This window comes from Sinohyriopsis cumingii, chromosome 15 (genome assembly GCF_028554795.1).
Source record: "Sinohyriopsis cumingii isolate HCF-2022 chromosome 15, ASM2855479v2, whole genome shotgun sequence".
In the NCBI taxonomy this organism is placed as follows: domain Eukaryota; kingdom Metazoa; phylum Mollusca; class Bivalvia; order Unionida; family Unionidae; genus Sinohyriopsis; species Sinohyriopsis cumingii.
This window is the reverse complement of record NC_142975.1, coordinates 62,371,564-62,598,661: the sequence shown is the minus strand read 5'-3', so window position 1 is coordinate 62,598,661 and position 227,098 is coordinate 62,371,564. Positions and strand designations below refer to the sequence as shown.

General features: G+C 35.0%; 4 protein-coding genes across 6 annotated transcripts; 2 read left to right on the top strand and 2 right to left on the bottom strand.

The window, feature by feature from the left end:
* Positions 1-10,872: 10,872 nt before the first annotated feature.
* LOC149781935 (uncharacterized) lies at positions 10,873-138,308 on the top strand. 3 transcript variants are annotated; one of them, XM_089936137.1, is made up of 33 exons: positions 10,873-10,979; positions 15,009-15,242; positions 16,656-16,914; positions 19,601-19,788; positions 24,511-24,622; positions 26,931-27,164; positions 27,706-27,817; positions 32,104-32,175; positions 35,996-36,142; positions 37,962-38,124; positions 39,544-39,643; positions 42,934-43,034; positions 48,346-48,485; positions 50,191-50,368; positions 51,646-51,777; positions 53,111-53,203; positions 56,341-56,427; positions 59,293-59,418; positions 59,778-59,907; positions 75,847-80,480; positions 85,900-86,052; positions 90,940-91,114; positions 92,705-92,830; positions 94,850-95,089; positions 95,957-96,075; positions 102,811-102,915; positions 105,207-105,314; positions 107,158-107,340; positions 108,570-108,674; positions 109,115-109,276; positions 112,381-112,507; positions 116,343-116,611; positions 130,319-138,308. In XM_089936137.1, exons 2-33 carry the CDS (start codon positions 15,015-15,017, stop codon positions 130,394-130,396), a joined length of 9,186 nt encoding a protein of 3,061 aa, XP_089792263.1. In that variant the 5' UTR covers positions 10,873-10,979; positions 15,009-15,014; the 3' UTR covers positions 130,397-138,308. The 3 variants fall into 3 exon arrangements, with proteins under 3 accessions (XP_089792263.1, XP_089792262.1, XP_089792261.1); XM_089936136.1 differs by having other exon boundaries at positions 24,511-24,634; positions 56,344-56,427; XM_089936135.1 differs by having other exon boundaries at positions 24,511-24,634.
* Positions 138,309-141,561: 3,253 nt separating this feature from the next.
* On the bottom strand, positions 141,562-146,909 carry LOC149781934 (zinc finger HIT domain-containing protein 2-like). The gene is made up of 3 exons (XM_089936134.1): positions 146,801-146,909; positions 143,946-144,364; positions 141,562-142,451 (listed from the first exon to the last, which is right to left on the bottom strand). Coding segments are annotated over exons 1-3 (1,278 nt in total). The 5' UTR covers positions 146,802-146,909; the 3' UTR covers positions 141,562-141,593.
* Positions 146,910-152,787: 5,878 nt separating this feature from the next.
* Positions 152,788-202,143, top strand: LOC149781933 (general transcription factor IIH subunit 2-like). The gene is made up of 13 exons (XM_089936133.1): positions 152,788-152,904; positions 155,666-155,780; positions 157,340-157,426; positions 164,945-165,050; positions 167,683-167,788; positions 170,421-170,511; positions 171,765-171,852; positions 176,735-176,811; positions 183,938-183,968; positions 184,625-184,688; positions 191,671-191,774; positions 193,194-193,342; positions 196,884-202,143. Exons 1-13 carry the CDS (start codon positions 152,849-152,851, stop codon positions 197,016-197,018), a joined length of 1,209 nt encoding a protein of 402 aa, XP_089792259.1. The 5' UTR covers positions 152,788-152,848; the 3' UTR covers positions 197,019-202,143.
* An 11,271-nt stretch (positions 202,144-213,414) lies between these two features.
* LOC149781932 (neuronal acetylcholine receptor subunit alpha-6-like) lies at positions 213,415-215,130 on the bottom strand. The gene has a single exon (XM_089934805.1). It carries the CDS (start codon positions 215,081-215,083, stop codon positions 213,851-213,853), a length of 1,233 nt encoding a protein of 410 aa, XP_089790931.1. The 5' UTR covers positions 215,084-215,130; the 3' UTR covers positions 213,415-213,850.
* Between the last annotated feature and the right edge of the window lie 11,968 nt (positions 215,131-227,098).

The window sequence follows — 227,098 nt, the reverse complement described above, 5'->3', positions numbered from 1 at the left end:
AATAAATAGAGACCTGGTTGTATTGATGGAATTTCGGCCCTTTAGAAGAATTGAATTTGGAACACTCATTATTGAATTTAGCACATGACTCTTGGTGCGGAACTGAAAGCACATGTTTCAAGGACACGTAGATACAGAAAATGCAGAGCGTTGTAGAAATTTTTGATTAAAAGAAATCTCGTGGTATATCATTGATACAGCGCATAACTGACTATCGAAAACTTGGAATTCGCCACCACCTATATGCATCCATACATATATTGAAGCTCCCTCGCATGTATAGTTCCAGCTGCAATCCAATAATACGCGTCAATAATTTGATAACCGTAGAAACTCCAACCCTTACTGTATGTTTTCTATAGTAAAAGTTTCGGGAGGAAGATTTACACCGTATGTAACCATATATATATATAATATTGACTGTAATGACTTGAAACATTAATTTTTCGTTTATCGGTACCTTATTACCGACGAACCCATTTTGTTCCCGTACAATGACACGTTTTACCGGTAAAAACCGGTATATACCGGTCTAACGGAATCTATGGTAGGTTCCATTCCTACCATCGGATCAACCCAAGTTGGCTACCATGGTGTGTCACTGGTGAATGCACTTTGTTTTATTTGCGTCATCACTCATCACCCTCCAACCCTCGTGTATCGCTATGACGAAGTACCAAAACTAATCTTGCAATGTGAGGAAAAAGGTAAAAAGAAGCGCAGTTTTATTAAATTCGACGATTTATCTGTAATTTCAATTAATGCCTCTTGCCATCCGTGCCGTTTTCTTTTTTTTTCTTTTAATTAAACACCCATGAGGATGCAACTGTTTATTTGTCACTTTTTAATTTCTTTCGCGATCTGTCCGAAACAATGCCCACACACCCACCCACCCCCAACATTAGATGAAGTTTCAGTAAAAAAATTAAATAACATTTTGTGCTTGCGAAGTGCAGATGTCCACACTTACCTGCTGGACTATTAATGTAAAATTAAATACGTTTTGCTATCTTAAGTATGTTAAAACAAACTCGAATATGATTAGTATTCCTATATATGGTACAGTACAATAAGGTGTACATATAATACAGCACAATACGATGTACATACAGTACAGCACAATAAGGTATACATACAGTACAGAACAATAAGGTGTACATACAATACAGCACAATACGATGTACATATAGTACAGAACAATAAGGTGTGCATCGAGTACAGAACAATAAGGTGTACATACAGTACAGCACAATAAGGTGTACATACAGTACATCACAATAAGGTGTACATACAATACAGCACAATAAGGTGTACATATAGCACAGAACAAAAAGGTGTACATAGAGTAGAGCACAATACGGTATACATACAGTACAGCACAATAAGATGCACATATAGTACAGCACAGTAAGATGCACATATAGTACATATAGTGCAGCACAATAAGGTGTACATATAGTACAGCACAATAACGTGTATATATAGTACAGCACAATAAGGTGTACATTTAGTACAGCAGCACAATAAGTTGTACAATTGGTACAGCACAATAAGTTGTACATTTGGTACAGCACAATAAGGTGTACATTTGGTACAGCACAATAAGGTGTACATTTACTACAGCAGCACAATAAGGTGTACATATTTACTACAGCACAACAAGATGTACATTTAGTACAGCACAATAAGATGTACATATAGTACAGCACAATAAGGTCTACATACACCACAGAATAATAAGGTGCACATATAGTACAGCACAATAAGGTGTACATATAGTACAGCACAATAAGGTGTACATACGATACATAACAATAAGGTGTACATACAATACAGCACAATAAGGTGTACATATAGTACAGCACAATAAGATGCACATATAGTACAGCACAATAAGGTGTACATACACTACAGAATAATAAGGTGTACATACAGTACAGCACAATAAGGTGTACATATAGTACAGCATAATAAGGTGTACATTTAGTACAGCAGCACAATAAGTTGTACATTTAGTACAGCACAATAAGGTGTCCATTCAATACAGCACAACAAGGTGTACATTTACTACAGCAGCACAATAAGGTGTACATTTAGTACAGCACAACAAGATGTACATTTAGTACAGCACAATAAGATGTACATATAGTACAGCACAATAAGGTGTACATGCACAATAAGGTGTACATATAGTACAGCACAATAAGCTGTACATTCAGTACAGAAGAATAAGGTGTATATATACTACAGCACAATAAGGTGTATATATACTACAGAACAAAAAAGTGTATATTTAGTACAGCACAATAAGATGTACATATAGTACAGAACAATAAGGTGTGCATAGAGTACAGCACAATAAGGTTTACATACAGTACAGCACAATAAGGTGTACATTTAGTACAGCACAAAAAGGTGTATATAGTACAGCACAATAAGGTGTATATATAGTACAGCACAATAAGGTGTACGTTTAGTACAGCAGCACAATAAGGTGTACATTTTGTACAGCATAACAAGATTTACACTTAATTCAGCACAATAAGATGTACATATAGTACAGCACAATAAGGTGTGCATTTAGTACGGCACAATAAGGTGTACATACAGTACAGCACAATGATGTGTATATATAGTACAGCACAATAAGGTGTACATTTAGTACAGCAGCACAATAAGGTGTATATTTAGTACAGCAGTACAATAATGTGTACATTTAGTACAGCACGGTAAGATGTATATATAGTACAGCACAATAAGGTGTACATTTAGTACAGCTCAATAATGTGTACATAGAGTACAGCACAATAAGGTGTACATATAATACAGAACAATAATGTGTACATACAGTACAGCACAATAATGTGTACATTTTCTACAGCAGTACAATAAAGTGTACATTTAGTACAGCACAATAAGATGTACATACAGTAACAGCACAATAAGGCATACATTTAGTACAGCAGTACAATAAGGTGTACATTTAGTACAGCACAATAAGGTGTACATATAGTACAGCACAATAAGGTGTACATTTAGTACAGACAATAAAATATACATATAGTACAGAACAATAAGGTGTACATAGAGTACAGCACAATAAGGTGTATATTTAGTACAGAACAGTAAGGTGTACATACAGTACATCACAATAAGGTGTACATACTGTACATCACAATAAGGTGTACATATAGTAAAACACAATAAGCTGTACATACAGTACAGAACAATAAGGTGTATATATAGTACAGCACAATAAGGTGCACATTTAGTATAGGACTATAAGATGTACATATAGTACATCACAATAAGATGTACATACAGTACAGCGCAATAAGGTGTACATTTAGTACAGCAGTACAATAAGGTGTACATTTAGTACAGCACAATAAGGTGTACATATAGTACAGCACAATAAGGTGTACATATAGTACAGCACAATAAGGTGTACATTTAGTACAGCAGCACAATAAGGTGTACATATAGTACAGCACAATAAGGTGTACATGTGATACAGAACAACAAGGTGTATATATAGTACAGCACAATAAGGTACATATTTAGATATTTAGCACAGCACAATAAGGTGTACATTTAGTACAGAACAATAAGGTGTACATACAGTACAGCTCAATAAGGTGTACATTTAGTACAGCACAATAAGATGTACATATAGTACAGCACAATACGGTGTACATTTAGTACAGCACAATAAGGTGTACATATAGTACAGCACAATAAGATGTACATACAGTACAGCACAATAAGGCGTACATACAGTACAGAACAATAAGGTTTATATATAGTACAACACAATAACGTGTATATATAGTACAGCACAATAAGGTGTACATTTAGTACAGCACAATAAGATGTACATACAGTACAGCACAATAAGGTGTACATTTAGTACAGCAGTACAATAAGGTGTACATTTAGTACAGCACAATAAGGTGTACATTTAGTACAGCAGTACAATAAGGTGCACATTTAGTACAGCACAATAAGGTGTACGTTTAGTACAGCAGCACAACTTTATAACTTCAAAGCAAATACAAGTATTTAATGCAGTAGTACAACCTTTTTCGATTAGCATTGGGTTCAAATATAAGCCGAATTAAAACTGAAATACTACCGATAGGCAAATGGAAGGAGAATTATCAAGGGCTCCCTACAGAGCTTATAAGAAATGAAGTTAAAGCACTAGGAATAACTCTATAGAAAGACAGTAAAATACTGAATTTTCTACAAATTAGGGGGAAAAAATTGAGAAACAGGCTAATATATGGAATGATAGGCAAATAAATTTATCCGGAAAAATACAAATAGCGAAATCGTATTTATACAACTGGATCTGGTACGAATTTGACGTATCTGACTTTGAATTTATATATCTGAATAAAATTAAATCTTTAATAATAAAATTGATATGGAATGGGATCCACAACTTACCAAAATGCACATTACAAAAAGATAGGAATAAAGGAGGACTCAAAGTCTTGGACATGAGAGTTAAACAAGTAGTAAATTATATTTCCAGATTGAATAAACTTCAGGAAAATCCAGAATATCACTGGCAGGGCATATAATTTTATTGGTTTGACTTTCTTCTATCCAGTAAGCCTGAAATTTATAGGAATAATAGCATGACAAAATTGCTAGTGCACACCAAAATAGCGTACAAAATAACACAAACTATACAAAATTACAAAACAAGCAAAGAATATTGGACAATGTCTAACACGAATGAACTGGAAAATCTAATCAAACACAATACAAAAGTAAAGCCAAACAAGGCGGAAACACTAAATTTAGAGATTGACTGGAACATAGTATGTAAATCATTGGAAAAAATAAAAGAGATAAGCAAACAAACGAAAACTTACCAATATCTACGTGATGTAGGGGTGGACAGGTGAAAATGCCCACCAGAGACACCTTATCTCAAACATCCCTTCTTGCCCCGTGTGCAAAAAGGGACCAGATAGCAAAACACATATAATTTTATATTGAGGATCCTTAAATGAACAAAGATAAAACAAAAACTACAATTATAAGCAAATTAGGCAATTTTGAGCCCAAAAATCTTCTTTATACCCATACAATAACAGACAAAAGTTTGTACAGTTAAGTGATAGACTTCATTTATAATGATATGGAAAATAGAAGATAACAGGTTTGGATTAATGAATTATAATTTTTATTCTGGAAAGCCATTAAGCGGCTAGCAAAAACTGCACCAGAAAAAACAAACTAACTTTGAGAAACTAACCCCCCGGAAAAGCCATTTATAATGAGCTAGCTATAAGGACACCGACTGACACACCCACCCACTAAACAGGCAAGGACCCGACTTCGCTATTTAAAACCCAACAAACCTTAATGCATGTAACAAATGTAGCCTGAGATAGACTCGTTAAAAAAAAGATTATTAGAAATTAATTTCAGACACCGAGAGATTTACCGTTCCTCTAAAACAAAGTGCGGGTGAAAGTGGACCGAAATCCAGCCAGCTGATGACAGAAGACAGCAGGCGGTGAAGCCGAGATTAAATTACCAAACATGACTGATAAGCGTCCCCACATAAACCCGCAAACTAATGAGGAACGCATAAAACACAGAAGGGACTAACTAGCATAAGGACAATATCCACTTTAACTAACATTTTTCCATCGCGTCCGCGTTTTAATAATATGTAAAACACAAAAAATGAGAATTCTGCAACTGTCCAAACTATAAAATTGTCAGAAAATAACAAAAAAATACTACGCTAAAAATGAAATTTCTTCAGACATTTCAGTATGGACGTGACGACGGACTGATGACAGTATCCAGGTGTATAACCACCGGTCTCCCCTCTCTATCAGGTGAACTCCATCACTACCCACATTAAGAAGGAATGTTATCCATCACGTCCGAGGGTGAGAGATAACACTCCTGAAACAAGCGCTAAGGCATCGTGAATTAAAACTTAAAATCACAATGTTTTACATCACGTCCGCGTGATGAGAAGTTTCTATCCAAAACAAGCGCCATTGGCTGAACCCAAGATTGAAGCCCGCGCAGACGGAGCAGACGATACTGACATCTTGTCTGTGCATTATTGGACGTAAACAATATATATTTTCTGAACAGCAGAATGTCAGACTATCAGAAGCGTGCTAATGGGGGATGAAACGGGGCAGTTGATCCGGGCGCCAGAGGTCGTGGGGCGCCAAAACCACGGGCGCCGGAAGTCTTGGGGCATAAAAACCCCTTTGGACTTTCATCGTAGCCCGCTCGCTATTTACCCTTAGTACGCCACTGAGACTTTTTTCTTTCGTTTTTTTAATATAAAATGTTCTTCTCTACGAAAGCATGAGCGAAAAGTGTACAACAAATCAGCACTATAAGCTGATTTTAATTCTTGTCAGAAGACTGAGCCATTTCAAGTGCTTTATATATTTTTTCAGTAACTGTCATTTAAGTTTTGAAAAGATATCCTCTGTTAATAAACATACACAGTGTGACCCCGCTATAGCTGTATTTTTCTTGTACACACGAATTATTTCTTAAAAGTACAAAAAAAAAAAACGGAAAAAAATCTTTATTATCATTTTGGAGAAGAGATCGCGTATGAATAATACAAGACGATCGTGGCGTGGCTCCTAGAATTTGTTTTTAATGTATTTTTCTCGTACACGAAAAAGTAGGTTTTTTTTCTTCTTAAAAGTACGAAAAATAACGCATAAAAAGTTTACTCGGGGATCGCGTAGGTCTTCACCAATGTCGCAAATTTGGATTGTTTTTCCTTATTGGCGGCAAAACATACCATGTGGCGATTTTTTTTATTGGCGACGTTGTTGGCTGTTTAAACTTTTATATACAACCATTGGTTTGGAGTGCAGAAATTCAGAGGCCCCATGAAAGGAAGCCGCAAACTGGATATAAAATGCACTGAAATTTATCTATTGTTACATAAACAAATTCTTTGTCCATATTGACCAATGATCTAAACAGTGAATTGTTATATTATAATCCGCTTATCATGACATCTAGCACGAGTACTGTATGTTGTGAAATATCCGCTTTTTTGTTGTTGACATTACTGGTAACAGAGATCGACCGGACGAGGCATTATCTCGTAATCTATCTTTCATCGAATTTTCGGCCGCTCGCTAGTAATTAATATATTTACAAAGACTGACAATTTGTTTGTGGATGGTAAGTAAAGTTCATCTTCTTTTCACTCAGAGTTAAATCCTTCAGAACACTCACATTTTTTTTTAATAACCCCTGCCATCAAACCAGAACACCCGAGTCTCTATCGTCTGTTGACCCTTTGTTAATTTTCAGACGCATGCGTGAGAGGCAGCATCACGCTGCTACCACAAATGTAAAAAAATTCATAGAAAAAAATATTTTAAAAAACTACATCTTATTGGTTTATTCAGTAGGCATGGAGGGACAGTAACTAGAATAGTCCAAACGACGGCAAATTCCTTTTTAAAAATGTATCCAGATAAAATAGTTTGCTGAAATTTCAAAGGAAACAGATTACCTTTGAAGGTGCGATTGTTATAAAAACGTACTCAGCAAATGGAGAAAAACAATCGGTCTCAGTCATGCAATACAATTATTTGATGTTGCCGCCGCAATAAGAAATGGGCATTTGTTTGGTTCTCCAAGGCTGTCCTTTAGCGGTGACTTCAATAACGCATGCATCCTTCATCAAATAAATCTGGCTACAATCTTTCAATAAAACAAAGAACTTTTAATCAAAGGGAGTCAGTGCCAGACTTAAATGAAAGTGATGGAATCTGATGGATTTTTGCATTTTCCTATGTGACTGGAACACGTTACCTGTGCCGTGAAAGTTTTCTTTTAGTAGGGAAAAAGTTTATGCTTACGAACGCTACCAACGGCGGCTTAAAACGCAAACTAACATTTACCGACTTGGGACGTACTGAAAAGGAAATGTGCTTCGTCATTTGTTACGTGATTGTGCTACATTTTCCCACTGAATTCAGACCAATATCACCTGTGACAAAATTATTGAATATTTTAAAGCTGTGTGTATGCATATTTTCGATGGAATCGCTTGTATTGTGGATTCAATGTATATGATGAGGTTCGCGGGTGAGTACACGGTGTTGATACTATTCATGCTATACATTAGACATGTATATATAAACAGTATTCACGTATATGTACTAATTCGTGATTCTTTATAATAAAGTAAACTATTATATATGTCTTCTCTGTTTTCACTACAGGTGTATTTCTCATTTAATATGTATCGATTTAAGATGGTAACTGTGCCGATGAAGCACGTATGTTACCGCCCGCATTTATTACCTACACCCCCTCCCCGCATTTTTGGGGGTACATGCATATTTTTCTTCAGCTAACTGACCTGGTTGCTTATAACACGGTTCGGTCTATAACGCGGCCGGGTTATATGGCTCCCAACTACCGTGTTATAGCGGGGTCACACTGTATATTTCAATATATGTGATAGTGGGTGAGAAAATCTTAATTCCCCGTGTATGTGTGTCAGTTGTGTGTTTATTCTTCTATATGTATACTCATCAGATTTATTTTGTTATAATAATATTTTTGCTTTTTATTTTGATATCATGATTAACTGGACTGAATGTTAAAGTGATTGTTTTATTTTATTGAGGTATGCCCGTTCTATAAGCAATTGATTTTTAAAGTTATCAGTCATTATTGGTCATGCTTTCAGATTCAGCATCTCCAATTTCTATATAAAAATGGTCTCGGTAGTAAAAAAATAAAATAATTATTGTCAGATTATTATTTTTGGTACCCCTTACATTTCATTTCCGTACATTCAGCCTTGGCAGAAGCTTGATTTATTTGTCAGTTTGGTGTCCGTGCCCGTGTCCATCCATCCATCTTGGACCCTCAACATCTTAGATTACAGTTAACGATAGCATTGCATTGATTGTGCTATTCGCTGAATTTGTTTTCTGTCAATTAAATTAAAGAAGTGGACTGAACCAAGAAGCTGTCTCTTGCTTCGTATGTCTAGGAGTTTTTCCTATACATGGATGTAGACTAGATGTACTCCGAATAATTAATAGTATCTGCAATATACTCTATCGACCAGTAGTTGTTATCCAGCTAAATCTATTACTGTTATATATTTTGCAATAATTATTATCATTACGCAAGTACGTTTGTTATTAACTCTCTCTTTCTCTCTCTCTCTCTCTCTCTCTCTCTCTCTCTCTCTCTCTCTCTGTACTTTAATTCTTCAGAACAAACTATATATCCATATCCTCGTGTGTAGTGGTACATTGTTACACATGACCGGGGTTGCCAGACCGCACACCCACCCATAGATTTTGATAAACAAACGTACACGTACAAACGTTAAGTCACACGCGCAAACGTTAAGTCACATGTCACTTGAAATTTGATCACGGTTTTATTCGTGCGCACGTTTGCTGGGTAAGATGCACACTTTGAGTAAATAGGCACATATACTTTGCTTTTGGCCCTTTCGAGGAAAGTCAGGGCCCTAGTAAAATTTTGAGGAAAAAAACAACAACATCCACAACATCTAACCTGACCTGACCATCTTAGAGATCTGTGTAGAATATGTTTTCGATTAGCAGTTCTCTTTAATTTTTGGGCAGGGCGATGATAACAGAGCCCGAATGATGTTGTAGGTTGGTGTGGAATCATCAATTAATTGTCCTCTTTGTTTTGGATATAAAATCTGTGGTTCTTGTTCGGTACAGAGAAGTTTGAAAAAATTTCTATGGAGGTTTAGATAATATTATTTACAATTTAAGTTTTGTATTTTTTATGTCCATTCCGATCAAAAGTTCATGAAATCGTTTTTTCCTGCTTCTTCCAGCGGACATCATGTGTGTTTTCGTGGACAGAGAATATTGGGAAAGTACGTAAACATGCTGTCATTATAATAGGTGAAGACTTTTACTATACGTGTACGACAGGGTAGTAGGTATGTAGTCTGTAATAAACCCTTTTGTAGAATGATACAACTGTCATGATTCCTCCCCAGGCTTCATCAGCTATATCCTTGTGATGATTATAATGTTTGAGTTTTGTTATTGCACATATACTTTAACTGCCCCACATGTAGAACACACACACACACACACACACACACACACACATGAGAGAGAATTACAAATACATGTATACACCCAAACAAAACGAGAAGAAGAAATAATGTTGTCCATGAATTATACACATATAACTCAAAACTCACCTATTTCGACTGCAAGAACAAACTTAAAGACCTAATAATGTTTCCTACCTTAAATATTCTCAGCATGCTTTTTTTTAATGCTTTCTAATTTCATGGTGTTTGTTTTTGTAATCATATCATTATGTTGTTTTTTTTTTATCTTATGGTGATGTGTAGATGTTGTAAAGCGCTTAGAGCTTCTAAAGACTAGGCGCTATACAAAGTCCTCATTATTATATATATATATATATATATATATATATATATATATATATATATATATATATATATATATATATATGCCCTTGTCAAATTGACAATCTAACACTGCTCTCTAGAACAGTATGTGACATGTACGCTAAAGTAGGATAGAAAATATATTTATTTCTCCAAACATTAGCATTAAGGTCTATGGAAAAACAATTATATATATATATATATATATATATATATATATATATATATATATATATATATATATAGACAGTGCTTCTAAAACACTGCACCATTGAATATGATAGAAAGTGGCCGTGCTATTGTAGTAAGCAGTAACATAAACGATGCTACGGTACCGGTGTCTGAATTGAAAACACAGAAGCTATCCGATTGACGGCTCTCTTTCTGTTGATTGGTTGTTTTGAAAAGTGAGCGGCATAATTTAAGATAGGAATGTAAGCAGAGAGAGTGGGGAACCTATATTTTATTTGCTTCAGAAGAGATTTATTAATAACCAAGTCGAAGCCAATATCTGGTGAGTTTATTATGTGTGTTCACTCGTTGTCTTTATCGATTGATACGGAATGAATCAAAATGCTTTGAGATAAAGACTGCATCAACGTGTGCAGCGGGTATGAAAAGATGGTTTGGGAAGATTATAAACTAAACAGCAAGCAGGGTAACAAAAATTAAACAGTTGACATAAAACATTAAAACCGATTAATGATTTTCTGGGAGATTTGTGTGATATCAGCGACACCAAAGAGTCAGTTTATTTCCAATATTGAACATTAAAGTCAATGCGAACTGTATACCTGGATTGTGATGCTAATGTAAATTTTGCATTTGCGGTTAAACAAATACTGAGTAGGGTTCTCCAAATGAAAAATCATGAACTTTATAAGCTTGTTTTGCAGTTTTACTGTGTTAATTTGGGTAATTTGAAATTTGGCGTCCTTTGTTAAATCCTTGGCAAGGATTTTTCATTGCAAGCACCCACTGGCTCACTACATCGTGGCATACAAATTACAATTAATGTAAGGAGAGCAAATTTTAACCAATTTCTGTTTTCACAGTTGTTCATAGTATTGTTTATATATTTATATTTGTTATTTTTCTCGAGTAAGCGATCATTTTTTGGATTTATCGGAGCCACAATATTGTGTATTCCTTAGTCCTACAACGTAAGACACATCACCCGATATTTTTATTCCGGGGGTGGGTGATGGGTCTTACTGCCAAACTAACGGGTCTGTGTAGCGTGTTTTGATGTCAGTATAACGAAAGTCAAATTTTCAGAAACATCACACACAACTGGCAACAAATAACGACGCATTCCTACAAAGTAAAGTTATAATGCTTTTGTCAGACTTTACTTACCCAGATGTCTTTTCTCTAACAAATGGACCTGTTTTCAAGTTTTGTTGTCCTACATTTCAGTTAGCTGGAAAGTGATTAAAGCCAGGAATGCTGAAATCAGGTTAAGTTGAAATATTATTCTTTAATGAGACGAATAGAAATATATTATGCCTATTGGATCTGCAAAACAATGTTTCGTTTTGTTCAGGAAACATATCCATCACATAAACCTAATTAAACAAACTTCAGTATACCTTGATTAACATCACATTGCAACAGATTCAAATGTATGTCAATGGAACATGAAAATGCGTCCATTTGCTAGTGTCATATTTTAATTCTGCTGGATAAAGACAGCACAGTAAGTTATTCCTACATGTAAGACATAGCACATTTTGATTTTGTTTAGGTGCTATGTCTTACTATCCAAATAACAGCATTGTATAGTGTTTTGATGTCGTTGACAGCAGAATAAGTAATCTAAGTTTCAGGAACATCTCACATGCTTGGCAGCGTGTACTGATATTTTTCCACTAATTTATGTGTAATTAGTATACTAACTGTACTGTCTTTATCCAGGTGGAATGAAAATATGACAGTAGCAAATGGATGCATTTTCACATTCCATTGGCATACATTTGAATTTGTTGAAATGCAACGGTAGTCGAGGTATGCCGAAGTAGGTTCATGTTGGGGATTGGTTTTTTAAAGGAAATGAACTGTTGCTTATAGTTCCAATAGGCATAATATATTTTTTATTTGTTTCGTTAAAAAAATAATATAACTTAACCTGATTCTCGGCTTTCATCACTCTCCAGTCAAAGAAACTTGAAAACGGGTCCATTTCTTTTGTGATAATTTGAATTTATTAGAGAAAAGGCATCAGAGTAAGTAAAGTCTGACTAAAACATTATAACTTTACTTTGTAGAAAAGTGTCATTATTTTAGTTGTCATTTGTGAAATATTCCTGAAAATTTTACTTTTGTAACAATGTTAGTCAACATCAAAACACACTACAAAGCGCCGTTAGTTAGGCTGTAAGACCCTGACATCCACAACATAAACATCAGCGTCAGGTCTTACATGTAGGGCTACACAGTAAGTATATTAATTGCACATAAATTAGTGGAAGAGTGTCGATATATGCTGCCAAATGTGTGAGATATTCCTGGACCTTGGACTAGTTTCAATGACAACGACATCAGAACATGCTATACAAGCCTGTTATTTGGATAGTAAGACATAGCACTTAAACAAAAACAAGTGCTGTGTCTTACATTGTAGGACTAGTGTATTCCTATGTGTAAATGTCTAATCCAGAAAGGTTTTGCATCCCATAACAAGTGGTGTCTGAAGTCATACATTGGAATCTGCATATGAAAAATATGAATTTTTTTCTTCTTCACAACTTGCTTCCTGTGTAAAATATTTATATTAATACTGACTTTGATTACCTTGATGACTGAATTGGTTTAAGCATTGCAAGATAATTTAGTTTTTAATTTCAAGCACAATAAAACAGTTAACATTCCTCTGATTATGTCATTAAAGTTGGTTGCCTTTAGTGTTAAAATTTGTTGACATGGATACTGCACTATGTGATCAAAACAATTCCAAAAGGATTGAAGATACAATGGTTGGGTTCCTAAATTAATCAGCAGATTGGGTTCTGTTTCTATGCTTTAAGTTGTAAAGATGGATTATAATCAATATTTTTTGTAATTCAGACACGATTAATGATTTTAATTCAGTTATGGTTGAATTACTGAAGAACTCAGAATCATTATTCAGTACAATAATTTCGACATGATTAAAAGTTTTGGAGATTAATTAAAAATGTAGTGTTCTTGCAATACTATTAACGACTGCTTAATAAATGGTTCAGTCTTGTTTGCCAAATGAGTGACATCAGGCCTAAATGCTTCTTGCTGGTTTTGTTTTCTTTTTCTTAATATGGAAATTCTTTTGAATGTAGAGTAATCGTCCATTTGAAGGACTCTTAGTTTTTTTTAAATACCCAGTTGTTATTAGGGCATAACCGACTTTTGATCCGGAAATCGGATTCCACCGGATAGTATGAACTTCCGATTAATCGGAGTCGGACAAGGCAGGAACGACCGATTCGGATAATAAAAATAATAAAGTTGAATTTCTATAGCACCGTGTCTAACACTGCGTGTCATTCGATAGTGCGTTAATAAAGTTAAATAAGAAGTCAGAAAAGTCCAATATGGTCAACACAACGGGGTGAAACGATAATACTTGAGTTAGACCGAAAGATTTAAATTTATTAAAATATATAATACAGTCCTACCCGTTTATGTCAACATCCTCAATAATGAAGGCATAATACTGAATACATTGACACATGCTAATGAGGTATTAAAAGAAAATGATTCTTACAATCGTAAATATAAATAAAGTTAATAAGGAAACTTTCACAGCACAATAAACTTGTTTCAATCACCGATCACTTTGGAAAATGCAAGAATCGATCAGATTTCATTGCTTTTATTTAAGTCGCCGCAAGAGGCCAACTTTATAGGACCAAACAAAAGCCTGTTTTATTTTTATTTGACCGCGACATTAAAGCATGGCGGCAAGATCAACTAATTGTTGAATAAAGTACAGGATGGAACTGGCCGCTTGCCGACATAAATGATTAAGGCGGGAAAATTAAAGCCTGGCGGCAAGATCAACTAATTGTTGAACAAAGAATGGGTCGGAACTGGCAGCTGGTTTCAGTGCATTTTACAAAAATAAAAAATTTCATGGATTCTTTGTGGCTTTGAACTTCGTTGCATTTTGCTATAGTCCTGCCATATCCTTCCCCTTGTGACATCGGTGTGATATGCAAAACGTGTGTAACACGGTTTAAAAAGTTAATTTGAAAAACCTTTTAATTTAGCATTTCCGATTAATTGAATCGTATCCGGAATCGGAAAAATTTCATGCCCAAAATCCGGAATCGGAAATCAGTAGAAAAATGCTAATCGGTTATGCCCTAGTTGTTATGCTAAAGGACCAATGATAAAGATTTGATCTAAAAAAAATTATAAAAGAAAAGGAATGTTTCTTAAATCTTGTTTGAACAGTCATGTCTAATTGGACTTTGTTCATGCTTCTATAAGGTAAGAAGACAACTTAGGACATGTGCTGATCCAGCCCTTATTTACTTTTTCTTCTAATTTTTAAATTTTTTAGATTGAAATGGCACAATTGCCTAAGTCAACTCGTTTCCTGTCTGACATCATTCCTATGAATGTTGATGATAATGACAAAGCTGATTCAGACGATGATCCATTAATTAAGACACCACGAAAAAACCTACTACCGCAGTTTACAGACACACAGATAGACATTGGAAATGAACGAATGAAGGTATATCTGCGCATTCGTCCCCTGACCAAAGCAGAGATTGACAGACAAGAAAATCAGGTATGTGTTTGACTATGTCCTATACAGTTTCTTATGGCTTCCACCTCTACCCATGCTCTTCCAATTGTGCGAGTTTTCAAACCACTAGCATCATCTGTTTATTTTGCTCTGATGATAGTAGGAAGCAAGAAGTAGCATTCACTTTTCCAGCATTAGAATCAGCAGTTTTTGAGGTAATGGTTACAAGTTTAAAGCAATTCTTTGATGATGTGCTTGTTGAGCAGAACCTTGCCTTATTATCTTTTAATTTAGATGATGAAATATTTTCAAGTAATCTGTGAACTTCAAGAGCATTCTGTAGCACATGTCCAACACTGTTACTAATAATTATTATTCTCACCTTTGTTAAGTTGGTGAGGCATATGTATTGCTTTTCTGGTGGCAACTGCATTGTCATTAGAAAATCTTTAATGTTTTGTGCTAAAACTTTGCATGTAAGCCAAGTATTGTGATAATTCCAAACATATAAACATTGAAATAGTGGGGTCATTTAGAGAAAAATAAGAGTAATTGATTACTACACAGTAATTTTCTTGTCTGCTTTAATGACCATGTCAACATGGTTCCTATAGTTAACTTGACAAGTAAACTAGCAAACCACACCATAACAATGACCGCAGTTAATAAATCCATGACCCACGTGCCTGTGATCATCAAAACCCATCCATACTGAGGTTTGAATTTGTCATGCTCTATTCCTCACTGGACATTTGAGTCTTCATTTTTTTCCTTCCCAGTACACTACTTTAGTATTAAAAATATTGTTTCTTGAAAATACATTAAATCAACTAACTTATCTTACCACGGTAAAATGTGTCATTTGTGGCACTCCATTATTATCATTATTATTAGTATTAGAATTATTGCTAAACTAAACAAACTCTTATTATTATTTAAATAAACAATTTTGGCTATTTGCATTCAAGTTTAATTGCTCAGTTCTTTGATTTTTCTTGGATAGTTGGGTTTAGAAATTACTTTCTCTTGGCCATCCATACACATTTAAATTGGATTCTTCAACAACAAAGTCATGTTGTTCCCCTGCCAGTATTTAATTGATATAAGTGTTGTCTAACCACCCACCCACTTATTCCATCCTTAATTCTGGAAGAAGCCTTTGTGGATTCAGATGCTCCTTGCTTAATGAACTTTATATAAAAAACCCCCACATGAAACAGTGTGTATTACAACAATAGTAGAGGGTAAAGTTAGGTTTTGCTATTTGCTGAAAATTCTTACAAATCATCACTGATAATTAGATGATGCAAATCACTGGCTAATCGGGTAGCAACCTTTGAAAAGAATTTTAAAGGCCAATATATGTACCAAAATTAATTGCTTTATTTTCTTGCACACTGAACAGAATATAAGAAAGCTTATTAATACTGACACATAACATTATTTCTTTAACAGAAATGTTTAGAAGTGGAGAGTGCCCAGACTGTGTTAGCCCATGCCCCAAAGGACTCGCACTCCTACAGAAACACTGCACATGGACTCGGCAAAACTACGAACAAGTTTACTTTTTCGCGCATCTTTACGGAAGATACAAGTCAGAAAGAATTTTTCAAAGACACTATGTTAAGTTCTGTTAAAGATTTTATTGATGGACAGAATTGTTTAGTGTTCTCATATGGTGTAACCAGTTCTGGAAAAACATATACCATACAAGGTAGGTTGGAGTGGTAAATGAAAAGTGTTTTGGTTCAATGTCCATTGAGATAGAGCTTTATAATGATTTACTCTGTCGTCTTCTATGTGTAATTAAGATGGCAGTGACTATTGTCTCTAAGCTCAGGACAGGCATTTTTTGTTCTTTAGTCCAGTTTAATAACTTTTTTCTTCAAATTATGCCATTAAATGACACCATGCTGATCCATCATACAACTTGACATGGCTTTAATTTTTTTCTTTAAAGTCCAAAGTATGCGTTTTTACATTTTGATCATAAAATTACAATAATACTGAACTTTTAAGATAAAAAGAAACTACTTTTATTTCAGTTTCACTTGTAATTTTTTAATGAATACAACGATTGAAGTATCTTTGAATTGTTAGCTCTGGTCATAGCTGGAAGTGCTTTTAAGATGTCCTGTTTGTTTTCCATCATCTGTCTGTACACCTGTAAAACTACATGAAGGATTGCCATGAAATTTTACACATATATTCTTCCCATGATCTGGTTCTGATATGAACATGATGTTGCTTAGACATCCAATATGGTTGCCACACAGCTGAATACATAAGTCCAAGAATGGTAGTTTGCCATTTTCTTCTTGTCCAGAAGTGAACTTAATATGAGGGTCAATAAAGTTGAGATAATCAGAGAACTCCTGTTGGTAAAACTGTGCATTATAGATAAAATATCTGCTGTCGAAACAGTTTCAATAAGGTATAGATATGTTTAATGGTGAGGTTACATCTAGATTTCATGGTAATGTCTGCCTCTAATTTCTCTCAGATTACACTTCTAGAACCCTAATACTGCATTATGGAACATATAGTAAATTTGACATAAGATTCAGTAGCACTGATTTAAGAGAGTGAAACTTTAACAGAGATTATGTTAGTGCAAATTCTAATTTTGGGGCAGAAGTATCCATAAGACAATCTTTGCGAGCTGTGGAAAATTGTATGTAGCAACCATAAGGAACAGTTTCCAAATTGTTCAAGATATCTATGGATATACCCTTTCAGACAGCAGACTGTTAAAAGGAGATCTTATCATGACCATTATTCATACACAGGTTAGGAACAGAAAAAGTCAACAGATTAATGCTTATACAACTAGAGGTGATAGCTTCTAAAGATTTTAATTTCAATAGAATTATAACAGAATTGTGGTGGAAGACAGACTGATGGATATTTAAATGTTAGGTAAATATTGAACTGTGGCCATTTCCCCCTCCTTTTTGTTCTACTCCCTGTATTCTGGTGACAAGTGGGAGCCCCCATCCCCTCTTATAATATCCTGTCTGCATTTCAGAAGTGAAAGCACTTTAGTTGCAAAGCTGGAGGAAAAAGTATAGAAATTAAAGAGTGGTGGTTGACGTCTGAGTCTGTTTACAATGACTTTTGATCAATATCATTACCCTTTCATATTTCATTAAATTTATTTTTGTAAGTGAAGTAGTACAGTGGGTAGTCATTGATATCTAAAAACTGGTCATTGAAATGTCATTGAATTTCATTTCTTCTGATTTGCATATATCATGCATTTGCATGTACCTTGGAAAATTTAGCTTGCCTTGGGAGTCTGGCAAATGGATTTGTAATTCCCTGGATGGATTTAACATACATCTTTTTAAATAGAGACTACTGTTCTTGTTCATGACTATTCTAATTACACATGTCTGATTATCTTTTGACCTTGCAAGAAAATTAAAAAGAAACAGCATTTCATTGACTTTATGCTTTCAGCGCTATGTGACTTGTGATCTTAGTGATAAGATACTAAAGCATTTCATTGATTTGTAGACTCGTACTCAGCATAAATATGTGACTTGATTAATGATCAGGTCAAAGATTTCATCCTTGTGCATAAAGTTTTGACTGGGTGGTTTTATGGAATGGGAAACAATTGAAATTTATTAATCCCTGGTTTCTTAAAGTAATTAAAACATTTCAGGCCATATTGCACAGGTATGGAATAGAGAAAAAGATTGGCTGATGTGATATTTCTCCTCTAAAATGGCACTAGTACTTTTTTCTCAGCAAATTCTTTTGTTCTTAATTTGTTAAATTTGTGGTATAAACACCTGCAGCATGTATTGCCTGGCCATATCAGTAGATGACCAGCTACTGCTCTAGTGGTTAGAGCATCTGCCTTGGATGCAGGAGGTTGTGGGTATCACTGGCCGAGTCATACCAAAGACTTAAGTACGTCCCCTAGGGGTGCAAGACTGAGAGTCAAAAATCATCTTGGTGTCAAAACTGGGGGTCAGACTGAGCAAAAAAACAAACCTTGGTACCAAAAATGGGGGTCAAATTAAAACTTTGGGGGTCTCTGAAGTGCAAATGAGGGTAAAGGGAAACACTGGACTTACAAAAATGGTACTAACAGCTTCCTCGCTTGGTGCTCAGCATTACAAGGTTAGTGTTATGACTGGTTGACCTGGTGTCAGGGTAATGTGACTGGGTGCGACATGATGCCCCAGTGCTAGATATAAGTATAAGCTGCCACACTGCAGACATCGTAGCAATATTATTGATTTGTTTTTAAAGATATGTTAAAAATCCAAATCATACACACACAGATGACCAGTTTTATCTTAACGTGTTATTATTCTGGACAAATATGGTTCATAGATACATTGCATTGTACAATAGTGTCAGAATTTTTCTTTTTTTATTATGAGGAAACCCATGTGATGCTGGTGTATTACCTAGAGCACTGGATGTGCTATTCAACAGTATCAGTGGCAAACAGTGGGGTCACATGAATCTGAAGCCCAATATGTTCACAGACGTCATCAGGTTGACTGAGGATGAGGAGCTGCGGGAAAAGAAAATCAAAGAGAAAATTCTTCGGCTCAGCCATGAAGATGTAAGTTTTCATATTTCAGAAATAGTATTTAAGGGTATGTACTAATATGCACAGTTGTGTGATCTCTCTTCTTTGACTGCACAGTGCAAAGATAGTGGGGTATATTTGATTAGTTTACTTTTATATTTAGTTATGTGATCACTCTTGTTTGGCTGCACTGTACACATGTATTGAAATACTAATCTAAGTTGTCTGTCTTTATGTATATATCTTTCTGTTGGTTATAGTTGTTGCCAAAATCTATTTGTAATTTTCAGATGATTATGATAAAAGCAATGAATTTGGCATGTGGAAGTTTCCATGTTTTGGCTTTTGATTGCAAGTTTTGCATTGAGATTTCTGACATCTGATAGTGAAACATATGTTCAAGACTGTATAAATGATGTTAGAATTAAGCTGTACCAATTAATTGGTCATACTCATAATCATGTCGATTACTGGAACGATCTGTATAATTGGTATCGGCAGAAATAATCTGTGCTGATGTAAACAAATTTCCAAAATATAAATTTAATTATAGCATTCATCTTGACATGGCTTGAATTTTAAATCAGAATTAAATAGTGGAAATTGAGGAATAAATATTTGATTTAGGGGTTAATTGAAAGACAGCTTATTCTTAAAAGTAAATACTTTTTAACATGCTTGCTGTAAACTACTGCTGATTGTCTGCTCACAACATATTATGAATACCATGCATGCACTCATCCTAATCACAGCAGCCAACCAGTGAACGGGGCCTTATATGGCCGTTGAACTTCCAGCATACACATTACAGGGTTGGTCTTGGCTTTTAAAGTGTTGTTGCCAAAAAATCACCAATCTCAATGTTTTGTTGCCAATTTTTTTTTAAATGTCACTAGAATAAGTAGTGAATAATTTTCCAAGACTATTGATGTAGTAGGCAATGAAAATTGAAAAAGATGGGATAGTTATTACTTTATTGACAACAATCAATACAGCCATAATATTACAAAAGAAATCATTACATGACTGTTTTGCACTGCTTCCATGGTTTTTGCATTGCACATCACCATTAGTGCACAGGTCGAGTTGTTGTCACCTGAAATAAATGCATTATCAAATGTAAAATATCTACTTTCCTACAGTCTCTCTTTTTTTAATAGAAACATCAGGTATTAAGCAATTCTATATTATGTATATTATTTCCAAATAATAGTTTTGTAAGAAACTTTATTTAGATAATGACATTTTAATACTAAAACCCTATGATCAAACTTTGCAATGTAAGATAAGTGACGTATAATGCAACTGTCGATTTAACATATTCAGGAATTAAATCCCCCCCCCCCCCAGCTAACTTCACCAAGTACATCTCTGTCAACCAGGAGTTCCGAAATATATTAATATATTTTTGCCATACTTTACATGCTTTGCTTGTTAGTGAATTGCTTCCTAAATCCCAGGAATGATCACAGAATGCTGTAGATTTTTGATCGACAAGCAAATTATGATCTCCATTCACACCTATGAAACTTGACCTGGCATTATTGTACTATATATATAAGCAATGATTACCATCATTAAATTAAAAGAAGGAATGAAGAAACATATCACAGAGCATATGTGCCCTCAAAAAGTAATTTGGAATAAATATGTTATTTAGTAAAGTTTTATTTGCATATATGAATTAACAATAAGAAGTAAGGTGGGATATAAAATGTGGGAAATATTTATCATGTGTATGGTAACTTGAGACATAGTTGCCAACCCTCACAAATTTGGCATGAATGTCACGACTTTTTCAGCGATTCATGCCACAAGCCAAAAATAACTGATTTCCCGTTAAGCGCTAGTCATGATGTTCGCAGTTGCCAAAACGGTCTGGTACTGCTGGTCACAATATTAGTAGAGTTACAGCCAGTTAGTACAGTTGGCCTGGTAGAAAGCATTTTAGCCTATTTTATTCTCTATGTATCAGAGTAGTTTTACAAATACCTTTGAGAGAAACTGGGGTCTAACCGGAATTTTGCTCAGCGCATGCGTCACCAACACTGATTTGAGTTACCGTTTAGCATTACATGTAAGATCTTGAAAATGTCTTCACCACCAAGGAAAAAAGAAATGTATTGCACAAAAAGTGAAGTTTAATTTGGAATATATCAAAATTTGGCTGTGCATTCTACCATTAAACATCGATATACATCATGATTTTTGCACACAGTGTGCCACAAATTGTAGTATTGGGCATGGTGGCAGTGAGGATGTGAGGAAGAAAACAACACATAGAAGTTGGGAAAATTAATAATTCATAGATTTCAGCTCTGGAATATTTTAAGCCATCTGCGGAAGACCTACAAGCTACCAACACTGAAGCATTATTTGTGAGTTTTCGTGTTGAACACAATCTACCTTTATCAGCTGGAGACCATGCAAAACATTTTTTCCAACACATGTTCCCAGACTCAAAAATCGCTTCCAGATTTTCCTGTGTAAGAACCAAAAGTGCTGCAGCTCCTGTGCATTCCTCACAGCAGCAGTGACAGCGAAAGAGTATTTTCTCTAGTGAGGAAAAATAAGACAGACTTTAGGGCCTCCTTAGGTGCAGAAAATTTGTCAGCAATTTTAGTCACCAAGATCAACCAGCAGGCAAGAAGTCTGAACTGTTTAGAAAATGTTTTATGATCAAGCAGTTATGGAAGTTCAAGTCTGCCACAGTATCATGCCTTGATAAATAAGAACAAGTGAAGTTTATGAATACCATAATAAATAGAAATGCAGATATATTTCTGCATATATTTAGTGTTTTAGTTTTATATTGTGATCTTGATATAGTGTAGTATTGACAGTCAGAATGGATGGAGTTATTGTCATCTCATTTCTTTTTTCTGGTACACTAGATATAGAACATGTCAGTTTTTTAAGGGCACAATGTGTCATATACACAGAAATGTCTAGTGCCAGTTTATACAGACTTCCTTTGCCTATAGATGTACCTGTAAAATACCTCACAAAAAGCAGTGTTAAATCCTTACGACCTGTTATGAAAACTCCAAATAAATTTTCATTGAAAACATCTATTTTTAAAAAGGATATGGTATCCACAGCATGTATGTAAAAAGAAAGGTTGGTGTCATTTCACTGTTATGACCATATTTGGGTCTTCGATCTTATGGCAAAAGTAAAGTTGTTATTTGTCTTTTTGGAAAATATAATTTCTGTGAGATTAAGGGTTAAAGGCGAGTGTGTCCATAAATTCAACTTTATTCTTACTTAATTGTGGTCACTCAGTCAAAATGCAGCCAAGATTTTTTGTCTGAAAATGTGTTTGAATCAGCTAGGCTACGATAAGGATAGCTAGTTAGATGCATTTTCTTGAGATTGTTTACTAGAAGCAAAGCAAATATGGAAAAACAGGTTTTTAAATGACTGTTGTAAGTCTCAAATCTGTTTGCAATCAACTTTGCATGGGAATATAACAAAAATTAACTGCCATTTCTATGGACTGGTTGGTAAGTGAGGAGGGAGTCATTAGGCTGTGATAGAAACAAGCACATGCATAGTTCATGAGGCTTGTGACAAACTTTAATGGGAGACCAGCTAACAGTTCTTTGAAGATATATTACAGGAATTTGCAAAATTACTGATAGACGTTTGTCTGGGGTTATTAACTTAAATGCTAGAGATTATTTGGTCAGTTTCTCAAGTTCATATGGGGATAGGGTCACATTACCTGGTACATGGACATATAAATATGTAAACAGCAACAATTTACCAAAAGCTGTGGGTCTTGACATGCAGATTTTTGTGCATGCCAACTGTTACCCTTCTGGCGCACTCATTACACATTTTTCCTCCATAATATATCTTATGCTTGCCTGTGTATATATTATGCTTTTCCAGTACATAAAAAAATAACAAATAAAGCAATGAATAGTTATTTGCCATTTATTTTAAGATCTTTTTAATTACACTCATCTTCAAAATGTGAGAACATTCTGAAAAGAAAGACGGCTGCATAAGATTAGCATAAGAGCTAATTTGTTGAGCATATACCTACATGTTATTTACTAATTTTATACCTACATGTTATTTACTAATTTTCTAACTATATCAACTGTAAATGACCCGTTTCCAAGAAAACAGACCGGTTTCTTTTATTTTGAAACTATGTCTTGCATATTTATTATGTTGATATTCAAATTAAGTAGCGGACCTGTCTTCAAAGGCGTCACATTAAGCGATCAGGCTCTTATGGTTTGACTTATGGCAGAAACGTTTTAAGTTTAAATTATATCCAATCAGAAAAAGGACAGAATCAACACCACTTTACAAATTTGTAAAAAGGAAAACGCAAGTGATGCAAATACAGCAATATGGTTTAGTACTTCCTTATTCAGAATTTGTGGACCTCATGATAGTTGGCAAAAGTTATAGACTTGTAAACTGGTTAAAGTGAGTGTTGAATATAAATAATTTATCACTGTTTTGTTTTGGTATTCAGGTTTTATTTTACATGGAATTTGTCTATTTTTTCCAAATATTTTGACTTGCAGATCCAGGTTAATAGTAAAAATAAACACTGACGTTTATAGCTATGATTTTGTAGACTTGGGGTACTAACTAATATTGGTACTAGTAATTTATAGATTGTATTTTTTATGCTCAGATTATGCTCTTTGCCTCTTATATTACCATAAATTATGCTCATACCTCTCTCAGGGTTGACTAACAACATAGCTTCTTTTTTTCTGTCTCTAGGATGTGGATGTAATGAGCCTTCTTGGTGAAGATGCATCTGACATATCCCAGATGACCAACACAACAACCAGCTCTGAGAGTTCCAATGTCTCCAGCATTCAGTATGGTACAAGTGAGTTCAGAGGTCAGATTTACACACCAAGCATTGGAAAGAAAACAGATGTATTTTTTTTATTTAAGAAATGTGTTTTTAAATGGGGATATGATCCTCTATTTCTAAACTATGATGGCCTATAATGGTGCTTGTTTTAGTAATAGGAAAATTAATGAAATCTTTTTGTTTCTTTTAAAGTAACTTCACTGCAGAAATGATTACTTTAACAGTGGAAAAGACCAAATTCATTTTTAATTACCACCTTTAATTTACTGTAATGTATGAGATTCAGATTTAGGAAAACACATTTCAGCATAAACATGGATTCCCTCTTAATGATTTTTTTATTAATCGAATGATGCAGTTTGCATCAAAAGTTATTTCTTTCTTTTTATCCTGGACATATTTGAAGTTTGCAAATGATAGTTTTGCTTGCTTTGTGAGACAAACAACTTCTCAAGCACTTGAAACCTTTCTCTGAAGATGTCTCAGGTCACACAATGACTTGTTTTTCAATGTACTTTTGACACTGATAAATTAATGGAGGTTTGAAAGTTATGAATGGTTTTAGAGTGAGAATCTTTTAGTTGGACTACATCAGCGATCATGTGTCCTGTCTAAATTGATCTATGTTTGTACTATAGATGATTCAGCATTGTGCCATTGCTACAACCTGAGCATGTTAATACTGTTGCATATATTACCGTTCACCTTCTTTGATCTGCTCTTTCTACCACTGAAATATTTCCATACTTTTAGGTAAGATTTTATCAACCATTTTGATGTGGCCAGTATTCCAAACCCCTTTTACATTGTAGGTTATGTTTTATGCATTTAAACAGACATGCCAAATTTTATAATTTCAACAGTGTAGTGAAACAGCTTAAATTACACAATTAAAGAACAACAGAATATTCTGAATATACGATTGTTGTGGTCGAATCTGGGTATTAGCTTGGTCTGGATCTGTCTGGCTTTCCATCAATCTGATTTTAAATCAGATCTCCACTGTCCTAAGTGAAGATCTGATAGTGATTGCATAGGAGTCATGTTCTGGTGACCAATGCTATTACCATATGTTTTAATTTTGTAAGCCAACCAGATGAAATCTGTGTTCGAGAGACAGCATTGTGGCTAAAGAGCATATCAATTTGATTCACTTTTGGATTTTTGAAAGCTGCATTTCCACTGGCAGATTCAAAGATCACCAGAACATGATTACTGTGTGCTCACTTTCGGATCTTCATGTAGGAAGTGGAGATCAGATTTAAAGTCAGACGGGGCCTTTCGTTAGGTTTTAAGTTGGAGAGTGAGTTGCCAATGTAGACCGGTGGTTTGGGGCCCACCAACAACAGGAAAACAGATTTTTAAAAAATCTATCCAGGTGTTATTTAAGAATAGCCAGTTCATCTTCCAGCTGATAAGGACAGCCTCAGTCGGTGTTTTCACATTAGACTCCGTGAAGTTTGTCAAGAAATCACCATTTACACAGTGGGTAGTACAGATACTTTAATGTGTATGTTCTTCATGCAATGCCCAAATATAAAGTGTTTGCTTTTATATTACAGTATATCCTTGAGATGTTCAGCAAATGAAAAAACAGACTTTTCAACTGTTCAAAATAATTGGCAGAGAATTATATAAAACAATTCTCAGATACTCCTTTGGAAATAGCATCACAGAGTTACATTTATTGGATATCATTTGTTCCTTTGTACTTCCCACAGCAGGATAAATGTTTTTGCTGCCACGAGAATGACACCTACCCCACAAACTTAGTCAAAACGATTATTAAGATGAAAAATATAAAGAAGTAGTGGACTTCATTGTTTGTTTTTTTTTTTCTTTCTGAAACTGAACTGAAGGTCAGTGCAGCTGAAGTGTACTTTACAGGATATTTTTTCTAAACTATTTAAATGCATTCTTTTGACAGTAGCAGTCCATGTTATGGAAAAATATTGATTGTGAAGGTCTTTTAGGGTTGACAGATCTGTAAATGGAATATTGTAAATGTGTATATAACAAACATGAAATTATGTTGTTACATGTGTAACTAAGACATCCCTTCAAATCACTTCTGGCGTAAGTGTGACTTGAATACTATTTGGCATAATTAGTGATTTCTGTGTGCAATATAGACTGATATCCTTGCTTTGTTTGTTTTCTTTAGTTTAATTGAATGACCTAGTTATGACTTCTGGGGGCATCAACAGTAGTTTTGTTGCAAACTGAATATTAAAATCATGCATCGCAATTTTTTCTGCTGAGTACTGGTCTTTTTATTTTTATTTTTACAATTTTAATTTTTTTATTTTGATTATAACAGAGTCATCAGTGATCAATGAGGAAATATTTTTGGACTTGAAGAATCGAGTACGTGAGGAGACAGCAGTTAGTATAGAGGATCAAGGTCAGATTCGTTTCTCTGTCTGGGTCAGCTTTGCTGAGATCTACAATGAACAAATTTTTGACCTGTTGGAGGCAGTTCCCAAATCAAAGAAAGCTCGGAGGACCATACTTAAATTGAGTGAAGACAAGAATGGAAGTCCATATGTTAAAGGTATTTATATACTGTGTTAATCATTACCATCTTATCTGTCATGGAGGCATGTTTTTCTACAGAGAATTTTCATTATGTTGCAACAGTGTTTTGATTTCGAGCACTTTGATAAACTATATACTATTGAATATAATGTCACCATGTCCTACAAAGTTGGATTTGGACTTGCAACTTTTGTATATTGGGGGGGGGGGTGTACTTGGTTTCAGAATTTGTATCCATTACTTGGGATTGTAGCAAAATGTGACAACAGAGGAGGGATAATGCTACTTTGCTGCACACTTCTCATTAGTCCCTAAGGTATGATAATCCATTTGTTTATTAGTGTTCACTATCAGTATTCTTTGTCATAGTCCATAATTGTTCTGATATTGTATGTTTATATTTGCGTTAAAATTTTATCCCCATCCTTTCAAAATACTTTTGCAGAAAATTTGTAAAGGTATGGTCCAAGATTAAAATTTGGTCTTGTGTTCTTAATATTTATATTGGAGAATTATATTTTTCTCTGATATTTAAATTTGCTTTCTCATTCTGAAAGGTCTGAAGCAGGTTCATGTGGAATCAGCAGATGAGGCATACAAGCTCCTAGTGATTGGACAGAGAAATCTGCGGACAGCTTGTACGAAACTGAATCACAATTCCTCAAGAAGGTTGGTAAACCAGTGATAGACTGGCATGAAGTATTTGGAAAATTCTGCTATGGAAAAAAAGTGGACATATTTGGTGTTTTGGCATAACAGAGAGAGGATTGCAGGATGGGGTTTTCACTTGTGGATCATGTTCTTTAGTGTTTTCTTTAGTAATTTAGCATACCATAAAATTGAAAGCAGAAATTTTGAAGTAACGCATTTTAAGGGCAGGGTATAAAAGGGATACATGGGGCACCAGAAAGTAGCTGGTTGCTTTGACAGGTTTAGGTAGGTAAATTACCCAGCTGTTTGTGCTTGGAAAATGCTCTATAATTCCCATTTAAACGTATCAGTATTTGATTGAAAGGTAAATAGTTTTGTTTTGCATGAATCTTGCAAACATTTAGGTTATTGTCATATCATATGCTATTATTTCCATATTTTACTTATCACTTTTCAAGAAAAGTGATTTTGTGCAGATTAAAATTTTAGATTTTTTTTTTTACAGACTTTTATTCTGCAGACTTAAAGAATCGGTAATGAAATCAATTTTCTTCATTACAAACACTTGGTTGAAGTTTTTAAAAATCAAAAAGAGCTAGATTATGCTAAATGTTTAATAACAAGAAGTGAAATACATTTTATCTTACCATATTTATCCAATGATCAGCCCACCTTGTGAATCTTGCAGTAAATATGATTATTACATTATTCATTTTCTGTATGTGCCCGCTTATCAATCAAGTTCAACTGCAAAAAATATGGACCCTGATCTCCCATTGCAAAATGCACTGGTCGATTAGGGTCTTTCTTCTGCTGATTACTCCTAACAGACTGCATTGGCAGATCTGGGTATGTGTAGTTTGCCATTGGACTTGACATAAGCAGGTGTCTACAGTATTTTGTGAAAATTGGCTTAGAAAAGATTTTTCATGTACTCAGCTTATGAAAAAAAAATAATTTCTAAATATTAGTGTAAAGTTCTTACACTATTTCTCCTGCTGTAAACACAGGCCATGTTTAATAATGATACAGTTGATAAATGTAAGCTTTTCTATCTGGACAAGTTTCGATTTTCCTTGTACATTTGAAATTATTGTACTTGTCAACTGTGAGAACATTAACTCTGTTCATATAATCAATCACACCCTGCATTAGGTTTGGCCAATAAAATTGTTTGATGGTTTTTAAAAGACATGATTAACATCATCATGATTAAAACTCGGGTATCTTATCTCTGATATGTCGACCTAAACGTATTTCCATACAATAACATCTTTTATTATAATTGAATATCAATATTTGGTTAGCAACATTGTGTTTACAAGAACTTTGTTGAGTTTCATTGTCAGCTTTCTCTGTCATCTGTTTGCAGAACTAAAACCCAATTGTCAGATCTTTCCACGTAAATTGTTAATTATTATTGAATTGTAGTCAGATTCATTATGCTGCTTGATGTTGATGCGTTCAGTTGTCAGCATTCTGTATCATTGTTTAGTGGAATTTGATCCCCTTACTGTCAGACTTATCCAATTTTGTTTCTGCATAACTCCAAATGTTTTGGTCTGGCTTGCAGCTTTGTATTGGTAAGATCTTGGACAAGTTTTGCTTTCTGTATCATTTAGCTGAGTTATGGATGTTGATTATGAAGACACTAATTTTCCATGCTACACATTAAGCACAAATGGTTTTCAATCAGTTTTTGTTATGCAGCTTGATTTTCATAAAGCTTTGACCGAGTTTAGTGTTTGATCATTATGTGAAGTTATAACCTTAGTTTTTAAGACCCGTCCACCATTTTTTTTGCACAGTAACTTATATAATAGATATAATATTACTAATATTATTGGTACTGCTTCGGTGGCCTAGTGGTTAGAGTGTCTGCCTTGGAAGTGGGAGGTCGTGGGTTTGACCCCTGGACGAGTTGTACCAAAAGCTTGCAAAAACAGTACTAACTACAAATGCCTCACTAGGCGCTCAGCATTACAAGGTTAGTGTTAGGATAGGACTGATTGGCCTGGTGTCAGGATAATGTGACTGGGTGGGACATCATGCTACATGCCTGCGGCATGATGCCTCAGTGCTAGACATCACTATAAACTGCCATACTGCAGACATCGTAGCAGTATGATTGAATTTTTTTAAAGCTACATTAAAAATCCAAATCACGCACACATACTTACATTATTTCATTTAAACTAAATTATATAGACAGCTTTGAAATCGATGATGCCTCTGCTAAGTTTGATTGTCAGCATTCACATTACATCTTGTTTTAACAAAGTTATAACTTCTAATTGATGGAAACACCAAGTTTATATCTGCACAGCAACTTCATGATAATTTCAGTCAAACTTGGTTGCACTTAGGTCAAAAAATACATTTCCTATTGCGGGGCCCGAGTGGTCTAAAGCGCTGTCCATTATGGATCACTGCCATCTCACCTCTGCGTGGGTTCGAGTCAAGGATTCAGCCAATGTGGGTATGTGAGAAAGCTTGCCAGTAGCTTCTCGTGGGTTGGTGGTTCCTTTGCCATTAATACTGGCCACCATGCATAGCCAATCTTGTGCTGAAAAAAGGCATTAAATCCCACAACAACGTTTCCTATTGCACCAATTTTAAAATAAATAGGTTTATTTCTTTTAAATACTTAAGATATGTTATAGTAATTAATATATATAATTTACTAAGCACTTCAAGCACTTGGCTGAGCTGCCTCAATTATATTTTACTCAGGGGGGATGATATGGTCAGGAACAAAAAACAAGGACAGTCTGGCTAGCAGAAACAGTTTTTTTTAACACAGAACTCCGTTATTTGTCATTGGATTTCAGTCATATTTGATAGCATTTTAATGTTACTTACACATTGTCTGCATTTGATTATCAGCATTCTCAGTATTTATTTTGCAGTATTTTATTTCTTGGTTGTCAGACTTGCTTACTTTTATTTCTACACAAATGGAAATTAATTTATTCGATTTAAACTAAACTGTGTTTGCAGTTTGATATTGGGGATACCTTGGCTGAGTTCAATTTTCAGTCATTCTTTTCATTTAGCAGAGTTTATGCATCTGAGTGTTAGACCATGCTGTGCATGTTTCAGGACAATTGTACCTGTATTGGATTTTAAACAAATTTGCTGGGCAGATTCGTAATGAGACTTTGATCAAAGTTAGATACATCATAATTTCATTGTCAGTGTCTGTTAGATACATCATAATTTCATTGTCAGTGTCTGTTAGATACATCATAATTTCATTGTCAGTGTCTGTTAGATACATCATAATTTCATTGTCAGTGTCTGTTAGATACATCATAATTTCATTGTCAGTGTGTTAGATACATCATAATTTCATTGTCAGTGTCTGTTAGATACATCATAATTTCATTGTCAGTGTCTGTTAGATACATCATAATTTCATTGTCAGTAACTGTTAGATACATCATAATTTCATTGTCAGTGTCTGTTAGATACATCATAATTTCATTGTCAGTAACTGTTAGATACATCATAATTTCATTGTCAGTGTCTGTTAGATACATCATAATTTCATTGTCAGTGTCTGTTAGATACATCATAATTTCATTGTCAGTGTCTGTTAGATACATCATAATTTCATTGTCAGTGTCTGTTAGATACATCATAATTTCATTGTCAGTGTCTGTTAGATACATCATAATTTCATTGTCAGTGTCTGTTAGATACATCATAATTTCATTGTCAGTAACTGTTAGATACATCATAATTTCATTGTCAGTGTCTGTTAGATACATCATAATTTCATTGTCAGTAACTGTTAGATACATCATAATTTCATTGTCAGTGTCTGTTAGATACATCATAATTTCATTGTCAGTGTCTGTTAGATACATCATAATTTCATTGTCAGTGTCTGTTAGATACATCATAATTTCATTGTCAGTGTCTGTTAGATACATCATAATTTCATTGTCAGTGTCTGTTAGATACATCATCAGCATGTGACATCTTAATTATGTATGCCTGATATATGTATATGTTTGATACATCATCTGTTTTGACATCATTAATAGTAGTCTTCTTTTACAGATGTACCTTACTTCATTTATCAAATCATTGTTGTCACCTAGCTCTGACAGAACTAAAGTACACTGCACTGCTTCTAAATAAAGCAGGGACATCACTTGCCTAGAATTTGCTTGTTTACAAATGTATTGTGCTGTTCCCCTGGTCTTCTTGTGATTTTTTAAAATTTATTACATAATGATGTATTTTTCTTGCTTGAACAAGCTTTTGACGTTGATAAATCTTTTATTTTCTTCCAGCCACTGTATATATAATATCAAGGTCCTACGAGTTGTGGACAAGGGAGCACCACATGTGGCGCGAGTCAGCATGTAAGTTTATAGGGCATTATGTTTATGTTGTAGTAGTAATTCATATCAAATTATTGAAAATCGGAGTTCTTGTGACCAAAAACTTAAACTTTGCTAAAACCCAGAAATGTTATCCTGTTGTTGAATTTTTCAGTAATGGTCATATGAACTTTGCCCAGTGTAAGTATATCCTCCAGTTTGAATTTTAAGCCGAATGTGTGTTAATTTATGGACTGGAGTAGGAATAATGAAATTCATTATATGCTTTGATGTAAGATGGAGAAATCCAACTCAGGGTCAGAGTCTGCAGATGTGTTGACAACAGATTTTGAACTCAGTGGTGGGATTTCATTATCAAATACTTTAACACGTAACTAATTATTTGCTAATTGTTTTGCCCAGAAAAGATGGTGGATCATCAGCATGGATATACCAATAGATATAATAGTTGTTATCAGCAAATATATTATTAGAAAGAGCATTATGAGTTTAGTTAAAACTAAATAAAAATCATAAATCAAGGGCTATAGATAAAAGCCAGCAAATTTTGAAAATGTACAGATGTGTATGATGTCATGAGCACAATGAGTGATACCCAGTTAGTGTCACCAGTTGCATTCATGTGGCATAGATGCATCTCATTTTACATGAAATCACTATTACACATACTTAGAAATGAGAGAAGAAAGGTGAGGAAATAAGTCTGAAATCTCTCTCTCTCTCTCTCTCTGGTCTTAACTGGATTAAACCTAAGTTTATTTCATTTTAATTCTGTAACATATGCTAAATAGCTTCAGCAATGACAGAAATAATAGCTCTAAACATTATTTTAATAATAGTAATACATTATTACTTTGCTGTCTCTTTTCCTAGTGCTAGGCAAAGTCCAAGGTGAATTTTTTACTCCAGCTGAATACTGGACTTGGTACTTAACAGTTTTCTGAATATTGGACAATGTGTGGGTATCGTGTGTCTCAAAGTACTTTACAGTTTTCTGAATTCACAATATTTTGTATTATTTTTTATATTTACTCCAGTCATGGATTAATTTTTCTGTTCTTTTTTTTCTTCTTCATTTTGATGGTTTTAGTACGCTTAGTAGTGGAGCAGTACTTTATAATTTATGCCCTCAGTACTAACTGATGTCAGGGTAAGTGTCATCCACGATAAATTTGTTCCAGTTTTATTTCAGCTTTTCATCATGCCATAAAGTGTTAATAAATAGTACTGTAAGAAGGCTGCTTGTGCCACTCACCCTGCCTGGTTGGTGTCTATTAACAGATGTCCTTGCTGTACTCTATTTCACTTTAGCAGAAGGCTACTGCTCGTACAGAAGCAGAAAGAAGTGAGCTTATTCTTTCTATTCCCATTAGTCATCTGCATTTCCTGGCAAAGGAAGTTTTCAGCTCCTATAATGACTGGATCTGTACCAGCCTACAGTGCATTGACACTTCTAGGTGGTAGAAATTGACGGATCCTGTTAGGGGGTGGTAAGTGACACTTTCTGGTGTTGGAAAGTTGCCATCACCAGTGCGAGTCTAGCCTTTCTAGCAGAAGGAAAGTGCTGTCTTTTATTTTGCTTGGGTAGGCCTGCTTTCATATTGAGATCTTTTTCATCTGGCTTAAGTCTCCTCAACAGGTCACCATAAGAAAAGGCTGTCCCACCTTTTCTCATTGTGACTGGAGAATGGGCTGTTGAAGAGATGTTTCCAGGACATACAGATGGACAAATCATTGTAAACATTTTACATATTTGCACACTTGGAAAGCAGAATTGCAGCAGATTAGTTCATTGTCAAGCATTTGAAATTGCTCTAAGTGCAGTATAGAATTTTTTCTCTAATTGTTAAGATAAACCAAAGAAATAAGAATTTAAAATATAATTTTAATAAAAAGATGTTTATTGTATACTTTTTAAACAGTCCCATCATTTTAACATTACAACTGGTCAATTTCCAGTGGTATTGAACATAGTTAAGTGAAATTATTCACTGCTATGGTACATATGTGCATGCAGTCAATGAGCAACTGGCTATGATTATATAAAATGGTGATTGAAATGTGGAATCCTGACTGCATCAAAAAATCTGATGGCCAGTCCTTTCTACCTGACACAAGTTGCTGCAGAATCATTAGATTGAGCCCTCTTCCAAAGTAACATATCTATCATCCAAACAAAATAAAGTAAATTTGAATACATTGAAGTACTTAAATTGCAAAGAAATATGATTAATGAAAATATTACAAATGTGTGACTAGCGGTGGCTATTTACTTTTGTTAGCATGAGATTCAAGTTTGCCTGTGATACAATGCATTAATCAACATCTCTTTCACATAAACTGTGCACTTTTGTCCACTCTTAGCAGCAATGTTTTATCCTCTTTTGGAAATGTGAAAACAACACAAGTGACTCCAAAATGAATCTCTATCCTTGTTTTCAGGTAGTATCTAAGACTGTTAGGTTGCAATAATCCTGATGCAGGCTGCTAATTTCATATTTTATGGCCACCATGACAGTAACATAGAATAAGGGCAATCACAACTACCACTTTAGATGGAATGATTCTTTCTCAGTTTTTCATAATCTTCAATCTTCTTTGATATATTGAATAATTTTTCTTATATTACTATTTCAATCTGTTCCTTTGACCAAGTGACATTCCATCCACTTGAACAAATATAAGTTTTGTTCACTATTGAGTAAAAATCACCCCATGTACAGCACACTTCCATAACGAGAAAGTACAGTGTATTACTTGGGTTTCGTTCATAATCAAACATTTGTAAACTGCTGAAGAAAATTTTGAAATATCCATTATTTCAGTTGTGGTATTCCTATAACATAACAGAACAAAGAATATGTTTGTTTTTAAGAACAGATTAAAATGGTTATTGACTAATGTTAAAATATACTGGGCAACACTGGTGTTTCCAAGGTGGTGATATTGTTTGGAAACCCATGTCTCTATCTCATCCTAGACTCTAGAGGTGAAGGAACTCAAGACTCGTACACTAGTTACCAAAACCTTCCATGCCAACCTTTTTGCAGTGGTCTTCAACATGTGGGAAGGAGAAATCTCTTGCTTTAGCATAAATCTATCTTCTGCTTTCCAGAGACATTTAGAGACAGTCACTAGACCCATGCTTGTAATGCCAATGGCACTTTCTGCAGAGCTTCTTTTCTGTTGGGATTCTGGCTGGATGCTCAAAGGTCTTAGTGGAGCACAGCAAGAACCTTTTCAAGGAAGTGCTTCTTGATGCAGAGATATTATTTTGGTAGTTTTATCCCAACAGTGATCTCCCAAGATAGATCAATCAGCAACTTCTGGCCTAGCCAGACAGGTAAAGAAGAGGCCCCATGTTGAGAAGTCGTGCTTGTCCTCTTCCTACACTGGTGATACAACATACATACCCTCCCTGCATGTATTTCTTTTCAATCTTGTTCCAAGTCAGAGAACGATATTTTCCAAGACTGGGATCATGTTGTTTTTGTTCTAAGACCTCCAATTATTTTTTGGAGGAGGGAATTTACCTTCAATTGGAGATTGGTGTCAAGAAAAGAGAGAGCAACCTAATAATAGCAAGTATATGTTATATAACTAAAATCAGTTTTACACCGCTTCATTAAATTTTTCACTAATTATAGGCAGGCACTATCTGTAATAGAACAGCTATTTTTAAAATTTGTTCATGGAAAAGATCTATACAGATTTTATAGAAAATTAAACCTGGTATATATGATTTGTATGTTTAAGGTTTGTCGTCGATTTTACAACTGAAATTTCTAAAATAATAACATGAACTTAATTTTTTATTTAAATTCTAATACTTTTGGGGCAGGTTATCATTCTGTGACCTGGCAGGATCTGAAAGATACTCCAAGACCCAGAACAATGGTGAAAGACTTAGAGAAGCTGGAAACATCAACACTTCACTGATGACACTTGGGAGGTGTATTGAGACTTTACGATACAATCAGACCCATAAGTATGTTTACTTTTCATGGAGAAATATTTTCTTTGTGAACTAAATAAATGAAAATGGGGAATATTGTGATAAGTTTCATCTGTCCATCAGTCAGTAATTAGCTTCCAAGCATCTGTGTTAAAATTTAACAATATTCTTGACTGTATTCAGACTTGATTTGTCTCCATTTTATAACGGAATTCTGCTTTTTTCTCCTTATGAGAAAAATCAGACATCGATGTAGTCCATTTTTTTAATGTCATCTCTGATCTGGTCTTAAAAAAGGTCAGTCTGATCCCATTCTGCAGTTATCCTTGTATTTTGTTCCATATATTATTTAAAACATGATTGTTGTAGAACGTATTCTGATTGGTCAAAAGTTTCTACTCATCCAGTGAATCTATGAGTAACAGAGACTGGTGGAAATGAAAAGCTTAAAGCCTGCATGCAAAATATGTCTCAAGTTTTTGAGAGAACAGGGCACCCATCAGCTTGGTTAAAGGTTTGAAAAATGTGGAAATGGGAATAGTGGAAATTTGATGGAAATTAGAAAACTGAACACATGAGTACTATCATTTTGTGATCTTTGCAAGAAAGGTTTTAATTATGCTAATCAGGTTTTAGATACTGGAGCAGCAGCCAGCTATGATGTTGCAACCTGAGTGTGGTAGTAGTAGGGGTACTGATATTAGTAATTCAGCAGCAGCCAGCAAATCCAAAGAAGCTGCATACAGAAAAATGGAGTATCTGAAACACAAATTACAGCCAATACATGGAGGTGTTTGAAGGGGGGGGGGACATGTGGGAGAAGAAGATAGAATACTGAGCCAAAAATGGTAATGATGACAAAAAGGAAAGCAAAGGAAATTTTCGTCAAGGCTACAGAAAGAACAAGGCTGACATTAATATCAACAGATTATGTTCAGTGGTGGAAGAGAACGGTGAATTTATATGATTATTTGTCTAGACTTGATGTATTTTAGTGATTATTTTACAGATTTGTTTCTGTTGGGAGAATACCCAGCCAAAACCCACCTTTAGATTCTTTTTATTTCAGTTTTTATTATGGAGAACCAAAATTATGTTTGTATATTATTAGATTCATTTGTAATGTCTGACTCTTGAGTTGGTCAGGGAACTAGACCAATTTTACAGGAGTACATTTGAAGGCTTCATTCTGCCAATATTTTAAATACCAAACACCTGTATGATCAAGTATTTGCTTTTACTTCATAATATTGGTGTTGAACTTTGGTTGAACTGTAATGGGGACATTTTATTAAGACAGCTAACGTGCAAATCACCTAATTGGGATTGAATAGACCCTGGTAAAATTATGTTTGTATTAAATTTTAGAACTAAATATGATTTTTTTATTTAAGGTCAGTATTTATACCTATGTAACCACATTGACTTAGTTAACAGCTAGTTATTAGTAGATCAAATAACATAGACCCTAATCTCCCAGTGTATCATGCAGTGACCGATCAGGATCTATGTTGTCTGCAGTTGGACCCGACTTACTTAAAAGAGAGTATATACAGTATTACAAAGCTCAAACATTAATGAAAAGCTTGCTTCCTAAACTCCTTGATTGGTTCTGTTTGTACTTGGGAAGTCTATGGATGAAGCAAAGACAATCCATTCGGCAACACAAAGTTTGAAAACACTGGTCTTGTTTTTCCATAGAATTCATTTAGCATATGTTGCACTGATATTTCTGTGGCTCTAATGCAATACAGCCTTAATCTAACTTGGTCGTTTATATTTATAAAAAAAAGAGCACATATAATCATGGCACTAATTAGTTTTCTATATATTTGTCCTTTTCTATTTTCAGAGAGAATAAGATTATTCCTTTTAGGGATAGTAAACTAACACGGTTGTTTCAGAATTTTTTCAATGGAACTGGAAGGGCAGCCATGATTATCAATATAAGCCAGTGTGCTTCCTTGTTTGATGAAACAATACATGTTTTAAAGTTCTCAGCAATAGCAACAAAGGTAAGTAACATAGAGGATTTTTGTCATTTTTAGCTCTAATGGTCATAGACCAGCTTTTGGGATGGTCTCTCATCAGTTGTCTTTTCAACATCTGTTCACTGTTTTCATAAGTCGGACATTCACATCATCTAATTTGAAAATCTTGCTATTGCTGAAGTGGTTTCAATGGTCAGCAGTTACAAGGAAGAAATGGTTTCCTACTGTAACCCTTTAAATTATATCTTTCATCTGTCCCTTCAAGGAACTCTTGTTAATGTATTCTGCAGTTCAGTGCTGTACCAGAACTAATGTTGGGATGGTGGGGAGAGGGCTCGGGGGCACATTATTGAGTGAAATATGGATGAGTATACTGAATCTTTAAAGAAGGTCCCAAACCCCTTTAGCAGACCCACAAACCCTTATCATTTTGCCGTCTTACAGAAATTACCCCCAAAATATAGACTTAAGAAATAAGAACACAGATTACAGAAATACGATTGTTTACAGTGAAATCTGGATACTAGCTTGTCCGTGTTTGATTTGGACCTCTGTTTCATATTAGATGCAGTGGAAGTAGTTAGTGAACCAGATTAGCTTTTCATGAGTACTTCAGGTGCTTTAAAATGAACGTATTTTAAGATGCAAAACATCTGCATGATCAGATTGTTATTTTATTTAATGGTGTCCAACAAGTGATGTATAAAGACAATACACCTCTTAAAATGGTTTATTTGTACAAATGAATGAAAGTGAATATTCAGATCCATGGGGAAAAGTGAGGAAGGGCAACAATTACATTTAGTTGACGTGTAGATTTGAGTATGTCACATTTCAGGAAAGATTGTCATTGCCACTGCCCACATGAATTTTTGTTAATGATTACACCAAGCCAAGATATCAAGAAGTCACTGAGCTTGACAGGGTTTGAAATTGCAGTTTATGAAACTGCATTGGAGGTAATTAAGGTTCAAGTAAACATTACAAACTTTTCAGTCTTGAATCTCACTTCTGGACTTTTACAAGCATGTTTTCCAGCTTGACAATATCAGTACAAGATTTTTTTTTACACCTAACTGAAAACTGGTCCAGCTTACAGAAAAAAATAGTCTGCATTACTGAGGTCTTGTTATGATTGGTAGATCAGCTTTAGCCTCAAATTTAATTCCGGAATGGACCATGACAAATGAGAATCAAACAAATTTGAATAGAGATGGACACAATGTCCCCTATCTTTCGGATCCTATGTTCAACATAGCTTTAATTTAAAATCTAAATGATGTTAATGCTCTATGTGTCATGGGAAATTGCAAATGAAAGCCAGGAGAATTCCTTTTATTTTTTGGGTCTAGCGAGATGGGGGTGTTAAGTTTTATTGTATAATTTGCAGGTTTGGATTGGGAACAGATTAAACATAATAACTAATTTCACTTCTGTCTGCAGATAATTGTTACCCAGAAAGCAGAACCTCCACCCAAATTCCAGATGCCATCACTTTCTGGATCAGATGACACCAGACCGTCAATTAGCTGGGCTACGCCATGTAAGTCTAGCCATGTATTCACTAACTCTTTTGTGCACATCTTTTCGTTGTTGTTTCTGTTTCACGCATCATGTTTAATGTTTTCAAAATACTTGCTTAGAGGAATTTGAAAACAGGCCAATGGATTTGCAGCATACTACAGTAATACCTCGAACATTCAGGAGGTTAGATTCCAGAACCAGTCACGGATCAGGAGGAATCGCGAATGTTTGGTACGAGTCACTAAAAATGCTAATAAATGCTTATTTCTAGGGTTTAAACCCTAAATATGACCCAAATCATGCTCCCAAAGCACTTTAATTTCATTTAAAAGTTAGCTTGATACATTACCCTTAAAAAGAGAAATAAATGGTTGATGTAAAAATAGAGTACAGTATCGCCTAGTGGGTATTTGCCACACTAGCGCATTTACAGTATGGTACATATATACTAATATTACCCCTATACTAATTCATTAGCTGCCGTTTTCTTTTGCACTCACAGTAAGGTAAAACCAAGTAACGAATGGGACTGTAAACTTAATGACTGATGTTTTCTTTGTCATTGTCAGGAAGGTAAACTTCATATGTCACAGAAGTCATATAACGAAGGTACAATTCAATAAAATAAAGAAAACATGTATGTAGAGGGTACCAATGAAAATTTTGTGAATCCAGAAACGCGAATGCATGAGGTATTACTGTATATTCCTTTAATTTTACAATGTTTATGTGTTTTGATACAATGAATAGCATCAGTTCTTATATCGAAAGACAACTTAATGGTGGAAATAGGAAAACTAAAAGCTAAGTGCAAACTCTTACAATTATGTGTACCAATTGTAGTTTTCTGTTGCACTTATGAGAATGTCAATAGCTTTTTATCTCAGTTTGTTTTGGGGTTTTTTTCTTCTGATTTATTGATGAGAGTGTCAGTAGGTTATAGATCGCATTGTCACAGTGTTACAGAGCTACTGATGAGAATGGCAGGTGTTTTTTTAAAACTCATTGTCCCTGTTTTACTGATGTACTGGTGAGAATGTCTCTTGCTTTGCGTCTCATTCTCATTATCTGCATATATCAAAAGGTTAAATATGGCTACAGAAATGAAGGGGCAGAAAGGTTCAAAACTATATGTCAGGAAAAGTAAGGGTTATTCCATTAAAATATACCTGGGGGAGGGGCAAAACAATTTTCATGTGTTAAAGTCGAGGTTTGTGCTTTGTCTTTTTGTCTTTTAAGTCATTCCCAGCATATTTAAATGGAATAGTCCTGATGTTTATAATTTTAAAGCTCTATTCTAAATTAATGCTGTGTGGATTGAGTGTAAGCTTATTAGTGATAATTTACCAGTATAGCTCACCTGCATTCACAATAATGCGATATAGCAGGAACAGGGAGCTGTAGTTGCTAAATTGTTGGACTTGTGATCAGAAGGCTTTGATTCTGCTACTCGATCAGCCCTGATGTGGATTGTCTGTTGGCAAGTTACTGTATTGGCCTTTGCATTGCATACCCTTGAAAGTGTTGTTTTAAGCCACCAAAGCAATATGCCAAACTTGATAGTAGCAAGTGCTATCAACATTCCAGTTCAGATACTGTTGATACAAAGATGCAGTTGATACGTTATGTTCGATGGAGCACTTGTTTGTAAACCTCAATGTGATCTCTATTTTTGGTAGCTTAACCATTTGATGGGTATCTTAAACCTGCCTTTATGGACATTCTACAGGCATACATTTTTATACTCTGCCTCCAGTCCATTATGAATTTTAATCCACCTCCTGTCCTCAAAGGCACTTACCTGGCACAGTTACAATCTGGTTAGGATTATTTAATCCCTTCAAACCATACAAATTTCACCCATAACATTTTTATGTCAGCGAAACCGTTTGTAGTTTAAAAAAATAAAGTCGTCAGTGTTAAGTGCATTGTTAAGGAAGTGCAATTTTTAGTCTATTGAACAGCCTAATTTACATTGTTCATTGCATGGTTGTGATGCGGTACAGGTATAATGAAGCTTGGTAAATATATCCTGTATATAACATGCAATAGTACACCTGCTATAACTTGTAAAATTAAAATAAGGGGTACAGTGTTACACTGACAAAATTCTCAATCATAAAAGGTAATGTAAGTAGAATATAGTCTTTATTATATATGGATTGCTGCAGATTCCACAATAATGCAGTATGAATAAAAAATTGCTTGATAATATTTTTGTAAACTTTATAATTAAGTAGCATTTCAAATGTCAGTGCTTTGATTAGATTTTATAGAAGTAATTTAGATATCATTATTATTATTATTAGTGAAAACAGAAGGAACCTCAAACATATACATATCCTTGTTTGAGACATGCATATAGACGTGGGAGCTGTCAGTAGTTTTAATTTGTCCATCTCTCTGTCCTTTAATGCTTAAAATCACTGTATCTTTGCAGCTCTGAAGCATAATTTAATGCCATTTGGTATGGGAATTACCTATTACATGGATATGTATATATAGTTTTGTTTTTGTTTTTCACATCCAATTTCATTGGAGGATTACTGTTTTTTATCAATTAAAATCTCTACTGCAGCATATCCTTGTAACCATTATAGCTAAGGAACCGTTTGACAGGCTCAGATGCAATTTTGTTTGTTCATCGTCTTAAAGACATCGATGTGCCTTTTATGGGTTTTGTCTTGTCAGCTACATTTTATGTAGATTTATGGCCCATGACAATTTCAAATCTATATATGGGATATTGCTTCTAACGAGCGATTCTTTGCATTGATGTAGGTCTTAGACATGCATGTGTCTTCTATAGGTTTAGTGTCATTCAATTTGGATATGGCTATGATTTTTTAACAATCTTTCATTTTATTGAGAGTGCCACTCTTTCTAAATTGTGGTTTTGTGGATTTAACACAATTTTTCAGTGCATGTTAGGCTGTACGTGGTGGCAAGTATATCTGGTGGAGTAAGAACTCAGAAGAAGCCCAGGAAAAACCAATGACACCTGGGAAGCTAGTAAACATGCTTTCTCACATAACCACATTGGCCCTGACCACCTGGGGTTCCTCACTTTCTTGTTTATCTTTGTATTAACAAGTAACTTAGCAATATTGACCTTAACCATTAATACCTGTCTACCTTTTCTAACTCGGCCACTTTTTATGTTTTCATTTTTTTAAAGTGTGATTGGCCTTTGAGCCATGTTACTTGGTTTGTGATACATGTAACACCAATAAAAGCAGGCTCAGTATGCAGGCCATGGCCAGTTTCTTGTGTGTGGTATTGTCTTTACTTTGGGGGTTTGTTTTTCAGATACCTTGGCAAAATCACAGTTTGACATGGAGTCTGCTATCAATATGCCACTACCTGAAGATGATGATGAAGACCTAAATGAGTCGGATGATGGAGTCAATGTAAGTTGTGCTGTTGTAGCTATGAAGTGACATATAATAAAAGAAAAGACATTGTAATAACTTCGTTATTTTTAAATTCTTTTTAATCTGGTGTATCTGATGTTTGGAGTGTTTGTGAATATTGGAGAGAAGCAAGATGATCCTCTTTTCTGATTGGTGCCTAATGAGTAAAATTGGTTGCAGTTTACTTTTTCAAATAAAAATAAAATTTTATAGTCTAACTGTAAAATATCAGTGAAGCATTGTTTTATATTTATATCATTTTAGTTAGGAACATACACACATTTTCCACATTCATTAAAAATTTAGTTCATTTCCTGACCATTTTTTGTCACAAAATGCATAGATGCCAACCATTACGCTTTTGGTGTAATCATTGTGATTTTTTCACCAAATTACGCCATACACGTAAATATATATGGATTACGCTTTTTCAGTATATCCAAAAATATCAGTTAATTGTTTTCATGTTTTTATTAACATATTTTAGAAAAGATGGCTTCTACTTAACTACAATATAAGAGTATGCTTGTCCTAACAGTTATGTTCTATTTATAGTAACTATCCTATTACCAAGAAACATGCTGGTTCTACTTTCAAACTTTCGACATTGTATTCTATTTATAGCAGCTGTATGGCTTAGTGAGGAGAGAACTGACTGGTTTTCTGATTTTTAATCTTTACTTGCAGATTCTTTGTTCAAATTCATATTTAGTACAGAACCAGTCTATATGTATTTGGCGCTAAAAGGTATAAATTTAGTTAATGGTTGTATGACAGCAAAATTATCTCCTTTCAAATAATTTCACAGATGAATTAGAAAAAGTTAAAAAAATAAACAAAACAAAAAATAACAATCCACTAAAGATGAAGACATGAGGGCAGCATCACGTGATGTTTGTTGCATGCCATGTAGAAAGAATTTTACTATTTGGTGCTGAAAGACTTCAGATGGATTCTAGTCAATGTGTGTGTTAGAGCACATATATTTTTTCCAAGAATTTCACAGAAAATTTCAACCCATTGTTAGTAAACTAAATCAGCCAACTCTATTGGTTCTTCAGAGAATAAATTGAGTACAAAGCATACTGGATCTTCTCACTCTTCTAAGGGCAAAGCTAGCAAAGTGGATACTAAGATGTCACAGAAAGAAACAGAATCTGCTTTCAAGAATCAAAATGTAAGATGGTCTTCAAAAAACTTAATCCAGTTACAAAACTGTATTGCTTGTTTATGAAGGGTGCCATTCCATTGTTTGATGCAGCAAATGTTGTCTTACAAAAAGAAGAACCATGCTTTCATATTATGCACAAGATTCTTCAAACCAGTTGTCAGATTTGCTAATAATCATTATTAAGCCAGAAATCATCTCATCAGCCAAGCTTTTAACTGATATAGACTTTCATGACCGAGCAAACCAGAAAGATAATGAAGATCTAGCTATTGGTGCAGAAGCAAGAGAATTCATAGAACACAATTCTACTCTTGCTGTGAAGGTGTTCTATGATAATGTTACAGATTATTATGCTGCAGCATGTGATTACACGCTCTAGAAATTCCCATATGGAGATGAAGTGCTTTTAAATGCTTCAGTTGCGGAGGTAAATGAGAGACATTCAAAAAGCTTCAGAAGTGTTAGATTCTTTGTCAAGAGATATCCCTTTCTATTTGTCACCCTTGTCTACCTTGGATCATCTGGATCAAGTTGGGATTCTACCTGAAAATATACTTAATGCAGATAGAGTTGATGTGCAATGGCACCTTATTTCCCAGCTAAAAGACCCAATCACTGGAAGACATAAATTTCCTCTTTGTCAGGTTATGAAAAGAATATTGTTTCTATACCATTCTAATGCTGACTGTGAGAGATTGTTCAGTATTAACAAAAATAAAACTGAATCACGATCCAGGCTCAGTAACCCAGTACTGGTGTGCAAAACTTTCATGGTCTCTGCTGGTACAAAGTGTTTTGAAATGTAACATGATAATCTGTTGCTTTCTAAAGCTACAAGTACTGCATATGAAAACTTGAAGCCGTAAAAGATGTTAAAAGACTATAGGGGCAAATAAATGATTGTTTATTGAATTTTTAGCATATTATATGTGCATTACACTTTTTCCTCGTCGGGGGTTGGCAGGTATGCAAATGGCTCAAATTCTAAACATTTTGCCACAGATATTTTACAGAATATCCATTTTTAGCATGGAACATGGATAAATATTGTGCATTTTCTGATAACAAACAAGTTTCATTGATTTCTTTTCTCAGTTTTAGTAAATGAGAGTTGTACTGAAATGGGTGGGTGGGGTGGATTCTAGGTAATATTTCACCATCTTTTGTCTTATTTCTGAACACTGGTCACATCAGATCTGCCCAAATAATGAACCTTTTCCCTTGAAATTCTCCAATCAAGACTGTATTCTTAAAATACACCTGGGGATTGTCAATCCAGTGATGTTCCTATCACATTTTGGATTTACAATTTGATTGTTGATCAGGCTCTGTGATGAATCTTATCCTTGCTCGCACAGTCCTGCTTGCCAACTTGGCAGGCAGCGATGCAGAAAATATTATGGCCTCGGAGACAGGCATGTGGTCTGTCCCCGAACTGAGAGCCTGATCAGAACATGATGAAAAACTCTTTGTATGCAAATTCAAAATTGTTAGGTCTTCCTTGATGCAATACAATGGTAATGCATCAAGAATTTTTTATAATAGAAGTGCTGAACAAGGTAGTAGTCTGATCGCATCAATCAAAGTCCTATTGAGATGATTTTTCCCATGATCCACTATGAATGTGTCAGTGAAATATTGTTATCATTGTTCCTCGGAATGTCCATCCATTCATCTAGTTAAGTTTTGAGGTGCAGGGGTTGAACATTTGTTTCATATTACATAATGCATGATTTGGGGAAAACTATTGAGAGTCATTCAAAATTAAAGTCATTAGCATTATGGTAAAGGTTCTTTATTGTTTGAATGTCTCACTTTTAAAAAATTTGGTTATAATTTGTGAAACATTTTAGCTCACCTTGTAAGACCCAGTGAATTTCTGGTATGTCCCTTCTTCAATCATGTGTTGTCCATTATGATTTTGATAAGAAGTTAGGTAGATTGTTTACATAGGGTTTTGTTCTTTCTACACAATATTTGCCTTCCTGTTTAACCCTTTTCATCACTAAGTAATGTTACAGGCATATAGCACTAAACACAAGAAACTTTGGACCTGTTAAGCAAAATGACTTTTGGATTTTGAAATAACATAACTTGGCCAATTTTAAAAATATGTGGCTGGATTCAGTATCAAACAAAAGGTTAGAAGGCAAATTGCATCACTAATTCACAAAAATGTGCATATCTATTATAACTGTTAAAATACATGTGCAAAGAAGTAACACAACAGGTAAAATGCACAAGCAATTATTTATTTATATACCTCATTAGATGGACAATATTTTCAAAAACTTATTTGAAAATATTCCAGAGCTTTGTTGGAACATGCTAACACAGGTAGAACCAACTCTTCCAGAAAACTGCAGTAAATCCCTTTGGATCTAAGAGTTGCATCCAGAAGAAAATCACATGGAACACACACTTCCTCTGGTTCAAAACCTTCAAAGTCCTCTTCATTGAATCAGTCACCCACAAGCACATTCAAATGCCTCTCCATATGTTTTCTCTCATTTTCAGTCAACTGTATTAGGTCACGACTGAGAATTCATAATCTGACACTTCATTCTCATCTGTCTTCGAACTTCACCATTTTGAATAGAAATTTTGCCATTCAGAAAACACACACAAAAATTGCCTTCTTTCCTCGAAATTTCTAATTGTATTCAATAGTTGTATGCAAGCTTAACTCGTGAGATATTCCAAATATAATATCTACATCACAAGAAGGAAGTTATTAGAGGTATGATAAGTTTATGTTGTTGGTTACTATGACTCTTAAGAAGAAAACTGCCCGGACTGGTACAGTGGGTCCATAGGGTTGACAGACTTACTTCCCCATAACTGGAAAACCGGTCCATAGTGATGGAAAGGTTAATTTGTCCACTGTTATGTAAGCCAATCCAGATGACTGATGTATATCAAGACCTGCCAGCCCTCATGAATTTCCCAAGTCTTATAAAAAGGACCCTTAAGGTACAGACTTATGGAATAAAAGCAGAAATGATGAAAACCTGATAGTTGTGGTAAAATCGAGATAGTTGACTCGTCTTTGTTTGATTTTTATCCGGGTTTCATATTATGCACAGAAGGGCAACAGTTATATTTATCGAAAATTACATATTGATTACAGCAGAAGACATGATTGCCATCATCATCATGTGAAATGGAAACAAAAATCCAAGAATTAAGTCAAGTAGAAATATATACCAGTCTGCAGTCTCAAGAGGAGTTATTGTTCCTGGATTGCTTTACCAGTCTGCAGTGTTAATCCCCACCTTGGTTTATTGATAACCTTATTCTTAATATACAGGAAAATGACAAATATAAAAATTTTTTTTTTTAAGTAGTGAGCGGTAGCCTAAGTGATTAGTATCTACCTTAGATGTGTGAGATTTCAGGTTGAAACCCTGGCTAAGCATACCATAGACAAGAATGATACTAGCAGCTGCCTTGATAGGTGCTCATTAGTATTAAAATTGGTCAGCCTGGTGTCAGGATAATGTGATTGGGTGGGATATGATGCTACTTGCCTGCGGCATGATGCCTCAGTACTAAACATCATTATAAACTACCACACTGCAGACCTCAGTGATATGACTGAAAAATTGTTAAAGCTAAGTTAATAATTCAGTCACATGTACACATTAGTAAATTTGTGATCCAGGTCTAGAAATGAGCCATAGTTCATTAACCCAAGGCTAGAAATTTATTTTTTGATGAGTAAATCTCATAATTTTACTTTTTTTCTCAAAGCTACATATAATGTTTGTAGCGATCTCTGATGTAAATGTAATTGTAGGTTTACGAGATTCAAGCGAATATATTTATATTCAAAGACAACATTATCCTTAGATATGTAGTTCAGTTGTTGCTATCTTGTTAATTATTTTTCTTTTATGTACTTGTAGGCGCTTGGAAAGACTAATAGATTTTTTAAATCTATAGTGATAAGCTCATATTTTTTTACAACCTACTGACAGTTTAGACTGTGCAAGAATTTTCTTGGATTCAATTCCAGTGATTTGACTTGTAATGAAAAGAACTGGCATAAAATTATGACATAAGTTTGTTGCCTTTTCAGATTATTGTGAGCTCTATATATTGTTCATTTCCAAAATTATTTTGCTTGTGTTGCAGTCTTTGCTGCAGTTGATTGAGGACTTAAGACAAGAGCTTGTCCGTGAAAAGAGGTCAAAGGTCTTGCTGGAGGCAAAGATCAGGGAAGAAGTCTGTCAGGAGATGATGAAACAGTTCGTGGAGATAGAGAATAATTACAGGTAGGTACAGTTATGATAAATACAGGTTAAATATAATCCATACTGGACATTTGTTATATGTTGAAGATATCTACATTTGTTCGACTCCACATTTACAAAAAAAATTAAAAATTTCCTTGCAATTTTCTGTTTAGAGCAGGTACCGGGTTCCATTCTTAGAGTAACAGGATTGCATTTATGAACAGCCTGTTTGATGATTTATTCCTGAAGATGCAAGAGTGCATCTTTGATATTAAATAATTAAGTTATTGTCCTACTTTACTGTTGGTTGTAGATTTTGTAAATAGTTACATATGCATTAAAGTATTAAAATTCAGCATTTGTTCCTGAAATTCAGTATTTTTGTCATAAGTAGTCAGTATTTTTGTGCTCTGTTAATGGGCAGGTATGACTCAAAAAAATGTAGATTTCCATGGATTTTTTTTCTCTGTATTTTACAGCTGAAGTACTATATCGGCCAAAAAACCCGTTATGACATTTTATAATGAATTTAGGTCCAAGACTCTTTCTAAATTACAAAATCCTTCAAATTTTGTATTTTGATTGTTTTCATACAAAAATTAATGAGGGGCCCTGAGTGGCCGAGTGGTCTAAAGCGCTCTTCGTTACGGATCACTGCCATCTCACCTCTGTCTGCGGCGGTTTGAGTCTAAGATTCAGCCAATGTGGGCATGTGAGAAAGCTTGCCAGTAGCTTCTCGTGGGTCGGTGGTTCTTTCCGGGGTTGTCCTGGTTCTTCCTCCACCATTAATATTGGCCGCCATGTATAGCCTATCGTGTGCTGAAAAATGGCGTTAAACCCCACAACAACAACAACAACAACAACAACAAAAATTAATGCATTTTTAAAAAATTTTGTTTAATACATCTTGTAAAATTGATACATGGAATTTTCTTTGGGTGGAGTATGTAGAAGTGTCAAAGAGTGCTTGTAATCTACAGAATTCAGAGTGCAGCATCTTTAAAAGAAAGATTCTAGTCATGAGTTTACATCTGCATTTAGTCTTGATTTATGTGTGACCTTGGCAAGCTTGCAGACTAATTTAGTAGCAGCACACAAATTTCAGTTGTCGCTTAATTTCCATTTGCAATCAAGATTCATCATTACCTGATTGCTCCGTTCTTTTCAAGCATTATTATGATTGAGGTAAGGGTTAAATTACTACTTAAACCATTTTATTGCTCTGTTTAATCAAGAGTTTTTCCTAAAAAGAAAATGAGTACTGGTTGTTAAAGAGCACGACTGGTATATGATACTCTATGAGTGACAGAATATCAAATACCAGCTGGTCATATTTGGGCAAGGAGAGAGAAAAGGAGAAGAAAATGAAATAGGCTTAAATATTGAAATACATGATTAAATAACATACATAAGGGCAGATATATTTCTTAAATGAGACGAAAAAAGTTCCAAAAATGATACTGTACCTATGGTAATAAAAGTGGTATATATGGAAGTTTATGAAAAATGAAATGGAGGTCGTGGCCTTTTATTTTGGGAAATTATTTAACCTTGTTTCGAGCCAAATTGCTAGCTTTGGTTTGTGGTTTATGGCAGTTATATTGGCTGCCATGTTTAGCCTATCTTGTGCCCAGAACAATAACAATCATGAGGCACCCTCATATTAGGTTTAAATCAATTAAAGATTGTGTATTAGGTTTAAATTGTGTATGGATTTGACAAGTTATTTTTTTGTAATTTCTAGTGAGAGGATTCGTTTCACTGAGCAGCGTGCAGAGGACATGGCAGACAGAAGAATCCAGATCTACTTGGATGCTGTCAGCAGCGGCAGTCAAAGTAAAAAACAACCAGAGCATGTTGAAGATGATGACGATGAATTTGTCTCCAGTAGTTTGTTGCATCAGGAGCAAGTTAAAGTAGAGGTATGGTCAGTTTAACCTTGTGTTACTCTGTGCCTTGACAAGAGTTTCACAAGTTAGTTGAATAAATATGGTGCATTCGGTGTGACATGTCATATAAGGTAGAAATGTTCTTATGAATAAATGTCTTTTGTATGACAGGACAACAGAATGGAAGAAATATATTATATACTTCAGATGTGACTAGAAACTAATGACATAGAAAAGCAAATATATAATTTGAATATTTGGTGCAGTTAAATGCGACTTTTAAGTCCAATGACTTATTTTATGACACAATGCTACAGTTGTTTAGAGTGGGCATGACTTTTAGAACATTATTTGACACAGAAATATGAAGATTCACAGTAATGAGGTAGGGACATTATACTTTTTTAAAAAATTAATTGGATGTTAGATCATCCTTTGGTTCACTTTGTTTCACACAATAACTTAAGTTCTCCACTCTCCACTGTTACCAAAATTTTTTAATGGGTTGCGTTTAGAGTGAAAAGAAACTGAGAGAAAACTATTCCCTGGGACGAGTGATCAGCAACAGAACCTCAACCTGGTCAGCATTTCAATGAACTCAATACACTTGTCCATTAAACTGTATACTGGAAAAAAAGCACTTCCACCCAGGGCAAGTTTGTTACTAAAGTGGATCCAGATCCTTCTAATGCATGTTACCTTAAATAAAAATATTCTAAGAGATAATGTTTATATCTGAAGACATTGCGATGTCATGATTTGGGCTGTTCCATTTAAACATACATGGTACTCAAGGAGGGTAGTATTTTAACAATATATGCCTGGGTACACAGAATTCATATTTAAATGATAAGAAATTTTTTAATTGCAGCTATGGGTGAGCACCCCACTTCAAAAGTGCCTTCACTGGGTTCCATGTATGTTTTAATGGAACAGCCCTTAGCCATTTAATGGTTTTCAGTTTTAAAATGACACTTTTCAAGAATCTGTGACACTTTTCATTAAGCTTACGTTAATCTTTGAGTCAGAAAATGTCAGCATTTTTTCTTCTAATGCAGATTTTGCCTTGAGTGCAACTTCAAGTCTTACCTTAAAAATGTTTTTTAGATGGAATTCGTACCTTTTTTGTGGAAATGGGATGCCTACAGTAAAGTATTTTTACTAGTCGGTCTTTCTAGCTGAGAATTGGCTGCTTTGATAGCCCTTGAACTAATTGAATAGTAATGATTATGCTAAAAGTGCCATTAAAACCACTATATAAATTGATCCTTTCAGCTGACAAAGATTTTTATTATTCTTTCTTAAATTAGGCTCTTGAGACCAAGACAAAGGATCTAGAAGCAGAAATAGCTATGCTAAAGAGCCAGTTGACAGACCAAAACCAGGAAAAAACCACAATGAAAGCTAACATTTCACAACTAGAACAGCAACAAAAGGATTGTGTGAGTTATCATACCTAAAATTCATGTAACTTTTAAATCCTAGTTCTACTTAAGCTTAAGCCTGGGAGGGTGTACACATGCAAAATAAAAGGGATATTACCTAATGTCCAAATTTGCTTTTTTAAAATTAGTTTTTGAATGTTTCGAAACAACATGAGCAGCAGTGAAGCTTGAAGGGAAAGACATGTTACATTTTTGTTTTGACATAATGCATGTTGGAGATAGTTTAATATATTTTCCACACCGGAATAGAAATTTGTATTTGTACATCATAAATCACATGTATGTACAGTATTATTTCTCACTGGTGGCCTCTTTCTTACCATGGCTACATATACCAACTAGTTGAAACTCAAGGTTGCAGTTCATCTTGATGTACAGATTAGACATTTGTTGTGTTGAAGCTTCAGCTAGATTCAACGCTTTTAATTTTTGTCCCTGATAAACCAATGCTGTTTCAGGCAGAATACGCCCATATGGGATTTACACAAAATAGACACAAAGTCCTGCAAAATAAAAAGATATAAAATGCATAAAATGTAGCACCAGAAAAATAAACACTGCACAGTTTTTGCACATAATCTGTTAGAGCTGCAGCATTCAGTCGTTAATTATCTGAGTTGCAGTATGAATAATTTTATGAAATGAACATAGTCCGTCAAGTGATCTTTTCTGATGGAATTTGTTACTCTGCTTGGACTACAGATTTTCTTCCATTCTCCTGATTTGTTCTATGCAAGATCCAGTGATTGTCTGGAAATAAAATGTTTTTTTAGTGGATTCCATCATATTGCATGCTTGAGAGATTAAGAATAAGGTTTGCAGGCCTCCATATTGTAAGTCTTGATCGAAAATATGAAAGGAATTAAGTAACATTTTGAAGCAACATTCACTCCTGAATGAAAGGTGATGATTTACCATTACATGTGTCTGCCAGAATGAACATGGAAAATCTTGTCACTAAATTGCCTGAATGGATGATCATGTCCACGTGGGATTTTTGCCTAGTCTTCCAATGGTGTCTGGTATGACCAATATAAAATTGGTGCTGATCAAACACTCATTATGGTTGCCACAGTCAGTTGCGGGGGGTGGGGGTGGGGGTCAGTTAAAATATAATTATCTAGTAATAGGTAAGTTGAGTTCAGTACTCAGCAGTTAAAAATAAGGACACTCCCATGGTTTAAATGTCATTGCCACAAATTTAACTCGGATATGTCACATGCATTAGAATGGCCAATTAAAGTCCATGACTGGTTAAAATACCAGTGATGCACTATAATTTTTTTAATTAAATTCACATTTGACTTGATTGGATTGTTGTTACTTCCAGAGTTCAAACCATCATGCAGATATAGATCAGCTCAAGAAACAGCTGGCGGAGGCAGAGTCCACCATTCAGAAGCTACAGTCACAAAATCACAAGGTACATTACCAGCTTATATGCCAAGAATTATCTTTATTAGACATACAGTGTGACCCCGCTATAGCGCCCTCCGTTATAACACAAATTCGAATATAACACGGTCGTGGTGTGGCTCCTGAAATTTCATATACATGTATTTTTCTTGTACACACAAAAAAAACATCTTTCTTAAAAGTACGAAAAAAAAACCGTAAAAACTTTATTATCATTTTGGGGAAGAGATTGCGTATGAATAATACAAGACGATCATGGCGTGGGTCTTGAAATTTTGTATGTATTTTTCTCATACACGGAAAAGTAGTTTTTCTTCTTAAAAGTACGAAAAATAACGCATAAAAAGTTTATTCTGTGATCGCGTAGGTCTTTGCCAATGTCACAAATTTGGATTGTTTTTCCTTATTGGCAGCAAAACATACCATGTGGCGATTTTTTTTTTATTATGTTGGCGATGTTGTTGGCTGTTTAAACTTTTGTATACAACCATTGGTTTGGAGTGCAGAAATTCAGAGGCCCCATGAAAGGAAGCCGCAAACTGGATATAAAATGCACTGAAATTTATCTTTTGTTACATAAACAAATTCTTTGTCCATATTGACCAATGATATAAACAGTGAATTGTTATATTATAATCCGCTTATTATGACATCTAGCACGAGTACTGTATGTTGTGAAATATCCACTTTTTTGTTGTTGACATTTCTGGTAATGGAGATCAACCAGACGAGGCATTATCTCGCAATCTATCTTTCATTGAATTTTCGGCCGCTAGCTAGTAACTAATATATTTACAAAGATTGACATTTTTATGTGGATGGTAAGTAAAATTCTTCTTATTTTCACTCAGAATTAAATCCTTCAGAGCACTCACATTTTCTCTAATAATCCCTGTCATCGAACCTGAACACCTGTGTCTCTATCTTCCGTTGACCCTCTGTTAATTTTTAGATGAATGCGCGGAAGACAGCATCACACTGCTACCACAATTGTATAAATAAAAAATCCTATTGGTTTATTCAATAGGCATGGAGGGTCAGTAACTAGAATAGTCCAAACGACATCCGATTCCTTTTAAAAAATGTACCCAGATAAAATAGTTTGCTGAAATTTCAAAGGAAACAGATTACCTTTGAAGCATCGATTGTTATGAAAAAGTACTCAGCAAATGGAAGAAAAAAAATCGGCCTCAATCAATACAATTATTTGATGTTGCTGCCACAATAAGAAATGGGCATTTGTTTGGCTCTCTAAAGCTGTCCTTTAGCAGTGACTAGTCTTTCAATAAAAACAAAGAACTTTTCATCAAAGGAAGTTAGTACCAAACTTAAATGAAAGTAATGGAATCTGATGGATTTTTGCATTTTCCAACGTGACTGGAAACTGTGCCGTGAAAGTTTTTTTTGTAGGGAAAATGTTAATGCTTACGAATGCTACCAACAGCGGCTTAAAACACAAACTAATTTTTACCGACTTGGGACGTACTGAAAAGTAAATGTGCTTCGTCATTTGTTACATGATTGTGCTATATTCTTCCACTGAATTCAGAACAATATGACCTGTGACAAAATCATTGAATATTCTAAAGCTCTGTGTGTGTGTGCATATTTTCAATGGAATCACTTGTATTGTGGATTCATGTTGTTTTAGGGTTTAACGCCATTTTTCAGCACACGATAGGCTATACATGGCGGCCAGTATTAATGGTGGAGGAAGAACCCGGGAAGAACCACTGACCCATGAGAAGCTACTGGCAAGCTTTCTCACATACCCACATTGGCTGAATCCGAGACTCAAACCTACGCAGAGGTGAGATGGCAGTGATCCGTAACAGACAGCGCTTTAGAAAACTTGGCCATTCGGGGCCCTTTATTGTGGATTCAATGTATATGATGAGGTTTGCGGGTGAGTACATGGTGTTGATACTATTCATGCTATACGTTAGACCTGTATATATCAACAGTATTCGCGTATATGTACCAATTCGTTGTTCTCTAAATAAAGTATACTATTACATGTCTTCTCTGTTTTCACTACAGGTGTATTGCTCATTTAATATGCATCGATTTAAGATGGTAACTGTGCCAATGAAGCACGTATTTTACCGCCCACATTTATTACCTACACCCCGTCCTCACAATTTTTTTGGGTACATACATAATTTTTTCAGCTAAATGACTTGGTTACTTATAACACGGTTTAGTCTATAATGCGGTCGGGTTCTATGGCTCCCAACTACCGTGTTATAGTGGGGTCACACTGTAGTTGGATCAGAAGGACAGTACCAAAATTAAGAGGGGTCATGGTGAGAACAGTACTTATAATACATGCTAGTTGGAAGTGAAACATAGAAATCATTTATCTTGAGTCAGTTGCAGAGTCAAGTGCTTGTTTAGCTTCTGATTAAGGGCTGTTCCAGTAAAACATAGCTGGGACCCAGGGAAGGCACTTTTAATGTGGGGTACTTGCCCATAGATGCAGTTTAGAATTTTCTTATCATTTTATTACGAAATCAAAGCACACTGGCATATATCTTTTTTAAAACTGCCTTCCTTGGGTACCATGTATGTTTAAGTGGAACAGCCCTAAAGTATTTTTGCATGCAGACACTGGCCTTATTACTATCTATAGAGAGTCAAGATTCAAAATATTTTGGCTCACAATGTTTTGAAAGCACCCTTATTTAGACCTTGTCACCAAAAAAATAGTAAAGGGTTGCATGATAAATAATGGTTATACATCCATATTTGAAAGCTACTACAAATTTTTTTCTTTATTTTGGAATGTAGTTTATTTAAGAGACTTTAATTTTTGTTTTTAATTCTTCCTTTTTCTGATTTTATTTTCTTTCAGGTTAAGAATCTTTTGTTTTAGTTTGAACTTTTGAAGGGGGGGGGGTGCAATTTAAATTTTTCATAAATAGAAATAGGATTTTTTATTACGAATTGCAACCTTGTAAAAATTTTGCACTTTTTGATATTGACTTTCCAAGGCAGAAATGACGACAGGACAGTCCTTGGATTTATCAATGACCATAATGGCCAACTGAAAATTGAATTACCAGAAGGAATTTGTAGCAGTTGCTAGTACTGTCATTATATATGTACATGTGCAATATTTATGTTTTACACATTTTGGGACAGAAGGCAGGCAAGACCACAGACTATCACATGGATCAATCTTTAATGGCAGAGAAGCTTGAGGAAGCCAGACAGCAGATCAACTCACAGGTTAGTCGTCTTTCTTGATTTTACTTTCTGTCATCACCATGCTATCACATGGTGTGAAGTTAGAAGGATTAGAACACATTTGAATTTACTATCCAAAATTTTCAATATACTGCTATGCTAAAGGCTGAAAATATTTACTACCTTGGAATTTGTGTTGATCCAAAAGTGGTGAATAAATGAGGTTTCAACTTGAACCATTCAGGAATTTGCTGATTTGTAGGGGAAATTATGCATTTTAAATTATTTTGGCAAAGGTCTGAAAATCATGATCTTATAGGATACAAGTTTAAACATCCCATAAGAGAGGCATCTTTGGCTTTTCTGGGCCAATAACTTGTTTCTGCAAGGGTGGGATCTATGACACTTCCTGGGGTAAGGAAGTTGTTTCATATGAAAGAGTGGTCCTTTTTACTTCACCGTGTGTGGCCGAGTGGTCTAAAGCGCTCTTCGTTACGGATCACTGCCATCTCACCTCTGTCTGCGGCGGTTCGAGTCTAAGATTCAGCCAATGTGGGCATGTGAGAAAGCTTGCCAGTAGCTTCTCGTGGGTCGGTGGTTCTTTCCGGGGTTTTCCGGGTTCTTCCTCCACCATTAATACTGGCCGCCATGTATAGCCTATCGTGTGCTGAAAAATGGCGTTAAACCCCACAACAACAACAACAACAACTTCACCGTGTAGTTTGTTTTATTATTATTCAGCAATGGTTAGGGAGTTAACACAAAAGTTGTCACACGGGTAAGAGTTCGCCTGACAGCAGAAGGTGTGGTTATCTTATCTTCTCTGCTTAGGCCCCTGGTTGCTGCCTCTACGTACATGATCCTTTCACCTAATTTGCCCCATAAGGCACTCCGATGTGGACTCCAGCGCTTCCCATTTGGAGATATCAGCTGGGACCTGGACTCATTGGCTAGTCTCCATTAAGTCTGACAAGACTTTGAAACTTAAAGCTAAACCTGTTGGTAAGATGACTTCAGGAAATTACTGCTGCGAAGGGATCTTTTGTTGCCACACAGATGGTCCTACCTACACAATTCACATTCTCCACCTTCATGCCTGATTCACATATAACCTTTCCAATAAGATTTGGTTTTGAAGTGTAGTAACCAGATGATGCATTGCTCAGGCTTGGAGGAAATTGTCTTGCATCATGTACGACATTTAATGGAGAATTATTCTGTAATTTGTGAAGGAAGAAATGCATTGATACTGACTCTCCTAATTGAAATGTAGTGTTAGATTTTCTTTCTTTGTGAGGAAAACCAATGGTCAGAATCACCATTTAGGTTTTAGGGTAGCACTCTCTCACACCGTTTAGTTCTCAGAATGATGGACTCTCTTCTTTCCGAAATGAGCTTCAGAGCCCAGTATATTGTTCTGTAATTCCCATGTGGAACCTTTCATTTGGTTTTTGGGTTGTTGCTTAAATCATGAGAATTCTTGAGTAAATCTGCTTCTACTACATTTTACTTTTAAGGCAGTCCCTATTTCCTCTTAATGAGAAGTGAAATTCATACCTTATAAGTGGAAAAGAATTACTTATGGTTAAATGGTATCTGATTCATTTCTCCTTGCTAGAATGGGTTTTCTTCCAAAAATTAACTTCCTATGTTGGACCTGGAATGCATTAAAATCCCCAATGTCTTTTAGGCTGCAGATGATCAAGATGACTCCTTGATGTGGTTAAGGCCTTTTGTTTCAGTTTGGCTGATTCCAAAAGGTAAATAAAAAATGGTTGAAATTATCTCTGTCAATGGTACATTTACTTATTTTGGCAGGCACCATTTTCTTTATAAGCAGGTTATGAATCTGTCACAGAGATATCTCTTTTTTAATAGGACAGAGCTATTGCTGCATCTTGGACCTTTTCTCATTTTTATTCCCTGGATGATGTTATGAAAATTAATGCTCTTGCTGTATGTTATCTTCATTCTACTTTCGATCAGTGTCAGATCGTAAAGAAAGCACTTCTGCATTAGGTCCAATAATGTCTGCAGTATAGCACTCAACTATGGCAAAATGTTTACTTGTACAGGCTGGCAAAATCAGGAATGTAACAATAGCAGGTAAGATATTACTGCCATTCAAAATGATGTTTTTGGATGAAAATTATCTGCTATTTTTGCATAATTTCCTCCACCCCTCATTGTTTTTACATCCCTTAGTCTTGTTCAAAATCAAAGAAAGATTTTCCAAATGATGGAAAAATAAATAATTGGAAGTTGATTTGGTGCTTGTTGTTGTTCTGGTCATCAGTGACTTATTGTTGGAGGGAACATTCACCTTTGTCTGAGAACTATTGCCAGGAAAGAGATAGCAGCGCAATAATAGCAGGTAAGTAATCATGTACATAGTTTTACCAAGCAAAAACAGGCATCAGCAATATATCATGTCTCTTGATTCTACTTCAGTTCTAACATTATTAGGGAAAAAAGGGGTAACTTTATTTTACCAGGATCAATTTGGTGTACTGAAATGTACAGTTACCTAATCCTTAGATGACGGTGATATTTGTTGGTTCTCTTGTTGATAAATTTTAGCTGGATCTAGTGACCAGTGCCTTAAGCAACTATCTCATTATCTTTTGAAGTAACAAGCTCAAAGTTACAAGCACAAGACTGGCAGTGTAATGATTTAACAGAAATGTTATTCTTATAAAAGTAGACAGCATGGCTGGAATAGTACATTGTGATTTAGCTGGTTGATATTGAGAATGCTGCTTTGGCTATTGTAGCAGGCACAAGTTACTAGATCAAGTAGTTCAATTCAATTCACACACTTGGGCTGACAAATTGTGTCTTTTTCTTTTGGGTGTAATCACTATGCTGTATTTGTTTTGGAACTGAAAGACAGTGTATGAATTCCAGCAAGCAGAGATCAGGGAGTTGAATGAGATGTTGACAGAAGCAGGCGATACCTTTGAGAACAAGGAAACAGAGATATCCAAACTGAAAGAGCTGTGTCAAGACTACGAGGAAAAGCTGAAGACCCAGGTTTGTCCGATTAAAGTTTGCATTATTCAGGCTATGGAAATTTTAAATATGCCAATATTATCTCAGTATACAATGATAGTCATTTAGAAGAAAATATTATGAGGCCCCAAAAAAATTCCAGTCAGCCAACAATCCCTTTTTTCATTGCCATTGATGATCCTAGCACTTTTATCCACAGGGTTAAAAAAAAAAATTAATTTAAAAAATTGTTGGTTTTGCCCAGTACTTGAAGCATTTAGTATAGTATTTATATTAATCATTATATGGGCAAACAAATTATTGCAAAAACCCAAAAATGAGAAGGAAAAAAAAAGAAGAAACCTGAAAACTTGATAGAAAAGTTTGATTTTTGTTTTCAGGCACGTTTGATCAAAGCTCTTGAAACTGCTGCTGAGAAAAGTCGGAATGCGATGGAAACTGCTGATCAGTCACTGAGCAAGAGAGAGGAAAGTCTTGCAAAATTGCAGGATGAGATGCAGCAACTTAAAGGTACACCTCCTATGCATGGTGCAGTAATTCCTGATACACCACCTTTGTCTGAAGAACCATGTCAAAACCAGCCTCAATCACATCAAGCAGAGTCTCCTTACATTGCTAAAGAGTCTCTTGATACGGGCAGCATCGATTCAGGTGCAGTACCAGACACAACTGGTTATGCCACTGACAGTGATGATGAGATAATCTTCAAAACAAGATTTACAAATGATCCCAAAGCTGGATCTGTATTGAGCAGAAATCAGGTGAACAAAGCAATGTCCTCAAAAAAATCATTTACTGTTTACCATGACTTTCAGGAAAAACATATAATACCATCCATACAGGAGAAACCTGAGATGTCTCAGACAACAAAAACTCCCCAACACTCATTCTTCTCTGGAACTGGGTCACATGCTAAGAAAAGCCTTGAAGATTTTCAAGTGGAACTGAAATACCCAACGGAGAAGCTCAAAAAGTACATCATAAAGAAGCCACTTGATAATAGCAGAGTACTTCAGGTTGTTTTAACACCGTTAAATAACAAGCATGTTACCCACCACACAAAAACAAGTTTACTTCGCTTAAAAAACTCGCCACGGCAAGACCCAACTCGTGGGAGGGAGTGTATTAGTAAATGTTCAATAGTCGGACCTCAAGAAAAGAATACTGATAGGGTTTTATCTTTAGGGAAAAGAAAGGCACTAGAAGATTTGAATACAAGCAAAAGGAGAAAAATTGAATCAGTTCCCGTCAAGAAAGCACCTGTCAGAAAATCATTAGGAAAGAAATATAACTTAAGGTCAAGAAGGTGATGTGATTAGACATCGTGATTTGCAGTATCCAGTATTACTCACTTGGATGCACATGCAACTGCTCATCAAAATTTTAGTTGCCATGATTCAGTGAAATAGTGATGACCCAACTTTGAAAATGGTCTTGTGCATTATATTCACTTACAAAATTATTTGAAGTACTTCTGAATAGATAATTTAGCAGATGAAAATCAACATGTACATCATGTTACCATTTATAGGAGGTACAATATCTATCTGTCCTCCTAGTTAGTTTTAGCAGCATAATTTTATCAGATTTGTTGAATTTCAAGTCAATCAGCATAATCTGTGTCTTTATCTCAGTCCATCAACAGTCTCCCATGATTTCTGCAGAATAACTTCGCCAGGAGTTGTCTGGTTTCTGTCATATTTGATTGTGGGGTTTTAATATTGTTGAGACTTGACTTTGATTTTTAGCATTGTAAAAGAGCACTTATGTCCCCTGATTACCTGGGTTTCCACGGCTTAACTTTGCAAGATCTTTTGAATTTCATCAAAGTTTGCTATGGGATTTATATTTATGAGACCTTGACGGAGTTCAGTTTCCAGTGTTCCATGACATCATTTCCAGAGTTATGCCCACTGATTACCTATCAGGCAGACTTTGGTTTCTATGACATTAATGACCAAATTTTGCAAGTGTTATGGCCCCTTATTGCCCCTCATTTGCTTTCTGCTGGAGATGTAACACATTTTGAATTTCAGCTGTATTTATCAACTATGAAACCTTGAATAATGGTAAAGATTACATTAGGAAGCATGTTTCACCCAACAAATTAGTAAAGTTTAATTCTAGATATAAATTGTTGGATAAAATCTGAAGTATTTCTATTTTTATATTGGGGTTCTTGTGTTTAAAGTTAAAGTCTGTTTCATGTTGATGGGTTATCATTTCAAAAGTTAGAATTCCGTCATTACACATCCCTATATAGATTATTTATTTCCCGATTACCTATGTTCTAATTGTGGCTTTGTAGCACAAGTTTCTATGTATAGGGCCCTGCTGAATAAATTGTTGTGAGCTAGATCCTTTGAGATACTCCCATAACTACTAGCTCTAGTTTTTTTCTACTGCGTCGTGAAATTGGCAATAAATCAAAACATTTTACTTCATCAAAGTAACTTACATGCAACTTTGTTTAAATAGAGTTATGTTTCAGAGGTTTGATAAATTTTTTTAGGACCCTCCCCCTCAATAAAAGAACCCCAGAAAGGCTGAACTATGAGGCATGGAAACAAACGTTTCATGATTTTTGGACAATGGCTGGCTTTAAATATATAATTTGCTTATTAAACTTTCAGTAAGACATTTGTGATGGCATTTAAATTAGGTTGGCTAGGTATTTCTGCAGTAAAGAGTTCTTAATTGTGGATCTCAGAACCCCAACATGTATCCCCCTTTTAAAAAAATATGTTTGGTTGTGCTTACTGGAATATCTGTACAAAATTTAATTTCTTAGCTGACCTGGGAGTAAGGTCAGGCAATCTTATATGGCCCTGCATACATTGTGTGATTTCTGTTATCCATTCGTTTGTCAACAATTACTTGTTACCACTCTGGGGTGCATGAATATGATTCCACTTTTTATGAAACTTGTGCTACACCCATAACTAATAGCTCTATTTTTTTTCTGCTAAGCACTGTTCCATATAAGCATACAAAATATCGAGGGAAAACACTTTTTAAATAATATATGCCAGAATACACTTGTTACACTCAGAGTTTATATGACAATGATAACAAAGTTCTAAATCACATCTATGGGTGACTACTATGTTTTGAAAGTACCTTCCCTGGGTGCCAAGTTTATTTTACTGGAACAGCCCTCAGAACTGTGGACAGTTTTGATCCTGAGCAAGGTCCATGCTTATGTGAGGTGACATTACATCTGTCAGTTTGTTACCACTCTCAAAATGAAATTTTGATCAAACTTGAAATGTGTACTTATATTATCAAGATCTTGGATGAATTTGGTAATGATGAGTGAGATCCAGGAATATTAATGAAGCAGTCTAGCATCCGATTGTTTCAGCTTGTTAAAACTGTGGAGGACACTTTTTATCTTGCATTTTAATCAAGTTTGGATAAAACTTACATATGCTTGTGTCATAAAAATGTTGGGTGAGTTCCGTAATGAGCCATATCCAGACACAATCACATAGCAATCATGTATACAGTTGGCTGCTCTTGATACCATTCTGGAAAGCATATCTGATTTGTAAATTGTATATTTAGGTCATTAAGATCTAGGAAAAGTTTGATGATGAGTGAGATGCATGAGCATTAATGAGATGATCTTACATCTGATTGGCTGAGGTTGTTACAACATTGGAGGTCATTTTTTTAAAAATCTTGCATCTGATTGACTGCGCTTGTTACCACATTGAAGGTCATGTTATTTTGAATCTTGCATCTGATTGGCTGAGCTTGTTGCAACATTGGTCATATTTTTTTTAAAAATCTTGCATCTGATTGGCTGAGCTTGTTACCACATTGGAGGTCATATTTTTTTATTATCTGATATTGATCGTACTTGGGATATGTGCTTATATTATAAAGATAGGGCACAAGTTTGATATTAAATAGGATTAGTGCATACTAATTTGATTGGCTGATGCATTACTACCCTATAGGCTGATCTGATTTTGAGTAAGCTTGGTAAACAGACCTAAATCCTGAAGATCTTACATAGGTACAATTATGAGCAGGATTATAATAATGATGAGATCTTCAATATGCTTGACTGAGCTTTAGTAACTATTTCTGATCCGATTTTTATTAACCTTATGCTTATTTTAATATATCTAGTGAGTTTTATTATGTTTAACAAGATTTGTGCATTAGAGAAATCGAGAGGTTATAAAATATTCCTCATATGGAATGCTTTATAATTTGTTTTCTTTTTTAATATTACTTCTTTTTATAAATGAAACCATAGGAAGTAACCCATTATATTTGCTATTGAGAATTACAAAATATGAAAACTAGATTAAAAATAAAAAAATTTACAACAGGCATATATTTGAATAGACAAGTTGGTCAGAATGAGGAGAACTAAATCTTAGGGATTAAAATGCATAATTCGTACATCATACATGAAAAAGTTGTGTAAAATAGAAATATATAAAGTAACACTCAACTCTCAGGCAGATTAAATAATTAGCTAAAAGATTACTTTGTTAAACTGATGAATCATTACAAGTTTGAGAAAATATTATGACGTGAGTGGATAAAGTGAACAGAGGAAACATTTATTTAGACTTGTTGATGTTGGATACAATGTACATTTTTGAAAAGTAGTAAAACCAGTGTTGTAATTAATCAGAATTTCCTAGTTATAGATATTTGTAACTGATATTAAGTGACAAGCATTTATGTTATACATTATTTCATGACATTTCATATATTCTTTGACTAACAAGCTGTTACCCATATATATATTTCCCCTGATATGATTTCAGATTTAATTAATAAAAGTAAAGAAGCCCCTGTCCAAATGATCAAAATCACCATGTCCTCTAAAAACCTATGAATTGTAATTTCAGTGTGAAAACACACGATTGGGTCGACCACAGGCTAAAACTTCATCTGTAAACTTAAGTTTTGAAAAACTTGGATGTATTTGATTATGATCAAGTGACTGCATATTAAATAAGGCTTTATGTTTATAAAGAGCTTTCGTCAGACTAAAAATGCTATACTCTATAGGACATTAAGTTTGGGAGATTACTTAGTTTCCATTCTTACAACATTAGATAAGTCTTAGTGAAATGGACAACTGTTATTTCTTTTCTTCAGGCAGAAAAATTTACTCTGTTTTCAATTTATATCAGTATATTTGGCTTTTTTTTATCAGGACTGAAAGATTTAAAATGAAATTATATAATTTTAGTTTACAAAAGAACCCTCTGGAATTGTAACAGTTTAGAAGAAATAAATAGACATACACACACCATTTGTCCAGGTTCTGTTTTAAGTGAGATTTTCATAAATCTGAGGCTGGTTTCTTTTTAGATCATTTCTGTTAAGGAGTTACCTGTCTGCAAAAGACCATGATCAAAATATATGGTTTTGTGTTGACAAATTGCTTTCAGTTTTGTTTTGTTAAATTGACCAGTCATGATGACACCATTTACCCTCTTCATGTACACTGCTGAATGAATTAACTGATAGTTGCAAAATAATAGACTGGGAAACGTTAATTGCCTTTATCTAGAAAGCCAGCATAGACATTTTCTAGATACTAACCATTATGAACTTTTGCATCATGCCAGTATGATAGTGGATATTAAAACAGTTAATTTTGGGTAGCTAGGTTGTATATAAAAAAACATTGGCCTTGTGGGTTGCTGTGTTGTGTATCAAAAACTGGCTTTGGGTAGCTAAGTTGCATATCAAACACATTGGCCTTGGGGGGTGGCTAAGTTGTATATCAAACACATGGGCCTTGGGGGTAGCTGTGTTGTGTATCAAAAACTGGCTTTGGGTAGCTAAGTTGCATATCAAACACATTGGCCTTGGGTAGCTATTTTGCAAATTAAAAACAAACTTGGCCCTGTGTGGCTAAGTGACTTATTAAAAACAAGTAGCCCTGGGTTGTTAAGTTCGTATTAAAAATAAGTAGCCCACGGTAACTAAGCGACCTATTAAAATCAAGTAACCCTGGGTGGCTAAGTGTCATATTGAAACAACTAGCTCTTTTAGCTAAGTGGAATTTACTCAGGGTTTACATGCAGACATTATATGCAGTGGGTATTATATTTCACATGCAAGCAAAGCTTTGTGCATCTTGTGGCAAACATATCAGTTGAGTCTTATGTTTTTTATTATATGGTACACAATCCTTGTGTAGATATTGAATCTATAAAGCTATGTAAATAGCAATTTAGTGTGTTGACATATGTATGCATTTATGTATGTAAATATGTGTCTGGTTTACTTTTCTTTTACTGTATGTCAACATAGCTTTTATTTTCATGGGTTGTACCACTGATATCTGAGTAAGGGCTATTCCATTTAAATATACATGGTACCCAGGGAAGGCACTTTTAAAAAAAATATATGCCAGGGTACTCAGATTACCCAAAGAGATCATCTGAAAACAATTCAAATTTCTAAATTGCATTGGTGGGTGACTATTCACATTAAAAGTACTATCCCTGGGTCCCATGTCTATATGACTGGAACAGCCCTAAGGAAAAGTTTCATTAATATCAAAGCTTCAGTGTTAAGTTCCTTAATTTCTAAGCTGACTGAAGTGTACACTTGGTTCTTTGTACGCATGATTGTGAGTATGAATTAGATACAGTTTGCTTATTTTCTGTCAATTTGTGTTGTTTGATTTTTATTTTTTAGTGTGGCTTTGTTTCATATGAATTTAATGGTCACTATAATATATAAATATATATAATTATATTTTTACTTTTTTTCCAACATACTTTAACAATCTTAATGGCCCTGGTTTTGTTTTGCACAGAACATTGCCTTTCACACTTTGTACATTGAGTTTTTAGAAGTTTTATCAAATGATATTCAGGTAATGATGTGCATCATTTAAGCCTAATGTTGTGGTGTCATTAATTTTGGTTACTTTTTCAATTAATGCTTTGATTGTGTGGGCTTGACTAGCAAGCCCTGGCCTCACTGTATTGAACATGTAACCTCTTACATCAATGACACATTGTTATACTGGCTTAAAAAAAATTGTGGTCTGCTTAGGTTGGAGATCTGTGGGAATACCAAGGCAACTTGAAATCTCAGTAAACAAAACAATAAATTTTAACCATTCATTTTTTTGTGCCAATTATTTTGTAATAATAAAATTGTTATCTTTTCCAGGTGTTTTTGTTTATTTAATTGTACCTGAGCATTGAGATTCCCACAGTTCACCTGTATCTTTTACTGTTTATACAATGATGAACACCCGATCTTCTTACCATACAATGATGAACACCTGATCTTGTTCTCATCTTACACTGATGAACACCTGATATTTCTTTTCAGGTGAGTTCAAGAACAAGGTCAGAAGTTAAGAGGTCAACTGAGGGGATCTCAATGGCAGACATTTGCAGCTAGTCTCTCTCTCTCTCTCTCTCTCTCTCTCTCTCTCTCTCTCTTTCTTTCTCTCTCTCTCTCTCTCTCTCTCTCTCTCTCTCTCTCTCTCTCTCTCTCTCTTGTGTCTATTTCTTTTTTCTATGCCTGCAATAAGGCAGAGTATAATATATTGTAATATTGTATGTTGGTGGATATATTGCAATTGGGGTAAGGAAGAAACTTGTCAATTAGGGGTTGAAAAGGTGAAGGTCACTGACAGGAAAAGAAATGTTTGCTACTAACTGAATTTAATTCTTAAACATATACCTTGGCTGAATTTTGCGAATGACTTGCACATAGGGGTCAAAGGTCAGTGTGACAGAAGAAAAAGACTACTTTCTGCATTGTAACATGGGTTCTAGACTACAAAACTAGGCCAAAATTGCAGTGGATTTGCAATTAAAATGATTTTGAGATAAAAGGTCAAGGTCATTGTGGTTCCGTTAAAAATGGAACTTTTATTCTAAGGCAAGTTCTTTGACCAAACCCTGAATGTGAATTGCTTGCACTTAGGGTAATAAAGAAACCTGTTGATTCTGTGATCTGAAAGTCATGGTAAGTCAAATAAAAATGTAATGGTTTCTGCACATTAAGTTTAGCTGAGGGAGGCATACATTGATCAGAGGTCCAGATCATTGAGACTGGATTAAACAATGACTGTCAAGAGTCAAATATGCCCAGTTATTGCCTATCCAGAGGACTATCAGGAAGATGAATAATTGGCCTTTCATGGCACTCATCTTTTTTGTTTTGTCTGTGTATAGCAAGATACACATATCACTATTTGTTCACAACTTTTTATAATGCAATGCCACAAAAGTTAGTATCTGTGAAAATAAATTGACAGTATAGTGGTCACCTGTTTCGTGCTGTTATGTGCTCATGTTTATTGTACCAAATACATATATTAATACCGCTCCAGTGGCCTAGTGGTTAGAGCGTTGACCTCGGATGCGAAAGATCATGGGTTCGATCTCTGGCCAAGTTATGCCAAAGACTTTTTTAAATAGTACTAAGAGCTGCCTCGCTTGGCACTCAGTATTAAGAGATTAGTGTTAGGACTAGTCAGCCTGGTGTGAGGATAATGTGACTGGGTGGGACATGACGCTACATGTCTGCAGCGTCATGCCCAGTGCTAGACATCACTATAAACTGCCACACTGCAGATATCATAGCGATATGACTGAAAATTGTTAAAGCTATGTTAAAAATCCAAATCACACACACGCACATACATTTACTGTATATACTTGCTTGAGTCGAGGCAAACTGCGTCAGATCTTGGTCTTTGCAGCAGGACTCGACTTATAAGCAAGTTTATACAGTACTGTATATTAAGGTCAGGCATAAATCCATTCATTTTTAATGTTTTAAAAATTGAGTTAAAACATCATTTTATTGGCTGAGTGAATAATCGGCAAGAGAAAATCAAACTTATTCTCTATGTTCAGACTTTTTAATAGAGCTTTTTGTAATTCTTGCTGCTCTTCAGTTTTCACATATTGGTTAGTTTGATAATCATTATATCTGCATATGATACTTAAGGACTATAAAAACACTTTAGAAACCCAGTATCTGCATATGCCACTGAAGTACAGTCAAAACACATTAGAAACCTAGTATCTGCATATGCCACTGAAATACAATCAAAACACTTTAGAAACCTAGTATCTGCATATGCCACTGAAATACAATCAAAACACTTTAGAAACCCAGATTCTGCATATGCCACTGAAGTGCAATCAAAACACTTTAGAAACCCAGTGTCTGCATATGCCACTGAAGTACAGTCAAAACACTTTAAAAACCTAGTATCTGCATATGCCACTGAAGTGCAATCAAAACACATTAGGAACCCAGTATCTGCATATGCCACTGAAGTACAGTCAAAACACTTTAAAAACCCAGTATCTGCATATGCCACTGAAGTACAATGAGTACACTTAAGAAACCCAGTATCTGCATATGCCACTGAAGTGCAATCAAAACACATTAGAAAGCCAGTATCTGCATATGCCACTGAAGTGCAATCAAAACACTTTAGAAACCCAGTATCTGCATATGCCACTGAAGTGGAATCAAAATACATTAGAAACCCAGTATCTGCATATGCCACTGATTTACAATCAAAACACTTTAGAAACCCAGTATCTGCATATGCCACTGAAAGTGCAATCAAAACACTAGAAACCCAGTATCTGCATATGCCACTGAAGTGCAGTCAAAACACATTAGAAACCCAGTATCTGCAAATGCCACTTAAGTACAATCAAAACACAAGAAACCCAGGATCTGCATATGTCACTAAGTACAATCAAAACACGCTTTAGAAACCCCATTATCTGCATATGCCACTGAAGTACAATCAAAACATTTAAGAAACCCAGTATCTGCATATGCCACTAAACTAAATTCAGCATTGCATACTGCGGAAAGCCCTCATCAGCAAATGTCAACTAAATGCTGTCAGTAATATACACTGGATAATACCTATGCCAGCATAGGTGTAACATGATCAGTATACTTAACATCTCACTTCTTTCTGTTAATTCTTTTCTTTCGTGTGTATTTTTTTAATACATTCTTTACCTCACTTAATATACATGTCTATTCTCTTTCAGATTGTTTTATCTTGCTATGCTGTTTTCATTTTTCTCTCCCGTTCTCCCTGTCATTCACACATGCACACACTACCCAAATTCGAATGTACCTTGTCATTCAGACATGCACACACTAACCAAATTCAAATGTACCTGTCATTCAGACATGCACACACTACCCAAATTTGAATGTACCTGTCATTCACACATGCACACACTACCCAAATTTGTATGTATCCATTTTCTCTGTCATTCAGACATGCACACATTACCCAAATTCAAATGTACCTGTCATTCACACATGCACACACTACCCAAATTCAAATGTACCTTCTGCAAATCGAGACTCGTAGAATAGCTTAGCTGCCAACTGTCCCGTTTTTTCCCGTATTTGTCTTGAATTTTGGAACTGAATATGGGTGTACGCTTTTTTTGCAAACAATACGTTTTTTATGTTAAAAAATTATATAAAACAATTCCTTGCAATTTTCAGTTTTAAACGGTCACAGGCACTCGGTTCCATTCTGATAGAAATGTATCACATGTATATAGCAATACAGTTCTACAGTATGATTGCTTCATTCGAAATTGAGGCTACAATGCCTGTCTTTATCCACCATTTTGGATTTTGCAAACAGTTACCGCTGTCACTGTATCTTATCTACGTAATATTCAACTTTTAATCATGTTGAATAGGAAAGCAGAATATTCAGAATTTTCTCCAGGAAAGACAAGAAAACAGAACTGGAAGGACAATTGTGCCGTCTTGTTTAGATTTGTGAAACCATCTAGTAAAGGAGAAAACTCTACGTTTTGCAAATTGTGTAATGTAATTTCGCTATTGAGCATGGAGGCGCTCATGAAATAAAGAGCATGAAAAAGCTAATAAGCATCAGCTTGCTGCATCATCATACACCACTCAGCCTGAACTTAATACATATATAAATACCAGAGAGAACATTGATGTAATTCGATCGGAATTCGGTTAATTCAATTTCTTTTGGAAATTAACCTTCCTCTTTTAGTTGCTAGTGTTGCTGGCAATTTATTTCGCACACGTTTTCCAGACAGTAAAATCGCAAAGGATTACTCGTATGCTAGAACAACAACAGTTCAATAAGAAAATCACACAGAATTGAGATCATCAATGAAAGTTGATACATTCAAATCGATAATGATTGGAAAAAAATAAGGTGTGGAAAAGGCTACCATAAAGCCTGTGTCTGAGTGTGTTGCACTCTTGCACCTTCTGAATGGACCGGGTGGAACATGGTACAACACATGCATCTTTGACATTAAATAATTATGTAAAGCACTGTCCTACTTTACTGATGGTTGTATATTTTGTAAATAGTTACATACGCATTAAAATTTTAAAAATCAGTATTTGTTCCTGAAAATGAGTATTTTTGTCACAAGCACCAGTATTTTTTTATTCTGGGGTTGGCAGCTATGGAATAGACCTGATGCATCCTTGCTGCATGCCGTAAGAGCCACTGAGTGGAGGCAACGTATTGGCTGTGGGTTGGGAACCATGTCGAGGGATTCTGGTGGTTGAGTAAAGGGGAGAACCATGAGTGGCTTCCCAGTACGACACACTACTTTAACCTTTACTTTTTACTATATGGATGGTTGGGATGGACCTGGTCTCGACAAATCGTCATGTCATGTCAAGTCTTAGGAATTTTTCCTTAACCTACTTTTCAGACTTTCTCTTTAACATTTTTCTTTGTATCTTTCATGATACCACCATTACTGCTACATTTTACTCTTTTATCTTTCATTTTTCTCTCTATCAAAAGATATCCTTTTTTTTTTTTTTGGCTTAACGGGTCAATTGGAGAGTATCTTTATCTGCTTAGTGTACCATCTGTATATCCCTGGCACTTGAGATGTGTCCCCTTGTTGGCTTCATGGTAGGAGGGTGAGCATGGGTAATGAATGTAAAATAAAACAGTTGAAATTAAAAAAAGAACATCAGTTTAAGTAAACCAGACCTTTCAGACAAAGATGAACCATGTGGCATGGAGTCAATACCATACTTTATGGTCATCGATTCCAAAGATGCATGAAGACTGAATACTGCATTACAGTAATACCTCGAACATTCGCGCGGTTAGGTTCCAGAACCAGTCGCGGATCAGGAGGAATCACGAATGTTTGGTACGAGTTACTAAAAATGCTAATGAATGCTTATTTCTAGGGTTTAAACCCTAAATATGACCCAAATCATGCTCCCAAAGCACTTTAATTTCATTTAAAAGTTAGCTTAATACATTACCCTTAAAAAGAGAAATAAATGGTTGACGTAAAAATAGAGTACAGTATCTCCTAATGGGTATAAGGTAAAACCAAGTAACGAATGGGACTGTAAACTTAATGACTGACGTTTTCTTTGTCATTGTCAGGAAGGTCAACTAGGTAAACTTCATATGTCACAGAAGTCATAAAACGAAGGTACAGTTCAATAAAATAAAGAAAACATGTACGTAGAGGGTACCAATGAAAATTTTGCAAATCCGTGAATTCGCGAATCCAGAAATGCGAATGCACGAGGTATTACTGTATCTCAATTTGTTGTCTAAAAGAACAAGCAAAAGCATGAAAATTAAAATCAGGTGGTTTGCTTGTGGATTGTGAGTGAAGAAGACAGATTGAAAAATCCCAAAAAATTAGGATTTTCTTTCATGTACCAGTAACCTCGTTTGCTCACTCATCACTCACTTCATCCAAGGGCATGATTCACTGACTTGACAAAAGTCAGCAACATAGAATTCATCAAAGGCATGAAAGAGCAAGGTGTTACTGCCATTTTTCAAATCCATATCAAGCATGGCAAAAATTTGAAGGACACGAACACCATATTCTTACTTTAAACACACCAACACTTTGCATGCCTGAAATACTTTGCAAAACTAGACAACAGAGATACACGGCGATGATCCTATCGTTCAACATTTTAAATCTATGTTACTCTAGATTGCAGAAGATGGAATTTCAAAATCTTCATTTAACTTTAAACAAACAAAAAATGCATGGTTGATTGAAGATTTTAAAGAAGCCACTAGACAATGCAGAAAAGCTTGGAGAAAATTTATAAATCTGTCCCAAAAAGGTGGGATATTACCATATATTCTGTGCTAAAAATAAGCTTGCCAGTTATAGAATGTAAGAAAGCATAATGGAAAAACTATGTTTTTGCTTAACCCTTCACCTCATGTAAGTGCTTTTGGACACCTCTGCCTCTGTCTCATGTGAGCACCTTTGGATGCCTCTACCCGATTCACATGGAAGCACGTTTGGATGCGCGCTATAAGCATCAGCCATTTTGAGCTGGTTTTTATAATGCCACCTTTGGGGAAATTACCCTATTAAATGCTACTTTCATTGATGTGAATGACCATTAAGTCAGATGACGTGATCACTGTTTAAGCTCTAGTCATAATCTGCCATTTAGAGTAACTGGATTCTCCACACTCCAAAATGGCACCGGTGATTTCGTTCATTACTTTTTGGAGTTTGCCTGATTAGAATCATTACTATGAAAGCTTCAATAGCTTACGTAAAGGCTCTGATATTGATGTAGGCAACAATGAGTTTTTATGTTTTCAAATTCAGTGATGTAGACAAAGAACTGTTAAATTTCGAGTATGAGAAGTGGCAGCTATGCTTGGTCACACAGCTTCTCTGGCTTGATAGTGAATGAGTTCTCTCAAGATTTTAAAGCATATAAAAAATTCTTCCATGAAGTATAATTATACAGCTATAATGATTAGATTTTGCTTTAAAATCTTTCTATACATAATAGATGTGTATCAGAAATGTAAAATGGTTCAAATTGATACTGAACGTAACATATACTACACTGCTGTAACAGTTAACAGACAAGCCTATGTGTTTGGAGTCATATTGGTAATAGGAGTTCTGTTTATAGTGCACTGCACAGTCTAACTTTGGTACATGTATGTCAACTGCCTACAAATCCGTACACGTTATGAGGTAAAGGATTAACTCTTGTTCCTCTTTAAAGAAAATTTGGGACAAGGCAAATTATTGGTAAGGGAACAACTTGTTCTGACATCTAAATTTAGACAATAAAATCTTCAACTCCAAACATGACAGCAAATGAACTTCCTGAAATCCTCTGGGCCTGATGCAATACATTGCCAGTTTTTGAAATACCTTCCAGAACCCTCATCAATCATTCTTTTGGAAGTTTCCAAAAATGTATGGACCACTGGAAAGAGGCTATGGTAATGCCTGTTCCAAAACTAGATAAGGAAAGCACAGATCCAATCAATTACCATCAAATTGCTTTGATGAGCTGTGTTTGTAAAACAATGAAATGAAAACTCAATACAAAGCTTGTTTGGTGTTTGGAGACTAACAATTTAATATCTCCAAAGTGGCTTCTGATATGGTCTTTAACCATTCATCATTTGTTTAGACCTGAAGCATTCATTCTCAATGGGTTTATCAAAGACCTGTGATACAACATTGAAGTACAGAATAATGAATGACCTGCACGATTTGGGCCATCTACTTACTTTTTTAATGAACTTTCAACAAAAGAATTCAAGGTATGAATGGTGTCCACCCTATCTAATATATAGGAGCGAGAGATGGATGTGCCCCAAAGTAGCATTTTATCTGTTACTAGTTTTCATGTCAGATAATAACATCATCAAGTGTTTGGTGACTGGTGAGGAGGATTGCTTCCTTTATGTTGATGATTTCCTAATATGTTATCGCTCAAAACACCTGCATATAATTGAAAGACTACTGCAACAAATTATGAAAAAGATTCAAAATTCTCAAAATCCAAACTTATATACATGCATTTCTGTTTTCAATGAAGACAGCATGATTGCTCTTAAATTCTGGAATGCCTAAAGTAGTTGATGATGAAACAAAGTATTGTCTTCAATAGAAAACTCAACCTTCATTCCTGACATTAAGAAATTGAATGCTTGAAAGCTCTCGATTTACTCAAAATGGTACCTCATACTATCTGTGTTGCTGAAACGTCAATTTTAACCTGTATAGACCTTTTATAAGATCCAAACTGGACTCTGGTTGTGTTGTTTACAGTTCAAGCAAAAAGTCATATCTAAAGATACTTGGCCCAATTCACTATAAAGCGATATGACTAACTTTGGGAGTGTTTAGGACATCCCCATGTGAAAGCCTTTTGGCTGAAGTGAATGAGCCATCTCTATCACACAATTAAGATCCAACCTGTAAACCCAACTTTGGTGTCTGTTTTCCAACCCAAAACATTATACCAAAATAAACCCAAAGTCATTCCTATCTTTGGCATGAAAATATCTTCCAGTCTTGAATATACAGAAATGGACTTTCAAAAATCCAAGTTTTGTTTCTTTAACACCTCCAAGGCTTAAAACAACCCAAAGTACCCAAAGTACTTTTTATACTGCAAGAAGGGAACAAGCCTGACAAATTCTTCCATATTTTTATAAATCTTATAAGGAACTTCTTTCCAAATTTAAAAGTTTACACTGATGAATCAAAGAATCGTGAAAAGACTGCTCATCGTTTATTAGTGGCAATGACACGTTAAACATTGGCTTGCCAGATGGTATATCAATATTTTCAGCTGAAATCAAGACAATAGGTCACACCCTGAAATATTTTGAAAACAAACATTTTTTAGACATTATCACATTCTCTAACTAACTATCAGTACTTTAGCAAATACACAATAGGAAAATGGAAAACCCATTATTGACCTATGGTCTCATCAAACACTGAGTGGTGTACCTCTCATAATATAGTATACTGTTGGTTACATGTTGGTCTTAAAGGTGATGAAAGAACAGACCATGATGCTACAATAGACCTATCTCTACAACCATCTGATTTTAAAGTAGCATACACTGATTTTAAACCTGGTTTTTAAAAAAAATCCTTATCTAGTAAGTGACAAGCATCATGGAATGATGTTGTCAATAACAAGCTCCATGTGATCAAGCCTACCTTAAGAAAAGGGCCTGCTTCCTACAGAACCATCCATAGGGGTGTACTAAGCTCTTCAATTACTGGACAAAATTTGCTCGATTAGATGCACAAAATCAATTTTAGGATTGTTTGTTTTATCCTACCCTGGGGAAAAAAACTGCAATGGTCAGCAACGAAAAACAGGTACGGTCAGCCAACTGGAAACAGATAATGGGGGGGGGGTTTAAATGACAAATAAAGATAAAAACAATTGTGATTGTGGAGAAGGTATGAACATTTGGGTGGGTATGGGGGTTATAAATAGATTCTGAAGTAAGAACCTCATCGTCAAGCCAAAAGATTTTCTCACATAATTTTCAAACATTAGTATACTGTAATTGGGACATGCTAGTATTTTGATCATAGTAAAATCCCAGTTTTGCATTGGTATCTTCTTTTTTGACAGATAAGCTGAAAAAGACAACAAATACATGCCATTTCATTGAAGAGTCCCTGAAGGAAAAAGCAACCGAGGTTGAGACTTTGAAACACAAGGTTCAAGTACAGGAAGACTCCCTGAAAGAAAAAGCAACTGAGGTTGAGACCTGGAAACACAAGGTTCAGGTACAGGAAGACTCCCTGAAAGAAAAAGCAACTGAGGTTGAGACCTGGAAACACAAGGTTCAGGTACAGGAAGACTCCCTGAAGGAAAAAGCAACTGAGGTTGAGACCTGGAAACACAAGGTTCAAGTACAGGAAGAGTCTCTGAAGGAAAAAGCAACTGAGGTTGAGACCTGGAAACACAAGGTTCAAGTACAGGAAAACTTCCTGAAGGAAAAAGCAACTGAGGTTGAGACCTGGAAACACAAGGTTCAAGTACAGGAAGACTCCCTGAAGGAAAAAGCAACCGAGATTGAGACCTGGAAACACAAGGTTCAAGTACAGGAAGACTCCCTGAAGGAAAAAGCAACTGAGGTTGAGACCTGGAAACATAAGTTTCAAGTACAGGAAGAAGAGAGTTCCAAGAGTGAACAAGCACTTATCAATGGCTACAAAATGGAGATTGCTAACTATAAGTCACAAATTCACCTGTACAAAGTGCAGCTGTATGGACATGGTTCCAAGTCTCCTGTCAGCAAATCACCACTGGGAAAATCACCATTAAAGTCTCCAACTAAGACATATGCAGGAATGAACACATCATTGCTTGTTTCAGATGTAGAGGATACAAGTTTCAGTCATAAAGCAAAGGCAATGAAAAATCTTACACAGGAGATGGATCATATGTCACAAGAGTTGAAAAAGGCAAATGAAAAGATTGAAATTTTGGATCAGAAAGCTAAATTATCCAAAACTGAAATGCGTTCTAGGTGTGAGAAAGAAAAGGAAAAGGGAGAACAGTTGAAAAAAGATATGGAGGCAAAAGAGGGACTGCTTGATCACTACAAGTCCAAAGTTGAAGAACTTGAGAAAAATATTAAAAATATAAATTCTCTTCTTTCTGAAAAAAGTGCAGAAATTATGAAGTTGCTGTCCAAAAATGAGGAACTGGAGACATTGAATAATGGACTCAAAGAGATGGTAAATAAAACCACAATCGACTTGGAATGCAAAGAGAAGGAGATAAAACTTCTTTCTCCCAAGAAATGTGAATTGGACAATTTACAGGGAAATGATAGCCCAGGTTCCATTGCATCACTTCAAAAAAAGATGAAGAACATGAGGCATGAGGCAGAACAATTTCAGGTAGTCATTGCCAAACATGAAGAGGAGAACAAAAAGCTGAAATCCGACTTCGAAAAGCTTAAACTTGCCTACAGAGCCAAAGAAGAAGCTGTGCAAGAATTGAGGAATAGTGTGAAAGAGGCTGACTTCAGGGTTGATGAAAAGGAAGCAGAGATGATGGAACTTCAGGAGCAACTTGCTCAGAAAGAGAAGACTATCAAAATCCTTGAAGGACAGTTGAAATTAAAAGAGGATGACCTTGTGAAGACCGGTGAGGAACTTGTCATCTCCATCCAAGATAAAGAAAGACACTATAGGAAAGCAGAAGAAACACTTATGTTGATACAACAGAAGGAGGAGGAACTCGTAAGACTTAAGGAAAGGAAGTGTAAAGCAGAGAAAAAAGTTAAGACAGATTTTGAAAAAGTGGACATTGATGTCAAATCACAGCAGAAGATGGAACAGGACACACAAACTGACAATAACAATGAAGGCAATACTAACAATGGGTCTTGGGCAGAAATTGGAAAACTTAGGTCAGTCTTAGAAGAGAAAAACAAAGAGTTGGAACTAATATCAGATAAGCTTATCATTGCTTTACAAGAGAAAGAAGAATTTGCCTCAATATTAAGGGAGCGGCAAGACTCAGAAGAAGTTAAATTTTGTAACTGGGCTCAAAGAAACAGTGAGGGTATAAATGAACAGGGTGAAACTTGTAGACTGCTAGGAAATGCAGTGAGAGGGAAGGATTCTTACAACCGCCTAGAAGAGGATAACAATACTTTTTACAAGAAAGAGCAGAAAATTAAGGAGCTGGAAGAAGACCTTGATGTGAGAGAAAAGAAAGTATTGGACAAAGAACAGGTCATATGTAACATTGAAGAACATCTAAGAAAACAGGCAAAAGAAATTCAAGACAGGGAGGTAAGAAACAATGAGAAAGAAGAAGAGCTGAGGATAAAAGCAAAGAAGATAAAAGATGCAGAGAGTGACCTGTTTACAGAGAAAGAGAAACTAACTTTGAAGAAAACAGAACTTCATGAGCAGGAAAGATTATTATTAGAAGAAAAAGAAAAATTGGTAATTGTTAGAAAGGAACTTGAACATTTACAAGATGAGTTGGAAGCCAAAAAGGATAATTTGGATTCAGCTGAACAGAAGTTTGAAATCAGAGTTAAAGATATTGCAGCCAAAGAGAAAGATTGCTTAGAAGAAAATAAAAATGCTCTTTACAAAAAGGAGCAGGAAATTAGGATACAAGAAAAAGACCTTGATGTGAGAGAAAAGAAAATTTTGGACAAAGAACAGATGCTTTGTACCACTGAAGAACATTTAAGAAAACAGGAACAAGATGTTCAAGAGAGGGAGGTAAAAACCAGTAAGAAAGAAGAAGAACTGAGGATAAAAGCAAAGGAGATTAAAGACACAGCGAGTGCTCTCTTTACAGAAAAAGAGAAGCTTACTTTGAAGGAAACACAACTTGATGATCAGGAAAGAGTATCATTAGATGAAAAAGAAAAATTGGTAAGCATTAAAAATGAGCTTGAACATCTACAAGAGGAGTTAGAAACCAAAAAGAACAATTTGGATTCTGCTGAAAAGAAGTTTGAAATCAGAGTTAAAGATATTGCAGCCAAAGAAAAAGACATTGAGACCAAAAAGAAACATATGATTGAGAAAGAGGCTGAGTTGACTGAAAAGGAAGCAGAACTGGACAAAAAAGAGGAACAATTAATGGATGAAGATTGCAAAATAAGTGAGAGGGGAAACCAAATTGAGCAAAAAGAGGCAGGTCTTGAAAAATTAGCTACAGATTTGAAAGAAAAAGAAAATAATGTAAAACAGAGAGAAGCACAGCTTGATGAGAGGGAAAAGCTATTGAGCCCGAAGGAAGTGGAGTTCGAAGACAAAAGGAAGGAACTATGCAACTTAGAGAAGGAGCTTAGTGTTATTAAGTCAGAGTTTGATAAACAGGAGGCAGAGCTAGCAAGCAGAAAGAAGGAAATCTGTAATAAAGAGGTGGAGCTAGAGAAGAAGTCACATATGCTTGGTGAGAGGGAAGTTTTAATTAAACAAAGAGAAGACTTAATAAAGAAGAAAGAGTCAGATAAGATGAACATGGAAAATGAACAATTGAAGTCTAAAGACAATGAACTGATAAGCAAATTAGAGGAAATAAAAAAATTAGAGCAGAGTATTATTGAACTTAAGACCTATGAAAGGCAAGTGGATGAGAAAATTGCAGAGATCAAGATGAAAGATGAAGAACTAAATAATTTGGAGTTGAAAAATGAAAGTCTTAAAATAGAAATGAAAAAAATGGAAGAAAAGACTAAGACATTTGAAGATTTACAAGTTTCTTTCAAAGAGCTGAAGCATGAAGTAGAAGAAAAAGAAAAGGAAATTTCAAAGCTGAGTGATGCCAGAATGGAGCTAGCAGAAGTAAAATGTGCTGCTCATACTCACAAGACTTTGTATGAAAAAGTAAAACAGGAATACCTTGAAGCCCGTAAAGAGCTTGAAAAGCTTACTGGGTTGGAAAAATGTGTAAGTGAAAAAGAAAATGCTCTTAAAGAGGCTAAGAATAGTGTTAATGCTCTTTCCAGTGAACTGTTGGACTTGAGGGAAAAATTGCAGCAAAGTTTAACTCAGAAAGAAACTCTTGAGAAAGAGGCTAAGAATACTGTTAATGCTCTTTCCAGTGAACTGTTAGACTTGAGGGAAAAATTGCAGCAAAGTTTAACTCAGAAAGAAACTCTTGAGAAAGAGGCTGAGAGACTCCAGTCTCAGTTATTTGCGACAGGAGATGTTGAAAAAACGAAAGAAGAGCTTGAGATGACCAAGACGAGACTGAATGAGACATTGGCCAAATTGTTGGAAAATGAAGCCAAACTGAGAGAGACAGAGAGTAAAGTGAAAGAGTTAGGTGAGCAGAACAAGAAAATGGCAGATGAGTTGTGTGATAAGACACCTGATGGTTCTAGTCCAGAAAAAGGTGCTAGACATTACAGAAAAGAGAAAATTCAAATGCAGAATTCTTTAATTGAATATAAAGTTAAGATCGAATCACTGCAGGCAAAGATTCGGGATTTTGAGTGCAGAATTGAGTCAGAGCAACTCCAAAGGAGTACATCATGTCATGTCCCATCTGCTAGTGATCCTTCCTTGCTAAACAAGATACAAAAATTGTCCACAGAAATAATGGAAAAAGACAGTGCCAACAGAAGCTTGATAAAAGAAGTTGCTCAGTTGAAAGACAAGATTGAAGAATTGGAAGTAAAACTAAAAGAAGCCAATTCTACCACTCCTCAGAGAAAATGTCTTCCTGCATCCGCTGTAGTAGCAAGTCCTACTTTATCACATGAACTTGATCAGGTGAGTTCAAGTACAGTGCTTCTCTCAGAAAACTTCGAACAAGCCAAATCACAAACAAAACTTTGTCCAAAGCACTTAAAGTTTTTGAAAGTCTTCTCTATATGCTAACAACATTTCGGTTAAAATTGACAAAGAAACAAGATGGGGTACAATGGTGGGGATTAGAGAGATAAGTTTTACATTCATAGAAATTGATGGAATTTACTGGTTTACTATAGCAAATTTAATTCAATTCCAAAATATTATTTTTCATACAAGAAATATTTGCTACTGTAAACTAGCGATAAGTTTTCTCAAAATATAATTCACTTACACTCTTTATGTAGAAGTCGCCATTTTTGTATATTCTACCCTTTTATTGCTGAAATTTTGATGTTCAAGTAATAATAAGGTATGTTAAATTAATTTAGGTGACATGTTTGGACACCCACTTTTAAGCCTATCTGTCATCTGTCCATCCATCAGTACATATCTTTGTCCATCAGTACATCTCACTGTCCATTGGGGGCCCTGAGTGGCCGAGTGGACTAAAGCGCTCACCGTTCCGGATCACTGCCATCTCACCTCTGTCTGCGTGGGTTCGAGTCCAAGGCTCGTCTAGCATGGGTACGTGGGAAAGCCTGCCAATAGCTTCTCGTTGGTCGGTGGTTCTTCCCTGGGTTTTTCAGGGTTCTTCCTCCACCAGTTATACTGGCTGCTATGGATAGCCTATCTAGTGCTGAAAAATGGCGTTAAACCCTAGAACAACATCAACGTCCATTGTGTTTAGGTTAGTTTCTCATGTACTGTTTTACTGTGACAGAGATGCCAACGAAACTAAATTTCATAAGAAGCATACCTGTCTTTTTTACCCAAAATTATGCTATAATGACCACTTCAGTCAGTATCTGATTTTCTAGGCAAATCAAATTTTATACAGGTGAATTGAAACTTATACAATGGTATATGAACATCACTGAATGCTTGTAATGTCTGGTTGCTTCAGGAACATTTGATTCACTTTAGAAAGATCATGAAACCAACAGCAGTGGATATCAATTATACTGCAGCTAAATAAATCCCCAACACAAAAACCCCATTTATTGCAAAAATTCAATAGTGAATGAATGCTATATGTAGGCAGTCTTTTCTCAATGAACTTTTTTAGCTTGACATGTAGCAGAAAAAAACAAAAACTGTAGGAAGCACATTTCAATTTTTTTTTTAATGTCACGCATAGTGATATAGTTGAAAACATTAGGAAGTGCATTTCAAGCATAACTTTAGTGTGACATTTTGCGGAAGCAGCTGTAGGAAGCACATTTCGAGCATAACCTGAGTGTAACATGTAGCATAAACAACTGTTGGAAGCACATTTCAAGTATAACTTTAGTTTGACATTTTGCGGAAGCAGCTGTAAGAAGCACATTTCGAGTATAACTTGAGTGTGACATGTAGAATAAACAACTAGGAAGCACATTTCAAGTATAATGTTAGTGTGACATGTAGAATAAACAACTGTAGGAAGCACATTTCAAGCATAACTTGAGTATGACGTAGCATAAACAACTGTATAAAGCACATTTCAAGCATAACTTTAGTGTGACATGTAGCATAAACAACTGTAGGAAGCACATTTCAAGCATAACTTTAGTGTGACATGTAGCATAAACAACTGTAGGAAGCACATTTCAAGCATAACTTTAGTGTGACATGTAGCATAAACAACCGTAGGAAGCACATTTCAAGCATAACCTTAGTGTGACATGTAGCATAAACAATTGTAGGAAGCACATTTCAAACATGACTTGAGGGTATCACAGCAGAAAATAAACGACTGTAGGAAGCATATGTCTTGTATAAATCACTAAATCAGTTACTCCCTAAAATCAGTTGATGGATAACAAATTTAAAGCAATTCTATTTTGATGTTCATATTCATTTCTTGATCCATGTAAGCATCAGTATCACTTTTGGTGATGATAGTGGTGGCATCAGCATTTAAGCTTTTCATTACAAGTCTTACAACTAAGATGCAGGGAGTAATACACATCAGCACATCGATGAAAGTTAAAAAGATTCTACAAATCACTTTTCTCGCTAACTTCCTTTCAAAACCTTTATGCCTCCATGTGATCTTTTTAAAAGCTAAATCTGTACAAAGCCTTTATTTCTGGACAAGTTTGTAAATTCACAAATTAATGGAAATTTAGCTTCGAGAATAGCAAATACCCTACTTTAAGCTGTAATTTTGTTTCAATTTTTGGCATCAGAATAAAAATTGAAATCCAAATTCTTGACTATCCTTGTTGGTGAATTGCAGCCAAAAGCAATATATACTTTATTAATATTTCTAATCGTTTTAATCGTAGTTGCTTGCTGTCTATTTAATTTACAGCTGATCGCTAAGTCTGGCTAAATCCACATTTGGGGAAACAAGTTTTTATATCATTTTTATTATAATCATAAAAATAAACTTTAATCATGGGTGCATAAATTATTTTGATTTATGGTGTTTATGTGATACATATTTTAGAAAGTTAGATGAAAATATAAATTCCAGATAATTATAAAATATAAATGTACAGTAACATAACAAAATAATATATCAGAATTTTTTGTTGATACATTTAATACTGTGTAAGGGGATTTAAAATTAGGGTGTCAAAATGTTCTGCTTTTAAGCTCAGGCATTCTCAATGTTTTTATTTCAGACTTATGTCTATTTTTATTTGAATTACGATTCTCATTTTATTTACTGTATATATTTTAGTGAAATTTTCATTGTTGTTTTATTTTGGTGATCGTATTGTAAAGGTAACCAGAACAAATTCTCAGCAAATGTAATCTGTTAGGCAGAAAACTCTGAACTTGCATTTCTGATTCTACCCATATATCATATCTCATCAATATGGTACACAAGGTATAAATCCAAGGCATCCGAAGGTAAGTTCGCGCATTTGATAAATATAGTCTAGCAAAATTTGTGTACTTATATAATAAATATACTTATTATAAGCTCATTTTCTTTTCTCCATTAACTTTACATTGTCAAAATCATTAGGTATTTTCCTGTATTTTTTCATACTGCATGACACGTGTTTAAAAATGGTATAGTTTATTAAGAACTATTTTGTACACTCATTTAGTACAAGCTGTAGCTTTAGGTTTATTAGATTTGTTTGTGGATGAACTAAACAAGCTGTTTCGTCCATTTGAAACTAGAGCTGATAAAGTTAACAACTTGGATGAGTTCACTGAATCACAAATGAAACTTTCAGACATGCAAACAATGAACCTGATATTCACAATGTCAGCAACGAATAGGAACAACACAGTAATTGAAAATACTATTCTGAAAAGTTATTTAGTAGAAACATTCGTACCTTTTCACAAACAGAATGGTGCAGACTGTGGCCAGTGCTCTCTAGGGTCTCTAAAAATAGCACAGAAAAGCATACTGAGTCAAAGGAGCTATCACATAGCTATCAGAGAAGTACCATTTTACAAGTCAGTCAAAACACTAAATTTGAGAAGTGCAACTGAAGGTTTTGCTAGGAAACTAAGCCTCAGAGCCTCTCAGCCCAAAAAGAAAAAGTATTATTTCCACTGGCTAACTGGGCTATCACACAACAGCTGCTTTGCAATTTTCCCTGTTTTTTTTATTTTTTTTTATTCTCGTGGGTCGGTGGTTCTTTCTGGGGTTTTCCCGGGTTCTTCCTCCACCGTTAATACTTGTCGCCATGTATAGCCTATCTTGTGCTGAAAAATGGCGTTAAACCCTTCAACAACAACAAACAATATACAATGTTAGGCTTGCAATATAAGACCTACAGTGTATAGTACAGGTCGTTGCTGGGGTCCCTCCAACAGCGAGCTGCAAGTGAAAGGGCATAAACATATATCTTCTTTAGCTGGTGAAAAGAATGGTAATAAATATACTTACATTTATGCAGCTTGAATTTCTTCAGAATGTATTTTCTTAGTTCAGCAAGTCAAAATGACATGACCCATGTCATAGAAAACCTGATACACACCAAAATTGTATTGTAACTTTGACTACATTTCCGATTGTAATCACATTGTTCTTACTGCACTGAATTAACTGAATAAATCCAGTCCATCATAGGCAGAAAAGCAACAATTTGTTGAATCGATAGAAGACACAAAATCCACCCAGTCCAGACCAACTGCAGTTTTTTTTCTTCTTCAGTTTGCATTCATTAAAAACTGTGACTATTAATTTCAATTTTAAGTAGACCAAAACAAGAACTTTTTAAAACTAATGTCAGCATGCGATGAAGTTCAGAGGTGGCTGGGTGGGTCTTTGTGCACATTAATATGTGTATTCGACCGCTCCGGTGGCCTAGTGGTTAGAGCATCCACCTTGGATGAGGGAGGTCGTGAGTTTGATGCTCGGCCGAGTTATACCAAAGACTTACAAAAATGGTATAAACAGCTACCTCGCTTGGCGCTCAGCATAAAGAGGTTAGTGTTAGGACTGGTCGACCTGGTGTCATGATAATGTGACAGGGTGGGACATTATGCTGCATGTCTGCGGCATGATGACCTAGTGCTAGACATCACTATAAACTGTCACACTGCAGACATTGTAGTGATATGACTGATTTTTTTTAAAAGCAATGTTAAAAATCCAAATCACACACATACGGTTGTGTATTTATTTGGAAATACATCATAAATTCAAATCATTTGTTTCTTGTAGTGCCTTCCTTTAATATGAAGCCTTAGATAGGAAAATAAAATGAGTATATAAGATAAAGGTCACTATATTTGTATGGGTAAATATGAACTTGTTATTTTGGACTAATGCTACACTGCCAAGGTTGTGCAGTATTACTCAGAAAAACTTGTTCCTTTTTTCCCATACAAATACATGTACAGTAATCTATAATTACAATTAAATGTATAATTATATTATAAGTAAATAAGCTTAATATTGTAATTACTTATTCATTTAACTTATTCAGGCATGTAAAGCATGGAAATTATTTGAATTGTGTCATACATTTCACTTCGAAGGTTTATTTATGTATGATCCGTCATACAGATATAGCACACATGTACGCAAAACTGTTGATAAGAATTTAACAAATTTAGTAGGTTAGTTTAGAATCTTTTGCATTTTTAGAAATTGCATTGGGTATTTTGTGAAAACCTGAAATGCTAACTAAAACTTAGTCTTAATCACCAAGGTTAATAATCTTTTCTTAATATGGCTTAGTGAATAGTCACCATGGCTAATTCGGGGTGCATTTGATTTATGGCTCTGTTTGAGTAACTTCTCAAAAGAATCAAATTATTTCAAGCATGCATTGAACATCAGAATCTTGAACCAGTAGCGCAATGTATGTTGATCAAAAGATATGGACCATGCTTATGAATTTCAAATGAGAGCTGAATTTTTTTGAATTGACAGAGTCATGAGCGTGAGCAGAAACTGCGATGTCAGCTACGACAGGCAAGTCAGACAATCCAGGAATTGAATTCTCAGATCTCTGGTTTGAGAGACGAGATCAGGAGCAAGGAGACATCAGACACTACAAATCATGACGCCATCAAGTCACTACAGGTGGGTGCTTGCCTTGCTAATGATACTATTCATGTAAAATGAGATTTCCATATGTTAATTTTTTTCCCATAAGTTAGCCAAAAACAGAATAGCTGTATGCTGGAGCCTGGAGTTTCTCTAAATGTTACACAAGATCCTCTTCCACTTAAAACTTGGCCAAAGGTAATTTTGATATACTGAGAGTGTACAAAAGTGCTCCAGTTAGCTAAAACCTATGTTTCGTAGTTAATCACAGTAACTGCATAGCAACAGATCTAAAATATTCAGTAATTTTATGTTACTTTTTTTAATACCATATTTGATGTGCCATACATACTCAACTATAAGTCAAGCCCAACTTCACAGCAAATCTGAGTCTGCAGTTTGTTTGGAGTAATAAGAAGAACAAATAGCACAGACTCTGAACTACAGGTGCATTATGTAATGGCAAAATAGGGTCAGTCTTTGCAAGTAGAATATATGCTTGTAAATACAGTAAATACGTAATATCTGCACTGTGCTCTTTAGAGATTATTATTTGGATACATTTCTTGTTTCAGTTTCTTAATTGTACACATGCTAGAAGAGTTAGCCCCCACTGTGTTGAGCTCAGCATTGTAGAGATTCGTTTTCTCTTTTCCACTATGGTCATGTGTGGTACTACACATCTAGGCTCTGTTTTGAGACTGATTCAATACATAAGTTACATGGTAATGACACTGATAGTAGATTCAGGGAAAATCAAGATATTCTTGGCAGATTATTTTAGCAGCTACTTTCCATTCATCAGGTGTACTAGGATGTAGACGTGCACTTTTTTAATGGATAATTTTCATTTCCGTTTCTCCAAAAATAGGGATGTGGACTTACTAAGGAATGTGGGAGTATTAAATAAAATACAGTAATTTTTGTTTTCGTTTCTCTGTAGGAATCATATTTTCAATAATCATTACAGTTTACAAGCTGTTGCCTAAATGTTGGAGAATTTGATACAGTATTTTGCATTTGAATGAGGTTTTTTTCCCCCTTTACCAGACAGTTATCAAATGACATTATTTCCTTAAAACACTAATTTTTGCTCAGTATACCATTCTTTATCTACAGCTAAAAAGATGTGAGAATCTTTTAACTTGAAACAATTTTGGGCTTATTTTACTTTCATATATTATATTGTATTATTGCATGCAACATCTTCACCAACTCCAGTTCATGACCACTCTGGTGGCCTAGTGGTTAGGATCCCCAGCCGAGTTTTACCAAAGACTTATATTGTTTGGGCTAAAGGCTGCTGCATGATTAAGGAGTGTAAGAGAGCATCGTGGAAAAAATGTTTCAGTTTTAAATTCTTGTTTCTCTAAAGAAAGTTTGGGACACGATCCGCAAAATAAATGGAAAGGGAAAACGCAATTCTTTCTGAAATCGAAAACTAAACAACAAGAATTTTAATTCAAAACTTGACATAGTTAATATACTTGCTGATAATTTCTCTAAAACTTCCTCCTCGTCTAATTATTCAAAAGCCTTCTAAAGTTTAAAACTCAAAAAGAAAAGACAGGTTAAATTCACATCGAATAACTGAAAAAGTTATAATCAACCATTTTCACTGTTTGAACTGATGGAATCTTTGAACGAGGCACATGATACATCCGCTAGGCCCGATGAAATACATTACCAGTTTTTTAAACACCTCCCAGAACCATCATTAACAGTTCTTCTGGAAATTTTAAATGATTTATAGATTACTGGTAATGTACCAAAAATTTGGAAAGAAGCAACAGTAATACCAGTTCCCAAACTTGGTAAAGATAGCGCAGATCCTAACAGCTATCGACCCATTGCTCTGACGAGCTGTGTGTGCAAAACAATGGAACAGATTATCAATTCTCAGCTTGTATGGTACTTGGAAACTAACAATTTAATATCTCCTTTCCAAAGTGGCTTTCAATATGGCCGGAGGACCAGTGTCTGGTTAGACTGGAAACATTTATTCATGACGCATTTATCAAGAAGGAACCTTTTGGTAGCAGTTTTCTTTGATTTAGGAAAGGCCTATGACATGACATGGAAGTACAGGATACTAAATGGCCTGCATGATATGGGTCTGAAAGGTCATCTGCCCTCTTTCATATCAAACTTTCAAGATTTCAAGGTATGAGTGAGCTCAACCCTCTCTGCTATGCATGAGCAAGAGATGGGTGTTCCCCAGTGCAGTATTTTATCTGTGACACTTTTCAACATAAAAATCAACAGCAACACCAAGTGTTTAGCTCCTGGTGTGGATTGCACCTTATACATTGATGATTCTCTAATGTGTTATCGATCAAAGCACATGCATACAAATGAGAGACAAGTACAACAAAATTTCAACAAGATTTAAAATTGGCCACTACTAACGGTTTCAAATTCTCTAAATCTAAAACGGTATATATGCATTTCTGTCAGTTACAAAGACAGCATGATGAACCTAAACTGATGCTGCATGGAACACACCTATACCAGTTGTTGATGAAACAAAGTTTTTAGGTATTATTTTTGACAGAAAACTGACTTTTATTCCACACCTAAAGAACTTGTAAGCTAAATGCTTGAAATCTCTTGATCAGCTTAAAGTAGTAGCACACACTGATTGGGGTGCTGATAGAAAAGTCATTCTCAATTTATATAGAATGTTTATCGGCTCCAAACTGGACCTTGGTTGTGTTGTTTACGGTTCAGCTAGGAAGTCCTACTTGTAGATGCTTGACCCAATTCATCATCAAGGAATATGACTAGCTCTGGGAGCATTTAAGACATCCCTGTTTGAACCACCTTTATCGCATCGTAGAAAAATGCTTTCCACGCAGTATGCTCTCAAATTAAAATCAAACTCTCAGAACCCTGCTTTTTTGGCTGATTTTCAACCAAAATACAAAACCTTATACAAAAATAAACCAAATGCCATACCTTCCTTTGACATTAGAATATCATCCAGCCTTGACAGTAACAAAATTGATCTTTCTAAAATTCAGAAAATGTTTGTCTCCGAAACACCTCCAAGGCTACTTAAACAACCAAAAGTCCTTTTTACGCCTCTCGATGGGAAAAAATCTGAGACAAACCCTTCCATCTTCCAAAAATTCATTTTATGAACTCCTCACCGAATTTAAAATCTATACAAGGATTTATACTGATGGATCAAAGGATGAGGAACAGGCTGTCTTTGTTACTGGAAAACACACAACACAAGTTCGCTTACTAAATGGTACATCAATTTTTTCAGCCAAAATCAGAGCAATAGACCTTGCTTTGAAATGTATTGAAAACAAACATATTTTAAACAGCAGCCCCTTCTCAGACTCACTATCAGTACTTCAGTCACTACACAATAGAAAACTGGAGAACCCAATATTAACTAATATTCTCATCAAAAATTCTGAACTGAGTAACTCCCACAATATAGTATACTGTTGGTTACCTAGCCATTATGGTATAAAGGTAATGAAAAAGCAGATCGTGCTGCTAAAATGGCCATATCCCAAGAACCATCTGATTTTAAAAATACTGTATACTGATTTTAAACCTAGTATCAAAGAGTCTTTACGTCAGAAGAGGCAGGGATGATGGAATGATGCGATGAATAATAAACTTCATGCCATCAAGCCAACCCTTGGAGAATGGACTTTTTGATACAGTGTATTATCGAATTCCTGAAAGAAGTAAACATTTACTTTATGCTATAATTTGTATGCCATCAGCTTCAGCATTTGTATGTAATGTATATACTGTCTCTTATTTTCAACACTTTTTCATCTGTCTTTGGGGCCCTGAGAGGCCGAGTGGTCTAAAGCACTCACCGTTCTGTATCACTGCCATCTCACCTCTGTCTGCGTGGGTTCGAGTCCAGGGCTTGGCTAGCGTGGGTACGTGGGAAAGCCTGCCAGTAACTTCTCGTGGGTCGGTGGTTCTTCCCTGGGTTTTCCAGGGTTCTTCCTCCACCAGTTATACTGGCCGCCATGTATAGCCTATCTTGTGCTGAAAAATGGCGTTAAACCCTAGAACAACAACAAAAATCATCTGTCTTTATTAACATATACCATTTACATTCCCTGTTGATCAGGAAACTTTATATCATTTTACTAATTGGTTTTGATATCGCTAGTTGATATTAAACCTTTTATCTTTTTTAAATGATAATACATATAACCTTTTGTATGGCACTAAAGAGCCTAACAGTGCTGGTGTGTCATAAAAAGAACAATCAATCAATCAGCCTAAGACTTATTAATATGGTACTAACAGCTTCCTCGCTTGGTGCTCAGCATTACGAGGTTAGTGTTAGGACTGGTCGGCCTGGTGTCAGGATAATGTGACTGGGTGGGACATCATGATACATGTCTGCGGCATGATGCCCCAATGCTAGACATTGCTATAAACTGCCACACTGCAGACATCATAGCGATATAATTGAAATTTTTTTAAAGCTATGTTAAAAATCCAAATCACACACATACACAACTCCAGTTCAGATTTGTGCACCATGTGGCTTATCATTAAATAAGAACTGAGTCATACCAAAGACTAACAAAAATGCTAGAAATCACTATAAACTGCCAGAATGCAGATTTTGTAGCGACCTGACTAAAAAACTGTTAAAACTATGTTAAAAATCCAAATCACTCACTCACACCATGTTGCATGCACTAGTCGGTGACCTTTAAAGCTTTGTACTAAACACAATGATTCTGTTTGATGATATAGTAATAAATCCAGAATGCCTTAGTGTGCCCTTTACATCACAAAACACATATTGTACCCATTCATTATAAATGCATATACTTTGTAAACTTCATGCAATTAATGAAATTTGCTAACATCAGAGAAATGTGAAACTATCAAAGTTTAACTCTACCTATTGTTTTTGGTGGACAGGATAAGTGGCATAAAGCAGAAGAGAAACTCAGAGAGAAGCATCAAGAAGAGCTCCGTCAGCTTCAAGAGGAGCTTGTCCTACGGGAACAAAAAATTCTTACAAAATCTGCAATCGTCAAGAGCTTGCGTGAGCAGATCAAAACAGAAAGAGACAAGTTTGAAATCTTTGCTACAGGTATAAACATTATGATATGGAAAAAAATTATGACAAGACAAACACCAATAACATAAGTGTACTAGTGGATAGGATAATGAATCATGTATCACAATTAGTAACTTAAAAAGGAGAAGGATTGTTTGTAATGTCTATAAAATGATTATTGGAGCAAACTCTTAAATAGACAGCTGTACATTTCATTATATTTTTGTTCCTTACATACTTCGTGTGAAGAGTTGGTAAATATAATGTACAACCAAAGATGCAAAAATGCTGTAGATTTTTTCTCAATTTTGGGGCTATGTATAAACTTGGCCAACATTTTTCACTACCTGTTGGCACAAGTTATGAAAGGTTGGTGGACTGGCTTCTGGCCCACTGGCCATACGTTGGACACCACTGGTATCATGGGTCTTCAGTAAACTTGACAGATGACATGAAAATTACATGAATAAGACATTAGTTCTAAGATAAAAGGAGTGTAAGGGGTCTGCAGCAGTCTAGACAGACCACAAGCAAATTACAACAAGAAAATGAGTAGAAATAACATGAGAGCTATTTATTGGATATACAGCACACTATAAATAACATGAGAGCTGTTTATTAGGTATGCAGCACTCTTTGCAGACATTATGAACATTACACCATCATAAGACCAGTAGAAATAACATAAGAGCTGTTTATTGATTATACAGCACTCTAGAAATAACATGATAGCTGTTTATTGGGTATACAGCACTCTTTGCAGACAATATGAACATTACACCATCAATAAGACCAGTAGAAATAATATGAGAGCTGTTTATTGGATATACAGCACTCCAAAAATAACATGAGAGCTGTTTATTGGATATACAGCACTCTAGAAATAACATGATAGCTGTTTATTGGGTATACAGCACTCTAGAAATAACACGAGAGCTGTTTATTGGATATACAGCACTCTAGAAATAACATGATAGCTGTTTATTGGGTATACAGCACTCTTTGCAGACAATATGAACATTACACCATCAATAAGACCAGTAGAAATAACATGATAGCTGTTTATTGGATATACAGCACTCTAGAAATACATGATAGCTATGTATTGGGTATGCAGCACTCTAGAAATGACATGAGAGCTGTTTATTGGGTATACAGCACTCCAGAAATAACATGATAGCTATGTATTGGGTATGCAGCAATGTAGAAATAACATGAGAGCTGTTTATTGGGTATACAGCACTCTAGAAATGACATGATAGCTATGTATTGGGTATGCAGCAATGCAGACAGACCACATGAGCATTACAACATAAGTAAGACCAGTGGAAATTACATAAGATTTTTGTTTTGTGTATACAGCAACCTTGACACACCACATGCAAATTACAACAATAAGACCAACATAAGTACAGCAAGAGTAGTGTATTGGGTGTGCAGCAGTCATGTAACAAGTGTTATTAAATTATATATTTCATCTCTTGATCATAGTAGAATATAGAATTTTACAAAAATTTACATGTATATAAAAATATCTTCATGATCTCCATTTTCCTTGCTAAACTGATTAAAATTTTGTGCTGATGAATCTTTCATAATCAATAGTGAATTATCTGATTATAGATAAAAAGAACAATGATGAGGTATTACAGCAGGTGAAGGAAGCTTTGAAAGTGCAGGAAAGCATGCTAAAGGACTATGATAATGCCCTCCAAACCAAGGAAGAAGAAATTACAGTCAAACAGACAGGTATATTGCCCTTGTAGGCCTATTAGATACATGGTAAAACACCCTTTTCTAAGGGAAGTCAATCTGAATGGATTTGAAACTATCTTTTAAAATTTTGAATTTTTTCTTCATTTTAAATGACATTTTAATATTTAAAATACGCTGACTTGAAAGAGATATCATATCATTAGGAAAAAAAGTTATTAATCATACAAATTTCACTTATCCCCAAGTATGCTGGCAAGAGCGAATTATGTATAAAATAATTGCAACATTGAAAATGGGTATGTATCTTTTAAAACTGATAACTCTTTTGAAGTCATTGTTTTGATTCTAACATGAAGAAAATAAACTGCAGTGTTTTTACACTGATTTCACTCACTTGGTCCAGTGTTGCAGTTGATCAGCATATAGCTCAACCATGGGCTGTACACTGTCAGATGTAGTGATGTCACAGTGTTCTGTAATGCTTAATTTTATATTTGGTTACACCTGTGTTCTTGTTAGAATTTTTAGTGTAAATGCACACATTTTTATGTAGGTTGATTTTTATTATTATTACAAGCTTGAATTGTCATCATGTTAGTAGTGATGAAGGTGTGAGTTACAAATTAAGACCATGATATGAAATTGGCAAAACCTACAAGAAATGAGCACAGATTTAGGAATATGCAATGACTGTAACATGTTGATTGACTGCTTCAGAAACTGAAATGGATGAACACACAAGAGTAACAACAATATTGCATGACATCTTGGACATGTTGTGCATAGCATCATGTGCAAAGTTTAATGGACTGCATGGAATGTTAATGCTTTTAGTGAATATTGAACTCCATGGAATGTTAATGCCTTAAGTGAATATTGAACTGCATGGAATATTAATGCCTTCAGTGAATATTGAACTCCATGGAATGTTAATGCCTTCAGTGAATATTGAACTGCATGGAATATTAATGCCTTCAGTGAATATTGAACTCCATGGAATGTTAATGCCTTCAGTAAATATGGAACTGCATGGAATATTAATGCCTTCAGTGAATATTGAACTCCAATGAATGTTAATGCCTTAAGTGAATATTGAACTGCATGGAATATTAATGCTTTCAGTGAATATTGAACTCCATGGAATGTTAATGCCTTAAGTGAATGTTGAACTGCATGGAATGTTAATGCCTTCAGTGAATATTGAACTCCATGGAATGTTAATGCCTTAAGTGAATATTGAACTGCATGGAATATTAATGCCTTCAGTGAATATTGAACTCCATGGAATGTTAATGCCTTCAGTGAATATTGAACTGCATGGAATGTTAATGCCTTAAGTGAATATTGAACTGCATGGAATGTTAATGCTTTCAGTGAATATTGAATTGCATGGAATATTAATGCCTTCAGTGAATATTGAACTGCATGGAATGTTAATGCTTTCAGTGAATATTGAACTGCATGGAATGTTAATGCCTTCAGTGAATATTGAGCTGCATGGAATGTTAATGCTTTCAGTGAATATTGAGCTGCATGGAATGTTAATGCCTTCAGTGAATATTGAACTGCATGGAATGTTAATGCTTTCAGTGAATATTGAACTGCATGGAATGTTAATGCTTTCAGTGAATATTGAACTGCATGGAATGTTAATGCCTTCAGTGAATATTGATCTGCATGGAATGTTAAAATCACAAACTTTTGGGAAAAATTGATTTTCTTTAACATTTTGTTGACAATACTGATGTATTCAGTGTAGTAAATTATTCAATAAACTGAAAATAGAAAACTGGAAATAAAGTTATTTTTAACTGAATTGTTGTGCAAATGATCATTATCATAAATGTGCATTATCATAAAATCAACTAATCATTGACCCTTTATAAACCAGGAGCTAATGCAGAATGTGACAGACCCATATATGTTGTTGATAGACCAGGTTCATTGTTGTTTGTTCTAAAAATAATTTCAAATAATCTTGGGCTTCAATGTTACAAACTGAATGTATGCTATATACAGATGAATACAGCATCAGAATCCTTCAATTTTCAGAATACGAAAAGCTTCAGGAAAAATACCATGAGTTGTTAAAGTCAACAGGAAGATCAGACAAAGAAATGCTGGCTCAGAATAGAAGCTTTACAAAAGTTGAGGCAGAACGAGATCTCGTGTTGAAGCATAACTTGGAACTGCAGGATGAAATTAAAAAAATTACAAATGAAAAGGATAGACTGAACTCCATGATTAGAGAAAATAACATTGAACTCAAAGCGATGGAGAAATCCCTTTCTGGTAAGACTTAAGAGTTATAGATTTTTATTGAAGTTGACAATTTTCATATGAAATTTATGAAATAGTTGAATTACAGGTATTTATAAGACTTTCGTGTGTGATTTGGATTATTTAAAATGTAGCTTTAACAATTTTTCAGTCATATCACTACAATGTCTGCAATGTGGCAGTTTATAGTGATGTCTAGCACTGGGACATCATGCCGCAGGCATGCATCATGATGTCCTACCCAGTCACATTATCCTGACACCAGGCCGACCAGTCCTAACACTAACCTCTTAATGCTGAGCATCAAGCAAGGCAGTTGTTAGTACCATTTTTATAAGTCTTTGGTATGACTCGACCGAAATTCAAACCTGCTGCCTCCCGCATCCAAGGCAGATGCTCGAACCACTGGGCCACCAGAGACTTATATGCACTGTATGTACTCTTATAAGTCAAGTCAAACTGCGAACACCAAAGATCCTGATCTGTGATCACTGTGTAATGTGTCTGCAGAGCATGGTCTTTGTTCTACTGATTACTCCTGACAAACTGCACAGATCTGCTGGCACATTATACAGCTGGGTCTGTGCAGTTTGAATTTGGACTTGACTTATACATGAGTATATAAGGTAATTGAAATTGAGTTATTAAATTTTATGTGAAGCAGAAACTAATTTAAGATATTTGTATAATGTCTGTCTGTGTAGTTTGCAGTTTGGCTCTACTTATAAGTGAGTATAGATGTAATTCTTTCTCTAGAGCTGCAGACATTTTAAAAATACATGTTCTCCTCGTAATGAAAACATCCTTTGAGTCTTGCTTTGTGAAAATTTTAGGTATAGTCCTCACTTGTGACTGGTATTTAGACCTTTTTCATTACAGAGACAAAGCTGCAGCATGAGGAACTGAAACAAAGGATGCTGAGTCAGTCTAGTTTTGAGATCTCAGTAATGAAGCAAGAACAGGACAAAAAATATCATGATCTTGAGAACAAACTGAAGGTACATGTATCTTCCTTATTTGCTGTAGGAAATTCATAGCTTTTATTGTTGTGTCCATGAAAGCATGTATAGACATATTTTCGAACAGCAGCATTGTCACCACTATAAAGTACCCAAGTATATTCTGTCCCTTCTTATAATGTGGATGAACATGGATTAAATTGGTAAAATTTGTTGTACTTAATTTTCTTGGTTCTTGAAAGCCAGTTATAATGTGATTTCACATATTAGCTACCCTATTATGTTTTAATGCATGTGTTCAGTCTTGATGGAATATTTTTTCAATTACAAGGCACCCTCACCTAGATAATATTATGATTTTCTCAGTTATAACCTCGTCTACTTATATGGCATCTGCTCTTATGATCTGGGGTAGCTTTTTAACTCCGTCTCTTGTAACTCAGATTACTTTTATGATTCTCTCACTTATAATCCAGAGTACTATGTGACTCCCTTACTTATAATCCATTGTACTTTTGTGACTCCCTCACTGACATCCCAGGATACTTTCATGACTAACTCACAAATCTTGGTTACTTTATGGCTCTTTTATTTATAACCTGTGGATCTTTTATGGCCGTCTCACTAATTTATATCCTGAAGTTTTTTAATGGCTGATGAGGCCTTGAATGAATTGTTTTATGACATCATTTGCATGATTTGTGCCATTGATTTCCTGTCTTCTTGAATTTTGTTTTAATTTTTAATATCAATAATGCATTACCTGTCAAATTTGTATTGCTTACATTTCCTGGACTGAAATGCCCTTTATCCACGTTATAGAATTCCATCCTCCTATCAGATGGAAAGTTCCAGAAAGTCTCAAACTAGAGAGAACAGAGATCCAGTCTGATCCTAGCATCATAGGCCCATGCATAGGAGACATCCTCTTTCAGCAGATGTAATTTGGATTCATTTAAATTTATTAATGCTGTTTGGAAAATTTGCCTTTTCTTAGAGACACAATTAATGGTTGAATAAGCTCTTGTGAGATTTTGAGGTATTTTGTACCTTCATTGTTTATTTCTCAGAAATACCTTTCATCTATACCTTTTGTCTTTGGTGATAGGGTAGGTCATTAGCTATTTATGTTGGCATCCAATTTTTATCATTAATTTGGTCATTTTTATATGTTGCTGGACTTATAGGGTATGTATCATCTTCCCAGTCATATCAGGAACTTTTGTTTTTACCTCCATTCTGGTATATATATTTTGAATCACTTATCTCCCCATAACTATTTGATAGCATTAAGGGAAGCATCTTAAAATGTTTTGAGAAATACACCATCATCATGAAATGAAAAAGTATCAACTAAACATGAAACGAGTACATATATTTACATACTAATCCTTAGGTTCTAACTTTATTTAATGTCAAACTCGTTTGTCTTTGAATTTAAATAAATGTTAGTTTTCATTCTTAACACATTAACCCCTGGAGGTTTTTGCCATTTTTGCCTGAAAATCAAGTAGGAAACACATTTTGAAAGCTATTTCTGAATAGACTCGAAAACACCAAATCCCTGGACATCTTTCAATAACATACTGCCTAGTTGTGTTGGAAACATCGTTTTTCGTTGGCTATTTGACTCGCGCATGAGCAGAAGGGTAAACGTTGGACTTGTTTGGGTTTTTTTGCTAAACAGAGTCATTATTTTTGTATGGAGACCACTCTTTATTCCAAATGCCCATCTTATCCTATTTTTTGCAAAGGCTCATCTGTCTGTTTGCAGTTCATACCAGTTTGCCTTAGATCTGAGACCAAAATGTCTAAAATCCGGACACAAAATGGGATTCTGACCACGAACAAATTTTGCTTAAAAAAAAGTCGGGTCCAAAAAATGAGGTTTTTCTATCTGTATTTTGTAGTGCAACTAGATATTCCATATTATTTGGTATCATTGTAGAGCTACATCTGTCTACCTTTCTATAATATCATCCACTTTAGTGTATCATGCATGACCATGATGCTACAGAGCTCGGCAGTAGGCTACTACCTCCTGCCCCGTAAAGTCGTTGCTAGGGTTTAATGTGTAAAAGCAATTATTAAGGACATTATCTTTGTCTGGTCCAATAAACTTACTATGTCCGCATAATTTTATTTTCATGAATTTACAAAACAGTTGATTTGTCTGGTTCAATAAACTTACTATGTCCTGACTTTACTAAATTATGAGTCAATATGTGGATGAATTTACACAAGATATATTTATTCTAAATGTCAAAGGTATAACTTGGTTGTCAGTTCATCTGTAGCAATTATAAAGCCTGTAGAAAATCTTTCACCGATTGGAAATATTATTTTTATTGGCAGTTCTGACATATAAAAAAATACATGTATTAATGCAGCAATATCCTGATTAATTTATCATGTAATAATTCCAATTTTTATAAATAGACTGTGTTTTCTACGCTTTGATTGGATTTAAACGGTCACGTGATACTCATCTGGAATTTTTTACACTTCGATAAATTCTGCAGACTACTTTTGTTTCTTTATTGCTAGATCATTTGATGTGACATTTTATCAATAGCAACGCTTTACACCCTAATAATAATAACAGGCACCCACCCACCCACTCCTGTCATTTCCGATAAAAAAAATGATAAGCCACAGCTTATAATCGACCATTAGAAGTTAAAACAATGTAATTGCACAAACCTTCCTGCACTCCAACACTGACCCCTTTTGCCGAAGAAGGCATATGGCAGGCTTTAGAGCCAATCTTCGGAAATTATTGCATTTCACCTCGAAAACATGTTACAGCAGCGGTTATTAAAGGTCAGAGTCATATGTCAACCAAGGAACGTTACTCAAAATGGACACGATTTTGCTTTTGAAAGATCGAAATATAACAATGACGTTGCTATAACAACACATGCCATACGCAAACATAATTTAAAAAAAAAAGAAAAGAAATATTCCTAGTTTAACTGCAACAACCATTTTTTATATATTAAAATATTGATCATAACAGTGTATCACTGGCATGACCCGCAGTTACATTCTACCCCGTATCACTATAAAAGAATCTAGGAAACTAGGCTAGCGAAGATAGGGCTATGTATTCTACCACAGTTAAGAGGCTAATGAAAGAAAACGTCGATGTACATAAAAGTGAATGTTTTGTTGGTTAAATCTGCTGATATGATGTTAGAAAGGAAGTAAATTGGAATTATAAGGATTAAATGATCATGGTTGGGTATTTATCGATGTGTAAATTTTACCTGATCACTCACAAAGTTTACATGTGATTTGGATTTTTAACGTAGCTTTAACAATTTTTCAGTCATATCGCTACGATGTCTGAAATGGGGCAGTTTATAGTGATGTCTAGCACTGGGGCATCATGCCGCAGACATGTAGCGTGATGTCCCACCCAGTCACATTATCCTGACACAGGGCCGACCAGTCCTAACACTAACCTCTTAATGCTGAGCGCCAAGCGAGGCAGCTGTTAGTACCGTTTTTGTAAGTCTTTGGTATGACTCGGCCGGGGATCGAACCCACGACCTCCCGCATCCGAGGTGGACGCTCTAACCACTAGGCCACCGGAGCGGTCAAAGTTTACATAAAGTCCTTCGGACTTTATTTACTTTATGAGTGATTAGGTGAAATTTACACATCGATAAATAACCAACCATGATCATTTAATCCTATAATACATTCCAATATTATTGCAAAGTAGCTTTTTATTGTTGCAGAAATAAATAGGATATAAATGAAGGAATAATCTAACACTTTCTATTTGCATGTTTTCAGAACAGATAAAACTGGAAGATAAAATTTGCTCCATTTCTTACTTGATTAGACAGAATGCAGCACACACTTAAGATAAATATTACTGATCACACTATTTTTATCTTGTTCTGCGTATGGTATATAAATATAAAAGCAACTAGTGGACAATGTACAGCTTTCATTCGTTGTCACTTTTTTTCTGGAAATGAATAAGAATGAAAACAATCATAACTACAACTACTCCTACTAATATAAAAAGAAAAATGTGATACTGTAATTGTGCCAGAGGAATTGCATACACACAAACCCCTGCCCCCAATTCACTCATTGGTAACTAAGTAGATATGATCCTAAATTTATCAATATGGAAAACGTACCATCTGATCTAGCAATTTTCACCCAAGGATGTGAACTTTTCCATTTAGTGTTGAACCCAATCCTTTATTTCTTAAGCTCTTTCTCTGGGGGAAATCCTGCTATCTGAATCAGAACCACCTATGGTGACACCAGTCTCTGATTTTTGTAGCCAGGCCAACATGGGTCTAACTGGGTGCTAAGTAAGTTCACGGGGTGTTTTTAGGTTTATTTTTAAGTGGCATGTCCATTGATTTTAAGAATTTGCTTTTTGATAACTTGAAATGTAATATGTAGCTTTTTAATCTAGTAGTGCATATTACCAGTAGACTTCATCATCTGTTGATGATCATGTAACTCTGTCTGTGCAGAGATTAAACCCCTATCAAAGGCTTACCAGGAACAAAGATAACAGCAAAGTATATGAATAATTATCCTGGATTATCTTCATTAAATATTTAAATAAATACCCAAGAAGAGGTAAGAACAGGTTTCATTTTAGTAATAGGGATATGATTGATAAGCCGCAGGATGCTTATTGAACACATTCATTCTCTAAAGGGGAGTCATGAACATATAAGTATAGTGGCACAAGAGCATAGTGTAATTGCAGGTCTAACGCATCAAGGAACGAGGACTGAAATGAAAACTTAGAACACTAATATTTAATATATATTGTTTGATGAAACATTGACTAATATTGCATGATAAATCTTAGATGCCCCTAGGGGATCAACAACATCATTATTAACATAAAATTCATGATTATTATAAATATTTTTTATTTATTGTCTCTTCTGTTTCCAGAATGTTTCCTTTTGCAGGAATAAAACATTGCAAAGTATGGATAAATGTAGGCATATAAAAACCTCTTGGAATACATGCCCCACCTACTGGTGTTGTACAAGTTATTAACATACAAATAGTTGTCTGGTCTGTATTTAGTGTTCAAATGAGATAGGGGACCTCCTTGAGAGTAGGCAAACATATAAAGGGAGGAAGAAAGGTCTCACCTTGTCTCAGGCCCCACCCCCCAATTTTGACATGCTACTAATCAACCCTGTTGGTGACAAGGAGTCTGCATTCACATGCCAGAATAGGGATGGGGATTGTGTCATCACTATTTCACCTTCTCCACTTCAGGAAAGTAATTGTGCTTCCCTTAGCAGTGCTGATGTAAGTCATAGATCTACCACATCTGTATGTGTTGAGTCAAACAAAGAGGAGGTGGCTGTTTTCTTCCCCAAGATGCTCAAAGAACTAATTCCAGCTAGGGCTTTATGGTTATTTTTGTCTGCCTCTACAGGGTATGAAGTATTATTTCTACATCATAATGAAGGTGGATTTCCCTCCCTCTCAAGAGAGCTTGTTAGTTCCATCCTAATAAGTACCTTTCACTCATTTGTCATTTGAGGATGGTGGGAAAGGTTTGTTTTGGTGGTCACACACTACCTTCTCTTCCTTATTCCTTCAGTCTTTGACTCACGAGAGCAAAGACATTTTCTTTGGGCCCAATAGTTGTGGCACAATAAGTAGCCCAGTGGTCTCTGTGCCAGAGAGTAATACATAAAGTTTTATCCCAGTTTTTGAGGGCCTAAGTGTTGCTGCAACATTTTAGGAAACTTCTACCAGGTACTTGTTGATCCTAACGATTGATTACCTGGGTACCTGATCAAAGAGAATTAGTATTTATTGTGAACCTGAACTGCTTTGTTGTAGGATCATCCATGGTAACCCTAAATAGCGGTATAATCATAATTATTACTAACATGAGTGGCAAAAAGAGCAATCTGTACATTACATGCCATAATTAATGAAAACTGTATGAAAAATTACACTTTGCTACTAAATTTAATACTTACCTGTCACTTTTGACACATTCCCTCCTCCCTTCCTGTAGTCTGGGTTTCTGAAATGCAGATGGTTACTGCACACGGACCTGTGACGTGGAGGATAGACTAGATCTGTCTTCTAATTCTAGACTTTTAGAAACTTTGCCATCTAAATTGGAGGATGGACTTCTCTAATGTGGACGAGGTTATTTCTGTTCTGGAAATGCAAACAATGCATTAATAGGAGGTAAATAGTAGCTCATACAAACTAATTAATTCCCCCTTTCCCATAAATACATTTGAATAGCTTTACCATGGATGGTTGGATTTCAGCATTAAATTTGGAATGCAGTTTGCTATTGATGAGACCTTGTATGAGATCCATTTTCAACATTCCAAACCACCATTTACAGGGTGTATAGCCCCGATTGCCCATCCTCTCAGCTTTAGTGATAGCAGCAGAATTCTGCATAGGGATGTTGCATTGCAACCAAATTTATCATCATATACCTTTATATTGATGAGACTTGAATTAGTTAAATTAGCAGCATTCCATGTCAGTCCAGCCCTCAGGCAAATTAAAACAACACAGAATTCTGGCCCATGAACCGGAATTATTATAAAGAAATTAGTGTTTGTGGCCTTCAAGTGGTCTTAGAAAATGCAATCTGGCCCTTGGCCGAAAAAGGTTGTGCACCATTGATTTAGATGAATCATTGCCCTGAATTTTCAAAAGTATATGTTCATATTTTAAATCATCATATATTCTTTATGGCATTTCTTACTCAAAAACTCTTCTTTCCAGGAGAAAACAGAATATGCAAGAGAGCTGCAGACAAATCTGCGACGGCAGGAAGAGAGGTTGAAAAATACAGAAAAAGATCTGCAGCACAAAGAAGATACCATTAAGGTATGTGTGCTTTATTTATCTGCATGATGTTAATTATTAGTTAATGGTTTGCTACTTACCTGGTATGGAATAATACTGACTGAATTACAAACTTACTGGGCAAGGCACTTGCACTGAGCCCAGGTATATTTTGGATGAATTTGATATGAACATTGTCTCTTAGACCTAGATGTTCCTTTAGTGGACTTTGTCTAATTGACACCTTCTGGACAGTCATGTCCTTTAACAATCAACTTCATATCTCTACTTGGAATGTTGCTTGTAATCATCAGAACCCAAGATTTTTTTGTTGTTGATGTAAACATTGCTTCGTAAATGTGAATGTACTTTTTATTAGCCTTCTCTCATTGATACCATTTGGACAGAGTTATGGCCCTTGTCAATCAACTATATACCTTTACATTCTGCTTGTAATCATCAGAGGCCAAGAAATATTCAACATATTCTGGTGCAATTTAATGTGAACATTGTTTCACAGACCAAGATATAACCTTTATGGGTTTTTCCCTCTAACAGTTATGACCATTGTTGATAACCTACATATATGTTACTTGTTCTGAGGAAACCTTGAATGAGTTGGATTTCAAGCATTCCAAATCATCATGCAGAGGAGTCGTGGCTCCTAAATATCCATCTTCTTATAGTTTTAGTTTTTCAACACAGGTCCATCTATTAAGTCCATGCAGAGCAAATTATAGGAAGCAGGGACCTTTTTGGGTTCTCAACAGAGGTCCCTCTATTTAAGTCCATGCAGAGCAAATTGTAGGAAGCAGGGACCTTTGGTATCTCAAAAGAGGTCCCTCTATTTATGTCCATGCAGAGCAAATTGTAGTAAGCAGGGACCTTTGGTATCTCATTATAGATCCCTCTCTTTAAGGCTATTCAGAGCAAATTATACTATGCATGGACTAGGGGTGAAACGATTCATTGTTATATTGTGCATTGATACATCTGCTGAAATGATCCACATATTGATACAAGAAACGGAAAATTGATACTTACCCTATGCATGTTATTTTAGTCTTTAGCAGTCATGAATAATTATTATTAGTTGCCTTGTTATTCTGTAAAATTATAATCCATCCAAAACAGCATTTGCAATTACAGGCACTCATGTTTATTAGTATAGACAAAAAGGATTATTTGAGAATACCCACTTGCCGTCTACAAGTTAACACAAAGTAACATGGTTTGTAATCTGCCCCCACCCATCCATTTCATGCTCATTATCTTAAACCAGAAGTATGTTCAGCATATACTATACATTCCAAACGTGTTCCACATGTATAATGAAATACTTTACTCATCATTTAATAACAACTTTTACATGAAGTTTCCACTTTGAATTGTATCTTGACTACTTTGATCAGTTTGAAAGCTACACTACAGGTTTGTTGCACAGTGAAGCATTACATTGAATTCTCATTTGTTGTTATTGCTTGTTCTGTTCTAAGTTAAACAATAACCACCAATCACAAATCAATGTAGATTATTCTCTGTGTGTGACAAACAGGAAGTATTGGCAGAACAACAGAGAAACATCGTGGGGAAAGTCATTAGATATGTCAAGTACCTAAGCGGAGATGCTGTTAGGGTGTGCCATTGTGCAAATCGTGCTTAATTTGTACAAATTAAGGGCCTTGGAGAACATATTTTTTTCAATTTGTTCAAGCTGGCTAAGTTAGCTATGTATTTGCCTCTTCAAACAGCAGTCTGTGAAAAGAGATCTCAGCACAGAACAATATTCATACATGCAGATAAGGTACAGATTAAGCTCAGAATCAGTCACTAGATTAATATTTTAACAACTAGAGGTGATGTCTTTAAAAAATATTAATTTCAATAGAGCTTTATCAGAGTGGAACAGGAATAAAAAGACATGGATATTGAAGTGTTGGGTAAATACTGAACTATGGCTGTTTCCTCCTCACCCTCATTTTCTTATCCTACTCCCTTTTTTGTGACAAGCGGGGAGCTCCCTCTTAAGGTAATATCCTGAAAAACATTTCTATATTATTTTGAATGTGCACAGAACATTTGAAATCTTTTGGGATAACATAGTTTATATTAATCAAATACACCATTGTAAAATATGAACTTTTAAAAAAAAAACAGAATATGTATATTGGCAGCTTAGTCGAAATTTATTGTTTTACGTGTAGTTTTTCTGCATTTAAACATTTCTTTATGTGTCTGTAAAGTGTACAAATACAGTTTATGTAAAACTGTGTCTTTCACCTGGATGACAGCAAAGCTTTAAAAATATTTTTGTGACTCACTTACATGTTAAGGCATGGAAGGAGGAGAGGGACAAGCTGGTATCAGGGCTTGAAACAATCTTGAAGAAGCAGATAGAGGAAATAAAACAGTTGAAGGAGGAGAGAGATTCTGCACTTAGGGTAAGTATGGACATTGGTTTTTACAAATTGTATGGCATATTATCTCCCCTTTGTCAACCAAATTGGAGGCATTCATATAAATTTGAAACACAATTTCATTGTGATTATGATGTTTTGCAGAAGTATGGCTGTATAATCTGAGAAAGTTGCCTGGTTCTGACAGTTTAATTCTGATATATTTTATCAGTTTCACTCACTTTTACATGCCATCTGGAGCAATTATTTTATTCTGAAAATCACTTATGCAAAATGGAAAGAAGGCAAACAAGCGTCATATAATTTTCAGGGTCTGAAGTGACCGAAATCAACCATTAGGCAGTTTTCCAAAATATGATAATACTGCTGTATTGGGTTAATCTTAACATTAATCATGAACAAGTACATGATGAATCTGCTTAAGTTAGTTGAAATCTTATAAGAACAAAATCTCCATAATTCCATTTATTACCCACAAGCAAGGAAAATATATAAACAGTTTTGACAAGTATGAAAAAGTTATATATATATATATATATATATATATATATATATATATATATATATATATATATATATATATAATCCATTATTTGAAGCATGTCATTCATAAACTGTTTATCTTATCAACATTGTGATTAACAGCTATCATCAGTAAAAGTTCTTTATTTTTGATTTTGAAGTATTCAATATTGAAACATTCTTACTATATGTACAAGATAGTTAATGTACTTTGCTATTAAAGGAATGCCATCTATACTCAGTTGCAAGTCCAAATGTAGACTACACAAAACCAGATCTGCCATCACATAATGTGCTGGAAGATCTGGGTCTATGCAGTTTGCTAGGAGTAATCAGTGTAACAAACAACATAGATCCTGATCTGTCAGTGCATAATGTGACAGCAGATATAGGTCTGTGTTGTTTTCAGTTGGACTTGACTTACAAGTGAGTATATATGGTAGTTAGGATTATGTTATTAACAAATCTCTCTCTAAACACTAGAATAGATAAAGTAGTGACCCATTTCAAATTCTTGGTGCCCACTTTGAAAATCTTGATGGACTAGTGGCCTCAACCTGCCAAGTCCTAAACTAATCTGGCAGATAGTGCATTTGGTTATGATCATAAGAAAAAACGTTGTTTCAGTATCTTCAAAGTTATATTCATTCCTTTGGAAAAATGTGAGTTTATTTTGTGTAGTACAAGTTCAGACTTAGAGAACTTGCATCAGCATAATGAGAGTGTTGAATGGCAGACAAGGCTGATTTCAGTTTCTATGGTAGACAAGCAAGGCTTGTTTCAGTTTTTATGGCAGACAAACACAGCTCATTTCAGTTTCTATAGCAGAGAAATAGGTTCATTTTGGTTTCTTAAATTCAAGCCAGAATGGCCTACTGATTTTAAACTTATCTTATTAAACATTTTCTGTTTCAACTTCTATTTGTCCTCACCTGTAATTCAGCTTGATTCACAAACTTTTGAAATAATGAAATTATAACTGATGTTTGCATCATGTTGACAGAATTCTTTTATAATGTTGTACAAGTTCATAATTCTTATTGATTACTTTGACTAGAAGTGCTGGGGCTTTTATGGGGAAAATTAAATTTAAATAGAACCCTGGGGCTTCTTGGGGGAAAATTCAATGTAAAAAATCCTCATTGCTTAATTTTGTTTGGCCAGATGTGACAAAAGTTTGATGAAGTATGTTAGAAAAGAGATCAATCATATCCATCGGGTGTCAATTGTTGTAGATAAAATGGGTTATTGAGTCCCCCTTGGGTTCAGATACCTTTTTGATCTAAAGAAAATCTTTCTCAGGGATACTTAACACCTGATGACTATGTATTTTATATTAAAACAGGAATTACAGAGAAAAGTTGTTAACCAGGAAGAGCAAATAACAGAGAATGAAGAGGAGGAATCATCTAGAAGCTGTCACAAGGAGCTGGTAAACCAACAGAATATAAAAGATGGGAGAACCAATCAGAGAACACAAAAAATAAAGGTGGAGAAAGCTGACGACGAGGATGACATCAGTGAAAAGGTATATATGTTGAATTTTCACCTGCAAACTGCAGCAGCTATGCATTTTGTCACAGAAAACCCACCCAACCAATGAAGACTATTTTGAGTAAGATTTTGTTGCTGACTAAGTTTTATGACAGAGAAGCCATTTTTCTCAACTTTCAATTATTTAATATTGTGTTTATTTCCCTGGACATTTACTGAAGCTAATGGAAGACACCTGACATTCAAATTTCACTGATCTTCTAGTCTCATTGGAGGTTGGTGGTGTTGAAAATTACTGGTTAGACTGTAATACAATATCTTTGTGTCTGTTAATCCCATTTGCTTCAGATGTATAGCAAATCTCAATGGTTCAGAACTCCAGAACATTTTTGTTTCATCTACACTGACAGGAATACATGATTCAGTTTTGATTTGGTGTTTTCAGAACAGTAACACAAGTAGGTTATTTCATGCCAAGGTATTTAGAGTTAAGTATCTTGCCCAATTACACACCATGGTAGCAAAGCTGGCTAATTTGATTGTAGGATTCAAACATGCACCCTTTCAGTCATGAATCCAGCATGCTAACCACTCAGCCTCCACGGCTTTTACCACCATTAGTTTTTTCTTATGACATGCAGAAAGGCACATACTTGCTTTCACAGGGGTCATTGAGATATAACTGTCATTAGAACCAAACAATATAGACCCTGCTCTGCCAATGCATTATCCAAATGGCAGATCAAGATCTTTGTTGTTTGCAGTTGGACTGCACTTTAAGTGAGTACATATGGTAAATTTTTTATGGATTTGGTAATTAGTCTTTTTGTTTTCACAGTTGACTTGAGAAACATTGGTATCTTTTTAATTCTTGGTTTGTAACAACCACACAGTCCTTGAAAACTGGTAACCTACAAAATCCATGAAAACTGGTACCCAGCAAAGTAATTCACAGTAAGTGAAACAGATTTAACTGATGTAAATTCCAACATGGCTTTAAACATTATAGATTCAAACACAAAATGAGCTTCTAATAACGTGAAATTATTGTAAATGGTTCTCAACTGCTAGTAATAAAGTGAAATAAATGACTAGCAATAATATATCAAAACAGATTTAAAGTAATGGAATCCATTACTGTACCCAAGTTTTAAGAGGGGCCAATGTATATGGAGTTTGTGAGGGACCACTATACCATTTGATCTTGATCAACAATATGCAATTATATGAGTATCTGATGCATATATATATTAACTTCTTCAGATAAATACCACAATAGACAGGTCTACTAGTACATCAGCAATTCGACGGACTACCTCCAAGAACAGTCGGAAGAGGCAATCTCCTGTCATCACACCTGTACAAGAGGTAGGTGAAAGGTGTGAGAGCTTGTATAAGATTATTAATGTCAAATCAGATAAATCTTAACCATATATTATATCCCTGGGATGGAGTAAGGACAACCAGAAGTAGTAATGATAACCGAACTTTTGAAAACTTGTAATCATCACAAAGAGAAGAAACAGTTAAACAAAAAAGCATTGTTTTTAAATCATATTGCACACCTGAAATTTTATTTATCTCATTATTCAGATAAATTTTAATCTCCTGGGATGGAGTAGGAACAATCACTAGTGATGATAACTTAACTTTTAAAAACTTGTAATCATCACAAAGAGAAGATAAAGTTGGACTTGCACAGAAAAGCATTAATTTTAAATTATTTATCTCATTATTCTTTGTGTTTTAAAATTTGATAACATTGCAGTAAATAGGATGTTACGATTGCTTCTTTTTCTAAAATGTAGCCTCCAGCTAGCAAGAGAGTGATAAGAGAATCTGACATATCAGTGACTTCAAGTGAAGATATATCAGGACATCTTCAGATAGATGCTACCCCACCTGTTGCTGCCAAAAACCTAAAGAGAAATAAGAGGAAATATACATCTTCAACTAATCTTTCAAACCAGGTAGCCAAAATGTTATTGTTATTAATGCAAATACCATACCAGTTTATTCTATATATGGGAACATGTTTTTAAATGATGGTAATATTTACGAAGATAACTATTACTGCTGTATGAATTCAGTTATTTTCATGTATATAAATTTTCATGTTTTTTTTTAAAGAAAAAGTGGCATTTTGTTAATGCCATTTATGCTTGATAACAAGTTGAGTCTAATTGCAAGCAGTGTAGACCATAATTTACCATTCATAATGCTATGGCAAATCAGGGTCCATTTGTGTTAAACTGTTTACCCTAAAAAACACAGACAGAGATCTTCTGGCACATTATATGATGGCAGATCTGGGTCTGTGCAGTTTCAAGTTGAACTTGACTTATGAGTGAGTATATATGTGTTATGTATATTTGATTTAATTATATCTGATTTAATATATATTTATACATTTTTTAATTATTTGTCAGTTTTATTTTTTTAATTTTCATTACATGATATAGTAATGTAAATTTATTCACTAAGAATGATACTTTTTTCAGAAAATAGTTTGACCTTGACTGTTTATAAACACCAGGTGTTGATCTAAATCCTGACCTTGTTTCAAAATTCATAGCATCCACATAAACAAGTTCTTGTTTTATTATAAAATGGTTGGTTGTTGTCGAGGTCATGATGGGACTTCATCTTTTATATGTAAATAAGTTTTTATTTCTTAGAGTAAAATGATTGTTTTTTTTGTCAGGGTCACACTGGGTAGACGTGATCTCTAACAAGTACGTAGTTTCTATAACCTTCCAGAAGATGATCATGTGACCCCTTGTTTACGTTTTACAAGACCATATAACCCATGTTTTGGGGAATTGTTCTCAGTTGCAGCTGGTCCTTTTTTTTATACTAGAAGTTGTATGTTGTGTTATTTGGAGTTATTTCAAATTACTTGGATTCAAAAGGATTAATTCTGTTATTTTTCTGGAAAATATGTGTGCTCATGTAAAATCATTGAACAAGGACAGGTTTTTTTTCTAAAAATTTATTCAGCTATCAGAAACCGGAGTGATAATTCTTGTTTCTACAAAGAACTGTAGGCTTTAACACTACAGATTGCAGCATATACATCATCGTCTTGGATTCTTCGCCAGGATTCAAGCTTGAAATCAGTAGAACATTTTCTTATTAGTACTGCTAAAATTTTATTCATAGATTATTCTTGGATTATTTTTGGATTTGATTCTTCAAAACCGTAAGTTCATATTTTTTTATTTTTACAGAATTTTTCCAGGGAAATAACTTACTGGATTTTTTAAAGCTTGTTTTCACTCTTTCTTGTGTTACTGTTTATTCGAGCCTAAACATGTGACATGATAATTTATGTATATTCATGGATAGGGGAAGGATTTGTTTCTGTCCATTTACAGATAACTTATTTGATTTTTATGCCTCTGCTTGCCATGTTTTTGTGTTATACGATAGTACCCTTGTTCCAAGCTCTGCAGCGTCATCACAATTCATGCAGCTCATGACAGACCCAAACAGTTGGTATTATAGAAAAGGGACAGCTCTACAGTGATACCAAGTGATGCAAAGTTTCTACTCACATTTAAAAAATGCAGCTTGAAAACTGTAATTACTGACACCAGATTTCTTTAGGCAAGAAGATATATGTTCTGGAACCTAAGTTTGTGTCTGGTTTTAGACAACCTGTCATTAGATCTAAAGTAAATGTGTCTGAACTGCAAATAGATCAACTTTATGTTGAGTTTGAGATTTGGAATAAAATGGGGCCAGGACATAACAGCAAAAACATAAATTTAAAGAAAGTCCTATTGTCAGCTGTTTGCTCATGCATGGCCCAGTAACCAAACAAACAACATTGTTTATACATCCAGACACCCGCACAAAAATGTCTGTGAAGTAGATGTGTTTTGGATGTGATATGAAACCAAAATCAATGTGTATCCTACCCTTATTTTGGGAGGAAAAGAAAAATAACCCCCAAGGACAGTGACTCATAAGAATTGAGTAAATTATCATGCTTTTTTGTAGACACTTTGGACTTGTTTGGGTTTTTGTGTATATGTGCATTGTGTGTACATTAATTAAATACCAATGAATGCTTTACACATGTTTAAACATTAGTTTTGCTCAACTTGAATGAAAAGTAAGACTTTAATGACAGAAACATATAGTTTGAATAAGATAAGAACTTGTATATTAAAATATTGCCTGAAGGCTTGATGAACTTAAATATTTCATTCATATTTATATGGGGGGGGGACCTCAGTTCTAGTGTTGTGTATATCTATATTATATTGTTTAGCTTTTGTCCATGATTTTAGATTGTAATGATCATTTGTAACAAACATATTACTCAGCTAAATTGTACCCATGATTGTAGATTATATTTTAAGATAATGATCATTTGTAACCATTGTGTTTACTTGGATTTGAGTTCAGGGCAATGGTTTTTCCCTTGGAAAAACCAATGGTCATCCTGCTGTTTGTCAGGTTGATTCAGTGAAAGTAAATAGACCTGACCTTGTTTACAGTTTAGGGTAATTTTCCTTTAAGACGGATTTTTTTTCTCCAAAAATGGAAGATTGTGAAATTGGTCAAGAGGGTAGATAAGGCTGTTTATATTTTAAAAAATCATACCTATTGTAACATCTATCTTGCAGAAGAATAAAGTTTAGTTCAGTTATAATTTGACAGGATTTATTTATTTTAATTATTTATTGGAATCATAAAGTGCTTATTGACCCTGGGACTAAAACACTATTTTGGATTATTGTGAATTCATTCAAGGACATTCTGAATTATATCACTGTGATACAGTAAGACTGTTGGCACATCAACATCCGTCTTGGCACATCAGCACATTCATTACTGGAATTCATTCAGAACACTATGCTTTTGAACTTGTGATAGAACATTTAGAATTATTTGGGATTTAATTCACAATATTCCTTTTAAATTGTCAATTTGTATTCTTTAGAACTAAATAATTTGTTGAATTTTATTAAACTTGCTGTTTTTCTTTCTGTTGTACGTTTAAGACCGTAAAGTCATAACAATAACCAGAAAAAATAAAAAGATTTAAAAAATTGTTTTCCAGCCTAATGAGGGGGAGAAAAGTGAAGATGAAAAGGGAGAACGTCCACAGAGAAAAGCCAAGAAGACTGCACGTGGGAAAATTGGTTCTATCGTGAATTCATTCAGGGAATCTTCTCTTCCCAGGACTGGTGAGTAAAGTTACAATCCGCACAAATTATGCATATAATATGCTGCCGGTAGATTTGATGGGTTAGTTTTTTTCAATGGCACATCAGCATATATAAGACTATTTAGCACTTAATGGAGTACAATGTCTTGTCCAGAGGCATGCCACAGCACCAGACCAGTCTGGGCAGGATTTAAACTCCCATGCAGATGATTTTGAGTCATGAAGCACTAAAACTACGATACTTTATATATTATTACAAGAAACTTAATTTGCAATCAGACTGTAATTTGATAATTCACCTAGTTGTGATCCTGTATAGAGTGTAAAATTACTGCTATTCACCAGTCTGATATACATATAATGACCACACCTTTGGAAAGTATCAATGCTTATTGGCTCTTTTATGTGTGAATCTGGAACTGGGGTTAGTATCTAGCATCCTACATGATATCATGGGTCAGTGTTCACTGTATCCATTTCCATGGTCAACATATTTGTTTTCAACCATGAATTAAGTTGGTGTTTCTACAAATGATGCCATTCCATCATCAAATATGGCAGCCGTTACTAAAATGAAAAAAAAAAAGTTATTTAAATCACCTTATCCCGCAAACATCTTATTGAGATTTCATGACCAAGTGCTAGGAGAGTGCTCACAGGCTCAGATGACACTCTTGTTTAAACGTGATGCAGCTTGAGCCGATGTTACCTTAAGCTCCTCAAATCCAGGGCACTACTTCATCAGAGGAGGAATATGGTTAATTGGGAATTCTTTGCCTAATTGGCTCAGATTATAAAAGGCATAGAATACTTAACACCCCATGTCCTATGTCAGTTAGATTCGACACAATAAAACGTATTTTAAGACAAAAAGATAAATATCAATCTAGAATCTTGTGTACAGAACCAGATCACCAATATTCACCAAAATCTTATTTTCATCTTATTTTTATCTCAGTTCTGTTTAAGGAAAGCATGGATCTGTTCATTCCCTCTTGAATCAATTTGTGCACCACATGCAAATGTTGTTGTTAGATAAGTCACCAACAAAATTTGTAGAAGTTATCACAGCACTAGTTTTGGAGCACTCCTGAAAAAGAACAGATTTATGAGTGACTTCATTGACTGAATTTAGGGGTGGCGCCTCTTAATTCTAAACTGAATATTTAACCGTCGTTTTAACCTTCCATTTTGTTTATTTCAAAGAATGGTTTACACTAGATAGATTCTTTTAATAAATCATTTCCTTCCCTCCAAACTTTAGTTAAATTGGATGAATGGTGAAATTTATGATAAACTGTGGTATTGGGGCTTCAAAGTCTTATGTGTGTAGATGGTCATGAATGGAGATAGTGTTCATGTGACATCCATTATTGCTGCCATGGTGGGCAATTGGAAAATCTTGTTATCACTACTCATCCTGAATGAATGGTCTCCATGGGATTTTCATGAAAACGGACTTAATGTGATATTTAGTTGGTTCTAAATGGCTGAGTTGATATCCATAATGGGTTCATCATCTTTAAAAAAAATTTTGATCACTTCTCCTCAATGTATGTTTGTGTCAACACAGGGTTTTCGCCAAAAGACTTCTTATGATATCTAGCTGGTCCAGAATGAAAATGTTGCCATTCTTGCATCCAGTATGGCCATGAAACACCCACATCAGTTTAAAAGTAGAAAGTCTTATCTTGGATTTCTGGAAAGTTTTGGTCCAGTTGAGCATCAATCCATTTTAGGACCCTTTATCTGCTAATGCTCTCAGAAATGTGTTGCTTCCATTTGTCATTTCCTTTCTTATTTTTTTATTCCATTTTTAATTCAGTTAAAAAAATATATATTCACTGAATTTGGATTATTGTTTCTGTTTTAGTCGAAGGGAGATAACTTGCTTTCATATCTTGTCTTGTTAAACGTGCCATATGCGAAAGACAACTTTGAGTTTCAGATAAAGAAAACTACAGTACATGTAAAAATATAGTTGTACAGTATTTCTCAGCAAAATATATTTCTTATATCATTGAAATGAAATGATGTCATCACATCATTGGTTTTACATCTGCCTTGACAAGCACAATGTAATGGGTTGAAAGGAGTGATAAATAGTCAACATTTGTCCCTGATTGCCATGCAAACAGGTTTTTAAGCTTGGAAATAATATGGCAGTCAGAAAATAATAGATTGCTTATTATTTTTCATTCTCAGTTATCTTCACACATTCATCATTATGCTCGCATTCATTCTGCAATCCATTTCCATTTTGCTTTCATTTCATTGGTAAAATTAACAGGAATGGTGTGTAGGGAAATTCTTACAAAATCTGCTTTAACGGAAGAGCATGATGCCACTTTTATTTTCGGGGTAGGATTTGGATTCTTCATTGACACATGAAATTGTTTCTTTTTTTAAAAAACTTTGTACATCACATTTCATCTGTAAAATTTATTCAATAAAAGTATGAGAATAAAAATTATGCAGAATGGATTACATAACATAGTTCTCAATACAACATGTCGGGAGACATGACACAAATTTTCAGTGGCAAAATTTGAAAAGAAATTAGAAATATTTATATTCCCTCCTAATGAAGTTGTCAAACCATCAAATCTTTGTTTACTTAATATCCGCTGAAACCTTCTTCATGAAACTTTTTATCATGATTTAACCTTGTATCTTTTAAAATATTGAATCAGCTCATTAGTATTTTAAGACTTTTTCCCATTTTTATTATATTTTTTGTCTATCTGTTCCTCCAATGCACATTTGTCTACTTACAACTCCACAATCATTTCATATACCTTCATGAAACTTGGTATGTATTTGTATTTTTACAAGAATTTGTTCCCATATCAGATTTGTCATTGTCAGAATAGTAATTTTAGACTATCCTACCCATTTTTGGAAAATGATTATCTACAATGGGGGGTGGGGTATTCCATCAACACTTGCTTACCAACAGATCTAGTCTCTCTCAATAAACATATACTTGGTCAAAAAATAGCCAAAACATGATCAAATTTGAAACGATGCATTGAATTAAGTTTCTTTAAATATTATTACATGCGAGAATATCTTTAAAAATTTCAGCTTGCAAAGTATTCCAATGAGGTATTTCTTTTATTACATTTGCATATTGTATTATGGGTATCATAATCCTGGAATGACAAAACAGTGTATCACTATACAGATATACTTTTTTCCATACATGTTGTTGACTAAGGGTTGTTCCAGTAAAATATACATGGAACCAAGGGAAGGCAATTTTAATGTGGGATACTCACCTGTAGAGGCAATTTAGAATTTTCTTTTTACTTTAATATGAACTCCTTCCCTGGGTACCATGTATGTTTAAATGGAACAGCCCTTAGTGCGGTTGTAATAGATGGCACTGTATTGTCAACAATGTTTGAAAAAGTTCAGATCAAACACCTTTGAGTCAGAGTTCATAACAACTTCACAAAAATCTTAGCCATTCTGAACTATTCATCAGTCTTAATTCTAAAGATGTGAATTATAAACATCCTTTAAAATTGTGTTGGTTTCATACTATTAATGTTATGTTCAATATGTTTGAAGTTATATTTAGAAATTCCTTTTATACATGAAATATTATTCAGTAATTTCTTAATAGAATTTGAGCCTTAAATAAATAAGTTGGCCTGTATAATAAGCCAGACAAGAATTGTTTGTGAATAAAAAGATAACTCATTTTCAAGATGGGATGGGCAGTACCGGTATTCAGTGATTCCGTAAAATTGTTATGAATGAACATTTATTGGTGTATACATGTTTATACAGATATGCAAAGGCAAGGAGAATAATCTCATCTGGAAGACGGTGTGTTTAATTTTCAGCTCGCAGAATTCTTCATAGTATTGTTGAGGCAACCAGTCCATTATCTCCCACATCCCCGAAAAAGGAGGACAGTTCTGAATCAGTCAAGAAAAGTAACAAAAAGTCCAAGGATACAGGTTCAAAAGAAAATATTTCCTCAAATGTGACGCCCACTGTGGAATGTCTAGATCCTCCAGAAAAGAATTCACAAGCTACAACCAGACGGAGGCACAAGCTGTACAAGGATGAAACCTACATCTCGGAGCCAATGGAATGTGGACAGTTTGTGGTAATTTAGATTGAAATATGTATTTTACTGTCAAACCCCAAAACAGTGGTAATCTGGTTAACAAATTTTTTGCTCAGATTTGCTCAGAATTTTTACTACATGTTATAAGCTAATTGTGTTTTTTGAAATTCAATGGGTGTATTTTATGATCACCACAAAACACGAACTATGGTACCAGACTGAATCCTTATCTTGAAGAAGTTATTGATGCCTTCCAGAATCAGTAAAATGGCTTAGTGATTAAGACTCAGATTGCGTTTGATTATATGGCTCTGTATGAGGAGGGGGGTACTCTTACATTGATAGATTGCTGTTATTTCAAACATGTGTGGAACATTGTAAACCTTTCCAGATGGGATAGTTTATATTCTGGCAGAAGCAGTATGCTGACAGATTTGGACTAAGTGCTTAAAATTTAATTATTTTGGTATACATTGTTTCCATTAAAAATTTGTTTGCATTTTTAGTCATTTGTGTAAAATATGTAAATACACTGCTTAAAAATACTCCAATCAAATACATTGCTTATCAAAGCAAATACATTGCTTATCAAAGCAAATACATTACTTATCAAAGCAAGTACATATCAAAGCAAATACATTACTTATCAATGCAAATACATTACTTATCAGAGCAAATACATTGCTTATGAAAGCAAATACATTACTTATCAAAGCAAATACATTGCTTATGAAAGCAAATACATTACTTATCAAAGCAAGTACATTACTTATCAAAGCAAATACATTGCTTATCAAAGCAAATACATTACTTATCAAAGCAAGTACATATCAAAGCAAATACATTTCTTATCCTAGCAAATACATTACTTATCAATGCAAATACATTGCTTATGAAAGCAAATACATTACTTATCAAAGCAAATACATTGCTTATGAAAGCAAATACATTACTTATCAAAGCAAGTACATTACTTATCAATGCAAATACATTACTAGCTTCTCGTGGGTTGGTGGTTCTTGTCGGGGTTTTCCCGGGTTCTTCCTCCACCATTAATACTGGCCGCCATGCATAGCCTATCGTGTGCTGAAAAATGGCGTTAAATCCCACAACAACAACAACAATACATTACTTATCAAAAGCAAGCACATTACAAAGCAAATACTTTACTTATCAATGCAAATACATTCCTTATCAAAGCAAATACATTACTTATCAATGCAAATACATTACTTATCAATGCAAATACATTACAATGCAAATACATTCCTTATCAAAAGCAAGCACATTACAAAGCAAATACTTTACTTATCAATGCAAATACATTCCTTATCAAAGCAAATACATTACTTATCAATGCAAATACATTACAATGCAAATACATTACTTATCAATGCAAATACATTACTTACGAAAGCAAGTACATTACTTATCAAAGCAAATACATTACTTATCAAAGCAAAAAATTACTTATCAAAGCAAGTACATTACTTATCAATGCAAATACATTACTTATCAAAGCAAATACATTGCTTATCAAAGCAAATATATTTCTTATGAATGCAAATACATTACTTATCAATGCAAATATATTGCTTATCAAAACAAGTACATTACTTATCAATGCAAATACATTACTTATCAAAACAAGTACATTACTTATCAATGCAAATACATTACTTACGAAAGCAAGTACATTACTTATCAATGCAAATACATTACTTATCAATGCAAATACATTACTTACGAAAGCAAATACATTACTTATCAATGCAAATACATTGCTTATCAAAGCAAATACATTACTTATCAATGCAAGTACATTACTTATCAATGCAAATACATTACTTATCAAATCAAGTACATTAAATATCAAAGCAAATATACATTGCTTATCAATGCAACAACATTTCTTTTCAAAGCAAGTACATTACTTATTAAAGCAAGTACATTACTTATTAAAGCAAATACATTTCTTGTCAATGCAAATACATTACTTATGAAGGCAAGTACATTACTTATCAAAGCAAATATATTTCTTATCAAAGCAAATACATTTCTTATGAATGCAAATACATTTCTTATCAAAGCAAATATATTTCTTATCAAAGCAAATACATATCAAAGCAAATACATTACTTATCAATGCAAATACATTGCTTATCAAAACAAGTACATTACTTATCAAAGCAAATACATCACTTATCAATGCAAATACATTACTTATCAAAGCAAGTACATTTCTTATCAAAGCAAGTACATTTCTTATCAAAGCAAGTACATTTCTTATCAAAGCAAGTACATTACTTATCAAAGCAAATACATTACTTATCAAAGCAAATACATTTCTTATCAAAGCAAGTACATTACATATCAAAGCAAATACATTACTTATCAATGCAAATACATTGCTTATCAAAACAAGTACATTACTAATCAATGCAAATACATTACTTATCAAAGCATGTACATTACAAAGCAAATACATTACTAATCAAAGCACGTACATTACTTATCAATGCAAATACATTGCTTATCAGTGCAAATACATTTCTTGTCAAAGTAAGTACATTACTTATCAAAGCAAATACATTGCTTATTAATGCAAATGCATTTCTTATCAAAGCAAGTACATTACTTATCAAAGCAAGTACATTACTTAACAAAGCAAATACATTGCTTATCAGTGCAAATACATTTCTTGTCAAAGTAAGTACATTACTTATCAAAGCAAATACATTGCTTATTAATGCAAATGCATTTCTTATCAAAGCAAATACATTACTTATCAAAGCAAGTACATTACTTAACAAAGCAAATACATTGCTTATCAGTGCAAATACATTTCTTGTCAAAGTAAGTACATTACTTATCAAAGCAAATACATTGCTTATTAATGCAAATGCATTTCTTATCAAAGCAAGTACATTACTTATCAAAGCAAATACATTGCTTATTAATGCAAATACATTACTTATCAAAGCAAATACATTGCTTATCAGTGCAAATACATTTCTTGTCAAGTAAGTACATTACTTATCAAAAGCAAGTACATTACTTACACTGGTCAACAGTGAAATCATTACTGACTTGAAAAGGCCCTAATCTGTAGTATTTTGGTGTGCCGAACACGAATATAACCGTGAAAAATTTGTATTGGCTCTCGTTTTGAAGATATTCATATACCTCATTTTCTATGTTTCACTGTGTAAATTTCTCCAGTAGGACTGCAGCAACATCCGGAATAATGATGTAACATTGCATAATACCATCATGCTCACATCATCCACAGTTGATTGCATCATTTTCTGATGCAATGCAATACTAATGCCATGCGGCTGCTGAAGTAAGTTGACGTCAGCAGTGTACTATACATGTGTAGGCCTATTATACTAATGCCAGGCGGCTGCTGAAGCTGACGTAAGCAGTGTACTATATAAAGCCCAATCAGATAGGTTCAGCATTTAAAATATTTTAGACGTTGTGCGAGACAGTTCAAGCTACTGTTACATAAAACTTATTATTTTATCCATTTACGTACAATAAAGAACAGTAATGCCTCGAAAGTGTGTTAATACCGCGGACAATTTTTGCTATATTTGTGGGGAAGTGACATTTGCCAACCAGAAGAAAAGTATCAATTCTCAAGTGAAGAAGGCATATCATCTTTACTTCGGATGCAAGGTTGGTGACCAAGACAAGCCTTGGGCTCCGCATATATGCTGTGCTACATGTACAACACAGCTTTCACAGTGGTTGAATTGCAAAAGGTCATCAATGCCGTTTGCAGTCCCAATGGTGTGGAGAGAGCCAAGCAACCACCTAAATGACTGTTACTTCTGCTTGGTTCCTCCTCTTTCCGGCGGAATAACGAAGCGAAAGAAGTCGAGAATAGTCTACCCAAACATTCCGTCTGCATTGAGACCAGTTCCACATGGTGAGGGACTTCCTATTCCAGAACCTCCAGCAGAATATTCTCTTGATTCATCTGACGAAGACAAAGGTGAGTCGACCTGTTCTTCTCCTGGTCCATCAGCATGCAGTGATCCAGATTTTCACTGTGGTGCATCATCAACCCCACACAGAATAACACAGGAAGAACTAAATGACCTGATTCGTGATTTGGACTTATCAAAGAACAAGGCAGAATTGCTAGGATCAAGACTCCAACAATGGAATCTTCTAGAAGAAGATGTCACAATTACTGCATATCGAAAGCGCCACCAGCAATTGGAGCCTTTCTTCAGAAAGGAAAGTAATCTGATATTCTGTTCCGATATTGAGGGCCTCATGAATGCTTTAAAAATCACTCATGACCCACAAGAATGGAGACTATTTGTGGACTCTTCGAAACTGAGTCTCAAGGCTGTGCTTTTGCACAATGGAAACATTCTTCCATCTATTCCAGTAGCGTATGCTGTCCACATGAAAGAGACATACGATAACTTAAGGCAGCTACTGAATTCCATTGAGTATAACAAGTACAGCTGGCACCTCTGTGGTGATTTGAAGGTAGTTGCCCTTTTAATGGGACTGCAGCAAGGATATACAAAATACATGTGTTTCTTATGCGAGTGGGATAGCCGAGCAAGGGAAATGCACTACATGAGGAAGGAATGGACTCACAGGCAGAATGTAGCCATTGGAGAGAAGAATATCCAACACCCAGCTCTGGTTGAGGCTCAGAAAATCTTGCTACCACCCCTTCACATCAAACTAGGTTTGATGAAGAACTTCGTGAAAGCCATTGACCGGACTTTGCCAGCATTCCGATACCTGCATGAAAAATTCCCTCGACTCAGCGAAGCAAAGATTAAAGAGGGAGTTTTTGTGGGTCCTCAGATTCGAGAGCTTTTCAAAGATGACCGGTTCAACAACTTGCTGGAAGGTGACGCGAAACAAGCATGGAATGCTTTTCGCCTAGTTTCTACAAACTTCCTCGGAAATGTTAGGGCAGAAAACTATAAGGAACTAGTAGAAGACATGTTGATGAAGTATAAGAAACTTGGCTGCAATATGTCTCTAAAGATTCACTTCCTTCATTCCCATTTGGATTTCTTTCCTAGCAACTGTGGTATTGTTAGTGATGAACACGGCGAACGTTTTCATCAAGATATCGCAACAATGGAACAAAGATACCAGGGAAAATGGTCCACTACAATGCTGGCTGACTACTGCTGGACACTCCTCAGAGATGCTCCCGAACAGCTGTACAAGAGACAGGCGAAGAAATCTAAGATGTAGTCAATGACTTGATTTTTTATAGGTAGGCTATTACAGTTGACCTTTTACTATTGGAATGCATTTCGTTATGTAAACATTAATTTCTTGCAGATTACAAAAAAACTAGAGCCAATTTTGCAATTTGACTGTCATATTCGTGTTCAGCACATAAAAATTGATAAGAATTGACTAATTTTATTTCAGTAACATGACTTTTGTAAAAATTTGTTGTCCAGTGTTATCAAAGCAAATACATTACTTATCAGTGCAGATACATTTCTTATCAAAGCAAGTGCATTACTTATCAAAGCAAATACATTGCTTATTAATGCAAATACATTTTTTATCAAAGTAAGTACATTACTTTTCAAAGCAAATACATTGCTTATTAATGCAAATACATTTCTTATCAAAGTAAGTACATTACTTTTCAAAGCAAATACATTACTTATCAAAGCAAATGCATTTCTTATCAAAGCAAATACATTACTTATCAAAGCAAATACATTGCTTATCAAAGCAAATACATTACTTATCAAAGCAAGTACATATCAAAGCAAATACATTACTTTTCAAAGCAAATACATTACTTATCAAAGCAAATGCATTTCTTATCAAAGCAAATACATTACTTATCAAAGCAAATACATTGCTTATCAAAGCAAATACATTACTTATCAAAGCAAGTACATATCAAAGCAAATACATTACTTATCAATGCAAATATGTTACTTATCAAAACACGTACATTATTTATCAAAGCAAGTACATTCCTTATCAAAGCAAATACATTGCTGATTAAAGCAAATACATTTTTTATCAAAGTAAGTACATTACTTTTCAAAGTAAATACATTGCTTATTAATGCAAATACATTTCTTATCAAAGTAAGTACATTACTTTTCAAAGCAAATACATTGCTTATCAATGCAAATATATTACTTATCAAAACACGTACATTATTTATCAAAGCAAGTGCATTACTTATCAAAGCAAATACATTGCTTATTAATGCAAATACATTTTTTATCAAAGTAAGTACATTACTTTTCAAAGCAAATACATTGCTTATTAATGCAAATACATTTCTTATCAAAGTAAGTACATTACTTTTCAAAGCAAATACATTACTTATCAAAGCAAATACATTACTTATCAAAGCAAGTACATATCAAAGCAAATACATTACTTATCAAAGCAAATACATTACTTATCAAAGCAAATACATTGCTTATCAAAGCAAATACATTACTTATCAATGCAAATATATTACTAATCAAAACACGTACATTATTTATCAAAGCAAGTACATTCCTTATCAAAGCAAATACATTGCTGATTAAAGCAAATACATTTCTTATCAAAGCAAGTACATTACTTATCAAAGCAAATACATCACTTATCAATGCAAATACATTACTTATCAAAGCAAATACATTACTTATCAAAGCAAAAACATTACTTATCAAAGCAAATACATTACTTATCAAAGCAAATACATTACTTATCAAAACAAGTACATTACTAATCAATGCAAATACATTACTTATCAAAGCAAATACATTACTTATCAAAGCAAGTACATTACTTATCAAAGCAAGTACATTACTTAACAAAGCAAGTACATTACTTAACAAAGCAAATACATTGCTTATCAAAGCAAGTACATTACAAAGCAAATACATTACTAATCAAAGCACGTACATTACTTATCAAAGCAAGTACATTACTTAACAAAGCAAGTACATTACTTAACAAAGCAAGTACATTACTTAACAAAGCAAATACATTGCTTATCAGTGCAAATACATTTCTTGTCAAAGTAAGTACATTACTTATCAGTGCAGATACATTTCTTATTAAAGCAAGTGCATTACTTATCAAAGCAAATACATTGCTTATTAATGCAAATGCATTTCTTATCAAAGCAAGTACATTACTTAACAAAGCAAATACATTGCTTATTAATGCAAATGCATTACTTATCAAAGCAAATACATTACTTATCAGTGCAGATACATTTCTTATCAAAGCAAGTGCATTACTTATCAAAGCAAATACATTGCTTATTAATGCAAATGCATTTCTTATCAAAGCAAGTACATTACTTAACAAAGCAAATACATTGCTTATTAATGCAAATGCATTACTTATCAAAGCAAATACATTACTTATCAGTGCAGATACATTTCTTATTAAAGCAAGTGCATTACTTATCAAAGCAAATACATTACTTATCAAAGCAAGTACATTGCTTAACAAAGCAAATACATTACTTATCAAAGCATGTACATTACAAAGAAAATACATTACTTATCAAAGCAAATACATTACTTATCAAAGCAAGTACATTGCTTAACAAAGCAAATACATTACTTATCAGTGCAGATACATTTCTTATCAAAGCAAGTACATTGCTTAACAAAGCAAATACATTGCTTATCAAAGCAAGTACATTACTTATCAAAAGCAAGTACATTACTTATCAGTGCAGATACATTTCTTATCAAAGCAAGTGCATTACTTATCAAAGCAAATACATTGCTTATTAATGCAAATGCATTTCTTATCAAAGCAAGTACATTACTTATCAAAGCAAATACATTACTTATCAATGCAAATACATTTCTTATCAAAGCAAATACATTGCTTATCAAAACAAATACTTATCAATGCAAATATATTTCTTATCATAGCAAATACATTACTTATCAAAGCAAGTACACTGATTATCAGTGCAAATACACTGATTATCAATACAAATACAATGAATATCAATCCAGATACACTGATTATCAATCCAAATACACTGATTATCAATACAAATACAATGAATATCAATCCAAATACACTGATTATCAATCCAAATACACTGATTATCCATGCAAATACACTGATTATCAATGCAAATACACTGATTATCAATACAAATACAATGAATATCAAGCCAGATACACTGATTATCAATCCAAATACACTGATTATCAATACAAATACTATGAATATCAATCCAAGTACACTGGTTATCAATACAGATACAATGAAGACCAATCCAAATACACTGATTATCGATACAAATACAATGAATATCAATCCAAATACATTGATTATCAATCCAGATATACTGATTATCCAAGCAAACATCCAGATTATCAATGCAAATACACTGATAAAAATGCAAGTACACTGATTATTAAAAATGCAAATACACTGATTATCTAAAGCTCTATTGCCAGGTTTTTATCTCACGGATGTTAATTTGCACAATATCTACTTCTCTTTGAAGCTATCAACCTTTAACCTTGCCATCATTAAAAGCTATCAATATTTAACTTTGCCATCATTGAAAGCTATCAACCTTTAACCTTGCCATCATTGAAAACTACCAACCTTTAACCTTGCCATCATTGAAAATTATCAACCTTTAACCTTGCCATCATTGTATAAGTTATTTTTTAACTGCACAATCCTATTTGCCATTCGTTGAAAGGCAAACATCTAACATCAATCATTGATTTTAATTCAGATAAGGTCTTCATCTCCTCAGATTTCTTTATATGTCTCAGATGGACATGTCTTGTCAGCATATTATATTCACATGCACACAGTATTTACTGTCAAATAACAGTCATATCACATAATATTTTGATAGTTTTATTTTTAATTTTTATATGACTTAATATGCTTACAGTTATTTAAAAGACAATGTTCTTTATACTGATTAATTTTTTGATAAAATAATTTCAATCCATTATACTGATTTCTGTTTACCTATGTCAGATTTCCCTGGTATAGTTAAATAACAAATTATCTTTGGTTGAACGTCTTTTCTCTATTAAGCCTCAAAACAAGGTCAGAAATTGTGGATTTTTTGTGTGGTTTGATTGTGGTCATGCATGATTGCCCAGAAGTTTTAATACACACTAGACCATGTAATGAATGTGATATTGAAATACACATGAATATACAGTAGAGTAACTTTTGTTGATATCATGATAAAAATGACAATTGATACAGTGCGACTCTGCTGTAATGCACCCTGCAATAATGCAAATTCGGATGTAACACAGTTGTGGCATGGCTCCTGAAATGTCATATATTCATTCCCACATGAAACATTTGTTTTCAAAGTACATGAAATAGTGTAAAAAATGTATTATCATTTTGGGGAATAGAGTGTGTATGAATTCGAATATAATACAACCATGGCATGGTTCCTGAAATTTTAAATACTTGTACATGTATTTTTATCATACCTGGAAAAAACTTTTTTTTAAGTACGAGAAATAGTGTGTAAAATGTTTACTATCATTTTGGGGAAGAGCTTGTGTACGAACTTGAATATAATAAGATCATGGTGTGGCTTCTGAAATTTAACAATTTCACCAGGTTCTTGAAGTGTTATGCCAAAAAAACATTATAGGAAATATTACTTATTACTGATCCATGAGTAAAGCCAGCAAGTCGTCTTTGTAATTGTCATCAGTTAATTCTTTATACAGTTGTTGCACAAAAAATAGCCGACGTGTGTTTCTTCTTTAACTGCAAACACAACCAAGCAGCAAACAATGCGGTGGTTGATAAAAGATTCTCACAATTTAACAAACATGAAAAAACGAAAGTTGCCAAATGTTTGCTGGGCTTGGTGGTGTTATTAGATTCAATCAGTTGACCAGTAAATAATGTTCACTTTATTAGCTAGAACTTGAAAGGGTATGAAATTGTACATGCGTTCAGCTTAAAATCATTATAAAAGTATTTTCACATGTTTCTTTCGATAGTCACAAAACCTGAAGTAAAAGTTATATGCATGCTGAAAGCATGTGTTGTTGGTTAATTATTCTTGCTGTAGTCGTTCAAATAAATAGGCGTACAAGTGTTCATTATTGGGAATTTACAATGGATAACAGTACAAGGAAACATGTGAGAAAATTTTAGCAGTATGAAATTTGTACAGACACCGTTCATAGACCCTAGAACATAATGAACTGTACATGTGCTTCATCTTTCTTAACCTAATTTTGCTGTTAATTTTTCCCATGGAATTCAGACACATAATGATCTGAGACAAAATGACTTAATAATTTAAATATGTATGCAATTTTTGCAATGGAATTACATATGGATTAGCTACATGCCATGACAGTACGATATCAGAAGGTAAGTAAATGGTGCTAATACTCTGTTCATGCTATATATTAGACGTTGAATTCAAACTCAATGATCCGTGACAAAATTATTGATCATTTTAAATCTGTGTGCAGTTTTTCAATGGAATTACATGCATTATGGATGAATTGCATGCCATGACAGCACGTTAGTAAATGGTGTTGATGCCCTATTCATGATATACATTAGACATGAAAAAAGTAAAATACTGTTAAAGCCCACATTAATTCAACCCCATTATTATCGCAATCCAATTTTTTTAACCCCAATTATCGCATTAGAGTGGGGTCCCACTGTACTGCAATGCCATGCTTACAGATTAACTTTGTCTCACTTATATGAGAATTACACTATTACAATGGAACATTATACAAGATACACAGATCATCATTTTGGTGTATCAATATAACATGCAACCTGCCTTTAATGTGGGTACAGATATAATCTTGGTATATCATGGGGTATGGGGTGGAGTTTGTTTGTTTAGGGTTTTTTGAGTTTTTTTAATTGAAAAAGTTGGCTAGTGCCTGGAAATTTTGAATGAAAATTATGAAATTCACAATGTTTAAAAGAGAGTATTTCTTTTCTTTTGTCCTTTTAAAAAAAATAAAAAAATAAAAACACTATCAATAACAATGTATAATGAAAAATATTGCTCAATGAAAATGTTAATGCCATAAAGTCACAACATGTCTTGAAAAGTGAACAATTTAATTAGAAGAAAAGCAAAGAAATACCAATTAAATAAGTCCTGTCAAGTGAAATTCGAGTTTCAGTTTTATCCTTTAATTTGGTTTCAGTATAATCTTTTCTATTGTGATTTATATATTTAAACATGAAAAATGACAATTGACCTTTACCATGCGAGTGATGCCAGCAAGAGTTTCTGTGAGAATCTAAGTATCATCTGTGTTTCGATCTGTGGAAAGTCACTGTACTTACAGAGGAATGATGAAGGGTTCTGCATACATGCCAACCATTATGCTTTTTTTCACAAAATTATGTCTCACGCATAAATGTATTTGGATTAAGTGTTTTTGGTATATCCCCCTCCAAAAAATTTAGTAGTTTGTTTTCTCATTTTTAATAACATCCCATTAATGCCACAGACCTTGTTCTAGAAAAGATGGCTTCTTTGTAACTATGACATAAGAGTATGCTTGTCCATAGACTTTCATACACTTTCCTAACAGTATTATGTTCTGTTTATAGCAGCTGCCCTATTTCCAAGAAACATGCTGGTTTCTAATAAACTTTTGACCTCGGATTCTATTTATAGCAGCTGTATGGTTTTGTTGGGAGAGAACAGACTGGTTTTCTAACTTTTAGTCTTTGCTTGCAGATCCTTTGTTCTAATTAATATATGTTATAGAACCAGTCTGTAGGTATTTGGCATTAAAAGTCAAATCAGGTTTATTCTAGTCGATGTGTGCGTTAGAGCAAAAATGTTTTCAGATAATTTCACAGATGGATTAGAAAAAGACGAAAAACATGAATTACACAATACAGTGTACCTTTCTAGGGCACCTTCATGCCCCATTGCAGACTGTGTGGAAAGGATTTTAATATTGGTCATTGTGGTAAAACAAAGAATCCTTGAATTAGTTCGTTTTACTAACTCCAATACTAAGGTAACTTCTTTTTTCACAGCAGAACTAAATTGTGGACACAAATTTTATAAATGCAGAGGCGGTATGTACCGAGTTCTTAATAGAACGCAGACTACCCCTAGCAGTAGAAGACTACATTGATCCTTTGTTCAAACAGATGTTTCCTGATTCCAAAATTGCAGAAAATACGCATGTGCAAGAAAAAAATCATCTAATATTGTTAGGTGTTTAACAGAAGAGTACAGTGGTCCCCCTTTTGAAATACCACTTACCCAATGACTAAGAGCGCCCTTGCCCATCACCAAGATAGTATTTTACTGCATTTCCCCCAAAATACTGTAATCAAACAGTATTATTTAAACAGCTCTGCAGAAGCCATGAAAATTGGGCTGTTTAGTATTGCAACAGACAGGAGTAGTGATTATGATGACAAAAAGTTGTACCCAGTCTTGTGTAAGAGACTTTGACAACAAAAAGGGTAAAGTCAGAGTGCTTTTCTTTCATTACCAGAATTAACAGTAGCTTCCACTGGAGAAAACAATTTTTTATTTGCTTGATAATGCTTTGAATAAACATAAGTTGGCAGAACTATATGGGTTTTCCAGCTGATACTGCATCAGTGATGACTGGAATTCTCCATCTTTGTACATATCAGGTTGTCTCTATCATATGATACACCATGCTGCAGGAAAAGCTGTTGTTAAATTAGAAGCAGAACTCCTGAAGTATCAAGCTGACATTCTGCCTGACAATTTACTTCATGAGGACAGAGTTGAGTTTTTTCATCTTATTTCCCAGCTAAAAGACCCAATGACTGGAAGATATAAATTTCCTCTTCTTTGTCAAGTTATGAAAGGAATATTGGTTCCTTAACATTCTAATGCTTACTGTGAGAGATAGTTCAGTATTGTTAACAAAAATAAAAACTGAATTCAGATCCAGGCTTTATAACCAGTACTAAGCTCTACTGGTTTGCAAAACATTCAGAGTCTTAGCTGGTACAAAGTGTTTTGAAATGCAATATGAGAGTCTATTGCTTTTTAAAGCTCAAAGTGTTATATATGAAAACTTGAAGCAGTAAATTGATGCTAATAGTCCAGAGGGATAAATAAATCATTTTGTACATATGCTCATTGAATTTGTATCATGTTATATGTGGATTGCTCTTGTTCTGCTTGGATTATTCTTTTTGTTCACTTGGATTACACTTTTTCCTTGCCTGAGGTTGGCATGCATGGTTCTGCTTCCTTTCTTTTGTCTCAGGATAAGCCCTGCTGTTTCCAGGAGTGGTCTAAAGACTGTTTTACCACGCATCTTGAAGACAGATTTTGGTCAAAAGTTCATATCTTTTAAAACCTGCTTAATATTTTGTAGAGATGTTGGATTATTATTAAAACAGCTCTTTTGGGATTAAATTTTGTGGCCAGCTTTTAGAGGGGTCTGTATAGGGAAGTTTTGATATAGAAGTTGACATTACAATGTTGCCCCTTCTAATAAGACACCACTTCTGCACTAAAAATCTGGCCATTATAAAAGGGGTGTCCTCTCTTTAGGGGGACAATGCAGTAAAATACTATCTTGGTGATGGGCAAGGGTGCTCTTAGTTATTGGGTGCGTGGTATCTCAAAAGGGGACCACTGTACTCAAGTTTACTAGTAACTTTTCATAATACGCAGTCACTTAGAAAAAGAAAGTTCAGAATCTGTTAATGCATATAAATAATTTTGTCATTTTAACATTTCAGAAATCTCAAGATAATGAAGTACACAAGGTGGAAACACGGAGAACAAGAGGTCGCAAAGGCAAAGTTACTGACATCTAAAATAGTATCACACCTGTGGTGAAGATAGATACATCATGACAACTCAGTTCGATGTTCCTAAATTATCTGTTATGAAAAACAGGCAAGATGTGCATCCCAGTGCCTTCATGGAGTGAAGTTGATATCCTCTGGAAATTTTCATTTTATTCTACATGATCACTTGACTTGGAATCTTTCTTGATTTCATCTTTGCTGATTATGGACTTAGCTGGCTTGCTAGTCAAAAACCACTGAAAGTACATCATAGTATAGCACTAAAAACTGCTGAAAATATATTTACGAATAAAGCATAAAATTTACTGGAGGAGATTTGATATAACATTGATTGCTATAGATTTAAATGATTATAACTAATGCTAAGAAGACGAAGAGCATGATTACAAAAGGGCATTTCACATAGATTAGATATTTTTTATGTATTTTGTTTTTTTTTGTGTAACACTTCTTATTAAACTTATATTTTAATATTTTTCACACAAGGCAATACAGTCTCAAACATTGCCATGTCATCAGTGTCTATACTGCTTCATAAATAAATTTCCCATGACAACCCAAGCTTCAACTGACACACAAAGTCAGTCAAGTGCATCAGTTTCCTGACATTACATAGTTCTTCCCACTGCAGATAATTCAAAGCCAGAGTAAGATACTGTGTAACTTGTTAAGTAAACTCTGCATATCCCATTTAAGATACTGCAGGTAAATCTAGAGTTTGTTTTTGTCTTGTTCAGCTATATGTCACATGTTTGACCTTTCTCTACATAGCTCTTATTGAAAATATAATGCATACCATTGCTATAACAATAGGAATAAATGTGACCAATTTACTTTTTTAAAAGGGGTCTGAGATGGCTGACAAGTCTAATGTGCTCACCTTTACAGACCACTGTCATCTCACCTCTGTCTGTGTGGGTTCAAGTCTCAGGCTCAGACATTTTGGGTATGTGAGAAAGCTTGCCTGTAGCTTCCCATTGGTTCTTCATCCACTAGTATACTGGCCAACACGTATAGCCTATCGTGCTGAAAAATGGTGTTAAACCCACAAAACCACAAACTTTTTTAAATAAAGAGTCTAATTAGGTTCACCACTGATAACTGTATGCTTAATGTATTCAAAGAGAAATATACAGATAAATGTATTTGTTGCTGCACAATTCGCACAGATGCTGTTGTAGACAACAGCCTATCTTACACTGCCATCTCACCTGTCTTCATGGGTTCGAGTCTCGGATTCAGCCAATGTGGGTATGTGAGAAAGCTTGCCAGTAGCTTCTCGTGGGTTGGTGGTTCTTTCCGGGGTTTTCCTGGGTTCTTCCTCCACCATTAATACTGGCCGCCATCTATAGCCTATCGTCTGCTGAAAAAATGGCATTAAACCCTACAACAACAACAACAACAACATGTAATTACAAATGTATTCTAGCCCCAAAATGTATAGCACTTGGACCAAATTACAATTTCTATTGAAAGCTATATGTATTTTGAGTTACATATGAAAGCCGAATACAGCTTTTTGAACTTATAGATTGGGAACAAGGCTAGTTAACTATCTTTTTCGGGCATGCTCAATCTTTAGCCAGCAATTTTTATCTGCTTATATACATCATATGGTGTTTCTTCAAAAAACCTCTTATCCAGCCCATGCCCTGGAAGAAGATGCACAATAACTGATCTTTTTGAAAGATGATGTAAAGCTATTAATGAAATCAGTCAAAATAATTGTCATTTGTATGAACTAAATGCTATTTCTCCATTTTGTTCTGTTGATCTTAATTTTAATTTTCAAAGTTTAATATAATATATGTACAGCATCATGACTGACACAATTAGAATACATCAGATCTTTCAGAATCTTAGAACTGCCATTAACTTGTACTATCATTTTGAGGTAGTTTACATTATAAAATGTATGCAAAATTGGGCTACTAGTAAGTTGCACTAGAATACAGATACAAAGTTGTCAAGTTATTGCATCTTTCTCTTTGATACAGTTTATGGGTTCATGCTAAAAGTCAAACTGTCTTTTGTTTGTTATGCCAGAAATATAAGAGGACCATTCTTGCTATGACCTTATTCATTAAAGAAATGCCAGATGATATGTATACCTTGGCTTCAAAAAAGCTCACTAACTGTCCTGGCACTAAATCTGCCTGGTAACAACTTGAATAAGGTTAGTCCAGAAGCTACAGTGTTACCTTTTTTGTTTTGGAAAATGCCATCGTGGATGGAACGGCAGCAATTGGAAAGATTGATTGACTTGGTGTGCCAGGTGGAAGCCTAAGTAATTATAGGAAATGTATGTATGATGCAATGTCCTTCGTTGATGGTATCATCATTGGAATGTTCAAGGTTTTATTGGCATATCTCTGTATAGCATTTGTCCCAGTGCCTGGCTAATAACTATTTTATCCAAGGTATGTGGGTATTATACTTTCATATCTGTGATTAGTAATTCTTAATACCCGTAGTAAATAAATGCCAGTAATATAGAATAAGCAGAAAAGCTTCTATGAAAATATATACTCATTATATCTTAATATTTGTGTACAATTTACATTTCTTCACAATAATGTCAATCTGTTTAAAATCAGAACAGCACTATGCTATATAAAGATCTGACAGCGACTGCATAGGGGTCATGTGCTGGTGACCTATGAATTAGCCAATGGAAATGCAGCCATCAGAAATTGGAAAGTGAATCAAATCATTTGGCACACATTGATGCTCTTTAGCCATACCGCTCATCCTCCCAAATGCTAAGATATAAGACTTCATCTGATTGGCTGATAAAATTAGCAAATATTGTAATAACAATGGTCACCAAAACATGGCCCCTAAGCAGTTGCTGTCAGATCTTCACTTAGAACACTGATTTTAATAAGATTGAAATAATGTATGCCTATAAAGTTACAATTATTCATCACACACAATGGTAATAAACTACTGAAGAGTTGGAATAAATATTTCCCCTTATTGTGAATTCCTATAAGTATTTAGTCTTTCTTTTTTTTAAAAAAGCTGATTCAACTAGTGTCTTTGGACTGTCTGTGATATAAGAATGTGTATTAGTGTTTCGCCAGTTTTGCTGTTAACTCAATAGGAGCAAATACAGTATTACTGTAACATTGCAATATTACTATAATAATGCAATATTACTATAATAATGCAATATTACTATAATAATGCTTTACATTGCAATAAAAGAGATTTAACTTTTTTGTTAGGACTGGGATTTATTCATAACATATATCAATAGATGTGTTTTCCTTTTTTACTTTTTTTTGTTGTGAAAGTTTTATATTAGTCCAAGTTAAAAAGGTACAAGACAGCTTATGCAAGAGTCTGTACTCTTGAAACTCTTGAACACAAGTTTTAAACACAGAAATGTATTACTCAACCTTTTCTTTCAAACTTTCTTGTCTTTATATCTTCACTTAATTGTAATTTCTGAATAGTAAGAGTTTTTGTTGTCATTAGCGTTTTCTGCTGTAATTTGGTAGACTGTTATTGGAAAGAAAGATTCCTACTTACGTTAAAGTCTAACATTTCAATAACCTTGGATAGAGTCTGAGAGAATTTTAATTTTTAAATAATAATTCTTAACAAATTCGTGGGTAATTATATTGTCTTGTTTGCAAAGCACAGGTAAGTGAAAGGTATCACTATTGTTTGATGGGGTAAAGCAATGGTAGTAATGCTGTTATGTTAAAGCGTTCAGTATCATGTACCATATACACTCACTTATAAGATGAGCCCGACTGCAAATACCTAGACCTGTCATTGTATAATGTGCCAGCAGATCTGGGTCTTTGCAGGTTTTTTTAAAGAGTAATCAGTAAAACAAACAACACAGACTCTAATCTGAAGGTTCCTTATGCTATAGCAGATTAGGATCTATGTTGTTTGCAGTTTGACTCTACTTGTGTGCAAGCATATACAGAAGTAATTGTAGAAAAATTTGGGAGAGACAGAGTGTACCACAAATCTCTTGTGTTCCAACAACTATGAGATTTTTACATGTTGTATTTTAGTAGTTTTGTATAAGTGCTTAGATATCTTTTTTGTTGTAGTTTCTTCAAGAAATCAAACGTTCATTATGCAGATACTTTTTAGTAGTAAATGGCCACAGTGACCTTTTTTCTTTAAATGCATTTCCTATCTCAATATGTCAAGAGTACATCCACTACCTTGCTAATCCAACCCTTCAAAAGGTAAAAGAGCTGTTCACCATATCCTTTGATTTGTTTTCAGTAACAGACAGGGTTAAATGATCATGTGCCTGCCAAAACGGAAGTAAGATGGTAGTGGTTTCCCCTTAAAGAGATCGGCAGCTATTAACATTAGTCAACTACTGCATCTTTTTATGCCTGATTAACATGCTCTTACAAGAGGCACTTCAAATACCTTCCACTGTGAGCCCTTTCATGAGGTTGGATGATTCTTCTGAGTTTTCTGCAAGGAAATAAACTCCATTTTCTTTCTAAATCATCATTGTAGATGAATATTTTGCACTTCAGGTATCGAGCTTCATTCTATAATAAGCTAATTAATGCCATCATAAATGACTGTCATGTGGTCAATAGTATTTGCAAATTGTTTTCCCACAGTGAAATTGGGAATGTAGAGTAGTTCAAATACAAATATAAAAAAATAAAATAATGGAGGCAACCTCTTTGACCAGGGATGCATCCTGTGTGGTGACAATTTGCAAAGAGAAACATAATTTCAAGAACTTCTTTGTTGTTTTCTATTTTAATCCCAATACTTAATTTCTGTAAACTAAATACTTAATTTCTTTCTAATACATGACACTGATGTAAGAAATACTGTATTTTTGGATACATTTATACATGCTGGACAAATCCAAAGGGAATGATTGTTTCCTTACAATTGTATGCATAAATCAGACAGTGGGAGTTTCTAAAGAGAAACAGTATTTGGCTTCAATAATACTTCAACTGAAACTCATGCAGGTGTATATACTTGAAATGATCAGTTCATAGATGTATGCCTCAGCCATGTTTAGAAATAAAGGATCATGGGTAAAGAACAATCACCAGCTATCCAGTTTAGTTGTTCTTTAAATGATAATGGAAAGAAAGGTCTTTAGTCAGTGATATTTGAGTATCTATGACAATGATAAGATCACTCTATTAGCCTTGTGGTTAGAGCGTCCGCCTAGGATGCAGAAGGTTGTGGGTTCAAACCCTGTCCAAGACATACCAAAGAGTTATAAAAATCGTACTAACAGCTGCCTCTCTTGATGCTCAGTATTAAGAGGTTATAGAACCGGTCAGCCTGGTGTCATGATAATGTAATTAGGTGCGACATAAGCCCCACAGACATTACTATAAACTGCCACACTGTAGGCATTGTAGTGATATGACTGAAAAATTGATAAAGTTATGTAAAAATCCAAAACATACACACAACTATGATATACTGCAGAGCAGAAACAGGGCACCGTGTGTTTGATTATAACAGCAAATCTCTCCACCCCAACAACTTAAATTTCTTCTGTTCCAGTCAACAGTACATAGCAGCCTGTATATATCTGAATAATTGAAATTGATGTTAGCATGAGGGTTAATCTATGTGACAATAACATTCAGGTTATAAACTTACTTCAGCAATGCCCTTGTTTGGTAAATGAGTGTCGATTAAACAGGCATTGCTGGTCTTAACTTAACTGACATAAAATTTAAATGAGAAAAGTTTTTTAGATAACCACATTGTTTAGTGCTTGGATGTTTCTGCCATTAGTCTGAGCAATCCTCTGTTGAATATTGCTTACGCTGGGTTAAGCAGTGATTATGCACAGGATGTATTGGGGACAAATGCTTAGAAGACTTGATGAGTTTATTGTTGATGTTCAGTAATAATGAGAATACCAATTATCAGCTGTTTAAGGAGCTAAGAACTTTAAAAAATAAGCAAGAAACTGATATTTAGTCTTCAATACATCTTGACAAATTATTAAGTAGACTCGTTAGTTTTGGCAATATAACTTTGCAGTACTTAACCAAATTCAGGAATTCAACATAAAATGATACAAAGTGCGTTATTTGAATTTGTATTGTAACAAATCCTGTTAAAGTGGGATTTCACTGTACACGTATGTACGTACGTACCTACCTACATCCTCATCTTAGTCCACAGCTTTTCGTTGTAAACTATATGAATTAAATGATCATTATTTCCAAATAATGAGATAATTTCTGTAAAAGATAGATCCAAAATGATTATTGGCATCCATATTTCTCTCTGGCATTTATCTTAATCCTAATGCCTGCTTCACTGTAAGCCAACACAGTGCTTGATTGATATCACCTGTTATGTGTCTGCATTTTCCAACTAAAGGTTTTAAGAAAGAGATCAAGATCAAAATGTGAGGTGTGTAAGATAATAACAAGACGGACACCAGCTTAGGTCAATGACAAAGGCTAATAAGGAATAAAAAAATGTCAATGCTGTCGGTACGGACGCTGACACTGCCTCAGCTGTCAGCTTTTGATGACCGGATCACTACAGGCAGAAAGATCCATCAATCTTTGATATCACTGGCCTAACACAGAGTTACAGCCCTGCCACTGCTCACTGTGCCACAACCAGAGCATAACACCACAGCACAGACTACTATTCTAGTCCTGGACACTTCATCACCACATCCATTACCCAGTCCCTGCTATGGCGATTATTCCCTTAATAGCCAGTACTGAACTTCAACAGCATATGTCAGCTGACCCAGATGAAGTTCATTCCAGCTTCATCATAGTCTTGCTCTTTACCACTGGTTTGGTGATCTATCTTCCCTCTATGCCCCATCCTGCATACAGACAGCAACCAGCACCTAGTTCTGTCGCAGATGCCCAACATAACTATCAGCAGATTTGGTGACACATTCTCCCACAGTATCCAGTACTCAACCCATGAAAGCATTACGGGCTGGCAACGGATGCACATAACACCTGTGACAAACACTCAATGCCTGAAGATCACTGTGTCCCATCATAGACAATTTTCTCATGAGTGCTTGGAGAGAAAAAATCCTGAGCCATGGTCTCATTTAACACACCTTTCCACCAAAAGAAGGTCGCTATGACCTTTATTTCATTTCAAAACTTGGAGATGGGCTCAACATGAAAGGCTTAGCTAGCTTTTTGTTGGTTGGTATTTTATGGCATATCAACACTGAAGGTTATATGATGCTGAGACCAGTAGAGGAAATTGCATTGACGAAGGACATGCCATGGTAATCAGTCTGGGCTGATCTGTTTTTGAATACTGAACAAACAACATTCAGGTCACAATTAACCACTGAACCACTGTGGTTAATGCTGTAAATATGTTCAAATGTAAATAATGTACAGATAAGTGTATTGTTGTGTACATATACATGTGAGACTGCTTCAGACTATAAAGTCACAAAGATGTGGAGTTTTTGCCAAAATGAAAAAGCCTCCAGTAACATAGTGCATCACATGTAGTCATCACAGGATTTTAACATTTTAAAAGTGATTGATATATTTTATGGAAAAAATGTCCAACCAAGTCAGTCTTCACAGAACACTTTCAGAACTTTTTACTTTGCTATAGAAAGATTTAGTAACTAAAAATTATTTTCAGTCTTTTCTACTCTCCTAGAATGTGGTCTAAATGTATTTTTTTTAAATTGTAAATATCATAGCATCCATGAAAATGTACTTGGACTGCTTTTCATAAAATTTTAGTAAGAGTTTGGAATACCCTCCAGAACCCATTTGTGAGAAAAATATCTTTCTGTGCACCTACTTCATTTGGCAAGTTGGCTACATATTTTATTGTTACTTTTTGTTCATTCTTATGCGTACATCATGTAAACTTGTACAGACTGCATAAATTGATCAAGGAAAAATAAAATTCTAATATCATGTTCTTTCTTTTATTCATTTTTTGGTACAAAGAGTGAGAAATCAATGTACTGGGAATACTAATGCCTTGAAGGTTTTAAGTCATACTAATTTATGTTGTTGTTGTGGGGTTTAACGCCATTTTTCAGCACACGATAGGCTATGCATGGCGGCCTGTATTAATGGTGGAGGAAGAACCCAGGAAAGCCCCAGGAAGAACTACTGACACACGAGAAGCTACTGGCAAGCTTTCTCACATACATACCTACATTGGCTGAATCCTAGACTCGAACCCACGCAGACAGAGGTGAGATGGCAGTGATCCATAACAGAGAGCGCATTAGACCACTTGGGGCCCCACTAATTTATGTTAGATAAGATGGAAGAGATTATCTGTTACTAATCTTGATCTCTTTCGAAGATTTACATTAAGCTTTAGGTTAATGTTTTTCAGTTCCTCCAAATTCTTAACCCTTTTATAGCCAAAATATAGATAAAGAAATAGACAATTTTATTTTCCTTGAAATACGTAATTTTTTTAATAAATATTGTAAACTTTTAATTAACTTTTTGGATTAAACTGTTAATCCACTATTTCCATCAATAGATATTACATTTCAGAATTATCAAGATCATTTGGCGTTAATGAAAAGCTTGGCAACTTAAGGAAGCTGTCATTAATATCTATGACAAAGTGAGATGAACAGGATGGACTGATAAAGTAATTTATGTAAAATCTATATTGTTTCGATACTTGCTGACAAATTGTTCCAACATATTTTGCACAGTTGGTATCATAACACAGATTATTTGCTATTTAAGATGTATTTTCATTAATGAAAAAACTGAACATCTGTGTCTATTACATATAGGTAATGAACCACAAGTAGATGCTGTCACTATGAATTAAACAAGCAGGGAGATCTTCAAGATTACTAGTTCATTTGTAAAGCAAGTGTAGGCCTGTTTCAGTGAAGCAAGATAATACTCTAATACTTTTATTACAGGATAATTGCAAATGATCCCTATATTTGTTGATAATCCTACCTATATTTGACAAACTAGCATGATCCTTGACAAGGAAAGGAATGATATTGCTATCCTTGTCCTTGATTTTACTTTTCAGTAGGGGGCCCCGAGTGGTCTAAAGCACTCTCTGTTACGGATCATTGCCATCTCACTTCTGTCTGTGTGGGTTCGAGTCTCGGATTCAGCCAATCTGAGTATGTGAGAAAGCTTGCCAGTAGCTTCTCATGGGTCAGTGGTTCTGTCCTGGGTTTTTCCTCCACCATTAATACTGGCTGCCATGTATAGCATATCATGTGCTGAAAAATGGTGTTAAACCCTACAACAACAACTTTTAAGTAGAAAACATGAGATCATTTGGATAATTTCTTCTCAAAAAACAATTCTGTCAATGAATTTCTGATAAATTTATTCCAATTGATATTATTAAATCTGAAATGGATTGTCAAATATACGAAACATTAGATGCAGTGTGCATCTAAAGATCATTTGTTATGTATTTTTTATAATTATCTTAACCCTTGTATGGACTCCGTCAGTATTTGCAATGTCATGTTGTTAAGCAAAGACAATTCATGCTGCAATACAACATTATTTTTCAAACCATGGCATGGTTCTTCTTTAAATTTGACAAATGTTGATTTTATCCTTGAAAAGTCCTTGAATTGCTGAAATAATCATGGAATTTACTGAGGGAATACAAAACAATGAAATTGTTTAAAAAATATAATTTTAAAATTCGAATGTGTTCTATTACATGTACATCTTACAATAGTGAATACAAAAATATCACAACACTGAATGAATCAAATGACGCAGCAGGAGTTTAGATGGAGTAGTATTCCTTTGCTGCAGTGGTGCACAAATTACTTCATTAATTTTCTTCTACTTTTGTGTCTGATGATGCAGTGATCCAAAAAAGTAACATTTGGAAAAAGTTCAATTTCTGTAAGAATGTGGGTATGTGAGAAAGCTTCTGTAAGAAGCAGTACTCCTTGAAAATGTTATTTCTTGAGAAACAACTTGGGGGCTGCCTGAACCATGCTTGGGTCAAGGAAAAAATATGTTTGGGTCCATGGTCACAAGGTTTACAACAATGCTTTGAGTTTGGACTTGCATTCAGCTAGGATGTCGTCATTTCTTAAATGACACGTTTTGACAAATGTTTAGGATAGTTCTTGGATGTAAACTTGACTCACATGAAAAATTTTCAACAAGTCCAGAAGTGCAAGTCAGTAAGCCCTGATCAAAGTGGTACTGTTAACATTTCACTTGAGACAATGGGTAAAGTTCCACAAGCCTTATTTTGTATCACATTCCATAAAAGGAATCGAGCATGACAAGACAATTTTGCCTTTCTCTTTGTTTCTCACTATTCATGAGTTTGAGAGGATTTTCTTGCATGCAGGAAATATCCAATATCTGGTCAAAAGCTTTACAATTTTCCATTGCTCCAGTGGCCTAGTGGTTACAGCATCAACGTCAGATGCATGAGCTCATGGGTTCAAACCCTGGCCAAGTAATACCAAAGACTTATAAAAATGGTACTAGCAGCTGCCTCACTTGGCATTCAACATTAAGAGCTTAGTGTTAGGAATTATGAGCCTGGTGTCAGGATACTGTGACGGGGTGAGACATGATGTTAGAGGTCTGCAGCATGATGCCCTAGTGCTAGACATCACTATAAACTGGCACACTGCAGACATTGTAGCGATATGAATGAAATATTGTTAAAGCTACGTTAAAAATCCAAAGCATACGCTTTACAACTGGTCCTCGTTTTGTATCCTCAATGCTATCAACCACTATAAAATGGGTTACATTCCAGTTGTATACACAGTTCATGGTGTGTCAAGCATGAGCTACATTTTATCATATTACAAGGGAAAGCGAAAATTATTTTTTCTTTTTAAATTACATTTTTGTAATATGATTTTGACAGTACTGATGATTTTTCAAAGATGCCTTTCCATAAATTCAACCACTTTTTAAAACCAAAAGCCACATTGTTTGTTGGTTGTTATGGGTTTAATGCCATTTTGCAGCACATGATAGACCATACGTGGTAGCCAGTATATTGAGTGGAGGAAGAACCAACAACCAACATTTTTAACATTCAAGGTCTTTTCAAGCCAACCCTCTGAATTTACGGACATTTTAAGGCTCAACGATATGTGAAACCTGATTAAATTCTGGTCAAATAGAGCACAAAATTAGCTGGGGAAACAAAACAATGAAAGAAAAAGCAACTGACTAATGAAAGCAATTTCATTTATTTCACCTCAAGAAATCTCTTCAATAAGAACTTTATCTTTTGGTTTAACTTTTCCACCCCAGGTCTTTTCTAGCTTATTCTTAGACTGGTTCACGGATTCTTTTTCACTATATCTGGCAGAATGTTGCAATTCAAGTTCCAAAACCAACCCATCCAGGCACAGTCCATACATTTGGGCCCAGCTTAAAAAAAATTCCACCTTTTTCTCTGCTTGGAAACACTTTCTTTTTAATGATTTGATATCCCCTTCAAATACACATCTACTTTCTTTGGATTTTGAAGCTTGATTTCTTTTTTGCTTACAGTCCTTGGACATATTTTTCTTTGCAGTTTTTAATATGTGCAACACTTCAGTCAATGCACCCATAAGACCACATAATGGATTATCCATTGTTTTGTACTGTATAATGGCTGCGACATCCTTAATGACAGAAATACTTAATTCTGAAACATTTGATCTGTCATAATCATTGTTTTGAAACAAATTATCCAAGCACATTTGAATTGCTTCCCCTGTTGATGCACATGCTTGCCCTGGACCTAAAGCTGCTGACAAGTCCAATAACTCTTGACAACTTTCCACAGCTGTCTCACAATGCTCTCCATTGTGTAAACGACAAATAAAAGCATAGCCATACAGCAAATTTATTACATTATACTTTATATCTGAAGAAGGTTTTGATTTGTGAAGTAATTCAGAAAGTGCAGGGATGCCGCCCTTGATTTCTGGGTGAGATGCTTCCCTCTGATTTCGTTTTCCCTCTTCAACAATTAAATTCTTTTTGCTCTCCCACCATGGAATCCAAACTTCAACCATATTGCCTAGGCAGCCTTCCCTAACCATGGCTGTAAACTCTTGTTTTTCCTGAAAGAAAATTACAGATTTAGTTGATCATAATGGAAACCTGAAGTTTGGAATATCCCTATATGGCATCAAATTGTTAGCAAAGTATAGAATATAGCGAAAGCTCCAGAATAGATGTTAAGAAAAATAAATCCATCTGAACAAAATAAGAAGAAAAGTTATTGGATTTTCACTGGTCAATTATACTATGCCCAGTCAGAAAGAAAAACATTTGTTAAGTTGAATGACATTACAAATGATATCATTTTGCCAAACTGCAGCTCAGGATTTCTTCATCTCTTCTCCCAAAAGACAAGAAGTGGGTAGTTAATGTCATGACAAAAAGCCAATGGAAAATTAGTAAAGCTCAGTGCATGCACATCACCTGGCAAGTACAAAGTCATTCCCACAAGACCCCAATTTTACCAAAACATATAACTTGTATATCAAATTTATGTTTTGAATATCTTACTATTTGTTTAGTAATAATTTTTTAAGTGAACTACAACAGCCATATTGTTTTCAATTTTTCTTTAAAAAGCTCTAAAGAAATTCAATTTTTTTCCCTAAACTTAGAAAATCCTCAACATTTTTGTCAAGATCATCAAATTTTCCACGTGTTAAAGTGAACAACTGAAAAGTGACCCCATCCCTTCCATTACCTCTCCCTCTAATAAAAACACTGTCTGAAGTATCATAAAAGACTGATAAGGTAGATTCTCAATCTGACAAAAATCTGAGAAATTTATCAAAGTTACTAACAAAACATGTTATTATGATTGCCAAATTTTTATAATTTAAATCGTTACTAACTAAATGTTCATCAAAACTGCATGCATGAAGTCCTGATAAAAGATATCAATGAAAAGAACAGAGAGGTAATTAAGCAAAACTTTTGTTTTGAATCAGATTTAATTCTATAACCAACAAGTTCATCTAACCAATAACTATATAATTAATAACATTAATTTGCCTACATGATGCCTCACTATAACAGATTTTTCATTAAATGAATTAAAGCCTGAAACAGTGGGAATGGTGCAGAACTTAATTTCACCAAAATCAACAAAAGAAATCATAACCTGAACAGCACTTTATACAAGTCTTGTCTTTAGAGTTCAAGCAATATATAACATCTTTTTTAAAAGTATATAAAACAATGTTTGCTATGCTATGCATGAAAATGGAAGATCAAACATAAGCATATATCAATTGATGGTGATCAAATAATTTGTTATGCACTTCTTAGTCCACCATTTTCATAAAAAAGTAAAAGGGTTTCAGTTTCAGTTTCTTTTTTGACAGCTTTCAAAAATGTATTTGTTTTGCATATTTAGAATTATGTTCACCAATTTTGTTATTTACCAAGAAACCTTTTTCAGTGTGCATGCATGCATTAACAATGCAAGGTTAATTCAAGTTCTGTCTATTTTCCTGCACCTAAACAGTTGCAAGTGAATTCTTAAAATCTATATGAATATATCTAAATGAATAAACATATTTTTTCAAAATTACCTTCTCTGTTAAAATGTCCCAGATTTTATCAGCATCTTTATCCAGATCCAGAGCCTGGATTCGTTCCTCTAAGTCTTCAGTCTCAAGGTTATCATCAAAGTCGACGGCTGTTTCCTCATTAACCCTGTTCAACATTTCCATTATTTTTTTCTTATCACCAGAAGAAGCTCTGAAGTCAGCTAAGCACTCCATAAAGCAATCCTTGTAAAATGATTCTGAGCAACTCAAATGTTTCGTTGATTTGTAACAGTCACTGGAGCAATATACCTGATTACAACGAGGACAAGTGTATTTTGGAGGTTTAGTTAGACAGAAGGTGCAAACTCTTCCTTTCCCACTTGCAGAAATTTCTGCATTTGTGTCATCTTGTTCGGCATGTATCAAAACTTCGTCATCTACCTTTGCCATAATTCTCACCACTGAAAAAGAAAGCATGCATTGTAGGTTGGCAAATGTTAAGTCACCATTTTTTCAAGGACTCCAAGGTTGCTACAAACCAAGAAATTAAGGACACACACACAAACACATACAAATAATCCTAAATAAGGACCCACCTGAATAAGCAAAAATTCTTTCTGGCCTCTAGTAGATTGGTTCTTCATTAATATACCTGACCCATTTAGTGATCTTGATATGACAGCCTGCATATTCGCTATGCAGGCATCACATAAAAAAGAAAATCATAAAAAAGTCTACTTCTTTAACAAAGAGATTTTGATGGAATTGATCCAAAGACAGTGACTTTTTTAGTTTCTAATCTTTCAATGGTCTTAGAAATATGACAGACACGTACATGTAAGAAAAATGGAAAATTTTAAAATCTTTTCTATCTCCTACATCTGATGCAAATGTTTCTTCACAACTGGGTAAATCTTATTGATTGCAAAGAAAGTCAGAAACGTGGTTTATAGAAATAACAAACTGAACAAAATTTATGCTAAAGCCAAATGTAAGGCAGCAAAAGATTAAAAACAAAATGGGAAACATGAACAGCAATAACTAAAGAAGTGAAAATTTCCTATAATAGCTATGCAAAAAACAAGACCACTGTGGTAGCAAAAGTGGTTAGAGCACCCGCCTTGGATGACGGAAGCTGTGTGTTTCAACCCCAGCCGAGTCATACCAAAGACATAAAAATGGTTCTAGCATCTGCCTTGCTTGGTACTCAGCATTTAGAGGTTAGTGTTAGGACTGGTTGGCCTGCTGTCAGAATAATATGAATGACTGGGTGGGACATCATGCTATATGTTTGTATCACAATGCCCCAGTGCTAGACATCACTATAAACTGCCACACTGCAGATATTGTAATGATATGACTGAATTTTGTTTAAAGCTACGTTAAAAATCCAAAATCACATATGTCATAAACATGATTTGCAACACAATATTTGATTCAAAACCATTTTGGAAACAACATCTATTAACAACAGGAATATTTTTGCTGAGTAATACCAAATTATCAGAAACAGATGCCGTTTCTGAAACACTGCTCTAGAAGGAAAACTAAACAGCTAAACGTCACATAACAGAACTAGTCCTACATGTAAGACCTCGATGCTGATATTTATGTTTTGGGCATCAGGGTCTTACTGACTAACTATTGGCCCTGTGTAGATGTTTTGATGTCGACAAACATAGTAATGAAAGTCACATTTTCAGGAATATCTCACACAACTGGCAACTAAAACAACGACGCTTTTACACAAAGTCATAATGCTTTAGTCCGACTTTACTTATTCTGATGTTTTTCCTTTATTAAATTCAAATATTCACAAAAGAAATGGACCTGTTTTCAAGTTTTGTTGGCCATTATTTCAGTTGGCTGGAATGCGATGAATGCTGGGAAGGCCGAAATTGGGTTAAGTTGAAATTTATTCTTCAGTGAAACGAATAAAAATATATATTGGAACTGTAAGCAACATTTCGTTTTGTTCAAGAAACATATCCTCCACATTAACCTACTTCAGCATACCTCGACTACTGTCGCATTTCAACAAATTCAAATGTATGTCAACAGAAAATGAAAATGCATTTATCTGCTAGTGTCATATTTTGATTCCGTGGGGATAAAACAGCACAGTAAGTATATTAATTACATATCAATATGTGGAAAAGTGTATATATGGGCTGCAAAGTGTGTGAGATATTCCTCGAACTTGGACCATGCGTTCCGATGTCAACCGACATTGGAACAGGCTAACACGCTTGTTCGTGTTGGGTTTAACGCCATTTTTCCGTACACGATAGGCTATGTATGGCGGCCAGTATTAATGGTGGAGGAAGAACCTGGGAAAACTCCGGGAAGAACCACCGACCCACGAGAAGCTACTGGCAAGCTTTCTCACATACCCACATGGGCCGAATCCTAGACTCGAACCCACGCAGACAGAGGTGAGATGGCAGTCATCCGTAATGAAGAGTGCTTTAGACCACTCGAGGCCCTTACACGCCTGTTATTTGTGTAGTATGACATAGAACTCAATCAATAATAGCATGTGCTATGTCTTACATTGTAGGACTAGTGACAGAACAAACTGAAATTGCCTATACAAAACATTACGCAATAACTGAGTGATGCCACATCTATGAATTAAATGAAGCTAAAGGTTTGGAAAACCAAATCGATACCTTATCAAAATGAGTACGGTCAAATTTAAAGTTCTTTTTGTCAATGCTGATGCTGTTGTTATAATGTAGCCGCAAAATAAGATCAAGATAGCAAGCCGAAACGGACATGCACGAGAAACCAAAAAAAAGTGTCACTTAACAACAGTAGGTTACAGACATGTAGACTCGTAACTGATGCACATCTTATTTCATTTCCTAAAGAAATCTATATTAGTCAAAACTTACTATAATTTGACCCAATGATATATTTTCGGTCAAAATTAGGATAAAGTTAAAACTGTTCTTTATGTGTGCACCTTGAATGAACTTCCCTACTACGAACTACTTAGAGTTACCTCCCATATCAAACAAAACCAGTCTGAAGTTTTTCATAAACAAACTTTCGCTTGTTGCAATCAGGAACATCGAATTACGTCGAACGGTTATTATTAGGTAACGTGATAATAAAACTTACAGGACGATAACTACAACGGTCTTTGGTTACAAAATTACATAAATTCTAATAGGTATAATCCATGCACCAAAAGTTTTCTATAAATTCAAATATGCTTACAAATGGGACAATTATAATATTATCATTTTAAAAAATATTATTTTTATATTTTCATGACCGTATCATGATTCGGTAAAGTTTATATCATAAGTAACTACGAAGAACAAAAAGAAAAATATGTTGCTATACCATAAAACATCATGCGATTCTCAGTGAATGATCTCTAGGCCAATAAATCAGCCCTTCACCCGTGATGATATTGATTTTCGGGTGAGGGGCTGATATCACCTATTAATTAAAAGCTGCAATTATCTGCATGCATATTTTGCTGCACACATTGGTGTATATTTTATACACTCATCTGTATTTCTCGTGGCTGTGCAGCTTTCGTCGGCTGAAGGGTTCTTTTGGTGACATGCATATTATATTTCCGGAGTAAATTCTATGTTTGGTGACTTGTAAATCCATGTAGAATAGCACAGCCATCTGTCCTGTGTCCATTTTAAATTTCGCGCTTGATATGGCTGTTATCATTTACCGGCATGTGTCTAAAGTGTACTCAGGTTTTTTCCGGAATGATCTGCATGCAGCAAAATTGCATATTTTATTGAACAAATGACATCATATCCACAACATCGCGCATCAGTATCAACACAGATTTGTGGGGTTAATTTATCGGACAAGATGATCTCCAGAAACGTCGCTTAAGGGGGAGGGTTATTTAATAGTAGGCCAGTAGAGAGGTTTGTGAAAGTAATCAGAGGGACCGCTCCGGTGGCCTAGTGGTTAGAGCGTGCGCCTCGGATGCGGCAGGTTGCGGGTTCAGTCCTAGCCCAAGTCATACCAAAGACTTAATAAAAATGGTACTAACAGCTGCCTCGCTTGGCGCGCAGCATTAAGATGTTAGTGTTGGGACTGGTAGGTCTGCTGTCAGGATAATGTGACTAGCTTGGACATTATGCTACATGTCTGCGGCATGGTGCCCCAGTGCTTGACATCACTATAAACTACCACACTGTAGACATCGTAGCGATATGACTAAAAAAAAAAACGTTGAAAAACTTCACACACACACACACACACACACACACACACACACACACCGAGTGGTAAGGGGACACCCCTTCCAGAGAAGTTCCTGGTCTTAAAACTTTTCTATGCGATGTTTTTAACAATCCCACTGTTAAGAAAACTGATTCTGCGAAACGGTTTAGTTGATTCACACTGTTAAAAAGTGGGAGCCCCCCCCCCCCAATAATAATATGTCCCCTGCTTTTCTCAACAAATGTTTATTAATTCTACTAAATTCTAAAATATATTTAAATAAAATGAATGAAAAATACAATCTTTCTCTCTCTCTCTCTTAATAATTTGAAATCCTTTATAATTATGCATTTATATATGCTGATATGCATGTTAGGAACGACGAGAGAAATACTTAATACATACAACATTTAACTTTGAATGTAGATAACCTAGCCGGCAAAATTACATTGCTTCTGTTATAGAGACTATTTTAATAGACATAAATTAGATGATACATACATGTAATACATATTTGAACGAAAGTTCTAGACAATACTATTTCGTCATTGTAATAGAGAGAGAGAGAGAGAGAGAGAGAGAGAGAGAGAGAGAGGGAAAGGGAGATAGAGTTTTCAGGTGATATCAGTTAATCAGGCATGAAGTAACATTATATACTGCAAACATATTATACAGTATAATTTCCTGTAAAACGTGCATTTGAAATATAACACATTTTTCTTAGTTACTGGTGGAATAATAGCTCTCACTGTTCCCAAATTAACATAAATGCTTCATTCTTATAAGATTTGATTCCATTATATATATATATGTGTGTGTGTGTGTGTGTGTGTGTGTGTGTGTGTGTGAAATTTAGATCGAAATTTGCTCATACTGGTATACATTTCACAGCCTGTTCATAAAATAAAAAAGAAATATAATTTTTTTCAAACAAATTTAGTAGGGGAGAGTTAGTGTGCTGCGTGGGGTGGAGGATACTCAATAAATTGATTCTATGAAGTCTAGGGTGGGGTGATGGGTCGTCAATATCTTCAGTTTTGGCACTTATGCGGTGCGTTTGCTTTAAGCTAGTACCTTGTTTTGTGTTGGGATGGATGGCTAGGGATGTTAAACGCAGGCCGGTGTACAAATATCCTGATCAAGAAGGGTCTCTGCATGAAGTTTTGTTATTACTTACGTTCCATATTCATACAAATTGTATAGTGTGTTTTATATATTAAATTGAAAGATGATATTTATTGCGATTGTCTGTATGCGAATTTAATATGTATCTGGTTACTGTAGGCAGGGTTGTGTTGTATTGGGGGTTCCTGCCCTTTTCTGAGAAATGGTTGTGGCAAATAAGTTTGGTCTCTGACAAGCATAAGTAGCACTAAAAGACGAAAGGATTAAGATATTGTACTAAATTTGGGGTATACGCATTTGGTTATAGCGCGCATTTTTAAGGAATTCTTAGATTTTTGTGATTACTTGTTTGATTATGGGTAATCGGTTCCGTGGAAATATTCATTAGCCCGAAATAATTAGCCAATTACTAGGAGCAAACATAACGGAGTGAAGTGTTAGCGAGTTTCCATTATGCCATGGTTTGCCTTTGGTGAATTCGGGTCAGAGTGGCCCTGTCGTTCCATAGTCCCTGTTAAAATCTAATGGTGTATATTGAATGTGTGACTCCAGGTGTAGCATTTATGATTGGAGACTGGTAAATAACACAATGGAAGAAGCAAGAAGGGACTGTTCCATCGTCGGAGGATACCGCTTATGTTGCAATGGTGGCAAATGTAATGCAATTTTACAGGCGAAATGTGGCTCGAAACCAAGATTAGACTGGCATAAGGTGGCGTAGTAAAAATAGTTTTCTGTGTTAGGGGAAGTTGTATAATTGTACGGATTAAAATATTAACGGTACAGAAAGTGGATGAGAAACCATTTAGATGTGCGGTTGATAGACACTTGAAAAGATGTGAGATCTGTAATCTTGTATTGGTTAGAGCAAAAATATTTGTAGAATGGACACTTTGGGCTTTCTAATTTACAACAAAAGTTGTATGGAAGTTTTTGGAATTAGGAGAAACTTATGACTTCTACAGGAATCGCGCCAGGGTTTGACACCGCTCGGTCAAGCAAATACCCCTGGTTTGTAACAATATCATTACATCACAAAAATATCGAAATACTGAAACGTTCTAATTTTATATATTAGTCGGATGAGGATTCTGTGTTGTTGTTCTCGCTGTTTTTTGTGTCAGCTGTTGCTACTGCAGTACTGATGAAATTGACAGTTATGATGACGAAGACAGGATAACAAGGACGATGAGGATGATGATTTAAGGTGCAGGGCTAGTTGCAGTGGAAGGGGCATTTCTACAACAGACACAGCTTCATTATAATTTAATAAACAGCACATTAGCTTTTACTTGTTTTGTTTATATCATGTAATCTCAGAATCACATAACACGCATAAATGCAACAAAATCTAATTTTAGACGAAAGTTAAACTTACCAAGTGATTTTTCAAAGTTCACAAATATTTAAACAAGTACGCAGTGTTTTAAGTTTTTATTCCTGGAAAGATAGAACACGCTTCACACTTAATTTATGTCTGATCAACATGTTTGAGTCCAGAGAGAGAGAGAGAGAGAGAGAGAGAGAGAGAGTCTAGCCCGAGTTTCATTTGACCCATGCCACCCCATTTTTGATATTTTATGCAGGTATATCTCGATGAAAGGTCGTTGAAGTTTGTTGGACCGGCTAGTAAGCGGCTACCCCATGCCGACACCAAATCGTGTCGGCGAATTCCAACTTTTCGATAGGGAATGGACTCTGACCCTACACCTCAACAAAAATGTCCAAATATCAAAATTGGAGTGACAAGAGTCAGGGAAACCTCGGACTAGTCAAAGTCTATCACAATCCTTTCCCTTTTCGACTTTTAGCGTTTCAAATCGTATCCTGGCCCTAATTTAAGTGCTGCAGTTTCGAAAAGAAAACAAAAACAAACTATATATATATATATATATATATATATATATATATATATATATATATATATATATATATATATATATATATAATGATAAAAAAACAACACAAACGCCTAAAATTCTGTGAACGTCAATTAAATGATGAAAAATACTACAAACATATTAACAAAAACCCGTCAATAGAAATTAAATAAAAAATTTAAACATGCATTAATGAGATTGCTAAAAATAATAATTCCCTATATGAGGAATTTGATACTTTCCCTCTTAACATACGTACACCTCAATTCTACATATTACCCAAAACTCAAAAAAATCCTGACCATAATTTACCTTTAAATTATCCAGGACGACCAATTATATCAGGTTATAATTCATATACTGAAAACCTATCCAAATTTATTGATAATGTTTTACAACCTTTAATGAAATCACTTCCTTTATACATTAAAGATACCACTGATTTCATTAAAAAGTTGAAGTCAATTCCACAGCTATCTGATAACTCAGTCCTTGTATCATTAGACGTAACATCACTATATACCAACATTCCGCATGCAGATGGTATTGAAGCGTGTAAATATTTTATTGATAACCAATTCTCGCTTATAGAAGACCCAAGAATTTGCAAGATTTTTTAATTAGAACTAAACAGACAGAAAATAAAAATTACACTTTTCGTCATCTAAATGTAACAGACACCGGTGCTCTCAATGTGCAAACATAAGAGAAAGTGCTTCTTTCAGTAGTGCCAATACAAAAGAGGTATTTTCTCTACGCGATAACACTAACTGCATATCAACTGATGTGATTTATTTATTAACCTGTAAAAAATGTAGCATGCAATATGTTGGACAAACACTACAACAGGTTTCAAAGAGAATGAATAATCATCGCTTTCATAATTTTTTTTTTTTTATAGAGATCCTCAGTTTTCCTCTAATGTTTCAACACACTTTAACACCAATAATCACTCTCTACTTGATTTTTCTTTCATGCCAATATATATTGTGCATGGTGACATGAATAGACTCATAAAAGAAACTTACTGGATTCATAAGTTAGATACTCTGTATCCTAATGGACTTAATGTTAATGCACTATATAAAATTGTATAATTTAAATTGATATAATGTATATCCTTTATAACAATATAATTATATGTATGACTGTTTGTCTCTATTATATATATATATATATATATATATATATATATATATATATATATATATATATATATATATATATATATATATATATATATATATATATATATATATATTCATATATATACATATATATATATATATATATATATATATATATATATATATATATATATATATATATATGTATATACATACACACACACACACACACACACATATATATATATATATATATATATATATATATATATATATATATATATATATATATATATATATATATATATATATATATATATATATATATATATATATATATATATATATATATATATATATATATATATATATATATAGTCTGTCACAAACCATTTCTTTTTCGACATTTAGCGCTTTAAGTCGTAATCTTGGCCCAAATTTAACTGCTGCTGTTTTGAGTATATAAAAAAATCTCGACTGGACAGAAAGTACGATTTTATTTTAGGCTCAGCGTAAACCAGTCAAAACCTAAGGGAAGTAACTTTACTTAACGTTGGGGACCGCAGCTGGACTGAGAGGGAGAGCTAAAATCATAACAGTAAACATGGCAGAAGATGACGAAAAGGGTTATAGATGGGAGACAGAATACGAGAGATCTTGGTATACATAATTAAAAAAGCTGAAAATCTTTATGATATATAGATGATCCCCTTTTATATTGAAAATTAGCATATATACTGTACTCAGTACTGTTAGACTTATGATGGGTTCACTCCCGTTACAAACTGTTCTTTATGAACCTTGTTTAAGCTTGAAAAGTGAAGACAGTAGCTTCTTCGCTTATTTCACGTCATTGTTATAAAATTGAAAACAAAAATAAAATCAAAGAAAAAGTAATAGTTTGATGAATGCATGTTTCCTACATCTTATATGTTATGTACCTCCGTAAACAAATAAATGGCAAACCCGTGGAGATAATCACCAGAACGGACGGGAACTGAAGTAAACATTGGAACAGACTTAAAATTTGTGCAATATTACTTTTCTGAAGTAGACTTTTATACTAATAGATCGAAGCATAAAGGGTGTGCAGTAAAAGAAAGAAAAAAAAAACTAAACAAACATTTATTGAACTGAATACACTCTGGTGACCATAAAACTAAAGATGACTCAGTTGACTTGTTTTGGACAGAAAAGTGAGAGTGATATAATAATATGCTCAGAATTCGTTTTTGCTATCAAGAAATAATAAGTAATGTTAAATAGTGCACAATTTTATCCCAGGAAATATTTAGATCTGTGATTATGAAGTCTAATGCAAAAAACAACATTACGTACAAATGTCTCACACATATGAAGAATTCCAACTTGTTCCAGTCTGTTCACATGATTACCTCCATTCTTTTGATTTTATCCACACCAAATAAAACTAAGTAGAGGATTTTTTCTCGAACTTGATAACATTCAGGTGGGAAATTCCATTGTCCATTTCATTAAAAGGATAGGGCTTGAAAATATAATGCATGATCACAAGGACAGCCATTAAATGCATTCATAAGCACTGGAGATTTACTCTGCAATCATTAATAATGAGTATGGATTTTACTGCCATCTGACTAAAACTGGTGCATGTGAAAGAATGTTATTTAGGTTCACATGTGCTAGAAAGGGAGTATTTTTGTAGACTTTCGGTACTTTTCAATACTGGGTTGTTTCTTTAAACTTTGCATTTCTATATAAATTGCAGTATTTGAAGTTGTTACATGGCAGTCAGATTAGAATGGTTTTGTTAAGAATAAATGAAAATATACTTGGATCAAAACAAAACTTTGACCAGTTATAAAGAGTTGAAGTTAGCAAAACAATCGGAAAGGTAAGAATTTTATATGACGTCTGGCAACTTCTTAAATGAGACCATAAATTTCATGAGTTTGATGGTGAAAAGCTTGTCTTTGCTGTCAGTTTATGATTTTCTTGCATTTGCTCTATCACCGGTCAAGGATTTCAGTCCCCTATTGTAAAGAATATCATGAACAATTTTGTTTTCAACTGTATATTTTCAGGTTGTACTCAGAAAGTATCCTTGGTATTGTATTGTTTGCATGTATCATAAAGACATATGCCTTATGGCATATGAAAGAGAAACAACAAACAACATTTCCAGTTTATTTTCTTCGCAACATTTTTATTTTGGAAGCCTTTATCTGTCAGCCTAATTTTTAAGATCATGTCAGTATCACTAAAACTCATTACATGCTATCGGTAAAATCATTTTCCTTCTTGTAAACAGTGATAGACCAGACTCACAGTCTGCACAGGTTTTATCCCTTACAAAAATCTAAGAAAGAACCTATACTGTAACTTACACTTGCATGAATAAAAAGACACTTCATTATGCCCAATAGTTTGTTGTTGTTGTTGTGGGGTTTAACGCCATTTTCAGCACATGATAGGCTATGTATGGCGGCCAGTATTAATGGTGGAGGAAGAACCCGGGAAGAACCACCGACCCATGGGAAACTACTGGCAAGCTTTCTCACATACCCACATTGGCCGAATCCTAGACTCGAACCGCCGCAGACAGAGGTGAGATGGCAGTGATCCGTAATGGAGAGCGCTTTAGACCACTCGGCCCAATAGTTTGTTATACTTCATAAGCATTCTGTACATATTTTGAGCAAGTTGGACAGAGATAAGACTTGTATGTTGATGTCTTTTTCATCCCAATCAGATAAATTGATGTCATTCTTACAACAGGATTTATGTTTTTTAAGGAAAATCTTTTGTCACAATTTTGATCCTTCATTAGAAATTTTGTAGAGGCATAATCTAAATTTCATTTGACTTTCCATACCTCATTGACAGTTATGATTTTTGTGTTAGATCATATCATATCTACTATTGAAAACGTTATTTTTGCTGAAACCGCTTGGTACATGTAGTGGCCTGGTTAGTCTGAGGTTAGCATGATTATGCAACATTGTATTGAATTCTACCTGAGAATAAGATTGCATTATGTGCCATACACTGTCAATGTTCATGTGTCAGAATGGAAAGTTGTATTTATAGTTATTTTTTTTGCATGAAATGGATAACATTAGCTCCAAAGAGATGTGCTTCGATCTAGAGAATGCAAATTTTTATATCAGTTATAAGAAAAACAATTTAAAAAAAAAAAGGTTAGAAGAGAAAGGTCACATGGCTACAAAAGGTTACCCTTAGATCTAACAAGATACAAGTTTCGAAAAAAACAATGGAATGAACCATAAAGTTTAAACAGGTGTTGAAAGAGAACGTTCTTATAGCTGTTGTAATTAAGGAAAATATGCAAATAAAATAAATAAAATGTGAGGATTAAGAGCAGGATACAAGTTCAAACTTCAATCAGCAAAATTAAACTCCAGATTATTTTCTTTTGCAGGGAGGAACTAACTGAAGATGCAGCAGGGCTGCTACAGGCTAGTGTTGATGATATCGCGCTTAAGGCAAAGCGACGGAGGCTGCTGGACAAATTGGGCAACATTCGTCTGGGGATGGTAAAAACCTCTTGATTGAATTGCAGTCATCACATGGCTCTACAGAATAAATACTGCCACTGTATGATTCTGTCTGATGTGTAAGAGCATGCTTCATGTCTAGTAATATTGGCATGTCATTTATGTTGAAGCAGCACATTGTAGTGTTATCCATACCCATCTGTTCACCACACCTTGATTAGGCTTTATTTAAGTTAATTTCTAGGTATTATTGGCTACTGTGTCATGTCACTTTTGTTGAATACAATACTAGTCTGCAGAAGAAAATGTTGTTGTGACATATTTTTCATCACAATGAATTCTTTTAAGATTTGCCTTAATTTTCATTGAGATTGTTATCGGTACAATCATGTGCTCTTGTTTGGTGATGACTTTTGGTGCTCAGTATATCTATCTACTAATTTAGGTCACCTTGACCTATATATCAGGATTCACAGTTTTCAGTTCAGTTTTGGGGTAAGGTCAGTTTCACAAATATTGTTAGTGAAAGAGTCTTACATCTCTGCATTTATGTCTTCTATTTATGCCAGAAGTAGTTAACTGTGATGGACAATTTGTGCTATAGTTGGTTTGGTTAAGTTTTCAAAAAGAGGTGAGGTGGGGCATTTATGTTCTGTGAACGCATTTATAGTTAAACATGAGAATTCAAATATTTAAACTTAAGGATGGTTCATTTGATATGTTTAGATCCACATGAATAAGACATAGTTGGATGTTCATAATTTGATGGTAATGTGGCATGGAACAATCCGTAAATTTTAAGAAATACCGAATGAGAGTAATTGCACTAGGGACATGCTGTGTTCCTGGAAGAAATACTTTTCATATTATTAGCTCTGAATTTTTATTATTATTTTCTTTGTGTGGATAATATTAGAGTATAAATTCTTATAAAAATATTTTCATAATTATTTTAGCTATTAAAGTATTTCGTTATCTAAACTCATAACATTTGTCAACCCTAGCTTGGCAGAATTTCAACATTTTGATCGATTTTGGCATTTGTTTGGGTTTATCTGTCCATTTTTACCCAAGATTAAAACTGGTGGCTCAAGTTTATTGCTTTCCTCTTATTTCAGTATAATTTGTTTTCACATCCACGTTGGATCTGGAATATAGCTCAGGGGCAGGCACAGCATGTAGACACTGGTCAGCTTCTTGTTTTTGTTTGGCTGAGGTGGTGTTGGCAAGTTTTAGAGCAGTTTTGTCTGCTATGTGGCTATGTTGTTTTAAACACCTACATTTTCTGACCTGCCAGAACGTGTCTTTTTGTTCTGACTGTCTGCATCCTGTTTAGAATCAATGGGTAAAGTATCTATAGTTATATTATATTGGATGACACTATACTCTCAACTGAATGGATGCAGGTTGAAATCCCACCATTGAATCAGTCTAGGTTGGCTACCGTAGTGTGCCCTTGGACAAGTTACTTTTTTCATTTGCCTCGGCATAAAATAACCTTGCTGTGCCATAGAAGCACCAAGCCAAATATTGTATTGACTGGAATTGAAGTGTAAATTTGAATGTACAGCAATTTATGTATTTACTTTTGCTTGCAGATGCGTCATTTGTTTATCATCATTGACATGTCTGCAGCAATGGAAGACCAGGATCTGAAACCAACCAGACTTCATTCCACACTGAAGGTAAAGCCATAAAGCCACCACTTCATTTTACCAGTGTCCATAAACTCTTCCTGTGCTGCATGTTTCCACATGACAGGGCAAAGTAAGCAAATGTTCAGTTTTTAAGAGTCAGCAAGTTTTGTCAAGAAAACTACAATATGAGCAAGCGGTCAGGGAAATATATTAGGTTGTTGTATGGTATTGCATATTTTGTAACTTGAAAAAATCAGGTCAAATCTACTGTGCTGGATTTCTGGATAATTCACACAGAAACAGTTGTACTTGACGGAAAGGTTGCTTACCAATGAGAACTATTTTCTATACAAAAATTTGAACTTCAGTTATTTTTCAAGATTCTGTTTATCTTATGTCTGAATGTCTGATGTGTCTGATTTATCATTGAACTTTTTTATGATTATGATTTAATTTCATAATACAGTCTATGTATATGACAGCTTCTTTAAGGTGATTTTCTTATTTCATTTATCATCAACATTGGTTTATATATAGCCAGGGAAGATTTTCAATGTAATATTGTAGCATTACAGCATGTTAGGTGCTCACCAATTGTTATGTGGCACCTGGTTTGGTTATTGTTTTCTAGGATATGATTCAGTAATTATTGACATAAAATATGAAATTAATTAAGGTGGTGCTTACCAGATAATATGTACTTTTGAGAGAGTGACGTATGTAAGGTGAAGTAGTTCGCATTTAAAACATGCACATTGGAGAGAATGTTTGCATACCTCTATGCTACATTAATGTGATGTGGATGATATTTCTTTTGGATATTGTACTTTTGGAAATTTTACATGATTTAAGCACACTTCTAATTAAAATGACTGCTCCCTTGTGTTAAAAAATCAGTCTGAATTAGTCTAAAATACACTATACATAGCAGCTATTAAAATAGGGAAAATGAATTTTGCCAGACTAGACAATACCAGCTTCTGAAAGTGCAATGAATGAATTACCAAATATATAAAATGTAAAAAAAGTTATCGGCTCTTTTTTATACAATTTACCTCTGAAGTTCAGGAAGTGAAAATGACCAAGTAGAGCTAGCACTTTTTTGAAAGGTGCACATTTGAAGTAAGGCCAAGCTGTATACTCTATAACCCATAGTACACCCATCAATCATACACCAAAATAAAGGGAATTAAAGGTTCTTTGCATTATACCTAAGATGTACAAGGTCTTTTTTAAATAGCCAGTATAACCAGTGAGGAAAGCCGGGGACATTCTTTTTCTTTAAAATCCTAACCCTATGCAAAATGCGAAACTGTATAGCGCCACCTAATGGAATAACATATCTCAGCAGAGAATGGAACAACACGAGACCCATATGTAAAAGGTAACAGTTTAATCAATTACCAAAGCAAAATGAAATTGAACATGACATTTGAATGATACATTTTCTCTTAGAAATAGAATTACTAAATTTATAAGATATACAATTAGTCATTCTGTTATGCTGATTAAACAAACTTCATCATAAAATTGAGCGAACAATCAAACTTATTGTTCAGCATACCAGCATAGCCTGGTTGCTTTGAGTCCTATCAAATTCAATGTCAGTGACAAGTCAGAGTCACCGTATTCCTTTTCCACTTTAATCTATCTCTCCGGCTTCTTCCAGTTATCAACTGTAACTTGGCTGTTTGTTGTCTTTTCCCCTCTGTCTGGTGCATGTATGGAGCTATTTTGTCCTTAAGATAAATAAAATGCAACAGAAATATTTTTGAGGTTTTTATTCTGTTCTGGCTTCAAACAATATTTCCACTCTGGTTATGTAAATAATCATCTTATCATAATTCAGCAGACTAAGGCTAACATCAGTTTGCAACCTGACACGCACAACCATATCATTATAAATTTAATGTCTTTCTCCTTGCTACTAGCCACATTCATAACTGGAGCCATGACATAATTAGACATCCTAGTAAATATTACTATGCCCCTGTGGGCTGTAAATCACTAACTGGACTATATTGGTTGTCATGTGCTAATTTTTTGCTTGGAAAGAACTTAATTACACGACTGAATTAATGGAATTCACTCGTTATCCTATCTACATTACTTGCTAACTAGCGATTCCTTGACATAACATATCTTGATATCATAAAATCAGTTCCTAGAATATATGATACATATAATTTAAGACATAAATTCACATATTCACACAATTTGTATCAGAAGTAATGCATGAAATCCATAGAATACATGAGTCATATAACATTTAAAAATAAATGCATGCAAACCATTTGCTTCTAAGCTCATGGAAAAGTGACGTATGAATTTAAAATGAATAAATTCAATAAATATGAACTTATATTGATGAACATATTGATTGAGACCTTAATTTCCAACTTACTTCATTTTCTGTGAAACTGAATCTCTATTTTCCATATCCTCAACTTTCCAGATGCCCGTCCCTTGGACAATTTAACAAGGAAAATACCTTCTGCTGGCTTTGAGTCTCGCTTCCCCGTCAACAGAAAAACTTGTACTGAATTATTTTGCAAGGGAGATTATTAACAACATTGAATTTCCTCTGGGAAGAACACCCGTTTTTGTTTAGCTTAGCCAGTCATGATTAACTTTCTCCGACTGCCAACAATTTAAAATGCCCAGTCAAGTTAGCATGATTGTCTCTGTTCTTCCTATGTTAATATTGTTTCCTGAAAATTTCATTATATTGCTTCTGGATTGTCTCTACTTTGTCACTTTACTGTACTTAATCCTATGTTAACTTGTCTTCTATATTTCTCACTATTATCCTCCCAGGTCCTAATTAAAATTCAATTATTCCCCCAAACCAGAGCATATCCCATCCTTTGGAGGCAGCGATTTATTGCGAGCCTACCCCATGCGTTAAAGTTAATTTTTACATGTCATACTGACCAAAACAAAAATGTGTTGCAAGAGCATGTGCAAAATTGTTGCACCCTAACACAACATAATTAGCATTATACAATATATTATGCAATATATAAGTGTATCTGTGTGTTGATGCACACTTAGCATTTTGAACCATTTTAGATCAGTTTCTTTCACACACCAAGCATTTCTTCATTGATTATATTCACAGATCACATTCACATAGGAAAATTAATTAAACTATTTCACGAAAAAAACAAAACTTTTTTGTATTTCTCCATCTACATTGAGGTCTAAAGGAAAGAAACTCTTTCAAATTAACTCCCCTGTCCACTGGTCAAGCAATGATGTTAATGTAATTCTTTAAGAATAGCTACTCAAGTCTGAAGTTGTTAAACACTCCACACCTCTCAGCAATGATAGTATTCTCAATGATTTGCTCAAGCTTACTGGTTAACATCTGGTATACAGGAAGGAGCCTAACTTAGGAAAGGGAAGTAATTTGGAAGTGTTCCCCATTTTCAGGTGATTGACATTGTTTGTGTATGTAATTATTTATCAATCCATTTCTCTTTACTTTTGGCATATACATTTTAACCCTAAATAATTTACTTGACTCTTCCTCAAAGCCAGACAATACTGGAACATTTTATCAAAGACAAAAATTTTACAAATATGAATCATATGAGATGAAATGTCAGCCTGCTTTTTACTAAACTTTAAAAGAGCCATTTCAATTTCTTGACTGGTGTGTATTTGTTTTCATGGGTATCATTTTTTGTGGTTTTGTAAAAAACAAGTTTTGCTGGTTCATAAATTCATGGATTGGAAAAGAGTTCCTCCTTTAAAAGAAAGATTATCATTCTTTGGGTATATAAATTCTTAGTTTATAGCAACTTCAAGAACCATGAAATTTATACCCTGTGATAAATAGTGAATTCAGTGTAATTATTAAAGATTTAAATTTGTTCAACATATGTCTGATCTAACTTTTCAGACAAAGATAGGTTTTATTTCACATAGGATTCTTTGACATTTGAAGATTTAAGTATGAAAATGGCAGTACAGTGTGATGTCTGGGTTTTGCATTATGCTCGGTTTGCAAAGTTCAAAGATTTGCCAAAACATGAAGAAGTTGTTTGAATGTAAAGCCAAAAGGTTCAGAACTTCTCCAGTATTCTGGGAATTGCTTAAACTTTACTCATGGTTTTTGTACCATGGTAATTTTGAAAATACCATATGTACCATAGTATACCTAAGTTATATGAGGGACCAAAAATATATTTTTGTGAGGCAGGGGCCTGCAGTATTTTATTTTTCGTTTGCACATTTTCAGGTCTCAGATACCTGAAAAATTATAAATTTAGAGCAAGATAGCAGCATAAGCATGTTATATCCATGATTCTTTGCAAAGAATAATTATCCTGAGATAAAATAAAATAAAATATCTCAGCTCGGAAGAAAACCACCACCCCCACCACTTGAAAATTGAATGGTCAGTACCTTACATGTACAGTATGTGTAATCTGCTAAGTTGTGATCTAAAAACTGCATCTAAAGTCAGCTGTCTAATCCTACTCTATAGCTGACACCCTGTAAGCAGCATTGTGCTGACATTACAAAGATTGTTCATAAGAATAGAAAGTGTTGGTACTGAAGCCTACAGTATACTAGCTTCAGTATTATGTAATAGGCAAGGAAACTTTGAGTGGGGTGCTAGCGGAGAGAGCCAGAAGACATAAAATACACCGACTCGACAAACACGAAAATATTTAGTGAACTTGAGAAATTATGTAAAATTCAGAAAGAAAATAACAGCTCCGTGAAAATCTAGGATAGTTCTAGGTCTCACAACATAATGCATGTATTTAACACAACACATACACACAGTAACAGATGCTAAGAAATAACAAGAAAAATTACATATTTTCTTCTTCTTCTAGTCCAAATTTTTTCCATATTTCGATTTGGCCCAAATATTTTTCACAAAATTTCATTTGGCCACCATGTTGGATATTTGACACTTGTCAAACATATGATTGAAGTTTCATAAAAATGAATATAATTATTGATAATAATTTAAATTAATTTGAGACAAATACAACTATTTCATTTTTAAAAAAATAGTTTGTCCAATTATTTTGTCATAAAAGAGTAAACATGCTTTTAATATGATTAAATTTGTGACAGAATTACTTGAAAATTTGCATACATTCCTTACTGATAGAAACTAATAAAGTACGGGTAGAATGAAAAAGTACTGAAGTATATACAGTGCAACCCCGCTATGATGTGAATTTGGATATAACGCGGTTGTGGCATGGCTCCTGAAATTTCACATATTCAATCACGCATGAAAAAATATTTTTTGTTTAAAGTACATGAAATAATGAATAAAAATGTTATTATCATTATGGGGAAGAGATCATGTATGAATTCAAATTTAATATGATCGTGGCATGGTTCCTGAAATTGTAAATACATGTATATGTATTTTTCTTGTACTGGGATTTTATTTTTTGTAAGTACAAGAAATAGTGTGTCCAATGTTTATTATCATTTTGGGATTGAGTTTGCATATGAATTTTAATATAATACAGTCGTGGCGTAGCTTCTGAAATTTAACAATATCACCAGGTTCTTGAAGTGTTATGCCAGAATAAACATTTTTGGAAATGTTACTTGTTACTGGTCCATGAGTAAAGCCAGTAAGTCGTCCTTGTGATTGTCTTCAATTAATTCTGTATACAATCGTTGCTCAAACAATAGTCAGCATGTGTTTCTTCTTTAACTGCATACACAACCAAGCAGCAAACAATGCAGTGGTTGATAAAAGATTCTCACAATTTAATAAACATCAAAAAACAAAAGCCACCAACATGTTTGCTGGGCTTGGCGGTGGTGTTAGATGCAATCATTAAAAAATGTCTGCTTTATTAGCTGGTAATTGAAAGGGTATGAAATTGTACATGCGTTTAGCTTTAAAAAATTTTTTAAAAGTGACTCATGACCATCGCAGGCCTACTGCACTTAGTTCTCTGGTTTTACATGTGTATGGGGTTTACTTATGAACTCTTTATTAATTTCCTAATATTTTAATAAAAGTATTTTATCATTATGGAAAAGCAAATTCACAAACGCAATTCATTCTCTGCACTTTGTGCCAAAAAATTTATTATCATTTTGGGGAAGAGATCGTGTATAAATTCAAATATAATATGATATATAATACAATCATGGCGTGGTTCCTGAAATTTTAAATACATATACTTGTATTTTTCTTGTACCCGGAAAAATATTTTTTTTAAAGTACGAGAAATAGTGTGTAAAACGTTTATTATCATTTTGGGGAAGAGTTTGAGTATGAATTCTAATATAATACGATCGTGGCTTGGCTTCTGGAATTTAACAATTTCACCAGGTTCTTGATGTGTTATGCCAAAATAAACATTATCGGAAATGTTACTTGTTACTGATCTGTGAGTAAAGCCGGTAAGTCGTCTTTGTGATTGTCTTCAATTAATTCTGCTTAAAATTTTTTTTTTTTTAAAGTGACTCGTGATTATTGCAAGCCTACTGCACTTAGTTCTCATGTTTTACATGGGTATGGTGTTTGTTTATGAACTCATTATTAATTTCCTATTTTTTATAAAATTATTTTACCGTTATGGAAAAGCAAGTTCACAAATGCAAGTCATTCTCTGCACTTTGCGCAATGATTAGTATAGTAGTTTTCACACGTTTCTTTTGATATTCACAAAATCTGAAGTAAAAGTTATATGCACGCTGAAAGCATGTGTTGATTGGTAATTATTCTTGCTGTAGTCTTTCAAATGAATAGGCGTACAAGCATTAATTATTGGAAATTTGCAGTGGATAAATGTACATGGAAACGCATATGAGAAAATTTTAGCAGTATGAAATTTGTACAGACACCATTCATAGACCCTGGAATGTAATGAACCGTACACTTGCTTCATCTTTCTTAACCTGATTTTGCTGTTAATTTTTCCCATTGAATTCAGACACATAATGATGTATGACAAAATTATTGAATAGTTTAAATATGTATGCAGTGGTTGCAATGGAATTACATATATTATGGATTAATTTCAATCCCTGATGGCACTCATATCAGACGGCAAGTAAACGGTGTTGATACTCTGTTCATGCTGTATATTAGACGTTGAATTCAGACACAATGATCTGGAAAAAATTATTGAATATTGTAAATCTGTGTGCAATCTTTCAATGGAATTACATGCATTATAGATGACCTGAATGCCACGATGTCATGAAAGTAAACGATGTTGATACCCTATTCATCATATACATTAGACATGAATACACATATATTTGCCAATGAGTTGTTCTCTGTAAAAAAGTAAAATACTGTAAAATCCCGCATTAACACGACCCCGATATTAATGCGATCCAATTTTTTGGACCCCAGTTATTGCGTTATAGCGGGGTTCCACTGTACCTCTAGGGATACTATTGTAAAACATTATACCAGTAATACTATGTACCTCTAGGAACCATACTTGATTGGCATGTAGTGAAAATCTTTATGATATATATGATGTAACAGTTTTAGTCTCATTCTTCAGACTGACTTGATTATGTAATAATTGTATTTTTTATGCTGTCTTTCAGCTTCTGGAGCATTTCATTGAGGAATACTTTGATCAGAATCCCATAAGTCAGCTGGGAATTATTACCACTCGAAATAAGCGTGCAGAGAAAGTAACAGAGTTAGGAGGTAAGTTCATATCATGTGAAGAGAATCCCATAAGTCAGCTGGGGATTATTACCACTCGAAATAAGCGTGCAGAGAAAGTAACAGAGTTAGGAGGTAAGTTCATGTCATGTGAAGAGAATCCCATGAGTTAGCTGGGAATTATTACCACTAGAAAAAAGTGAGACATTACAGTAACAGTTTGGAGGTAAATTCATATACTGTGAACAGAATCACATGTCAGCTGAGAGTTTATTACCGCTTTAAATAAGCAAACAGTGAATGTAACCTGGGTAGGAGGTAAGTACTGTGATCCCATATGTCAGCTGAGAATTATTACCAATGGAAATAAATGAGCAGAGAAAGTAAAAGAGCTAGGCAGTAAGTTTATATACTGGGAACAGAATTCCATACATTGGCAAGGAATTATTACAATTCACAACAAGCAAGCAGAGAAAGTAACAGAGTTATGAAATACATTCATGTATGGTGAACAGAACCTCATAAATCAGCTAGGAGTTCTTGCCATTGAAAACAAGTGAGCAGAGAAAGTATCACACAGTTTGGAGTTAAAATTCTTTGAGAAGCACTGTATTGTTCAGCTCAAGTTAGCTCAACATCAGGCTGCCAGAGAGTAAATTGGTACACTACCCTTTTATCTCATAGGTTCTAAAATGTTCTTTACTGGATACCAGACTAAAAAGACAAAAGTCAATAACATGACAATCTCACTTCCTTTGTAAACGCTGAGCTTCTTTTGTGATAACTCTGAATTGCCAATAAAGGATTAAGTTTTGCAAAAAGTGCAAAATGTCATTTAACATTTTCTGTCCAGAATGAAAAGTGAATGCAATCTGATTAAACAAGAAAAGGGAGAGTCCTTTGACCACTACTATGAAATTTGATGTCAGAAAGATTCAGATATCGTCAGTATACATTCGACTGCAGTGGGTAGAAAAATGGAATTGATGGACATATATGGATAGTTACTAACAGTTCTGAAGTACAGTATTGCTCAGTTCAAGTCAGTGTGACATGCAGTTACCTTAAAGTAAAAGTGTTAGATTATGAACCATACCAGAAAGGGTACCAGATGATAACCAGTTGATCATTTACATGATCAATTCCTTTATAATCACAGCATTTCCATGTATTAGCTACAGATTAATTTTTACCGTGATATAGTTGTCAGTGATGGAATCAATTAATGCAAAATGTTTGTCAGACATTCTCAGTGTAAATGGAAAATTGATAGAAATCTGAACAAAGAGAGGAAGAGTCCTATGATGATTGGTGAGAATTTTGACACTTGAAAGATTCAGAAAAGCATTGTCTGTTATACATTCTGAAGCACTGAGAAAATAGAATGAATGGAGAATTGTACTTGCATATTTTTTTTTTTATTTACAAGGTTTCTTCCTCCACCATTAATACTGGCCACCATGTATAGCCTATCGTGTACTGAAAAATGGCTTTAAACCCTACAACAACAATAACAACAACAACAAGGTTTCTGGAACAGATTTATGTTGTAGTTGATGACTATTTATAATTATTGAAAATAACATTAAAATAAGTTTTATCACTTTTATTCCATAGCATGCATGTAATTTTTAAATTAATTGAATATTTTAAAAAAAGTAATTGAATGATTCTTACTTTAGATGTAATTGTTATTTGCGTCTTTGTGATCCACCTCTAGATAGGCAACCCCTCCTATGAGTCCCCTTTCCTGCTGCAGAAGAAGGGAAAAAAATGGACTAGACTGTAAGCAGAACATATCTGACTGGAGACAGATATATCCAGGCTGGGGACAGAAATAATGGCATAAAAAACCAGACTAAGAACAGAATAATTTGTTGGATTTCTAGTGCTGTAAAAGAACTAACTTGTAGTGCCACGTCAATCTCACAATTGTATAATACCCAAATTGTGTCATTATGAATATTTACAATACTTGTACCTTGTTTCCTTTCATTATACTGTTGTGAGGTAGTCCGTCATCAAAAGCATATATATCTTTTGGACAGGATCAGTTGGCAATCATAACAACAATTGCGCTGATTTTGTGCTCTTTTATTCTGTTGTGATTGCTGCCTTGATTGTATTTTCATCTATTGCTTGCCTCATGTAATGTGCCGTGTTATGTTTGTTCACAGCATTCTTTGTTACTGAGCGTAAGGCGACAGTATTCCTTTTTCTAGCACCCAAATCAGAGTATCAGAGGGTGGGAAGAGTATAAATAGGACCAAGTCAATCCAGATTTCAGATGTACAACACTTGCTCCATCAGTTCTTCTTGAGATAAAACATCATAAATAACATACATTTATTCTTTATTCTGTGTGATCTCTTCTGTCTTTCTAGTCTTTATTAAATTATCAGCACCAATATTTCTACACTCTTTTCACCTCAAGCCATTATTAGGCAAACCCTGAATGTGCTTGTAAACAAACCCAGAATGTGTTAGGAAACAAAATGAATTAACATGCAGTCTAAAATGTTGTAAATTTTGTTGATTAACACACAAGTGAAAATATAGGAGAGGACCAATGTATAATATGCATCTTGGCACTTTGGGCAACAAGAAGTAACTTTCCATAGTATCCTTGTATTTCTGAATAATCAACAAAATTAATGTCACTTTTTTTTCTCAGGTAACCCTAGACGTCATATATCAGCAGTGAAGGCATTAGTGACACGGAGCTGTCAGGGAGAGCCCTCCCTCCAGAACTCTCTTGAATTGGCACTGCAGATGCTCAGGTATGCAGGGTAACTTTCAAGAAACAAAATGTTATGTAGCAAATTTATACATTCACTTGTTAGCCTTGTTAGATAGTTTGCTTAGCCTTATTGGATAGTTTGCTTAGCCTTGTTGGATAGTTTGCTTAGCCTTGTTGGATAGTTTGCTTAGCTTTATTGGATAGTTTGCTTAGCCTTGTTGGATAGTTTGCTTAGCCTTGTTGGATAGCTTGTTGGATAGTTTGCTTAGCCTTGTTGGATAGCTTGTTGGATAGTTTGCTTAGCCTTGTTGGATAGTTTGCTTAGCCTAGTTGGATAGTTTGCTTGTGGTTACTGGAGACAGAAGAATAGTAGATGCAAGTAACTTGAATCAAGAATGTTATATTTCATTCTTTTCATTCACCTAGTTTTGGTGCATAGGTATTAGTCTATAACCAAAATTTGTTGATTCTGAATGTTATGATATTTAGCTAAACTCCATTCACTCTTTACAGTTTGTGTATTCACATGGTATGTTACTTTTTATTTCTCATTCACTGTATAAAAGCCTGAAAAATTCTTTGCAACACAATGAAGCTGTGCAGTAACACCTGGTTGCTTCCTTTTGAATGATGCAAACTGTTCTTCTGATTAAATACAAGCTGGAAAGGTATAATTATTACTTTGATGGACATGGTTTAAATCTGTCCGCAGAACTATTTACATTTTGTCTCCATGGGAAGCATTGTTCCTTTTGCACTTTCAACAAATGTATATGGATTCTCACTATTTTATAGTGTTGATCTCATGTTTAAATTTCTGAATCCTGCAGTATTTTCATTGCTTTGGTTTTATTGACTTCTGTCCTTACACATTTTGTTCTTTAGTATTATATATAGAATATGATGTTCTTAATATATCTACATAACAACAAATGTTTCATTGGCATATGCCAGTATTGGGCCCAGGGTGGCTCAGTGGTCTTAGCTGCTCATGTTTACAGAACACTGCCATCTCACCTTTGTCCATGTGGGTTCAAGTGCTTTGCTTGGCCAATGAAGGTACATGAAAAAAATTGCCACTAACTTTCCATGAGTTGGTGGTTCTTACTGGGCTTTTTTCTGGGTTCTTCTTCCACCAGACATGCTGGCTGCCATGTTTAGCCTATCAGGCACTAAAAATGATATTAAACCCACAAAACAAGCAGTTATGACTGATGCATCAGCAACTTTTGTTTTTTATTAGCTTGCCTGGCCATAATAATTTTTGTTCACAATTATAGATGTTTTTGTGTGTGCAAAATAGTGGTTTTTGTTTTATAATGCTGATTTTTTCCACCAATAAGAACATCCATTTTGTAAAAATGTCAGAGAATATAAATGTTTTGAAATATAGTTTGACAATTACTAGTATTGTCATGGTAACATTCCTACAACATTGGTCATTTATATGTCAGATATATTGTATAGGATTATGTTATATTCACTGTGCTATAACTGACAGAATATTTTTCTTTCTTCATTTTTAACTGTTAATAAAAAATTACTTTTGTTCTGAAACATTACCAGGTTTAATTACCTAGAGTATATAAACCCATGGCTATTAAAGAGACCCCCAATATTACATGTGAGTTTTGATTTCTATTTATGTGAAAGCCATGAGGCTGAGTAGACCACAAATTAAAGTCTTGTTTGTAAACTTAACTTCTAAAACTCTTGGATAATTTTAATTATAAGCAAGGACTATACAACCTTTTTCTTTGGATTTTTAAAATATAAAACTATGCTAAATAAGTCAAATTGACATAATACAAAGTTTGGTACTATATATAGCTTGAAGAGGATGTGTTCTTAAAGTACTACTTAAGCCTGTATAGCGAAATAACCAGCTGTTAAGCTTTACAAGCCTGTTGAACAGTATCAAGTCCACTTGGACCACTTGTTTGTTGAAGCATTTCAGAATCATATTCGTGTTGATCACAATCCAGACATAATTTTCACCAGAATCTGTAAAATTCTTTCTTTGTACAGATACATGCCATATTTCTTTGTATTTCTGTTGGATATTCACATGCCAAAGCTCTTCATCTTTCTTTTGTACAGAAACATGTCAAAGCTCTTTGTCTTTCTTTTGCATAGACACATGCCAAAGAGGGATCCCATGCCCTCCTGGTTTTTAATGAGGTTCTGGAATCCAACTAGAATTTGAATTCAGCTGAAATATCATTGAAACATAATTAAAAAATTATTTTTTTCTTCATAAAATGTCCTGGATTTTGATATCAGAGAGCTAAACTAAAAATTTTATTAGAGAAAATATGTTATTTATGCACTGCAACTTTGTAGTGAAATTTTTTGCAACGATTGTCATATTATGTAAGTAGCCATGGTTGATTCTGGTAACTAAGAGATTTTTGCACTCGTACTTCAACTGCAGTATTGTATTTTTAATCAAAGTATCAGGCTTGAACAATGACTCTTGAACTTTGTCATGTTTTCCTTAAAATCTCCTGGACAGTAAAATAAATTTTGATGCAGGAACCCTGTGCCAAAGCTGTTTTTGTCTTCTGTACACTTGCCATTGCATTTTGTCTTTCTTTTGTATAGACACATACCAAAGCTTTTTGTTTTTCTTTTGTACTGAAGCATGTTAAAGCTGTTTTTCTTATGTGCAGACACATGCCAAGTCATGCCAGCAGAGAAATCCTGATATTGTTTGCTAGCCTGACAACATGTGACCCTGGCAACATCAAAGAGACTGTCAAGGTATGTGTGTATGTGTGTGTGTGTGTATATATATATATATATATATATATATAGTAATAACAGGCATTTAGGGAGTGAGGTGTGGATGCTTGCATACAGTAAACACCATTCATACAAGCCACCCAATTCAGTATTGATTTTTTTAAAAATCTGTGCATTACCAGTGAATTGCTCAGATGAGTTGACAATAATATTTTGTAGGATCCTCTGTTTTGTTTACTTTGTTGATTAATGGTTAGTTGGAATAGTCAACATGTTTTGATTTAGCGAAAATATGGAGTATCGTGCTGGTGGCTGGCATCCTCGATAATTTGACAAATGACTATTTCTAGTTAATAGTTTAAGACGGTACGATACATACTTAATATGTTTATAGCCCCTGATGTTTCATTTGTATACATCATCGCATTTAAGTTTCGTTTTTCACTTCTTTATTTCTTTGGTACATATACATGGTGACTGCCCTGTCATGTGGTCTACCTCGGTAATATTGTAAGAGTGTGTAACACGGTTTTCGAACCATTGCTATAAGCGGCAGCATAACACGGTATGTGTTGTGAAATACAAAACTGGGTTTTGCAGAATAAATTTGTTCTAGAGTTAGTTCCTTGACCAAACTATATAAATAGGTAGCACCTAGAGTAGTAAAAACCCTGCAAAGTCTGCAGTCCAGCAGAGGTCATGTTCATGGTAAATCTGATAAGAAAATGTCTGTACATTAATTTTTACTTAAAGACTGTATGCCTTGACCACATGTTATTGGGAGTACTTATCTGATAATCAGTAATGCATTTAATGTAAAGAACTGACTTACAAATTAAGACTTATTGGAACATTGGACACATTATTAATTAGTACTGTAGGTCAGATGTATATTCCATTGCTAGTGCAAAGTATTTCTTGGTGATGCAGGGACTATGTGCACACTCACAGTAAGAAATTTATTTCTTCTGATTTGTAGTGGAAATGTGTTGTTGTTTTAGTAATTGTACATGACTGTCATCACTATTAGTGAAAGTTTACTTGAAACCTGAGTCTCCAACATTTTTGCACTTTGACTGGAATCTTTTTTTGAGTCATACTAGGGTAAAAAAAAGAATGTAATTTTCAATCTATTGTGACATACATTAGTGAGACAGCATATTGTCTTTTCAGGTGTTAAAAATCAGAATAGGTGTGATTTAAAATTGATAACATGTAAAAGTTGTTTGGATTTCAACGTACTGGGAATAATGATAATGTTTGCTTTGCAGTTATTGAAAGAGAACAACATTTCCTGTTCCATTATTGGTCTGGCGGCTGAAGTACGCATCTGCAAGAAGCTTTGTCATGATACAAATGGTATGCAGTCATGAAAAAAAAATGTAATCTGAGGGGTTTCACAAAAATGTATTTTTCCTTGAACAGTCCTTGTATTGGTTATAAAAGTTGTTGAATGCTTCCCAAAATGTTTTGAATTTATTTGAAGGAATTCAGAACATTAAAACTGAATAAAATATTTTGTAGAACTTTTAAATTCTGTTTTTTGTTTAGTTTTGTTTTTAGATGGGAGAAATTTGAGTGGCTGAAATGATAAACAAGTAATGGGTAGTTGCCAGATGGATTAGCATCCATTTTACTAGTGACATGCTAATTATTTATGTGGTTTTTCTTTCCGTGAAAATATGTTATTTGATAATGATATTATACCTTAAGAGTAAAACTGCTGCCTTGCACATTCAGCCCCTGAAACTAAAACATAAGTATAAAAGCTAAAATTTGTCTGCCCACCTAAGTGGAGTCAGCGAGGGTGATCTTCCTATTAGATATAGGGATAATCCTGTCATTACTTAAGTGACCTCTTCCACCCAGGCTAATTAGCACACCCTTTAGAGACCTCACAAAAGCACAGTATCAAGAGTTGTATCGTGTATATTTAATTTATATTGCGTGCTTGACCTTTTTCCACTGCTCTGGTTGCCTAGTGGTTAGAGCATCCGCCTCAGATGCAGGAGATTTTGGTTTTGATCCCTGGCCAAGTCATACCAAAGGCTTACAAAAATGGTAATAACAGCTGCCTTGCTGGACATTCAGCATTAAGAGGTTAGTGTTAGGACTGGTCGGCCTGGTGTCAGGATAATGTGACTGGGTGGGACATCATGCTACATGTCTTCGGCATGGTGCCCCAGTGCTAGACATCACTATAAACTGCCACGTTGCAGACATCATAGCGATATGACTTAATTTTTTTTAAAGCTAAGATAAAAATCCAAATCACATCACATGATCTTTTTCCGTGATTGAGGTTAGTCTTTGCCTACCTATTGACATGTTTTGTCTACCTGATTTTTGTCATAAGTCTAAGAAGTAAAGATGTTTACTAAAATTTAAGTTCAAGTTTTGACTTTCATTATGAGTTTGATGGAATTTTCCATTAGAAATTATCATTTTTCAAAAGCAATCTGTGCTTTTGGACTCGTGATAGGATGTTCTGGATTATTTGGGATTTAATTCATAATACTGGAAGCTGTAAGTGTCTTTTGAAGTTTCACTTCGTATTCTAGGGAAATAAATTATTTGTTGAATTTACTAAACTTGTTGAGGCCCCGAGTGGCCGAGTGGTCTAGAGTGCTCTCCATTACAGATCACTGCCATCTCACCTCTCTGTGTGGGTTCGACTCTCGGATTCAGCCAATGTGGGTATGTGAGAAAGCTTGCCAGTAGCTCTCGTGAGTCGGTGGTTCTTTCCTGGGTTTTCCTGGGTTCTTCCACCATTAATACTGGCCGCCATGTATAGCCTATCGTGTGCTGAAAAATGGCAAGTCCATGAGACCTATAGAAAACTCTGAATATATGTATAATATAATGTATGTATAATTCCAAAATGACTGGCTACATACAGGTGAGTTTCCTTTGCTAATGCATGTATTGTCCAGATGCCACTTTTCATTGCATTTCCTTGTACAGGTTGTCCTTGAACCTTTTCCAGGTAGTATGGTGAATTATTTTGGCAAATTTGTCTGCTATTGTCCAAGTAACACTATAATGCACTGCCTTTCTGTGCAAATAATAAGTTACAGGTGCAGAAATACCACAAATCCAAGTTTGTCATATTCCTGGATGCCTAAATACAATAGCAGATACTTTGTCCCAAAATTATCAGCTGACACAGATGGAATGGTCTGACCATCCCATGGTTTTCACTTAGGTATGCACCTGATGGGACATGCAATTGGTGGACCTGTTTGTGACATGGTGAAATAGTGAACTCCCAACCTTTGTCTCACCAGTCCTGGATCCCAAGCCTGGACAGTCAAGGCACTACCTATAGATTGGAACAGCCTGCATGCATATTCCTTACCACCAACACTTCTGACTCCAAAGGTGATACAAAAAGCAAGAGAAATGAAGTGTTGATTTATTCTCATTGCACCACTCAGATGGGAGAAGTTGTGGATCAGTAACCTCATTCTGACATTGGAGATTCCCTGAAAAATACAGAATTTCCCTCATTTATCCAAACAGCCATGATGGGAGTTATTTCACACCCAACCCAGACCTACTGAAACTGCACATCTGGATCATACCAAACAGGCCCTCAGACACAAACAGTTCTCACAATCAGTCGTGGAGAAAATCATTGAAGCAAGAAGTCCATCTACATTGAAACTGTATGAAAGCAAATGGAAACTTTACACAGTGATATACACAAGAACACATTCTACCACTACATTAATTTATTCCTAATACAACTATCTTTCTCTGCTTCTTCATGAGAAAGTTAGCAGACCTGCCAACTCTTACAGGCATACAAGCAAAAACTACAGAAAAATGATAATTGCCGAAAAGTCCTGTTCATCTGTGTTAGATTTGGATCTGGATTTCATATTAGAAGTAGTGAAATTGGTCATGGAACCATAATAACTTTACAGCAGCACATCAGATGCTTTAAAACTGCACATATTTGTTCATGCGAAGCATCCACATGAGCAAACTGTTGATGATAGAATTTTGTTTTAAATGGCGTCCAGCAAGTGATGCATGTTTAAGACAAATGGGGAAATAAGCCTCTTGAAAAATGTTAATAATTAACACAGAAAAATAAAAAGGAATATTCAGATTCTTTGAATAAAATCTGGAAGGGACACAATTATGTTTATTGGACATCACATGCCAATTTGAGTAGGACTCATGGTGGGAGATATGATTGCTGTCGTCATGTGAAATGGAAAAAAATAAAAAATCCACGAATTACATCAAGTTGAGAGATAGTAACAAGCCATTGAGCTCCATAGGGTTTGGAAATAAAATTTGTGCAACTGTACTAGTGGTAAATAAAGTCTATGTGTACTTTACACATTTTTCAGTTGAAGATAATGTTTATTGTCGCTGCACATTCCAAATACAGAACTTTTAATGTTTTCCAGCTTTACAATAAGTTTATGGTATTTTGTTACACATTACTGAAAACTGGTCAAACTTTAGGAAAAAAACTAACTGCATTACTGAGGTGGACTCGTCAGGGTTGGCAGGTCTGAATTAGCACCAAACACAACCAAAGATTACTGTTCCACAATTGCTGACACCTATAAAGGTCAGCCCATTGCCCAAATACTAACTTGATTGAACAAAGAAACCATTTGAACCAATTTCAGAGGCACCTTTGGCTCACCTTACATACAAGACCTGCATGCATACATTACATCGGCAGTGGCAGGCAGAATCAGCGAAATACATGCCCTATCAGGGGATCTGAATTCCATGCAGTTCCAAGACAGACCAGTTTCACTTTTGATTGTTCCCTTTTTCATTGCCAAGAGCTGGCTTCCTTCCATGAGCAACCAGACCTGGGTGGGTACTGAAATCATTGTCTACTCTGGACACTTCCGCTCAAGGCCACCAATAGGATCCAGTACAAGCCTTGAAGTGTTACATTAATAATACAGAGCCATTGCATTGAGGGAGATCACACCTATTTTTGCCTCAAAAGCTGGATCAGGACAATACAACAGCACAGACCCTCTAGTCATGAACTAAATGGATTGTTTGCTCTGCATATCTAGAAATAACTCCAACTCAGATGAATTTGTTTTGCATTTCAGCTCATGAGGTTAGAGAAGTTGCCACAAGCATCGCCTTTTACCAGAATTGTTCTATAACTGACATTATCCATGCTGTGAGATGGAAATCTGAGTTCATATTCTCCAGTTTGTACCTCTGAGATCTTTCATCCAAAAGGGTTCATCTTGATCTGGTGGGGATTATAGCCATGGTACATCAGGTCACCTTCCCAGGTCAGTTGAGAGCTTCATAAGACGCAGATTCACGACTTCCCTTTCTGGAGCCACTCCCTGAAGGATGGAGTCTTCATCAGTCAGATTACTTAGATACTATCTCACATACCTTATGGGATCGGAGTTCTCTCTGGTGTAAGGGGATGACCTCCCTCCACCTCTTACCTATTCATCTTACCTATTATGATTGGGTAACTTATTTAAAGAAGAAACTAATTTTTTTACATCCATATATAGAGCATGCCTTATGCTCCAGTAGTAATTCAGATATTCATGGGTTTTGCCGACAGTCCCTATGTCAAGGGGAAATCACTCTTGCAGACCAGCACCTAGGTGGGCAGATAACTTTTAGCTCTTTTATCTAAAAAGTTTTATCTGGGAGAGCTGGATTTGCAAGTTAGTTGTAGTTCTCAGTGGTATTAAGATTGGGTAAGTATTCCAGAAAAAAACATATTTTACTAGAAGAAAAAAGTTTCCTTTAGAGGAGACTTGTAAAGTGAAGATCTCACCAACAAATATGAAAATCACTTGTTTGCAATTTCGACCTTTTTACTTGTGTCATATAGCAGCTGTATATGATGGTAGGTAGGCAAAGCTCCATGCAAATTTTGTGTGTCTTAAGAAAAGGAATTGAGTAATTGAATTAATTTTGCAGTCTTAGATAAATTTGTTAAGAAAAACAGATGTATCAGTTTTGTTACATACTTCATTCTAGCAAATGCTTCAACATTCTGTTGATAGCCCACATGCTCCCTCCAGCATTCAATTTTGGCTTGCCCAGTCAGCTGACCCACTAAGTAAAGATCAGCTATCTAAAAATACCTTTTTAGCCAGTACTGAGAGTGTTTACTTGATACAGGTTTGACTATTTGTGAAATTGTAGAATTTTTAAGTCTTAAATTCAGCTATGCAAGTTAGATTTGTGCTTTCATTTGCTCTTTGTATTTCAGGTAGATATAATGTGATTCTTGATGAAGCCCATTACAAAGATTTGCTTACTCAGCATATTACACCACCCCCAGCTACGGTAAGTAATACCTGGTGCAGATAGATCAAGGATTGTTTCAAATGCATTATCAGTGTAGAGATTTTTTTGTGTGTTGTTTAACATTGATATTTTTTAGATCAAACATTTTAAATAGTTATACAGTTTACAGCAGAAAATGTGTTTTGAATAGGTGGTAGCTGGGGGTCAAAAGGACCATTATGTTTTGAATAGGTGGTAGCTGGGGGTCAAAAGGACCATTATGTTTTGAATAGGTGGTAGCTGGGGGTCAAAAGGATCATTATGTTTTGAATAGGTGGTTGCTTGGGGTCAAAAGGACCATTATGTTTTGAATAGTTGGAAACTGGGGGTCAAAAGGACCATTATGTTTTGATTAGGTGGTAGCTGGGGGTCAAAAGGACCATTATGTTTTGAATAGGTGGAAGCTGGGGGTCAAAAGGACCATTATGTTTTGAATAGGTGGAAGCTGGGGGTCAAAAGGACCATTATGTTTTGAATAGGTGGAAGCTGTGGTCAAAAGGATCATTATCTGCAAACTGTTTTTAAGAACATAAAGTCTTAGTTTTACTATGACACCCTATCTGCCATCCGTCTATACATCTTGTGGTTAAATACTAACCAGCTAACTGAAATTCCAGTCCTCCTCATCATCCTAAACATTTTGAAATTTCTTAACTTCATACTATAGTTTGCTACTGACTTTTCAGGTTAAAGGTCAAATGTTCAACTGCAGCTATAAATGTTTTTATTTTTTTCACATGGCAGTAAGACATAAATTGTGTTGTTTTTAAGACATAAATTGTGTTGTTTTGGGGGTTACAATCCTCGTCTCATAATCCAAGGTAGTTGGAGAGCAAGTGGGGGGGGCTTAGACAGTAAAATATACTATTTTAGATTGGGAAATGTTTGAAAGCGACAGGATTTGTAATGGTTAGTCATGGAAATTGCTCAGATTTTCATAGTAGATCAGTTTTTGATTAGGTATGTGTAAGGTCCTTAATGTTTGTTCATATTTGACAACAGCGTAGAATGACTAGTTTGGATTTGGTAGATGTTAACATACTTTAAAAAAAGATGGATAGTTACATTTTTGCAAATACAGTAAAAACTGCTACATGTATGAGCGACCTCTGCTACGAGCAACCACTTGTAATTTTCAAAATGCACGGATTGATTTTATTATATAAACGCTCTGCTATGAGCAACCACCTGCTGAACATGACCAGCAAACGCGATATCTTGGCAAAATATGCATTTTGACACTGCCATGGATGAGGATAAACTCCACTGACCTTTATTTAATTCCTGTAAGAAAGGCCACTCATACTGTTCTAAATAATAAAAAGAAAATTAACAAATAGTCTGGCTACCGATGTCTGAATATTTGTAGCTATGCTTATAGTGTTTTATAGTTTGTCATAAACCAGACTAAAGTATATGTAGATTATTTCGTATGTCTGGCTCCCTGCTTTGTATGCTCCCTGTGTTGTTCTCCACTATTCTTAAGGGGGTGAGCAGTGCAGGGAGCATAAAAAGCAGGGAACCAGACTAATTATTCCTGCACATAGCCTGCTTCCCGGCCTTATCATGGATAATATGTACGAGTAGGACCCAGCATCCCTATGAATGACCATATTGCTAGAACAGACAGACACCACTGACCTTTATGACAACTTCTTGATTAGTAACAATTGTTCTAATAAAAAACAAACATAAAAGGAATTTAAAAAAAGGATTGTTGCTACTGGTGATAGATGCTACAGTCCATAAACAAGGCTAATGTACATCTCACAAATTGCCGTTGTAGTGCCAAAGTTGATGCAGTGGTCGCATATGATGTTTGCCTTTAGAGTTTATTCATATTGCCAGGTTGAATAAGGTCATTGCATATTAAACCAGCAAGAGAGAATTGTTTGCGGGATTTGGTTGATAGTGTTCAAGATTTCTGATATTTGTTGTTTTTCCCCCCGAATATTAAGTGATTACATCCCAATCACAAAGCGGTCTTCTATTCAAGTTGGTGCAACCGGGTTACACACTTTGCTTATAGAGTTAATCCTGCATGTCATCTTTGAATGAAGCCATTGACTTTTTTCGTGAGTAAATGGTTCTGTTTCTGGATGAGACAATTGTTACTTTTTATTTTATCAATTGTTTGATATGCAATGCACATGTATAGATTTTTCATATTTTCCCACAGCCCAGCCAAAACTGAGCACTAATAATTTTAACACCTAGAACCTTAATAACACTGGACAAACCTCAAACTAAAAAGAGACCAATTTTAAGGCTGGAGAAAATGATTATTGTAACTAAAGAAGTGAAAAAGAGCAGGCCACTTGCAAACAAGTGGTTTAAATGTTGGTAAAACAGATTTAGGTAATTCAGAAATAATTTCATATGCTAAAGTATGTGATCTTCAGATGTAAATGCAATTTCATGTTTAATGATAGAAGTAGATCTTTATTGATATATAATTTTGTTTTCAGATGAATACATACAATATTTTAGCAAGAACTATTAATAAAGAAAATATATGTACAGTGATTGTGGTTATTTTTCTTGAAATTGTTCAGAAACTGGACCTTGGAAACTGGTCTTTTTGTACAAACCTGCTATGAGAGACCACCTGTCTTGAGAGACAGCTTTTTGTTGACAGAAGGGGCGGTCTCTCATAACAGGCTTTACTTTATTTGTTTCAGATTTATATATATCCACATTTTTATTTTCATGTGGTACGTCCATCAGTTACCTATTTGTTTTCTTCACAATAGCTTTAGTTGTCAACCATCTACATTTACCAAACTTTGTGTATGTCTTGCATTTGGTCATAGAAATGATCTTCAATGGACCCAAATAACTAAAATGTCAGAGTCACTGACTGAAAGAAGGTAAACTGTTTGTGCACATTAATTTGGGTTTTTCACAATATGCAGTTACCAAGCTTTGTGAATCACCAGCACTTAGTTTCAGGGTCAAAATATCAAAGGCCAGGGTCACTAACTGAAACTGAAAGAGGAAAACTGGTTTCTGCAGAATGAGCTGTATCCATTAAAGAAGAGCCCTATCAATTTCAAAGGTCATAGTTCAAAGGTCAAGGCCACGGAATGAAAGAATAAAATAAGCTTTCCACACAATATTACAAGATCTACATTAAATACACCTATTCCTCGATAACTCGCGCACAATGGGGTTTTGACATCGAGAAAACTGGGGGGTGGGTGGGGTGGCGTTAGTGAACTGGTCTGTTTATCGACTGAAAACTCATTTTACAATCTTGTCAATAATAATTTGTAATAACACACTTTTTCTAATGAAGTTACTCATTATTATGTTTAAATACCATTTATTTTCAAAATGTCCAACATATGAAAGATCATTTCAACTGGTTTCAACAACTATCACGTGTACACGAAAAAATCTGTGTATTACATCACTGCTTTTTGTTTTTTTGATGAGCCTGGTTCCTGTACTGGTGTTTAATATTATCCTGCCAAATCGGGAGTCAACAGAGCAGGGAACTAGACTAACTGTTGCTATACCTCCAAACAAGATTTCTTTTATTCAAAAACATGCAACATTTATTTTGTGAGACAATTGTCTAAGTTGAAACTCAATTTTTGTATTGCTCAGTTATTACAACATTGATATTGTGATTTCATTGGAATTTAAAATGTAAAAACTTGTATGACCTATTTTTAAATTTGGTATTTCTTAGTGTTGACTTAAATTTCCAGGTCCTACCTACTATTTTTGACGTTAAAACGAAAGATACATCAGAGTTTTTTATACTGATCAGAAGTTTCCAGTACCGATTTTGATCATGATTTTCTTCAATTTCAACAAATAGGGATCAATTTTTGTGGTATTTTCTTGGTTAAAAAATGGAATCTACACCTGATCCCATGTTATAAGTGGGTTCGCAAATTAGTAGGGCACAAGTTATTGAGGGAGTGGTGTGCCTTAACCAGACTTTATTGAGGGCCTGCAGATGGGGTACAGAAAAAGGCTTTTGAATTTGGGGTCAAAAGGGCAAAGGTTACTGACTGAAAGAAGAAAAATGGTTTCTGCACAGTAACGCTAGTTCTGCTTCATCTATGGTTAACAAACTTTGTAGATGGCTTGCACATGGGATAAGGAGGACCTTTTTAGATGTTGTAGTCACAAGGTCACTGACTGAAGGAATAAAAATGCTTTCCAACAGCATTAGTTCTACACTGCATATTTCAAACAAACTTTGTGGAGGGCCTGCATTTGGAGTACAGAAAATGGCTTTTGAATTTGGGGTCAAAATGTCAAACGTCGTTGACTGAAAAAAGAAAAACGGTTTCTGCACAGAAATTTGAGTTCTCCATCATCTACAGTTACTGAACTTTGTGGATTGCTTGAGCATGGATTATTGAAAAACCCTATTGATCTTGAGTCAGAAGGTCAAGGGTTAAGGTTGCCATGGCTGAAAGAATTAAAAAAATGTTTTCTGCACAACAGCAATAATTCTTTATTATATACCCTCAGAAAAACTGTTGATGGCTTGCATTTGAGGTAAAGGAGAAGCTTATTGATTTTGGGGTCAAAGGTCATAGTCACTAACTGAAAGATGATGTATGGTTTCTGCACAGTAATGACTAACAGACCTGGACTGAACTTTGTGGATGGCTTGCACTTAGGGTAAGGAAGAAGCCAATTGATTTTGGGGTCAAAGGTTGAGGTCACAGTTGCTGAAAAAAGAAAAAAATGGCATCTGTGCAAAATTTTAGCTAGTTAGATAGAGAACTATTAAGCATGGAACAGGCATACAATGTGCCTTTTATAATATTCTCAGTAAGAAAATTCAAAGGTTGTATAATATCCAGAAATATATTTTTCTGTATTTGCATTTATTTTTCTTCGCTTCATTGTATATTTTCAAGGTTTTTTTTCTATTCACAATGTATCATCACAATATGTCTAGTTGTTGTTGTTGTTGTTGTAGGATTTAACGCCATTTTTCAGCACAAGATAGGCTATACATGGCAGCCAGTATAACTGGTGGAGGAAGAACCCTGGAAAACCCAGGGAAGAACCACCGACCCACGAGAAGCTACCGGCAGGCTTTCCCACATACCAACGTTAGCCGCAATATGTCTAGTATTCCTCTCTTTGGCTGTGACCATTTTTGATTTGCCAGTGTTTCTTACCTCGTGTTAATGATTTATTATGTTTTCTGAAAGTCAGGTATGGTGGGGGGATTACATACATGCCAACCATTACGCTCTTTTCCACTAAATTATGCCTTACGCATAAATTTATTTGGATTATGCGTTTTTGGTATATCCTCTCCAGAACAAATTAATAATTTGTTTTCTCATTTTTATTAACATCCCATTAATCCCACAGACTGTATTCTAGAAAAAGACGGTTTCTATGTAACTACGACATAAGAGTACGCTTGTCCGTAGACTTGCTTGCACTTTCCTAACAGTATTATGTTCTATTTATACCAGTTGCCCTATTTCCAAGAAAGATGCTGGTTCTACTTTCAAACTTTTGACCTTGGTTTATATTCATAGCAGCCATATGGCTTAGTTAGGAGAGAACAGACTGGCTTTCTAACTTTTAATCTTTGCTTGCAGATTCTTTGTTCAAATTGATAACTGGTACAGAACCAGCCTGTAGGTATTTGGTGCTAAAAGTCAAGTCGGATTTATTCTAGTCGATGCATGTGTTAGAGCAAAAATGTTTTTCAAATTATTTCACAGATGGATTAGAAAAGATGAAAAATCTATTCAGAGGTGAATACATGAACTATATATTACAGCATTCCATTCTAGGGCAGCTTCACACCCCTTGCAGGCTGTGTGTAAAGGATTTTAATATTGGTCTTGGTGTTAAAAGAAAGAAACCTTGAAGTAGCTCATTTTCCTAACTCCAATACTATGGTAACTTCTGGTTTTTTTTACAGCAGAACTAAATTGTGGACATGGATTTTATTAATGCAGAGGCATTATGTACCGAGTTCTTAAAAGAACACGGACTATGCCTAGTGGCAGAAGACTACATTGGTCCTTTGTTTCTTGATTCTAAAGTTGCAAAAAATCTGCATGTGCAGGAACAGAATCATCTAATATTATTAGGTGTTTAGCAGAAGATACTTCACTTAAAATTGCAGAAGCCATGAAAATTGGGCCGTTTAGTATTGCAACAGACAGGAGTAGTGATTATGATGACAAAAAGTTGTACCCAGTCGGTGTAGGAGACTTTGACAACAAAAAGGGCAAAGTCAGAGTGCTCTTCTTTCATTACCAGAATTAACAGTAGCTTCCACTGGAGAAAACAATTTTTTATTTGCTTGATAATGCTTTGAATAAATATATAAGTTGGCAGAACTATATGGGGTTTTCAGCTGATGCTGCATGAGTGATGACTGGAATTTATAAAGGAGTTGCATACTGTATTTTGAAAAATGTCTCCATCATTGTTCATATCAGGTTGTCTCTATCATATGATGCACTATGCTGCAGGAAAGACTGCTGATAAATTAGAAAGAGAATTCCTGAAGTATCAAGTTGGCACTCTACCTGACTTATTTGCCAACTAAAAGACCCAATAACTGGAAGATATAACTTTCCTCTTCTTTGTCAGGTTATGAAAGGAATATTGGTTCTTTACCATTATAATGCTGACTGTGAGAGATTGTTCAGCATTGTTAACAAAAGTAAAATTACCATTATAATGCTGACTGTGAGAGATTGTTCAGCATTGTTAACAAAAGTAAAACTGCATTTAGATACAGGCTCTGTAATAACCCAGCACTTAGTGCTCTACTGGTATGCAAAACATTTATAGTCTCAGCTAGTACAAAGTGTTTTGAAATGCAATACGAGTCTGTTGCTTTTTAAAATGCAAAGTGTTATATATGAAAACTTGAAGCAGTAATTGATGCTAAAAGTCCAGAGGGGTAAACAAATCATTTTGTACATATGCTCATTGAATTTTTATCATGTTTTATGTGGATCACTCTTTTTCTGCTTGGATTACTCTTTTTTGTCCACTTGGATTACACTTTTTCCTTGCCAGGGGTTGGCATGTATGGGATTATCAACTAATGGATGTAGGTGAGGTCTATGAAACAGTTGTTTTTCAGAAATTTTCTTTAATAATTTTTCAGGTCTCTACAGAGTCATCTTTGATCAGAATGGGTAAGCTTTACATAATTTGAGGAAAGCGACAGTGCAGAAACAAATTGATTAATCATATTAATACATTTCAAAAATAATATGAACTGATAGCTGCATTTAAGTTTTTTAACTCCAGAGAATAAAACGTTACATGTACAGTTACATTTTCTACAAATCTGCAAGATCAATAATGGTTCATTGGGATTCAGAAAGAAAGAAAATCTACTAGGTATACTTATTGTATGTGTGAGTGGGTATATATATATATATATATATATATATATATATATATATATATATATATATATATATATGTGTGTGTGTGTGTGTGTGTGTGTGTGAATGGGTATTTTTATCAGTATTTATGTAATATCTTTAAAAGTTACATAGTCTTCTATATTTTGTTCACTACAGTCCTGAAAAATCCATTATATTCTACTAAGAAGTGTGTTTCTCTGACTAGTTCAGTTAATCCAGAATATTTAGTGTGCTTCATTTCTTTTAGGACTAATGACTTAATAAGTTAAAACTTGTATCTTTAAAATAACAATAAAAATACCTCCCCCTTTTGCAAAAATATTGTATTTGCACATTTTATAATATAAATGTCAGACCATGTTGTATCATATCAAACAATTACTGCCAGATACATTCTAAAACACTGATATTTTCTTTAGGTTTCCCCCATCACCAGCTTGGTAGTGATAAAGATGGTCATGAGAAACCAGCAATGTGTATGTGGTAAGTCTAGGAAGCTTTTAGTGTTGTGTGGACAAAAGTAATATTGATAGAGGATGGCAAGTAAATTGTTTCCAAATCAAGGATATATTTTTTGTTGTCCATTTTCATCTAATATTTGTAAACAGAAAAAGTAACTGATTAATTATACATTATTTCTTCTTTAAATACATTACCTGTTCATAATACATTTAGAGTTCATCCACTACATGACAAATCCAGCTCTTCCAAACCTAAGAAGCTGTTACAGCTGTCCTGGGTTTGTTCAGAAATGTCATCTGCTTACTTAAAAAAGAAGTTAGATCAGAGTAGTCTCCTCTTAGATATACAAATTGACACCCAGAGATCTCGGAAACGCTTAATTACGCATATTTGGATGCCAATTTTTGATCTGGGACACAGAAAATCACTGAGGCGGGAGTCCTTCGTACACATGTAATAGGTGTGCGGCAAAATTCAAAGACTTGCCAGTCCTGCTTCATCCACCTGCTTTGTGGGAAAATTTGTTGATCATTTAGCTGTGCTGGTATTTACAATGACAGAATTCAGTGACTGAAAGACCCCTTGATACATACATGTTGCCATTTTACAAGAGTACATAAAAAGGAACATGATGCAGTAGCTGGGCGGCAAGTTCAAAGGCTTTGACTGGCGGCCAGGTGTGAAAATGCACTGATATTTACCATGATTGAATTCAGAGGCAGAAAGACCCAGAGATGTACATGTGGTCATTTATAAAAGTACATCAAATAAACAACTTTAGCTTTCGTTATTGTGTTCATTTTCCGAATGTAACGGAATAAGCAGTGCACGTGACCTCAGAATCAAGATATGTTGAGACTTAGACAAAATGTCATTGGTAAGTGGGTGACAAGTTGCCTAAAAATGTAAACTTTGCCTTCTTCTGTTAGGAAAGTGAAAATGACTTTGCCCTGTGATTATTTAAGAGGTACATTGACTGACCATAACATATTTTTTCTAAATGCCCCTCACCTTAGCCCGGTTAGTTCTAGTGTTGTAGCAAAATGTATTCATTAAGGCATCAATAGCTAGGCCTAGTTTTTATATCAATTACGTTGACAAACTCTTGCCCATTCACAAGCATTATGTTTTGATAGTTGATTGACCATTAACCCTTTTCCGAGTAAGGTAGCAACTATCAATTTCCTGCATGCTATCCTTTGATGATAAAGCATACAAACTTGTGTTTTAAGATCAGAATCGGTGATCTGGATATATATTAACTGCCTCTTATACTCTTTTTCGTCATAATATTAGTTTGAAACTGTAAGTGAACCAGTAGGCCTAACTGGAAATAATGGCAGACTTGGCTAAGTCAGGGATGTGCCAGTTTATGGATTGTCTGTTTTCTTAAATTATCGGGCAAATATATTAAGAAAAATATACAAATCATTGAAAGCAAAGCCAAGGTATTATTTTATTAAAGATTTAACTTTAAAATGCAAATTATGTAGGTCAGAAATGTATGGGACAGTGTTATGTTCTGGAATTCACGAGATGCGCTTTAAGGTCTAAGCTGTTTTCTGACTTTACACATATTTGCGAAAATATGGGGAAAAACAGCAAATCGGATACTATTTGTTTGCCTAAAATTACTACAAGTATGTATACAAATAAATAAACCATAAATTTGTGATCCTGTCAATGGACTGGTGTAATGAAGCTATATTATAGTGAGTGATTACATTACAAAAACCTCTCCATCTAAAAATAGATCCACTTACATCTGTGTTGATTCTATAGGAAAGAAGGGACTTCAACTTTCGATGGTGGGACTCCTATTTTTACCAAAATGGGAGTCCTATACTCCTAGTTTTACAATCCTAGCAAGACCTCTGGCACTAGAAGATGAGATATAGTCATCAGTTACTACTTCTGCACATGACATGGTGTATGCTTCTTATGAAGATAGCACACATTTTACTTCTTGTTCCTTTCTGCTGGTGAAGTGAATTCTTTATTGTTACTTTACTATATATAATACCTCTTTTACCTTTCTCAAACTCCACTTACATGTCTGGTAGATGTTTATCACCTCATTATTGACATCAGTGATTCTGTTGGCACCATCTTGTTTGCCTGTTGGCTGTTAGTACTTAAAAGTTAACTTTGTACTTGACCTTTCTTTTATTAACCTTGTCCATAGTTAATACTTTATTAATACATTGGTACCCCAGTACCTTGGGAAATAGTGAATATTTATTAAATTTTCATGAACTGTTATGTGGGTTTGTTAATGTCCCCAGTACTTTACACAGTTTTTGAAAGAATTTCACATGTATATGCCTTTGTTGTTGTTTTGTTTCTCTCTACTTGCAGGTGCCAGGCACTGTGGTTAAGATTAAGTGTATGTTGGCCTAACAGAATATAATTATACCCCATGTATTTATTCTGAGAAGTGTAATTTGTGACATATACACTCTCTTTCTATACAATAGAAAGAGGATAGGTGGTGACCATTTTTGTCAGCAGCTTTTCTAGTCCAGTATGAGGGTGAAGGAATGATTGATTAGAGACTTGGATGCAATTAGCATCACCACCACTGCTGTCTCTGGAGACAACTTTCTCATCGTCAAGTTTCTGAAGAGAAATTATCTGGTAAAATCATCACAGGACTTATGCAGCTCCAGCTCTGCTGTCAACCTCAGCACCACAGGGAGACTTGTGTCTCACAGTACAACCTTTGTAACCAGTTGCAAGATAGTATTGAGACCAGCTTTACTAGACATGAATTTTCCTGCTACTTGTAACAGTGAGCTTTGTCCCAGGATGTCATCCAACCCTGGATTGCTCAGATATGGTCACCATCTATAAATGGTTTTACTGGCTACAACGATTTTACCTGATATAGCCAGTATTGGGCATCAACTTTTGGGCCTTAACGAGCTGCAGACCAGCTTGATTCCAGCACCAGTACAGACTTGTCAGATGACTTCAACTTATGAGACCAGGTGTTGATCCCAGTATAAACAGTCTCATCTTCTGAATATGAAGAGTGCTGGCACCCAACAATGTTGACACTGGTCCCAGTTCTGCCCCAGAAACATGGCCTCTCTAGTGACCACGCTGATGCTCACCAGTACAGGATCCATGATGCATTTGCTGAATGACAATATGTGGGCCCATCATAAGTCCCATTTCCTTTATGACTGCTACTGACTACAGTCCAGTCTCTGATGCCTGGTTCCCATTTCATGTCCCATCAGTACAGGATGATGGAGGATGCTTGTGTGAATGCTTGAAGATAATTTTATTCCATCAATGACAAACTGCCAATCGATTTACTTAACTGCTTCACTCACACCTTCATCACATTCATTGCAGGAGACACTGGATGCTACCTAGTACCCACGTAATTATAATGGACTGGTACCAGACAGTGAACATCACAACTTGTTACTGGCTACTGAATATCACAACTCATTACTGGCCACAGCAGCACCTCATTTGTGGATATTCAGTACCAGTCTTGAATGTAGGTGGTGCATACAGGTAACATGAAGAGATAGCCATGTCCCAAAATGGATGTATACTCTCAGTGCCCTTTCACCTATATATGCAAGTGATAGCAGGTCTTTCATTTTGTGCTGGCAGATTCCATACATTTTTAACCCACTATGTCATGGAGACACACTGACCTTTCAAATAAAGTTCTTAAGTTCCATCTGTTAACAGCGGGATTTAGGGCTTGAGATTGTCAGCCTTGCTCTTTGTGTATGAAGTGGAAGCCCTTCTAAACACACAACTGCTTTGAATTGTAGTAGTGATAGGATCCATGTTTGACTTGGTTTCCCTTTTTGCCTTGCAGCAATCTGAACATAGCCGATACTATTCTGTTAAAGCCCTGCAGTCAGTCAGGCTTTGAGGTCAGATGTGTCAGAATACTTGCTTCTTCTCAAATTTTCCTTTCACCTCATCTGTCCCCAGAAAACCATTTAAGTAGATGATAAGGTAGCAAGAATTAGCACCATTTATAAATGCAATTGAGAGTACTCACCTTGTAAACTCATTGCAGTTATACTCAAAACATTTTTTCATGGGTCCCAAAGCTAATGACAAGCTGTGACAAGTTATGGATCTAATTTTATCGTGTGCTTCATTCAGACACCTTGTTGAGATTGGAGATACTGTGATTGGTTCTCAGTGCTGTTCAGCAATACATTGCCGCAGTCAGTATAAACATTTGAGATTCACACCTTCACATTACCGTTTATAGGTCTTCCTGGAATTTATGTTTTTTGTTCTTGGATAACCATCTACCAGTCCAGGACACTGCTATTTTGACTGAATATTATTTTCTGGGGTTTTACAAGAATCAGGGACAGATTTATGTTGCACTTGTAAACCTCCACCATGACCATGATATGAAATGGCCTCTTTCAATCTGACCTCGTCTCATCCAAACATTTCATTCCTTTGAGCGTAGAGTTCTGAACTATCTTGAAAACTGTTGACCTCTTTAGGGAATGTGTCCGAGTCTGAATCATTTACCAGAGAATCAAAATGTCAGCTCTAAAATTGCTGCACCTTTTTGGTCTCTTCAAGGTGACAGTGAGAATAGATCCTCTTATCTTGGAGCCAGTTGTTAACAAGACCCTTATGGTTGATCTGCAAGGAGGAACCAAGTCTCCATACCTTGGTCTTCTGGCTTGGAATTTGTCAGGCAGTCACCATTAAGATATTTGCTAAATAAATTGACATTCAAGTACACCACTTCTCTGGCAGGCCAACTGTCATGGTGGACTCACTGTTTGACTGGAATCTGCTGATTCCAACTGAATGCTCCATTCACTTCTTGGTCTTAAGCAAGATTGTGTCAGCAGTGTTTGCATAGCTGCCAACCCTCATGATTTTGGCATGAATTTCACGACTTTTTCAGCAATTCACGGATTCACGTCGCAAGCAGAAAATTAACAAATTCTCCAATTCTCAATTATTTTAAATCTTTAATAAAATAAACGATTTCCCATTAAGCACTAGTTGTGATATTGGCAGTTGCAGAAACGGTCCGGTACTGCTGGTCGCGATATTAGTAGAACTACAGCCGATTGGTACAGTTGGCCCAGTAGCAAGCCTTTTAGCCTATTTTAATCTATATGTATAAGAGTAGTTTAACAAAAATGCTGTTGAGAGAAACTGGGGCCTAACCGGAATTTTACTCCGCACATGTGTCACCAACACTGATTTGAATTACTGTTCTGCATCGCATGTAAGATCTTGAAAATGGCTTCACCACCAAGGAAAAAGAAATGTATTGCTCAAAAAGTAAAGGTTAATTTGGAATATACCAAAAATTGGCCATGCTATCTGCCATTAAACATTGATATACATCATGCTTTTTCCACACAGTGTGCCACAAATTTTAGTATTGGGCATGGTGGCAGAGATGATGTGAGGAAGCACATCGTTGCAAAAAACACGTAGAAGTTGGGAAAATTAAGAATTCACAGATTTCAGCTCTGGAATATTTTAAGCCATCGATGGAAGACCTGCAAGCTACCAACGCTGAAGCATTATTTGTGAGTTTTCTTGTTGAAAATCTGTCAGCTGGAGACCATGCTAAATATTTTTTCTGACAAATGTTCCTGTCCTCAAAGATCGCTTCCAAATTTTCCTGTGGAAGAACGAAAAGTGCAGCAGCTCCTGTTCATTCCTCACAGCAACAGAGACAGTGAAAGAGTATTTTCTCTAGTGAGGAAAAATAAGACAGACTTTAGGGCCTCCTTAGGTGCAGAAAATTTGTCAGCAATTTTTAGTCACCAAGATCAACAAGCAGGCAAGAAGTCTGAACCATTTTGAAAACAAATTTATGATCAAGCAGTTGAGGAAGTTCAAGTCTGCCACGATATCTTGTCTTGACAAATAACTACAAGAACAGGTGAAGTTTATGAATACCATAATAAATATAAATGCATATATATTTCTGCATATATGTAGTGTTTAAGTTTTATATTGCGATCTTGATATAGTGTAGTATTGATGGTCAGAGTTAATGGAGTTATTGTCATAGTATTTTTCACTAATTCATGTCCAACTTCACGAATTTATATCCATTTTCACTAATTGTGAGCCTGGAAGGTTGGCAGCTATGTGTTTGACCTGTTCTTGTGACAAGAATGAAATACCAAGCTCCCAATCTGTTTCTCCTCTCTTGGACAGGATTAACGATGAGTCCTGATCTCTCCACTCAGGTGGGAAAAATCAAGGCTTACTAACCTTTTGAATCACAGTTTTAATTAATGTTGTGGTCTGAATTTGTAACCCATGTAAAAGCATGAAATTTGATATGTGTCTTAGGCAGATTTATTCCAAACTCATTTTCCATTTCTCTTCAGAGCTTAGTTGATTTGAGCAGGGATGAGGCTGTTGTTTGAAAACATAATTTAAAACAATTTGTTTCAAATGTTTCAAGTCCCAGGAAAATATCACAATAAATCACTGAGAAATTTAAAATAAAAATTTGTGGAGATATTTTTGGCTGATGTTATGATAGTATCTCCCCTTTAATAAATCATGCTCATTAAATTTTGAGTTTAGTTTCTGTGGTTTCTTAATTGGATAAATTAAAAAGTTTATAAAGTTTGATATAGATGGAGTTGTTCTCATCTTTGATCATCTGCAAATCATCGTACGAAATTTATCTATCAAATTGTGGCTAATAGCTAGCATTTTAACTATATTTGTATTTTATTAAAGGAGAGAGAGAAAAAATTAGAATACAAATCACAAGATGCTAATTAAGTAATGATTTATTTAATGTTCCATGTGGTAGTAATATTTTGGAAGCTAGTCTTGTACTTTACAAATGAATTCATTGGCCTATTTCTTTATTCAAAGCACAAGGGCTTGTTGATATTCCTAATGGTCCTTTTTGAAATTGGCTGAAGAAAATTTAAAAATCTTAACGATGAACATGATGAAAAAGATATTGTATCTTTGAATGGTTGTATGACCTCTATTGCAGCCATCTGGACAGTAAAGGCACCCAAGGCTTCAGCAGTACAGGCTATTTCTGCCCACAGTGTAAAAGCAAATATTGTGAGCTTCCCATAGAATGTAAAGCATGTGGTAAGTTCTTGTCAGATTATGTACCTAATAATTTTTCTTTGAACTACTTTACTCTTGTGTATGTGGTAAATTCTTGTGCAAATTATGTACCTAATGATATATCTGAGCCACTTTAACTTATATGCGGAAAGTACTAGTGTAAGTTTTGCACCCAATAATATATCTGAACCAGTTGCTGTAACTTAAAATTCACAGTTCACTTTCATTTGGAGAAGAGTATTGGGCTAGATAATCATATATCATATTGTAAATTTTACCAAATCACTTCCAAGGTATGTGAAGTCTGAATTCCAGTTTCATTTACTTTGTGAATGGGTCAGACTTTCCTTATTATTTGAGTTATTAGATAAAATTTACACTTTGATAAATATGTGCCTGTGAAGTTGCACTAAATTGGGAGATTTGCAATATTTGTTCAGAAGTTTTCACTTTAAAAGAACAAGGATTTTCAGTGATAATGTTGAATTTTTCATTGTGAAATATGTCTTAAACTTTCTTATTCCACTGAGGCCCCAAAGCTTGGGTCACCGTGTGAGTAGTTTTGTCTGCTTGTTTAACAACTTTCCAAGTCGGTTGACATTATTTTGAATTGTTCTGAAAGTGATCTGCTTCCGTAAACAGGAGATCATGTTCAGCTGTAAAGTTGGCATATTGTGTCAAGGCATTTATATCTTTATTGACATTTGATGCAGATTCTGCTGAAATAGATTTCAGTGACAAAATATTTTCTGGTTTAATGTGCTTTCATGAGAGGTGATTTTTGCATGGTGCTTAATGTAATTCTGTAGTGCACTGTTGTCATCGGCCTTGCAAGTAGGCTATAGTGCAATGCTTTCATTGGCCATGCCAAGTAAACCATAGTGCCCCATTTTCATGGACCTTGTCTTGTAGGCAAAGTGCATTGCTGTCATCAGCATTGCCAAGTAGGCTATAGTGTACTTTTGTCATGGGCTTTGTCAGGTAGGTTATAATGCACTGGTGTCATGGGCATTTTCAAATTGCCTATATTTTAAAAGAAAATGATGAATTTTATCATTTATTCGATCAGGTAAAGCACATAGAAAAGTGCCATGGTTTGTAGAAGGTGTATGTTGATGTTGAAATCAGCAAATTACAATTTCCTCTGAGTGAACCTATATTCAGTAACAAAAAATATGACAAATGGGTTTTTTCTCTCATGGTTCTGAGAATCTGTTTAATTTCTGTGAAGCATTAAGAAAGTCAGACTTTGTGAACCAAAAAATACATTTTCATCAAGCCCCAAGAGATAACAAAGAAAAACAAATCAATTAGGTGTTGTTTCCTTATTTGGGAAGATTAGGAACTTTGAGAAAACAAAAGTAATATTTAAGGAACATTTATCCTGTAGAAAGATCTTCAGCACACTATATTTATGATATACTGATTTTGTTATTTTAGGACTGACACTAGTATCTGCCCCTCATCTTGCTAGATCATATCACCATTTGTTTCCACTGGAAGCATTTCATGAGATGCCAGTAGCTGAACTCGACCCATCAGTGTCACGTGTGTGTCACTCCTGCCAAGCACACCTTCCAGACAGTAATGTAAGTCTTAAGGGATATAACTGTAGTGCTAATTAATATTTGAATATTGTATAATTCAGTTTACTGTGTACAAACATTTGCTGGAGCATGAGGGAAAAGTTTGAGACCAAGGACTCAAAGTCTTCACCAAGTGCTCCAGCAAATATTTGTGCACAGCCTTGTATTATCATTGTTCTTACATGGTTAGTTAATAGCTGTGTCAGTTTATCAATGCGAAATCAAAGAACAAAATGTACCAATGTAGCATGTGAAATTCAGATGTTTAAGTAAAGTGAACTCACAAAAACATATATGTGACCAGCCACAAGTGTCCTAATCATGTAAGATGAAATGGATTGGTAACTGTCATAGTCCATGAGCAGCTGCTGCTGTTCTTGTTGTTTTAGGTTCAATGCCATTTCTAAGCAAAAGATAGGCCATATATGGCAGCCAGTATGATTGGTGGAGGAAGTTCCAGAGAAAATGTGGGCTAGAACCACTGACCTTTGGGAAGCTATTAGCAGCTTTCTCATAAATACACATTAGCTTAGCCTGATAGTCAGACCCATGTGGACAGAGGTGAGATGATGGTGATCAGTAAAGACGAACACTTTAGACCACTCTGCCACCCCGTGCCCTTTCATGAGCTTTCTGCTTCATGTGGCCTATTAAATTGAATGAGTGTTATAAATTTTTCTGGATGACAAACACAGCTAGAAAAACACACAGTCTATTCATGTTCTGGATGATGAACACAAGTAGAAAAACAGTCTATTCATGTTCTGGATGATAAACGCAAGTAGAAAAACACAGTCTGTTCATGTTCTGGATGATAAACACAAGTAGAAAAACACAGTCTGTTCATGTTCTGGATGATGAACACAAGTAGAAAAACATAGCCTATTCATGTTCTGGATGATAAACACCAGTAGAAAAACACACCATCTGTTCATGTTCTGGATGATAAACACAAGTAGAAAAACAGTCTATTCATGTTCTGGATGATAAACACAAGTAGAAAAACACACAGTCTATTCATGTTCTGGATGATGAACACAAGTAGAAAAACACAGTCTATTCATGTTTTGGATGATGAACACAAGTAGAAAAACAGTCTATTCATGTTCTGGATGATGAACACAAGTAGAAAAACACAGTCTGTCATGTTCTGGATGATGAACACAAGTAGAAAAACACAGTCTGTCATGTTCTGGATGATGAACACAAGTAGAAAAACACAGTCTATTCATGTTTTGGATGATGAACACAAGTAGAAAAACAGTCTATTCATGTTCTGGATGATAAACACAAGTAGAAAAACACTGTCTGTTCATGTTCTGGATGATGAACACAAGTAGAAAAACAGTCTATTCATGTTCTGGATGATGAACACAAGCAGAAAAACACTGTTCATGTTCTGGATGATAAACACAAGTAGGAAAGCACACAATCTATTCATGTTCTGGATGATGATCACAAGTAGAAAAACACAGTCTGTTCATGTTCTGGATGATAAACACAAGTAGGAAAACACACAGTCTATTCATGTTCTGGATGATGAACACAAGTAGAAAAACACAGTCTATTCATGTTCTGGATGATAAACTTAAGTAGAAAAACAGTCATTCATATTCTGGATGATAAACACAAGTAGAAAAACAGTCTAATTATGTTCTGGATGATGGACACAAGTAGAAAAACACAGTCTATTCATGTTCTGGATGATGAACACAGGTAGAAAAACACAGTCTATTCATGTTCTGGATGATGAACACAAGTAGAAAAACACAGTCTATTCATGTTCTGGTTGATGAACACAAGTAGAAAAACACAGCCTATTCATGTTCTGGATGATGAACACAAGTAGAAAAACACTGTTCATGTTCTGGATGATAAACACAAGTAGGAAAGCACACAATCTATTCATGTTCTGGATGATGATCACAAGTAGAAAAACACAGTATGTTCATGTTCTGGATGATAAACACAAGTAGGAAAACACAGTCTATTCATGTTCTGGATGATGAACACAAGTAGAAAAACACAGTCTATTCATGTTCTGGACGATGAACACAAGTAGAAAAACACTTCATGTTCTGGAATGGTGAACACAAGTAGAGAAACACAGTCTATTCATTATGTGGATGATAAACACAACTAGAAAAACAGACAGTCTATTCATGTTCTGGATGATAAACTCAAGTAGAAAAACAGTCATTCATATTCTGGATGATAAACACAAGTAGAAAAACAGTCTATTCATGTTCTGGATGATGGACACAAGTAGAAAAACACAGTCTATTCATGTTCTGGATGATGAACACAGGTAGAAAAACACAGTTTATTCATGTTCTGGATGATGAACACAAGTAGAAAAACACAGTCTGTCATGTTCTGGATGATGAACACAAGTAGAAAAACACACTGTCTGTTCATGTTCTGGATGATAAACACAAGTAGAAAAACACCATCTGTTCATGTTCTGGATGATAAACACAAGTAGAAAAACACAATCTATTCATGTTCTGGATGATGAACTCAAGTAGAAAAACACAGTCTATTCATGTTTTGGATGATGAACACAAGTAGAAAAACACAGTCTATTCATGTTCTGGATGATGAACACAAGTAGAAAAACACAGTCTGTCATGTTCTGGATGATGAACACAAGTAGAAAAACACACTGTCTGTTCATGTTCTGGATGATAAACACAAGTAGAAAAACACACAATCTATTCATATTCTGGATGATAAACACAAGTAGAAAAACAGTCTATTCATGTTCATTATAAAGCAAGATTCTTGGTCATTTGTTTCACTACTGTACACATGTATGGCATGATTTTATAAGAGTAAGACTGGAATATTACTGATAAAATCAGTTTAACAGACTTTGATGATTAGGAAATGGAAATTGAAAGCATGATAACAATTAGTGTACAGACTTCCAAGAGAGTTCTTTACAGGCCAATAGTTGTTTTCCTGCTTCTATTGCTCATGTTACTAATTGTACTGACATGTCCATAATTTGCAACAGTGGTGTCGACTAAAAACCTTTGAAGGGTAGAAGTTGATGTAGGATATCCACTAGATTTCTGATGATTGTTGAAATCAAAATGACTTTTCACTTTCACATGGGTTTTTAAATATTGTTTGAAATATTATTTTGTTCCACACCATGCAATCAGATAATATAATACCACAGTGAGTGAACTTTAGCTTTTTACATTTTACCAATTAGATCCAACACAGCATTGACAGATAGCACACATATTGACAGCTAGATAGCACACAACATTGACAGATAGCACACATATTGACAGATAGCACACAACATTGACAGTTTGAAAGTACATAAATAATTGACAGATCGATAGCACACACCATTGATGACAAACATTGATAGATACCATGCAACATTGACAGAGCCCTACAACATTGACAGCACACACATTGACAATGAGAACAAAACACTGACAGACTGCATGCAAAATAGAACAGATTCACAGATAGCATAAAACATGACAATTGCATTACAATCATTGTTCTTGTTTCTTTTCAGGTGTATGTGTGTGGAAAATGTCAACACATATTCTGCATCGACTGTGACCTGTTTGTACATGAGACTTTACACACTTGTCCTGGCTGTGCCAGTTCAAGAGTAACACAGATGTCACACATGTCATTGTCATTATGACAGATTTATGTACAAGCAGTACATGTTACACTTGTTACCTCAGTCACTTTTTTTATATTCATACATGAGATTGCATAATTGTCCTCAATTTGTCCATGCTAAAGTGACAAAAATTACATGCATATGACAATACCAGAATATAATTAGGGAGCTGCAGTAAGTAGCTCATTTTGAAGAGCATCAGACTCGTAAACCAAAGGTCATTGTTTTTGCTACCCACCCAAGCCAGTCATGTCAGCTGCTTTGGTATGTCTTTGTGAAAGGCACTTAGCTCCCATATTCCCAGCATGATGTAGCTAGTAATGTGTTTAATAGTACTGTTAAAGCCAAGAAAAACACACAAAAATTAGTAGTTGTGAAAATGGCTGATTATTAGCCAAAGTTGGTTTATCCTATGCTATGAATTATGAGATTTTTATTTTTTGCTACAAACACCAGATTTCAAGAACCAACCAACATTGATCCTTGTCTTTTGAAATAATAGGACCATCTCCTCAATTGGCAGTGATGATATTGATGAAAATGTCATTTTTCCACAAAGCCAACAAAATTGTTTCATATAAAAGTAAAGGAATTCTCAGTATTAGAGTATCCAAATCAGCTTTCTTGTTTATTTAATTTACAATTATTTTTATTAAAAAAATTTCAAGATATAATAAAACATGTTTTTTTGTACCAAATTTGTTGAAATTAATTGAAACAAAGTGAATAATTCAAAAACTTTTGCTTGCATTGGCTTATAAATAAACTATCAATTCTTTCATCTATTTTCATAAATATAATGTGAAATCTGAGGAATTATGTAAAATTCATCTTGATTGGAGACATTTTACATTGTCCTGGCAGTGTGAGCAAGGAAGCCAGATGTATATCTTTATACATTGTCCTGGCAGTGTGAGCAAGGAAGTCAGATGTGATGTATATCATTATACATTGTCCTGGCAGTGTGAGCAAGGAAGTTGTTATTGTTGTTGTTGTGGGGTTTAACGCCATTTTTCAGCACACGATAGGCTATACATGGCAGCCAGTATTATTGGTGGAGGAAGAACCCGGGAAGACCCCAGAAGAACCACCAACCCACGAGAAGCTACTGGCAAGCTTTCTCACATACCCACATTGGCTGAATCCGAGACTCGAACCGGTGCAGACAGAGCAAGGAAGTCAGATGTGATATATATCATTATGCATTGTCCTGGAAGTGTGAGCAAGGAAGTCAGATGTGATGTATATCATTATACATTGTCCTGGCAGTGTGAGCAAGGAAGTCCTGGCAGTGTGAGCAAGGAAGTCAGATGTGATGTATATCATTATGCATTGTCCTGGCAGTGTGAGCAAGGAAGTCAGATGTGATGTATATCATTATGCATTGTCCTGGCAGTGTGAGCAAGGAAGTCCTGGCAGTGTGAGCAAGGAAGTCAGATGTGATGTATATCATTATGCATTGTCCTGGCAGTGTGAGCAAGGAAGTCCTGGCAGTGTGAGCAAGGAAGTCAGATGTGATGTTTATCATTATACATTGTCCTGGCAGTGTGAGCAAGGAAGCCAGATGTATATCATTATACATTGTCCTGGCAGTGTGAGCAAGAAAGTCAGATGTATATCATTATGCAGTAATATGAGGAAACAAAATTCCATTTCAAGGAAAATCCTGACTGGGATTTTCAATTTTCACATCCAGGTTTTTTAGCATTCCAGATTTTCATTTGTGCCACTACTTATTCCAGACCAGGCACACTAGCACACCATTTAGAATGTACTTTTGTTGCATCCCACAAAAGGAACACTATGCCAGTTGGAAAGCCTAGTTCTACTGGTGTAATGTTACATCTGATTGGTCAGTATGCCATCAGCAGTTCACTGTTGTTGGCTTTTATTGGAAGATATTCAGCAAACAGTATAGAGTTTAATAGATCATTTTCGAAAATAGCAATCATCCTCGGGGCCTGTAATATGCATGAATAAAAACACATCACAGAGACCTATAAGACATTTTCACACACAGTATAGTGTATGTGTTTAGTCATGCACTATGCTTAGGCACCATGTTGAAGTATGTTAAACCCTGTGTTGAAATTGAAGAAGGATGTAGTTGATAGGAAATCCAGCGATTTAGCAACAATAGGCAATGTTGTATGGAATTATTTGTGAAGGGAATGTCTAGAAAGTGTGATGTTAGCGCTTAGTTGTGATGTTGTAGCTGCAACTGATATTTTGGATATATCAAGGACTCCACCACAAGGGAGGTAAAGGTACTAATATTAGTACTAGTTGATGCCTGAAATTAGAAACTTTGTTCAACAAACTGACAATGTAGGCCTGGAAACATATACTGTAAAATATGTATGACAATAACATCTGCATTTGTTGAGATGTTCTTTTTATTGTAGTGTTGAGTATAGGATTGTCCTGATAAAAACCCCATTCTAATTGTTTTTATTGCTATTTTTTACTTTGCTCTCCCTTATTTCAGGAGATAGTGTATTTTTCTACTGAAGAGATTAAAGTGAGCATTAAATATTAATTGTCTCAAGACTTTTATGTCTGTCTTTTTTATTATGGGAAAGTATTTGTACTGAAAACTGTCAGAAAAACACATTTACTGGTTGAAAAAGCACAAAATTTAATTTGGACTGCCAGCAAAGGCATTGTCTCATGGATCCCTATGGGGGACTAGACAGCCCCAACAGACCCACGGACCCATCTGGGGGATTAGGCAATTCCAACACCTTCTAGACTACTTGTAATGCTTTTGCAATTTTATACTTGTGTCACTGATTACAACATGTGAATGAAACACTTGGCCTTTATTTGTCAGTTCCAGGAACAACAGATTTACACACATTATCATCTTCATACATGTTTACACAAGCATCAAGCATAATACTTGTGACATAAGTGAATGAATGACATTTTTAAATATGGCAGTCATTTTGGAAAGACATATTGTATGATAACTTAGTTCTACAGCATGCACCTTTGCCAGACTTTGTGGAAAGCTTGTACTGGGGGTAGTGAAGAAACCTTATTAGGTCAAAGGATAGTTTTTCATGTCAGAGGCAAGGTCACTGTGACTGAAGGAAAAAAAATGGTTCTGCACAATAATTTGAGTTGTCCATGATGTACAGTTACCACACTGAGTGGATGACTTTTGCTTTTGGTAAGAAAGAACCCTTTTTATTTTGGGGTCGAAGCTCAAAGTCACTGTGACTGACAGAAAACTTGGTTTACATATAATAACAGCTTATTATCACATACTTGGATGAAACGTTTTGGGTTCCTTGCACTTAGGGTAAGAAAGAAGCCTTTTGATAACCAGGTAAAACATCACAGTCACAGTGACTTAAAGGTAATGGTTTCCACAAAATGACATTAGTTTTAAATTTCAGATTTTGACCAAACTTTGTACATAGCTTGCACTTTGGATAAAGTAGCTTGCACTTGGGATTAGAAAAAAATACTCAATAATTTTGGGGTCAAAATGTGAAGGTCAAGGTCACTGACTGAAATAAGACAGTGTTTTTTGTTGCATAATAATGTATGTTTTAAGTAATGTACCTTGATCAAAATTTGTGGTAGTCTGTGCTTAAGGTATACATGAGATCCATTGATTTTGGGGTCAGAGATCTAGATCACTCTTGTTAAAAAATGATGTTTTGCAAAAGTACTTTTTCTAGAGTAAGTACGTTGACCAAACATTGGGAATGGCTTGATCTACGGGCTGTAAAAACTGCCAGTAGATTTTGGGTCCAGCAGTGAGAGGTGATGGTTATGGTAAATCGAGTAAGAATGTAACAGTTTCTGCAAAGTAACTTTAGTTGAAGTTGAACTCGTTTATGAGGACCACATAACTTGATTCAAGGTTCTGGTTATTGGGACCTATTGGCCAATAGTGTCCAGCTTTGGTCATGCCCTATTATTACATGCATATTAAACTGAGGATGGACATATAATATATACTTGTTTACAGTTGATTGCATATTATCTAGGTTTGGAGCATCACACAGCTGTATATATCATCACCATGAACATATGTTGTGGTAAAATGACTAGTATTACTTGTAAACAGTAAATTATTGTTTTAAGATGTTTATCAAATGATGTGTTTTCAGTTCTAGCACTACACCAATGTTACATATGGATATTTTTATTTGTTCTGTACCAGTTCTTAAACAACACCTATGTTACAGCTTGATAGGCTTGCATGTGCTGTACCAGTTCTCGAACAACACAGAGGTTAACAGCTTGACATGTTTGCTTGTGTTATGCCAGTTCTAAAACAACACAGATGTTATAGCTTAATAGGTTCATCTGTACTGTGTCAGTTCTAGAACAAGACCATTGTTGCAGCTTGTTAAGTTTGTGCTTTGCCTGTTCTAGAACAATACCAATGTTACAGCTTGATACATTGGTCTGTTTTTGTGCAAATTTTAGAACAACTTGTGTTACAGCTTGATAGGTTATTAGTAACATGACAGTACACATATAAACTGGTTGCTGGTAATCCCTTTGTCAGAGAAACCTTGCTGCTTTCAGTTGTTATGTTGGGTTACATAAAGGTATGAAGGTCTCTGCAGGCTTTATTTATAAATGATACTGTATCATAAGTCTCACATTCGCAGTAAAAGCTGTAACACATAATACTGTGTGAGCAGGTCTTACTGAATCCATTATAAATGTAATATAGCAGGAATTTTTGAATATGTTAGTAAGTTCTGTCTTTGCTTGTCATAGATGTAATGGTATAAGAAATTTGTCACAGATCAAATCTGGATATCATTTACACAAGCCGTTCAGTTATTACTACTGAAAGTTTCTCAAGACAAGAAATATTTAGCATGTCACATGTTTTTCATTATTATGACAAATTTGATTGTCATTTGTCATCACTCTGTATGTTTTCAAAAGAGATAAAACAGATTTAAATGTCAGAGAAAGGTATTGGAATTTATTTTTTATATAGACCCTATCATATATACAAGATTCACAAAGGTTTGTACATGTTAAGTGTAAATATTTCATGGACCTGTAATTATTATCACAGGGTTTTCATTACCATGTAATTCAAATAAACATTTGACCATATATTACTCTGAGAGCATTTGACAAATAAAATACAAATTACTTACTCTTTTGCTTTGATTTTGTTATTTTTTCAGTACTCTTTGTTTAGTCTCAAGAATCTTTTAGAAACCTTGGAAAGATGCTTGTAAAATGTTGTCTGCAAACTCATTCTCACGTTTTTGCTAAAAGAGCTGATGTTTAAACTACCCATTTAAGAGTGTTGGAAGTGAATTCCATAATTTTGTTCGTATTACACTTCATTGTGACATGAATTCAGATGTAACATGGTCATTACATGGCTTACTAATACAAGGAAATCCCAATATGACAGGGTCATGTCAACTACCACATACAAGGAAATCCCAGTATAACATGGTCATCACATGGCTTACAAATACAAGGAAATCCCAATATGTCATGTCATTGATCTCAAATACAAGGAAATCCAAATATAACATAGTCATGTCATCAATCCCAAATACAAGGAAATCCCAGTATAACATGGTTGTGTCATGGATCCCAAATACAAGGAAATCCCAATATTTCATGTCATGGATCCCAAATACAAGGAAATAATACAGCATAGTCCTGTCATGGATCCCAAATACAAGGAAATAACAATATAACGTAGTCATGTAATGGATCCCAAATACAAGGAAACCCCAATATAACAGTCATGTCATAGATCCAGAGGAAATCCCAATATATAATGTCATGGATCCCAAATACAAGGAAATAACAATATGACATGTTTCATTATAACACAGATCAGATACAACATGTTCATTTCATGGCCCCCAAATACAGTGAAATCCCAGTATAATGTAGTCACGGATCCCAAATGAAAGGAAATCCTAGTATAACGTAATCATTGATATCAAATACAAGGTAATCCAGATGTGACGTTTTCTTACAACACGAATTTAGATATGATAGAGTCATTGCATGGATCCCAAATACAAAGTAATCCCAATTAAATATGGTCATGGCATGGAATACAAATTCAACATAATCCCAATATAACATGGTCATGGTATGGCATACAAATTCAACATAATCCCACTATAACATGGTCATGGTATGGCATACAGATTTAACATAATCCCAATATAACATGGTCATGGTATGGCGTACAGATACAACATAATCCCAATCTTACATGGTCATGGTATGGCGTACAAGTTCAACATAATCCCAGTCTTACATGGTCATGGTATGGCGTACAAATACAATATAATCCCAATCTTACATAGTCATGGTATGGCATACAAATACAACATAATCCCAGTCTTACATGGTCATGGTATGGCATACAGATACAACATAATCCCAATCTTACATGGTCATGGAATGGCGTACAAATTCAACATAATCCCAATATAACATGGTCATGTTATGGTTCCCAAAAAAGGAAATCCCAATATGACATGGTTTATTATGACATTAATTCAGACGTATCATGCTAATGGAGTGGCTCTCGAAGTTTTACAACCTGTTCACTAATTTCTCCTGTCTGATTTTGTAATTATTGTCAAGTATTATTGCCGAATTATGAGTTCGATGTTTTAAAATCTGATTTATATTAAAACGTTGACAATAATACTAGTAATGTGTGTTGTGTGTGATTTGGATTTGTAATGTAGCTTTAAAATGTTTTTAGTCATATCGCTAAGATGTTTGCAGTGTGGCAGTTTATTGTGCTGTCTAGAATTGGGGCATAATGCTGCAGACATGTAGCATCGTGTCCAACCCAGACACATTATCCTGACACCAGGCCCACTTGTCCAAACACTAACCTCTTAATGCTGAGCGCCAAGCGGGGAAGCTGCTTGTACCATATTTATAATTCTTTGGTATTACTCGGCCTTGGTTTGAACCCATGACCTTCCACATCCGAAGTGGACGCTCTAACCACTTAGACCACATAATACTAGTAATAGACAAAATTACGTATGTTTTATTCCGAACGGGCGGAAAGAACAAATTTGATAAGGCAACGGAATATGTCGAGGCCAAGAAGACGTCATGTTCCTATGCAGTATCAAACGAGTTCTTTCCCCTGGCTCTGAACAAAACAATCTTGTGGTTTTGCATTTATTACAAATCCCCTTTTTATTCACATGTTCTTTCCAATTTTTAATGTTAAAAAAATGAAAATTAGGCATTTGTAGTTTATGAAACTCTATTTTTGTTTTCATTTAATACTAGAAATTATTGACGCATTGAACTTTAGGGTGAATTATTTAAACATATAATTTAAAAAAAACCGAAGATTTTGTCTCTTTCTAACACGAGGACTAAATGATACTCTTAACAATAAAATTCTAAACCATATTTTGTTATTTTCTTCTTTTTATTTTCTACTTGAACAATCGCAGTATTTTAAAATGTAAACATACAACCTCCTGCGTGTCCCCTAGTGTTAAAGAAGTCTCAACAATATAGTAACAAGACGTAATGCTTCAAAATTTGCATCAGTCAAAAACAGTTGCCGATCCCTTTAATACATCTACCTTTATGTTGCAAATGTTTGTCAGATTTAGTATCCGATTTAGTAAACAAATTCGATTCCTTAGTAATATTAAAAGAAAAATTAATTGTTCCTCACTCAGTCTTGATTCTTAAAAAAAAATATTATTTAAAAAAAATGCACAGACGATATTTTGGAAACTCTGAAGCTGAAATGGATTTTGGGTAAGAGTGAAATTTTAGATAATTTGTATTGTTGAATGTCTCTTGTCTTTGCCATTATTGCTGTAAATGAGAACGAAATCAACGCGTGCACAGCATTTTTTCCTTCGGTTTCTTGGACATATTTGTTTAAGATTGTTGTGCCTAGAATTCAGGACTTTTGTGGCATTTAGCAAACTCACTTGAAGTTCAAATACTGTAGTCGACCGTTCCGGTGGCCTAGTGGTTAGAACGTCCACCTCGGATGCGGGAGGTCGCGGGTTCGAACCCCGTCGAGTCATGCCAAAGACTTATAAAGATGGTGCTAAAAGCTTCCTAGCTAGGCGCTTCGCATTAAGAGGTTAGTGTTAGAACTGGTCGGCCATGTGAATCGTAGCGATATGACTGAAAAATTGTTAAAGCTACGTTAAAAATCCAAATCACACACACACACACACACACACACACACACACACACACTACTGTAGCCGTAGTTACTTTGCCTTAATTATATGTTTATCTTGACATGACCCCCAGTGTTTCTTACTTTTTCTGGATTTTCTTAAAACTTTCAATACAGGATTTCAGCGACAAAGCAAATGCTCTCTCTCTCATATATATATATATATATATATATATATATATATATATATATATATATATATATATATATATATATATATATATATGTGTGTGTGTGTGTGTGTGTGTGTGCGTGCGTGCGTGCGCGTGTGTGTGTGTTCTTTGTACACCATCAGAGAACCCATTGTCAAACATTTTGTTCAAATAGTGTTGTTAACATAAACTAGCTCAAATATATTGACGGCATATACCGTGAAATGCTCATAAACTCGTTGACACTTACAATTCTCCCACGTTAACCCCTGCGGCAAAAACGTCTATTTTCACCCAGTATGACTGCATTGCTTGAAATTACGTGTGTTAGCAAGTTTTAATATTTTAAAAATGTAAAGTTATAAATCATTCCCGATATTGTATAAGTGGACTAGAGTCCTACAATGTAAGACATAGCACGTGTTTTTGTTTTAGCGCTATGTCATACTACCCACATAACGGCTTTGTATAGCGTGTTACGATGTCGGTTGACATCTGAATGAGTAGTTAAAATTTCAGGAATATCCAACGAAACTTAAAAACAGGTCCATATCTTTTTTTTTGAGAATTTGAATTTATTAGAGAAACAACATCAGGTTAAGTAAAACCTGACAAAAACATTATAACTTTATTTTGTAGAAAAACGTTGTTATTGCTTGCCAGTTGCGTTTGATATTCCTGAAAATTTGACTTTCATTACACTGTAATTCGACATCAAAACACGCTATTCAGCGCCGTAAGTTAGGCTGGAAAACCCATCTCCCCCCCCCCCCCCCGCCAACAAAAACATCGGGTGATGTGTCTTACGTTGTAGGACTAAGGTTGACTATAACCGAATACTTCAAACTGTATAAGTAGTTTTAAGCTGGAAGTGCGATACCGATTGTCAGATTCAACACTTTTATCGAGCGCTAGATCGGCCGTGTACGACTAAATGGATATGTAATAAATTCTCATTTGTGTTTGTATTTATTTAGTGTATTGTGTAAAGTGTGGTTCAGTCCAGGGCAAATAACAGACCACAAATGCCAGCACACAACCAGCATACATACCAATGTACTAAACAACGGCATTGTTACCTAAATTGATAAATCGGTTAAAATCTTTAGCATTAATCCCAAAGCAAACGCTTGTTGGAGCTATTTGGCGTTGTTGTATTACTTAATCATTAAGCAAACGCTACCTCGTGTTCGCAGTCAATGCTCAAATGATAAATTGACCGGTGACTGAAAATCAATAAATTCTTCGGTACACAATAAACGTTATCCCTAATGTCTATCTCATAATAAGTAGAATGGGATATTTTCTGTATAAATATACATCACAAGTTCGAATAATTTATGGGTTGTTGTAAATTTTTCATTAGCAGTCTTATCTCTAAAACTGTACTCCATATATCTGAACATATCTCAACATTATGTCTTTCATGTACGTTTTGAAGCTATCATATTGATATACCCATATGATTAAAATGAGACTAGTCAATCTATTTACTTAAAATGTCCGAAATGTTGCAACAATATGAACATCGCTCAAATATACACAGACCACTTGTTATTATAATGATGTTGTTACATTTGATGTAGTCAGAAATGTAGTAACCGTCTTCAAATCAACCATAAACTGTCCACTTGTTATTATAATGATGTTGTTACATTTGATGTAGTCAGAAATGTAGTAACCGTCTTCAAATCAACTATAAACTGGCCACTTGTTATTATAATGATGTTGTTACATTTGATGTAGTCAGAAATGTAGTAACCGTCTTCAAATCAACTATAAACTGGCCACTTGTTATTATAATGATGTTACATTTGATGTAGTCAGAAATGTAGTAACCGTCTTCAAATCAACCATAAACTGGCCACTTGTTATTATAATGATATTGTTACATTTGATGTAGTCAGAAATGTAGTAACCATCTTCAAATCAACTATAAACTGGCTACTTGTTATTATAATGATGTTACATTTGATGTAGTCAGAAATGTAGTAACCGTCTTCGAATCAACTATAAACTGGCCACTTGTTATTATAATGATGTTACATTTGATGTAGTCAGAAATGTAGTAACCGTCTTCAAATCAACTATAAACTGGCTACTTGTTATTATAATGATGTTGTTACATTTGATGTAGTCAGAAATGTAGTAACCGTCTTCAAATCAACTATAAACTGGCCACTTGTTATTATAATGATATTGTTACATTTGATGTAGTCAGAAATGTAGTAACCGTCTTCAAATCAACTATAAACTGGCTACTTGTTATTATAATGATGTTACATTTGATGTAGTCAGAAATGTAGTAACCGTCTTCAAATCAACTATAAACTGGCCACTTGTTATTATAATGATATTGTTACATTTGATGTAGTCAGAAATGTAGTAACCATCTTCAAATCAACTATAAACTGGCCACTTGTTATTATAATGATGTTACATTTGATGTAGTCAGAAATGTAGTAACCGTCTTCAAATCAGCTATAAACTGGTCACTTGTTATTATAATGATGTTACATTTTTGATGTAGTCAGAAATGTAGTAACCGTCTTCGAATCAGCCATAAACTGGCCACTTGTTATTATAATGATGTTGTTACATTTGATGTAGTCAGAAATGTAGTAACCGTCTTCAAATCAGCTATAAACTGGCCAGTTGTTATTATAATGATGTTACATGTGATGAGTCAAACACTCCCTGGAACAAAACTGTTCAAGCTGTTGGTGTGTTTGCTTTTATAATCAAACTTCCTACTCTCTCTTGCTGTGCAGTAATACAAAGTCATAGTTTGCAATGTACATTTCAATCAATGTAGAGCTCATTTCATGTATTTCCTCTGTCTTTTAGAGAATGACGGCGCTATCTTTTTTTGAGATTGCTCTTTTCCCACGAAGTCAAATGTCTTTATTCCCAAACTTGGTTGAGCTCATCCTTTATTAGTGTGGATCCTCGCAGCCTTCCACCCATGATTAAGATCGCTGGCTTTGAGAGACCCCCCCCCCCCGCCAAAAGATTTAAAGACTTTTATGTGGTTGTGTTTTCACACCATAGTCCTTTGGTAAAAAAATATATAATTTTGAATTAGGGTTCTAACTGCAAATAACTCTAACCTGTATCACTGAACCCATCCATCGTCTGTTGCTATAATCAAGTACCTTATGAGGTCAATATCCATATACAAAGTTCAGTTAAAGCAATGTTATAGCCTAATTACAAGTTTCTTGTTCGATACTCCCTATGCCCAGTTTGTGCATCTTATTGCCAGTCAAGAATCAATCGCTTTGGACATGTCCAGCGTATACTAACCTATTCAAATAGTGTTTTCAACATTTGTATGAATCTATTAGAGACAAATTCAGTTTTGGGATTCAAATGGACTCCAGCAGAGAGAGTTTTATTTGCACATTTTTGAGGGAAATACTTGTGTGGATACAATGAGACCAGTTCGTGCGTACACATGTACTTGAACTATTTATTATTCTCTTGCCACTTTTCTTATACATTTATGTACCAAATGCATGGTTGTCAGCCGAAGGTTTTAAAACAATGTAAATGTTCTTACCGTTCTTCAATACATACTTTATCAAATATGCATACATTTTAGTTGGTAACTTGCGTCACTGAAGCTAGTATTTGTGCTTCCCCCTCCAGTTTGTATAGTGAACCGTATACACTCGAAATATCTTCTTTAGTTAATTGATTTGTCTTGATATTGCACAGTATGTTTTATAACATGATAGCACTTGGTTGACCTCAACCATCGTGTTTTAGCGGGGTTTCACTGTATTAGGGGACAACCATCGTGTTGAAGCGAGGTTTCACTGTTTAAGGCGATGTAAGTAGTTTAAGATGCAATAACTGTAATTTGCTTGAAATAGAGGTTAAATAGAAATACACAATAAACAGCCTACAGATGCAGCAGAATATATGTAATTTTATGATAGACAATGGCGAGAACACCTTTATTTTAAAAAAGGCATGTAGATTCGAAATGTACTTCACAAACATCAGTTTGTAGCTATACTCTACTTAAGCCAGAAATCTTGTGTGATGGTCCGGCGTCCATTCATCATTGCTATTGTTGCTCCTTCTACACTACTTGGAGGATTGCCTTGAAACTTTACACGCACACTCAAACCATAGTCTATTTAGTCCTATATGAAAACGTGCCACTTGGACATCAAATGTGGCTGCCAAAGCAACCGTCTTGAAAATCTCTTTATCGCTAATTTTCCTGAATGGATGGTCATATCAACACGGGGTTTTCATTAAAAGACTTCTAATGCTGTCTGACTGAACCTAGATTAAAATGGTGCTCATCTGATGTCCGATATATTCGCCATTAGAGCCATCGTAAAAATAGCATTGTCGCTAAGAGTCTTGAAAGGGAATGATGCTGATCGAACGTCTAAAATGGACGCTATAGCAGTCATCTTGAAAATCATGTTATCTCTACTCTTCTTGAACGAAACGGAATATGGTGTTTTCACCAGAAGACGTGATATGATGTATATTTGGTCCTAAATAAATAGGGTGCCGCTTTTGTACTACCCCCACATTGGCCTTGTTGAAAATCTCTTATTGCGTATCATTCTGAATAGATGGTCATATCTGCAAGGATTTGGACTAAATTAACTCTCGTGATGTCTAGTTGGTCCTAAAATAAAATGATGCTGCCCAGACATCCCAGTATGTAGAAAATCCTATTATTTTTCCTCAATGAATTGTCATATCAGCATTAGGTTTTCACTTAAAGACTTATTTTACTGTCTAGTGGATCGTAAATGAAAGTGGTGCCAGCCTTTATTTCCGTATGACCCTCACGATAACCATCTTGAAAATCACGTGATCGCTATATCTTCTTGATAACCTAGATGCATTGTCATATCGATATTGTGCTTTCACACACAGATTTCGTATAATTTCTAGTTGATAATAAATGGAAATGGTGACAGTTTGATATCTAATAGGGCTACAGTGGCAGCCATCTTTAATTTTTTTAATTGTTACTTCTCTAAAACGGAGTCATTCACCACAAGACTTTTCATTTTCTCTTGTTGGTGCCAAGTTATGTCCACATTCACAATAGCTTTTGTGTCTGAAAGTAGGTATGAACATTATATGTCGATTTTACTAACTCTATTAAACTTTTATTAGATAAATGCCAATAATATATTTCAGAGACTGATTTTGCCATCCACACTCACCAGTTTAATTGATTTTACCATTCATACTGCCCTGTTTAATTGATGTTGCAATCCATACTGCCTTGTGTAATTGAATGTACAATCCATACTGCCTTGTTTAATTGAATGTACAATCCATACTGCCCTGTTTAATTGGTGTTGCCATCCATACTGCCCTGTTTAATTGATGTTGCCATCCACACTACCCTGTTTAATTGAATGTACAATCCATACTGCCCTGTTTAATTGGTGTTGCCATCCATAGTGCCCTGTTTAATTGATGTTGCCATCCACACTGCCCTGTTTAATTAATATTGCCATACATATTGTCCTCTTTAATTGACATTGCATCCATACCACACTGTTTACTTCATGTTGCCATCCATACTACCCTGTTTAATTGTTGTTATCATCAGTACTGCACAATATGATTGGTGTTGCCATCCAGTCGGCTCTGGTTAATTGATTTTGCCATCTGTTCTGCCCTGTTTAATTGATTTTAAATTAGTATTCTTCATGCCACACGGTACAGTATATCAGTCAATGGCATCGTCATTGTCAAAGTCAAAACTGAATTTAAAAAACTATTTAAATGCAAAATAGTTATTTTGTGATATATTTTCATTTCATTACATTAATTGGCTATTTTAATTTGCATAGCTTTAGATAGCAAATTTAATTTGCTTTACGTTATTGCTGGAGATGAGTAAGATATTCTTCTTGTTTGGTGTTAACATTTTAGGTTCTTTATTATTTATGGAATGTTTTAAGTATTATTTTATTTTTCAAATATTATAACGTTGAACATGTAAAATAATGAGTGAAAGACATTCATTAATAAATACATTTTATTGTTCTATCTTATTAGTTAATGCAATAATAGTGAACTGACAGTCACTTTAAGTGAACTGAAATGTAAGATAACATGTGACGAACAGTCTCTCCCAATTTGTTGACTCAAAACCCGTGGGACTTAATGATTTCTAATTTCTTTTCAAAATCAGTTATAGCCCCAAAACTAGTTGTAAATATCATGTTATTTATTTGCTTTGGTTTATGGGTTGAAACCTGAGAAGTATGTGCATAGTTTTATATTAGTCCGTCGATCAGCTACAGTGCTGCTGTATTTGTTTTTGGATTTCTAAAAAAAATATAACAATGCCCTGAAAGTGGCCGTCAGTAACTATATGAACGGCTTTATGACAGGCAACGTTAGAAAACAAATACAAATAGTTGAACTGTTGTCCATGCAATAATTATATTAATGGATAAATAAAGGTGTAAAAAAGTCCATAATCTTTTGAAAGCTACATAGTCTACGAAGAAGAAAGAAAGAAAGAAACAAGAATAGAGTCTGTGAAAGAAAAAACACTATCGTCCGAATTAATAAAGAAAATCGGAATAGATCTAAAGACTTAAATTGCAATGCGGAAAATAAAGAGTTACAAAAATATTGAATGACTCTTGAAAGTTAATTGCTATTGAGAGAGAGAGAGAGAGAGAGAGAGAGAGAGAGAGAGAGAGAGAGAACTTTGGTACAATTACTAGGAAGTTTAAGAAACACAACTACTTAAAAAATGAATTACATCGTTTGTGGAGGTATTATATAAGACCTATGGACCGCATTGACCTGGCAACAGTCATGTTGCACAATGTACTTTAAAATTTATCCGCCACAGCGACAGCGACACTGAGACAATCTCAATGCTGACCTTAGACAGAATTTTGTCTGGCCCATATGTTCAAAAACGGTACAATTTCCATTCACGTATCGTGTCATTTTATCTTATTATCAGTATTCGTTGTATTCTTTGGCCTTTTCACTAACATCTTAATGCTGAGCGCCTAGCGAGGCAACTGTTAGTACCATTTTTTTTTAAAGTCATTTGTATGACTCCGCCGTGTTTCTAACCCGCGACCTTCCGCATCCGAGGCGGACGCTTTAACCACTAGGCCACCGGAACGTCCCACATGGTGTAGAATGCCCTCGCATATTCGGGCATCCTTGGTACATGACCTCGGCCCAAATATTTTTCAATACTCAGTATCATGTGCAAAATGTTTAAATACTTAATTATAAACTTGGAGGTGTTACGATAACAGTACAAAATAATAGTGTATTTGTGTTTTTACTATGTACTCAGAGCTGATACAAATAGCGATAAGTCGAAGTTATATTTGAGTAAAGATACTATAACGCCAAACTTTACTCGTCTAACATGTAGGACACATACAACATACATAATTTGAGATACATAAGTCCTATATTTAGGCTAAAACCTTTATACACTCGTAAGATTTAAAACGAAGTCAACTCCTTTTCTCCATATGAACTATATACCAGCATATGTCTGTCTGTCTCATTCTCTCTGTGAATAATAACAATTGCGAAAGCAAATTGCATGAGTTCCACGGTAATGTAAACATGGTGTGCAATGAGAAGCTGTGAAAAGCCTCAATGTACATTACTCTGGTTGGAGGTAAACGCGAAATAAGGGGCAGGAATCCCTGCAATACAAAGTTTCATGCCTCAGTTATTAGTTTTTTCCCCTTCTGACCCTTAATTCTTGCATTTTAGCCCCAAAAGCGAACCTCTTTACAGCAACAGAGCAAATACGTTCTTCAGTAATATTTTCCTGATTCCTTTTTTACGTTATAGAATACTCACTTTTTTAACGTTATAGAGTACTCACTTTTTAATGTTAGAGTACTCACTTTTTACGTTATAGAGTACTCACTTTTAGACGTTATAGAATACTCACTTTTTACGTTATAAAGTACTCACTTTTTAACGTTATAGAGTACTTACTTGTTTAACGTTATAGAGTACTCACTTTTAGCAAACAAGCATTTGTTATCTGACTTTTTCACATTTAAAATGCATTTTTAAGAAAATACTTTTTGAAAAGAAAACTGCTTTATGTTACCGTGTAAACCCAGATTCAATTCAGATTTGAATCCTCTCCAGACCAACCTCGCCAGTAGCCGTTGTGTACCTCTGGGCAAGACACTTTTCTCCACTGGCTCGGTACTGTATACTACACAATATGTTTATATGTCTGTAAACACTAATACCTTAAAGAATCAACCACACGGTGAATCATAATCTAAGAGACATTAGTAATAGTTGTTTCAATACATTAAAGAAAGCGGTGCTTTGGTTTCTCCTGTATACTATAAAGTGTCAAACATCATGTAAAGCTGTATATTTCGTATTTCTGTCAACGTTTAATTGATTTTTATGTACGTGAATCTATGTAGATATATTACAATACAGGTTCGCTTCGATTATTTCAATCTTTAGACTATATGTGTAAAATAGTATGCATTAAGAGTGACATTGTAAATGAAAAAAACGCAAAAAAATATTTTATCCAAAAAAGAAGATATATTCGTCCAGGACAAGTCACCGCCGAAGCTACTGTTATCGTTACTGGTATGCTTGTATTTCGAAGCCTTCGTCTCTAAAATATCTGTGTCATTACCTGTATCAGGATCTGATGCTACAATTTTATTTCTGGAACATCTGCAGAACAGGTATTTCAGCCATGTCGGGATCGGACGTGTAGAATGGTACACCCTGATGCTGGCAATGTTGGCCACTGTAATCACGAAACTTCCAACTAGAACATACAGAAGATAATAACACATTAAAGACATTGCTAAAGCATTTCTCGGAATAAAGTCCGAAAACATGGTGAGAAATACGACATATGAAAGAAGGACGGTGATACTGAAGGAAATTCTTTCTCCAGACTCGCAAGGAAGTAAAAACACCATGTTATTTAATACGTCAACAATCACAATGGGTACAATTAGGTTGATCAAAAAATATTGGTGTCTTCTCTTGAAGTAGAGTCCAAACGAAATCAAAGGAAGAGTGGAATGATATCCGTGATTTTGGGTAGATTTAATATATTCCCATTCTCCATTTTCAGAATAGTAGGATGTCCCTACTGGAAACGGATCGGTGAAAACGTAGACGTCAGCAACCGTGTATCCCCAAGGTACAAACTGAGGGAAGCATACTTGTGTATCGAAAGGGAACATCGTAATATTGATAAAGCAAGAAGCATCAATTATTCCCGCAGGGAGCCATTTAATAGTCCCATCAGGAAACAAAATCACTTTAAAATTTGTTCCAGCAAGATCCGTAATAGTCTCAGTAGGATTAGTTAGAAGTAGCGGAGGAATCCATAGGTCATCGGATGGTAGATGCATGTAAGAAATATTGTCGTATTGGATCGGATCCCACTTAAGTCTCTCGTCTTTCCAAGTTACTTCGAAACTCATTACTACAGATATAACGCCCTTGATAGCATCAATTCCGTTCATGTTTATCAAATTTGCTGACATATTGACTAGTAATGGCCCAGGGTGGTCCAAACCTGGCCTAAACTTCTTCGAATAGTTTGCTAATAGGGTCTTTTCGAGTTCTTTCATACTGTCCGTTCTAGATGAATCAGTAGTGGCAAGCAAAAATACAGCCATCGAGATGGTATATATAAAAACTTTGAGTATCATGATGTGCATTAGTTTCTTCTATGCCTAAATGCGATTAATTCTTTGGCTGATGAGACCAATGCGATCTTCCTATTCCAAATAGTAGCCCATCCTTTCTATTCATAACTCAAACCAAACGATTAGTAAACATTTTTGAAATGCAAATACCCATACTCGAGATAAACAATCAGCTAAAACCATTAACGTCATGGAAAGCAAACAGTATAAATTGATAAATACATCCATTATGTCCATCACCATATCTCAATATTGACACAAAGACTTGATTCTCATATAAAAGTAATGTCAAAGGATTGTCTGACAGTTATGACTGATATACCAAATAAAATGAATATTATCTGCGTGAATCGAATTCCCTCGGAGATAAAAACACCACTTTTCATATCACACTTAAAGTGCTAAAACAATCAATGTACTACGTCTCCAGTCCATTTTCAAATGACTTTATTGTTACTGCGATACATATACCAAAACCGACAAGTTTTAGCAATACTTGACGCCCAGTACTAAATATAATATTTATCACATTAATCGTTTCATATTTTTTGCATATCACACACGCATAACAAAGCAAATCATGATCTCAGCAATGACGTTCTAACATTATGTAACAGAAGAGAGCAATTGTAGATGCATCATTGGCACATTTTTCAACTCAATTCATTACCATACTTTGCGTTTTGTGTGTTTTGTCTTGGTTTTTTTGTTTGTTGCTTTTTAAAAATCATATATATTCCTCGTACGATAAACCTGATCTTGTATTTTTGAAAATTTCTAATCAAACTTATTTGGGATAAAAAGAAATAAAAAACAACAACACAAACGTCGATAATGCTGTGCAACTGGTTTCGCATTTAATGTATGCTTCTTCAGGCACAAAGGTTTTTGTTTGGTGTTAAAACAACAACACACAATCATATACAAACGTTCGTGCGCACACAAACAAAATATAAACACACACAAACGAACGCGTACATAGAAAAACACATTCACACACACACTCTTTTTGGTTAAGGAATAATCTTTTTGTTAAGGGAAGAAAAAACCCACACAAACACGCACAAACGTACGCGCGCACACATATACACACAAAAGAACGCGTGCATAAAAATACACATACTCGCACTTTTTTGTGACAGAAGGATACTCTTTTTGTTAAGGTAAAAACAAACAAACGTACGCGCGCACACATCAACACACAAATGAACGAGTGCATGCAAAAACATGTACATACACACACTTTTTTGTTACGGAATAAGCTTTTTGTTAAAAAAAACAAACACATACAAACAACAAACACACACATACAACAAACACATACATACAACAAACACACACATACAACAAACTCATACATACAACCAACACACATACAACAAACACATACATACAACAAACACACACATACAACAAACACACACGTACAACAAACACACACATACAACAAACACACATACAATAAACACATACATACAACAAACACATACATACAACAAACACACACATTCAACAAACACACACATACAACAAACACATACATACAAGCATACCCACATTTTTGTTAAGCGATAAGCTTTTTGTTAAGGAAAAAGAAACACACACATACAAACGTACGCGTGCATACAAAAACACATTCATACACACACATACACACACACACTTTTTTGTTAAGGGATAAGCTTCAGAAGGATAATGCCATTTTCTTTCTCCTTCTTCTTCTTCTTCTTCAGTCATAGCCTCCGTCGCTAGCTGGTCTAGGAGGCGACGAGCATTTTCCACGTGCACCTGAAGTTCCATTATTTTTTGGGATCCATTCATTTTCTTGAAGTTAACGAGTGAACGCTAGGGTAGCCATACTGGACACGGTCTGCTTCTTCGGAAGGCGAAGGAGAACTCTTTCGTGTCGACACAAAGCCCGTGCCTGTCTCCTGCTTTTGCTGCTTCTCGCTCTGCTGTTTCTGAAGTCTGTACTTCTGGGTCCATTCTTCATGCTCCTTCTTAATTTCACCATGAAGACCCCTTATATTTGGTCTTGGGCTACTTCTATTCTCTATATATTTAGGTTTATGCATCAGGCTTTGTCTGACACGATGTAAATTCACATGGACTTCATTCAGTATAGCTAGTCCTGAAGTCATCTTCATAGGCTGACGAATTTTCAATGATTGGCCAGACTGAAGACTGCCTCACTGGATATCGCTTAAGCGCGGACGCGATAGATAACATCCCTTGTGTTTTTTGGCGGGAATGCTATAGCTTATCTCATGGTGAGGGATATAGAGAGAAGTCAAAGATCATATATTCACAGTGTTCATTTTTAAAAATTCCTAACTGTTTGACTAACACATGCACTTGTGATTTATCTCTAGGATTCTTAAATAAGACCATGTAATGAGCATTGAGGCTGATGGTTTGATGGGCTTTACTTTGTTTAAACAAATTTTGGGTGATGTAAATGACATGTCCCTTTGCGTGTAAACCAGTTTCATTTCTTCTTCGTTTTCTACTAACATGTCGTAGAAGATGACCAGATGGGTTTGACCTGGATTAGACACGATCCCGTCGTCTTCGCCAGGAACGACTTCCACAAACACGATGGAATCGCCTTGACTTTATCGCAAGAGGCTGTACGCCGATGGTCTCTCTTTGTAACACCATACGATACATTGAGGTGGAAGATTGATTAAATGATTTTTATGTTCGATCAAACGCTGGACAAATTCGATTTTGCCTGAACAGATCGGTCCAGCAATTACTATGTTAAAGGGATGACGAAGATACAAGGCCTTCCAGCTGGCACGATCTAAGTGTTCGACGATGACTTTGAAAGTGGAGGAAGAAGCAACAAAGACAGCATAAGCAGCCATAGTGCAGGGAATGTCACTTCTCAAACGAACATTGACAAGACAAGAGTTTTTATACTTTTTCAGGACACGTTTATTTATTTCTCTAAATTTGAACACGAAAGGCAAAAATACATAATAAAAGTCAAAGGATTAAGTACATCGATAAAAAACAAATCAAAACAACAAAGTGGAATGAAAACCGGATACTGTATACTATTTTTGGTAACGAAGGTGTGGTGTCCAAGGGACAGTTTGTAATGTTCTTAGAGTCTCTACACCACTTGGCACAGTCACACATGAACCATCCCGGAATGGCCTTTCGGGGATGTTCATGTCGTTGACAGTCTGGTAGTCACAATGAATTTTCGGTCTTGGACGTTTTCCTTTTTTATATGCTGATCAATATCGATGTGTCCGTAAGGTAAAGTGAAGTGGGTTGGGAAACCGCACTGGCTTGTGGTACACGATTTCACAGACTTTTTTAAAATGCCCACTTACGATTTGGTGTGTGACTAAATGTACAATCTTGTGAGTTGGCAGGCGGTCACCTTAAAATGTCCTTGAAATTTCCAGACTCCAAGGTTTCTTTCAATACTCCAAAGTTCACCACTTGACTGGTGCGATAATTCACTTTACACTCGGTGTGCACTTCTCCTCGTTGGTCCCGGTATTCGTAGCCGTAATTTTTGGGACCGCCACTAGCAAAACATAGAATCTTGTCGTCGAGGTGCTCGCCCGTCCATGCTTATATAGAGTCGACTTCAATGTCAGGGTGCTGTTGACCAAGGCGATCGATTAAAATGCTACTGTCCGTGTCAAAGTAAAACACACGATCACCTAACTGATGTAAAGCTTCGTACGATTTTAAGCGAGCATTATCTGTCAGGTAGGCTGCATTGATGACATTTCCAGCCTGTACAAACTCAAGTTCTTTTCCGCAATTGACCAGGATTAAGTTCTCTCGAAGGACGTCCACGTGTTTCATGTATTTAGTTTTGTCGTGAATCATTTGGAATTAGCAGGAAGGTTCAGTCAAATACTCCATATTGGGTAAATACGGATGTTGTGTCATTTTGCCCCACCAGCAATGTAACATCACATGAGCAAAAGATCGCTTTCCTTCGTTTTTCTCCATGTGGTCTAAAGCAATGACTTCCTGCTCCAAATATTTCTCTTTCAATTTCTTTTGGTCTTCTGGAGTGTGGCATCAGAAAGGATATCCACTGTCTTCTTGTTTCACTTTCAAAAAGGCATCCACGTAATCTGCGAAAATGCCTTTCTGGGTCGCGTTACCCTTGTGGTATTTTTCTGTCTTGGGGGAATTGGTAAATTTCGTACACTTCTAACAAATGGTATCCCAGGTCCAGAGCTCTAAACGATTCCACGCTTACCCACGTTCCTGTCAAGGCGCATTCTTCCTGGGTGTGCTGACAAGGTTGGTCTTGGTTGCACGTTTCGGCACAAGTGCGGCAGAAATGAAACATCAGTTTTCCCTGGCAATGGTGAGGCAAAAAGGGATGGTACAAGTCCGTGGGAGGCAAGACTTTACATGTAATCAATCGTTCGTTTTGATGAATGTGATCTTGGTCGATGTGTTTCGTCAGCAAATGTGGGTGTCTTGCGGAAAAGTGACAATATTTTCACACGTAAGGATACAGAGAACACACCTCCAAGTATTTGAATTGTTCTCCTTTAGCCTCGTTAGCTTGGTGCAACTAACATGTGGCATTTGTCCGTCTTCCGTAGAAACTATCCCGTGCGTTCAGAGGGTCCACTAGCTTGTAACTTTCCACGATACGTTTAAACTCGGAATCGGTTTTCAAACGGTGATCGTACTCGTGTTCACACATTTTCACCACTTGGTATCCTTGCTGTTGTAACTTCAAGTGTCGTTGACAAGTGTCCTCGTACATGTCTTCCATGGTACTTTGTAAAAACGGATTTTTAGTGTTCCGTTGAGAGTAACCATGCACCGAATACGTTTCGATGGTCTTCTCACCTCCTCAGTTTAGGTCGTGTTGAATCCATTTGTCTTCCTTGTCACACAAGTAATGTAGACAGCTTAGAGCTTTGACCGAGTATTGACGTTTGACAAAATTGGTTGTTTGAGGGCTTATGACAGCCAGGGTCTTCTCGGGCATGAATCGTTAGCACCACTATAAGGAACACACTTTGGCAATGGTGCTGATTCTTTTCTCAAAAGATCGATCCCTCCATTCTCCATGAATAATTATCGAAATTTTCCAAAGCAACGCCGTAAAATGTAAATGTCAGAACGACAATACTTATAAATTTCTTCCTGAAAGTCGAACGGGTCCGAGACGTGAGAGCAGTACTAATCGTAGAAAACTTCTCTTTGTTCGGTGCGCATGTTGTCCGGGTCGTAGCAGTCAGCATCAGGCAAATGGGATAGAACGGGTATGTTGATTGGCTACGGTATCGAAAAAGTGCGTGAAAATAGCCTTGGACCATTTCTGTCATTCCAAACGTTTTAGGCATTCGGCTTAAAGGCATGGCCAAGTAACTCATCGAATCTTTAAAATGCATGTGTCCCACTTTCATGGAAATGATTGTCTCCGTTCAAAAGCACTTTAGGCCGTTCGGTGTTTTGTTCCGTATATTATCTCAGAAGAAATTGCCCATCGTATCCCTATTTATTGTGAGCTTTCACTGTGGCATAGCGATTACAGTCCCCGTAACGTTCGATGTCCCCTTGACTCCACATCTCTTCGATTGAATCTAAAATTCATTTGGCGAAATCGGCCAGCGTGTTAGGTCCCCGAAATATTTTTTCACGTCCTCCCAAAATCTTGCTGCAGCGAAGGCAATGACTAAAGATAAGCTTTTAGATGCACTTCTCGCACGCTCGGTGAACCACGCAGCAATTAGATGTGAATGCAAGTCTCTTGCATACATTCAAAATAGAAAAAGATGAAATTCCCTTTCTTCTGGTCATCTTCTTCCTCCTTCTGTTTGGGTTGGTATTTTTGACTGTATCATTTGTGTTCCAAATCTACGATTTGCTGACAAATGTGACATCGTTTCTTGCCTGGGCAAAGAGACATGCCTTAGCATTATTGCTACGTATAAATTGTTCCCACGTAATACACAGTCTCAGGAGTTGACAAGCACATTTCTGCTGTGAATCTTGCATCTTCAGATGTTGTTGGTGACAGGTTGGGCTAACAAAAGTTCCCTGGCAAGCTGGACAATGTACTCGTGTTTTTCCTTAGCCAAGAGAGGGTTTAGAAGCAAACATTCCTCACATTTCGATCCGGAATACTTGTGTTGCTCACAATTGTTACAGCCATAGCCACATTTCTCACAGCAATAACCGTATCCCATGAATCCGGTCATACTGGTAATGGCATCAAAACGTGCACCGTGATGACAGACGTGAATGTATTTTCGGTCTTTGAAAGTTTTTCCTAGAAACAACAGAGGTCCTCGCACTTCTTGAGAGTGTACTTGCAAGGTGTATCTACGACGTCTTGCAATTTTTGCATTTCAGGAATGCCACAGGTGAGTCTTTTGATAGGCAAGCTTGCTGTAACAAGAGTTCTGCCTTTGTTGTTTGGGTCGGTTCGATTTTTGAATAGTTTGCAGGCTCTTTTCTATTCTGCCGTGTCGTTTTTTCTTTCTTCAGCATACGTTCGTCCCACCACGATAGCACTGACTAAACACATCTTGTTGGCGTAATCCCAACATCAATATCATTACGGGTGGAGGGCTGATTTATCTGCTTAGAGTAGTGTGACTTTAACCACTAACTCTTTTGCTGAGGTGATTGTAGATAATGGTGTGTTTTGTAGATAAACAATTTCCTTCTCCACAATGTATTGATAGTAAATAACGTTGATTTTGTTAGTAGTTGTTTTGCATAACACTTTATTTTAGATTAGCACTCTCATCACTATGGATTGTTTGGTAGGTGATTCTATGTCTATAAAGTTATATGTCACGCTCAGACAAGCGTTATATATTATTTTCCGCTGTCACTGTTTTGCCCGATTGAGGTTAGCCGCTTGCAACATTGTTGCCAATGTCAGGTACCGTAACGTCACCCCATCTGTTCCATTCTAATTGCCCCTATACAGTCCCAGTCCATTGTCGCTATACATCCCTATGTTCAATTCCCCTTGACGCTAAACTTCATGACCATATAGAGATAAACAGTTTTATTAATAATTTTTTTTATTATGTATAATGCACATACATTTATTAAAGATATAAAATAAATAAATAACTTAATTAAATAAATGTAAATGTGAAAAAAATAAGGAAAGAAAATAATTTGGAGAAATAGGTTATTTTATCTTGATATATTATGGACTATTTACTATCAATTATTTTATAAATGATTTATCTTAATGTACTGATAATTAATTTAAAAATACACTTTCATTTTTAAAGAATTAGTAAACTTATTTTTTATTTATTAAGTTATTGACGCTAAACATACCCAATGCTTTTTTGTCCTTATATAGGAACTGAAACTCGTCCGAAACACGTATTTTAGCATTCGCAGAGATTGTGTCATTAATAGATATGTTTAACTTAAAATTTAAATTAATTTATGAAACTCTCTTTGTGCTTACTTTATGTTTTGGATATTAGGGTTTTGGGTAAATATTATTGTATCTTTACTGGTATTCATGGGGCCCCGAGTGGCCCAGTGGTCTAAAGCGCTCGCCGTTCCGGATCACTGCCATCTCACCTCTGTCTGCGTGTGTTCGAGTCCAAGGCACGGCTAGCGTGGGTACGTGGGAAAGCCTGCCAGTAGCTTCTCGTGGGTCGGTGGTTTTTCCCTGGGTTTTCCAGGGTTCTTCCTCCACCAGTTATACTGGCCGCCATGTATAGCCTATCTTGTGCTGGAAAATGGCGTTAAACCCTACAAAAACAAACTGGTGTTCATAGTTTAATATCGGCTTTTAGCAGGTACAATTTCTTGATCATATCTATATTTGAAGTTTTTTGTTTTTTAAATTATTGATTGTTAGGTTATTTGTGCATGCCGTTTAATTTGTGTGTTGCTTCAGCTTGATTGATGCTGTTTTAAGTCACGTGGTTTAAGTTGTTTCGTACACGAAGCATACTCAACCAAAGGAGTGATTCCATTGTTAACATCTTCGCACGTTCATAAGGTCTCACTGGATAGTTTCGTATTTTGACACCCCCCTAATTTTTAAGGTAGAAGGCATGAACCTAATTATGACAAGCCTAGCATTTATAAATTCACACACAATTCAAATCTGTAATGTGGTTTATATTTACTTTGAGTTAGGCTTGGAAATGGGTTGGCTTGTTGGTGACTGCATGTCATAGTTAGACGAGCATTGGAGATCAAATGCGTAACTTGGGCTGCAAATGAACAGCCGACTTGGCTTAACGTATTTACGTGTGTCTGCTAGATAAGTAAATATCTAACCATCTAGATGGCTGAGGGGTGATGAAAAGTATGCTAATTTGTTATAGTACTAGTGAACGTTATTCCTGCATAAGGCACATACTGATTCTTTTAGTTGCCTTGTCACAGGAAAATATTCAAAATAGCTATTTCCTGTCAATAATGAATGCCAAATTTAGGATTTGGTGGCAGTAGTGGTTCAGTATAAAAACCACCAGTTGCATCAGGAATTAACTGATTGCTGCAGTCAAAGTCTCACATGTATGCTTTCTACAAAAATTATTAGTTTGTTTTTATTTGTGTCTTCAGTGTAAAAGTATTCTCATTTTTCTGCAATAGGTCATTATAGGGTGAAAATTCACCAGATAAACTGTCCAGTGAGACCTAAGCTCTGAGCACACCAATTGCTGACACGGCATGTTATCTGCATTGAGCAAGCGGGAGCTAGTCACGTGTGGAATGATGACATTAGTAGTAAGGTGGGATACATTAGCGACAATGGGAATTAGCATTACAGAGACCCCTGGGTCAGATTAGCGACAATGGAAATTTAACATGGCGAAAAATCGTGGGTCAGATTAGCGACAAGGGAAATTAACATGGGGAATAAATCGTGGGTCACTCTAGCGACAAGGGGAATTTAACATGGAACTATAGTGTGGGTCTGTCTAGCGACAAGGGGAAATTAACATGGGGAATAGAGTTTGGGCTTTTGGGATTTTTTATTTTTTTTTAAAAATTTTTTTTAAAAAAGGGGTAGGCAATTGAAAGGCTATCTCTTTTCGAGAAATATGGCTGGCCCTGAAAAGGGCCTTTGGGTTTTTCTTCTTCTTCTTTTAACTTCTTAACTTCTTCCACCATCCTCTTATTTTGTCCATCATTCCTTTCTTCTTCTTCTTTTCTGTTTCCGGCAACCAGTCCGGGTGGCCCATGGCCCGGAACTTCTCTTGGATTTTCATCCAGTTTGCGTTCAGTTTTTCTAGTTCATCCTTTTTTTTTCTATTTTCTTCTTCTTTTCTTTCATTTGACCACTTTTCTTTTATTATCTTGACTTGTTCTCTCATCACTTTCCTCATCATCTCCTCTGCTTTCATCATTTGGTTTAAACCCCATTTCACATAGGACCACTCAGTCCACTCCAAAATATCTTTTAAAAAACACCTCACTTCAATAGCATAATCAAGGGCCTCTTTCAGTTTACCTATTTTCACATAGTCAAGTTTTATGAAGCCTCTTAACTTTTTAACTTCCTCTTCAATCATGTCCACAATCAGATCCCTGGCAAGTTTTAGACTCGTCACTTGACTTTTGACAAAGTCCTTAGTAACTTCATGCATCCACTCCTTCTCTAGCCTTTCCACCACATAGGCTGCATCTGTCATCCAGTACCAACTATCCTTTAGCTCATTAAATAGTTCAATACTCATTTTCTTGGGTTCTTCCGTAGAATGGTTCCAACGACAAACTTGGTGGGTTCTAATAGTGAAAGCGCGGACGTGATGGAAAACATCCCCTAAAAAACATAAAATTGATCTTACCTAGATCATGACCAAACAGCGCGCGGACGTGAAGGAAAACATCCCCTACTTTCTCATTTCATATAATAAAACCAAAACTATACTCTCCACATACGCTAAGAAACAATAACAAACCCATAATCTACTATTTACACAAACTTACGTGAGCAGTTACAAACACAAACACACAAAATTAACAATAAAGAAACCCATAATCTACTATTCACACAACCATACCTTAGCTCTTACAAACACCATCACACAAACACATACCCTCACATTTTTTTTTCAAAAAGAGTTAGTGTTTATAATCACACTACTCTACTTTCACACATTGGCAAATCGATCGTTATTTCTTTTCTAGAGTATTGGGTAGCCCTGAAAAGGGCTGTTTTTTTTGGAACTTCATGGACACCTGGTTAATGGTGGCACCTTCCAGGCCTGGCGCCACATACACATCTTGTCCCCCAGTTACTTTTTACCTTTTTGGGGGAGAGAGCAGAGGCAGGATATGTGGCTTCAGAATCCCAATTTTCGGTTTCTGGGATTCTGAAATTTTTTCTTCTTCTCTCCTTATCCTCCTCCTCCTCTTTGTATCTTCTTTCCTCTTCTTCTTTATATCTTCTCTCCTCCTCTTCTTTGTTTCTTCTTTCCTCCTCTTTTATCCTTCCCTCTTCCACAATGGCTTCCGCGGCCAGTTCATTTAATATGCGCCTGGCATATTCCAGATGCACATGAAGTTCCAACAGTTTCTCCAGTCTCGTCTTCATTTTTGGTGTTGATCAATCAACAAGGGTAGCTAGACTGCCGAACGAGTTTCAATTTATAGTGAAAGCGCGGACGTGATGGAAAACATCCCCCTAAAAACATAAAATTGATCTTACCTAGATCATGACCAAAACACAACAACGCGCGGACCTAAAAGAAACACTCACATTTTTATGCTACCCATCACTATTTTAAAATTTTTTATAAATCACTTCAATAGACTATTTACATACGCAAAGCAATCCAATCTAACTCCTAATCTACACCTCAAACACCAAAAAAGACATGATTTTAATCTACTGTCCATACCAACCTACTTAACCACTTACAAACACAAACACACAAACACATACCCTCACATTTTTTAAAAAAGAGTTAGTGTTTATATTCACACTACTCTACCTACACACATTGGCAAATCGATCGTTATTTCTTTTATAGAGTATTGGGTAGCCCTGAAAAGGGCTGTTTTTTTTGTTTGCTATGGCAATCGTTTTTTAGTTTCTAAGAATGCGATGTCCTCTGAGGATAGACTTTCTGGCGATAGGTCTGCTTCTTCGAAAAGAGAAGAAGAACTCTTTGGTGTCGATACGACAATCGACAAAGCCTCTGTCAGCTTCAGGTTGCTGCTGCTGTTGTTGTTGTTGCTGCTGTTGCTGCTGTCTCTGAAGTCTGTACTTCTCTGTCCATTCTTCTTTTTCCCTGTTCACTTCTTCTCTGAAGAGCTCTTCTATCAGGTCTTCAGTAACTTTTAACATTCTCACATTCTCTATTTCTTCTGGCTTCGGTATCAGACTGTGTCTGACCCTATGCAAATTCACGTAGGCTTCGTTGAGCTTAGCTAGTTTGGAGCACATCTTCGTAGGAGGATGAGTCGACAATGGATGGTTAGACTGGAAACAACCCCGGTTCTTCAAGTCAAAGCGCGGACGTGAAGGAAAACATCCCCCACACGGTTTTTGAGTCGCAACGTTTAGTGAGTGTCATGAGAGGGATAGTAAGAAATGAAAGAGCATCAATCCAACATTCTTATAGCTAAACAAAAGACAAAGGCATTTTTTTTCAAAACACAACATTTTTTATTCAAAAATCACTTAACACTAAACAACAACTCTAACATTTTTAACAATAATCCAACAATATAACATCAAACAATTTTTTCAAAACACAACATTTTTTATTCAAAAATCACTTAACACTAAACAACAACTCTAACATTTTTAACAATAATCCAACAATATAACATCAAACAATTTTTTCAAAACACAACATTTTTTATTCAAAAATCACTTAACACTAAACAACAACAACTCTAACATTTTTTTAACAATAATCCAACACTAAAAGTTTCTCCACTAGGTAAAGAGGGATAACAGTCTTCCATGGTTTCTAGTAATCTAGGATGACTTCTCTCAAACTTTTGATTTCTATCGTATTATCGAATTCTGCATACAGGATGACGTTCACCGTTTCATCAGGGTCTCGG

Excerpts from the sequence above, each read along its gene's own strand:
- LOC149781935 (XM_089936135.1), top strand. The coding sequence starts at position 15,015 with ATGGCACAATTGCCTAAGTCAACTCGTTTCCTGTCTGACATCATTCCT. Across the intron at positions 38,125-39,543 it reads TCTCAGCAATAGCAACAAAG|ATAATTGTTACCCAGAAAGC; the intron begins GTAAGTAACATA and ends TTCTGTCTGCAG. Across the intron at positions 107,341-108,569 it reads AGGATGACATCAGTGAAAAG|ATAAATACCACAATAGACAG; the intron begins GTATATATGTTG and ends TAACTTCTTCAG.
- LOC149781932 (XM_089934805.1), bottom strand. The coding sequence starts at position 215,083 with ATGCACATCATGATACTCAAAGTTTTTATATATACCATCTCGATGGCT.
- LOC149781934 (XM_089936134.1), bottom strand. Across the intron at positions 142,452-143,945 it reads GGGACATTTTAACAGAGAAG|GAAAAACAAGAGTTTACAGC; the intron begins GTAATTTTGAAA and ends ATTTTCTTTCAG.
- LOC149781933 (XM_089936133.1), top strand. The coding sequence starts at position 152,849 with ATGGCAGAAGATGACGAAAAGGGTTATAGATGGGAGACAGAATACGAG. Across the intron at positions 183,969-184,624 it reads GTCATCTTTGATCAGAATGG|GTTTCCCCCATCACCAGCTT; the intron begins GTAAGCTTTACA and ends TATTTTCTTTAG. Across the intron at positions 184,689-191,670 it reads AAACCAGCAATGTGTATGTG|CCATCTGGACAGTAAAGGCA; the intron begins GTAAGTCTAGGA and ends CCTCTATTGCAG.